The sequence below is a fragment of the Scatophagus argus genome, chromosome 6 (assembly GCF_020382885.2).
Source record: "Scatophagus argus isolate fScaArg1 chromosome 6, fScaArg1.pri, whole genome shotgun sequence".
Classification (NCBI taxonomy): Eukaryota; Metazoa; Chordata; class Actinopteri; family Scatophagidae; genus Scatophagus; species Scatophagus argus.
Window position 1 is genome coordinate 1,969,315 of NC_058498.1, and position 267,963 is coordinate 2,237,277.

At 44.8% G+C, this 267,963-nt stretch overlaps 13 protein-coding genes, 2 long non-coding RNA genes and 1 other non-coding gene across 33 annotated transcripts; 8 read left to right on the plus strand and 8 right to left on the minus strand.

Moving 5' to 3' along the window:
• Positions 1 to 2,908: 2,908 nt before the first annotated feature.
• exoc2 (exocyst complex component 2) lies at positions 2,909 to 47,015 on the plus strand. 4 transcript variants are annotated; one of them, XM_046390918.1, is made up of 28 exons: positions 2,909 to 3,017; positions 12,471 to 12,619; positions 14,385 to 14,561; positions 15,634 to 15,760; positions 18,496 to 18,609; positions 20,001 to 20,125; positions 24,903 to 24,983; positions 26,553 to 26,698; positions 27,714 to 27,795; positions 27,883 to 27,985; positions 29,546 to 29,664; positions 35,066 to 35,179; positions 35,563 to 35,687; positions 36,577 to 36,645; positions 36,733 to 36,890; positions 37,035 to 37,156; positions 38,348 to 38,409; positions 38,631 to 38,711; positions 39,040 to 39,099; positions 39,840 to 39,901; positions 39,988 to 40,057; positions 42,124 to 42,240; positions 43,466 to 43,607; positions 45,508 to 45,563; positions 45,680 to 45,802; positions 46,029 to 46,090; positions 46,422 to 46,481; positions 46,570 to 47,015. In XM_046390918.1, exons 2-28 carry the CDS (start codon positions 12,502 to 12,504, stop codon positions 46,661 to 46,663), a joined length of 2,769 nt encoding a protein of 922 aa, XP_046246874.1. In that variant the 5' UTR covers positions 2,909 to 3,017; positions 12,471 to 12,501; the 3' UTR covers positions 46,664 to 47,015. The 4 variants fall into 4 exon arrangements, with proteins under 4 accessions (XP_046246874.1, XP_046246872.1, XP_046246876.1 ...); XM_046390916.1 differs by lacking the exon at positions 2,909 to 3,017 and adding an exon at positions 3,089 to 3,107; XM_046390919.1 differs by lacking the exon at positions 2,909 to 3,017 and adding an exon at positions 3,811 to 3,943.
• A 3,511-nt stretch (positions 47,016 to 50,526) lies between these two features.
• Positions 50,527 to 60,124, minus strand: LOC124060232 (interferon regulatory factor 4-like). The gene is made up of 9 exons (XM_046390921.1): positions 59,771 to 60,124; positions 59,358 to 59,557; positions 58,453 to 58,639; positions 58,109 to 58,185; positions 57,357 to 57,495; positions 57,159 to 57,260; positions 55,822 to 56,199; positions 54,261 to 54,373; positions 50,527 to 52,667 (listed from the first exon to the last, which is right to left on the minus strand). Exons 2-9 carry the CDS (start codon positions 59,553 to 59,555, stop codon positions 52,506 to 52,508), a joined length of 1,356 nt encoding a protein of 451 aa, XP_046246877.1. The 5' UTR covers positions 59,556 to 59,557; positions 59,771 to 60,124; the 3' UTR covers positions 50,527 to 52,505.
• Positions 60,125 to 60,700: 576 nt separating this feature from the next.
• On the minus strand, positions 60,701 to 70,396 carry LOC124060523 (dual specificity protein phosphatase 22-B-like). 2 transcript variants are annotated; one of them, XM_046391607.1, is made up of 7 exons: positions 69,788 to 70,396; positions 69,657 to 69,690; positions 67,689 to 67,771; positions 65,136 to 65,185; positions 64,646 to 64,720; positions 63,877 to 64,048; positions 60,701 to 62,227 (listed from the first exon to the last, which is right to left on the minus strand). In XM_046391607.1, the coding sequence occupies exons 1-7, from the start codon at positions 69,806 to 69,808 to the stop codon at positions 62,078 to 62,080; spliced, it is 585 nt and encodes a 194-aa protein (XP_046247563.1). In that variant the 5' UTR covers positions 69,809 to 70,396; the 3' UTR covers positions 60,701 to 62,077. The 2 variants fall into 2 exon arrangements, with proteins under 2 accessions (XP_046247563.1, XP_046247564.1); XM_046391608.1 differs by lacking the exons at positions 65,136 to 65,185; positions 69,788 to 70,396 and having other exon boundaries at positions 69,657 to 69,685.
• Positions 70,397 to 72,445: 2,049 nt separating this feature from the next.
• Positions 72,446 to 76,776, plus strand: bphl (biphenyl hydrolase like). 3 transcript variants are annotated; one of them, XM_046391611.1, is made up of 8 exons: positions 72,479 to 72,780; positions 73,516 to 73,624; positions 73,758 to 73,861; positions 73,936 to 74,102; positions 74,623 to 74,776; positions 74,887 to 75,018; positions 76,272 to 76,395; positions 76,505 to 76,776. In XM_046391611.1, the coding sequence occupies exons 2-8, from the start codon at positions 73,605 to 73,607 to the stop codon at positions 76,593 to 76,595; spliced, it is 792 nt and encodes a 263-aa protein (XP_046247567.1). In that variant the 5' UTR covers positions 72,479 to 72,780; positions 73,516 to 73,604; the 3' UTR covers positions 76,596 to 76,776. The 3 variants fall into 3 exon arrangements, with proteins under 3 accessions (XP_046247570.1, XP_046247567.1, XP_046247566.1); XM_046391610.1 differs by lacking the exon at positions 73,516 to 73,624 and having other exon boundaries at positions 72,494 to 72,780; XM_046391614.1 differs by lacking the exons at positions 73,516 to 73,624; positions 74,887 to 75,018 and having other exon boundaries at positions 72,446 to 72,780.
• Positions 76,777 to 76,916: 140 nt separating this feature from the next.
• On the plus strand, positions 76,917 to 78,902 carry psmg4 (proteasome (prosome, macropain) assembly chaperone 4). The gene is made up of 3 exons (XM_046391615.1): positions 76,917 to 77,194; positions 77,977 to 78,052; positions 78,521 to 78,902. Exons 1-3 carry the CDS (start codon positions 77,018 to 77,020, stop codon positions 78,640 to 78,642), a joined length of 375 nt encoding a protein of 124 aa, XP_046247571.1. The 5' UTR covers positions 76,917 to 77,017; the 3' UTR covers positions 78,643 to 78,902.
• Positions 78,903 to 79,036: 134 nt separating this feature from the next.
• On the minus strand, positions 79,037 to 97,684 carry LOC124060524 (solute carrier family 22 member 23). Its single transcript, XM_046391609.1, has 10 exons — positions 96,593 to 97,684; positions 94,989 to 95,092; positions 93,412 to 93,566; positions 84,231 to 84,417; positions 83,861 to 83,988; positions 82,965 to 83,067; positions 82,515 to 82,741; positions 81,834 to 81,866; positions 81,568 to 81,691; positions 79,037 to 80,782 (listed from the first exon to the last, which is right to left on the minus strand). The coding sequence occupies exons 1-10, from the start codon at positions 97,019 to 97,021 to the stop codon at positions 80,362 to 80,364; spliced, it is 1,911 nt and encodes a 636-aa protein (XP_046247565.1). The 5' UTR covers positions 97,022 to 97,684; the 3' UTR covers positions 79,037 to 80,361.
• An 8,401-nt stretch (positions 97,685 to 106,085) lies between these two features.
• On the plus strand, positions 106,086 to 127,826 carry LOC124061157 (desmoplakin-like). 2 transcript variants are annotated; one of them, XM_046392742.1, is made up of 24 exons: positions 106,086 to 106,468; positions 108,414 to 108,507; positions 109,450 to 109,571; positions 109,653 to 109,803; positions 110,555 to 110,680; positions 110,869 to 110,928; positions 111,015 to 111,182; positions 111,506 to 111,610; positions 111,718 to 111,813; positions 112,367 to 112,492; positions 112,699 to 112,851; positions 113,016 to 113,170; positions 113,275 to 113,401; positions 113,657 to 113,843; positions 114,113 to 114,435; positions 114,543 to 114,721; positions 115,173 to 115,311; positions 115,606 to 115,799; positions 116,281 to 116,443; positions 116,555 to 116,638; positions 116,718 to 116,825; positions 117,007 to 117,105; positions 117,801 to 119,627; positions 120,989 to 127,826. In XM_046392742.1, exons 1-24 carry the CDS (start codon positions 106,230 to 106,232, stop codon positions 127,238 to 127,240), a joined length of 11,277 nt encoding a protein of 3,758 aa, XP_046248698.1. In that variant the 5' UTR covers positions 106,086 to 106,229; the 3' UTR covers positions 127,241 to 127,826. The 2 variants fall into 2 exon arrangements, with proteins under 2 accessions (XP_046248698.1, XP_046248699.1); XM_046392743.1 differs by having other exon boundaries at positions 106,088 to 106,468; positions 117,801 to 118,298.
• LOC124061162 lies at positions 117,804 to 129,528 on the minus strand. Of its 2 annotated transcripts, none has more exons than XR_006843690.1 (3): positions 129,380 to 129,528; positions 118,069 to 118,277; positions 117,804 to 117,944 (listed from the first exon to the last, which is right to left on the minus strand). It is a non-coding gene; the product is annotated as an uncharacterized LOC124061162 (long non-coding RNA). The 2 variants fall into 2 exon arrangements; XR_006843691.1 differs by lacking the exon at positions 129,380 to 129,528 and adding an exon at positions 129,055 to 129,210.
• tbc1d7 (TBC1 domain family, member 7) lies at positions 128,495 to 133,877 on the plus strand. Of its 3 annotated transcripts, none has more exons than XM_046392748.1 (8): positions 128,495 to 128,641; positions 129,106 to 129,277; positions 129,476 to 129,556; positions 129,920 to 130,110; positions 131,158 to 131,295; positions 131,588 to 131,733; positions 132,012 to 132,141; positions 132,229 to 133,875. In XM_046392748.1, exons 2-8 carry the CDS (start codon positions 129,166 to 129,168, stop codon positions 132,313 to 132,315), a joined length of 885 nt encoding a protein of 294 aa, XP_046248704.1. In that variant the 5' UTR covers positions 128,495 to 128,641; positions 129,106 to 129,165; the 3' UTR covers positions 132,316 to 133,875. The 3 variants fall into 3 exon arrangements, with proteins under 3 accessions (XP_046248704.1, XP_046248706.1, XP_046248705.1); XM_046392750.1 differs by having other exon boundaries at positions 128,558 to 128,645; positions 132,229 to 133,877; XM_046392749.1 differs by lacking the exon at positions 128,495 to 128,641 and adding an exon at positions 128,654 to 128,836 and having other exon boundaries at positions 132,229 to 133,877.
• On the minus strand, positions 132,630 to 144,359 carry phactr1 (phosphatase and actin regulator 1). 5 transcript variants are annotated; one of them, XM_046392745.1, is made up of 13 exons: positions 143,866 to 144,350; positions 140,899 to 141,063; positions 139,032 to 139,112; positions 138,568 to 138,675; positions 138,272 to 138,475; positions 137,932 to 138,193; positions 137,479 to 137,678; positions 136,991 to 137,147; positions 135,985 to 136,040; positions 135,823 to 135,884; positions 134,907 to 135,047; positions 134,748 to 134,824; positions 132,630 to 133,947 (listed from the first exon to the last, which is right to left on the minus strand). In XM_046392745.1, the coding sequence occupies exons 1-13, from the start codon at positions 144,143 to 144,145 to the stop codon at positions 133,932 to 133,934; spliced, it is 1,809 nt and encodes a 602-aa protein (XP_046248701.1). In that variant the 5' UTR covers positions 144,146 to 144,350; the 3' UTR covers positions 132,630 to 133,931. The 5 variants fall into 5 exon arrangements, 2 of the variants coding, with proteins under 2 accessions (XP_046248701.1, XP_046248700.1); XR_006843687.1 differs by having other exon boundaries at positions 134,748 to 135,047; positions 143,866 to 144,359; XR_006843688.1 differs by lacking the exon at positions 143,866 to 144,350 and adding an exon at positions 143,534 to 143,567 and having other exon boundaries at positions 134,748 to 135,047.
• A 522-nt stretch (positions 144,360 to 144,881) lies between these two features.
• Positions 144,882 to 144,954, minus strand: trnam-cau. The gene has a single exon. It is a non-coding gene; the product is annotated as a tRNA-Met (tRNA).
• An 11,688-nt stretch (positions 144,955 to 156,642) lies between these two features.
• On the plus strand, positions 156,643 to 160,867 carry LOC124061159 (NAD-dependent protein deacylase sirtuin-5, mitochondrial-like). Of its 2 annotated transcripts, none has more exons than XM_046392746.1 (9): positions 156,643 to 156,798; positions 157,606 to 157,718; positions 157,829 to 157,962; positions 158,277 to 158,502; positions 158,846 to 158,933; positions 159,540 to 159,593; positions 159,686 to 159,809; positions 159,916 to 160,031; positions 160,130 to 160,867. In XM_046392746.1, the coding sequence occupies exons 2-9, from the start codon at positions 157,616 to 157,618 to the stop codon at positions 160,206 to 160,208; spliced, it is 924 nt and encodes a 307-aa protein (XP_046248702.1). In that variant the 5' UTR covers positions 156,643 to 156,798; positions 157,606 to 157,615; the 3' UTR covers positions 160,209 to 160,867. The 2 variants fall into 2 exon arrangements, with proteins under 2 accessions (XP_046248702.1, XP_046248703.1); XM_046392747.1 differs by lacking the exon at positions 156,643 to 156,798 and adding an exon at positions 156,825 to 156,960.
• Positions 160,868 to 178,769: 17,902 nt separating this feature from the next.
• Positions 178,770 to 214,259, plus strand: LOC124061060 (adenylate cyclase type 1-like). Its single transcript, XM_046392575.1, has 20 exons — positions 178,770 to 179,601; positions 180,772 to 180,921; positions 184,007 to 184,125; positions 187,837 to 187,948; positions 191,441 to 191,568; positions 193,447 to 193,605; positions 195,507 to 195,648; positions 196,860 to 197,015; positions 200,748 to 200,942; positions 202,915 to 203,012; positions 203,139 to 203,223; positions 203,827 to 203,916; positions 206,202 to 206,458; positions 206,589 to 206,715; positions 207,696 to 207,812; positions 210,434 to 210,580; positions 211,076 to 211,174; positions 211,664 to 211,778; positions 213,037 to 213,161; positions 213,875 to 214,259. The coding sequence occupies exons 1-20, from the start codon at positions 178,987 to 178,989 to the stop codon at positions 214,211 to 214,213; spliced, it is 3,375 nt and encodes a 1,124-aa protein (XP_046248531.1). The 5' UTR covers positions 178,770 to 178,986; the 3' UTR covers positions 214,214 to 214,259.
• On the minus strand, positions 187,274 to 198,679 carry LOC124061061. 3 transcript variants are annotated; one of them, XR_006843678.1, is made up of 4 exons: positions 198,498 to 198,679; positions 196,929 to 196,996; positions 189,143 to 189,270; positions 187,274 to 187,518 (listed from the first exon to the last, which is right to left on the minus strand). It is a non-coding gene; the product is annotated as an uncharacterized LOC124061061 (long non-coding RNA). The 3 variants fall into 3 exon arrangements; XR_006843676.1 differs by lacking the exon at positions 187,274 to 187,518 and adding an exon at positions 188,011 to 188,840 and having other exon boundaries at positions 198,498 to 198,678; XR_006843677.1 differs by lacking the exons at positions 187,274 to 187,518; positions 189,143 to 189,270 and adding an exon at positions 192,578 to 192,756 and having other exon boundaries at positions 198,498 to 198,673.
• A 12,964-nt stretch (positions 214,260 to 227,223) lies between the features above and the next one.
• On the plus strand, positions 227,224 to 229,852 carry LOC124060566 (insulin-like growth factor-binding protein 1). Its single transcript, XM_046391679.1, has 4 exons — positions 227,224 to 227,780; positions 227,935 to 228,104; positions 228,410 to 228,538; positions 228,663 to 229,852. The coding sequence occupies exons 1-4, from the start codon at positions 227,399 to 227,401 to the stop codon at positions 228,771 to 228,773; spliced, it is 792 nt and encodes a 263-aa protein (XP_046247635.1). The 5' UTR covers positions 227,224 to 227,398; the 3' UTR covers positions 228,774 to 229,852.
• A 483-nt stretch (positions 229,853 to 230,335) lies between these two features.
• igfbp3 (insulin-like growth factor binding protein 3) lies at positions 230,336 to 249,200 on the minus strand. The gene is made up of 4 exons (XM_046391678.1): positions 248,095 to 249,200; positions 244,661 to 244,905; positions 242,813 to 242,932; positions 230,336 to 233,868 (listed from the first exon to the last, which is right to left on the minus strand). The coding sequence occupies exons 1-4, from the start codon at positions 248,456 to 248,458 to the stop codon at positions 233,743 to 233,745; spliced, it is 855 nt and encodes a 284-aa protein (XP_046247634.1). The 5' UTR covers positions 248,459 to 249,200; the 3' UTR covers positions 230,336 to 233,742.
• Positions 249,201 to 267,963: the final 18,763 nt, after the last annotated feature.

Here is a 267,963-nt window from a genome sequence, read left to right on the forward strand (position 1 = left end):
ATTTTTTCCTCTTTATATTTACTCATTTATTATAATATTTTTATTCTTATGACTCCACCTGGAACAGCTTTAAAAATTAGGCACAAAATTTTTTTTCCATGTGTAGGATATGTGTTGCTTCTGGGAGGAGTCGTTGTGGCTGTTGAATTTTGAGCACACCAGTGACACGGCTCTAATTAGCCTGATGATTGGTCCATCACTTTGACCACAACAATTTATCTCAACATCTGCAGCTTTCTGCCCAGCTGCTGGGAATGTTTATGCTTTTCAGCAGATGTCAGAAGGTTAAGCCTCTTTCAAAGTGACAGTGAACATGGTAAACATCAGTATGCTAGCATCGTCACTGTGAGCGTGTTAGCATGCATACATTAGCATTTATCTCAGTTCACTCTTGTGCAGCACAGTCTCAAAGAGCTGCGGCTGTAGGCTCATTTTAATGCTACACAAGAGAGAGAGAATCTGATTTTTTTTGGGTGGGGGGATATCTTCTGAGGTGTATCAGATTATCTTCTCCACCTTGTCGTAAAATCATTCCTGCACTTCGTCCTCTCCGTCCTCTTATTGGTGGTGTTTTCCAGCCGCTGTGTTAAGCAGTGTGTCAGCACTCAGATTGAAAGGCTCTCTGTTCCCCTTCGCTCGCCCTCCTGCATTGTGTTCAGCGGGATGCTTTTCCAAGCTAAGCCTGGCACAGGCCTGGATTTCCGGATCCCAAAAATGTGAGCCCAGGGAACTGGACTCCTCCGGGAAAGAGCAGCGGGAGATGGATGGAACGCCACTCAGAAGCAAAACAAACCCAAATATCAGGGGTTTACTAAAGATCTCCCGTTCTTGTATTAACAGCAGTGCTACAGGCTAGTGATTAGATTCTCATGGGTCAGGGGTTGCTAGCTTCATTTCCCTTGGAATCCATGTTTTGTATGAGATTGAAAATACAGACAGGAGTTGTATTAATAACATTAACCAAAGAGCGGCCATGACACAGGTGTGCTTAACATTCTTCTGAGAGCACACAAAAGTATTTTACTTCTATCGTCCACTGTTCTTGATAAATTACAGCTTTCTGACAGCATGCAGAGACACGTATTATGATGAGCTTCACAAAGAGCCGAGACCTGGGCAGGTTGTTGTAATGTTAACACTGAGCATACGATCTCACTGGGGCGATCTCTTGACATTGAGGGATTCGTACATGTTTGATGTCTTACAGTTGAAATGCCCTGCGCAGGAAGGAAGTGCTCACCCACTGGTCGCCTGTTCCATCTTCAGGAGCTCTATGGGAGGGAGGGAGGATTTCAGTGCAATATTTACAGTGACCTTTTCCTCTCACTGGCCAGGGGCCCATGGGAAAAAACTGGAGAAGACAAACAATGAACAATAGGGTTCAGGGATGAGCAATGGTGCCAGCGCAGCATGTGCCATTACGGGATGTGGATTACAGGGGGTCCGGGGGGGTCACAGCAAGGATCAAGGAATCAGCAGTGTCCCTCAGGAGTACCTGAGACACCTGCTCAGAAAGCCTGTGCTATTTAAAAACACGACATGATACCACATGCTACTGGGGGTACAGCTCTTTGAAAGAAAAGTTTGATGATTTTAGATGTTTGAGAAAATCAATATCACTCTCTCATCTGAGTATTAAATATGAAACTACAAGCAGCAGCTGGTTAATAATGTAATGAGCTGGCTGCCTCGCTCAGTCTTCATGCGCCTTCAGGGAGGCTAACCGTCTCCTGGGTCCACCTTCATGTTTAGGAAACAGATATGCAAGTGGTGAATGTTAAAATAACACATGACCTTTCATTTGTAGATTCACCAGTTGGTATGATATGGTGTGATATGCCACTAATGTTCTCGTTCAGTGGCAAAGGCTGTGCCACTGAGACCAAGATCAAAATCTTCCAGCGTCATCGCTGTAAGCTGATGTTTACACAGACAAACAGCCCCTGCGTTGCATCAGCATCTGTGCTAACTCCCAAGTCACAGTTTGAACCCTCAATTATCAGATTGCCCTGTCTAATTGGACAATATGGTTTCCCCGGAGACTGGGCCTTGCCTTATCACAGAAATTCTTTCTGCTCTGCACAATTTGGTGAGATAAATGTAATGGTATCAGTGTTCTGGTGTGTGCCTGGGTGGTCTCTGTTGCATTTCTAATGATGCTGCGCCTTTCCCAGAACAAGTGGAAATACCTCAGTGATGCACCGTGAAAAGAGAGACGAGGAAAGAAGCAAAGCTCCCACTGGGCCTCAGAATTCTCACACAAAGGACATCCAACACTTCAGAGGAGCACACAGGCTAATAATGTTGTTTTTTCGTACTGTACACTGTGGGATGTCTGCAAGGCTGCAGTCGTGGAAGATTCAGGTCCTTTGTAGAGACATATTGTAGTACAAATATAGGTCCAGCATTGAGAATTGCACCAAAGTAAATGCACACAAGTATTATCTGCACTTTAAGTAAACCTGATTTTTATGCAAAATGGCCCCTTTCAATGTGTCCTGTCACTGTTGGATTACATTTATCCATGCATTAACATATCAGTAGCATTTTAATGTAATTGCTGTTTGTGGCAGAGATCCTTTTAACTGCTTTATACACTCTCAGCTAGTTTATTCGACAACAGCGGCATCTTATTTTATGTTTCGTATGTAAAAGATTAAACTGTAAAGTAACTCCAACCATCAGGTGAATGTAGCTGATTTAATACAGAAATGTGGTGGAGCTGAAATAGAAAGTGTCTTAAAATTCAAATATTAGAATAAAGTGTTCTACAAGTACCACAAATCTTTGCTTGAGTACATTAGATACTGTTTGTTGTTTGTCTGAGTGTTTGTTTTATAATTTTATTTATGTTTCATTATCTATTTCATTTATAGGTAATAGTTGTTCCTATTCAGTTCCTCATTCAATTCGATTCATTTCGAGTCATTTTATTCTGAAGGCGGTGGCTGAGAACGGAAAGCCGGAAGTAGTCACAGGACACAGGAAGCGGTTGCTGCTGCCCAGCGCTGTAAATTGTAAGTTCCTATTTTGTCTACGATGTTTTTCTCCTAAATATTCAGGGTAGGGCCAGGCTAATTTCGGTGCGACATGTGATAATATGAACGGTTTGTAACATTTCAGTTAACCCAAATGACAGCCACTAAAGCGAACCCCTCTTGTCGAACGAATAGCTTGCTAGCGAATGCTGGTTAGCTTAAGCTAACGTCTGATGTCAATTTTGTCAACAGAGCTGGTATTCCTTTTTCTGCAATTACCAAACGGTTGTTTGATATACTGCACCGGGCGTCTGTTGCGTTCTTACAACTGTCGATGATAGTAGAAACAGCTGACAGATGCGCCTTATGTTGTCATCTTGCAGCGTCTGAACGGAAATACGATCAGCTGAACCAAATGTAGTCAATTTACAAGCGATGCCCCGTTGTTTTGTTGGATTCTGTAGCCTTCGGTGCCTTAAGGCCATATAACCATAGGCTAACGTTGTATATACGTTCTGTGTTACTAGGGTTAACATCACAGCGGTGCTTAGCCAAGATACTGCTGTTGTGGCCGCTGGTTTTATAGTCACAATAGACTTTATTCATACATACCATTTATACCATTCGTACCATTTAAAAAAAATCGCACCGAATGACCTCATATGACTCAGACATGCAGCCTTTCTGAACAAGCGTTAGAGTAGTGTAACAAAAGAAAGTTCTTAATGTAGCATTATTTGATTGTAGATAATACATTATTGTTTAGTATAATAGTATTATTATATATATTTTTCCGCCTCACTGATCAGTGATTTGTACTGAAGCAAGTTTATCACTGAGATCGATTTGTTGGCTTGTTGTGCAGACTGGTAGTAATATCAGTCCTCTCTGGAAGAGAATAATGCTAAGTTCAGTCTGCTAATGAAAGCGACATCCGCTGAAGGCTCAGTTGTACACAAGAAAAGGTGGGATTATGATTGTATTAAGGATATTACTAAATGGCTGCATTTTGATTTTATTTCTCTTTGACACAGTGTCCAAATTTTTTTGGATTACAGGGTTGTAATGAAGGAATTGTTGCTTTGCTTTTGTATTTTGAAATATTATCCATATTCTAATCATTTAATCTAATCATTTTTTATTACTTGGTCAGTCATTTTGAAATGTCAGAAAATAGTGGAAAAGTGCCAGTTATAATTCCATACAACTAAAGGGCATGTATTCAAACTGCTTATTTTATTCGACCAGCACCCAAAGATATTCAGTTTGCTATCATATATGACAGAAAAGCAACTCATCTGTGCATAATAAACAGATTTTAACTTTGTAGGATGAACTGAAAGATTGCATTTTGTAAAGCTGTTACACTGAGAATTTACTGTGGAGTCGTTCTTTTGCAAAAAGCTTGGTAGTGAAAATTGTGTGTTGCTATGTGGTTTTGAAGCACGTGGCCCAACATCAGACCGTGATGGAACTGATTAAATTCAGATTTGATGTTTAGTCCTAAAAGTGCTTTTTTTATTATTATAGAAACCAAAGCCAATCAGATGAATTTTTTTTTCTTTTCTTTCTTTGTGTGATATCAAGAAGGCGCAATTTCAGCTGTGGTTGCACATACCGTTGTCTTCTAGAAGGTTAAGATATTACTTACTTTAAAAACCTTCAGCCTTCACTTACCTCAGCTCAGCCTCATTAAGTGGAGTGTTTTCAAACAGAACAGAGTCTAAGCCTCTATAATCCTGTCTTGTGTACTTTTGTCAAATATTGTTACAGCATACTTTATTTAAATGGGCTTTTTTGAGGGAAACAGTACCTGCACCATGTGTGCTTGTTCAGTTGATTGATTATATGAGAGTAATTGATTGGCAGGTAAGTCGCAGGCGGGCGCCGTGTCGTAGGAGTAAGTTGTCATCGAGCTCCTCCATCATTTGTGTTGACATCCATGTTAGCGAGTCGTCAGCCTTTCAGTGAGAGCCTGCACAGCTCTGTGTCGCTCCTTCTCTTCCCCAAAGTCAGCACTGCTTGACTGGGGCACGGTGGGGGCAAGGCTACACTGATCCATTTCCTGCCCCCCTTCTTGGGGGTCTAATTGAAAAATTTGGGTGGCCCTGCTTGTTTGTTTTGGTGGAATGTGGTGGGTTGTGTTTTTTTTTTTTTGTTTTTTTTTTTTAGGCTTTCTGCTCAGTGTTGCTGCTCCTTAGACTTTGGAGGGAATCGATCGATGGGGGTCAGGCCGCTGTGTGTGAAGCGGCACTTCTCGCTCTCACCCCTGTCCTCTCTCTGCAGTGTGTCCCACCTGGTAGCCTCCTCCCTGCTGACAAACGTGCTGGACTGCTGGTTTTCACACTATGGTTTCTGTGACCCAGTCAGACCTGGACAGGCAGACAGAGGAGCTCTGGGCTGGGAAAACAGGCCACAGCACAGATTGAACAGACAAGCTCAGTGCTTAGCTAATTTATTGTAGATTGTTACAAGATTCAGACTTTTAATACTTTTTTCCATAGTTTTCAGATTCTTAATTGCAAGGATTTGGCAGATAAAATAATTGCTAATTGCAGCCCAAGTTGATTATTTAATTGGTCAATTTCCAGAACGATGATTAACAACAATTTGGATAATTGTTTATGTCTTGTAGTTATTAAAAATGGCAAACATTTGCTGGTTCCAGCTTTTCAAATGTGACGATTGGCTGCTTTTCTTTGATTCACATTGTAAATTGGATACCTTTTAGGCTTTCAACTTTTGATATTTTTTTAACAACTATTAATCAGGTCAGTTGTCAGAAAATTAATCTACAACCATTTGTTAATTATGTTGAGCTAAAGAGTCGCGGGTTTCAGTCACAAATGTGAAAAAAAAAGTTTTATAAGCACTAAATAAAAGGGTTGATTTGTAGTGTAATCAACAGTGTTGATGTAATTCCTGACAGTATATGTGAGTGTGAGTATGGTTCTCACGCTGGTGATGTGTTTTCTATGTAAAGAAGCTTGGGCAGCGGTCTGCTCGTGAAGGTTGGATGTCACTGGGCAAAGCCGTCTGTCTCCAGTCTCTTAATCCTCTGAAAACATCTTCCTGCATTTGCAGGCCTGTCCTTCATATTTCTGTTTATTGTTCCAGGATTTTTATGTGGGAAATTGGGGACTTCACTTCATTAGGCCTTACTCTGAAAAGCACTTGAGACTGACAAACAAACAAACACACAGTCATAAAGACGACAAAGCCTGTGGGCAGACATGGTTATGGTGGGACAGCGAGCCAGAGGGACACATCTGATCGCTCTGTCCTCATTGTCGGTCATGAAAAGACTCCCCGTGAATGCAACAGAGGGTGACTCGCTGTGGACAGAAGATGCACAGTTCACTGTCACATTTGGCCATCTGTTTATGTGAAAGGTGATACAGTCGGCACACATTCAGCTGCATTACCCTGTCCACAGGCATGTGGTGGCCTGGGTGTGAGCGAACACTGTGGAGGATTGTTCAAAGCTTCGCCCGACCTGTGTGATCAGACCACATCATCTCAGGCTGGGTGATGTTTGGCTCGCTCTGTCCATTCAGAGGAGTCGGGAGGGGGGGTCTTTGATGGAATCTGGTGTTTGTGTAATGTTGGGGAGCACGGAGTGAAATGGTGTTAGTGTAGGTGGGTGAGGAGGGGGGGGTTTGAGCCGCCAGCGTAGAGTCTTAGCTGCGCTGAGGGGGTCAGGGTGATGAACTGTCTAAATGGGTCCCTTTGTGCCCCCTAAGCCCATTACACCCTCTCTCTTACACACACACACACACACACACACACACACACACACACTTTAACATACTTGCCAATCACTGCCATATGTGAGTCACCTTTGAGCAGCACATGATTGAAGGCCTGAAGGCCTTATTTATGAGATAGTCGTGTGTCGATCTGACGGTTCGCGGAGACGGATGCCGCTGAGAGTTTGTCATGTTCTGAAGGCGTAGAAACAAAAAGCCAGGAAAAGTCAGAGCTCTGATCATGTGTGATCAGAAACTGATTTTTGTTGCGACATGCAGCAAAGCTCCCTGATTTGAAGAGGGGACATTATGTGGTTTGAGTTTTAGATATAGGGGGGGTGATCATTTTAATACATTTCGTTTATCTATTAATTTTATAAAATATCAAATGTCTGACCATCAGTCTAAAGCCAAAAATACTCATTACACAACGACTCATTTGATGCTACTTTGATGTTGTTAATCACTGGACAACAGTGAAAGACAGTTCATGATAATCATAATCGGTGATATTATTTTGTCTTACTGTGATTTATTTAAATGTTTTTTTTTCAATATTTGGAATGATGATTGTCGAGTCTCTCAGTCAAGCTTTAGTTACAATTCTGGACTAATGCAAGATGGAATGAAGTGGGCTGACACTGACTGTAGCCTGCAGGCTGTTGTTTATGCTGTACAGCCACTAATTGCCAGGCAGCAGAGCCAAGGCTGCGTGTTTTATTATTTTCTACAATTTCTTATTCACGTTATTTATGATCTTGCCTTTCAAACTTGCTCTCAAAGGGCACCAGATTGATGTATTTAACTTTGAAATGTGCATGATCTCCTTCGGGTGTGTGGGGGGGCACGACCCCGCACCCCCCTGTGACCCCCTAGAGGGTCTCCACCCACCACACTCTCACTAAACCCTGTGGGAAGCATCATGACTTTATCAAGTCCCCAACAAGGATGGTGGAACTGAACTCAGTCATCCTCTTTTAGGACAAACAAATCCATTGCTGCCATGTAGCCCAAACCATTGAGCATTTTTGAGGTGTATTGCGGTGTTTGGAAATTGAATGGTTTCATGTGACAAATAGATTTGTTTAGAACTTTAATGAAAAGTCTTTCTAAGGTAGGGTTGTCACTTAGCAGCGCTGACAGAAGATCCCAAAAGCCTCTGACTTCCACAGCTACCACACGGATCAGAGCTGTTTGTTAGTCTGCCTCCAAGGAAAACAAACCTGCCTTTTTAGCCTCATTACCAGAGAGTGGGGCTGGGGCTGGGCTTTGGGACTGGGACTGGGGCTGGGACTGGGGCTGGGCTTTGGGACTCGGACTGGGGCTGGGGCTGGGCTTTGGGACTGGGCTTTGGGACTGGGGCTGGGGCTGGGGCTGGGCTTTGGGACTGGGACTGGGACTGGGACTGGGGCTGGGGCTGGGGCTGGGCTTTGGGACTGGGGCTGGGCCTGGGACTGGGCTTTGGGACTGGGACTGGGGCTGGGGGCTGGGCTTTGGGACTGGGGCTGGGGCTGGGGCTGGGACTGGGCTTTGGGACTGGGACTGGGGCTGGGGCTGGGCTTTGGGACTGGGGCTGGGCTTTGGGACTGGGGCTGGGCTTTGGGACTGGGCTTTGGGACTGGGACTGGGGCTGGGGCTGGGCTTTGGGACTGGGGCTGGGGCTGGGGCTGGGACTGGGCTTTGGGACTGGGACTGGGACTGGGGCTGGGGCTGGGCTTTGGGACTGGGGCTGGGGCTGGGGCTGGGGCTGGGCTTTGGGACTGGCACCATCATGGTTGGAAGAGAGTCGAGCATGAGAAAAATCCACTTGTGTGTTGTCATTGATTAAATTTAGTTTTCACAGTACGACATGGCTCAGCATGGCTCACGGCTCAATCAGTCGGGATCCTCTGATGCCCCCTAGAGGTCAACACCTTTGTCCTGCTTGTGGAAAAAGTTTCCAGCTGGAGCTGCAGAAAGCTCTTCTTTTTGTTTTCATCTTCATGCTGTTTTAAGGAAAAATTCATTCATTTAGTCTGTACAAAGTTATAGTTTCTATTACCTAGTTTACAGGGTTTTCATGATGGTGTGTGATATGAGACATGTGCAAGATTCCCCTTAGTTTCTGCGTGATTTGGTGTGTGTGTGTGCTGGTATTATAGAGAGGGGTCTGGGCAGTGTTCCCGTGTCCATGCACAGCCCCCAGAGTAAAGTAAACACAGCGGCTCTTTTCTCATCCCAGCCGTCAGCAGGCTCTCCCTAGGCCCGCGCCAGAGACCACACACCCAGACCACACACACACACACACACACACACACACACACGCACACACACTCATACACACACACACACTCTGCCCAGACCTCTCCGCAGATCCTTCCACATACTCGCATACACACAGACCACACAACACCAGCTCGGGCCTCTCGCACGCAACCTAGCTGAGCTGTCATTCTGCCCAGCGTGTGTGTGTGTGTGTGTGTGTGTGTGTGTGTGGGCGCAGGCTATCTGTGTGTTTGTGCACGTGTATTTCCAAGATGATGGGGGTGGGATTGGCTGGAAACACTCCTGGAAGCCGAATCAGAAGTGTACAAAATAAAGATCCCAATCCTCTGCCCTTCGCCGCTCCCACTCTAAACATATGGGATTGATGAAGGATATACCAAGCTCTTGTTTTAGGCCTGTTAACCTCTTATCTTCTTCATGTCAGATACATAGCCCCTCCATTTCCTCTGACATGCATGGGCCGTAGCAACAACATGAGGTAAATCCCGCTGGAGTTTAACTCCGGGATGTCAGGGGGACGGAGGGCGGCCCTGTGGCAGAAAAGTTTCCCAGAAATGTTCCTGCCCTTGGAGCTTTCTAGGTCAATATGTGTGCTGTTGTCCCACTGTGTTGTTGATGCCATGTGATGTTAGATAAATTCCCACATTTTGAAAATTGTTTCATGAAAGTCTGAGGTCTGCGGTTCCACAGTTTCGACTGAAACTTTTCACCTCTTAACTGATCTGTCACTCAGCAGAACGTGTTTGGATGATCATTTTTGGTAACTGATGAATCCAGAGGTGTTCCCAACCTTGTTTGCCCCCAGACAATTTTATGTTATTTCAAATAAATGTATGTCTCTGCTGCACAATAGTTTTTAAATGACAAATATGTATTTTAATGAAGAGACATGAAAGAACATTTTACTCTGCACTGATCAGTTTACTACAAAAATCCTGTACTCAGCGGCCCCTTTATTAGACACACCTGTCCTGTGCCGCAATAAATTCTACCCTAACAAAGTTAATCATGCTCAACTTTTTGTGACATTGTGAGCAGATTTAAATGTTCGTGACCGTACTTTGTGATGGTGTTGAACTGGACTACATTACATTGGAAGACAAAGAAAAACTGATTGTTAACCTTATGGTGGAAAAGTTGCATTTGATCGTACAGGACTCAGCAGTAAGGAGTGGGCGAGTGGTGAAAAAGAATTACACACTTTCTTATCATTAAACAAGTCAATTAATTTTAGTCTTTGTGATTTGGTTATCGCTAATAAATAAAAAACTTTGTATCAGTAAAATTGATTTCTGACTGCTGACATGCGCGCACAATATGTTGATTGATGGATGTCTTAATTGCTTTAAATGATTGAGTTAGAAAGTCGACACATGAAAAACAAATTTCACCTGTTTGGTATTGTTTTCATCAACCATGACATTTTTTTATTTTGATAGAAACTTTGTAAAAAATAAGTTTGATTTAAATTAAAATGCACACTTAAAATTGTTATTATTATATTTCTTTATTACTCATACATCTCTTTTTTTAATCAATTGTCATGTGACTCATTTGTCCACCTAATTGCAGGGAACATAGTATTACTGCTCAGCTCATTTTTCATTTTAAAGGCTCTAACTGTAAACTAAAATATGTTTGGGTTTTAGACTGTTGCATCAAAGAAGTAATTTGAAAATTTGCATTTTGCACTATTTCCTGTTGAGTAAATGATGACTAATTCCTAGCTGAAATCAGAAGTTGGAGCTCTGGTTTGCATTGGCTGCTGCAGGGGTTAAAACTGAACTTTTTTTTTTTCCACAGGAAAGTCTCTTGAACAAGTAGACTAATCAGTGTTGTGCTTTGTCACTTTTGATTTCCTTTGATTCTGGCGCCCCCGTTGGCTCTTGGAAGTCTTCTGGCACCTCAGTTGCACGCCTACACCTAATTAGTGACCATATAACTGTGCAGAGCGTTACCATCGTGAACTTGCTGCAGGTCCGGTCCGTGTGAACTCCTGCATTGTTTGTGGAGAACGTGTTTTGGCTGCGGAGCAAAAGGGCGGAAGCCTCGCTCAGGCTGCTTCAGAGAGTCGAGATTGGTCAGCCTCTTTGAGACCTGGCAGTAATTTATATGCAAACATCTGTGCTGCTGAAATACATCCTTTCATTTTTTTCTCATTTGCAATGATTCCCTCTGTCTTCCTTTGCTCAGCCCCAACATGAACTGATTTGCATGGGTGCTCCTTCGCTGGTACTGTAATCTGGACAGTATTGTGTGGGTTTATGTGGAATGATTGGGGAGTCCAGGTTTATTTATCCTTCGCTGTGAGGTTTACATTCTTCCTTTCCTCCCTGCTCTCTGTCTGCTCCTTCATTCTTGGCTCCCTTGTCTATTTTCCCTATTATTTGAGAGATAACTGCTGCAATACATAGATTGCATGGAGACCTACAGGGTGGGAAGTTAACGCTAGCTGCCAGCCAAATGCTGCTTGTACTTTGCTGTCCCCTCTCAGCTCTAAAAACCTGAAGATCTGACCGCCTGGTAATTCAGTAAAAGCGGCTGGTGAATTTTGGAAAATCATTGAGCATATTTATTATTAGGAGAGTTTTGTGGGATTTACCAGCTACAATTACATGTAAGACATGAAGTTTATTTTCTCATCCCCTTTTTAACACTCGGTGGGTTTGGTTTACTGCAGATGCTTTGAGTACAGTTGGTTGTAAGTGTTCTGTGTAACAGTTTGAAAATGCTTTGTCCATAACCTCACCGCCTTACTTAGCCTGTGTGTTCACGGGTTATTTCAGGTTCCAGAGTTTTAACTGATGAACATTTTCAGTGTGACTTTTTTTTCTTTTTTCAGTCCACACCCAGCAGATGTTTTTGTCTTTAAAAAATCTCTTGAGCAATCAACGTAAACTTAATTAACAAGTACTTAAGTACACTTTTGAGGTACTTGTACTTAATTTCTATTTTCCATTTCCTTATCTGATGTACTTCTACTCCACTGCAGTTCAGAAATACAAATACTGTACGTTTTACTCCACTACACTTTGTCTTGATATGGTAACTTTGCAGATTATTTTTATAATACAAAATATTAATAATATAGAATAAAATAAAACTTTATTGATCTCTTAAAGGAAATTCACAAGCTGCCAGGTAAATAATAAACTATGTAAAGTAGTTCAAACTCCTTCACCAGCTTCAGTTTTGAAGCCTTGAACACATTAATGCATCAGTTATTATAATGCAGTAATACAGTATTATTCTGAAATATGCCCTTATGCATAAATCGTACTAATAGCATATTTTGATACTAATACTTTTGTACTTTAAATACTATAAAATAAATTCATAAATGTGTAACAGAGTATTTCTACACAGTGGTGTTGCTACTTTTGCATGGTCTGTTACAAGTAGATCTAAGATCTAAGTGCTTCTCCTGTGTGCCCCCTCTAATGCGTGGCTCCCTCTGCCTGTCTTTTTCCACGTCCAGGTGCTGATCGACCCATCTGCCTCAGGCCATCATGTCTCGTGCCCGTCAGCCCCCACTGGTCACGGGCATCTCGCCCAAGGAGGGTGCGGCTTGGACTAAAGTCACCATCCGTGGAGAAAACCTGGGCACGGGCCCAGCCGACCTCATCGGTAATATATTTATAGCCACACACGCAGCTCTGTCTCGCTAAAATGTGTTTTTAAAATAAATTTCTGTTCAGAAATATTGATTTTCGTTGCTCTCCTCTATGTGTTTTGTTTCTTCTTAAAATGTTTCTATAAATGAATACATCAAAATAAATGCACAGTAAATGCTTTTTACTTAAACAGACAGATACAAATGCACTGGTCAACACAACAATCAGGTATATAGCATTTATTTGTTTTATCCTAAATAATAATTCTTAGGTGATGTGTTTTTATTTTGTTCCTGTAACTTCAGTGGAAAAAGGACACGGCTGTCAATTGAACGTAACTTGTATTGTTGTCATTTAATTTCACCTCTGGTATGTTGAGTATTTCGTATCGACTGATTGTATTAACTTATCCATCAACAAACCACAGCGAGCTCCTTTTTAAACAGGCTGGTGCAAAGTTTGTTTTTGTTTATATGATACGTAAGTGGACAGGACGCCCGAGCCTCTCCTGCCGCTCGAGTAAGAATTTCATCACTTTCAGTTCACTGCTTTGGGAACATTTAATAAGTTGTCGCAAAACAGTCTTAAGCGAAAGCATTTTTGTAGAGAAAATATGATTCATTTTATTTCCATATCCGCATTAATTAGCCATTTAATTAAGCTGGTTAATACATAAGTGTTTGAAATGTTTTAATAAATGTTGTATTATAAGATGTATTTTATAAAGTTGAAACGGTAAATTTATTGTGCAGTGACAATTTAAGATCCATCCATCATGAACTTATTGGACATGCACCAAAGTTTCACCAAAAAAAAAAAAAAAGGAAAAATCCCCTGATTTGTGGTCTAAGTCGACTTTAATAGAGAAAACAACCAAATCAAATAAAATACTGAAATATTTACAATATTTACTCTGCTGTATGCATAGAAACTTGAGGTTATCACCATCATGCATTAATGTTTGTTGTTGTGTCTCTTTTTTATTTATTTTTTATTTTCAAGAGCCACACAGACGGACTCCCTCCATCTTGTTCTCATTATGTGTTTTAACGTCATACTTTTTCTATACTGACATTTTCCCTCATGTTGGCCAGTTTGATTTGAGCAGAGGACTCACACGCTGCTCCATGCTTGGCATGCTGTGCCTCTGGCCCATGATGCAGGTCTATTTCTGACCATGAATGTCCCTGGGGCCACGGAATTAGACAATTAGATATGCACAAATGTGTGTGAGTGCTTATGTATTCAAACAAAGTGGCCAATAGAGAACAGAGGCAGGAAATGGAGCTCTAATGGGCATATTATTCACGGTTTTATGGGCTATTTGTTGATCAGCTTTCACAGGCTTTTATGATGTTTGATTATACACACATGAAGCTTTCTGAATCTCCTCGGCTGGAAATGTGAGAGTAATCCCTGTGTCTGTCTTCTAATGTCCAAATAGTTTTCAAGAGGGTTTTAAAAGAGGACGACAGATGTAGGGGCCGAGTGCACGTTGTGCCAGTAATGGGCCACTTAGCGCTGAAGTGACACACGTTAGCTTAGTGAGAGGAAGGAAGGTCACGGCCACCCACGCCCGTCCTGACCCCAACTTGAACTCTGACCTCTGGTGACAGTTTGACTAAACTTGCTGAGAGAAGCCAATTCTGTGTGAGCGAGCTCCTCTCGTTTCAGGTTGTCTGCGTGAGTGTCGGCACTGCGTTCTGTTTATTTACGCTGTCACTGTGTGTCTTTATCTCTCACCCTTTTTCACCTCTTTTCTCTGCCTTCCGTCTCAGGTCTGTCCATCTGCGGTCATAACTGCCTGCTGACAGCCGAGTGGATGTCAGCCAGTAAGATAGTGTGCCGTGTGGGTCCTGCCAAAGACGACAAGGGAGAGATCATCGTCACCACCAAGTCTGGAGGTCTCGGTACCTCCACGGTCTCATTCAAGCTGCTCAAGCCGGACAGAATTGGTGAGACAGTCAATGCTAAAAATCTGGGCAGATTAAATTTGTAACTAGGGTTGCAGCAACTCTTTATTTTTTTATTTATTTCATCAGTGCTTAATCTATAAAATGACTTTTATGAGTTTGAGGTGACGTCTTTGTGTTGTGTTTTTTCCAACCAACAAAATCAAAAGCAAAAGACATTCAGTTAGCAATATAAAAGACACGCACCAATAAAACAAACCATCACATCTGAGTGGTTGAAACTCAAGTTTTTCTTGATTATCAAAGAGGACAAGCAGTTAGTTGATTGATATTGATGAAAATGCTGTCAAATAACTGACTAATTGTTGCAGTCAAGTGAACTTTATTCAGGTGAAGAAGACAAGTTTATCCCAGACGGCTTTAGAAAGCTGTATGACACCCGCTGTGCTGTCAGGCTTATCAGGATCACATCAGAGGGAGGAATCCCTGCGTTGGTGTACAGCTTAAAGACAAGAAGAAAACACAAGCACATAAAAAAGGAAATTGTCATCACTTTGGCATCACGTACATCACATTGATTTAAAAAAAAAATAAACAAAAGACAAGCAGATTTACAAAGCCACAGCTAACAATATTTGATTTACTTTTTGCAATCTGATTCCATGATGGCTACACGGAGCGTTGGTATCTTGTTAATGATGTGTGCGTTTCCTGGGAACTTCTCCAAGAATTTCTGCATTTGCTCGATTTTTCTAAACAGGCTGAACCCACCTCAAGTGAATATAAAAACTTTTTCTTCTCAAATTTGTGTTAGAAACAAATTTTATTACAACCTTGAAACATTAAATGGTTCATCTTTGCTTAGTTTTTGAAAAGAAAGTTTATAACCTGTAGTTTGTGGACACCTGAGGGTATCGGCCATGAGAAGCAGATAATTATTGTTTTTGGTGTGGGAAAAAATATGTATATTGTGCGTCCCTAGTGCAAAATGTGTTTGATTGAGTGTGGGTGCGTGCGTACACACACACACACACACACACACACACACATCTGGGATGCATTGTTGAGCTCAGTGACATGCGTCTTGTCTCTCCTGTCCTGCCCTGTCCTGCAGGTATCCTGGACCAGTCTGCTGTGTGGGTGGATGAGATGAACTACTACGACATGAGGACAGACCGCAACAAAGGCATCTCCCCCCTCTCCCTGCGACCCAGCAATCCGCTGGGCATCGAGTTCGACAAGTATGGCCCCAGAACACAGGAACGCACTCACAAAACTCGCACCGCCATAAACACGCGCTCTGGTTATGGAGTCATGGTTTACATCCCTAAACAGAAACAAATTCTCCCCATATGCGGACGTTTGAAATATTATGCAGACACAGCAATGGCTGTAGTGCCTCAAACCGCTGCTCATGGGGAGTGGAAACAGAAGAATTATGTAGAGGGCAGACAATTTGAAAAGAACTAAAGCGGCGACCCATGCACGTTTGTGAGCGGCCAGCGTGGTGCTGCCTCCCACGTGCCTGGCTGGGACTGCCTAAGTTGGAATATATAGTTTGTGTTGTCAGGTTCTGGCATTTCTAGCTTAGTGTTTGTTTGGTTTAGTGGGGCCGGGGGCAAGTGACCGCTCGTGGCCAGAGACAAGACCCACGTAAACGGGCTGTACCATTCACTCTCAGGGTTACATTAAACATCCAGCTTGAAACGTCTTCCCAGTTCTCTTTGGCAGTAATTTATGGACACATACTCGGCAACATAGCACTGTGTGTTGATAAACAGAATAAAATACTCCTTTTAAGCATTTAATCACAGGAGCTGTTTTTTTTTTTTTGTGAAAGAGCATCAGTTTTGTGTCATCTTTGTGTGTTGATGTCACTTTATTCAGCTGCAGCTGTATGCCCCTGTTGGTCACATGATGCACTCGTCCCCAAAAGCACTTGACTTTGCTTTTTTGGGGAAAGGATGAGAAAGTAGGCAAACAGCTTCCATCCTCTCCTGAGTCTGTAGAGTCTTAAAATTAGTGTTAATGTATAGTAGTAGTAAGTTTTTAAGGAGACAATTGAGCCACGGACATTGAGAAGAGACGTTTTATGTGTGTGTTGGGAGCTCATGTGTGTTCGTCTCACTGACCGCTTGTCTGTTTTTTTACGTTGTTGTTTGTTTTGTTTTGGTACGCCAAAGGCAAATTTCCACCCTGAGGGGTTTAGAATTAATGGTTATGTTAGGGAGGTATGTTGAGCCTTAAGCCAGGGTTTTCAGTGTCGTTTAACCTGCATGTTCAGAGTGTCAGATTAAAATCAGCTTCCCCTTTTTATAAAGATGTATTCTGTTCTACTCTCCTGGATGTTATGTGGCCTATACTCTTTAATAAGTGGAGACTGAGAAGTCAAACAGGTTGCACCACACAATCTAGTGAGCATGTATAGCTTAGCTTAGATTTCCCCAAGCTTAACCTGAAGGTGTAAACACTGAGCAGCTGACAAAAAGACGATATAGGGCCAAGCTGAAGTGAGTCGAGGTGCTGAAATACTGCCTTAACATAAATGGTGATGGTGCAGACTCCACAGTGAGTTACACCAGTTACTTTTCCCAGTTAACCACAACATTGTCAAAAAACTGGCAGCACTTTATGTTCTGTTAAATCACAACAAAATAAAATGAAATAATAAAATAATGACACACAATCTGATTTCCATGTATGTATACAGAATAAAAACAAATGTATATATAATCATAATAACCAGGTTATACTCACCTTTGCGTGTACGTTCTGTGTATTGCTTGTTGCAGATAAAGCTGCATACCTTCAGAGTTTTCATTGTTGATTTCTCTGTGATTGGACATTGCAGCGGAAGTCTCCTAGCAACCACAACCATGACTAAGGGCTTTTTTAGCTCGGACATTCCTTCAGCTTTAACAGAGCAGCCCTCAGCATAAACGGAATGGCTAGTGTGACTCAGTTCAGGTCTGCTCAGAGGTCAGACCTGTCATGCAAATGCAGTTACAGTGACTGTCAGAGGTGTGACGCTTTGTGATGTGTTTCGACACCTGACCAGGTGTTACGACAAGTAGTAGTAGGAAGCGGGGAGTGTCCTCAGCTTCCCCATGCGCAGAACCAATGTACAGAAAAGGACACTGGTGATTGCTGAATGTAAGGTGAGAGAGAATTAGATACACCGATTGCCTCGTTAGTTTGGAGTCTACCAAGCCAAACTGAAAACAAATATGATTAAGAAGGAAGGAGAGCAGAAGCTTTTTGTCCTGTGTTTCCCTCAAAGTCTCTCCACATGATTATCCCCCCACAGAGAAAACTGAAGGGTTAAAACATTTACAAAAAATGAATATGTAAACATTTGCAACATGTGTGCCTTTAATAATGAGGAAACTGACACCTTCACTTTGTTATATTCTCATTAGAGCGTTGTGGCAACTCTTTGATATCACATGCATGAATGTATAGTGTGTGTGTGTGTGTGTGTGTTTGTGTGTTCCTCTGTATGGATGTTCTGTTTCTCAACCTGACATCTCAATAATGGATCGTAGGTTTTTCTATGTGTGTGTGTGCAACTGCAGAGTGGGTGGTGGTGGTGGTGGTGGTGGGTTTGGTTTATGTAGGCCACGGGTCATTAGTAGAGATCAAGCTTCACTAATGAGCGCTCGGTCCTCCAGGGGCACCCAGGCGTCACACACTGCACTTCCCACGCCAAGCTCTAACAGCCTGAGGTCTTTCTGGCTGCACGCTGCCCCCTGCTGGAAAAGCTGACACCCAACATCACATTAAAAGCTTATCCCACAATTAACTCTTTTCCACAGCTCCCCCTCACACAGTTTGTGTTTAGTATGTTAATGCATTTCTTTTTCTTTATTTTCTGGCCATTACAGTCTTTTCTTATTTTTACTGGTCATCTTCACACGTGTTATTCTTTGTCCTGCCTTTTCGCTCTGTTCAACTTTGTTTGTCTGTCTCCTTGCAGGGGCAAGGTCCCACAGAAAGACATGGAGCTGACATTTCCAGGAATGAGCGGAGACTTCACCAGTGAGAACTTCTCTGCCACCTGGTACCTCATAGAAAACCATTCAGGCTCCAGGTGGGTCCCTTTGTTGTCTGAGGAAGCTGCTGAGGAGGAAAGGAGCAAAAGGACATAAAACAGAAAGCAGGTCAAGTCTTGATTTAGTGGAATCCCACCAGGAGCACGTCTGTCCATGCCTTCCTAATGGTTAGGTGCAGCCATAGTGTGGAAGAACTTCACAGATGTTAATATTTTCAGTTTGTTTTCTTTCTCTTCTGTGACAGTAAGATGCATGTATTTGAGTTTTGAACTGTTGGTCAGATGAACCAAGACATTTGACAATGACATATTACAGACCAATCAATTATAGATTAATCAGTTAATCAAGTAGATAATTGATATTTTACTCAGCAGCGAAAACAATTGCTGCATCCCTATCACACAGACGAGAATAAAAGGAGATGGCTGAATGCATGAGGGAAAAAAAAGTCATTTTTAGGTGATGGTTTCTCGGCTGAACACATGTGGACCTGCAGAGATCCGTTCGGTATGTAGGCGAGGCAGCCAGCTGACCCAGAAGCCCTGAGCTCAGTTGACTGTCATGTCAGGGCAGAGGAAAGTTATTTTGGACTCTCCTGGCTTCCTCTCCCCCTGCTTAGCCTCCCAGTAACCCAGACCCCAGGATCCAGCATGACCAGGGGCCTCTGTTTGGACCTCGCCGGGTGACTGTTTCTTCCTGCAGAGGAAACCTCACTCAGAACACTGACACACAGACACAGACACACACACACACACACACACACTGACATTGGCCAAAGATGTGTGTGTGTGTGACTGGTTTTCTGAGATACATGCTTGTGCGCAAGATCAAATTCAACAGTTTTAATGATCCATGTCAAACATTTGTGGGTTTGGTTAAATATGTCTGCTATCTCTTTCCTGATGAAGAAGTTGGACTCGAGCTGATGCCTGCTTCGTTCTTCTTTTCATCCGTTCATTGAAAAATAATAACATATCGCACGTGTATGATAAACACATCACGAACGGGGTCAGTACAAAGTGACCTCGGCCTTGTTAAGGCTCAGTATCTTTGACTAAATTTTCTAACAAGCGCAAGCAAACATGTGACAGCTTTAACCAGTCAGAAGCCATGGCTACCTGCAGTTGATCCTGATTATGCGTACTACAGTTAACTAATTGGAATTAAACTATAGAACTGCTTATCCTCAGCAAGTCAAATATGGTGAAACATAAATTATTTCCAACTGTTCTTCTGTTGTATAAATGGCTCTGACATAACAATCTACTGCTTTTTCTGTTGACGATTGCAACAGCCATTTTTTCAGGTTTGTGGCATTTTATATACAAAAAAATGAATCAGGTAACTCAGGGAAAAAACAAACAATGAAAGCAATCACAAGTTGCAGGCCTGATGTAATGGCTCTATCATTCTGTTTTTGTTTCCTCAGTTTTGAGCAGCTGAAGATTGCAGCCAGTAATCTGAAGAAGCAGGCCACTAAGAAGAACGAGGGGAGTCTGCCCTACGTAAAAGGAGGCCTCAGTACCTTCTTTGAGGCCCAGGATGCTCTGGCAGGTGAGAGGGATTAGCGTGTTTTTTTGTACCTGGTGGAACCGCACCAAACTGTTCGAACTCGTCACTCTTCGCCTCTGCTCAGAATAGAGCTCATGATTTTTGGAAAGTGTGCAAGTGTTCGTGTCTTGGGATTTTTTTCCCCACCAAGTGCGGTTTTAGCAGCGGTTGATTAAAGAGGCTCATTTGGACGCCGTGTTAAACCCCCCTCTTTTTCTGCTTCCCCACCCGACCATGACACGGCTAATTTGCCTTCATCAAAATGAGATCAGTTCTCACCTGTCACACACACACACGGCCACATTAACTTTCAGATGCCAGAAAGATTTCAAGGTAGCAGAGACGGACTGCTGTCGCTCTGCCAGGTACCTCAAATCAATTGTTTGCTTCATCATTCATGCTTTTGTCTGTTTACTCCTTCCTCCCGCCGTAGCTGCTCAGTTACTTCCTCTTACTATTTATACATACACTTTTCTGCCTCCATCATTATTATTATTGCTTTCCGTGTGTTTGTGCCCTGGTTGGGAGAAAGAGGTAATGTTTTCATTGTTAGCGGCTGAATCTAAATAAACGGAGCAGACCAACACAATGCAGGCCAGAGTATTAGGACTGATAGTGCTGATAACAGACCCAATATGACCAATGGGAACAATGCACAGTCATTCTCACGTTCAGGCTGAGCGTGCCTACTGTGTGCCCACTGCCCCAATGGGAAATGTCCAGTCTCTACAGACGGAGGAAACGGTACACCATGCGTGGACTTGAGTGACCTGTGGACCAAGAGGACATAATGATGCTTCATGACCTGGGTGACGGGATAAGATTTACTGAATTCAAATTCTGTTTGTCGCGTGAGGGAGAATCAACATTAACCAGCAGCAGAAGGTTTTACCTTAATAGCAGCTCTGATTGGGGAAAGACTGCACCATACATTTGTCACTCTCCTCATTTGGAACTGATCGTGAAAGTGGAGCATGAACAAATGCTTTGAATAAAGCCGCTCTCATCAATTTTTAAAAGAGTTAATATTTTGTCCATGACACCAGTGAACAGTTATAAATAAATAAGTATGACAAATGTAGATAGAAATATACAACTGTTCACATAACTTCATAAGATCATAGTGTGACAGTGTTTACAGAATTCAACCTGCTTTAAAACATAAATCTCACGTCTGTCTGGCTTGTTCAGTTGTGTTTTCAAGTTCGGCTAACGGAGCAAACTTTGTGGTCAGCCTTTTTGGAAAAGGTCCCGATGAGAGCTCGATGTTTTCTGCGATTTCCTCTTACTTTTTTTCACTGTTCATGGCTTAATTTCCTTCATGGCAGCAACAGATAAAATAGTGAAGCCATTAGAAGCTGTGCTAAGTTACACTGGGCTTAGTTTTAGAGCTGTTTAAACACGATAAATGAACATCAACAAACGTGCTAACCTGACATCTCATATTTGGACCAACAACTTGACCTAAAGGTTCATTTTAAAACTCCTTCTCACCATGACTCATTACATTTCTGCAACATGCTTTCTCGGCCAAGCTTTGGCTCTCAGCCATAAGATAATGAAGTGGTAGCCCGGGATGGACAGCTAAAGTGGAGATATTCTGTGTACCGGGTTTGGTCAGCCAGACTGACTTACCAGTCGGCAAGCTGCCAGCAGCCAGCCAGCTCGAGGCGGCTCTGCAGTAGCTCACTGCCAGGCCTAGTTAGCACAGCTGTCTGAGCGACTGTGAATCCTTTCTTTGTCCCTCAGCAGCGTTTGGCAGGTCTCTGTTGTTGTGAGTCGTTCCAAATGAACCTCACCTGAGATGTAGCTGTGAAAGTTTAAAAGTAACGAGCTGTGGGGAAAAAGACATTAACAGACTGCTTTTGTGTTCTCATAGCTCAGAAGTAGAAGTTTCTGCAGTTCTTCCAGCTCTCTCAATCACCATTAGGTCATTTTGTCTCCTCTCCTGTTTATTTTCAGCTCTGCTTGCATGTGAGATTTTTATTGATGACCTTAATAGAAGTTTTTAGTTATTTTTTTTAATGTGCGCGCTCTGCTGCCGGCAAGGTGGAAACAAGGAAGGAGAAGCCAAATCTGGGAAAAGCAATGAGGCGAATAAAAAATATTTAGAGCAAACATCAGGACTTCAATATCTGTGGGGTTTCTCTCTCTCTCCTTCTCTTTTTCTTGTCCCTACTAATTACCTCTTAATTGCTCTCCAGCAAAATCCCATCTCTCTTTTTAATGAACTATGAACTCTGGGTTTAAGCACACAGTTTAGACTTTTGCATCTGCAAACCACAAGTCTTGTTAATTACACTGCTGTTTGGGTTTGTTAGCTAATGTCGACTTTTGGCAACGAAGGAGAAACAAGACCGAGGACTCCAGCCAGCTTTCTGTGCGAGGGTTTTATTCTCAGAGCTTCCACAGGGCAGATCAGAAGTGCATTGTCAGGCTGTATGACCTCAAAAGACATACATGGTTTTAACAACAAGCTGCAGTCGGATTCTGTTATTTTAGCATCTTATTTGTTTGCTAAGATAAAGGCTCAAGTTAAATCTGTTTTATTTCCATAGTCCAAAATCACAAAGTCTCTGTGAGCTTTAAAATCTGTACAGAGTACAACACCCTGTGTCCTTAGACCCTCAGTGAGAGTGAAAGGACACTGAACGAGGGTGGTTGGATAACGTGGGACATACTAACTAGTGTGTTAAAATCAGAACTGCATGAAGTCTTGTGCTCGAGGCCTTGACCCAGAGAAGTAATGCAGCACAGGTCAGACCCCTGAGATGTGCATTGTTTTTTTACCTTTGTTTCGTGGTCTTGTTAGGCCAAACTGGCATTTAAACAAATAAGGTAGTTTCAAAGGTAGTTTCAAGGAGCTTCCTTCTTAATAGTTTTGAGGTCAGATGCTGTTTAGTAGTGGTCTGATTTCGACTGTAGTTTATCATAAAGTCATTTTGTGATTCATAAAAGAAAGGATTTTTTTTTTTTGCAGTGAGGAAATGATAAACACTCCATGTGAACCACCACAGGCTGGTGAAAGAGGTGCATGGAGATTGTTTGGGTCGTGGAGCCTCAGGGACAAATCGAGCCACACTGCTGAGACAGAGCTGCTCCAGCTGATTGACTCACTTGACAGCCTGTCAGGGAGTCTGGGCTTGTTTCTACTAAAATGTTGAAATTTGTGGTTTTTCATTGTTGTGTGAAAAGGAAGTCTCCCAGTGACGCAGGAAACGGAACGGCTACCGTGTTCCAAAAATGCCAGATTCCCAGGGCCTATTCCCTGAGCCCCCAGCCCCAGCAGGAGTCAAAACATCTCCAGCTTTAGAATCCAGGGACGCTGTATTTTTATTCTTATTCTTTTTTTTTTTTTCTCTCCTCAACGGTTCCAGGAAGTGAAGCGGGAGCTGCAGCTCTTCCTCAGGTCTTGGCTGCCTGTGTTATCCGGACTCTGACCTGATGTTTAGGTTAGCTGTTGCGTCATCAGCCCTTCAGCATGTGACAGATGCCGAAGACACACAGCTGGCAAACAGGGCAAAGGGGAGCGTGGAGACGTGAAGCAGACCTGTGTGTCTGAGTCTTCCTGTGTCTTCAGCTCTGTCAACCCTCCCACGTCTCCGTGCCTTTGTCCGAACCTGCGTCTGGTCGGCGAGCAGCAAGAGGTCCTCAAAAGGGCAGGCGACGTTCGTACTTATTAGGCCATGGCATGTTTGAACAGTGTGTTTTAGGAATACCTCAGTCTCTGCCTTGAGGCTTCTGTCTGTCAGAGTGGACCCACATATTTATTTAGAGAACTCCCCCCCCCCCTTCACTTTGCCTCCCGCTCCCTCTGCTGTGTCCAAGCTCTGCTAACAGCCAGTATTTGTAGTGGAACGACTGAGGGAGAAGAAAGAAGGTGGAAAGCAGAGAGAACAGAAATGAGAGGATCGATATCCTTTCCTTTTTTTGTTTTAACATGTTTCTGTGTCTTAACTTCATTCTTGAGATGTCTGCTTGTTGCATATTTGATTCGATTCCACGAGTGTGTATGAGAAGGTCTCCTAAGGCGTCTCCCACCTCTCTTCCACTCTGTCAATAAACCCGCACTGGAGCTCTCAGCACCCGGCTGCCCACTACTGCACACCATTTATTTATTCACTGGGGTAGCCACACCACTCACTCTGCCTCTTTTTCTTCTCTCATTCCCTCTTTTCAGATTCCCTCCCCAGCGTAAAGCTCTTCACGCTAAGTGATGGACACAAGCCATCGAAGAGTTCCTCCCACTTCCCTTGAGCAAAAGTCGTTTTTGGCATCCAGACCTCCAGCTCAGCTCTCCCCACTGTTATTTTTCAAGGAGTTGAAACATTTTAGATTCACATTACCTCCAGGTTAAAGGGCTCCAAATGTCCCAAGACCATAAAACTGTGCTGTGCCTTTGCTTAGGTGAATTGATCCAGTACAGTTACCAGTGGAACAGGGTCAGGTCCTCTGCTGCGTGGGAACAGGCACAAGGGGAGCAGGGGGGGTTCAATAGCAGCATCTGTGGGTGGAGATCAGGGAGGTTATCTCCCATCTACCACTGGGGTAGGGCTTGTTTATTGTTTTACCTTCGGTTCCTGAAATTGAAAATGTTCCTGTCTCAGGGGATTGCACGTTCGTTCCTCTACAGTGTGGAGAACTGTTTTCTGCTTTTTTTTCTTTTTCCATGTTTCATACCACCTTAACATTCTTCTGTTATTTCTGTGATTTTATTTCACTGTGTTTTGTCCATCACAGCCTGTTACAGTACAAACAAATTCTGACTTTCTTGTTGCAGCGATCCACCAGAGGCTGGAGTCTGATGGTACAGAGAGAGTGGAGGGATCAATGACCCAACGACTAGAAAACATCCTCAACAGTAAGGACTCCTCATGTTAATGTACAGATTCAGCTACTGGGACATTTCCCCCCCCAAACATTTCCTGTGTCATTTCAAACACTGATATTCGACGTGAATGCACCCCAATCTGGTTTGAGAATTCAAGTTTGAAAGTGAGTGCTTTGCTCGGTATCAACGTCTCAGGTGTGAAGAAAAGTCATTCATCAGCGATGACAACACACTGATAATATAATACTATAACTGATATACTTTGTACTGGAGCTCATTATTCGTAAGTCAACAATCATTCAGGGATTTTGCATAGATATTACATGTATGGAAACATATGTTTAGGTTAAAGGTATAATTCAAATTCAGATGGATTCAGTCACTCAACAAGACATCTAATCTTCATCTTCCCACTTATCTTACTGTCAGGGGTCAGTTTTCAGGAGGATACAGGATTTTTACGGCATTTTTTTCAGGGTAATAAAATTGCATCAGAAGGTGGTCTTCTGCGAATGGAACTGGTCCATGTGTCGTCGTGTTGGAATGTAGGTCATAGGATATAAAGAAGTCATATACGGCCTTAGCCTCTTTGTTTCTCCATTGGCTGATGGTTGGAAACACTCCCATGTTCAAATCCTACTATTCAAATTTAAATTCTGCCTTAATCGACTTTGTGTCTGTGATCTTCATATACTGTTTATGTGAAAGTGTTAAGGGGGTAGTGAAAGAGGCCTTTTTAGTTTAGTTTTCTTTTTTTGCATGTTTCTTTGAATTTGTATTTTTCACAGCATGTCTGTGTCTTCAATTGAATATGTTCAAATGAAACTCAAAGAACAAAAATGTCAAAGTAATTCATCCACCACTCGCCTCACACTGATACGCCATCCACTGAACAAGCATGCTGCGTATGCTCAGTCGCCTTCGTACGTCTTCCCCTTTTTAACGACCACAGGAACCCCCAGCAGATCCTGTGTTCCCACCCTCTCATCTCATACATGATAATGTGACTTTTCTAATGGAGGGTCAATAAGCAGGTCCTTTTCCCGGAGTCTAGAGTAAATAAACCTCCCAGCCGGACGTGGCTTTCATCCCCACAGCCCCAGACTTGTGGACCCATGGCCCAGTGGACCCAGGCCACCGTTAACCCCACCCCCCAAAAAAAACCCCATGCGTCAGACACTGCATGAATCAGCCAATCAAAAACTGGCACGTTAATTTGATGACAACTCGGATTTGCGAGTGAAAAATGTGACATATTCCTCTGTTCGGTCCCATGCTGTTTTTCTTCAGGGATTTTGTTTTGGGGGTGGGGTTTTGTTTTGCTTACAAGAACTTTGACGGCACATCCGAGGCCACCCACGAAGACAGTTAGCAGTGCAAAGGTTCCACTAAGCTGTCTGACGGAGCGATAGCTGTCGCTCTGTCTTAGCAGCTGAATGTCTACTGTGTCAGACAGCATACAGAGCAGGAAGAAAACCAGAGGTTGACATTAAAAGGGAAATGTGGTATCGACATTTGTTTTTCTAGTATCCCAGGTTCTCATTTTCTCCGGCCTCTTTTCACTCTCACTCCCTGTTTCTCTCTCTGTCTTTCTCGTAGAAGCGAGTGATACCGCAGATACTCTTTTCCAGGAGGTTCTGGGGCGGAAAGACAAGGCCGACTCCACGCGCAATGCCCTCAACGTCCTGCAGCGCTTCAAGTTTCTCTTCAACCTGCCACTCAACATTGAACGAAATATCCAAAAGGTACAATCCGCAAAGACACCATCGGAGACACCAGCACACGCTTGACTCTTAAATACCTCATAGAAAATAAATACAGCTTCCCTGTGCCTCCACACCTCCACATCTGAGTCCATTTGAGCCGTGAGTGTAGTGAGACATTGGATCATTCGTCAAGAAGGGAAGCCTTCAGCTGTCTGAGTGCAGGAGGAGGTGAAAATGTGTTTTACAGCCTGCACTCTCAGAAATACCTCAGCAGAGAGTGTTTAGGTCTGGTTTATTTGTGAGGTCATTGTCTTTATGAAACTAATCTTGAGTTCATTTAGTCGTCATAACAGGACATCGTCATGTTAAAGTATGGGAACGTAATCAGAGAACAGGGTTTGTGCTGTCCGGTGCACAGAATGTGTGGATTAGTATTCCTCAGTTATTATAAAACCCGGCAGAGCAATCACAGAAGCTAGTGGCTCCCGTGAGGATCTTCTCATAGCATTACTGGTCCACTAGTGTGTGTAACTTCACCTCACTTCACTTTACTTCACTTTATGGTGTCTTCATGGTAAAGTGTCCAAACAACCAACCTTTAAGCATTTAACAAAAGAGAAGCACCACACAAACACAGAAGTATACAGATATAACTTAAACCCTAATTATAACTACGTAACAAATTTAGAAACAAAATTGTACAAGTTTCTAAGTCACTTTCTGGTTGTTCTGCTTCGAGATGCTTCAAAAGGCATTTACGTTATGGTGTGCGGATCTGTCCTTTTTACTGTGTGAAACCAAATGTGAATTTTAATATGGAATAGAGTCAGTTTATTTTTGTGTTTTATATTTTTACACTTTTATTTTCATTACGTAAAAATGGGATTACTTTATATGCTGGACGAATACCAACGAACAAATCGGGTATTTGAGCAGTCGTGCCCATCCCTGTCTCCATCCACAGGCTGGAGGGCTGTCATCAAGAGGGTGGAGTTAAAGAGGCTTAAATCCACAGTGTGTGCCACGATTGACAAGTTTTCACTTTTCTTCTCAGGGTGATTATGATGTGGTGATCAATGACTATGAGAAAGCCAAATCTCTCTTTGGCAACACTGAGGTCCCCGTTTTCAAAAAAGGTAAATCATTTTGGAGTTATTACCTCAACAAATGAATAAAATGAAGTAAAATATCCTCTCAGTTACTCTCTACTGTGAATCTTCTAGTGTATGCTGAGGTTGAGACGAGGATCGGAGCTCTGAGGAGTCTGTTGCTGGACAAACTACTGCAGACCCCGTCAACCCTTCATGACCAGAAGAGATACATCAGGTCTCTTTGCGTTTTGATGATCCAGCCATGGCTTTTTCACACCATCTGTCTGCGTTCCCGCTGTCACGTTGTGGGCTGCGTATTTCTCTTCAGAGGCTTCATTCTGTACATGTTCAGCGGTGTCTCCCACGTTTCTGGCTTTACACCTACACACACTGAGAACAGTCTGTGTGTGTTAGATATAAAGTCCTGACATACAGTATCTCTCTCATATCTCATGACATAAATTACCCTCCTTTTGGTTTCTTTGATGCCTGTGTGTGTCATCGTTTACCAGAACCTTTCTCTGAACATTCACTAATCTTCTCAGCTTTCTGTTGTCTCGTTCTTGTCCTTCTGTTTCTATTTTATCCCTCTGCCTTTCTTCCCCTCTTTTTTCCCCTCTGTCGTTCTGTCCGTTCATACTTGTGGTCTCTCCCGATTTATTATTGTTAAGACCGACCTGTCAGGATCACAGAGACCAGTTCTCAACCACACGGCAACATCTTTCATCCTGCTGCATTAGGCACGACTCTGAACGCCCACTCAGCTCTTGTTTACTCTTGCAGTGTATGGTGGGAGACGTGTGTGTGTGTGTGTGTGTGTGTGTGTGAGAGGGAGAGAGTCTTGCTTAAACTTCTGAAAGATGCCACCTAGTGAGAAACGAATGAGCAGTTGGTTCATAGAGTGACAGCAGGGGGAGCTCAGAGTGAGTCATCTGTTGTCCCACAGCTCGCTGAGTGACGCTCAGGCAATTAACTCCTGATTATGGGCAGAGAGGTGGCAGATGTGAAGTTCAGGGCACAGGATCGAAAAATCCTTTCTCATGTCTCATTTTGAACTTGTTCTCTGCATACATTTACACAGAGAACATTATTTTTTTGTGTTAAACTTCTATAAGCTCTGATGTCTTCATATATTTACTTACTGAATATTTTTTCTCCTGCACTTTCTTATGTCTTGTGCCTTGATTTTATTATATAAGATGTATTGGCATTTACATTTTTCTGACATTGTGACATCACACAAATACCTGGCTGATTCAGGTATTTAAGCTTGATACAGATGTTTAGAGATAACCTGAGCAACTGTTTTGGTCTTTAATTTGGTCTGTGACCAGAATATGTGCTCAGCAAGACACATTTTACATTTGGGAAAGAAACAAAATGAAACAAATTGCTTCAAACTTTTGCACTGTGCTGCAGTTTTTTGTTATTTATTGTGTGACATCTGCTGATACCAGTGGAATCTTTGATAGCCTAAAATTGTTGCCATCCATCGATATCAATGTATTGATGGATCCTGTGCCAAAATTGCTAAAATTTAAAATTTACACCAGGTCGCTTTAAAGATCCAGTGTGTTTTAGGAGGATCTGTAGCCCTGTAGAAAAACTGCAAGGAAATAATTAATTACAATTACAACATTTCCAGAATGAACCCTCAGTATATAAGAAACACAGCTGATGTCTGCCATCACGTCAAACACCATCTCACTGGATAAGGTGGGGGTTTTTCTTTTCCTCCTCTCTTAGAGTATGTTTTTCACACCTGTGTTTTTGTCATTCATTCGCACACATGCAGGTACCTGTCTGACCTGCACGCTCCAGGCGACCCGGCATGGCTGTGCATCTACGCTCAGCACAAGTGGATCCTGCAGCTGATGCAAAACTGCAGAGACGAGTTTATCAGTGGCCAAAGAGGTGACTAACTCACATCAGCACGCACACACACACACACACACACACGTCTGAGTTGACTCGCTTGCTTTACACGTGAAGTGAAAAGCCTTTAATTTCCAATCAAGCTGCTGGTGGACATCATGTGAGTCTGAATGTGAGTCTTAGCTGAGGGAAGAGAGAAGGCCAGCTGCCTCTCTGTTGTACCAGCTCTCTGCTTGCATCCGTCCCCACCCCCACCCCACCTCCATCACCGCCCTCCCCTGCCTGCGGCCCGACTGTTTATTTTTTCATGAATGTATGAATAAGATGAAAGTGAGGCAGCACTGGCTTTGGATTTGGGTTTCAGGACTTGACATGTTACTGCACACGCACACATACAAGCTCTCCTTCTCGCGCACACACAGCTTCACAGATGGATTGGAACAATTAACCCCAATTAAGCTGTTCCTCGGTTAAATCAGCCAGCAGAAAAATGTGAATGTGAAACCGTCCGCTCAGGAAGAACAGCGATTTGCCAACCATGCTCAGACACACACACACACACACACTCCTACACCCACACTTACACAAAGGCACCCATACAAATACATTGTGAGTGGGTGGCTGCTTCACATAGTGCAGCTGGAACGTAAACATGTCTAATGCTAAGGGTAACAGTGGTTTCCGGGGCTCGGACTTGTGGATCTGGGGGTTGGTTTGCTCCCTGCCTCTCCACAGTTAAATCTCATCTTGATTATCATGTCAGGGATGGCCCCTTTTCAGTCCACACATGCATTCCACAGCAGAGCAGCAGCGGCAGGGAGGGAATCTGCACTTGCATGCAAATCACATGCAACCCAACTATTTCAAACTATCCGACAATTGCTGGTTTGCCAAAAATGCATTGAAACACACAGACAGAAAAGCACATTTACGCTTAGTTTATTTACTTTAACATGACAGTATAAGACATGTAAACTACAGCTTTGTGATTCAAAAGAAACATTCGATCTAAACAATATTCTGTATACAATACAGTACAAAATAAACACGTGAGCGTCTTCCGAAATGACCCTTATGACCAACGAGACTGCCGACCTGCCTGGTGGTTAAACTCTGTTAAAGTTCACACATCTAAAGCTACTTGCTTAAGGTTAGATGAAGGTCACCTCTTTATTTTAAAGAAGCCAAACTGCTGTTTGCAGCAGGCAGGACATGAGTTGTCTCCCCCTCCGTCTCTGCCACCGCGAGGGGACAGTCATCACTCGCACAACCGCATGAGGTCACTTGCGAGGAAAATGTAACTGTATGTCGTTTTAAAGGTACTCTCTGAAGTTTTCTCGTAAATAAACACAATTCTGTTTACTTGTGGTGTTTCTCATCAAAACAACTGAATCTTTGTCATGTACAGTAAAAGGTCTTTCAGACTTCCAGATTGTGGGGCTCAGCAGAGTCCCTCTCTGGCTGACAGTTAATATATGAATCTTGGATGTGATAGGTCAGTTTCTGGTAAGTCATTATCATTTATTTTACCCTGAAAAACCACTCAGGGAGGTATCGTTTACAGCAGCATTTAGATGTAGAACAAAACTGTTCATTTGTTGCAGCTTAAATTTAAATTACAACATAAACATGCTATGGAGCAGAAAAAAAAGAAATAAATACTGTGACGTGTAAAATAGAATAAAATACAAAAGTAATAACCAGCTGAAATTACAGTATAGTAAAAAGCATTTACAATTTCACTTAAATCAGTTCTACTTAATGTGAGCCAGCATCACGATAATCTGAGTCCAGCAGTAAATAAATTACATAAAGTCATGTTGGAGTGTTTGTGATCCCTTTTTGGCAGCTCTGTTTGTCTGCATGACAAATAGTGGACAGACATCACCCATTGCTTTGTGGGTTGTCGTTTTGAAGCCTCGAGTCTGGCATGACAACTGTTGCCAACTTGTTTTTTTTTTTTTGAAGCCAGAAGTGACCATATGTGGACGATAGGGTGGAGCCAGAGAGGTTATCCTGATTGGGTCCGACTGAGAACCTGAGGACGTGCCCTGTTAGCATCAGTGTCAGTAGCTCCACCCTACTTTATGGTCTGTGGCACTCTGAATGGGACCATAATTTACTAAATGAACATCATGCTGTGGTGAAGAAGACTTGAAACTAGCAACTGAAACCATAACCTCATTATTAAACTGTTCTCTGAGGTCAAAAATTAAGTGAGTAGTAGGCTCATTTTCTCATAAGCTTCCACACAGTCAAACTTCTTATTGAAACCAGTGTAGTCACCCCCTGCTGGTCAAGAGAAAGAACGCAGGCTTAAGAAGGCACTTCTTTTTTCTTTTTAAGAAGGCCTCAGCTGCCGTCCTCTTACTGAAGTATCTATGGTTTCAACAAGTGACCAGTGCTGTCATCTGTCTACTGAGGAAGAGTCTTCATACTGTGTACATAAAGTACGACCCAGCCAGCTGTTTCCCGTCCCTTCTGCTGTCACACCTCACAAAGAGCCCCTGGATCCCAACCTCTTCCTCTCTCTCTCTCTCTCACACACACCTGGTAGCTATTTACCATCCCTGTTCGTTGCTGCTCACCTCTCGCCCGAGTACGAACCCTGTGCCTCCACCCATCATAAAACCTTGCCACCATCATAAAACCACATCCACTACATTTCCCCTACCCGAGTCTTTGCCCCCCCCACCTCAAATAACCAGAATCCCCCTTCGCTGTACCTCACAGCCTCCCTCTGTTCTGGCAGCCTCCTCCTCTTCCACCTCGTATCACTTTTACCAGCACAGTGTATTTATAAACCATCTTTTTTTGCTATTGTCGGCATCACACGTGGCAGGGATTATTCCTCTGTGATGGATCGCTCATGTTTGCAGTAACTGTCTCTTGTGTCTCTTAGTGCCGAATATGAGGCCAGGGGCCGTTCTGGTGTAGTTATGATTCCATTAATTACTGTATAAAGTGCCTTAAAGGTGAAACAGACCCATCCATCTCTGTTGGAACAAAAGCACGAAGCCTGAGTCTTCTGGTGAGGACGCATAGCAGCACAAGTTGCTTCCGTATGTCTAAACACTCCCATCGTGACCCGGTGCTGCAATCTGACTCTGCCCCAGTCACTTAAAATGTGCAGTACTCTTACTTCCTGAACAGCGCGTCTTCTGCCAATGTCAATACAATTAGCAGGAAATTTTGTTCGAAGGAAAATAGGTCTGTCAGTGAACAATTAGAGGGATTCTAGTGTTCGTACATTTGACGGGGAAACATGCGGTTGTGATTTCAGGCTCCGTCAGTACCACTCTACGAGAAATGTGTTAATTATTATACTTCAGTTGGCTTGTTAATCACGTGTTTGCATGTGCATCACTCTGACGTGGTGCATTTCTTTGTATTTCAGGTTTCAAATTTTCTCCTCTCCGGGAACTTTTCCGATTATTGTTATTTTTAATTATCTGGAGGATTTAAAAAAATGAAAAATAACAAAGCAAGATTAAACAAATGTTAAAAATACAACTTGCAGGGTAGGAACTGGTAGTTTTGCTGTACTGCATTTTTACTTTTTTTTTTTTTTGGGGGGATTCTGGAGCCCATTTTGTTGTCTTGTGGTTCCCAGACGCGTCTCCTTCAGCTGCAAATGTTAACTGTAAAACAAGATGCTCGTTATTTGATAATCAATGCGTTTTACGTGAATAAAAGGAGAAAGAAACATTCATAAATAAATTATATTAAAAGAAAGTAAAAATGGTACATAAAATAGTTATTGCAATGAGAATTAACTGATATGTGATATAAAAACAAAAATACACAGAATTAAAAAGTAATGAATGTTTTGGAGCACCAAAAAAGAGAACCAGAGTTCAGAAGCTGAGTCTGAGACCTCACTCCACTTCCGTCCACGTCCAGATTCAAACGGGGGGGGAGGGAGGAAGTCGAGCGACGTTTATTTGACGCGGATGAATAATTTGCACACTTTCAGAATGCATTTGTGTAAAAATTCATTAGGATGTGGAGGAGTGCTGGTGGCGTGTTGTGCAACTGTAGGCTCTCACTCACATGATGGGTACTGAATGAAGTACTCAGTATCACTTTGTGTGTACTGGTACTGGGATCGTAACTGACACAAGGCCCAGGCTATGAGGACATCTAAAAAAACACAGTTATGAATCTTTATTCTTTACTGTGGGAAATAAACTAACAGGAGTCAGTAAGGTGTGTGTGTGTGTTTAGAGAGAAAGCATGCGTGTGTGTGGTCGGGGTCAGCGACCCCCTCAGGGAACAGGAACTCCTCTGACCTTCAGAGAAGCGTCAGACCTGATGAGGAAGTGTGAGCAGGTGACACACATTGTCTCTATGTGTCTTAAACACACTCGCACGCACACACACAGCGATTCCTATATTTGAACCTTCAGACTTCTCGGTAAGAAACGGCACGGCAGCATAGCGAAGAGCTCGAGCGGCAGCCCTGCACACATGCGCTCTCGCACCTAAACTGCAGAGGGTTCAGCTGACACCTGGATCAACAGCGGCTCTCGTCCCTGAGAGGAAAACATCACGGAGGCAGACTGTGCACTGTGCTGTGTCAGTGTGTTGTGTGTGTGTGATGTGAGATGGCTCGCTGTGTTTACACATCCAAATGAGTCAAATGAAAATTTCCTTACCTTTTCTAGACTGGATGTTGTGTGCTTGGCCAACTCGACCGCATTTGCTCCTTTGCTTGGGGATTTCTCAATACTTGCTTACACGCTGCGTTCAGCCTGTGACTCACCAGTGCGCTTTTCTCTGTGTGTGTCAGACACATGTTTTGGAAATGTGGCCACCTATTTCTCTTCCTTTAGACAAGATACATGTAGGCGTATTGCAGCGTTGCACAAAATTCTGTTCTTTTGAGTTTCATTTTCATTGTAGTAATTTTGATCCCCTCTCAGAACTGCAGTGTGTTTCACTTTCGTTCCCGTTTGTCAACTTTCACCCCCTCTTCTATTATCTCAAATTTATATCACAGATTCACTGCACTAAAAGCATCTCACTAGCCGAGATAGGAGTGTGCGGTTGCAGAAGGACTTTCTCGCACTAGAAAGCTCACTGTTGCCATCTAGTGGGAACATGTCAGGCCCAAACTGAGCCCAGCGTGGTCGATGTAAACCCACTTCACCCCGGTGCTCACAAAGCCCACAGCTCTGTTTCCTCACCCTGGAAACAACAGGACATTCTCTCAGCTGCAGGCCACGGCGGAGACGGATCGGAACACAAATAAAGAGAGGCCGAGAGGGGCGAGGGAGGATTGTTTGGTGTGAAAGCCTGCTGAGCTTATTGAGGAATGTGGAATTATGAAAATGGCTTATTTGATTATTTGATATCTGAAGTATGTGTTTCTTTTACCTCAGAGTTCATTTCTCATCAGCCTTTTTCCCCCTCCTTCTCCTTTCGTTATGTCTGTCAGTGGGTGTCAGAGCTCTGGACCCGGAGGGGGATACCCGTCCGTCGGCCCTCGGCAGACTCAGCCACACGGCGTCTCTGAAGAGGGGGGGCAGCCTGCGAACACCTCGACCCAGCAGTGAGCACCACAATCATATTCCACCTCACCCACACACTCGGTGCTTGGGAGGGGCTTCCCTGCCTGAGCCTCACTCTGACTGTGCTTTTTGTTTGTTTGTGTGCATAACACTTTGTGCCTTGTGCAGCGCTTAGGGGAATCACAGTGTTTAAGGAAGCTGCAGTCTTTCTCTATACGTCAGTGCAGTACAAGCACGAACAGCTGATTTGCCTGGAAGTTACATTTTACATTTTTTTTTCTCTTTTGATTCTTTGAATTACAAAAGAATTACGCACACACATACACGTACACACACAGACCACACACACAACACCTTGCAGTCCAGTGCGAATTGGTATTGTGTGTCAGTGGGTTTGTGTAATAATTGCGTGTCTTTGTTGCAGCCTGGCGTTTCGAAACCCCGCAGCAGGTGCAGTTTGTGGAGAAGCTGTCGGATGTGGTGATTGGTCAGTTGCCCAACTTCTGGAAGCTTTGGATCTCATATGTTAACGGAAGTCTTTTTAGTGAGGTAAATACATGACAGAGTTTACAGAGTGACAGCAAACACAGAATAAAACATAGAAATACTGCATGTGTCAAAAGCTTATGCGTACGAAGCAAGAGGGGTAAACATGAAGTGATGCAGACTGGCAGGTAACTCGTTAATTGGATCAGGGGACTGAGAAGTTTATGCAGCTCTTTGACGCTTCTGATGAGTCACAAAGAGCTCATGTAGATATAACTGATGAGAGACATTATTAGTGTTATTACTCTGCAAATTGACGTTATGAATAACGTCTAACAAGTAGAGATGGGAAGAAAACGAGATGTCTTTTACAGAAATGTTTTGTTGCTTTTTTCTGTGTGTTTCCTGTCAAACACATTTTAATGAGCTTCATGAACGCAGAGTCGGACACGAGCTCAGCACAGTCAGCAGATGGATTTTACTTTAGAAATCGAATATCTGCAATCCTGTGGCTGCTTCGTTCCACAAGCACACCACAAACGAGCTGCTCCAGGATTGGACCAACCCTTTCTCTACCATCTCAGCCTGTTGTTTTGTCCAAGTGTCACTTCTGCATTTCTGCATCTTTCACGCAGAAACGACTGCTCCACATGAGCCAGGTGTGATTACACCCTGAGAGGGCTCCCTCAGCCCTGTTGGTGACTGGGTTTTCATTGAATATAAATCATATAAAATAAAGTACATGTTATTTTCAGCAAAACATTGAGAGATGTTCTGACTAGATACGGCTTTCTTGTTTTTGGAAATTTAATTTCAATGACTGAAGTAAAGCACTAACACTTTTGGAAAAGCAGAAAAGCAAAACAAATTCTTAACAAAAGGAGGTTGCTGACTTGTTTCTCTTTGTAAATGATGCTTGACATTTGTGTTCCTTGTTTTTTTTCTTCTGCAGACTGGAGAGAAATCTGGGCAGGTGGAAAAATCCAAGAAGAACGCCCGGCAGAGACAGAATGACTTTAAGGTGAGCTTCACTGTGACCATCCTGCTCCCCACGGTGGTTTTTAAAGATAACTCCAACTAATGCGTTTGTATGCGGCGTTTTTTATAGAAAATGATCGAGGAGATGACCCATCGGCTGGTGAAGCTGGTTCGGGGGGCTCTCCTCCCCACCACCCTGCCACAGGCGGAGCTGAGTCTTTACGGAGGCTGGGAGAACAAGACCGAGCTCACTGGAGCCTGGCTTACGCAGATCATACACACCGTCAGGTTCTCGCACTGTGCTTGAATTTTGCGTCTCATTGATTGTGTGCAGTTCTGACATTTTTATACGCAGGAGTTTTGAACTTCATGCCTGCCGTACCAGTTAACCTCCCCCCTCTCCATGTGCTGCCTCTGCTGTTCCTCGTCCAGGGGTTGTCACGAGGCCCTGTCTGCTCTGGAGATCCCAAACGATTTGCTGCAGGTGATCCAGGATCTGCTGCTGGATCTGAGAGTTCACTGCCTCATGGTGACTCTGCTGCACACAACAGAAGGTGAGGGAGGAGTCCCGGAGCGGGAACAGTGATGGAGGGAAGGCGGTACAAGTGAGGCTGGACTCATTGGCTCAAAGTGGTCTTCATCAAAAATAATCAAAATCAGTTTCATTTCTTGGATTTTGTCAGGGGCAGCGGTGGGCAGTCTGGTGACCTTACATGATGATCGATCTTGAAGCTGTTTAATGTCCTCTTACTTCTTAAATAGGCTTTGATATTTTTTTTTTTGGCTCGATCACTCACCAGTTGGCCTCTCAAATTATGTCAACTTAAGTTTTGAACAAAATTGCTGATTATACAAAGTCCAAAGTCATCTTAAAGACTACAGCTGATTGTTGAGGTGGGTATAGGCAGTCATAATGCATTATAAGCCCATTGATCAACCTCTAGTTTATGACTGGTTATAGGCATCCATAACACCCTTGAACTTACATTCATTTTAAGTCACATTAATAATTTTGTATGACTGCTGATGTGGTGCATCAGAAAACATTATGTGTTTATGAATGCATTATAACAGACTATGAAATCCTCCATAACACATGATAGATGTGGTCGTGATCTAATGTGTTACCAGAAAACAAGAGCTTTGTCCAAATTCTGAACCACGTGCTAATTCTAAACAACAGCTGTGGTGGATGGGTGTCAGTTGGTGTCAGTTGGTGGTAAAGAACTTTAGTTTCTTGTATACCAACCAGTTTTGATATGCAGTTCGGACTGTGCAGAAGAAGAAGTCGTATGGGATCCGGCACACAGTGGCAGCTAAGACGGGATGATTTATAATGGCAGTTTTTGCTGCTTTCCTCTGGCGAGCGTTTAGGGGTCAGTGTCCTCAACCGTCACCTTTTACCTCAAACAACTTCCAGGGTTATAATGGAGAAAGTGTTATGAGACTAAAACCAGACATGCTCAGTTTCACTTGTGGTTACACATGGTCATTTTGAGAAGAGTGACTACTTAACTTTCCGCTACACTCGCATCAAATTGTGGTCTTGACAAAAAGAGCTTTATTTTACATCATACTGCGGTTTTCCTTCAGAAGTGAAGTTCATATTCAACTGTAATGACACCGTATGAAAGTGATCACTCATCGCATATAGAAACGCTTTTGTCTGTGACTTCAGTAAACTGCAGAGAGGTTTCAGCTAATCGCCCTCTCCATTCATGTTTGTGTTTTTTTTACACACTCAGATGTCAAGAGGCTTGCTGAGAAGGAGGACTGGGTTGTAGATAATGAGGGAATCACCGGCCTGGTAAGGATCAACAAGAATCATAAGATCTCTGGAGTCCATAAGACTCCAGAGATAAACGCCAATATCAGTGTTGCACTTCAGATCATCAGGCCTTTTTCTGTTCAAAAACAAGACAGAAATAGGATTTTACATTTCATTATGTATTTTCTGTGTTGACCATTGACCCTCTGACCATTAAAGACACAGTTTGTGTACTCTGTGTGTGCTCGTGTGTTTTGCAGCCGTCACAGTTTGAACAGTGCGTGGTGCAGATGCTGCAGTCGCTCAAAGAGCCGCTGGAGATCAAACCAGGAGAAATCAATGTGAGCTAATCGTCTCGAATTATCAGTGCGAACGCAAGAACTCGAGTAGCAGAAATATTCGTATGGTGATCATAATCATGAACTGCTGCCATTTTTGTTTCTGAAACTCTTTAAATATCTCATGCTTGAAGGCCATGGTGTCACAGCAGGGGATGAATTACTGAACTTAGCAATAAACTGTAGTCAAATCAAATCATATTCTCTGCAGTTGCAGCTATGGGAAACCTGACACTCTTTTTGCAGTCCTGATTATGATCGTGCAGTCCTCTCGCTAGCCTGAATAGGAGAGTAGGACCTTTCTGACATCATCTCACTGTGCTTTCATCAGGTGCTGCAGTTGGAGCAGGTCCAGGACCAGGCCACGGAGCTCAGCGTGAGCATCATGAAGGTAAGATCTGTCAGCCTGCAGCACAAATGACACACGTGGTTACACTGTGGATCTCTGGGACAACAAACGAAAAAAAAGCAGTATGTAAGTCATTTGAGAATCTGTAGGAGTTGACATCCCAAACCTGTTTGAGTGTGATTTTGAATTTGAGTGTGGTGGAGTGATAATGTCCCCACCCCCATTAGCCGCCGGATGTGCCCTTGAGCAAGGCACTTAACCCCCAATATGCTCCCTGGGCGCTTGATGCAGCCCACTGCTCCTGTGTGTTTCACTGCATGTTGCATGTATGTGTGTTTCAATCAGTGATGAGTTAAATGCAGAGAAGTAATTTCCCAGCTTGGGATTAATAAAGTAAATTAAATTTAAAAAAAATTTAATGTGCAGTCGACCTTCACTGACACACTCAAACGTTCAGATGAGGATGTGACTTTCGACTCAAGATGTCTACGTGAATCTGTATCAGCCGTGTGCAGCTGGTAATTATCAGTCCTCAGCTGAAAAAATCGTGGTGTTAAACTGACATCATTTGGTTGATGCAGTTTGCCTCCAAGATTTCATCCACGCCATCTCGCACAGTGCGACAAGCAGTGAACTTGTGGTGTGAAGACACCATAGGGATGACAGACGTGCACCTTGTGGCTCCACTGACTCACCCTGAGTCGGTGTACCTGACATTCATCGTGTAGAGTGAGATATGAGTGTGGCAGTACTTTGTTTTTCACACTATGTGTTTGATTCAGGTTTTCATTAACTGTTTGGAGCAGCTGAGCACTAAAACAGACGGGGACGTCGACACATCTCAGTGAGTGTTTGAGTGACTTTTCTTGTTTTATTAATATCTGTGTGCTTGACTCTGACAACAAGTTAAAATCTCTCCTGTGTGCGCAGCAACATTTCAGTGGACCTGTCCTCTCCGGATCGCTTTCCTGGCATTCAAGAGGGCTTCAATCCAACATCTGTGAGCGTGAAGCTTTTTTTGTTTGTTTGTTTTTTAATATTATTTCTTTTAAACTGTGTGGGGTTAATACAGCTGAAATCCCACATCTGGCGACTGGCGTCTTCACCAAAGCGTGGGCTTTCTCCTTCGCACAATTAGACAAACACGTCTCACTCATTCAAACCACAAAATGTTATCAGGCTGTTTCCTGGTTGTGGACAAGAAGCAGATACGTCCTCATTTCCTGTAACTTGTTTGAGATGTTGGTGAAGGGGGTTAAGCGCAGGGGAGGAGGACGAAGAGGAGGAGGAAGAGCAGGGCGTAGAGTGCTTCTGGTAAAGGGAAATGGAGCAAGGTGCAGACGGGGTTTCCCCAGCCCGAATATGTGTGGCAGGGTGAGGCAGCCAGACTTGACTGAGTGCAGCTGACCAGAGTTAAGACTGCTGTCACCTATGATTTAAAGCCTAGTGTTGGGCAAGTTGAAGACTACCAGACACCTGAGGACGGTGTTAGCTGTCCTCTGTTCCTACAACACCCCTCAGAAGTCTCTGACCTTGTCTGTAGGTCTGCAGTCCTGGTTAAACCGAGCGTGATGACATCAGTTGTGGTTGTCAGAAAGTAGGCTAATCCTTGTGTCATCATGTGCTTTCATGTGCATGAACTCTTGCGTGCTTGCGCTCATGTACTGATGTTCTTTGAGGACCAATTCTTAGACCTTGAGAACATTTCAGGAAAGCCTCAGAAAATGGTTTTCATGTAAAGCAAAGAAATACGAAAATGAGTTTGGAAGGTTGGAAGCTTGGAACATTTTAGGTTACATTTAAACAGACATTTTTTGGAAACTGAGCCATGTTCACATGGACATTTGGGGGCAGTGAGGATGTTTTGTTTATGCAAAATGAGGAGATGAAAGAGAGTGAAAGTCTTTTTTTGAAAAAGTGGAAATTTTCAGTCATATTAAGAAAATTAGAGCAGTTTTGAAAGGTGACGACAGTCGCAAAGAGAGGACCTTTTAGGAAATGTGGCAGCCGTGGCCTAGAGGTTGGAGAAGCGGCTTGTGATCGGAAGGTCGCTGGTTCAATTCCCCCACCGGACGGGCAGGAAAAATTTGAGTGTGGTGGAGTGATAATGTCCCCACCCTCCATTAGCCCTTGAGCAAGGCACTTAACCCCCATATATGCTCCCCGGGTGCTTGACACAGCCCACTGCTCCTGTGTGTTTCACTGCATGTTGCATGTGTGTGTGTTAAATGCAGAGAATTAGAATAATTTCCCAGCTCGGGATTAATAAAGTAACTTAAATTAAAAAATTAAATTAAATATTTGCAAAGGACATTTAAAGACATTGAGATTGTTTTAGGAAAGTGAAGACAATTTTACAAAAAACAGAACATTTCAGCAGAGCAGAGGACTTTTCAAGTGATGACAGTTTAGTTGATTGTTAACTAAAGGATTTTTAACCCTGTGATGGAGTCTGGGTGTGTAAATAATTCATACCTACCAGAAGTTTTGGGATTGGCCCTGTAGATCACCTCACCTGACAGCTGATATTAGACCCTCAGAGTAACAACCTCTGCTTGCGAGGGACTAAAAAAAGCTCTTTTAGTGGACGTAACTCTGACTGAGTTGCCCGAAATGATGACGTTGCAGCCGTTGCAGCTGTGTGGTGGCAGCTGTCTGAGGTGATCTACTCAACCAATTCCAAACCTTTTGGTGAATATGATTCATCAAAGTAGCACCTAGTTTAAAAGAAAAAAAAGAAATCCCCTTCATTTCTCTTGCAAACTGAGGATATTTTAGTGAGAACTGAATGTGAAATTCTTGAGAATTGTGGACAATTGGAAAGGGGAACGTTATGGAGCTGAGGACGTTTTTGGAAAATGAAAACAGTTTAGTTTGTAAATTAGGAAAGTAATTAAGTGGAAACATTTGGAACAGTTAGTACGTCTTTTAAAACGTATGTTAGGATAATCAGGACATTTTGTCAGGACCTCACTTCAAAGGACAGATGGAGGGTTAAGACCTTCAGCGTCAGCGTTCACGTTTGGCGTCGGGCCTGTCGTTATGTTGTGTGTTTTGTGTGTCCAGGAGCAGCGTCTGCTGATCATCCTCAGTAACTGCCAGTACCTGGAGAGACGCACCTTCCTGAACCTGGCCGACCACTTTGAGAAGCACGGCTTCACGGGGACCGAGAAGATCACGCAGGTCAGAGTGAAGCTCTGTGTACTCCCCGTTCAAGTGTCGCTGCTGTGTTGTGAAATAAGGGCGAGAACCTGAGCTAAAGGAAGGAGCTCTTGGCTCTGTGTCATCCTGTTGATGAGAAATGTGTCGCTGTCACTAACAAGGCCGAGGGCAGCAGCCGAAGGTCCCTGGCTGTCTTCTGAGCAGAGATGTGACTCTTTTCTTTCTAGAAAAAGTAAAGGTCGTTGTCTTGGAAGCTCAGTTCCACTTCTTCACCCCTTTCTTTTCTTCACACAGACACACACTCACACAACGGCGCACAATGACTAATGGCTGAATCACAAAGCATATAAGTGTTCGGTTGGCTTTCCTGTAAAAACAAGTCATTTTCTTTGAAAGATTAATTTGGACTTTTACTTATCTTGTGTTTTTAATATTTAGAGTGAGATACATGGGCGACAGTTTGTCTAGATTTTAATCTTCAAATATTAGCACAAGTGTTAGCAGAGCTTTGAGAAATATAGAATTCCCCTGCTGTGCATGTTGCCCCATTTCACCATTAACATAAAATTGATAAAATAAAGTAAAATTCCCCGCAGTTGAAGACAATAAAGCCCGGACCCGTAGGAAAACAAATGGTTGTGGCTTTTTAAAGAAAGTATTTTTTAATCGTACCTGAGGGAAGGAATCAAGAGTTTTCATGTCAAAAGGCTCAAGTCCAAGTGAAGTCCGGAGCCTTTGGCATCAAAGTCCAAGTCAAGTTGCAAGTCTTTGTTGATGAGGTTGGACTCGGATTTCCACAGACAGCAGGGTTGTAATCATGTAAAATAACACTGAAGGTGTGACCATGTGCTTGCCATCACACGGCCCTGTTGATCAGTCAGTCTCCTGTGCTGTGACAGTGTGGTGTATTTTTCAGGGTTTTTTATCATTATAAATGATTTGAACGGTTGATGAGACAAAACAAGCACTTTGAAGATGGTGTCCATTACGCCTCACGTTGTCAAAGTGCAGACACGTCATGACCCGCGTTACTCCGGGCAGCGTGCTCGTATTTCTGTCATGATTTGCCTTTCAGTCCTGTCATCCAGCCGTACATGTGAACGCGCATTAGTGGATTTTCAGATTTTGCTCTGGTTGTCTGAAGCTCTCGGGACACAACACTCACTTGCACATTTTTGCAGTATTACAGCAGCAGACATGGCAAACAAAAGTGGTGTGGTGACATTATGTGTCCTTAACCTGCCAGGTGAGTGTGGACGCTGTACGACAGCTGGACAGAAATCTGTTTGAGGCCTACATCGAGAGACGAGCAGACCCGATCGCGGGCTCTTTGGAGCCCGGCATCTACGCTGGATACTTTGACTGGAGAGACTGCCAAACACCTACAGGTACTGTGCTGCATGCTTTGTGTGTCACGATAAATGAGTTGTTATGACTGAAATGACGGTGGGTGGGAAATCACCCGCTGCAACCGCTAACTGACCACGAGAATATCAGGCATTAGCCCTGTGGCATGAGAACTCGACATATCTGTTGTGATCTGTGCTGTTGTGGTTCTCATGTGTCATGTGTAAAGTACTGCTCTTTGATGGCTTACTGTAAACACCACTGACATGGTTCTGTCGGTCCCCCTGAAGACTCTCGTGGCCTTTGCGTTCAGCTGTGGGTGTGCAGCGATGTTTACTTTGACTTTTTGCTCACCAGATGTGTTCCAAAGTCAGGTGAAACTTAAATGTGTATGTGTGGTTTACCTTAGCACAGGATGTGAAGCAGCATGTCAGAGTGTGTGTGTGTGTGTGTGCGTGCGCGCGTGTGCTGCGGGTAAATTTTCAGATGGGCAGCAGCTTATTGCAGTTTTAAAAGGTAGCACTGATCGAAAGTTGGGTCCTGCTCTGGTTTGTTCCTTCCACTGTGAGTTTGTCTGCATGTGAAAGAGGAACATTTTGGACACTAAACCACAGATCTAGGATATGATACTTTCACTTGTTGCACTTGTGTGTGAGACTCATGTTGGTGTGTGGGTGCTTCAAGGCATTAAAAATCTAGTTTCAGTACTTTCAGTCTGTTGTTGCCTCTGTTTGTTTCACTCTGAGATATTTTAAGCTTCCAGGCGACACGTTAACTGTAGTCTCTCCTGTTACCCCCAGAATCAAGTAAAAATACTACTGTGCTACTACTACTTCACGACTTTGATCTTTTGGTTGCAGCAAGCCAAACATATCAAGGAACAAGAATGATAATCTAGGAATTAAAGTCCTCAATCACCTTTGTTGCACAAATGACGATGGCTGCAAGAAAACAGTAAATCACCTGAGTTTGATATTGTTATAAAGATGGCCGACACGTCTCCACTTACTCCCACTGTACAAAAGTGAAGCCAAAATATCCCACCAAAGAGTGCACCCATCTTGTGCTGATGATGTCATTTGGAGCCAGATATAGCGGCTCCACAATAGTGATCGGGAGGTGGAGCCTCACTCCTGAGGTCCCGCCCATGCACCCGTCTGAGCCTGTCAGTCATGACATTTCAGACCCTTTTAGTCAGCGTGAATATAACTAATTTAAAGCCAACCTGATCAGAAAATGAACACCTGAACATACATCAGCGCGATAAGAACTTTGGGTTTGGTTTGGGTTTATGACCACCGCAGCCACCAGGGGGCGCCCAGATGTTTTGGCTTCACCTTCATGGAGCTGTCATGTCTGACTGTGCACATGGTAATTTGTTCTTTGTACTGTGACTGTTTGGGCATGGTGGTGCAGTGGTTAGCACTGTCGCCTCATAGCAAGAGGGTTCCAGGTTCGAATCCCGGTCTGGGCCCTTCTATGTGGAGTTTGCATGTTCTCCCTGTGCCCTCTTGGGTTTTCTCTGGGTACTCCGGCTTCCTCCCACCATCCCAAAATCATGCACATTAGGTTAATTGGCGACTCTGCATTGCCCCTTTTAAACACAGTGTGAGTGTGTTTGTGTGTCAGCCCTGCAATTGATTCAGTCAAGGTGAACTCCGCCTCTCGCCCGTAGTCAGCTGGGATTGGCTCCAGCCGCCCACGACCCTGACGGATGAGCGACACAGAAAATGCACATTTAAAAATGTCAGTATATCACCATCTGGCTGTCGTGATGCTGTGATTCAGATCAGAGGTAGACTGGTTAACTGGTTAGGCGACACTAATAGGAGTAGTATATAGTGTTTCCAAACTGTCAGTGTTGGCGAGTTTTGAATTACTGTTTCTTAGCTCATCTCATCTGCCTGGATTTCTGTTCGTGTTCTTCTTCTTCTCCCTCAGGTGTCAGGAACTACCTGAAGGAAGCTTTGGTCAACATCATCACGGTCCATGCTGAGGTACAAACAACCTCCACACCACCTACACACCATCAGCTCTTCTTCGTTGGTCCTTTGTATCCGACCCTGAATTCACCAAGTGTGTGTGTGTTTTTTGTCTCCTCTGTCTGTCTCAGGTCTTCACGGTCTCTAAGGATCTCGTTCCTTGGGTTTTGTCTAAAATCGTTGAGTCTGTTGCAGATGAGATGTGTCGTCTTATGCAGTGTGTGTCGTCCTTCAGCAAGAATGGAGCCCTGCAGGTACACGCTGACACACACACACACACACACACTGACACACACAGAGAGTGTCACAGTTTGTCACTCCTAGTCAGACCCTGACTCATAAGTCGACCCCCAGGCTTGTCGGGGATTTACCTTTCATTTCTCATAAAGACATATTTCAGTTCAAGCTCCCAACTGCTGACAGTTGATGATGTTCATTTTGTTTAATGTGCCCCACCCCACCTCCCCGCTTCGTCCCCAGGCCCGCCTCGAGCTCTGCGCTCTGAAAGACGCCATAGCCGCATACCTAAACTCTGAAAGCAAGTAAGTGCAGCACACACATTCAACATCTTGGCACAGACGGGAACTCGCGTTTGTGCCCAGTGATTTATGGTAGCGAATGTCACAAGCGTAAATCTTCGCAGTCGCACATCCCTCACTACAATCCCTATTTATGTTACTCGGTGAGTTCTGGAAAGGAAGTGAAAGTAATCTGGTTCTGCTGTGTGCACGCACTGCGGCATGTGTGTGTGCATACATGTGTGTGTTCAGGTGGTCGGGCCTGGAAACGCACGCAGACTCACCCTGAGCTGCGTTTTCCGCTTTCCAGTGTTAATAAACGTGTGTTTTCTAACCGAACGTCTCTCGTTTCCAGTGCCAGCTTCAAACTGGCGTTGGACGCCCTTCCTCAGCTGCACAGCGGAGCCGATAAGAAGTGAGTGTCACTCCGGGCCGCGTTACTCGTCATGATTCAGAGGGTCATTTCTCATGATTCCTGACTTTGTTTTTGTCTCTCCTTCCAGGTTATTAGAAGAGCTGTTGAACAAGTTTAAAAGCAGCATGCAGCTCCAGCTCACCTGCTTCCAGCCCGCCTGCGTCCAGCCTGTAAAGAGATAAACTCTCTCACACTACACTGCACTGTCTTGTGTTTATCTGCGTGCCATCAGCTAAAGAACTTAATCTTTTCAGTTATCGCTTGCACCAGTGGCACTTTCAGTTCACTAGATTGGAGACAAATGTCTGTTCATCTAATCTCAGAGACATTTAATGAGTTGATTTCATTGTTACTGTGTAGGACTGTCCCAGTGGTGGTGGTTATGCTAATCACACGCGGCCACTCATGCAGCTGACAGACAATGTGCGAATGGCTCGTTTCAAGAAAGATGTGGGTCAGCAGCGCTGAGCTTAGACTGAAGTAATGTGTCCTCACAATGTGTTTCACTGCACCCAATAAACTCAGAAAACCTGCCGTTTGAGCTTTGGTGTTTTCATTTGGTTGTTTCGGCGACACAAAACAGTTTCAACTCGATGTGTCGTTTCTTCAGGTGCTTCTGACCGTGTCTCTGAACCAGCACGCCCGTCTTCAGTGTGACACTGCGTGGGCTGTTCTGGCACACTATGAGCCTTTACTGCAGCTGACTGCTGAGGTGTGTACAGGAGAGTATAAGCAGACGTAATGCATCAAAAGCCCCGTCAGTCAACCTCTGATTTATTGCACAGAACATGTATGCTGTGGGGTGTTGCAGTCTTAGTCCCAAAGGTTCGTTTATATCAGGAAGTTCTAATTCAGGTGCTGAATGTGCAAAGAAGTAGAACCTGCATGTTAGACCAATGCAGCCCTGAGTGCACCACACTAAGCAGATTAATACGTCCTCATGCGCACAGAGAGAGTCGCTCTGAGTCAGAGAAAGAACATTAAAGTGTCTGCACATGCTCCCTGAGTCTTCAAACAAGCGGACCGTTTCGCAGACCGTTGGTGTGTGTGCGGCTTCCTCCATTCATCTCTGGAGCTGCAGCTCAGCGCTTCACTCATGCTGTCTGTCTGTCGAGTCAGAGTCTGGCTCTCTGGGAGGGGAGCTGGTTCAGGGTGTAGGCAGGGTGGGGCCGCTGTAGGCCGTTATTGAGGCAGGCACACTGAACGGGCTGTACTTGACTTCCACAGGACGATGGTGACGACAGAAAGTGTGATTACGGTGTAGGGTGTAGGTAAAGCGTACGGTTGTAGGTCTGAGACAAGACACGCCCACAGCCTGCTATGAGAAACACTGACAAGGCGCGAGGGGTTATCTGAGGACAGCCTGAACGTACATGTCAGTCGTCTGCTACAGTTTGTATTCACAAACCTTTGCACTGTCTGTCTGTTTCCCATCTGCGTTTAGGGGAAAGCCATGCAGTGCAGGCAAGAGTTGTTTTGATTCTCTGAGTTCTAAACTTAGCTCTCTGCCCTCCCACGGATTCATTCACAAAATAAGTTCAAAGCCCGAAGCCTTATCCGCTCTCTGTTTACAGTAACAGAGGTGAGAAGGGGGAGTTTTTCTTTGTTTTGTTTTTTTTTGGTTTGTTTCTTATTCGCGTGTATTTCTGTTCCATTCAGGAGATGTGATGACAAGACCTGCAAAAACACTTTCAGGCTTTGATGTGACACCCTGAGTGGGTAATTAAAAAAGGATGGAGAGATGTGACGCATCGAGGCGATTCGATGGCGCTCACGGCTGAACACACGTGTCCGCAGGCTTGTCCTTTAACCCTGAACGTTCATAAGCACAGTGATAAGCAGATGTTTTTCCAGATGTTTTTGGTTGTTGTTCTCACTGCTGTATTGTCACACATACAGAACACTTTCAAGGTGTTCTTACTTTACGTGACTGTGGCCATCCTGTACCGCTTCACTACACCTCAGAGGTAGATGTTGTACTTTTTTGTGCCTTTTGCCTGACAGCTTTAGCTAAAGGGGCAGTTCACTCTGAAATCAAAGCTACATATTTTGCTTGTTACCTGTCGTGATTTCAGGAGATGTCAGCCTTCTCTTCAGTGTGATGGAACTGGATGGTGTGGTATCTCCTTCCAGATATCATCAGGATAACCCACACAGCTTGTTGTGAGCAGGAACGGTTTTCTTTCCGTATCACCGCAGAGAAAGAAACGTGCATCTGCTCGTGCTCGTGTCAGGGCAGGATGGAGGCGAGATACACACACACACACGCACACACACACACGCTCACGCGCTGCCTTCTGGGCCATACGGTGTAGTTGGGCAAACAGTTTTTGGATTTTGGGTTGAACTCTGCGTGTTTATAAAACTCTTTAGCTGCAAAATTGCCACAAGGCTGAAAACATGAAGGCCCTGCTGTGGATTAAAGCGACCAACAGTCAAAGGAGCTCAAACATCTACAGCAGTACATCAGTTCAAAGATATCCGACAGGGAACATTGTACTGCACTATGAGTACTTGTCATACTTTAAGTACATTTTGTTGATAATGCTGTGGAACGCAGTACTCTTACTTGTAGTGGAATATTTTCAGTGTGGTGTTGGTACTGAAGTTAAGGATCTGAGTTCTTCACTTAACACTTAAATCTTATAACTACATCAAAGTCTATGATAAAACATTTATCAAATGTTTTAAAAAACTGTTTCCCTTTTAGCCATCAGGCGTAATAACATTAGTCAAGTGTGATCATTTTGACGATCGGTTATTGCTCGGTTATGAATGGATAACAGCTGACGTCCAGCCTGCAGGTTTCCCCCTTTTTGAATTTTACAAAAACATGTTTTTTCACCCAAAGTCACAGGTGACATTCAAGGCCCACCTGCTGCAGAAAAACTGTAAGGCGTCTGATAATGTTCCACCAAAACGTGTTACCTGTCTCCTGATTTCAGTTCAGCTCTTTTTGGGTTTTTGGGTCTTTAAACCATGTCAAACGTTCCACAAACGTTCCACGGTAACCTTTAAACTTTCAGCTTTTTAACACAAATGTGCTTTAGTGAGTTAAAAATGTTAAGCTATCTTTGTCAGCTGAAGTCTACAGAAGTTTAATGGCAGTAAGTCCGGTGTCACTCTGTTTTCAAAGGATAAAGTTGGTGATATTGTGTGTTTTAATCCTTCTCTGAATACTTCCTGTCTCACCTGCTCTCAGCTCCAAGCCCGTTGGTTCCTACTCAACAGATAAATCTTTCAGAATGGCTCAAAACAAAAAACTTCATAGTGTCATGTTTTTAAAAAATGGCCTCTCTCTCTCTGTTTTTATCAGATGTTGCTCAAACAGGAGGAAATGGTGCATTAGTTGGGGACTATTTTCATCTGCGGATTAATCCACATTTGGTGCTGTCGTGTGTGGCTGCCCAGGTGTCAGGTGTATCACCTGACTTACCCTTAAACTTCCAGTGTATTTGCTCTTTTTTTTCTAGTGCATATTGAAAAAATGTTTATTGTAACGCTGATATAATTAGATAATTGATGATTTTTTGTCTAATTGCAGATAAAATAGATTAATTAAAAAAATCTATTATTGTATTTGTATTTTGCATTGATAATCTCAATCTGCAAATTGAATGAAGTGGTCAGATAAATGTAGTGGAGTAAAAAGTGCAGTATTTGTCTCTAGAGTGTAGTGGGGTGCAAGCGTGAAGCAGCAGAAAATTAAAATACTTAAGTAAAGTACAAGTACCTCAGAATTGTACCGTGCATTGCTCACTGGTTGTTCTACACTTTTTATTTTTATTTTAACTGAAAATATCAGCTATCGGTCTCCTTACTGATAGTCGGTGTCAGCTTTGAAATAAAAGCATATTGATCAATCCATAATCGATGACTTGATCGTCGAAAGATTAATCAATAGCAACTTCAGTAATCAGTCAGTTAGTCAATAACAAAACAATATAGTCAGTAATAAAAGGAGAGAAAAGCTTAACAAATTTGACGTCAGGAGTTGTGAGTTCTGTTCGTTAACATGCTGATTAAAGCCATGATGAGCAAAGCTGCAGCTCTGATGTGACTGATTTCAAAGTGTGTGAGCAGGCAGCATCAGGCTGTGACTTTCAAAGTAAAACCACCGAATTGTTTGTCACACACAATCTTATCGAGCCGTGACATCTTCCTCGCTCTTCCTGTAAATAATTCTGCGGCGGGTGACAAATGTATTTGTGGGTTTTTTGTGATGTTTTCCATGGAAGTGGAAACAGACTTGAATCTGTCAGCAGAAGCCAGGAAGACTTTCTCCCCAGCTCGGCTCGGAAAACGTGGCCGACCTCTTCCTCTCTCTCTCTCCTCCCCTCGTGATGTCAGCACACTGTTTGTGATAATGAAGTGTTTGATTAACCAGCCTCATCCTGTATGTGAACCGCACTTCCTGTTCAGACACACACACACACACACACACACACACGGCTGACATTACCCGTGGAGCTCACACAGTGAACAACAGAGGTTGTCTCTCTTTGCACTTCACCTTTTTATTGTTTTATTCAGAACAGAAATGTGCTCGTTTGTTCAAGGCAAAAAAAACAAAACAAAAAAAACCCTCAAAACTCAGTCCAAGTCTGATTCAACGTTAAAATGTAAAATCTTATCATGCAATACAAAAAGTGAATTAAACAAGCTTATGTAAAATTAGCTCCCTGAGAGTTTCACACGCAGACACAGAACTTCAGTCATCGTTTGTTCAGTGGTGTTGATAGCATCTCGTGGCAACAAAATCATTCAGAGGAAGAGTTAAATGACAAAATCCATACCACTCACACATCTTTACAGCTAATATGAGGCTACGTAGCTTAGCATAAAGGCTACAATGAGAACAGCTCACCTGGCTTATTCCACATGTAAATAACCTGCAGGGTTTTGCACAGATTAAACAACTGACCGAAATGACACTTTTAAGGTTTAGGGATTAGTTTTGTGCCAGTCTACTTCCTGGTAGCTGGAGGAGTCTTCAGCAAATTATCAGCATGGCTAAGCAAAAGTCAGGCTCGCAAACCCTCCAAAAATGTTGTCTTGTCATTGTGCTTCAGTATAACGAGCTAAACTCAGCTTCAGAGGGGCTCGCGGGAAGATTCTGTCACCTTTAGAGGGGAGCTAACCAGGCTAGCTGTGTCACCCCCAACCAGAGCTTTCCCAGATTTCAGCCGCTCCACTCAAACTGCTCGCCACTCGCTCCAAAAACAGAAAAAAGCTGTTGTTTTTTAGAAATTTGTAGCTTAACCGCTTGCCAGAAAAATTTGGCTACTTTAAACGCGTCATCTCATTTAAAAACTCAGCACAACTCGTACAAAATATTTCTTTTTAAAGCTGATAAAAACAGATCACAGATTATTAATTGAGAATTTTTCTTTTTTATTAAACCAACAAGTTTAAACAATGAAAATGTTTTCTCTGTACTCTCCTCCTTCTGTCTTGTGTCTTTGCCCTTTCTTTCTCAAACCCTCCCACGAAATGAACAATAAATTTATAAAACAAAACCCTGAATGAATCACCGAAGTATCACAACTTCAGGTCCAGGATGAATTTTATGCTAAGCCTTTATGCTAAGCTACGCTAACCATCTGCTGGCTCCAGCCCCACATTTGCAGTACAAACTTGAAAAAGGCATCAGTTTTCTTGGCGATTCTCTGCGAGGGTTAGAAAGAAAGTAAATGAGCATATCCCTGAAAATGTCTTTGGCGAAATTCCCTTCACAACTTATTACAGTACAATCACCTAAGCTGTCAGTTCTCTTTATATAGTCAGCTATGAAAATATTTATGCTACCCTAAAAATACAGCAAGGAAGAAAAACAACACTACAACTTTGGTTCCAGCCACACACACACAAGCACACACACACACACACACACACACACACACACTAAATGTCCATCACTCAATGTTCAACACTGTCCAGGTTTGTCCTCAGAGTTTCCTGCTCTGCTGTGTGAAGGCTGCCGGTACACCTCGAAGTTTTCAACAGTCACTTAAAACAGCGAGGTCACTCCTGCAGGCTGCTGCTGTGGTGGTGTGTGATGGCCCTCTGGAAGTCCTCAGAGGGGTTTATGTGGTCCGGGACTCCTGGGTGCTCGTAGCTGCGGAGGTAGTGGCCGCTCATCTGCTGGGTGTAGAACAGGAGCTGCCTGGCGAGCAGCGGCTCCACCTGAAACACCAGGAGGTCAGACGGGGTCAGTGAGAAGCTCAGATCAGTATCAGAACATCACAACTAATATTTGAAAGCATATTTAAAGTGAAAGTTGAAATATAGGATTTGAAAATGTATTGAAAGTCTGCCTTTTTCTCTTAACTTTAGAAGTGCTTCATGAATTTCAGGTTTTTGACAAGCTTCACTCGAAGGTCCATTAACTGGAGAAAGTATGAACCTCCAGAAAGTGGATCACGTGAAACTCTTTCTGGACTCGTCCAGCAGAGGTCCGACACTCTTGTTTCGGCGCTTGAACTCTGCTCTTACGGCTTTTTAAAAAGGAGAAGATCTGAAACGGGAGCTGTGGAAGGTAAACCTGCCGTGCGGTCAAAGAAACCCTCTGAATAAAAAGTCCACATCTCAGATTTTTTTTATATCAGTCTGGTGTTGTGTTCACTGACAGCTGATTCCCTGTTCAGAAAAACTAACGCCAACTCTGGACTTTCTAGACTGGATCAAGCAGCCAAGTGCGGTGTGGTCGTCGGTTCGAGGTCGACCTGCACAAACAAAAACTCTTAAATCTGCATTAGCGCTGCAACTGGTGACTGATGCTGAATAAGTTTTAGGCTGTAAAATTCTGCAAACAAAAGACAAGTAATGGCCCAAGTTGTTGGCGTTGAATTGTGATGTGACCAGCACACAAGAACAAAAACATATCCAGTTTACAATTAAAAAAGACAAAGAAAAGCAGCACAGTCTCCCCTCTGTGTTGACTGAAGGTGCTGCTGATCGTCACGGCAGGTCAAATGCCTGATTTTAAACAAACTTGATGTGCTGAGCGGCCCAACATTTGGATATGCTGCGTCTGACCCGTGGAGCCGGGAATGGAAATGTGTGGAGAGCCGAATCAAAGCTTCGGTGTGCAGACGGGAAATGTTTTGCTTTCACTGCAGACTGCGTTGCTCTGTGCATTGCTGTGTCAGTCGCGTGAGTGACGTGGATGAACGGGAATAAACGGATTAATAAATTTAGAAAACAAAAGAAGCTCTCATATTGGAAGACGTTATTTGTTCTTTTCAATATGGGAAATGAAAAGGTCTGACTGAGAGCAAACCAAACAGGAATCCGTTGACACAAACAATGACGTCAAACATTCAGTGTCATTAACAGGCCGCAACAGTAAAAACTGTTTGAACCTCCCCTTTTTTATCTGTTTTCAGGCTTTCAGAACTTCCTGGCTTGAAACGGTGTCAGAAATCCCGTTATCTAAAGGCTGAAAGAGCAGATCAGATCACTGAAAAGAGTCGATCTCGTGGGTGATGAATCAGTTTGGAAAACAGAATCACTGCAACACTCCCTCAGAAACTGAACTTAAAGTCACGAAACACAGCAAACATTATGACTGGGATGAAGTTCTGACAGACTTTCAACTCTTATGTTTTAACTTTCAAATCCTATTTCTCACTTTTCAAACCACACTTCCAGCTTTCAAGGCTCAGCTTTCAACCCAGTGAATATTACGTTCAAAGTGCGAGGAGAAACGAGGTGGGGCTAATCAAAGTGCCGTTCAGCATGAGCGTTTTGTAGTAGTTTTATAGTAATGACAGTCACCTGGACAGTGAGGGTCCGTCTTTGTCTCTGCGGGTCCAGATACTCGTCTCCAAAATTCAGCTGGACCTGGAAACGAGGGGGCGGCCGACCGTGGAAACCGCAACTCTGGATCTCTGCAAGTTAGGAAGGAGACAAGATCAAGTCACTGTTAGCTTTGATATCCAAAATACTTCTTGACTGGTGAAATTCAAATGAATTCAGAAGAAATTCACCTGAAGTGGCATGACCTTTGGGATGATTCGAATGGAAAGTCCTGGTCACACCAAGTATGCAAATACAATTAGCTGTCAGACACAGCTGGGACTGTCTTAGCATGTGGGCGGACATGATGTGGCAGTGAAGAGTCATGTGACTGTTGCCTCATCATGAACTACTACCCAAACTGTTTGTCTGCCACAGTTATTAGGTGTTATTGGCATTTCAGGGTATAAGTTGTGTTCTTTGATGGTGTGAAGACAAAGTGGCTTACAGTAAATGAGCAGCAGTTTTTCTCAAACATGGCTGAGTCACTTGAGCATCACTTTTAATGAGTTCAGGTCTGCTGCTGGTTTGCTGTATTTTTATCTCCGGTTTGCACCTCTCATGTATTACCAGTATGTTCAAGTCACAGAGCTAAGCATCCAATTTTCTGAGGGGTAACAGGAACCAAACTTTATAGAATCCTAAAAGAATCGTCCAATCATCAGGGAGAAAACAAATATTCAGTGTGCTGCACAATAAGAAACATTTATATTCGTTTCTGAAGCAGCAACTCATTTTCCAGAATAGCAAGAAATGTTTGTGTTTTACGAAAAGAGGAAAATAATTGCCTTTCCAGCTGCTGGCTACATTTGCAATATGGGAAATGGGTTAAAAATCAGGTTTACTGTGCAATGTGAAATATACACAGATGGTCAGGAGTGTCTTTGAGGAGATGAACGTCTCCGCTTCCTCCGACTGAACAAAAATCAAGCCAAAACATCCCTGATACGAGTGCTGCCATCTTGTTGTGGTGACATCATTTGGAGCCAGAGTCTGTGCAGTAGTGATCGGGAGGTGGAGCTGCAGTATTGAGTTCCCACCCATCTTTGGGAAAAAAATCTATGCGACTTTGAGTTTTGAGTTTGGCCTGCTAACAGGCTAACTGGGCTAACTGCTAACATGGTAGGGGAGGAGTTTATGAACTGTACTGTAGCCAGCCACCAGGGGGGCGATGTAGATGTTTTGGCTTCACTCTTGGGGAGCTCTCATGTCGTCCATCTTTGTTTTACAGCCGGTGGTAATTTTAAAACCTGAGAGGCACAGCCTCAGGATAGCTTAGGCTTAGCTAAATGAGGGTACATTTGTTCTGTGTTATAGAATAATCAGACAATATGTTGACTAATCTGTTGTAGAGCTGGATACTGGACCTTCCCTGCTTACCAACTGAAATGTGTCCAAATCATCCAGTCATATTTGCAGATTTTTAACTCATTACTTGATCAGACTTCCTGATCATAGTGAAAAACGGTACAGAAACAAATCCTCAGACAAACTGATCATGAAGTTAATCGTTACTTGTGGCCCTGTTCTGCTCTCTCACCTGTAAGGTAGTCCTGAGTGTGGAGGAGTTTACAGTTGACCTCTCTCTCCAGTTTGTTGGGCTTGTCTCCATACTGGGACAGTCCGCCATGCCAGTACACTCTGCTCTGACACAGCCTCCGAGCGTAGAGTCCGTCTGGGCCCATCCACAGCAACACTCCCCTGTCCAGGGAGGACGAGGGACTGGAGGGACACTCGTCTGCCCTCCTCTGGGCTGGGAGACTTTCCACAGGCAGAGGGATCACCTCAGGACCTCCAGGCTGCAGGTAGTGCTTCTCCTCTGGGGAGCACGGAGTGATGTGGCACCCCTCCGGACTGGATGTGGTCACCTCCCTCACCAGGCTGTCTCGGAAATATACGGACACATGCAGGCGGAAGTCTGATTGGAGGAGAAGAGGACGTGGGTCGAGGTCAGTGAACGTGTTTTCTGATGCTTTAAATGTCAACAAGAAGGAGGAGAAGAGGAAGAATATGTGCTGCAAAAATCTGGGTCAGAGGTCAAGCTATGAAACCTTAAACTTTAATTTCAGTTCCTCCATCACTCCAGTCAGTTAGAATCACTAACAGGCACCATGTCTGCAGTATCGCCTTCAACATTTAGACCTTAAACTGAAGTTACTGAAGTTAAAATTCTTGTACGTTCTTAATGTCAAAACACAGTTTCATTAAAGCTAAAATAATTCAATTCTGGCCACTAGGGGGCAGTAAATAATCAAATCTCCAGGATTCGGTGCTGATACGATGGCACTGAGGTTTCATATTTATATAACTTTGATCAAGCCCCGAATTAAAAAATCTGGACTGTCATGTGTACAGGCCGAGCAGGAACAGGCGCCATCTTTGCGTCTGGTATCTAGTTCTATTTATAGCTCTGTGGTGCTGAGCAGGAGGCGTCTGGTGGGCGTAACGAAACGCCGGCCTACAGGGTTGATGCGAGCAGTGGTTCTGAATCATAAAAGAAATGTAAGAATCAGAAATATTGACGGCTCATTTTTTTTCTTTAACCTGACTTACAGTGCGCTCATCAGTGGAGCTTGTCAAAACATTCTGCAGTTGTGTTAACCTTCAGGTTTTCCCAAATATCAGAGCAGTTGTGCACCGATTAGTGTTTAAGCTGCAGTTTACAAGTTCATCTCAAATCTGCGTCTTCATCTGCATTTGAACAAAGCACAGGCTTGTCTGGCCGTACATGTTGGATATTAAGATATTTCCATCGTGGAAATACAGACCTCAACTATCTTTAACACTGAAATCACATCTAATGCTCAGTTGAGGATGTACTCCCACTGATTTCTCTGCGTGAGGACAAAAAAAAGTGAAATGAAAGTGCTTGTTTACCTGAGAGCGCCTCTGCAGATCTGATGCTGGCGTCCATTGTAAACGGCGAGGGCTGGCTATCGGCGGGGCCGTACGAGTAAATGGAGGCTCTGAGCTGGTAGCCTGCACACACAGAGGAGCAGACGAGAGCTCAGCACAAGCACAGGAAAACAACACTGACGCTTGCTCAGGCTTGTGTGCGAGCAGTGAGTACCGTACCGTTCTCCATGGACGGGCCCTGCCACGGCAGGCTGCGGGGAGGACAGGGACACTGAGAGAAGGGCAGCTCGGGCAGGGGGGTCGGCTCCTGACAGTAATCCCTCCAGCTGCATTCTGATGTGGCCATGTATGGTGATATCTGCACAGCACAACAACATGCAAATCACGCCTGGGCTTTTTAATTTGAAGGCATCACAACAGCATTAAATGGTGACAAATTCTCAAGCCTAAAAAGTATACTTTCACTGTGAATTATAAGTTAACATGTAATATTTTTGTTTGTAAATTGTAAAAAAAAAAAATCTATAAAATAAGGGAAATGCTGCAGGAAACTTAGATTGACAAAAATATTATTTTAATAATAAATAAGAAGTTAAAGCCATCACTTTGGCAGCTGCTTAAAAATGTGGATGTTTGCATTGCGTTGGTGGAAATGAAACTTGACAAAAGCATCTCTAAACTCCTGCTTATGCACGCACACAACATGCAGGCTAACAGTCTGATCATGTGGTTTTTACATGATTTGTCCTTTTAACTTGGACAACACAGACTCGTTCCTGCTCCTGTCTGACGCTTTTCTTAGAATCGCAGCATTTCCAACAGCACTTGAAGTCAGCATCAGTGGGCCTGTGGGATGCGGCTCGTAAAGCCTGGTCTATCTCAGGTCTGTCATTCATCCACTCTTTCTGTTTCACATTGAGCCTCCCTCAGCCCTTCGCTGTCGCCCTCATTTCCATGTGTATGAAAATCACCTGACTCTGCAGGGCAGGATAGGAGGAGTGCACCTGATAAGTCATTGGACTCAGAGGACTGTCTTCCTGTCGGGGTCCTAAAGGCAGGACAGAAGAGAACAGAATCTGAGCAAAGGAACTCCAGACGCAGAAAAAGTTCACGACACCATGAAGCGTGACCTTCACTGGTGGTTTTTTCTGCTCTGAGGAGTCCGTAACCTTAATCAGTCACCAAATGTGTGTTCAGAGAATTTCCACAGCCAGTTTACGGTAATGACAGCTGATGAAAGCAGCTGCATTAAAACACACATGTCAGAAATGTGTGAAGTGTGTGTGTGTGTGTGTGTGTGTGATGTGGGACTGACTTTTCTTGGCGCCCTCGGGGACGATGCGGTACACTTTGTACGGGTCTGAGATGTCCAGCTGGCTTCTCTCCACGAGCTCCTCGAAGTCGTTGCTCTTGTTGAGGGCGCAGCGGAGGCGCGTCTTCCAGGTCGGCGGGTCCGGCTTGTCGATCCCCTCCCGAAACTTGCCTTTAAAGAGCGCCCAAGCCTGCACACAAGTCACCAGTAAAACCTCCAATTACAAAAAAACCCCGAAAGAACACCTGCTCAAGCCTGAAGAGATGACGACACAACCAGCTCTCCAAACCGGACCGATCCGAGCCTGCAGAGGCGAGATTTTACTGCACATGTCCGCCCAAGAAAAGAGACGTTTATCGTAGGCTTTAAATGTACAACTGAAGCAGTTAGTCGATTAACTGAGTGCATGAACATAAAATTAATCAACATTTTTCAGTGTGAAGATTTCCTTTTTTTCTTGTTTTGTGTAATAATAAACCGATGATCTGTTGGTTTAGACTAAAGGTGGATTTTATAAAAGTCATTTTTGGCTCTGGGAATATTTTAAACTTTTTTCTGACATTTAATAGACCAAACCTAGTCAAGCAGACGAGTCGGCAGACTAATCGATAGGCTGATGAAAATAATCACACACATTTCATACACGGCGGTGCAAAGTAGTTTAGACAACACACATGCGACACACAGCAAAAGGACTTAACACTGAACAGGAAAAGGTTTATGATCAGGTCATTCCTTTAGCACACGTTCTCCTTTGTGCAAAGCGCCGTGATGAAATTTAAATTGTCTCAATTCTGTCACTTTGTGAGATTATTCTGTCACTTCGTGCACCCGTTTTCTTACTTTTATTCTGAAAGTCACATGTTTGAGTTCGGCTGGATGAGCCCCGGAGGATGCGGGTGTTTTACCTTGAAAAGCGCGGCATCCTCATCCCGGTTGTAGTCCTGCTTCCCGGCGTGTTTCCACGGTATCCTGAAGATGGTCTTCTCGTCGTTCTCCCACACCAGTCCGGGATATTTGCCGCAGTCCACCTGCTCGATGAGCCACTGGCGCAGCTTTCCGTTCCCGCTGCTCCCGGAGCCTCCGTAATCCAAGTCTGGGTTCATCTCTGGCCAAACAGACGCATGCGACAAGTCCGCTGTTAGCTCCTGTAATGCACCGTAATGTGCTGCTATGTGTTTTGAAAGTAGCGTGAGTTTAGCAGAGAAGTGTAAGTTGAGTAAAAGTCACTAAGGGTTAAGCCCCCAGCCACCCCCCGGTCTCCCACGCACACTAGCGTGGCCTTAATGTGCGCTCTGGGAGCGCGTCGAACCAGCCTTACCTGCGAAACTCGAAACCCGTCAAGTTTTGAAATCAATCAGTCTCAGAAAGCCCTCATCATTACGGCGGGCCCGCTTAAATCCTCCAGCCTATAGCGAGCAGCGGGAGGGCGGAGACTCGCCGCGGGATGCTGAGGAGGACGCACCTGCTGCTGCTGCTGCCGCCCGCCCGCTCCGCTCCTGCGAAGCTTATCAGCGCGCACGCAGCGGCAGATCTCCAGTAAGACAACGGGGGAAACCCTGTCGGCGTCAGTCAGAAGCGCCACACACCCGCACATGTGGAAAATCATGGGACGGAGACGAAAACAATTCTTTGAAACGATAAAGCTTTACGAAAAGCAGCTACAAAGTTGTCCTGCAGTGACAGCGACGCACAAAACATCAGTCTGCTCCCAATGGAAGATGATCGCAGCGACAAGAAGAGCCTGACAGATTCTTATAAACTCAGAGTCACTACGTTCGGCAACGTGGTGGCTTCCCAGAGCCAAAAGAGGCAGGAACTTTAAAGACGTTTTACACAAAAGACAAAGCTCATTTTAAAGCTCTAAGCTGCTTATTTACAGCATCCAAATCGTGTCCTGCAACCAGGACTGCACAGAGTGGGCTTTCTGACAGGAAGACACTCGTACGCGTTCATTTTAAAACTTTCTGTTGGTTCCGTTTTATGAAATCTCTTCAAATATCCAACATGTAGCGGATTAGCTTTATTTTTCACAGTGTGAGGACGGCACACACGAGTGACTCTTTGCACAGAAAGTCAGTCGCTTCGGGGAGCATTTTGCAGTATGTGGTTTCAGTTTTAGTCCTGCACTGGAAAAGGTTTGGTATTAACAACAACAAGGCATATAAAGTCTTAACCTGTCGTCGGTAACTTCAGCAGTACTGCTGGAATACAAAGTACAAGAAGTACAAATCCCCTCTGACCATAAAATGTCAACACTCATCAAGTACATGTGAAGTACACATTACTGGATCATTGATGTGTTGAGCTGACTTCAGCGTTGTGGTACTTGGTTCATATTCTGCTGTAGTTCAGCGCAGTTGTCATATTTCATAAAACCGTAGTGTTTTGTTCCGTCTTATCTGCAAAGTAACCATTACTGCCAAATGTGGAGTAGAAAGTACTGATTAAACCTGTGAAATGAGGTGGAGTAGAGATGGAAAGTATCATAAAATACACGCGTGAAGTACATGTACTTCAAAATGACTTAGTTGCCATTCTGCAGTTTTCTGAAAGCAAAACTTCTGATCCCTGTCAGCATCTGCAGCGGTGGGACGTAACCATCTACTCCAACTAGTACTGAACTGTACTGGCACTTAACAGTGTTGAGGTACTTGTACTTACAGTCATAATGTTAGCTGTGTATTACAGACTGGAAGAGTTTTATCACAAACAAACAAACAAAAATGAACAAATGTGTCATAACAACAAATCTTCAGTTCAAACAATCACAAAAACCTCCATGGAAATAAATATGAACATTTTAAAAAAGGTTAAGGTACATTTCTGCATGTGCGCTGAGTTATACAGCCTGTTAAACTACTAAATTCCAACTCAAACAACCACAAGGTAGTATTTTTACACTCTGGTATTGTTACTTTTCCCAAGTAAAAGAACTCGCTTCTTCTTGTACCACTAAGCACCTAAAATGCCTGAAATTATCCAGTAAATCAGAAGAAAGTTTTCTGAATCAGAAATACATCTTTCTTCCACTTTCCCATTCTTGTACTCTGAATAAATGAAAACATAATCACCTAATGAATTAAATCTCACCTTCGTGGATATTTAGTTAAATTCACATGTTGTACAGCAGAAATGGATGTTAGATGAAAACATTAAAACAACATTCATCAAGCAACAAAACTGTTATAAATAAACAAATACTGTATGTGGTACTGTGTTACTGGAAGACCCTGTGCTCTTTAACTTCCACACTGTCTACAGAAAGTAATACTCATATTTCAAGTAAAAGACACAGCATAACATAACTGACAGCTAAATGTGTTCACACATTTTGGACTGTATGTACAAATTTCCTTGGTGTCGCGCTTGACTGCCCTTGCATGTTTTGACAGTTAGAGGCAAGGACATGTAATGACGAGCGGGACTGAGACAATGACATAAAAACCCCCTCCCATCACATGACGAGATTCAACATATCACGTTGAGAAAGACTCTCGCTTTTCCCTGCAGGGGCTGGTTTTCTCAAACAGCTTGTCAGCTCTCAGTGGGTTCAGTGGGTTTAAAGGTCCAAGCCGAAGCCCACAGTCTGAACGTTCAACATGAGATTGACACAAGACATTTTTTATCAGGTGCTGCCTGTGGTCAGCACAGGAGTGATGCTGGTCGTTATGACGCCGCCGCTGCCGCTGCGAGATTTCTGAGTCAGGAGGATTCCCACCTCCTCGTTGTCATTGAAGGACTTCTTCCCATAGCGGTCCTTCCACCAGGCCTGATACTGGAGGGGGAGTGGAGGTTGAAAAAGTGAGTCAGATCAAGAAATTACATCTGAAAAGACAGAATCAAAGAGATGGAGGGTGTTTCCAAAAGGTGGAAAATAAAGAAAGAGAAGACGGTAGTGGATGTTGGATTTCAGTATACTTCAAACGACGTCCTTGTCAGACTGTCAAACGGTACCCGAAACCCCGTCCCAACATGCTTTTCAAATGTCCGAATTGTAACTTCAGATGAGCTTGCTCACTTTACACAGCGATTGGCCAGTTGTGCTGATTTGGTCTCAACTCTTTTCTCTCAAACTTTTTGTCCCTCTTCAAACAGATTCTTCACACAGCTGCCTTCTTTGCTTATCTTGTCTGCAAACGAGTGCAACACCGTGAAGCCTTTGACGAGATCCTGTCTGAAAGTGACTTTGGACGTTCAGAGCAGAACTTGTTCCAGATAAACCCTTAGCTGTCAAACACCTCTTTGCCACACCCTACAACGTCTCATAGAGATCCAAAGGTGCCCTTTAGCGCCCAATGCCTGACCTTCTTCAAATGGTGCTTAGATTAAGTTTAGGCGCAAAAAATACTTGGTGAGATTTAGGAAAAGCTCACTGAAGTTTAGAGAACCATGGTTTCCTCGGTGAAGGTGGCGTGTGACCCACGCTGCCTCCATCTGACAAAACATAATGATGGTATTGACACAAAAGGAATGAGAGTGAGAGCTGGGTAGGCTTTTGGTTTTGCCGGTCTGGTCTACTGTACGAGCTTAAACGCGTTTGATCCCAAGCTAACCTGCTGAAGTAGAATTTGTCAGGTGTTGGTGGAGAGAGCTAGCAGCATGCGGCTAACGGTTAGTTAGCTGTCATCGGTAATGAGTCGGTGCAGGTTATGCTGTCTAACCTTACATTACACGCTCCAGTACTTCAGTAGGAAGCCACGTTTTGATCTGGACCAACTGTCCTGTTAAAGTTTCTGCAAAACCAATCAACACTTTCTGTATCCATTTTAAATTAGAAGCCCTGTAGCGTTTTAGCGGACAGAAATCTGTTGTGGAAAGCTACGCTTCCCACTGACCTCTTTCCTCAGACTGCACCACACTGAAGTTTTATTTACTATTTTGATGTTAAACTTTAAAAGAAGAAAAGTTCAGTTGAATGCTTGTTGTCAGAAGTAGAAACCAGATGGGACACGGTGTGTCCTGATGGATTGTGGTGCCTCTACACTCCACTTATTGGCTCAACGGAAGCGGCTGCTAGCGGTGGCATTTGGTGTGCTGGTCCGGTCCGATGTTGGACTTGAAACGCTGAGCTTGGTGTTAAGTTTAAGCAGCTACTCTGTCAGAAATGCAGCAGAAGAAGAGCAGGACCTGTTAACCAACCGCTGGCCAAGAGCATTGATCACATCACATTGTTTGAATATCAACAGCGTCACCCAGCGCGTACTGAACTCACAACCAGATGCTGGTTCCCACGTGCACCGACCTGTGCATCAAGTCCACCATTTCCTGAGAGTCCCTCATGCACAGATGTGCAGTTTGAGTGGCACATAGAAGTGTCCCGCTCTGCCACTAATAATAAGGACTAATAGGGATGCGTGGAAGTCCTACTGCTGAAGAAGTGTGATATGATGACCCTTTAGATGAGATCAACAGGGAGTCACTCACTTCTGTCAGTTCTGTGTTTTCAAACTCCTCCAGCTGCCGGAGGAAGCCCAAGTTTGGTCCGGCACAGGGCCGCGCCGCCCTCACCGCCGCCAGAGACTCCACCCAGCCGCGACCCGTCACCGTCATGATGTAAGCCACCACCAGAGTGACACTGCGGGACACTCCTGCAACACTGAGAGCACAGAGCACCCAGCACAATGCTGGCTGTACTGATCACCGCACATTCAGATTCTCTTGATTAGTGTACAAAGAAGTGAAACCCCTTTTTTCCTAAAGCTGTGGTTAAATGCTTGATTTTTCATGTTTGATATGTGAAAAGATGAAAGGTGATGAAATCTACAATGAAAGCTTTAACCAAAGGTTTGTTCTGTTTGGTGACAGTGATGTGGTTGAAAATGAAAATTGGGTTAATAAAATGTGAGGACTTCCAGATCACCTTGAGCCAAATGCTCATCATTATAAAGAAAAAGCAGCTAAAGCTGAATATTTCTGCTTCTTCCTTTCAGGATCCTCATATGCAAATGACAGCAGTTTCATGCTATTTATGCTGATGTGCAGGAAATTATGACTTAAATTCATAAATTTTTTAATTTAAAAAATGAGAGTTCTATGTAGTAAATAAGTACAGATGAATCAACTATTATTTAAAAACAAATAAAAATTCCAGTTTGATCAATCAAACTGAATTCAACATGTGATATTTAACATTAAGTATGTAAATACACGAGTGAAGAACAAAGTGGCCAGCAGTAATTCTCTTTTCCCTCACCAGTGGACGAGGCAGCCCTCCCCTTTCAGCCGGGACTCGTGGATGAACATGATGCTGTCTCTGAAGTACTGAGTCCTGGTAAATATTAAATTAATAAACAAACAAAGTTTAAAAATATCTTCATACCAGACCTGGAAAAAAACAGAAATATGTGAAATATGCATCAGAACTGTTTCTTAAACCTCAGTTAATTATTTCATGTATTTATTTATCGATTCAGCTTGATCATCTTATCAAGTGCTGATTATGTAATCTGCAGTGTTTGTTACATCAGACTCCAGCCAACTGAGCTGCGTGTGTACACATATATACATAGATACTATTTTTAAAAATAAAATCTGTTCATAAGATATCAAAAAGGAAATTTTATCCCAATATTCTACATTGTTATATTTTTAAAGTTAAAATTAGACACTTCAGTCACAGTGGACAGTGACTTCACTCGGCCTCATGCATACAGCCTGTACATGTACATCACACAAATACTCACAGGTTCTGCTTAGAGTGGTCTGCGGCAGATATGCACAGGTACGTCATGTCCTGGAGGGCCGAGGGGGGGTAGTTTAGACTCACAGAACATTACAGAGAGTATTTAATGCACATAAACCAACAGAATTATTAAGGCACAGCAGTTAACAAAGTGTGATGGGTGCTGTCAGGTCATCTGTGTGAACGCTGGCTCGAACACACTTCCTGTTTCTCCACGGATGGGACGGCCCCTGAAACCTTGCCCCTCTGACCCTGCCTGCCAGGCGGGTCATGACATAACGATGTTTGCCTGTGTGTGTGTTTTAGTACTGTGCACCTGGCAGCTGATGCTACATGCAGTGGACAGAAACTACCTTGTCCCGATATGACTGCACTGCTGCAAAAACCCCAGAGTCCTCTGGGACACACTGAGCTCTGGAAGTGCTCCAGACAGGTTAGCTCGCACACACCAACCACAGGCAAAGTACTTATGCACACACACGCGCTCACAAACATGCACATGTCCTGTAAGTGTGTAACACTCATATCAGTGAAGTTGTGCTTAATGAGAGGCAGAGAGTGGCTTCACGCGAACAGAGAAGTCCTCCTATATCGTTGCACCATCACTCTTAAAACTCCTCATTACTGTGAGTCATTGATTTGTAAAGTCATGTGCAGACAAACAGGAAACACAAACACACTCCCAAACAACCTGCATGCAAATTGTGGATGAGTGCAGAAACTTAATTTTCTTTACTTGCAGAAAGGACATTTTGAGGCTCAGACTTCCCTCCATAAAACTGACCTTGTCGTTACATTTTGCAGTATGTTAATGAGAGCCACGCACTGTACGGTAGATGGCACATCTGACCTCAAAGATTCGGTGGTTGCAAATTCTACCTTCCTGTCTCAGGACCCATCATGCTGGATTCCAAGAAATCAATCAGTCAGCAGTTTGACTGTTAGGTATGCAAATACACCATCCCATCTGGCCATTCTGGCCACAGTGGTAAAACAGACCTGAGTCATCATCAAGTCACAGAACTCAAAAAGCTGTGTCATCCATATAAAAATTTAAAGATGCAGATCAAAGATTGGCCCAGCAGCTGGGCAGGACAGCACAGTTCAGGGAGTCAGACATAATTTCAGGCCCAAAACCGTTTAAAAAGTTTTGGTGGTTGACCAGTTTTGGTAGCGATACTGTAATACAAGTTGCTGTTTCTCTTCAGCGTTCAATGAAACATACATGGATGGAGAAAGTGTTCAGAAATCTCTGAGCACTTTTCATGCTCGCTTTCAACTAGAAAAGATGAAAGTTGTGAAAGCGGACACTGAAGACCAAGATTTTCAAAAACAAGCCAAACGGACTCAGAGGGCGGAAGATTTCACTCACACGAAATGAAAAATTTCAATTAATTCGTTTCCATTGTCACTGTGGAAGGCTAACGTCTCAGCTGAAACAAAACTGCTAACTTGGACTTTATTCCTCTGATCAGAGATTTTGCAGCTGTACAGAATCTCACATCTGTTACCAAATGGAAATCAATGGGGGCAAATTTCTACTTTCAGCCTATCAGGTTCTCACAGCAGGATCATTTCTTTTCTCTCTTTTTCACACTCACTCACTCACGTACACCCAAGAAAGAAACACCTTCCCCACTCTTTCATACACAAATTGCCAGGTTTTCTTTTTCTATTTTTTTTAATGTGGTTCCAGTTTCAAGACTTAATGGACTTCAAGCTGCTGAGCTAAAATCATCTTGTGTGAGAAACATCGCAGCTGCATCACGGACTGAAAACAGCATACAAATTTTCAGATATTTGGTGTCCACACAATATTGAAGCATCACAGTCAACCAGAGGACTGCTTACTTAGTAAAACTTGGTGAATTCCAGGTCTTGACTGATTCAAGACGAAAGGACTTTCCATGCAAAATTGAAAATAAGAACATCTGACTTTCAGTTGAAGTGGTCTATTTCAAAGGCCTTTGATTAAAATCTGCCTTTTGTGTGAAGGATATTACTTCACTCTTTGTCTCTATTATTTATCCTTCCAAAACACAAACCTCATACAAAATAAATAGACTGTGGAAGAAGACAAAGGCGTATAGCTGAAACACTTTGCTCAATCAAAATCTTGTTGACTGATTAGTCAACTGATTAGCAACAGATTTTGATAAATGAATGCTTGTTTAATTCAGTTTTCTAGCAAAAGAATATCAATCAAGTTTCTGAAATCTGTAAAGTCAGCTTTTGTCATTTTTCACCATTTTCTGACATTTTTTAGAATAAACGATGAGCCAGTTAATCGGAAAATGAATCGACAGATAATGAAAATATCATGATATTTTCATGATACAGTCCAAAATGATATTAAGTCAGAAAAAGACAGAGCGACACTCCAGGGCTGCTGCCAACATTTGGCACTTTCAGAACGAGTACGAAGCAGCAGGGACACTGAGGGCGAAACACAGCAGTGGTGAGTTCAGGGGAAGTTGTGCACTTTATGTGGGCATTGATGTTGGGCTGAGAGAGGTCACGTAGGCCGAAATGAGACTCAGAGAGGACGGCTCACCTCCAGGACGGGAGCAGCTGTGTCATGTATGGACAGGATGTGGGTGATGTTGTGCTGCGCCAGCAGCTCCTTGTCTCGAGCATCTGCGGATCAAGAAAATCAAGAAATCACAAATATTCCTTCTATCCAATCACAAATCACCCCATGTAAGTTATAACCTAATTTAAGCGTTTTCTCCCCAACAACAACCCCCCTCCTCTAAAGTCTCCCAAGCAAATGTGGCCTTATGGCTTAAAAGTGTTGCTCTTGCTTTGAACTGAAAGAAAAACCGGAAAACCAGTGTTTCTAAAACAGTCCAGCAGCTTGGGCCAAAAGCAAGAAACAGTAAATGTTATAATCAAATTTTGTTCTTTAAAAGGAAGCCAAAAGTTTTCTACCTCGGACAGATGTGTCTTGAGCTCTTTTTTCTCATGCTTTGCAAGTTTGCAGGATGCTGATACCACCTATACAATACAAAAATGAGTCTGAACCCCCCTGCTAGCCAAACCATAAAAACTAACCCCAATTTGCAAGACAGAAAAAACTGTTTGCAATATGGATTGGAATATACACTGTATATGTATGATTCCTAACTTAGGCCTGCACTGTCGCCACCAAGGTGAAGGTCATAAAATTAAATGAGTCCTTGAGTGTCAGTCATGAAAAAAATATTTTTATGGGGTGTGTAGGTGCTGACACAACATTAAAACTGGTGACATAGAGTTGCCTTTCTGCTGAGCACAGACCAGAGACGCTGCCCTACAACACCAGAACACAGTCACCACACATCAGACCACGACCGGAATGATCACGTAAAACAAATATAGAATTTCTGTGAGAAAGGCCTGTAAAATTAGCAGTAGCTACAAAGAGATAAAGCAGACAGACAACAGTCAGCTAAAGCAAGTGAGCTACAACAAGCTAACGTTAGCAAGTGAGGCAGCTAAAACTAAAAGTAAAGCCACTCTGTGTTCAGAATTCTTTTATTTATTTCCTGAGCTGTTTTTCTGATAAACTGATATCTCAGTAATTCAGTTTCCACATAATAAACCATCTCAGGAGACAAATTCAACTGTTATACAGAATAAAACTCCAGCTAAACTCCCGCTAAACATAATTAGCTTAGCAGAAACTGCTAATCAGGCTACACATTTAAAATATTTAATTTGTTTTCTGTATTTTAATAGTTTAATCTTCTTTCCTGAAGAGTAGGCCAAAGCTCTTTCTAGATATCACTCGGATTTTTGATGATTTTTAACATTTTATTTATTTATTTTTAACCTAAAATGACACAAAATGAAACCATTATTCAGCTTTCTGGCCTGCCTGAGAAACTTTATTACCCAACTTGACTGCTTCTGAAGGCAGTCACACAGCAGAAGTCTTATTGTTTTCAGCTTTCTCTTCTTCATACTTTGCTCTCCATTGCTGCTTTACAAAAACAAAAAATGTTGAGACCAAGCAAACAGGATAAAAGAAGATAAAAGGCCTGGTTAATCTGAGAGGTGTCAGATTTCCTATATGAAGGTGGTTCCCTGAACATGTCATGGGTACACAAAGTGATCCGCAATCAGAAGAACTTTCAGCGCAGTCAACATTTCATGCATGCACACGAACCTAATTATTGCATTTGCTGCTATATGGAAAGAGTGGATTATAGCTGACGGCAGGGACACCCCCACACTGCGGGGCATCCCCTCCTACACCAACCCTCACCCGGGCTTCCTCCAGCTGCTGACAGAGTACTACCCACCAACCCCTTCACCCGCACACAGACGCAGTATAATAGCGTTGTGTTCTGTTTTGTTTTTTACAGCTAAATACTTCAATCGTTCTGCTGTACACTGTGACCTCCACTCTATAGAAACTGAGCTCAGTGTTGCATCTCACCACATGCCCCTCCGTATGAGGAACTGAAACACGCTCTACCACATTATCCTGAAAATGCATCAGCTCTTCACTCAAATGACAAGAGGCAGGACTTCTTACCTTTGATGTTTCCTAGATAAAGATCAGGCAGGACCTAAAGAAGGTTAGAAATGTGGTCAAAAGAAGCTGACAGAGACTGTAAAAAAGTACAGCAAGGTTTGTTTAAGTTTAGGCATTTGATACCTGTTTACCTTGTTTATTCCGTTTCCCATGTCAGCCAAAAGTCTCAAGAAAAGTTTTCACCAGGTGCTCAAGTTGTGTATCTTGTGTTGTTCCAGAGGCGTTTAGCTCCGGTCGAGCCCTCGGCCCAGGAGGACAATCAGCTGTTACTGCGTCCTGTCGTTTTCAAACCACCTCCTGATGACTTTTCGCGTGAGCCAGGATATCATAAAGCCTTCAACACGTCCACAGCTCAGGCTCTGAGTGCTGCTTGATTGAGAATATGCTGCTCGGGATGATGTAATGCGACCTTAACAGTGGAACACCCTGCTTGGGTATTTATATTTAGACCAGGAGTGGATCATGGGACTGAAGACAGGCGCATACCAACCAGACAAAGATGGCTGAGGGCAGGAGGGCAGAGGAGAACAGATCCAGCAGTGGGTCACGACTGGGTTTCACTATCTGCTGAGGTGTTTCACCGTACAAGGAGCTCTTCTGAATGAGGCCGAGAATACACTTCAGTCTGTCATGTATTTAGGACACGAGAGGTTTTCTGATCACAGTCTTCTTATAATCTTACAATTAAAATCAGTCAGGTTCTTAGTGTGACTGATTGTATCCCACAACATTTTCAGTTTCCGTTATTTGACACGAAACGTTTTCTGTATTTTGTGTGGATGTTAGCTTAAGTTGAAGTGCATCGAGTCTGATCAAACCACATCAGCAGCATCCCGATGAGGCAGATTAGCTCATTTTTTTGAGTACCAAATTAATGATAAATAATGACTAAGTTCTCCCTAAACTTTAACTTTGATTCTTGCAGAGAAGTATTTCCAATTGGAGAGCGTGATTCAGTGGAATTAACTTGGACTAGAATTCAGTCACGACTCTGCTGCACCTTTGAGACTTTGAGTGTTTTTATTATTGCTCCACGCCTTACAGGAATTGATGTTAACGAATGAATAAGGCAGAACTTTGACCAGCTGGTGGCCCTGAAGGAAATGTCAGGGGGGTCACCAAAGTCAGCAGGATTCGTCTTCTGGGGACCACAAATGGCTTCACCAAATTTCATGGCAGTCCATCCAACAGCTGCTGATATATTTCAGCCTGGACCGAATCAGCCGATATGCTAACTCTACGGTGTGTGGAGCCGTGAGGCTGACACGACCAAAAACTCAAAGATATTCGTGTTATTATTAATATCCTCGCGTTTATCATTGCTTTACCACTTGTGATGGCTCATGGCTTTTCCTAATTTTATGAGAATTGTTTTTAAACTCGATTCTTTCTTTGGAACAAAGAACCCCCCGTTTATTTTAAATTATGTACAGATTCTCGGTGGACACTGCATTTCCAGTAAATTCTGCTGCACCTTCAACACATCGCTCAGAGGCGATTGAGGTATTTTTAGCCCGGCTTTTGTCATCTTGCGTTGTGTTCCTGTGTGTGGTTCAGCGTGCTGCACAGCCCAGACGCTCTGACAGGCAGAGCAGAGTGGAGGCGTTTACAAAAAGCTGCCTGCCTCAGAGAAGTTGATCTGAACAGCTCATCGCGAGCCGTGGATCAAACCCATTCATAAACACATCACACGTTCTCGAACAGGTGGGGTGTAAACACCTGTGTGTGTGCGTGTGTGTGTAGGTGTGTGTCCGTGTGGGAGGTGGTGGGCTGTGTCACATGAAGGAAGTGACATGTTTAAGTCAACCTTTGAAAAGGGAAAGAGGAGACATTAACTCAACAGTCTGAGTTTGTTTATGAGCCATACGTCCAAAGTGTTTGTTTTGTTCGTCCAACAGTCCAAAAACCCAAAATCTTCTATTATATTGATTATAAATCGCAGAAAAGCAGCAGATCGTCACATCTGAGAAAGAGAATCTGAGAATGTTTGCTGTTCTGACTGTCTGTCATTTGTGAAATAGTCACAAAAAATATAACCCATAGGAACTGTGTGCATGGACACCAGTTTTCACTTTGTCTGGTTTCTGAACCTGAACCACATTTCTTTGACTGAGTGAAGTCACAGGGAGGTGGTGCACGGTGGCGTTCAGGACCCTCACACCAGAATCCAGGATTCTGTGGTTCAGTTGAGGCAACAAAAACACTTTGACTATGAAAAGTTGATTTCAGTCATTTGTTATTAAAACAAATCACTTCCTCTTTAGGATTTTGGTGTTTGCCAGGCTGCATGGATCCCAGAGATCAGATCTGGTCACTACTTCACAAACTGCCGTGATATTGTGTTGGTCTGTTCCTCTAACATCCACACTGAATATCTCAGCAACTACTGGACTGGTGTGAAATGAATATTCTCACCTGTGATTCCCTGACTCTTCCTGTGGCGCCACCATGAGGCTGACATTTGTGGTTTGAAGGGACTAACTGTAGGCCACCAGCAGTGACTGAAATGCAGACAGTCTGTTGGTACGTTTCCAATAAATCACTTTCAATTGTTTGTCAGCGTAACCACTGCTGAGTGAACTGCAGGTCTTCTGAACGTGAACTTCGTCTCCAGGCGAGCAAACAACTGAAAATAAACGAGCCATTAAAGTTTCCAGTGTAATGAATTTATTTTCAGTCAGGTTTAAATGGAACTTAACCGACAGGGAAAGTATGACGGCCTGCACATCAAATATTTACAGTATCACACCGTCTTTATTTCCCCGTATTATGTGCTTCAAAGAAATTTCCGCAGAAATTATTAGGAAATCAATGAAGCCATGTGTTACTTAAAATACGCTACCAGCGTATTTAATATAAAAGGCCAAACATTTGCGTGACGCCTTTTTCGTGCTTTCACTTTAAATTTTTTTGCCAATGACGACTCAAAGGGACTGCAGCTTCCTGACACCCGTTAACCACGCGCCGTGCAGGATCAGCCGGGACCTGGTTCAGTCTGCAGCCGTCTGAAGACCTGCGCGACCCGCTCGGACTGCAGACCAATGGCGCTGGCTTTACTCTCAGGACGTTTGCTGAAGCGCAGAGCCGACGGTCGGACAGCCATGACGGCCTTTCAGCGCTGCTGGTAACTGCTGGCACCGTGTGAACGTTTGCATGTTTGTGCGCACATTTGTCCTCACGTGGACTCTGACCGCGCGGCCCCGCGAGGCAGGAAGTGACTGCTGAGTTTAACATGTTCGTCATTTTTGATCAAACTTCTCTGGAAACTTGTTTGGTTTCAATCCACCAGATGGCGCAGTCTGTCCAGGCAGTGGAATAGATAGATCTGAAATTATAGTGATAACTTTTAGTTAAAAAAAGTCCTTAAAATTGAAGCACCATGCTGAACATTCCCTCTACATTTAGCTGAAAGCTTTCATTTCTCTGTTGAGAGTAATTGTGATAATCGATTATGCGCAAATTTTGGAGATATTTTTTTCTTAACAGAACACGTGCTTTTGCAATCATGATAAATGATCAATAACATCGTGCATTTTCCATCATATAGAATAAGATAAGGTAGGTCAGCATTTTCAACATTTAAACTGTGGCTGCTGTGCATAATTAGTTACCCTTCATTCCTGGGGGAAATGATTCATTTTCCTGTTTAAAACGTCAAAATGTGCTGGCAGACCTTCAGAGTCCCGCAGCGTCTTGTTGCTGAACACAGGACTTCTCCACGCATTAAGCTTATTGCTCGGTGGCTTTTCGGTAACCAGGTGGAAGGCCGTCAAAGCAGTCAGTGTCTGTGCAGCTTCATGTTTTATGAAAGCGTCCTTCAGGTCGAGGCCCTCGTCACAAGATGATTCATGTTTAACAGCAGGTCACAACGACCCAGAGGTGCCAACTGTGAAAGTGAAGTACAGAAACACAGCACCAAACACCAGTACACCTCTGGATCCAGGCAAAATGGCTAACAATGCACAAAAGTATGCAACAATGTGGTGCATGAAGATTCAGTCAAAATCACAGCTGCATGGCGTTCAGCATGCTCCACCTACATTTCAGTGGAGCACGAGTAGGACGGGGTTTCACGTTGCTGTGGCTGTTGTTTCCCTGCAGCTCGTCAGTGGCCTCGGGCAGGCAGCACGTTAACGGAGTGGATCTGTACTACGAGCAGGTGGGCAGAGGGAAACACGGCGTGCTGCTGCTTCCTGGCGCTCTGGGTAAACACAGCACACCTTACTGATACAGAACATCTCCCACACACGCTCAGTCACTTCGGTGTGTTCTCCCACAGGCAGCACCCGGACCGACTTTGGACCTCAGCTGAAGTCTCTGAATAAGGAACGCTTCACTGTGGTGGGCTGGGATCCTCGGGGTTACGGACAGTCCCGTCCCCCAGGCAGGGACTTCCCTCCAGACTTCTTTGAGAGGGACGCAAAGGATGCAGTGGATCTGATGAAGGTCTGTTGATCATCTAAGGGTGATAATGAGTCGGAATCACTCTCCAAATGTACTGCGTCGTATGAGGCAGCTAGATGTGGTGAAACAGTGCAGTGAAACGAGATTTAAGTTAAAAAGTTTCAGTTAAAGAAAGTTAAACACTCAAATCATCTGCAATTGAAAATAATAAAAACATGCTGTTCTGATGCATTTACTGTTGGAATTGTATCCTCAGTTACAGTAAACTTGAAATAAGCTCCAGAGCAAAAATGAGGAATTCACAAGAGCTACACGAAAGCACAGACTAACAACTGGTTTCACAATAATAGTGAAAACACTAAAATATCCTTATGATAGACTGAAAATTCACAAGTCACAGTGCTTTACGACTGTGCAATTTCTCTTCAAATAAACTTTCTAAATGGAGCGCACATTTTAGTCAGTCTGTGCACACAGATTTTCACGTTTAATATTTTTTTTGGGTGCTCAGAGTTCTCTGTGATTTGATACAAAGGGACGTTTGTTCCTTTTTCATGGTCAGGCTTTGGGCTTCGGCAGGTTCTCTCTGCTGGGGTGGAGTGACGGAGGAATCACAGCTCTGATTGCAGCAGCGAAGAACCCCGACCTGATCAGGAAGATGGTCGTATGGGGATCCAACGCCTTTGTCTCCCAGCACGACCTCCAACTTTATGACGGTACTCCTGCTCCTGCTTTTGGCTGTCTTGGGTAACTGCCAGTGTAGTCCTAAACTGTGCGAACTGTGCATGTTGTAGTCTCCCTTAACTGTGTGCACGGGTTTCTGTAGCGGTCCGTGATGTCTCCAAGTGGAGTGCGAGGATGAGGCAGCCCATGGAGGAGATGTATGGAGCAGAAGTCTTTGCTAAAACGTGGGAGGCCTGGGTGGATGGGATCGCACAGTTTGCAAAGAGAGCAGAAGGTACTGAATTGATGTTCAATACGAAGTTCAGAGCAAAGCAGTCTGATTGGTCATCTAGACATTTGGAGTGTGATTAAATCAGTATGACAGCACATGGTGCTCATCACTGAAAATATTACTCCACCTTTTCCATGGTGCAGTTTGGGAAAATATCTGAAGGGAGGAGCAGCAAGCCAGAGAAGAAAGGCTTAACATCAACAAATATGAAATATGAAATATGAAAGCAAAATATTGCATTTGATAAAAAAAATGTTGTGACATTTTTTTTTCTTTTGCTTCATTTTGTCTTTTGGGCTTTAGAACAGTCTGGGCTGGAAATGATTGGAACACATGGAAACTGTTCAGCCATGATGTTAGCAGACATACTGTTAGCTTAAAAATAGCTGTTAAGATTGCAGACATGGTAGCTAAATGTGTCTGTGGAAAAACATGTTTTTTTCAGCAGATATCTTGGCTACTACAAGACTCAGTTATTGTTTCTATGTGAGCTATTTATTCAATTTGGGAAATCCCACCATCTCTAGAAAGCATTAACGTTAGCTCGAGTTTGCTAGCTGACTCAGCAGGGACTACAAATCGTCTCCGTGTTTCGGTTGCTTCGAGGGGTCGGCCCACTTTGCTGGAGTAGTAAACGAGGTTTCATCAGGAGTCTACCGATGTGACTGATTGGTTTCCAGTTATTAGTCAGCTTTCAGATATTTCTATGGAAACGGAGATGACACTAGCCAAAAAGCACACCCTCCGGTGTGATACTGCTTAATTCTTATGTACTCATTACCCGAGTGATGAAACTGAAAACCGTCTGAAACAAGAAAATCAAGAAATGTAGGGGAAATATTTTCGAGTCATGTTGCAATTATACATGAAGTTGCTATATTGATGGTTGCTGGTATATACAACATACGCTATATAGACAAAAGTACTGGGACAAGCATTCTAAATACATGGCCATCTCTGCAGCTCTAACAGCTTCCACTCTTCTGTGAAGGCTTTCCACAACATGTTGGAGTGTTTCTGTGGGAATTTGTGCCCATTCATGCAGTAGAGCATTTGTGAGGTCACAGCCCCATAAAGCGGAGTGTCTGGATACTTTTGTCTATATGTATTGTTTTAAACGCAAGACTGATGGAATTTAGAAATTTTATTTAAGATCCCTGCTAGCCTACTTTTATACACAAGGAGCATTCATTTTGTAATAACTAATAAAAACGCTGAAAACAGCAAAGTCAAAATGTTTAATGTCTGCTGGTCAGGGAGTATCTGCATGGAGCTTCTGCCTCTAATCAGCTGTCCAACCCTCATCGTCCATGGAGAGAAAGACCCTATGGTGCCCAGCATCCACCCTCAGTGCCTCCTCAAGCACATCAAGGGATCAAAGTGAGACTTCTCACACACACACACAGATTTAAACATTACAGTGAGCTCCAAATAAGCAAATGACACAGGTAACAACATGTGTATGCCCACTTTTTGTCCTAAATTCTAGGTTACACCTGATGCCAGAGGGCAAACACAACCTCCACCTGCGGTTCGCTGATGAATTCAACAAATTGGTGGAAGACTTTCTGGAAGATTGAGCCATTAATTAACACGGAGAAGAACCGGGTTATTAGTATGTTAGATAGATGGAATAGATATTCACACTGTGAAGACCTCTTTTAATTTTGTTAATTATGTAACTTGTATTTTAACTGGTATATATTTCACTATAAAATTCCAATGCTTGTTTTTTGTAATTAAAATTTCCTATTAAGCAAATGGGTGCCTTGTTTCCGATATTATGTAACTCAGTAACATTTGCTGTAATCGTGTTTAATAAGAGATTAACGTTATTAATGAAAATATTAAACATCAGCTGCTGACTGTGATGACAGCGGATCATCGGTCATCGATTGCTTTGGGCTGCTGTTTTTCTCTAACCCGGAAGTGGCTGCTTCTGTTTACAGCTAGCACGAGTTCAAATGGTTGCTGGTGTGGCCGCTAGCCTGAGTTAAACAAAATGAACGACAGTCTAAACGGATCCGTGTGTGAAGCCATCACGGTGCACAATTTTTCGGAGAAGATTCTGGAGCAGGTCGTGCATTTCCACGTCATGAAGCTCAGCGGCGGGTTTTTCCTGTGGGTCGGTTCGGCTCCGGACTTGTCCAACCTGGCTTTGTCAATGAGCAGCAAATATGTAAGTAAACACAACACAAGTGGGTGGACACCGCTTATGTGTGGACTTCGTGGACCGGTGCTTCCCCGCTGTGCAGGGGCGCCTTAAGCCAGCTAAGATGGTTTATTTTTTAATGGTAATGTAATGTAAATTATAATCACAGAGGTTTTCATCGGTTGCATAGGGTTGTGATTCGAGGTATTTTGATCAGATACTGATTTAAATCCTGAGGACAGAAGTGAATTGACAGTGAAATTGAAAGTGGAAATATGTGCAGTGAATTTTTAAACCACAAAGACATTTTTCTCTCGTTGTTTTATCTCCCCCTCCGTTGCGTTGTTTGATGTAATCTGTTAGTAACTACACCATGATGGAATATTTTATCCATATTGTCTCACCTTTCAAACGTTTATTTATACAGAGAAGGGCCACTGAGGCCGGGAGACATCCCGAATAAAATACACGCACAACATATAAATATGTAATACAGTACATGTGTATAGTACATTCATAGTACAATACAACAGACCACAAAACAAACTGCTCAGCTGTGCTTAAATACTACAACTGAGAAGCAGTTGGACAGTTGTGTTAACTTAATGTCCTTTTAATTCAGCGCTGGGCGTCTTCTGTCTCCAGCACAGACCAGAGACGATGAAGCCGATGATCCAGATGTTTGTGGGTCTGAAAGTGTTTGGGAACATCTGGGCTGACAAACATTTTAAGAAAGACGTTAGAGCTGATGATTTGTGCCCTCGCAGGGGGACTAACCACTGTCCTACTTCCTGTTTGTCTGTCTGCAGGATGCCATGCCTTTGTCCACATTAGTCATGGGGGACCCATCCAATACGACTCCAAATTCCTTGGCTCAGAGATTAGGTAAAGATGTACGACCTCGTATGAATGTGCGTGTTTCATTTTTGCAGCTAATGTAAAACGTTATAAAAAAAAAAACATTAAATGAAAAGCTACTTTCAGCTGACATGTAGTCACTTTTTTTGGAGAATATTGGAGATGTTTTTGTCTTTTCTCACTCCCAGTCCTGCTGGTCTCTTGTGGACTGGTTTAATGTGTTTTTCTGGCATTCAGAGCAGCCACTGGCCTCCATTCATTGCAGTGCACAGTATGAGCTTCACTCAGGTCCTCCTTCACAGTAAACATCATGTCTGCTTTTTGTGTCGCCTGCCATAGCGAACATCATTGATGTTCCTTTTATTTTTATTTTTTCTAAGTTTCACTTTTTAACCCGCCCCCCAGTGAAAAAGTTTGGGCTCCCCTGCTTTAACGTAATTGTGTACGAGAACTAACGTAAAGTGTGCAATGATTGTTGTTTCTGTCTTCTTGCAGCAAAGAAGACCAAAAAGCAAGTGTATGTGAGTTACAGTCTCCCGGTGACGGATGTCAACCTCAGTCTTTTGGTGGAGAACAGGATCAAGAAGGAGCTGGAGCTTCACCCTGAACACTTCTGAACACGTCGGCTCGTTGGGCTCTTCTGTGCAGAACTGAGGACACGAAGGACACCACAGAGTCGCAGGTGCTTCTCCAGTTCTTTGGACTTTCGTACTCCTTCACATACTGCAGTCGTAGTCCGACACAAGAACCACAAACAGTCACATCGAGTGTTCTTTTATTGACATAATAAATTAAGTGGTTTATTATCAAAACATGTAGGCCTATGGCTTTTTGTACAAATGCATCATATTAAAAAAATAACACTTAGAAAACAGCATTAGTGGTTGAGTTCTTTTTTTTTTTCCTGTTTAACTTTTGAAACCATACAAACTAGCAAACCACACGGGGTGATAAAAGTACGTATTGTGTACTAAATATGACTTTAAACATGGAGGATGCTGGGATCTGTGGATTCAGGTACGTTTGGACAGAAATGGTTTACGGGATTGTTAATCTATTCACTGTGCTTATATTCTATAAAAGTGAGGCTGAACGTCCGTACGTCATGAACGAATGGCACATGAACACATACCTTATGTTTTAATGCAGTCCTAAGGGATACTTACGTAGTAAAGTGTGGAAATGTACACTAATCACAACTATGCCAGGTCCATGCAGACAACTCTGCTCTATTCTAATCTTCACAGACGCTTATCTCAAAAAACTGTAAAATATTGTGCTTTCTGGCTAGAGTTACACGTCCGAGGAGCAGGATTACAACATTACCACAGTACAGAGGAGGAGGAGTGAGACTTGGAGTGGAAATATTTGCTAATTAAGGAGGTATTTCAAGCAACAAACTGCCCTTGGCAGCATGACAAAATAAATACTGGATTTTCTTAAATTACATTCTCCGTTTTGTTAAAAGAACAGAGCCATCCTGATAAAGCCGTTTAAATGCCGAGACGCGTCATAAGACATACAGAAGCACACTGGCTGCTCGCTCTAATGTCTGTTCAACTCTCACATTTGTTTAGCATTAAAACCTACACGTGCAGTCTGCCAAGGTCTCCGGCTGTTCGTCACATCAGACAACCATCATACACCCACAACAGCAGCAGTGATGCTTTCTTCACACATCAGTGTCCACGCTGACCCCACCTCTGAGGATAAAGTGCCACATTGGACTTGTAGGGATCAGAAGAAAAACAAAAACAAGGAAAACTATTTGTGCCCTTTCATGCAAAGAGTGGTAGTGGTTTAGCCAATCCCTGGGTCTCCGATTTGTTGGCTCTCTTGATTGTGTCTCTGACATTTAGTGCAAAATAACTTCGAAGCAGTTATAAGATGCAGTCAAATCCTGTCTCGACGAGTCAACACTACAAACAGAAACTCACGGAGCACACGTTATCGAAAGCTATTCTGCTCTTCTTTGTCTCTTCGCTTGCCTGCGTCGGCTTCTTCTGTTACCTGTGAATCAGCCCCCGCAGGGCGGACGGCAGTGCAAGAAAATCACCAACACCACTGAGGACTTTCATGTTATTGAACACACACTGACTTCAGGTAAACTTAGTCCAGTACAAGTTTTTTTTGGCAACTCCTGAATGAATCATAGTCACTACAAACTACACAAATGTATTATCGTCACCATCTCAAACCTCACCATGACGAGAGTTCATCTGGTTCATCCGATTCTTTTTTCCCTCAAAAGTTTTTTTTTTTTTTATTTCCCTGACCATTCAGTCAGTTAATGCTCGAGCGATTAAAAGCACAGTAGTAGACTATTGCTACGATGCTCACACGCCATTGGCTATGGCACGATTTCCAATCACCTCCCCACCTGTCGCCAGGGCGTATGAGGCAGGGACGGCTGCCAGAGCAGTGGCTACTGCCACTGTGGCGCCCCCAGTGGCTGAGAGGTGTAACGGCGTGTCGTGGACGCGGGAGTAGTCCCCGTCACTCTTGGCGAGGAGGAGGTGCTGCTCCCCTGGATGGAGCAGCGTCTGACGGGTGAAGGTCTCCCCGTCTGCCAGGCTCTCCGGCAGGGGTTGGCCCCGCGGCTCAGGCAGCAGCAGCAGGCAGATGATGCACAGCAGGGTGCAGCAGGCGAAGATCACGTGATGCAGGAAGTAACCCTTCTGGTTGTGCAGCTCCATGATGGGTGCGGTGAGCATGCCGAAGCCGGCGCTGGCCAGGACCAGGCCCAGCCCTCCACCCCTGCACAGAGAGAGGAAGTGCTGTAGATCCTTCACCAAGGTCGTCTGGCATGACTGAGACTTAACTACAAGGGCTCTTTAGGGCCTCAGTGTGCTTCAAATGAACCCACTGTCTCGTCCACTTCAGCAAACGTCTCTCGAGCTGTCTCTCATTTTTGATTCTTTGCACAACAACCTATACTATTTTTTGTGTGCATAAATGAACATAACACCATGAGTGCCTCAGAGGAGAGACTGAAAGAGAACACCTTTACCCCCACGAGTGAGCTTCGTCCTTTCTCACCCTCCTCTGTGATGGCACACTCTCCAGTCTTGCCCTCAGGTGTGTCCACTCAACAGGTAAAGGACTTTTCCTTCTACACACCTCTGGACGACACTTGGTACGAACAAGTTCAGTTGAAGCACACCGAGGCCTTTACGGACACCTGCCATACAAAACCGCACCACATGATGGAGCCAATGAGCAACATGAAACTGAGAGCCGTGCCAGAAGCTTCCACACGAAGCACTACTGTACAGTGTGGACAGTATGTGTACTGCTTTTACATTTAGTACTCAAGAAATAAATGTACTTTGCCATTTTGTACTAACAGTAAAAATACATATGTGTTTTTACTATTTAAGAGTCATCTGTACTGCATAACTGTGGCACTGATGAAGGCCGGGTGTCTTCCCGTCTGCCTTGCAGAAGGTCGCTTACTGTGCTTCCTGAGCTGCTCTGTCGATGGGTGGAATGAAAAGGCTGAAGACGAGTCGTGTTACGTGTTCATGGCCACCCGGACTCACCTGATAACAGTCGGAGTGATTTCAGCACAGAAGAATATGCTGAGCGTGCTGACCGCGTGAGAGGAGAACATGCCGATGATGGAGAAGGCCACCGAGAATTTCCTGTTAAGCGTGTCTCGCAGGACTGTCCACAGGAAGACGAGACGTGTAGATACACAACAAACACAGACAGCAGCTTATTTAACATTAAGCACATTAGAGCTCTTTCAGTGTGTACTATTTGACTGAATGATTTTATATCCCAAAGAACCAAAGTGGAGCTGTACCTGTGTCGTGGCGGAGGCTGTACTTCCCTATCACTGGGTTCCATCACGAAGCAGAGAGGAGAACGTGTGGTTAGTAAGCACAAAGCACAGCACAGCGCTGACTCACAACAGGCAGAATGAAGGTTACCACTCCAGCCTGAAATAATGACTTCTGTACTGCATATGTGGGTCAGAAAGGGGAGAATTAGACTGAGAGCTGAACTGCAGTCTGTCCTGTCTGTGGGACTCAGTTTACGCTTTAACTTTCTGTTCTGTCATGTGCGTCCAAGACGGTTTTCAGAACTTTCAGGACAGATTTTTGTGGCTTGACCACCGTGGCTGGTCGGTCTGTACCGTGCTTGGTCCAACTGAAACAAACAATACTGTATTTCAGCTAAACATTATACTGAATGATGTTTCTGACAACATCTGAGGAGACGGGAAATGAACAGGATCGCGGTTCCGAGTTGATCAGTATGACCTCATTGAGACCTGAGAGGGAGGGGCAGCTCTCTCCATCTGACTTCTATATGCTGCTTCTAGCTGAAGCCCTCAGGCCTGGGGAGCTAACGTCCAACCGTCAAAGCCACTTTCCTCAAATTAAAACAAATTTTCATCACTGAAAATCACAGACTGAACACATTAGGTGGAAGTCTAAACTGCAACATGTCCTCCTGTGGATTTTTCTGCGTGATTACTCACAGTTGAGTAAACCCAGCTGCAGCAGCGATGCCAGTGCCGTTATGATCATGAAGGTGAGCAGCCCTCCACGCCGACCCATCAAACCCACCGCAGGGCAAAGCGCCAGGCAGGTTGCCACAGCGATGCCGGCCATAGTGTAATAGTCGGCATGACACAAAGCAGTGGGCTGGGCCTCCGGGTCCATCATACTGCGAGCGAAGCAGTGGTGGATCCCATAACCTGTCAGCCTGCACAGACAACACACAAACAGCCAATGAGAATGCAGATAAGGAGGAAGAGCCTGACACATGCGTCTGCCGCGGGGCGAGCGAGCTTTACGCTCACATACATGTCTTCATTTCTCTCTGGGGGACGATCTCATGTGTAATTCATGCTCTCTCAACACAACGGATGTTGGCTTTGATTAGAGAAAGGAGTGTACGAGCCCAGCCACAAACGCCACACACTTACGAGTTGACACACAGCACCACAATGTTTTTCCACAGGTTCCTGGTGCTCATCATCTTGACAATGCAGGTCCTCTGGGGTTTCTTGTGCAGCTCCTGCTCCAGTTCTGGTAGGAAACATGAAACGCACACCTTGAGACCCTTCCTGTCAGAAGGTAATGAGAGACCGGCTGCTAAGGGACCTTCGGCACAGACTGAAATGGCTCATCCCTTTGCGCCCTCTTATCATCTGTCTAACTGTTTGGCCATGGCAAAGGCAGAAACACTGGATCTATGAGCGAGCCAGGAGAGGAAGAGCTGAGTGAAGGAAATCACCGAGGTGTAAAACAATTAATTATCAATGTTTTTGATGCCTTACTGACCAATCCCAAATATTCACTTGTTAAAACCTCTTAAATGTAATAATTCCCTCCTAAGTTTTATTCTAAATTAAATATTTTTCTGGTACAGAACAAGCAATTTTTGTGCCTTGGGGCTCTTAAGAAACTGTGATGGGCATTCTTCACTATTTTTTTGGCATTTTATGATGAAATAATGACTCGTCAGATTCGAATGCCAATAATTGTTAGGGACATTATTGATCTCTCAGCAAGGAAACGGCGAAGATAAAAAGGAGCGTGAATGTGTTCGTCTGGTTGCAAGTGCATTTCATCACATAGAGAGTTGGGAAGTGCTGCTACTTCAACATGTTTGTGACATGAAAAGGAGATCTGTGAGTCTTTGTATGCGAGTCGTTACATGTCCATTTCATCACACACCAAGAAGCAGCCGCAGCATAACACGAATGACGAATTAAAATAATTTGCACAATGACATGAACAAAGCAAAAGAAAGTATAAATTCATGGCGAGCATGGATTTTGGGTCAGTCGTCTTGTTTTACTGTCCTTACTGAAATCACCTGTAAGAACTCCGCTCGGCTCGGATGTCAGGTCAACCTGGTTCTTCCTGGCGATGCCCAGCATCATGGCTTTGGACCGCCTGTAGTGCTGGGTGGCCAGCAACCAGCGCAACGACTCGGGAAAAATCCTGCAGCGAAAGAAAGGAGGAAAAAGAGGGATGGGAAAGACAAAGAGGGATGAAAACAGAATTTGTTGTGAGAGCAAGAAGAAGAAACAGAAGGAAGAAGACAAACAGCAGGAGAAAGAAAGTATTGTTAGCAGAAGCAGAGTGTGCTCAGTGCTGTACTGTACAAGCCTTCGCCTGGCTCAGAGCAACAAGAAGCTGCCCCCCTCCCCTCAGCTGAACTGTGGAATTCCTCAGAGACTCACCAGACGTAGGGCAGCATCAGAACGAAAGGGCTGATTATGACAATCTGCAGGACCTGCCAGTCATCCCGGTCCGGCCAGTTACGGCACAGAGCAGCCACCCCTGGCATGAGTAGCTGCCCGCCCACCATCACAAAACTGGCCACCATGGTCATGGAGAAACGCCAGCCTGGCAAACAAAGCTCGATTCCTGGAATAAACAGAGAGAACAGTTTAGTTTCACATTGAATATAGACCCTTTTATTGTTGGAGCACCAGTGGAGACAAGTTAATTATGTGTAAGCAGAACGTCAGTGGATGTGATCAACAGCAGCCTTAACGGCCTGGAAAAGTGTGATGTGTATGTTTGTTTAATGATGGGGCCAGTATTGAGTTTCCTCTCTGAATTATTGAGGTTTCCTATTACGGATCTTTCCCCCTGAGAACATGGCAGTTTAACACAAGACGCCTTTATGAACTCAGGATGGCCCACTCGTCAAAGCTTTTGAGAGGGTTCAGCTGCTCGGTGAGAGTTTTGCCCTAACCGTCCCTTAATTTACCTCCAGCAGCCTCCCCTCCCCTCCCCTACTGCCTCTAACATGGTACAGTCCAGATGGCCTGGCCCATATGGCAAGGTCTTTTTGAAGGTGACCATTGTGGGTGGGTGAGGAGGGAGGGAGGGGACCTGGCCTCATGTACCATCATGGCTTACTGTGAAGAGGAGGCGAAGGAGGGAGAGGAGAAAGTGGGAAGAGAGGACCAGAATACTAATTACTTTCTCTGTCCAAAGGACGCGGAAAAGTCCCTCCATTCACCAGAGGAATCACCAGAGGAATGATAATAAAGTCCAGCATGAGGGAGGCAGCGAGACAGAGACACATGAAAAGACAGAAGAGAAAGGTTTTCAGATGAGACAGAGAGATGGAGGGAAACGATTCTGTAGGGACACGTGGCAGAAAGGCTGAGACAGGAAAAATAAAGGTATTACTGAAAATCCCTTCATATCTGTTCTCTTCAGCCCCAGGCTGACAGTTTTAGAGTTAATGTCTCTAAAAATCCTCCCCGCAGGATCGAAACAGCTGAAGGAAATTACACTCAGCCGTAATCCTTAACCTGCTTCTCTCTTTTCACCGACTTCGTGCGTCACAGGAGAAAGACAGCCCACCTTTACGAAGTCGGTCTGCTTTGGTGTTGGGTGCTTGAGGGATAGTTTCACAGTTTAGCTTTGCTTTCCCTTGAAAGTCCCGGTTGCAATGAATCAGGGTGACCATTTAAAGCTCAAATGACTGAAAGAAAAGGGGGTCGCTCGGCGTGACCCCCTCAGGGTCTGCGCAGGTCAGCCCACTGCTGCTGAACACAGTGGAGTCATTAGCAGCCACAGCCTGACTTTTCTCTCAGGAGTTGGTGGAGAACAAAACAGCTAAACCTGATCTGCAGCCATCAGGTGGACACAGACATGAGTCCAGTGGGATGGTGATGCTGCTCTGCGTCTGCTGGATGTGTTCACAGGCGATGGGAGTGTAAAGTGAACGTGTCAATGTTGAGTTTTGACCAAAGAACAACGAGAGCAGTTCTATGTTGCATCCTTGTGCAATGAATGTTTTGCAAGTGAAACCATCGTACCTGAAGCCACTTTCTGTGTCCATGATTTTCCTTGTGCAACTGGGCAATGACAATAAACGCACCCTTATAAGCACACAAAGGTGCACTAAGGTCTGTTCAGTTTGCGTCAGTTTGATAGATAGATAGATAGATACTTTATTGATCCCGAGGGAAATTCAAGAATGTTTGGGAACGTATTGGGGGCCCTTGAGGCTGTCAGATTAATGCAACAAGGTAAAATCTAGAAGCAAGTATGAGTGGCATAAAATAAAGTGTAGCACTACAAATACACTATATAGACAAAAATATCCAGATGCATCTCTTTATGGGGCTGTTTCTCAGGTTTGAGTTCAGCCCCTGACTTCCAGTGAAGGGAAATCTTAATGCTTCAGCACACCAAGACATTTTGGACAATGCTATGCTTCCAAATTTGTGGCAACAGTTTGTTGAAGGCCCTTTTCTATTCCAGCATGACTGTGCCCCAGTGCACAAAGCAAAGCTCCATGAAGACATGGTTGGATGAGTTTGGTGTGGAAGAACTTGACTGGCCCACACAGAGCCCTGACCTCAACCCCATCCAACACCTTTGGGATGAACTGGAACGGAGATTGTGAGCCAGGCCTTTTGGTCCAACATCAGTGTGTGACCTCACAAATGCTCTACTGCATGAATGGGCACAAATTCCCACAGAAACACTCCAACATGTTGTGGAAAGCCTTCACAGAAGAGTGGAAGCTGTTAGAGCTGCAAAGCTGTCTGTGTGTTTACAATGAGACATTATTAAAGTCCCTGTTGGTGTGATGGGCAGGTGTCCCAATACTTTTGTCTATAATTCAAAATCAGACTTAAGTGTAGAGTTTGTTTACAAGTACTTTCCACCACTGCTGTCTCAGACTGACTGTCTGCTCTGATGAACAGCACAGTGCTGTCTCTGTGATACTCTTCTCACAGCAGCCAATAGGCATGGCTCACACACACACACACGCACACACACACACACACACAGACCAGCAATACCTTGGCAGACATAATGTATCCCTAAAACCTACCTCGCAAAACAAAAAACACTCCCCAGCTCTCTGGGGAGGTTTCTGATCCCCCTGACTCTACTGGGACAACAGCACACACACACACACACACACACACACTGCCAAGGACCTTTTGTTCCAGCTGAGTGTGAGAATGGCTCTCCTTGTGCTGATTATCTCATCCCCCCCCCCACACACACACGGTGGGCTGATCCTCCCTCACCCCCCTCCTGCCCACTCTTCCCTCTTGCTCATCAGGGCTGAAGTGGCTCCCTCACCCTTTGTAAAGCCACCATCCCCCACCTCTACCCACCCTCCTTGCCGCCTTCCTCTCCCTCTCCCTCCAGCTTCTCCACTGTCTTTACATCTGAAAGTGAACAGTTGCAGAGGGTGTGGAAAACAAAAACTAGAATGGAATAAAGGGAGGCTAAAAACAAAGAGGGGGGCAACAAAAGGCAGCTGATCTAATGGCCAAAGTAATCTGTGATGGCAAATGGCTGACACACACTCACTTTCTGTTGTCTGCTGTTCCCTTGCTAACCTTGCCCGGGGCACAAGAACAGAGTGCAGGGACAATTGGCTTGCTAACAGCATGGGTTCAGAGTGAGAACCACAGCCTGTGTTGGTGTGACGTGAATGTAAAGACAGACCGCAGAGGTTAGAGGGAGGAATGTGCTGAAATCATTAGTTCATACATCAGTTAGATGACCCACAGAAAATGAATCAGCGACCATTTGGATAATTAGCCATTAAAGTCTTTCATATTCTTTGTCCTGAGACTGAGGGTCGGTGTGTACTCGATCAGAACTCGTTATCACAACGAGCTGAGTGCCGGATTCAGACTGCATTATATCTGAGGCTGTTATAAGGTCTTAAATTGTCAGACTGCACGTCGGTCTGCAGGTAGGAGTCAGAGGAGCGACACAATGGGCTGTTTTTAATTTCCTGGCAGTTCATCTTATAGTTGTTGAGAGAGTGACCTTCAGACTGAGACTAAAGTCATGCTGCTGCTGTGGATAAAACATGCAATACAGACATTACGTAGCTCCATCTGCTCAGACGGGACGATTTGCTGTGTTTGATATCAAGTGTAACCTGAACACCACCAAGAATTCAACCGACTGTGGGACTAAACAGTTTGAGGCGTCACCTTAAGCCTCTGGAAACTCAGGATGAGAGTTTGGCCTTTTGGAGACTAAACAAAATGAATGGATGATGAAAGGAAGCTTCTGTTGCTGGCTTCACAGAGAGGATGTGAAACAGAAGGCTTGACGAGGGCACAGCGTGTCAGGTCAGTCCTTCTGCCCAGCTGAGTCAGCAGTCCCCACAGCCCATAAACACACACACACACACACACAAAGTATGCTGCATGTTTTATCATTACCTACAAGTCTCTGAGGAGCGACACTGAGAGGAAGAGGCAAACATATTAACCTTGTCTCATTGCTGTAAACTGAAGCCTCATTCCTTTGGGTCCACACAAACCCGACTCCCTGAAAGTCTGTCTTTTCAGCACCAAATGCTGACTCCCTGTAGGCCTCGGGAAGTCGCTCTGAAAATCTGGTAGCTCGCAACAGCAGCTCTCGTCAGCGTCTCAGCACGCACAATGAATTCAAATGTTGACACACTTTTGTGGGGAAAAAACTTCCATAAAACATTTAAAATGACTCATGCAGTAAATCTTGTCCTCTGTGGTTGTTTGATCTAATGAGAGCAGTGAGTCAATCAACAAAACTAGCTTGTGATTATGAATGACATATTATGTTATCCGATGCACCTGATGGTCAGAGGACAGATAAACCAAAATGCTAAAGTCTCTCTTCAAAACATTAGCAACCCTTGCAGTGTTTTGGCATCTGAGAGGCCTTCAAACTCATGGATGTAAAACTGGTTAAAACAAAACATCCAAGCTGACTGTCTGCTGAGAAGGAGCCAACAGAAGGTGAATATTTAATATTCCTTCAAGGTTAATCTTTAAATATTTTCTTGCCCAAACAACCACTTGGACTAACACAATACTGTACTGTCCTCAACTGCAGAGAAAAACAAGTCAAAGAATGAAGAGACAAAAGCTCCCAGAGGACGGCCCTGAGGTAGATGCTGAAGTACAAACTAATAAACCCTGTGCAGAATTGGTACAGCAGGCAGATATGCACAAAACACACACACGGCGACACACTTACATTAGCAGAGCAAACTAAAGCTTCAGCTGAAAGCTCCAGCGGAGCTTATTATTCTCTGCATGCTGCAGAGAGATAACCGAACGATGAGAGATTTCAAATGAGCCTGGCGAAAATGAGAAATGAGGGTAGTAATAAAATGGTAGTGAGAGTGGAGGAGGAGGAGGAGGTGGTGGAGGAGGAGGAGGGGGGGGGGATGAATGGGGCAGAAGAGAGTCAAGGGAAGCATGGAGTGAAAATGGAAAGGGCAAGAGAGAGCTGCTGGATTTAGAAATAGAAATTCAGAGCCGCTTTTCCAGCAACAGAGTGAGAGGAGGGAAGGAGAATTCAGACAAAAAGGACGTCCGAGTTAAGAGCAGCACGATAATCCACAATGAGAAGGCAGCACGTGTACGCTGCACGCGGCTCATCTTATCAGACTCTGCGCTAATTTGTCTCTGCTGGGTTTTACATTACATGACAGAACAGTTTCAAGCCAGCGACGTGTTTTTATGACGTTGGCTCCGTCATTCTGCATGTTCAAATGACTCTGATGCTAAAGTGCTGGCGTTCAGCTTTAACTCAAGGCTGTTTACATCCTTAATGGGTGCAAACATCTGTCCCCCCCTCAGTTTTAGCCCAGTGCAGCACAGTCATGATACTCCACATGCACACAAAGCCGCCAACGATTTTTCCAGGCCCAACAGCGACACGCCAGGTCTGCTAACCTCAGCGTATGAGAAGCCTGTGTGAGCACACGACTACGGCGAGTTACAGAAGGTCAAAGCTGAACCTGGTTGATCAGTTTATAAACTGTGATGGAGTTAGGAATATTAACTTTTGACCATTTTGACAATCTACAAACTAAACTGCTGACTTGTATGTTAGTCCGACTGCTTGCCTTTCTCGCCCTGCACGACTTGTAGCATGTGGCCACAATCCCAGATTTAAAACCAGATTTTTCTGTCAGCCACATAACCCTACATAACCCTACACTAAGAGAACCTTCGGCGCTCAGTTGGGGGTAAAATGACCCTGCAGTGGTCGTAGGTATTTATCGACTCCCTCTCTGTGATGGTAACGTGATATCCGGGTCAGACACGCTCATTTCCGACTATTTCTCTGTGCGATGATTCATGTTGAAGTTTCAGACGTTGGCACAGAAATACTTCTGGTAGCACTCGAACATCAGTCAGCGCTGAGAACCTGTTCGGTACTGCATGTGCAAGTCTCAACAACGAGGGGAAGAAAACAAGATGGCTGACTCATCAGCTCTGGAAAAACCATGTGCCTAACGCAGAACGCTCTCAAAACTTTTTGAAAGCAGTTTTAACGTCTTCTGAAGTCTCATGAGGTAAATAATCTGTCAAACGTGACACGTCAAGTTTACCCGCGTTAATCAAACCTTCACATACACACACTTTGGTGTTCAGATGGTGGGCTAAGAGACGACGTGTAAAAGACATGAGCTGTTCATTGGATGCAGATGTAAACTTTCCTCTGTCACCTTCTTTCTTTGTTTCAGATCACCGTCCTGCTGCACTGTGTTCATAAAGAGCTCGGCGCTCCAGCGTTCACCCGGCGTGGATGTGAAAACCTTCTAATTAAAGCTGGAAGTCGGCACTGCAGCCTCATCGGAACTTTTTCATTTCAAACCCAGAGTGCTGGTCTGCAGAGCCAACACAACAAAACAGTGTGTCACTGCCAAAAATCTGATCGACTGCACTGTCGCTGTCCTGCAGGGCGACTGTTGTTCCTCTCCTGGCAAACAGCAAAGGCAGCACCATATTCAGAGTCTCCCCTGCATCTGTGGCCGGTTTGCCTTTCCTTGCAGCTCATGTGTAAGTACAGTACGTATCGGAAGCTTCAAGCATCCTTCTAATACGCCGTGTGCTGTTATTCTACATGTTTTTTACTGTTAATGGGATGGCAGCGTCTATTATCTGCTGTCATAATGTGAGTTCACTTCAAAGCGAGTCATTCGGTGGCAGCGAGCCGACTGTTCCTCCTCCTGTATTCATCCACACCCAAAGCAATCAACAAACACTCACACAAACTCACACAAACACACCTTTTTGTTGCACTTCAAAGTGCATGCATACAATCTGTTCTCCCACACAAGCAGCAGACACACACACACACACATGGTTGACCGAGAGCAGAAAAACTGCCTCCCATCACTCACATTTCTGTGGGGCAAAGCAGATTTTTGTAAAAGGACAAAAATGTGCGTGTACAAACACACTTTTACCGACTGAGCTGAGATTTAAATGCATTCATGTCATGTTGTTGTTTGCTCAGACTGGCTGGTACATGAAAAGCACTTGATTAGACTCTTGTATCTGCAAATCTTATCTTGTTTAGTACAAAAACACAAATTTCTTAAAACTTAATTTCAATTTAAACCTCGATATTTGTTAGAAAAATCAGACATTAGCTCAGTACAGAAAGAAAACACACACTAATGCCTTGAGTCTCTACCGTGCTGGATGTACTGAAGTACTTTACTGACCATGGAGAGTATTTCTTAACGGCGTCATTCAGCGGTCAGGTTACGCGTGTCATTCATAGTCAGTAATGGATTGTTTGTGCATAATTTGTTAATCACGTAGGGACGTCACGAGAACCAGTCCCCTGAACCCGTCCCAGACCTGACTGGTACCGACGGTTCCAGGGAGGCAGTTCTCTCCAGGCCTGAGGGGGCAGCATATCCAAACCGTTGTTCCTGTAAAGGCGGCTTTGAACTGAGTGAACACATGATGAATGAATGATGGACAAATGATCGATGTGTGCATTTGATTCGTCGTAATGACACGATTTCTCTCCGGTAATCAGTGACCCTCCATGACTGCGAGCACACGTGTGCTCCAGCGCGTCGTACGCCTGATGACATCTGATATCACAACCACAGCTCCCTGTAGCCTGTGCTTTAAGACACTCTTCCATGTGCTTGTTTGTACACATCACAGATTAAATTCTCGGCAGCCTCTCGGCAGACGGCTCAAAGGCGTCCATTTTGTTTGTTTTTAGATGCAGCTCAGCAGAGATTTATCAGGAACCCCTGCTGAGAGGGACAAAACCCGCCCCACAGGCCAGGCTCAAAGTCTGCCCTCGCCTCACGCATAATGTACCACTAATCTCCGACCGGTCTGAAAGAGGCCTCCAGAGGGTGAGAGGGGGGACGGCAGCAGGGACAGGGGACGGCGGGGACGGCAGGGTGGGGTGAGAGCGTTCACGGGAGAAAGGAAAACGCTGTCGGCCTGTGTGCTGTCATTAAGAACGCCTCGGCTACGGGCCTTCGTGAAGAGCTTTAGAGGACAAAGAAAAGTGTGAACTCGACACCGATTTGTGCCACAAACCTTAAGCAATAAGGCAGATCACGTGAAATGAACTTTAACTGCAATTTGTTGTGTAGTCAGTCCACGCTAGCTGCTGTCCCAGTCTGTGCAACCTTCCCTTAGTCTTTCTGAAACAATAAAACGTGTTGCTGCAGTTTATTGTCTTATTTAACTGCTTTTAGTATTCAAACCCCTAATTAAACAAGTTGTTTGTTGGTATACAGAAGAACTCCCAGAAGGTTTTTTGCTCGGGACACAGAATCGTAACTTATTCATGATATCCACCAACACTCTGTTGCTATGTCTTCTTAACAAATGTTTATGTGTAATGTGTGCTGACAGCACAGCACTGGTGTCCTCCTGCTTTGGTTACAGCAAACACTAAAAGCTTCAGTCTTCAGTCTGTGGAGCTGCAGACTTTTGGGTGACTTTGAATGAAGTTCTGGTTTCACGTGGGCTTTTTTACTACTAAATGCTGTCCCAGAAATAATGAAAATACCACAGAGTGTGTTATTATTGACAGCATGGCTAAACACTAAACGACAGCGTGAGGACATAGCACCGGTCAGGGGCGGAGCAGCCATTGGAGTAACTGGATAATGAACACACATCACAGCTGCAGGTTGACCGCCTGTATTTAATTTTCTGACACATGTAAGCTACAGAACGATAACGCCTTGGAATTATTTCCTTCATTGTCCCCAATTAGCACTATATAGTGCTAATCGGGGCCCAGATACAGCTGAGAGCTCATTTCCATCTGTGGCCCCTGTTGGTTTTACAGTCCACCACCTTTCAGGAAGAAAGACATTAAATGTCTGACCAGATAAATGTTGGAAACTGATTTTTTTTTAGAAGAAGTCAGAAGATATTAAATACACCCAAAATATCCCTTCATCAATGACAGCAGTTAAATGACAGGGAGCTGTGTGGATCCCAGGGATCCCAGGGATCCCAGATACAGCTCCGGCCGTAGTGTTAAAATAAACACAACAGAGGGATGAGTGAAGAAAACATGAGCTGGAAAGCAGAAGTAAATAAAGCAGACGGGGATGAGGAAGTGAAAGCTTGTACTTACTGAGCACGTAGAGGGAGAGAGCGAGGCCCGCCAAGCAGAAACCCTCAAAGAAACGCAAGGTGCTGAACATGGTGACGTTCACAGAGAAGGCAACACTCAGACCAAACACCAGCATGAAGAGCACGGAGAGAATCAACACCGGGTGTCGACCAAACCTTTGGAGTCAAGCACAAAGATAAGGCAAAGTGTTTAAAAACTGTCACAGACTGAGGAGTGAAGCTTTTGGTCTGCAGCCGAGTGAAAGAGACCCTTCCAGTCATTGTTTCCTTCAGGGTCCCTGGACTTCCTGGTTTACAGGGGTCAGTAGGTCAATGTGTCGGGTCAGAGCTGAGGCCTGCACATTTCTTTACATTGTTCCCATAGTTACTGATCCCAGACACAATGCTGGGACTTTTTTCCCACGAGGCGGCTCAAGAGGCTCACAGGCTGCCGACGTGACCACGAGCAAATCTAACTGAGTGTGTTTTCTCACTTCAGCCACGCAGTGAGATTTTGGTCCATGTTCTGAAATACTGTCTGTGGTGCTCACAGCTTTTTAAAAATGTCACTTAATTCATTTAATAGCAACACATATTTCTACTGAGGAAACTGTCCCAGGACATAAGTCATCAAGCAGCAACCGCTCATATCAACAGATCTGTTCCTGAGCGGCACATACGAGTGATTTGATTCACCAGTTTTCTCTTGTTTGAAATATCCTCACAAACAGGTAGAATTCATCAGCCTGGAACAAGCGATTATGATGAACCTGGAAGATGAAAAAGCTTTGAGATTAACAGGAAACAAATGAAAAAATGTTCTTCCGTGAGGCCCATTGGAAAGTTTTTTAGCCACACTGGTTGTGTGGCCCTGGGGATGGCAAAGCTGGTCGATCAGTTCGTCTGACAGTCCAGACTGAGATATGCCAGCATTTATTGGTATTGAGATTTGGTACAGATATTTGTGGTCCCCAGAGGTAAACTTCTGCAGACTTTGTTCAGTTCATTGCATCCACGTCTGCTACACAGATTGGTACGAAATGCTCGATGCAGGCTGAAATGTCAAAGCAATGACTCGATTTCCATGACATTCAGTTCAGACATTCATGTCCACCCACCACAGGATGAACTGAAATAACTTTGATGATTTGTTGACTTTTAGTCTCGCACCATGGGCAATAAGGTCAGTGTTTTAAATTTGTCCAATAATGATGATCAAACATCTTCAAAACCGATGAACTAAGATTGTAAACCAACTTGCTAAAGCCTGTTAGCATTGTGAGCATGTTAGCATTAGGGCTCATTGATTCGCTAATCAAAAAAAATGATTGGCAGTACTAGATTAAAATAATAGTTGATTAATCAACCAATCATAGCAGCTCTAACTAGCATGCTGATGTTAGCATTTAGCTCCCCAATGCTAAAGTACAACCTCCACTGTTTTGTTTTGGAGGCAGAGATTTTAAAGAGAAATCTCTCAAAACCAACAGAATCAAAGCTACCTGCATGGTTAGCAGTGGAGGTGAGAAAATAAGGTCATCTTGTAACTTAGGTGAAAGTTGTGCAGAGCCACAATGTGACATGAACGAGGCAGCTTACCAGTCAGCCATGACACCCATCACCAGGTAGCCAAATATGGAGCCCACCAGCAAGGAGAACTTGGCAATGTGCACCTTCCAGGCCGAGTCACACACCAGGTTCCACTGAAACCAGACACAAAGATGGCCAGAGACAACTTTTCAGAAAACACCACTCCAAACAAAGATGAGAGGGAATTAATCATCAGCATCGGAAAGCTGAGCAGAAACGACAAAAATGTCTGTCAAACTCTGACTCACGGTTTTGATAATTCATGAAGGGTGATGAGTGTGCAAACACGCTAAAAACGCTTCTGAAATATTCAAACGTGCACCTTGAAGGGAAGAGTTTGTGTGTGAGAGAGAGGAGCATGTGTGTGTGTGTGTGTGTCAATGTGGGCGCGTGTCTATAATAACAGAAATCAATAGCTTTGCACTCTCTCCTCGAAGCCCATGGGTCAGTGCACACGCCGCTGCAGCTCTCAGCATGTGAACCTCAGCCGAGGACACATGAGGAAGCACGATGTGTCCTCTGTCTCTGTGCACGGCCCTGACACACACAGCAGAGTGTGAATGAGAGTGTGTTGGTGTTTAACGATGATTTACCGAACCCTCCGCCGAGCCTCCGACTGTGCACAGGAGCAGCGAGTCAGAGAGAATAGGAGATGATTATTGGATGGGACTTATGGTTTCGGTTGTGAAATGGCTGGCGGTCATGTGGAGAAATCAGTCAGTATGGCTTGATTATGCACAAAGTATCAGCACCAAACCAGATATCATTCAGCACGCTGGAGCATTTTACAAAGTTCTGCTGTCTAAATTATTATAGTTTTATGTTTAACACAAGTGCATGGCAGGATTAATCTTCTGGGGGTCCCTTGGGGGGACCCATCCCTTACACTATCTGTAGTTTTTCTTTGCTAGAATCTCATTGGCTCTCCTGCAATGTGATTAAACATATTAAGAACATGTTATAATGAAGGTACCAAGATAAAGCTCATGAAGGCCATTTGTTATGCCAGTGCTGTAGTGTGTCATATTCCCATGTGCTTTCACTGCTGAATTAGCACATAGTAGTTAACACACAGTAAAGTCTGGAGCTCTCAGGGCCCCTGGAGTCCTGGGCAAGGATGCACCGATCCTTATTAAGCAGATCAGGATGTCATCCAGACTCAACTCTCCAAGTTTCTTCCTCAATGTCATACATTTGAGTGTTTTATTTCTATTATTTATATTCACTGAACTGCTGATACATCGAGGTGAGATATCAGAATCAGTCGGGAGGGGAAACGGGTTTGTCTGTGCACCCCCAGGTCTCCAGCTCTGGGACCGCTTCCTACTCAACATCAGTATCAATATTCTGATGTTTAAAATGTCTTATTTATATTGTGAGGCTGACTTCAACCCTAACGCCAAGCCAAGCTCTCTCTCTCTCTCTCACACACACACACGTCCTCTCATATTGAGGTCAGTGGGTAACTTGTCAATCAGCTGTGTTACTACTGTTCTGTCAGGCTCTAAACGGAGCCTGGCAGTGATGGTGAGGATGATGATGATGGTGGTGGTGGTGCTGTGGTGAGAAGAGATCTTCCTTCACACTGCCTCTATCTGGTGCTCTCTCGTTACCTTGGTAACCACATTCTGACTAAGTCCCGTCTGCAGCTCGAGCCTCCACTCCTTGCAGGCGCACAGCATTCCGCTGCCGTCGCCGTGTCCCTCCTCGGTGTCGTTGCCTCTGAGCTGGAGCGCAGGCGCGCCTCCAGCGAGCGTGAGCGGCGGGGATGCCGCGGTCCAGTTACTGTGGTTCGCGAGGGGTTGCACGCACGTGCCATTGGGCTGTGCCAGGAGGAAATAATCCGAAAACTGGCTAAAGCCGATGAACAATGCCGGTATCCAGGTCAGGACCACGAGCTGCTTCTGATGTTTCCCAAAGCCCCCCAGAGACGGCAGAACCGAGCCGTCGATGTGCGGCAGCAGCCGGGGCACCGGGTGCTCCAGCGGGGTGAAGCCGTTCTCAGGCGGGTGGTCCTGCACCTCCGGCCGGCCGGCTGCCATCACGGCCCGGCCACAAAGAGAGCAGCTGGGCGCAACAGCGGGTGAAGCAAAGCCCCAGTTCTGCTGCCGTCCGCGCACTCTGCGTTAAGCCCTTTGACACAAAGAAAGCCCGCAGATAAATCCTGTGTATAGTCAACAAAAGCCCGATCCAAAAATAGAGGGGGGGGTCTCCGGTCCGTACAGGCGTGCAGAGGCACCGAATCACCGAGCGGTCGTCCTCATGGTGAGCGGACTCGAAGCGACCAGGGGATGTCCGCGTTGAGAGGCTGTGTCAGGAGGAGAGGACTGAGCAGGGGCTCCCGCAGAGGAGTGGGCTCGGACAGGCAGGCATGCTCACCAGCACGGGCTTTGTATTCCATGAGTACAGCTCCTACAACGGGATCCATCCATGTGGAGCTGAACTGGGCCAGGCCTGCTGGTGCTCTAGGAGTGGAATATGGCTTTGTATCCACACTGGGATCCTCTAAACATCTACTGGTCCTTCATCCGTGAGCGCCACAGGTCTCATACCTGTCCAAACTGTGACCCCCTGGAGGTGCGCATCGCTCAGCTCGTCAGTCCCACAGTATCCGAGCTCCCAGTCATCACCTGCCCACTCTGATGATGTGAAGTTCAGAGCCGTGGTGGACTCTGCTGCTCGGTTTGTCGCCGTCTAGTCAATGGGACACGGAGCCAAAGCGGGGCTTGGAGCAGGGATGGGGGGGGGGGGGGGCGAAGCCCCGCCCTGCCTTGGTCGCGCTATGCGCTGCGATTGGAGCGCCTTCAAAGGGCGACTGCACCACTGACGGGCATCTGCAGGCAACAATGATCCCCTTTGTGCAGCCTCTGCCCTCAACGCCGAATATCAAGCCTGTTAGGATTGTTCAAACATTCACGTTTCCAGTCGACTGACTGTGCTTGGTGATAAAATGATCAAGTGCAGTTTTTCAAGTGGATTCGTGGTGATGCGTTTGCTGCAGGTCCCACCGAGGCTGCTTTGCGTCATGTGATTTTTTTTTTCATAACCACCATATAAATAGGTAGCGTTAGTTACTGGTTTGAGGAGACAATAGGAGGATGTCAGGGCTTGTGGATGATGTACTGCCCGTCAGCCGCGAGAGGGCGCCAAACGATCACCACACGCGTCCTTGCATCAGATTGTCTGTATTAATTAGGCCATCAGCATAAATAACAAAACAGAACATGAGCCATAGCTGTCACTGGTGGGCTGTCAGAGGTGCCATCGAAGCAGGAAGACAGATTAAAATGTCTCCAAACGGATGTGAGTGCTAGGTGTGCATGTGGCTGCTCCCAGGCGGCCGAGCGTGAGTGACCTTGAGATCTGAGAGGGTGACAGATTTTCCCTCTGCAACACCGAAGCCTGCAGCCAAGATAATGTGAGACGTGTGTGTGTGTGTGTGTGTGTGTGTGTGTTGTAACCTAACAGCAAACAGTTTACTCCTGATGCCTCTGAACGGCACACAGCTGGTATTCAGGGTGCGGCTAACACTGTAATAAAGAGGTGACAACTTGTGCTCAGCTCTCAGCCTCCTCCTCCTCCTCCAAACTTATGAAGGCTTGGAGTAGACTGTGTGTGTGTGTGTGTGTGTGTGTGTGTGTGTGTGTGTGTGTGTGTGTGTGTGTGTGTGTGTGTGTGTCTGTGCTGTCTGCCAACCACACCCACATTATAGCAGATAATACCATACCAGAGCTGATTCAGGCATTCTTTGGGCCCCGTCTCACCAACACACACCTTTCAAAAACAGTTTAAATTAACTTAATAAAATGAAATGAGGCCAAATTAAATGAAATGTCACTGTTAACAAGAGCCTAATTAGTTTGCGTTCATTTTACTAACGTGTCTGAATTAGCATGGTTAGTTGTTGATGTTCAGTTGCTATACTTTGCTGCGCTAAAGAAGCTGTGAGGAGGACGTCAACATCAGTAATTTAGTAATTTGTGTTTGTACAGCTGGGAGGCCGTTAGCTTAGCTTAGCATAAAGACAGGAAGCAGGCTGGGCTTTTTCCTATGGTCAGAAACACTCACCAGCACCTTTAAAGCTCATTACTGATCACATTTGTCCAACGTATACACAAACAGAAAAGTAAAAATGACTTTCTGTGTTATGCTGTTGGATGCAGATGGATGGACTGTTGACCATGTTCCTGTGTAGATTAAACAAAGTAGAGATGTGTTAATTATGTTTAGAGGTGTCGACTGATTTGTTCTTTAACTTCAAACAGAGCTACAAGCAGGGACGCATGACCATCGTTTATCTTTCTTATCCGTCAGTTATGTTACTGTCATGTCCACTTGTCCACTTGTCCACTTGTCCGATAGCAAGATGAGAAAACAGTGGAATAAGTGGAAATCAGTGCAAGGTTGATGAGTCACATCCAAAATCCAAACCACTCCAGACGTGTAACACGAACAGGACTTATATCACACCGCTGTGGTCCTTTAAGTCTCCTGAATAAAGTCGCTTTACGTGGAGGGTAAACACTACTGACAGGCCTGGAGTGAAACGGTTCCTGAGTATACGAGGAGGTGGAGCAGCATCGTTTGTCTCCATCAGACCCGGTGACCCAGATTGGCTCAGGTGTCGAGTGACAGCTCTCTGATGGCCCCTCCTTCCCATTCACCCCGTCCTCCCCCTTCCTCCCCCTCCTCCCTGACTCTGTGTCCATACCCCCAGGAGACGTATCCATGTCACCCTGCTGCACAGGTACACCTCAGCACAGCGAGCTACGGCAGCCTTAAACCAGCCTGCACCACACACACTGAAAACTCGTCTGTAACGCCAGGCATACTTCAGTGTACTGCAATTTCAGTACTAATATCATAAAGACATGGCAGGAAGCTCGAGAGAGACGCAGGCGGCCATGTTGGAAGCCGCTCTCAGCTCTCACTGCATAATTGCCTCTTTCACCTTCGACACAAAGGCGCAGTCCCTCAGGCGACGAATGACTCTTGTCTTTCTCTGGTCTGCCTGTATCTGCTCTCACTCTCTCACACCAACACACCTGCACAGGTGCAAACAGAAGAACAGGAGCTCATTCTCTCCTCTCTCCTCATATCCCATCATTCAGTGAGCACTATTAAAAATTTATGGCTGTCAAAGCCACAAGAATAAAAGTCCTGACTCTTCCCTTTATATGACTGAGTCTGTGTGTGCTGGTCTGTGTGTGTGTGTGTGTTTTGGTTTCTGGCAACTACACACCGGCTCCACCCTAACCTCCACCGCCCACTCGGTGTCAGAATATTTAAAGTACGTGCAAATAGCCTGTGTGTACACAAACAAAATCCAAATTCAGTGTTCACACTCACTTCAGTGAGTAAAATATGAGTCACATGTGAAGGCAGTTTGACTCAATTGCTCTGCAGTTTCTGTTATGTTGCTGCTGGAGATCACTGTGTGTTGTTATGCCCCGCCCCCCTCTTTATCATCTGTACAAAGCAGATTGGGTATTGATTTCTGTGAAAATGGCTGCCTTGTTAATTCTGAGGGATTGGAGGGGCATGTCACATAATCTGGGGCCAGACGGGTGAGGACTTGAGGCAGCAAAGACTTATACTGTATTGAGTTCTGGTTAATGAAAAGATTCAGCAGTGGACTCAGAGTCAGTGGTGGTGTATCATTATCAGCCTTATTTAATACGTGTGTTTTCCTTCCACTGAAATTGACAAGAACCACTTTTAGCTTTTTACGCCATATTATCAAAACTATTCAGACACACCTCTTTATTTTTTAACGTAACTTTATTTTTTAAGGTGTGGTATGAGGCTGTTCCTCAGGGTTTGGGCTCGGCCCCTGACTTCCAGTGAAGGGAAATCTTAATGCTTCAGCACACCAAGACATTTTGGACAATGCTATGCTTTTGTTGAAGGCCCTTTTCTATTCCAGCATGACTGTGCCCCAGTGCACAAAGCAAAGCTCCATAAAGACATGGTTGGATGAGTTTGGTGTGGAAGAACTTGACTGGCCCACACAGAGTCCTGACCTCAACCCCATCCAACACCTTTGGGATGAACTGGAACGGAGATTGTGAGCCAGGCCTTTTGGTCCAACATCAGTGTGTGACCTCACAAATGCTCTACTGCATGAATGGGCACAAATTCCCACAGAAACACTCCAACATGTTGTGGAAAGCCTTCACAGAAGAGTGGAAGCTGTTAGAGCTGCAAAGCTGTGTTTAGAGTGAGACGTCATTAAAGTCCCTGTTGGTGTGATGGGCAGGTGTCCCAAAACATTTGTCTATAATTCAAAATCAGATCTATATAGTTTATATTTCACGTTTCCTTCAGAAAGGAAATAACCTGCAGGTTGATGGTCCTTTTGCATGGTCTTGGTTTGCATGCATCCTCTCTGCACCTCTTGCTCCTGCAGGACCCTGACCTGTCTTGGCCTTGAGGGCATCGAGCAGACAAGACGCAGCAGGGCCGCGCCCGTCCGTGAGTGCAAAACCGGCTCGGCTTTTTATTCGCAATCTGAGTCTTTATATGAGATTCATAGTGATGAGCTTGACAGACAGTCGACATGTAATCACCTCAAGCGTGTGAACTGCAACAATCTTAATCACCGAGTCTTCCCTCCTTGCTGGAGATCCACATTGATTTGACGATTAGAAATTCAAGGCGTGTCTGGAACTCTGGGTGATATTCAGTGGGAATATTAACAGCGCTGAAGTCACTGCATTTCAGTGTGAAGCAGGCCTTAACTAAACAGTGAAATCTCCTCGTATGTTCCTCGTCTCCTGTTGTGTCATTAAATCCTGAGAACAGTCTTAGACAGCAGCCACGCCCTGAACACCAGCTACAGTCACTGTCACTCATCAGCACTTTTAATCCTTTTGCTTTATGACTGAAAACTTTCCCTGCACACACACACACACACACACACCTGACAAGATGAGGCAGCCTCTCAGACAGTGACAACAAAACCAAAACAATTAAAATGCTGCTGTTCAGATCAAAGCAGCTGGACTGTCTGTACTTGCAGTGATGCAGGCTGAGTCAGCACTGCTTGCAGAACCAAAAGGGGGTTTCTTTCGATAGACAGGGCTTATTAAAAAACACTCCTTGCTTTGATTCCAACCAATCGTGGGCGTGTTCGTGGGTGGGGAGCCCGCTTTCACTGAGCAGTGACAAAGCCAAGGTGGAGATGGCAGCAGGGCGTTGAAGGCCTTAATCTGAAAAGGTGTAACGACTCAAGCAGGACACGTTGCATTTTTGTTCCCGTCTTAATCAAAGCATGCACACGTTGTTGGGGATTTTCAAGTTTTCATTAAACTAAATCCTTTGGGCTGTGGGTTGTGGAAGTTCTCTTATGTCTTAACCTAAATTAACCTTTTAAAAACCCATTGGATTACTTGAAAAACGAATTGCCACAGGGGTGAAGACATCTTCCTGAGCTCCACAGAGCTGCCGAGGTAGACTGTAGTTCTGTGTGGATCTGTCATTGGGAGCACGACACTTTTCAGGCAATCATTTGAAAGACTCTTGATACAAATAATATTGATGAAAGACATTAATCGACTTGCATAACTGAATATAATGCAGGGAGAGGCTCTTAATTTTGGTGCATAAACCACTTCCTCTGGCCTGATCGAGGAAATAATCCAGATTTAAACAACTTTATTTGCCTGTTAATTGAATTTTAGTGCTGGATTACCAACCACTCCAAGAGTTTTAATGTTCGTGCTTCACAATATTTTCATTTCCAGTGCCTGAGCTTCTGCACCATCACACTCCCTGTGACACGGCGAGCAGCCTTACAAACCCATTAAAGTGGGCAAGTCTTATCCTGTCTCCAGTAAACCAGGAATGAAAGGAGATGGGAGAGGGTGGGAACTCTGGGACTACGCCTCAGACACACACCCTGGAAATTAATTCAGGACAAAAACAAGAAAAAAAACCCCTCAGATATACTGCACATGCAGTAAATGTCTGGAATTCAGTGATACGTATTAAAAGCTTTTGTGGAGCAGAACAGACTGCGTGACAATCCCCGTCTTCTGTCTTAATGTAGTGTCTCCTCAGAGGCGCTAAGCCAATAAAACAAGCTCACGCAGACTCAAAGTTCAAGTTCAACACTTCATCATTAGGAGGGACACCAGAGCTTTCAGAGCTGCGAATTAGGACACGGACTGTGGCTTTTGAAAAAGGAAGGACCAGCGCTGGAATGTCAATTTGGCTAAAGGTGGAAAGTGTGTGAGTTTATGAGAAGGCAAAGGCGTGTTTTTAAATGTCACTCGCCAAGGGGAGCATCATGATGCTAAAGTGGATCTTTGTTTGTTTTTTCCCTGAGAAAAATGTTTATTATCTTAGTGAATCACGCTCAGCGAGCACACAAAGGCTCCAGGACTAAGTGGATGCTATTAAAAGCACAGAGTGTGCTGGATTTATCTTCAAATCCCCAAAAAATGATGGGCAAAAAATTCTTCTGCAGGTCGTCATCAACATCAAACCTGCAATTACGCCTGAGTTAATGGAAAACAACGGCCTGCAATAAATCATAAACACCAAGCAAGCATTCCACGATACACTCCTCGCTGCTTCTCTCCTCTCGTTCACTCCTGCATGCTCATACACATAACTGCCAATCCCACACAATTTCACACACACACTCATACACTCACACACACTCATGATACATTCCTCAATAGCTGCTGAATTTACTGGGTGACAAAGTGGTGTAGGGAGACCAGCAGGATCTGATTTCAGCATCTTGTTATCCTTTTTATTTTAGATGGGCTGATTCTGTGTCGAGGCTTGTGAAGAGGAAGACATAAAACTGTCCCTTTCCCTCCTCTTCTTCCTTCTGTAAACTGTTAATTTGAAGTGCTTTGTGCTGCTGTTTTTGCAGAAACCCTCCATGATCCCAGTCAATTGAAAACAAAATGAGCTCTGTGAGGCTGTAATTTAGCACTGTTATGTCTTAAGCTAAAGGCTAACATGTTCACAGTCACAGTGCTAACGCTCTGGTCTTTAGCACTGTTATGTCTTAAGCTAAAGGCTAACATGTTCACAGTCACAGTGCTAACGCTCTGGTCTTTAGCACTGTGATGTCTTAAGCTAAAGGCTAACATGTTCACAGTCACAGTGCTAACGCTCTGGTCTTTAGCACTGTGATGTCTTAAGCTAAAGGCTAACATGTTCACAGTCACAGTGCTAACGCGCTGGTCTTTAGCACATAAACCGTGTTTATCATCTTTGCTTGTTAGGAGGCTAACATTGGCTAATTAGCCCTTAGCACAAAGTACAGCTGAAGTTTCTGACCTGATGGTGACACAAGAGGAAAAGTGGATCTTCAGAGTTCTTACAAGTCACCCTGAAGGCAACATGAATGTCTGTAACAAATTTTATGGCAATCCAACCAATAGTTGTTGAGATATTTTAATCTGGAACGTGAACACATTATTCATGGTGTGTTCCATTTGAAGTGGGACGTTGGCATTTCCAGGTTCCTCGTTTGAAATTTTAACTGGAACAACCCCTGAATCTGGGATGACCTCTCCAACCTCAAAATTTAAGATGGCCGCTCTGCTTTTTTTCCCCATTGACCGCCATTAATCAAATAGATGTTCTGTTGACACCTCGAGCAAACAGGGTCAATTTTGACTCCTTCTGTTATGAATTTTTGATTCATGGAGGTTTTATACTTATAAAATATTCCTCAAGCTAAGAACAAAATGTCATTGTCACAATGTAAGGTTTACAACAGGAAGCTGAAAAACTTTTTTGACATTTTTTCTTGCTCTTTGCTGGGAAGCAAAAGCGAAACCAAAACATCTGTGTTAGCAGATGGGACATGAGCCAAAATAAAAATTCAAAGTAAACATCAAATAAATTTTTGGTTATTTCAGATAGCTCTTATCTCGCTGATGTGTGTTCAGGTGTTTATTTTTCTGACAAACATGGTTTTAATCAGTTATTTGATGTCACAGAAAGAGGGGTTTGTGAATGTGTGTGTGTGTGTGTGTGTGTGTGCTTCATGCTTCATACTCTGAAGCCTGCACATTGCTGTGTGAGGACGTGTTGGTGTTCATTTGCGTCAGGCATACGACGAGGCCACCATTTCAGGATGATTAATTACATAATCAATAAGGTCATAAGAGACTGATAACAAGAACAGTGACTTTGAACACTTTCCAGAAGAGCACACCTATGAATCTACTCCTTTGCTGTAGCTGCACACAAAACTCGTAAACGATACGTGTAAAACAGAAAGGAGGGACACTCGTTAATGAGACATCAATCAGGTTCTCATGCGTTTTCTAAACTGTGACAGTAAAATTCAGCCAAAGAGACTGTCAGTCGAAGAGCAGCTGTCAGACCAGTTTGTCCTGTGAGTCCCACCCACCGCCCGCAGGCGGGTGCTGATGTTCCTCAGTGGAGGAGGCGGGCGGGACGGGCGTGTTGGGTAAAAGTAAAAGTATGTAAAGAGCTGAGGAGGAGAGGCCCGGCATGCACCTCGGCGGCTGTTTGCACTTGGTGCAGGTGGATGCATCACCCGTTTGCCTGGGAGCTCTTTGACCTTTACAGCTGCTGCAGATGTTACACAACAATTCAAGATGTCAGAGTATACAAATACTTGGCATAAATGCCATGTATTTCAAAACATTTGAAATTAACGTTTAAACGTGCTCGAATCATATTCTTATGCAGTTATTTTGTGTGTATTTATAGTTTCAGCTATTTGTAGCCCTTCGGCAACTTTGCAGCAAAGCGAGGAGCAAAAGAAAAACATTCTGACTGTTCGTCCTCATCACTTTGCTCATTTTCCAAAATGTGTTTGCTTTTACAAAACATCCTCCACATTCAAATAACACCTTCCCTCTCCAAATATGTCAGAATATTTAAACATGTTCTCAGTTGTCTGACAGTCCATCTGGTCCCCGCACAAACAGAGCATATCGAAACAGACACCTTCTCTGCCGCCAGCTGAGTTTGGGAGGAGGAGGGAGGAGGAGGAGGAGGAGGGAGGAGAAGGAGGAGGGAGGGGGGAGTGGCTCGGAGTGAAAACTGTTTTTTTGGCTGGGCAGGTTGGGGGGAGACAGAGGGGTGTGGCCACGCGCTTCGCAAAACGATCCTCCCCAAGCCGCCCCCTGCAGTCTGCACCGGAGGGACGGGGACAGGCGGACAGGTGGAGACCGACACCAGCTTCCTGCTGCGCTTCTCCTCCGTCCGGTGGCTCGCACAGAGTTTGGCTGCCGTTTGCCAGTCAGCATGAGCATGTACGGGTCTCAGAAGGCCCTGAACATGGGCCGCAGGGTCGGGTCCAAAGGCGACTTGACTGGCGCGGGCAGCTACCATTACGCACGGAGCGAAGTCCTGCACGGAGACGGTAATGGATTCGACCCCTACATGGAAGGATACAACACGTACACCTTTTCACGGTCCTCTTTAGGCGGAATGGCTGGCGGCATGTCGGGTGGGATGATGAGCACTATGGGAGGCGGAATGAGGTAGGAATTCATCCAGTGCCGACTGTGTAATGTGCGCTCTGCTCGCTGCCACCTGTTGCCTGTCTCTGGAGGACATGTTAGCTGCCGTCCCTGCACGGAGGATGCATGTCGGTCTGAAAAAGCTGCCTGCTATTAAATATTAATCCTAACAGCCTGTTTTGTCCCAGCATTCAGTGCACCCCTGCACACTCTGAGCAGACCTAAACAGCCACTGAGGCGGCAAGCTTCGACTTTACTCATCAAATGCGGGGTAAAATCTGCAGGGATCAAGAGAAAATACTTTTCTACAAACTCCACAGCTCTGATCTCACAGATAAACACTCATTTATGTCCGTATTCGGTGTGGGATCAGTCAGCAGTGAACGTGAAGTGAGGCTGCCTGCACTTTGTGACAAAACTTACAAAGACTGTTTGTTGAAGGAGTTGTCACGCTGCCTGACTCTTAATGGCACAGTGAGAATAAAACAGTGCTGCACCTTAATCAGAGTCTTAACTGTGGCTTTAAGCTTGGTGGGTTCTTGCAGAAATTCTTCCCGGCACAGCAGCGTCTCTCCCTGGAGCGAAAAGCTCAGTTAGATTTATTGCTCTTACAGTGAAGTGAAGTTTCCAGGGCTGCAGCAGCTTAACGCTCACCAACTCCAGAAACACGAGGCCGTTTCAGACCCTCCATGGTGTCACAGACATAATCAAGGACTGTGTTGTTCCTCCAAGTCGAAACATGTCGTGCCTTCATTGTTTGGTGCCATGGAGCTTGTGATATTTATTAGCAGCTTTTTGTGTAGGACTTTGGAGTTCTGGAGAGGAAGGCTCAGGCTGGCTGATACTTTGTTGTCCTCAGGCTCTGATGAGGGACAACAACTTTGATGATAAATTTGGTGCCAAGAGGAGAAGTGTGCAGATGTTTTGACCTGCATGTTGTTGTGATGTGTGTTCATTTTGGCAGACATGTCGCTGACGTCTTCTGTCCTCCATGACTTGACAGAACTGTCTCATGAAGCTTAAACAGAGTTCAGCTCACACACGGCATCTCGCTGTAGCCGACCTGGTGTCACATTCTGCTCCCTGATGCCAGACAGCACGAATCAATGACCTCATTGATGGAGTTCACGAGAAACTTGCTGATTTTAAACAGAACTGAGAAAAAACTCATAGTTTATAATTATGAAATGTAGATATTAGGCAGCTTTCAGGTGGCATATGATGTTGATAATGAAGGTGTCACGATTGAATCATGAATTAATTGTGAACATCCAGTCTGCGCTGGTTTCAAGACACGCAGAAAATCATTTTAACCTTTAAACTTTGCTGTCAGAAACTGAAAAATCACAGTTAACATGGCTGACATTCATGGCTGGCAGGCTGTCATTCACAGTTCTTGTGAAACTTTGGTTGTGGAGGCAGAAAAGAGCCGCTTTTAAAAGTTAGCATTGTTATAGTAAAAACAAATTTAATTGATAACTAAGAACATGTAGTCATCACCTTCAGCGGCCATGATGGACGGGTCAAACAGTCCATTCAGTCCAGTCGCATTGCTTCGTGCTTGTGAGACAAAACCAGCAAACTTTATAAACTTAAATGACATCAAAGTCTGTGGTGCAGAACCAGAGGTGTCTTCTGTAATTCTGTCCCACTGTCACTATTCATGTTGCCTAAGTAAAGGAAAATTCCAAGACATTTCCAGACAAGTTCTTTCTAGGAAATTAGTGTGGCAGTCAGTGGTTACTGCAAGATAAATTGTGGGCATTACAAAATGATAAACAGAATCATGAAGAGGAAAAACCAAAGGAATTTTACTGCGCAATTTTATATGATCATTTTCTGACTAGATTTAGATTTTAGTGGCCCTAAAGAAAATGCGATAATGTGGTGGTTTCATCGAAATAATGCGGCTGAAGGTTGTGTACTTAAGCTGATGATGATGAGTTTATTCTGCTGTCCCCTGCAGTGGCTCCAGCCTCAGTGCCGTCCACCAGCGGGCCATGATCCTGCAGGACCAGTGCCAGGAGTACCTGAAGAAAGCCGAATACGCCCTTCAGTCTGTGAGTCATCGTTTCTCCTCCACGGCCCAGAGCTCATTCTGCACGTTTTTAGTTAAAAAGATGACAGAAATGCCGCCTGTGTGAACCGAGTGACTCGACGAGTATGTCTTTAATTAGTGTGTCAGTACGTGAAAGGGGAAGCAGGCTGATAATGAAGCTCCTCGGAGTAACATTTCAGCTGTCACTCAGAAGTGTTAGATGAGCGCACGCACACGCACACACACACACACGCACACACACACACACGCACACACACACACACGCACACACACACACACCTCCTCGGCTTCATGTTGAGCAACTTCTTCAAGAAGTTTTTCTTTTTCTGCCAAGTTCATCAGAAGTGCAAACCCCATCACTGTGTGATTTATGTTCACTGGTGTCGCCTCTTTGCGTGCGTGTCTGAGTGATGTGATGTCACTCAGCTCACGCGGCGTCGATGTGGTTTTTCCTCATTGGCTGAGTGGGACAGAAGTCTGCTTGCCCAGAGTCAATTTTTACTTGCCCCACGTGGTGTTTGACCTGCCCTCAGCTGTCCTTATTGTTGAGTCCCGTCGCTTCCTTTCAGAAGTTGTGATATCATCATGTCTTTTTCAGTTTTTCTCTGAGATTTGGACATTTTTTGACGTATGCAACAAACACAACAGTTTGGTTCAGTGTCACAACCGAAAAACACAACAGATAAAGACATCAGCAAAGCTTTTGCACAACATTGAGTTGCACCGACATGCACATAGGAAACAAACACAAAAGCTAAGAACGAGCTTACGCTTTGTGTGAACTCAGTGTCTTACACAAAGACTTAAAGCTTTGTGCAAGATTTTTGTGTTATTTTCTTAATTCATTTTTTTTCCTCAGGAAAACCAGAGGTTTATTTTTGCATTTTTCTCTCTGCACAGCAGCTTTGTTCACCTGTCTGAATGTTGTGTCCGTGCCTTGCAGGGCGGTGCCCCCGGAGACGCCGAGCGCTACATGGCGATGTCTAAAGACACCATCGAGCAGCTGAAGAGCTGCGCGATGGACCTGAGGCAGATGGGACAGCCCAATGACAACGTAGTCAGGACGTGAGGAAGACATCTCTCTTTCGCTCTTCCTGCTCTGCTTTCCCTTGTTTTATTTTTAAATCCTAACCTTTCTGTGTGCAGTTTGGAGATCTGTAAAGACCAGCTGAAGGGGGTCCACAAGGCCATCACAGGCACCATGCACAGGAGGAGGAGCACCAGAGGGAGCTCCGGGGGCTGGGAGGAGGCTGGAAGGAGCTTCCAAGACGCTATGGCGTGGATTACACAGCACAAGGTGCACACACACACACACACACAAAACTACACTCCTTCAACATGTTCTAATATATTCATTCCTTATGTTGTAAGTTCAAGTCTTTGAAAAAAAAAATCTTTGTGGTGTCTTTTATATTTTCTGGATATTTAAATAGCGCATAGCTCATTGGTGTTAATTTTTTTAATGTACATTAATGAAAACTTAAAAACCAGATATAAAACCAGATGCAATAAGGAGCACGTTGTTTCATTTTTGTAGGCTAAAAGAGGGAAGATTGTGTGTTACTTTAAGAGTAAACGGTGCCAGCGAACTGACTGACAGATCTCATTATACCTGAGCGCTGTGCACAAAACCTTCACACAGCTGAGGCATGCAAGCCTTCCTCTGCTGTGTGTGGTCAAGCACAGCGGCCTGAAGTGGCGATGCTCGCAGCAGCAGCTTTGTCTGATCTGCAGAACTGCTGACTTTGTGAACACTGACTAGGACACACAAGAAGAAACGGACTGCAGGGACGTGGAAGTGAAAGGACGGTTTTGTTTCGACTTTGATTCTCCGGCCAGTTTTCCTCTGTTACATTCCTGAGATGTTCGCAGGCAAAGAAGTCCTGATCCAACTTGTTTCTCTGCCACCACCTGCTGGTGACGTTAAGTGCAAATCTGAGCTGGAAATGTGTGTTTCTGAGAGCGCATGAGTGCGTCTAAAAGTTCAGCGTGTCTTTCAGCTGTGCGGTTGCTGCAGTAAAACACCCCCTTCATGTTTGCTGTTTCAGCGGCTCATTGAAACAGCTCAGTGGGGAGACGATCCTGCAGCCATCGAGCAGCAGCTCATCAGCCACCAGAAGTTTCACAGCTCCATCCAGAGGAGCCTCGAGGTGGACCGAGCCAGAGACGAGCTGGTGGGTTCACGCTAATGAACGCTGGGAAGAAAAAAAATCTGAACCAATAATCTGTAAACAACAGGGAGTGCACAGTATCTCCTCCCTACAATACGCTGGTTTAAGGGTGTTTGTTATGTGTTTAGGGATAAAATGAAGATGTCTTTCTGTATTTTTATGATCTTGAGAGCCACATTCTCTTTTTGCAGATTAAGAAAGGAGACAAAGGAGCTCTTCACGCTCTGGACCGAGAATGGGACAGTTTGCAGGTAAAAAACCCTGTCAGTTCATCATTGCTTGAGTTGAATTGTTGGTCATGTACTTAAACTCGCTTCTTCTTCTCCTCCCGTGCCAGAAAATGTCGTTTGGTCGGATCCAGCAGCTGCAAGAGCTCCAGCAGATCATCCAGGAAATGTCCAAAGAGATCATGTGGGTGAACGACAGGGAGGAGGAGGAGCTCATGTTTGACTGGGGAGACAAGAACATCGACCAGTACATCCCACGGAAGCAGGAGAGCTACTCAGTGAGTCCAACATACATGACTCAAAGGTTCAGTGAGAATCTGGGCAGAACTGGGTTCATCTTGACACCTGGAGGACACAAAAATCCATTTTTAATATCAGTTTCTCTGAGCTTCTTTCTAGTCGATTAGCATTGTTGGCTATCCTGTGAGTCTTTTTATGAAGTTAATTTGCATCTCATAAGGGAGCAATCATCTGTGGTAGATTGGATTTTGGCAGCTGCAGTCAGTCACCCACTTAGAGCGAAGCCACAGAGCGTTTCTCCAGCTGCATCCTGAGGTTTTTGTGTCCCCTGCGATTACTAAACCCTCTTTTTACGTAACAGAAACTGATGAGTGCCTTGGAGGTCAAAGAGAAGGACCTGAATAAACTCAAAGCCAAAGTGGATACCCTCCTGAAGAGCGACCATCCGGCTTCAGACAAGATTGAGGTGTGGGCCGATGCATTCATCACAGTACTTACATGTATGTGTGGGAAGTGTGGGAGTCTTATATTTTATCTTTCTCTTTTGTTTTCTGTATTTGTGCGTCCTTTCAGGCCTACAGGGACACTCTGCAGACTCAGTGGAGTTGGCTGCTTCAGATCACCAAGTGCATTGATGTTCATCTGAAGGAGAATGCAGCTTACAACCAGGTAAACATGACAAAACATACTGGCTGTCGACAGCCGCTGTGCTTTAGCACATCATTGTGAGGTAAATATTGATTACACAATATAATCCCTATGGAACAATGACACCTCCAGAGTTCTGTTCAGTTCTGTTTAAGCCTCGCTATGCAGTCAGGAAATCTCACAGAATATCAAGGCTCGATTTACAGTACAACCATATCTGCTTTCATGTCTGCAGTATAAACTAGATGGATGTTCAAACTCTGGCCTTTTCTGCTAATATTTTCATCCACTCCGCCCTTCACCCTGACACCCCAACTTGATTGCTCAAAGCAGTATTCAAAGTCTGTTCCTACTCCGTAAAAAGTTGTGACAAGTTTACTTAACCTCTTCAGCGAACGCAATCTGATTATCTTTATGACACAATAAAACCACTTGGAAACACCTGGTGAGGAGCGGACTGATAAGTTATCTGCGCTTCCGTGTGTAATTAAAGGGATGTTACATGTAATGGCAAACTCCTTCAGAATTACCATCAGCAATTAATCAGGTTTGTCAATTATGTATTTCTCAACAGTTCTTCAAGGAGGCCAATGAGACCTACAGCACCCTGCAGAGGGAACATGAAACGGTCCGAAAGAAGTTCACCTGTGATAAGAACAGCTCGCTGGACAACCTGCTGGAGCTCCTCAAGGGACTGGAGGTACAACAGCTGTAACAGATCAGCTGGGCTTTACCAAAGGGTGTGAAAGTACTGAAACTAAGCTTAGGTTCCTCGATCGTCTGACTCTGAGTAGAGCAAACACTTCTTTTGTTGTGTGTCTAATTGGATTTTTCCTTGTTTCTGTTTTATAAGCAAAAGACCTGCTACAGTTTGTAATTGTTATCATTAATCTTGTTTGCCTCCAGTGGGAGAAGGAGAAGATTATGGAGAACAAGAGGCAGGTTCAGCACCTGGTCAACAGCTCCAAGAACATCGTGAGACTGAAACCCAGAAACCCCGAAGAGAAGAGCGGCAGCCCCATCGTCGTCAAAGCCCTGTGTGACTTCAAACAAGACCAGGTCAGTTTTCTGATCTGAACCACAGGCTAAGATACACACTGTTAAACCTTTGGGAGCAAGAGCTTCCCTTTGTGTTTGAAATGTCCACATTAACTATTTTTTAAAAAATTTGATTCTGTTTCCTTGACATGTTTACTGATGAAAATTATCTCTGGGCTCCACAGAAGGTGATCTGTAAGGGTAACGAGGCCATCCTGAAGAACAACAGTCAGCGCAGTAAGTGGGACATCACCGGCCCAGGAGGACTCGATATGTCGGTGCCCTCAGTGTGCCTGATCGTACCTCCTCCCAACCCCCTCAGCGTCAGTCTGGCCAGCAAGTAAGACCTGATGATGATTTTCGAACACATGGAATCGATCTGCAGTTCCTGGCTGAGACACGAGAGGCCTTGAGTTTAAATTCTTTCTCTGCATTACCCCAAAGGAACGAGCAGTACTATGAGGCCATCCTGTCCATCTGGAATCAGCTGTACATCAACGTCAAGAGTCTCATCGCCTGGCAGTACTGTCTCGTGGACATCAAACGCATCAACTCCCTCACCATCTCCATGGTACGTGATGAATAAACTCAAACTGTTTAAACATAGGTGAAGTTGGCAACATCTTCTGAACTCTCCTTTCAGTCATTTTCAGTAATTATTTTGTTGTTTACTTAAAAGCATCCAAGCAGCACTGTGAACCTCTGCGAATCTCCAGCTCTAAATTGTTATTATTTTGAATGGAGTGCAGTCACGTACCTCCCACTTTTAGTAAAGGTGTCTGATTTAGACTGAAGTCAAACATTTTGTCTGTGTGTTTGTCTTCAGCTGGCCCAGATGCGTCCTGAGGAATACCGACAAATTATCAAGAGCCTGGAGACTCACTTCCAGGACTTCAAAGTGAGCAGCCAAGGCTCCCAGATGTTTGGTGACGAGGACAAGAGGTCCATTGAGAACCAGTTCAATGGAGCCCAGACCCACTATGACCAGCTGGTGGTGCAGCTGCCAACTTACAGTCAGTATTACACAAGATCTACAGTACTGCTCAGGATTCAGATTAAACTCCTCCTAACCTCAGTAATCAGCAGAAATGCTGGAGAAATTTGTAGTTTTCCATGTTTTTGTAGTTTTTTCACTTGTGCTCTGGTCTATTTTAAAAATAAAGTCCTTAAAATAGACTAAATACAGCAAATCGTGTCTCAGTCCATCTATGCGACCAGTGAATTTGAAATTTTTCCTTCACCAATTCTAAAAAAAAAAACCAAATCTTGTGTCTACTCACAGTTGCACAACAGGAACAGATAGAAGTACAGCAAGCAGCTGAGCAACGCCACCAGCTGATTATAATACAGCAGCAACAGCAACAAGCTGCCGTCGAAGAGGAGGCCAGGAGGATCGAAGAGGAAAGACGGAAAGTGGTGAAAACTAAGAAGGAGCCGGTGAAGAAGAAGGTGGTGGTGTACTCGTCATCCTCCCGCAGCTTGTCTGAGCTGCATGCGCTCAGACTGAGGCTGGAGGGCATTGAGGACACTCTGAGTCAGCACGTTCACATCTGCCTCGGAGACGATGGCGTGCACGACTGTCGCTTCAAGATCACTCAGCTGGAGGTAGATAGAAGGAAAACAGACCGCCAGAGTGTAGAAAACTAATCTAAATACTCCATCATTGCAGTAACTTTATTCACCTGTTTATTTTCCTGCACGTTTCCCTGCAGACCGTGCAGCATGACGTCGACTCATTGCGTGAGGAGTACTTACGCTTGAGGGAGCGTATTTTGAAGGAGCTGGAGGAAATGAACGATTCAGATAAAGCCCAGTTCCTCCGCAGTGAGGTTGGAATCATCAACCAAAGGCTGGGAAGTCTGGAGAGCAGCTCATCAGCTTACCTGCAGCGGTAAACCTTCGCAAACAAGCCGTTGTCTTTAAACTTTGGTTATTAGTATGAAAGACCTGACACTATGATGATGATGATGATGATGATGATGATGATGATGCACTGTGACTAATAAACTTGTGAAGATTGTCACTACTATTAAAATCCTTCAGAGGAATAAGTGCCTTCGACTTCCAGTAGCAAGTACACAAAACTCATGTCTCTCATTTTCAAGTTTAAAACGATGCTTGTTCAAGTTAAAATCCAATCTTCCTCACTGTCTTGTCTCACCTGGAGTTTGTGTTATCTGGTGATCAACATGCACTAAACATGCACGTGCAAGATTCGATACAAAGTCAGTGCAAAACATACTTGTGCACGTAGAAAATATGGTGCAACATAAATCTGTTCTATCACATGTTTCTGAGCTGTCTCCTCCACCTCTTCCTCATCATTCGTTCCTTCCCATCAGACTGCGGGCTCTAAGGGACATGCTGGAGAGTGTGGCGCGAGCTGAAGACCTTGTGAAAGTTCACGAGGCGAGACTGACGGAGAAAGAGACCACCTCTCTGTCGCCCAGTGAAGTGGAGGAGTACATGTTGACCCTGAAGGTATTTTATACAACAGACTCCAGTGTTTTTTCATACATTTCTTGCAACAGTCACTGCAGTTCTTTTGGTAAGACACTGAAGTTGTTGTCAACTGGTTTGAAGATTCGCTTGTGAGTTTTTGCAGCCTTTTCTTCTGCACCACTGAGTCTCATGGCAGGCTGCAGCTGGACAGAATACCAGTGCTTATTAGTACATAGCTCGGTGCTCACCCATCGGCTTGAATTAGAAAACTGGTGTGAGAAAGCTTTTCCCTGATCCTTTGACTGCTTTCTCCTGTGTGATGTTGGTGTGTAGAACGTTAAAGCAGAGCTGGATCAGAAGAAGGACGTTCTGGCCTCCATGGAGGCCGAGTTGGCCAAGGCGAGCCACTGGAACGGCCAGGTGGGCGGAGCCTTCCACAGGTGTGACATGATGCTGTCCAAATACACTGAGCAGGTGGGGCTGCTGTCAGACCGCTGGAGACGAATCCATGGACAGATTGACACCAGGTGTGTGTGTCTCTCTCTCTGTTTTTGAACAACTGACTTACTCCAGAGCAACTGACTTACTCCAAAACCAAGGACCCGAAGCTGTTCACAGACAGAAGACAGGGCTCAAGCTTGCCCGGAGCAAACTGCTCAACTAGACACGGCCATTGCTTACTCTGTTAGTGGATTAACTGATTAAACGATTGGCTGGACAAGAGTTTATCAAACAAAGATGCAAAACATTCACTGGCACCAGGCTGCTCTTTGTTGCTGTTGTTCTATGAATTATGAGTACGTTTGGATTTTGGACTGCTGACTCTGTGAGTGAATCTCTGAGGACCATTTTTCATTGTTTCTTGACATTTTAGAGATTCAACAATTAAAACGGGACATGCAGGACAGCTCTTTTACACCAGCCATCACCAGATTAGAGCTTTGTGTGAAAGGGAAGATGGATGAAGATGCTGCTTTATTTTGAATTCTTTCTCGTTTTCTCGCTCAGACTCCAGGATTTGCAGGTCTATCAGCCTCAGCTGCAGCGCTACAAGCACACCAGCACCTCCCTCATTGACTGGATCGATGCCACGCGGAAGAAACAAGACGTCCTGCAGGCCACCAAGATAGACTCCATCGAAGCACTGAAAGACCATATTAGCAACCAGAAGGTCTCCTGTTAAGCCCTTTATTGTTATCCGTTAACTCACATACAGTGTTGAGGGTCGATGCCCATGTGTGTCGTCAGACATCTGATATCTTCATATTATTGTGTTCTCAAGGCCCTGAATTCAGAAATCAAATTGAAGAGGGAGACAGTAGAAAGTGTGCTGAAGGACAGTGAGGCCTGTGTGAATTCTATTAAGGTAAGGAAGCCTACATGGGGCAGATGCACAGACTTTAAACTCACCTAAAGAATTCACTTCATGACTGTTTGTTTTACAGGACTATGAGACAGACCTTGCTGCTTACACCTCTGGTTTAGAGACTTTACTCAACATCCCCATCAAGAGGACAATGCTGAGGTCACCATCAATGGATCTTAACGAGGAGGTAAGGAAACCAAACTGAAAATGTTGTCCTTTGTGAAAGCACTGAAGGGCCTTGAGGCTGTATCCGAGAACATTTTCTGTGCTTTTATTTTTGGATGTTAGAGGGGATTTTATGGTGAAATTTCTGTGAATCAGTGAAGTTAAGAGAGTTAACCCTTGAGTTTGCTGTGTGTTTGTCTCAGGCTGTACAACTGCAAACCCGTTACATGGAGTTGCTTACCCAGTCCAATGACTACTACAGATTCCTGGGAGACCTGCTCAAAAACATGGAGGAGCTCAAGGTGCTGACGCTGTACTTTTGTAGCTCTTTGAATATTTGTGCTTGCTTGTTTGTTCTTGCCCAGGGACTATGGAAAAAAACAACAGTTTGGCAAAAATTACATTTACATTGTCTCTCATGTATAAATTATTAGACTAAGTTAGTTTTAAATTGAATTGAAGGGGCAAATTTGTGTTAAGGAAACACCTTCTAGTGTTGAAATTTCCATTGTCTGTTTTGTCTACTTCACTGTCACCACTCACATCATCCCGATCTCCAGCTGCAGCAGGCGGCTCTTCAGCTAAAAAGCTATGGCAACCCACTGCACACTTCATGCCCAGCACCAAATGGCAGACAGACAAAGTTAGGAACTAGTTGCTGAAGACAGTGAAACATTTAGAAGCTGAAGACCCAAATATGTTTCCCAGAAGTTGATGGAGGCCAGTTAACATCTTATCAGCCTGGTGCTGATAAGATCATAATATCATAATATGGCCCCATTGTGTTGCACAGTTTGTTGTTGTCCCAGTTGCCCCCCACCCCCCCCACCCCCCCAAAAAACAATAATGTAGGTTTAAAGAAACAAAGAATATTCTTTAGACGTTGTGTGATTCCATGAATCAGTTTAACTCATTCAAACCAATAACTGAAGTACACTGTGGTTAAGTGCTGTGTTTTTATTAAACAAATACATCGAATGTTCATCTTTGTTTTCAGATTCGTAACACCAGGATCGACCTGTTAGAGGAAGAACTTCGGGCACTGAGGGAGGACGTCCAAGACTGCAACACCAAGAACAAATCTCTGGAAGAGACTGTTGCCCGCTACCAGCTGCAGCTTTCCCTGTCGCAGGACCAGCTGCTGTCGATGGAGGAGGTTAAACAAAATACAGTGATTCAGTGCAATGCCACCAAGGAGAGCCTAGACAGCACTCAGAGCCAGCTGGCAGACCTCAGCGATCAGGTGACACGTCTCAACTACTTACTTGAGGAAGAAAAAAGGAAGAGGAGGCTGGCAGAGGAGCGCTATACTCAGCAGCAGGAGGAGTATGAGTCGGTGGTGAGGAAGAGGCAGAAGGAGCTGGAGACAGTCAGCTGGTCCAAGGTGGAGTTGGAGAAGAGTGTGGCAAATAAGGACCATGAGATAGAACAGCTGCGGCGGCAGCTGGCTGAGGAAGCGGACAGGGTGAAGGAGCTGCAGAGGGAGATGTCAAAGGTAAGAAGTCAATGCAGTATGGAGATTAATAACTTAAAGCTCAGCTACGAATCCCAGATCCAAGTCAGCCGCACAGACATCCAGAGGCTGGCAGCCCAGAGGGAGGAGGACACAGCTGATCTCCAGATGCAGTATGACAGGATAGTGGCAGAGAGGAGGAACCTGGAGGAGGAGCTCAGGAGGCTCAGGATGCATAGCAATGAGGCTGAGGAGCAAAGGAAGAGGGCGGAGGAAGAAGCTGGCAGTCAGCGGGCTGTCATCACAGAGGAAGGGCGCAGGAGGAGGGAACTAGAAAGTCAAGTGGAAGTGCTGATGAGGGAGAGAGATGAAGAAAGCAGACAGTATAGAGAGGAGATTGCTGAAGTCATGAAGAGTCTGCAGGAGAAAAGGGAGGAGCTGGCATATGTCACACACAGTCTAGAAGAGGAGACCCGCAGGAGGAGGACCATAGAAGAGGGTCAGGATGTGATGGAAAAGACTTTGGCCCAACTGCAGGTGAAGCTAACAAGTTCATCAGTGGCTGCAACCCAGCTGGGCGAGTGCAAGGAAGAGCTTCAGAAGCTGCGTTTGGAGCTGGACAGGGAGGGCAGGGAGAGAAGCAGAGTAGAACAGAACATGAGCAGGTTACAGGGACGCATGAAGGACCTTCAGGCTGTGAGAGATGGACTGGAGAGCCAAATGGAACATCTGAGGAAGGCTAACCAAGAGGAAGTGGCCAGAAGACGGCAGGTAGAGACAGAGCTGGAAAAGACCAGATTAGTCATAACAGAGTACACAAGCACCATTACAACACTACGCCAGAACCAAGACCAAGCCAGCACATTGGAAAAGAGAGGTGAAGAAGAACGTCTTAGGTTACAGGAGGAGCTAGAGAGAAGCTTGGGACAAAACAAGACCTCTGCAGAGCAGGTGACGCAACTGAGCTCAGAGCTGAAAGCCATGCAGCAACAAGTCCTTCAGGAGCAGGCCAGAGTGAAAGAGGCAAACCTCAGGAATGAGGGTCTTTACAGAACCGTAGAGGAGAAAAGCAAGGCACTGAATGAGAATGGAGTTGAGCTTCAAAGGCTGAAGGAGATGACAGAAACTCAGACAAAAGAGAGGCTGAGGCTGGAGGAGGAACTAAGGGCAGCACGACACGATAAAGAGGAACTCCTGAGACTGAAACAGGAATGTGACGATGAGCTCTCCTCCCAGATTACTGCCCTGGATCTGGACCTGCAGGCCAGTGAGCGCAACAATGTAGATTACCGCAACCTGGTCTCAGAGCTCTCCATGGAGAGGGAGAGACTAGAGCTGGAGATTGAGAAAATACAAATCCAAGCCTCCGAGGTACATGGAAGTTTGGGTCTTACTCCTGGACTGCTCTCATCTTTCCAAATCAGAGTCCGAATTTGGATCAATCAAGTAGCTATCATTGTCTGTAGATAAGTGTTTGCTTGCATGCCGGAACACCTCTTAAGCCCCTGTAGATGCCTCCAACTTGGTAACTCTGATTTGAACACATACATCTGTATGTGTTTGAATAAACTTGCATGCTGTTTTGTGCTTGTTTGCAAACATAATCTGTACCTCTCTGCCTGCTGACCTCCGCTGTCTCCCTTCCTGCACTGTGCAAAGATGTGCAACCTGCATGTTTTGTTTTTTTGCCTTTACGTATTTTGATTTATTTATTTTGAATCAACATAGTTAACAATGACAGTACCGCTATGTCAGCGGTCTATGTTTGGAATATTGTTTGTTATATTATTGTAGTATCTGCAAACTTGTAAAACAGCAATGATACACATTTAAAATATTCATAGTATACTACAGACTACATACTATTGTCATACTATCTGAGGCACCTCTTCTTGGAATTTTAGACCAGGCAGTCGAGACTGGGACTCATCTGTCTGCAATTGTGCTGTTTTGCAAATTTACAGAATATGGACAGAAACTATTCCAGTCTGAAGAATGTAATAGTTAAAATAGTTGTTCTGATTAGTTGCTGTAAGCCTAGTGTTACAACGTAGTGTTAATATAGTTTGTCTGCAGAATTGTGACGGTTGATTTAACAGTATTCTCTTTTTCTCCTGGATATTTTTTAGAGACTGAGCACTTCACATATTCCACTGCTAACTTTAAACAAATTATATCTTGGAGGAACGCTCAGAGACTTGCTAGTCATGTGACGTAAAAAATAAATAAAGGAATTCTGGTTAATATATATTATAAACAGTAACAATATATTTTTGCTTTATTCACTTCTTACACATTTAGCACTGTGCCATCTTGTGGTTTTGTTGATTTTGTCATATTTAAATTAATGTAGCTGCAGGACAAAAGGACAGGAGCTACAGCAGCAACAGAATCATTTAATAAATTCATAACATAATTTCGGCAGCTCTTACTTAAGCTGCAGCCTAAATGTTTGACCTCTTTTTACTATTCTGCTCCCGGAAAAGATAAACAGAGCAAGTATGTGGGCTGTCCTCCTTGATAGTATTAAAGTTTACCATTAAGCTTTAGCGCCATTACAGATTTACTGGGTTTGCTATTAATTTTGACAGCATTATGTCCCTGTGTCATTAATTGCATACCATGACATGAAATGCAGAAAAGAAGTGTATGATTCTTGATATACAGTAAATTTCTGTATTTTGGTGTTGACTAATATTTTATCTCTCTACCTTTTTTTTCCCTCTCCACAGACAACAGCCATGATGCAATCCATTCAGTCCCAGTACAATGATATTGTGAGGGAGAGAGATGCCCTGTTGCTGAAAGTGCAGTTGTCTGAAAAGGACAAAGATCGCTTTCAGAGGCTAGAGGATGAACTCAGTCACATTAAACAGTCCCTTGAATCTGAGCTTCGAAATAAACAACGTCTGTTGGAAGAGAACGAGAGGGTGAAGAGGGATTTAGACTACTGGAAGGACCAGCATGACAGCAAGCAGGGCTTGATCAGGCAATGTGACACGGACAAGGAACGTCTGGAGAGGGAAAAGAACTCTTTGAAGAGTGAGATAGAGAGGCTGATGAGGGAACTCAGGGAGCTTGAGGATACATATAAAAGTAAGCTGGCAGCCCTTCAGAAAGAATTGCGGGAGCTGACCATTATTAGACAAAATATGGAAATTGAGTTGAGGAGAGCTAGAGAGCCCCCAACCTTGGATCCCTCCACTTTAATTTTTGACGGAGTTCGCAAGCCAGTCACAGCAAAGCAGTTGCTTGACTGTGGTGTTTTGGACAAACCAACCTTTAACCAGCTTGTGAATGGGCATAAGACTGTTCCTCAGGTGTCTGTTGACAAAAAAGACAGTCTAAAAGGGACAGGCCCAATAGCTGGGGTGGTGATTGAAGGTCCGAAAAGTCCAGGATCTATCACTGGACCCCTATGCAAAATGACTTTCACAGAAGCCAAGAAAGATAATCTCCTGCCAGCAGATAGCATCGACCTGCTACTGGATGCTCAGGCTGCCACAGGCCATATAATTGACCCCAGGACTAATCGGAAGTTGACAGTTGTAGAGGCATGTAATCAAGGTGTGATTGATGAAGAGGACAGAGAGCGGTTGCTAGCAGCGGAAGCTGCAGCTGTAGGATATAGTGGTCCTGGCGCAAACAAACCACTTTCAATATTTCAGGCAATGAAAAAAGGCCTGATTGACAAGAACACAACACTGCGTCTGCTGCAAGCCCAGGAGTCTGTGGGGGGCATCCTAGATCCCATTCTCAGTGTGTTCCTTCCCAAAGACACAGCCATTGAGCGTAACCTAATTGATGATGACATATATCATGCTCTGAATCAGAGGCCTGAGCTCTACCTGGACCCAGATAGTGAGGAGGGTGTAACGTATATGTCAATGAAGAGGAAATGCAAGGTAGATCCACACACAGGCCTTATGCTTCTTCCTATCTATGAGAAAGTAGATCCCTCCAAACTTGTCTTTGATGGTGTTCGGAAACCTGTCACAGCCAAGCAGCTGGTTGATTGTGGTGTACTAGATAAGCCAACATTTAAAGATTTAGAAAAAGGGAATAAAACTGTCCCAGAGGTGTCTGTAGACAAAAATGTTAATCTAAAGGGGACTGGGCCTATTGCTGGAGTTATAGCTGGGAGTCAAGGCAAAATGCCTTTGTCAGAAGCTAAGAAACAGATGCTGCTGCCGGAAGATAGTGCAGATTTGCTACTAGAAGCGCAGGCTGCCACAGGTCACATCATTGACCCCAGAACAAATCAGAAGCTGACAGTAGAAGAGGCGTGTGCCAGAGGGGTGGTGGACATTAGGGATCGAGACAGATTATTGGCAGCAGAGGCTGCTGCTATTGGATACAAGAATCCTAGTGCAGCCAAGCCGCTTTCAGTGTTTGAGGCCATGAACAAGGGAGTGATAGACAAGAAGACTGGGGTCCGCCTGCTGCAAGCTCAGGAGTCTGTGGGAGGCATTCTGGATCCCAATCTCAGTGTCTTCCTCCCCAAAGATACAGCCATCAAGCGCAACCTTTTGGATGAAAACCTCCGTCAAGTTCTAAACCAGAGTCCCAAGTGTTACCTTGATCCAGAAACTGAGCATGATACCAGTTACGGGGCATTGAAGAAAAGGTGCAGGACAGAGCCTCACACAGGTCTGCTGCTTTTGCCAGTCACTGAGAAGCTTGACCCTTCCAAACTGATATTTGATGGTGTCCGCAAGCCAGTAACAGCACAGCAGTTGCTTGATTGTGGAGTCTTGGACAAAACAACATTTAACCAGCTAACGAAGGGGGAGAAAACTGTCCCAGAGGTGTCAGTGGATAAAAAGGTTTTTTTAAAGGGGACAGGATCCATTTCTGGTGTAGCAGCAGGACCTTTAGGGAAAATGTCTTTATCAGAGGCCAAGAAACAGATGCTCATGCTCCCAGAGAGTGCAGATTTGCTACTGGATGCCCAGGCTGCCACAGGCTACATTATTGACCCCACAAGCAATCAAAAGCTGACCGTAGAGGAAGCATGTGCCAGAGGAGTAGTGGACAATAGAGACAGAGACAGACTCTTAGCAGCAGAAGCTGCTGCTGTTGGCTACCGGGATCCCAGCACAGCTAAGCCTCTATCAGTGTTTGAGGCAATGAAGAAGGGATTAGTTGATAGGAAAACTGGGCTACGTCTACTACAGGCCCAGGAGTCTGCAGGGGGCATTCTGGATCCCAATCTCAGTGTGTTCCTTCCTAAAGACACAGCTGTAAAGCGCAACCTTTTGGATGAAGATCTCTGCCACACTCTAAACAAGAGGCCTGAGTGTTACTTTGACCCAGACACTGAGCTAGATATCAGCTATGGGGCTTTAAAGAAAAGATGCAAAACGGAGTCTCACACAGGCCTAATACTTCTGCCAATCACTGAGAGGAAAGACCCTTCCAAATTGATGTTTGATGGTGTCCGCAAGCCAGTCTCAGCACAGCAGTTGTTTGAATGTGGGGTCCTTGACAAGCCAACATTTAACCAGCTAGTGAAAGGGGAGAAAACTGTTCCAGTGGTGTCTGTGGAAAAGATGGTTTATCTGAAGGGGACTGGATCCATTGCAGGGGTTATAGCTGGACGCCAAGGCAAAATGTCTTTATCAGAAGCCAAGAAACAGAAGCTCCTGTCTGAAGATAGTGCAGATTTGCTATTAGAAGCCCAGGCTGCTGCAGGCCATATCATTGATCCTAAAACTGATCATAAGCTGACAGTGGAGGAGGCATGTGCCAGAGGGGTGGTGGACATTGGGGATCGAGACAGATTATTGGCAGCAGAGGCTGCTGCTGTGGGATACAAGGATCCTAGTACAACCAAGCCTCTCTCAGTGTTTGAGGCCATGAACAAGGGACTGATAGACAGGAAGACTTGCATCCGGCTGCTGCAAGCTCAGGAGTCTGTGGGAGGCATTCTAGATCCAAACCTCAGTGTCTTCCTCCCGAAGGATACAGCTATCAAGCGCAACATTTTGGATGAAAACCTCAGTCATGCCCTCAAGCAGAGTCCTGCTTCCTATCTGGACCCAGAAACTGAGCATGATGTCAGCTATGGGACTTTGAAGGCGAGATGCAAGACAGAGCCCCACACAGGCCTTCAGCTTCTGCCAGTCTCTGAGAAGGTTGACCCCTCCAAACTGTTCTTTGATGGTGTCCGTAAGACAGTCACAGCACAACAATTGCTTGATTGTGGGGTTCTGGACAAGCTAACATTTGACCAACTAGTGAAGGGGGAGAAAACGGTCTCAAATGTCTCTGTAGATAAGAAAGTCTTTCTAAAGGGAACAGGATCAATTGCTGGTGTTGCAGCTGGACCCTTAAGGAAAATGTCCTTCACAGAGGCAAAGAGACAGAAGATTATGTCTTCTGACAGTGCTGACATGCTGCTGGATGCTCAGGCAGCCACAGGTCACATCATTGACCCCAGAACGAATCAGAAACTGACAGTAAAAGAAGCATGTAATAGAGGAGTAGTGGACAAGGAGGATGAATCAAAGTTGCTTGCAGTTGAGGCTGCTGTTATAGGTTACAGAGACATAAATACTGCCAAGCTCCTGTCAGCTGGCCAGGCCATGAAGAAGGGATTAATCGACAAGGACACTGCTCTACGTATACTTCAGGCTCAACAGTCTGTAGGGGGTATTTTGGACCCTGTCCTGAGTGTCTTCCTTCCTAAAGATATTGCTATGAAGAGGGATCTCATAGATGAGGACCTATACCAGGCTCTGAATCAGCATCCTGAGTGCTATTTGGACCCAGACACCCAACAAGCAACTAACTATGTAAATCTGAAGAAAAAATGCAAATCAGATCCAAGCACAGGTCTTTTACTTCTCCCTGAACCTAAAAAACCAATAACTGTCCAGGGTCTCAGGGGCCAGGTGTCAGTCATAGATTTAGTGGATGCCAACTTGCTGGAGCGTTCTGACATGAACCAACTGAGGGCGGGCAGATTGGCAAGCCAGGAAATCGAAGATCGCCTGCGCCCCTACCTGAGGGGTTCTACCTGCATTGCAGGAGTTTATGATGAGGCCAGTGATAAGATGATGTCCATATACCAGGCCATGAAAAATGGACTGTTGCAAGATGAGACAGCTCTGGAACTGCTTGAGGCCCAGGCTGCCTCAGGCTTCATAGTTGATCCTATCAACAACAATTACCTGACTGTTGGTGATGCCTACAATAAAAGACTATTTGGGCCAGAGTTTAAGGACAAACTGCTATCAGCAGAGAGGGCTGTGACTGGTTACAAAGAACCTGGTACAGACAGGATCATCTCCCTCTTTCAGGCCATAGAGAGAGGTCTGGTGGAGAAAGGTCACGGCATCCGTCTGCTAGAGGCTCAGATTGCAAGCGGTGGTATCATTGATCCTGTACACAGCCATCGTATCGATGTCAGTGTTGCCTACAAGAGAGGTTACTTTGATGAGAAAATGAACAACATCCTGACTGAACAGAGTGTGGACTCAAAGGGCTTCTTTGACCCTAACACAGAAGAAAACCTAACCTACATGGAGCTCAAGAAACGTTGTATCACACATAAAACTGGCCTCATCCTTTTGCCTATCATGGACAAGAAAAAACAAGAGTCAACCCTGAAGAACACTCTGAGAAAGAGGAGAGTGGTAATTGTGGACCCAGAAACTAATAAAGAGATGACAGTTCGTGAAGCATATGACAAAGGGTATATTGACTACGAGACCTTCCTGGAGCTGTCTGAGCAGGAGTGTGAGTGGGAGGAGATCACCATTACTGATCCAGATGGTTCCACACGGCTCGTTATCATTGACAAGAAGACTGGAAGAAAGTTTGATATCACTGAGCTGCTTGAAATGCAAGTAATTACTCAGTTAGATCTAGATCAGTACAGATCACACAAGATCACCCTGACTCAATTTGCAGATATTATCACCAGTAAGACCAAACATGGATCATCACCAACCTCAGGTACATCCTCAGTGTCATCAACTGTCAGAACGTCAGAAGCCTCAGTTCTGTCATCAGTGACATCGTTGTCATCATCATCATCAGTCCTGTCAAGACCCTTATCACCCACTCTAGCCAAAATGACCACAACAAAAACTACCACTGTCACAGGGCGAAGTGCCACAGTTAGCAGTGTATCTCAAGACCCACCTGATGGCCTTAGAAATTTATCCAGTGTATCTATCACTCTGGCCTCCCCTGTTGAAATTGTGGGTGAACAGGAACCTGTGGGTGCCATCTTTGACACAGAAGTTCTTGAAAAGATATCCATTACAGAGGCTCTAAATCGCGGTCTGGTGGATTCCATCACTGCCCAGAGACTGCTGGAGGCCCAGGCCTGCACTGGAGGTATTATCAATCCCACAAATGGCCATAGGTTTGGTATCCAAGAGGCTGCCCGCCAAGGTATAATAACTGACGACATGGCTACCAAGCTCAAACCTGCCCAGAAAGCCTACATTGGCTTTGAGGATGTAAAAACCAAGAAGAAGATGTCAGCTGCTGAGGCCATGAAGGAGATGTGGCTGCCCTATGAGGCAGCACAAAGGTTCATGGAGTTCCAGTTTGTAACAGGGGGGCTTTATGATCCAGAAAAGGGCTGTAGAAGAACCCTAGACGATGCTTTGAAAATGGGCTGGCTGGATGAAAGAGCAGCCCATAAGCTACAAGACATCAGCCATCACACAAAGAACCTCACCTGCCCTAAGAGCAAACTCAAGATCGCTTATAAGGAGGCTCTGGATAATTGCATGGTGGAAGAAAGCACTGGGGTGAAAATGCTCCAGGCATCGTCTGTATCTTCCAGAGGAATCAGCAGTCCTTACAACGTTTCCTCTGCCCCAGGATCCACCACTGGATCCAGGGGTGGCTCACGACGAAGCTCACGCAGGAGCAGTGTAGACTTGGGCTCACCCTCCTCCTCAGCAACTAGCCGCTACACTCAGTCCAGCTTCACCAACTTTTTATCCACATCCACCAAATAAATAAAAGGCCCTGCACATCTATGCTCTTTTCTTACAAACAAATCATCATTTGTTAAAAGCATTTTGATTATTCAGAAAATAACATTGGAAAATGTATGTGTTAAAAAATATTTCTTGCATAGTTTTAGATTTTAGCTTTGGTGTTGCTATACTGTTCGAAAATGATGAAAATTAACACTACCAAGATGTTTGTTGTGGAAATTGACAAAGAAATAAAAATAGCAATGGGAGCCTTCTTAAGGTCTTTGGATTGAAAATAAAGTGTATGTGAATTTAATTACTGGTGCTCATAAAATAGACTTAGAAACAATTGCCATATTCTTGCATATATCAAATAATTTTTTCAAAATGTTCTTGTAATGTCATTTCTTTTTAAACTTTGTATTTGGCGAGATGTTTTCATTTACTTCACATCTAAAATTCTTGTTTTATTAGAGTTGGGATCCACGGTTGGGTTACATTCAGCTTAACTCCATTTTTTTTTTTTTTTTTACTTATTCAGTTATTAACCATTGATTTCTTGCTGTTTAGTGCGTCTGGTTTTGTAACAGTTTCTCAATATCACAAAATAAAAGGTGATCTTTGATTCTTTTGCTCATACTGATTCTTATTTTTGGCCAGTTTCACATAGAACCAGAACACATTTGATAGCTTTATGTAATATATTCTATTATATTATAATCTCTCTCTCTCTCTCTCTCTCTCTCTCTCTCTCTCTCTCTCTCTCTCTCTCTCTATATATATATATATATATATATATATATATATATATAGATCTCACAGTGTACAGTATAAAATTGTACTAATGAGACTTGGCTTTAATCATACAAAATAATACAGTTGGGAAAATATATGGTTAAGTAACAAATAATAAAATTACATTCAAAGCCAAGTTATAATTCAGCTAATAATGCTAAATATGCTTGAATAAAATGTATGTTTGCATCTTGTTTTCTATTGTTAGTACGACTCAAATTCCCAAATGGCTTAATCATTCCCCATGAACTCTGAATAAAGTAGGCTGCAAACCAAACAGTGGGCGGGGTGGACATGACACCGGAAGAAATCCTGACTTTACTTAGAAATTACCTTCAAAATAAAAGCTTTTTTGAGATCCACATAATTTGCTTACTATGTGTACACCCATTTTGCTTTAGATTGAACGTGACACAGACATTTCAGAAGTGGAAATTTTGGATGAATTGGTTTTATACTGATAATGAAGACAGTTTGAAATAATTAACAGAAGTGCGCCTACTATTTGTATTTCAATTTTACAGTTACTATTTTATATCGACAGCAAGACCCGGATGTGTTTTGATAACAACAACAGTGAGTGTAGCACGAAGCACATCCAGTGGTAGATTTATTTTTGGAAATGGGTCATTTGTTCGCACTGCTGTGAGTACGTCAACCAAAGTGTCACTTAACGGGGTGTTCTTGTTGTTGCTGTTAACATGACAAACGCTTCGCACTTGTAGCTAACATTCACGTTAGCTTGATAGATTAAGTTAATTAGTTAGTTAACCAAGTTAGCTTAAAGCTGTTCGGTCGAGTGAACCCACAGCATCTGTCCGTGAAACGCACCGGTGCAAGGTAGCGGATAGCAAGTAATTTACCGAACGTTTGTCCATCATTTGTTTTGCTAAACTGTCCGTAATGTAATTTAAAAGCTATGGATCAACGAAAGATCATTTTCGGCCTTAACTGTGAGAACAATTCTCACAGTTATGATTTGCTTGCCGAAGGATTTTTCACGAATCGTGTATGGTATCCGTATGACGTAAGCCAGTGTTAAATATAAAGATACACACCGAGTGTTGTGGTGTTTGTCTGTAGCAGCTTTACGTCTCTTTATCCCACAGCTAATGCAGCCCAAACGTCACACTGAAGGTTTTTGTGTAGTTCACTGACCAGCTCAAAGGATGGCTGACGACCCTCAGAGAAATTTCCGCTCTGCATATTATGAGAAAGTGGGCTTCAGAGGAGTGGAGGAGAAGAAATCGCTGGAAATACTGCTCAAGGATAATCCTCTGGGTAAGTAACAGGCCGTGTCTGCCAACAGACGGGGAAATATTCCGTACCTGCAGGATGAAATGGGTTCAGTACGGAGTGGAAGATTGTCACCTGAGCACGTACCAATGAGCGATGTTAATAAGACTTCGACGCCATTACTCCTCAGTTAGCTGTCAGTCAGTTCATGTCCTGTTTGTAAAGTTTTCGCTCCTCTCACAGATCTGGAAAAGCTGAGCACCTTCAGTCAGAGGTTCCCCCTGCCCTCCATGTACAGGATCCACGTGTGGAAGGTGTTGCTGGGTAAGACACACACATATTCTTGTTTCCATCACTTCTGAACCTGTACCCAAGTCTGGGCTAATAACATTAGCATTTGTAATAACATCTGTGCAGACTTGTGTTGAAGATCTCATTTTTATAGTTCAGTTACTTTAAGTACTGTCAAATGTGGATATTGTCTAGTTTAAAATGTGTAGTATGGAAAACAAAACAATACTTTGAGACTTTTGACAACATTATTTTATGTTATGCGGTTCAGACTTTTGGTCACCTTGAGGTTTTCAGACACATCTCAATTGTGGCTTAGATTTTCAAAACTACAAAAACTACTAAACTGTTCAGTCATGTGAGATGCCAGACAGAGAAAATCTGTTGTTCCTGCAGGCATCCTTCCTCCTCACAGTGACTCTCACGCTCTGGTTGGAGGCTACAGGAAGGGGCAGTATGAGGACATCCTGGAAGCTCTGGAAGTGATGAGATACATCAACTCCTCCACACCCTCCACCCACATCTACCTGCGCATGTTCCAGCTGGAGAGCCAGGTGCTCCCGCGGTGCTCTGAGATCTCCGCCCCGGTACAGTGACTGATAAAGCATCATTGAAACATTAGATGATGTTTGGTTGAAAGCAGTACCAGCTGTCACCTCGATCAGAGTTTAGGGCTGTGCTGAAGCATAGATGCGGGATTTGAGATGGCTGTTAGATCCTAGATCCTCACCTGATGGCCTTGTGGAGAACTAGCTGGAGAAGAAAACATGATTGTGGTACTGATACAACTGTGTTGAGGGTTGTAGGTAGTGACAGAAACAAATAATGAAATGACGAGAGTGTGATTTTGTGTTTTTTATAAATCCACTGGACAGTCAGCAGAAAGCCATGAGACTTTTTAACAGTTTAACTGGAATTTGTGTTGATGTACGAGGCTGCATTATTTCAAATCTGCATCTGGAATATTTTCCATTTTCCATCTCATTCAGTGCCTGTTTGATTGTTGCTGCATTTCATCAAGATAACCAATAACAGTGTGAGCCTGAGTCTTAAAAATACCCTCACAGCTGTAAGTTGTAGGTTCTGGTGCCATCACAGAACCAAAGTCTCAGTGAAGGACATGCAGTGCCTCATGTGGCTTGTGGAGTTACTGCAGTTACTGGAGGACTGACCGTTGAAGGAGCCCACACATATTTGAAGTTAGCGTTACTGTTTCATCATGAATTCATAATTGTAGAACTCTGGAGCCCAAGTGGAAAATGATACTAAAAGCTTGTGGTGTTCATATTTCAGGCAGGACATCACTTGCAATCTTTGCCACCAAAAAGCTTGTTCAGTTGTCAGTTCCATGTCAGTGACTGACTAACCAGGTTTATTCAGGACTGTAAGCAAAACCACACAGTGTGAATGTGTCCAGATCACCCTGAATATGTAGCTACTTCTGAACTATTTGTGGAAAAACAAGGCAACACAACAGTCGATTAAGTCAAATAATTTCAGCTATGAGAGATGCTACAGCTCTTCAGGTCTCAGTTCTTGCAGGTGTGTTAATGTTGCAGAAGATGCCACTTAGTGCTTTCTTTGCTCTCTTTGCTTCTGGTGCTGTAATATGTGACACTGATGTGTTGCTTCAGGATGAAGAGAACGAGGACTTCCTCTCCATCAGTCGAGCCATGGAGGAGATCGTAGACGATCCCGTCGACTGCTACTGGTTGATCAAGTGTTTTGTCAATCAGTTCCATACAAAGTTCGGAGACTCGGTTCCTCACCTGGTAAGTCTGACACTTAGTTTACAGAGAGGAAACCTTGAATGTGATCAGTGAAGATATTGATTCAAAGCAAAGTGGAGATTGACCTCAAAAATGTTAGTTTGGTGAGAAGTTCTTCATGCAACTCAGTGACAGGAAAGATACAAAACATATGAGGCCTCCTGGTGTGAATCTAGTCTGTAAAACATCAGAACTGACGTGACTAAGTCCTCATGACTCAGGAGTTTGAATCATGTTATTTTGTTTTTAATATTCTGCACTCTGAAGACTTTCCTCCTGTTGTGTTGTGGTGCAGCCAAAGAGCCTGGAGCATTATCTGAGTCAAGAGGAACCTCGACTGCTGAACCACCTGAAGAGCAGCGGCGCTCTGCCTCAGCTGCCCTACAGCCTCTGGTTCAGACGCTGTTTCGCCGGCTGCCTGCCTGAATCCAGCCTGCAGAGGTCAGTTTACCTGCTCACCTTATTGGTACACTTACAGTAAAGCCAACACAGGTATGTTTTTTTTGAAGCTGCCTGTGATAATATTTAGTATTTTTTAAAACTAAATTTCTGCCTAAAGCTGAGACCAGACAAGACAAGGTTTGTCTTTCAAGATAAATGCTGTCTGTATCATGTTTCAAGATGAAGACGTACCAAAAGTCTCATCATGTGCACAGAGCAGATTTGAAATGAAATTCTTCATGCTGGTCAAGTGAGCTGAGCCCTTTGATTATTTTCAGGGTGTGGGACAAAGTGATCAGCGGCTCCTGTAAGATCCTGGTGTTTGTGGCCCTGGAGATCCTGCTCAGCTACAAGATCGTGTTGATGGGTATCAGCCGTCCTGAAGGCGTGGTCATGTTCCTGTGCCATGTGAGTGCATGACTACACGACGCCGTTACGTCCCTGCTAACAGAAATGCATTGTGTTCGTCCTCGTAAAATAACGTTTCCCTTCCAGATACCACAGGAGAACACAGACGCCATTGTGACCAAAGCCATCGACTTGTGGCACAAATACTGCGGCACGCCAATGCACGCTGTGTAGCCACACGGAGCTCCACACACCTCCACGCACCTCAGAGGTCTGGGCCCAGAGCTGAGCTGCTTTCCCAGGATGCACCTGGACACGCTCTAAACTCCACTGAGAGACTGACAGACTGTGGCGTTCGCTGTCAGTGGGGATTCGTCTCTGCATGACTGACCTGAAAACTCATCACAGACTACTCTGTGAATAAGCCCGCGGAGTTGAGTCCCGGCTGATAAACCAGACGTGGAAAGGACTTGAAGACACGAACACTGGGAACCGCTGCCACAGACCTTCAGGCTGATCAGTGGGACGCCACAAAGAAGGCAAGGAAGCACAAACTTATTTTTTAATAAGTTTCTTTCTTTAAGAAACTGCATACATCATAGAAGACTCACAATAAATTAATACTCACATGCAGTTTTTCTGCTTTACAAAAAACCTTTGAAAAGTCTCACTTACTTTCTTTGCTATGTACAAGTCTTAGAATTCTGAGAGTATTTTTTTCCCCCCAAAACATTTTTCAACAGTAATATTACTGATGCTTGTGCACACACACACACACACACACACACACACACACACACTCAGACACACTCGCACTCAACCAGTTCACCCAGTAATTTGGTCAAAACTGCCAATTCATGAGGCTAATACGGACTGTAAACAATAAAAAACAGAAACTAAGGTGGCAGGGTTTTCATTTTTTGTACCGCTGAAGGTTCATCTCGGACAATAAAAAATGAAATAGAAAAAACGTTCGACTTTCAGCAGAGAGTTCGGCAACTTTAACGTGTCCACAGATAATATTCTGCATCAAGTGAAACAAGTAAATTTGGCAACTTCTAAATTCCTGTAAACAATCCTGTAGGCACAGTGACACAATGAGTTACTGAACTCTCAGTCACTCTGGGATGCATTCAAGATCCACAGCAAGTCAAGTTGCTTTGGTTTAAAATGGGGATCTGAAGTCTGAACAGTTTTGAATGCAGCCCATAAACAGAAAAGAATCTGAAATTATTGCTCAGTTGATTGGTTTGTATGTGTTAGAAGATCCTCAGTGTTTACTGTTGGTAGCTTGCAGAGAACATTTTGGGCTTTTCAGGATTTTGGGACATTTGGTTTAAGATTCAGCTGCCTACAACAGCATAAGCTGCTGTAAATATTTTAATTCCTCCGGCAGAACGAGATAAACGATGACTGAGATGTCATCTGTGGAATAAAACTGCCAACACGTGCGCCCCAATGAAACATTAAGTCCAGCTGAGAGTGAGAACCCCGTTAAAGTCTGAAACAAAAAAGTCCCATCTTCACTTCCTGCCGTTCTCATCCTCAAACTTGGCACAGATTCTGTTTGACCTCCTTTTCAAAGTCCTGCAAAGTAAACAAATCACCACCTGTTCATCATAAAAAAATGACAAATAAAAGCTTTTGAATATCAAGAAAGCTTCAAGATCTCCACTGAGTGGAAACGCCAATTTAGTCCATCTGTCCTTCTGAAAGCGTGATGGCTGCAGCCCACAGCTTGTGTTCGTGTCCAGCCTGTCAGTGTGACGCCGGAGAGGGGAGCAGGAAGCAGTCTGGACACTTGAGGCTCCGTGTGATGGTACTGAAGCACGGCTGAGCTCTCACTTGTCTTATGGTCGATGAAACCTGCAGGGAGAAACGGTGACAACAACGTGAGTGATGCTGTAGGAAAGCCAGCAGCGCAGCTTCAGGACCGGCAGAGTCAGGCCCTCTCTGACGCTGCTTCAGAGTGAAACATTGCCAACAAACACTGGATGGATTACCATTAAAATCTGGTCCAGATGTGCAGGAGCCCAGAGAATGAATCACCTGACTTTCCACTGGCAAAAGGTCAACGTATTCCCTTCAGTTCATGACAGGTTTCATCTAAAACGAACTGCATTCTGGGAATTTCTGGGCCTCAGTGATTCTGAGCCTCGTTACCAGGCCGCCACTCACACATAAAGTCCTTACTGCACCTTTGACCAGTGTGTGTCTCCAGCAGTTTTCAAACAGCAACCTGCAGATGCTGCACTGTGCTCCTCACAGCTGAGCCTCTCCTCAGTGCACAGGCCAACAGCGGCGGCCCTGCAGACACTTTGTCGATGCTGCTCAAGCTGTTTGCAGCTCTTGCAGGTCGATTCCGTCAGAAAATCCCTGACTTGCGACTTGGAGGCTAATTTGAACGGTTTTCACACTCTGCCGCTCATAATTACTGTAATTGCAGAGCAATTTGACGAGCACAGTGTATGTACAGCTTAAACTGATGGAGGCTGAGTCTTACAGTGTAATCCGGCCCCCCTTTTCTCCTCTGCCACCACCCTCAGGACACACTTTACACTCTGGTGATAATGGTCTAAGAATAGCAAAGCTGTCTCAGTTTTTAATCCGTCACAGTTAGTTGTCTGATACGTGATGAGCTTTGCGGCCTCATGACTTTGTCTTACCGGGTAAAATGGCGGCTCGACTCGTGCACCTCCATCTCTGTGCTTTTGAACTCATTCAGCTCCTTCCTGATGGCAGCCTGAACGACACACAAAGAAACAACTGTTTACTGACTGGTTGAACGCAGAGCTGGTGAAGCTTTCTTTGGGTCTGTCGTTAACCTTATCAGCAGCCGTTAGTCGGGTCCATGGCTTGTCTGCTCTCCTGTCGTAGTCCTGAGCCTCGGCGACCTCCACGTAGTCACTGAAGCGTATGAGGATCTTTGCCTCCCTCAGCTCCTCCACTGTGGGCCTCTGGCTGAGCTATTGGATGCAAGAAAGGAGGCGAGTCACTCCAGTTGTTATATTATATACCCAGTATCACCATTATCTAATGCTTTATACCTCCATTCCTCTGCACCTTACAGGCAGGTACTGTACATTTTTCTGTACTTCAGTTACTTCACAGATTCAGATTATTCAGTGGTGATAAAGATTGGATGATGTCAGCTATGTGTAATGTCTATATATTGGTTTTGAAAATCAATCAATATTAAAAAACAAAGAACAATCCTCTTGTATTTTGCCTCTGTGTTGTAAAGTTGAACAGGAGAATGCATAGCTGCCAGGAAAGCACAGTTTTCTACATTTTGTTTTAATTAACAGAAATTATTCACTTTTTAAAAAAACCCTCCTCTACACCAAAATGCATTCATATTAAGACTGTCCCTTAATTTTCTTCTTCATTTGTCATCTCATCAAAATGAGCATCCTAAATTCCCACCAAATTCCAGTTGTTATAGAAAATAAACATAAATAAGCACTGTTTGCTAAAGCGACTGTTTCTCTGCAGCGGATTGAGCTTATCAATAAACATATTCAAATATGGTCGTTTCTGTGGAACAGCAGCGTCCTGAGATGGTCTCCATGATGGAGATGATCGCTCGCACGCGCACACACACGGAGGACGACGTAACCGATAATCCTGTCATCCTTTCATAAAGCTGCAGTTTGGTTCGGTCAGCCGTGATCATATTTCCAGCCGGGGTCATGACCTAATAACCATCTAAACATGTCCCCTGATCAGACTCTGTCTTACCTTTCTGGACAAATGTCTCTTGATCTCCCTCTTCTCCTCCTGCTCCTCCAGATCGTTTCGAGCTGGCAGGAAGGAGGAAAAGATGGCACAGATCACACACACACACACACAGTGATGACTAACGTACATGTTTTTGTCTCCCGGCAGCCAAACTTCACTTACGTTTCAGTATGTTTCTCTGTTCCAGCTCCTCTGCTGTCGGCCGCTGACTCAACCGTCTGAAAAAACAGCCACACGTCTATTTCAGGAAATCTATTTTTAAAGCATTTTGTGTGTTTGCTCCTGGATCGTCGCCGCCGTACTCGCACAGGAATGTTGCTTGTGCGGACGGACAGACAGACTGCAGGTGATGTCTGGTTTCGTGAGGTTGTATTTCGTGACTTATACAGAGTCTGCAGGACGACTGATAGTGTTTGGAAAGAGAAGTGAGGGGGTGACAGGAGAAGCCAGAGGTGGAGGAAGATGTTAGCCGAGTGCTTTTCTTCATAGCTAATCAACACTTGTTTTCCAAGGAAAATCTCACCAGCATTATTACATCCTCACTGTCGAACTGTGAGAAGCTGAAAAAAAGGTTATAAAAAAAATGACGACAACACAATCATTTCACTATACTGTTTTAATCGAGTGTCGATCACAAACGATCACAGTCTGCTTGTTTTCCCACAGCGTCACAACTTTCTTGAAATCATCTTGTAAAGTGAGATTAAAGAAAAACATCTGATAAAGAAAGCTAACGCTTCAGCCAGTGTCCTAACATTATGTTAACATGGAGACGGTTTCATTTTGAATTTGTGGGAATTCGGTTTTTAATCTGCAATTCAGGCCAGAAATCATAACGAGAAATCAGCTGAGACAACTAATCAATCAATAAGTGAAGATCGTCTGGTTCCACCTCCTCTTCAGATATGAGAATTTGGTTCTGATAATGATAACCATTAAACTGTGGTGACTGCTGTGCTTTCAATAAGAGGTGTGATATATTGTTGGATTTAACTTGTAATAATCCCGCATTAGAACGATCAATATCTCGTTCTGTGATCATGCATGTGATGCCTGCACCTGAAGCTGCTCCTCGGTTTGAATCTCCTCTCCCTCCACCTTGACTCATCTCCTGCTCCTGGGCAGCCAGGTCACACGTGTCACGCTAAGGCAGGCCGAGCGGACTCACCTGGTCAGTTTGGTGGCCGTCTGTTGTCGGGACTCGAGCCTCTCCTGGTCCGACTGCAGCGGCAGGATGTTCTTCTCCTCCAGCTCCCTCTTCGATGGACGGTTACTCAGCTTTATGGCCAGCGAGTCCTTTCGTAAGACCTTCATGGCCAGTGTGCCTTCAGTGATCACACAAGAAGCAAAACTGATGCTCAGACACCCTGCAAGGAGCCTGGACTCATTCACTTCGGGTTTTTAGTTCTCATTGTTCTTATCGTACAAATAAAAAAAACTCCTCAGTGTTTGCCAGCATGTTGGCCATCACAGCTTAACGATTTATCAATAATTCACATCTCTGTTAACAAGCCGCAGCTCAGAGTGCTTCCAGCCGCATGGAAACGCATTAGCACGTGTGCTCAGACGTGCATGTGCACACATTACATGTCAGAATCAATGACGCCCTCAGCCTTGAATAAGAAGCAGCCTCACACCCCAAAGAAAAACACCTACTTGTAAACAGCGTGTCATCCTCATCTTCCTCCTCATCGTCCTCTTCCTCCTCCTCATCGTCTTCCTCCTCCTCCTCCTCGTCCTCCTCCTCCTCGTCCTTGTACATGCCGGGCATGTCCTCGTAGTCCGCCTCGTTGGGGAGGTTCTCTTTGTCGTCGTCACACTCGATCATCACCGTGGGAACGGCGTGCATCATGGAGCTGCAGGTCGGTGGGAAAAGGTCAAAGGTCAAAGGGTCAGTGGTGCATGAAATATGTGTGAACATGACTTCACTCATTAACATCTGTCAGGATCAATTAATCGACTGACAGTGAAAATAATCACTGAAATAATCAAATGATTTCATTTTTCCCTTCACATGTTGAGAAAACTGAACGTCACAGTTTCCTAAAAGTCATCTGATTAGCTGAGAAATCAACATGAACTAAACCGCTGAGCTCAGATTCACCTCACCTCTCAAACCTCTGCATGGTGAGGGCCAGCGTCTTGTTGAGCTCCTCTATGATGCGGCTCGGGGGGTGCAGGGGCACCGGGAGCGTCCCGTACTGCAGCGAGTGCCCGCCCCCTGGAGCATGGCTGGGAGGGGCGGGGCACTTCTGGAAGGCGAGCGAAGAGGGCTCCAAGCTCCCAGCAGGTACGGCGATCATGAGCTTCTTTGGAGGTAGAGGAGGAGATAACTTCACCGACATGCACGGCAGCTTCACCGGGGCGCCGTCTGCACAGAGAGGGGGGCCGTGACGGGTCTGCAAACCGGGACTCGCGTGAGCACTCGTGAGCGAGCACAAAGACAAACCTGTGATGTGATTGGGCAGCCTGTTGAAGGGTTTGGGCGGCAGCGCAGGAGGTTGTTTGTGTAGCGTAGGAGGTCTGGAGAGAATCGACTCGGCGCCGTCAGCCGGATACACGCTGGACTTCTTCGTGGGCGGGGCCTGGATGGATTTTTGGCCGTGGTCTTGTTGACATGCCCCCTCACTTGGCATCTGAAAGTCCAGCATGCCTGAGGAGAACAGACAAGGAAGTAAAACAATCAGACAGTAAAATACGAGCTGAGGGCGGAGCAAACTAAGGCGGCGAGGCTCCGCTGCCTACCTACAGCTGCAGCTGCTCCTTCCATCAGCTCGGTACCTTCAGACTCTGACAGGCTGGAGCCGTTCTCCATCTTCACCTCCTCTCGCACAGCCGGAGAGGAAGAACCGTCTATGAAGGCAAACAAGAGGAAGAGTCAAACACAAGTGACAGGAAGACATTTGAAAATGCAGATCAGGCAACAACAAACTGCAGCTCAGAGGTGCATGTAGAGCTTTACGTAATCAGTGAGAAGTTAACCAAGCAAACGCACTTCCAGCCTTTAAAATGTGGCAGTTTGCAGCTTTTATGCTTTCAGGTTGCAGCTTAATGTCAGGCTCTTCTGTACACCACAAAACCTCATGTCTGATGTGGTCGTTTCAGCGCTGACAGGCTGCGACCACCAGACGATGCAGACAAAAGCAGGCAGGCTGTCACATCCAGAAGCTCTGAGCGGGAAACCTGAAGTACTCATTTCGTTTCCTCACCTCTGTCGTAAACCTCCTTCAGGACTCCCTTCTTGATGAGCTCCTCTCTGCTCTGGCGAGTGGACATTTTCCTCTCCAGCACTGAGGGAAGACAGAAGACATGACGTCCAGGAACAGCTGAGGTGGACGTGAGAAACGATACGACACATTTCTGCACATCCTGCAGCAGTGGTGTTGGAGCTGCAGCAGCGATCAGCTGATCGATTAGTCTACGGAAAGAAAACTTGTTGCCGACCATTTTGATAATCGACGCATCGTTTCTGTTGTTTTCAGCAAAGGTGTCAAACAAATTTGCTGCTTCTCTTTCGGTCTTCTTTTGACATGTTATGGACTTTATGGATTATTAGTGAAAACGATCGGCACGTGGACGGATAATGAAAACCACCGCTGGTTGTCCTGCACACAGGAAATTCCCTGTAGTTTTCTCAGTTTCATAGTTAATCAATTTTAAACTTTACATTGTGTTTTCTTTCTCTCATGTTCAGACATGAGCTGTAAGCACAAACGTTGCCGTGTAAACCATAAATGAAACCGAATGTGAAATCGGTACAAGACAACACATTTAATGTTTTCTTCGTGAGATTCACTGATTGTTTTTTCTTATTTCATTTTTTCTCCTGCTTATTGTGAACCAATCGGGACAGGAGCAGCAAAACACTGACAAAGTTTGTGTACAGCTAAATAAATAAATAAACAACGGCTGTTAAACAGCTGTCAGTTTGTCTGTCTGTTCACTGAATTCTGTGTTTATTTCCACAGTAAATACAAACGTGAACTGCATCGTGTTTCCAACAGGAAACAAACTGTCTCTGACCATAAGCATTCAGAATGATGCTTGTTAAAATTCTTGCTAAAGGAAGATGAAAATCACAATCTGAACTGAGGTCAGTTTTGAAATGTCTTGTAGATTATATTCAGACCCCAAACAGCATCGACTGCTCCGTTTGCACCGTTAAAACTCAGATTTGCATTAAAGATGATTCGCACCAATCAGTCAGTTTCGTCTGGGCAGAAGAATCACCGACTCTGAGGAAGACAACAGCTCGTTCAATAAAAACTGCCTCCATGAAGCGTTTTGTCTTTTTACTCTTCCAGACTTCTGACTGAAAGCAGCAGGTTACCTCTTCTGCCCTGAACCGTGAACGCACATGTAATCTGATGCACTTTACCTGTGGCAGGAGAGCAGCTGCAGCGCGTGGTGCGCAGGTACAGTGTCTACCTGTGCGCGTGTGTGTGCGGGGGCAGCTGGGAGATGCGTGCTGGTGTCTCTCACTCGGGACAGGACTGAGAGTCATCTCTCCGTCCGAACAGTTTTGTCCTGCGTGCAGACGGACGTACGAGCGTCCCCGTGTCCTCAGACGGGGGCTCACGTCGCACAGGTGACACGCTGACACACCGACAGTCGCCATCTAAGGTGAATTTGTTGGTGCAGTGAACATTCAGCACGAGCTCATACCTGCTGACTGCGGTGACTGACAGCTTTACGGCGTGATGCGTGTAAACTGGTGGCTGATTTTGGATCAGTTTCTCTCTCGGTGCTTCCTTTGCGTGTTTGGATGCAGTGACATGATTGGTTACATTCATGTCTTTATTATTCCACAGTGAACAAACCTCATGTGTGTGTGTAAGAATGTCACTGTTTAGTTTTCTCTTTAGTTAGTCTGACAGTGTAAACACGTTAACAAGCAGTCAGCCCAGCTTGATGAAGCGGAAGCAGCTGACGTGCGGCCTCGCGGTGCTTCATCAGCCTTACGTAAACTAACCGTCATCGTGTGTGCGGGAGACGTTAACCTGCTGCGGGACCGAGGCAGATTACCGCAGCTGGGTGACACCGGATGTGTGGTGTTCGCACTGGTTCACTTCTCACCTGCAGAGGTCTGCTTGAACTTTTCACTCTTCTTCTTCCGCCATTTCCACGGTTTGAACAGACGGCCCAGCGTGGCGAACTTGCTGCGCCGGCGAATGGGAGGCGTGTGTGTGCCTGGAACCAGCGAATCAGAGCGCATCGCTGCCAGCCTCTCCACCTCCTCAGCTGGAAAACGACAACAACAACAACAACAACGAGGTCAGTGACAAGCAGGTACACAACACTCACAAAACACGAGCCTGACTCGCTCGATGGTGATTTGTCTTTTACTTCAGCAGAAGTAAAATATGATTTCTGAAGTGCAAAAGAAATGTGATGTTGCTTTGCTGTCTGGGGCTGAAAACGACCTACCAACCACCAACTCCTCACCTGTCACATGACATCAGTCCAGCAGCTTCACCTGCCACACCTGAGTGACGGATTCACTCACACAAGTCACATTAGTGCTAAGACACAGCATGCATGGCTTGAGGACGGGAGCTCAAGACTTGTAGGCCTGAAGACTTTTCAAGTGGTAACTTTTGAGTTAATATTCGATTATCACGCGCTACGTTTACTTTAATGCCGGCCAAAGGAAAGCAGGTGATTACAAGTCTGCACTTCAGATGTCAAGGAGGGACGCGTTCTCCCAGGGGGCTCTGCATGACCGAGTCAGGAGGAACTGAACGGGATCAGAAAGCAGAACCACAACAAGGAGAGTTGGCGTGAATACCCACAACACATTTCTACTCTTTCCAACAAAAACATCAGCGTGTTTCACGTCCCTTCCTCCTCCACGGCTTCCTTTGGCTCCCTGTGACCTGCAGCCCTCAGAGCCCTGCAGGCTGCTGGAGGCGCCTGTGCTGTGCAGAGCGTTTCACTCACTCACTGGAAATCCTACCTTTTGTCATCACACACAGCATCCCGCTGCACGAGCGAGACGTGAGGGCGCGAGCCACACGCCGCCAATCAAACACAACATTCACGCTCATGTTCTGCAGGAACATGGAAAAACTCGAGCGTGAAAGCTGCACAAGCAGATCAGAGTCGTCTGCTTTCATGTGACGAAGCCACAGCAGGTTTGGTTTGTTCACGTATCGAGGAGCAGCTGCTCGGTATGGCTGATGACGCCAACTGTTCTGATGAGCAGTCAAATGTTTCAGTCATCTTTGGCTTATCAGATGTCAGGCTTTGCTGCTTTTCCTGTCACTTATGACAGTCAGGAAGAGTCTTTGGGTTTCAGACTGTTGGTTCTGGGCTGTTGGATTCTTTAATATGTTTTATGGGCCAAATGATCCTTTAATTGTGAAAACAATCTGCACCCTCACTGATAATGAAAATAATCATAGAGAACAGTAGAATCCGTCAGCAGATGGGACTAAAACATGTCTCCTGCGGCAGCACGTGTTAAATACTGAAATGTGTTCTAAGCTTCAACAGCTGACGTACCGACAGTTGGCATCAAATTCCTGATCTCGTTTGCTCCATTCTTTGATTAGAAAGGGCCTGACTCAGTAGGCAGGATGAACCGACGAGGAAACGGCGAGAAATGAAAGCTGAAGAGTAGCTCAGTGGTAAAAACAGATAAACCTGAAGCAGCTGCAGACGGGACGAGATGCCGGCCTTGTCGCGGCCTTCTTACAAGAGGGATGTCAGTTCAGATCTGTACCGACTCAGCAGCTGCCACCGAGAGACCCTTCAACAAGACCCAACCCGTCTGTCTGACCCTCCTCCCCCTCCTCCTCCTCCTCCTCCTCCTCCTCCTCTTCACATCAGCAGACAGCAGTTTGAGTCTGTGTGGCAGCCTGACAAACAGAAGAGTTTCTCTCAAAGCTGAAACATCTGCATCATCATGAATGTTAGTCTCTTAAATGGAATCCAGGTCGATTAGCGGTCACGTCTTCCCTCTTGACTCATCTTCAGCCCTGTAAACAGGAAACAGGCGTCCGGTCGCCGCCGGCTTCGAGCAGCCGCGAGTCTGCGGGCTCAGACTGGCACTGCAGGGCGACGGGCTCCGCGACAGACCTCGGGTCAGTTTCCTCACGCCGACTCAGTGGACAACAAGCCCCAAGCAGCCAAACGAGAGGCGACGCTCGCTGCGTCAGCTGACCCATCCAGGCGCCGTTCGTGGCTGTGGATCTGTTGTTTTAATGGGCTTGTTATTGGCACTGGGCTGTCAATAACCGACACTGAAGACGAGCTCTGCTTCACAAACATGTTTTGGGTTGATTAGTCAACAGCTGCTCATCAGTCTATGATGAACCTCTTTAGCCAATTAATGGATGAGCTCAAGGCAGACAAATTAACAGACAACTTTTATAAATGTACACACTAGTCATTTTTTAAGCAAACATACCACAGATTTACTGGTTTCAGGTTCTCAAAAATATCTTCTGTTCCCAGTTTTGTTGCATAATTATGTTTTTAAAAAAATCTTTTGTGTTGGCCAGACAAAAAAAATTTGTCAGTCATTTATCAGTCACAAAATGTAAGTACACTGTGCCAATTAAATAACAGGAATGTCACTCAACCAACATCTGAGAGGTTATGCAAGTCATTCAAATTGGCGGTATGTGGGTATATAAATTTAAAATAATCTTCTGCATGACTGCATGCATCAGAATACCGGAAATAGATTGTTTTCCACTTAGCTCACCTGGTTCTTGTCCATTCATTTGAAATGTCAGCCAGGTTAAACTACATGCAGTTTGCACAAAAAGTGGACCAAAGAACCGAAACGCAAACTGAAGTACTCACACAAAACAAACGTGAGCTCATAAAACCCCTCTTTCTCCACTAACTTCTTTAGAAAGGAGCATCACCAGCTGATCTGAGAGCGGCTCCCGGTGCTGTTATCGCAGATCGGCCCCGGCAGGCAGGGAGCGGCCACCGACTAACGACAGGAAAATCATTGAAAACCACAGGAGTACCAACAGCTCCTCTCGCTCCTCTTCCTCCCTCCCTGCTCCCACAGCAGTGTCCCCTCACCGTCCAGCGGCTCGGCTCCCCGGCAGTTGCTGCAGATGTGTTTGATCTCCTTGCCGATCTGGCAGTGGATCATGAACGGCATGTTGTTGTTGTTTGCGGCGGGCGGCTGTTGGTGCTTTCTGTCGGAGCTGCTGCGGGACTTCATCCTGGTCAGACAGAAAGCTCTCCTCCTCTTCTTCGGTTTCTGCTCCTCGGCCGCGGGAGCCGCTAAAGATGGGGAGTCGGTGGCACGCCGGGACCCGGACCACGAACCCGTCACGTCGTCTCCAAAGCCCGCCATGTTTGAGCTGCACTGCAAGGCTGGACCCTCTGGCCTTCTGCTCTGCTGAGGGGGGATTTCAACTGCTTTGCAGCTCTGTCCACTACAGACAAATGAGCCATAATCACAGACATATTTCCGGGTACATCTTACAAAATAAAAGCATTTGACTGCGCTATTATTTTATACCTACCCGATTCCTACAGTATATTCAAGAAGAAACGTATTGAAATGATTAATTGCTCGACCACGCTGTTAAATACACAACATAGATTTGTGTATAAATGGAAATGCAGCAGTACAGGCAACCGTATAATGTAGAATGTGTTACATTTAAATTACCAAAGTGCATAAACAAACGCGGTTGTTAGAGAGAGACAAAAGGTCAGTGTGATCAGTTTGTTACATCAGCGTCGTGTTATAAATTAACGGGTAAAAATGTGTGGTCAAAGGACAAACAGAATTTTGATATGACTTTGTTAAACCGAAACGTAAACTTCAAACCTTTAACCAGTGTGGTTTTACATACACTGAACCCATCACTGATTGGACACACACATGCAACATGCAGTGAAACACACCGGAGCAGCGGGCTGCCATGTCAGGCGCCCGGGGAACAAATGTGGAGAGTTAGGTGCCTTGCTCAAGGGCACTTGATCACTCTACCACACCCAGCTGTTTTATTATCAGTCCAGAGGGAAATAGCCAGCGGACCTCCGGCTACTGGCCGCTTCTTAAATCTGCCTCCACAAAATTATGCCCCGTGTGAGGCTCGAACTCACGACCTTCAGATTATGAGACTGACGCGCTGCCTACTGCGCCAACGAGGCGTTGTTGCAGTATGAAGTAATATGTGTAATCAGTGTGAACAACTCAGTGTAGTAGCATATTTGGAGCGAGATGCTACAAAAATTCAAGAGTGTTGAGCTCCACTTTTCAAACAGAAAGTAAGACGGTGTCAATACAAAGATACGGTGTTGTGTAATAAATTCAATGATTGGAACGGGAGACATTCCAGTTCATCTTCTAGAAAATAAGTATTAGCAAACTTGGATAATCTGACTAAATGGAAAAACTGCTCTGCATGTTATTCAGCGATTATTTGCGCTGTAAATAAGTAAAGTTATTTACTTTATTTTGAAGCCTCAGTTCACTTCCGGTTTTAGCCTGTGTACCTTGACGTAATTCAACTGCTCGACAGAATCGACCAATCCTGGCTCGCTCTTGTGTTTTAGCCTCGCCGTGGGAGCCAATGAGATCGAAGCGCCGGGAGATTTAGATTTTTAAAGGATTTTAAAAAACCAACAGTGTGATTTACATCTAAAAACTACAAAAAACTACAAATTACACCAATTTTTGCAGCTAACAGTTAGCTTACATTTAGCGTTTTTACTTTTATGTGCATTAATATATTTATTTATTTTTTACTTGTGTTATAAGAACAACAATTAGTAAAATTATATTTTTATTCGGATATTATTAACAAAACAAACCAAACGGATATTGTTCTGCACTCTGAATTTTTGTTCTTTTAACTTCCCACCATTTTTTGCTGACAAACCAATTCAACTCCTTATTATATAGAGCACAGTTATAAAGTCCTTCATGTAAATACGTTAATGAAAATTGATTTAACCGTGACATGAAACTTTAAAAAATAAGATTTTACTGAAAGTGTACTTGGCTTGTATTGGATTAAAGGCTGAGTACAAGCTCAGAGTGAGTGTTGATAGTCCTGAATAGGATCTTAAAATCAATCCTGAACTCTCCTGGAAACCAGTGGACTGAAGCCAAGACAGGAATAACACGTTTCCATTTGCACACTGTCAGCAGCCTGACACGTTTCGAACTCACTATGATCTATCAATGACAAAAATGACTGAGAACAGAGAGGTGAACAACGCTGGATGAAACTGGTTTCTTACATTCAAGAGACACTAATTAATGCATTTTTTTTAATCATGATTTTTCTTAATTTTGTCATATATATTGAGGGACAACAGCCCTGGAATCCCCATGTGATGAATCTTCTTTCCTACATCTCACGTTCAAAGTAACAGTAAAAACAAAGACACAAATTCTTGAGAGACTAAAGACAAAAGAGAAACGTAAACAGTCAGCACTGAACTCCTGCCTGCTTGTGAGAGAGACTCTTGGCTCGTGTTGTGTGGAAGCCAGTAAAGGCTCACAGCTTGTAGTTACAAACCTCTGCCAGCAGGTGGAGTTCGCTTACAAGTAACAAGGATGAACTGAATGAGTCTGGAAACAGTGACAGACTCTGAGCTCCAGGGTGCGGACTGGTTGTGTATATATCATCAGAACCGACTCCTTCATGTTACACCCCACACAGCATCAGATGACCGTCTGTCATCCGAAGCTGCTTTGTTTGGTGTCATTTCCATCATGCAGATTCGGCTTTGCTCTCTTACGTAACACCAGGATCAAAAGCGTGTGCTGCATCTTCCTCGGCGCCGACGATGACTCACGAAGGCTTTCGGTTTCACAGCACAAGGTTGTGTGTCACCAGACGAGAGGCAAACACTTTGGTGTGGAGGTCTGGAGTGAGTCCTCCTCCAGTGAAGTATCGGGCCTCCAGTTTTTATCTCCTCAGTCAGAAGAGGAAACAGTTGAAGGCACAACAGCACTTGACTTGGAGAAGACTGATGAGTCAACAATGATCAAGCAAGGACACTCCATGGTCTGCAGGTCTTATTCTGATGACTGGCCTGACGTGCACGACTCTACCAGTCGTCGTTTCCCTAATGAGGAGGAGATGTGAGATTAAAGCACTGCTGGAGTGACTTTGATCAATAAATCCATAGTCTCACTCTGGAAGTCAAGCCGGTAGGACGGCAGGTGTGATTCACACACAGTAAAGAAGTGACCCAGGAGAGCATCGATTGGTCCACGATAGCAGGAAGCAGCCAGATATTTTTGTACCTGACTTTTCCTCCAGCGCAACTTTTTTAATAGCTGTTGAACTGAACATCTAAGTCACAGTAATTAATAAATAAATCTGGAACCGATCAAACTAACTGTCAGTAAGTCTAGGTGGGAGCTTTTTTCTATTTTCCTTCAAAGTCAGTAATTCCAGTCAAGAAGCCGACTGGTGTTTTTGAAAGTCAGTTTCAGATATTTTTAACAAGATGTCGAGACATCTTTGTGATAACAAAAACAGGCATTTTTAATAGACGTTGGGACAATTTCCAGCTAAAAACAAACAAACAAACAAACAAACAAACAGACAGGTATTTTAAGGTAAAATATGACCTTTTCCTGAACCTAACCAACTTGACTTTAAGCACAGTACATCTGTAGCTTTGCAGAAGTGCACTTGCCAACATCTGCTCCGGTGAGAGGGCTGCTTTGACACTCCGAGGACCAAACTGCCAGCCCTGCGATCAGTGGACGACCTGCTCTGCCCTGCACTTAATCCCTGACAGCGAAAAGGCTGCTTTACTGAAGCACATGTCAAACACAGGGACTGAAACACGGGCGAAGAAAACCCTCAGAACGACAGTGAAGGACAATAAAAGCCATGGAAAGCTCACAGTACGATGAAGCTGCCGTGGTTCTTTATGAGCCTGAGATGAACTGCATGTGGCTGCATTAATAATGACTGTTTATAAGTAGCACACAGTGTGATTCATTTGAATGCTGGAGCAGCACTCGGAGCAGTTTTCAATGGGGAAACGTTCCATTTAGTTGGTGAGGAAATCAATACTGCAGTATTTCAGAACAGCCTAAACTAAAAATGCTCACAGTGTGGTCTGATCAGATGAAGATGTTTTTGTTTTACTTTGCTGATTTTTACCTCCTCGTCTCTCTGCGTGTCATGTACACTGAGATTATTGTCTCTCTGTTTGACACTCTTCACCTCTGTCTCGCCGTACCCCGTCCTCCTGTCCAACAGCTTCTAAGATGCCGGCAGTCTGAGCATGTGCTCCTCACTCTGATTAGGATTCCCACGCTCTTCAGCACAAAGCAAACTCTGCAGCCTACACATTTCCTCCTGTCTGTGCCTCTGGACTGCGATGGAGATCCATGTTAGCGTGGACTGAATCGATCTCGCCTTCGCCTGCCCGAGCTGTGGTTCTCATCTCCGTGGTGCCGAGACGGACCGACAACTCCAACGAGTTTCTAACAGAAGACACATGCTGACTCTCGTTAGGATGCGCAGGACCCTGCCAATGTGGGCTCCTGTCTTCTGGCTGCTCGTTTCTTTTTGGGGTTAAGATGAAAACTTAAAGGTATTATTGCTGCTCACAGCCCTCCTGCACAGCCTGAGAGCAGTCGAATCTGTGCACAGCCTCGACACTGATGTGTCCTCTCATTTTCTGCCCTTGATTTTGTAGCTGCGATTATGTGGGTTGCACACTTAATCCTGTGATTTAAATAAGTTCTTCATCTCTTTTATCTCCTTCTCCCTCCTCCTCCTCCTCCTCCTCCTCTTCTTCTTCTCAAGCACTTGTGTTTTGAAGTGTTATATAAACACAGTTTCCTCTCTAAACTGGTTATTGATCAGGGTCCAGAGGTCATGTGTCTGGGCCTTGACAGCTCCACACTAACTGCCAAATGAAAATCAATAACATCACTGTTGCTGTTGCCCAGACTGCTGCTGGCCGGCTATCGGCAGGTCAGATTTGTTTCTACAGACTGTAGCTAAATGCTGCCGACTTTGACAGAAACACGTAGTTAAGACAGCACTGCTGTGAGCGAGTGAGAGAGTCGATGAACTTCGTGCTCTTTTGTGATCACCTGTTTCCATTCTGATTATTACAGATACGTCCAAATCAACTCGTTCTCATCCCAGCACATCCTCATTTGCTACACAGTATTTTTTTTTTACTTGGACTGCTGTTGTGGTTCCACAACTGCAACTTCTGTCTGAGATGTTCACACAGTCTGTGTTGGAAGATGGATGTCTTGTCTTGGTTTTCCACATCATGAAAGCAGTCCACTCTGAGGTGTTTCTGGTTTCCTGACAGACCAGGACATTATTTCTGCAGAGACTCACTGCTGTTGAGTTTTTCCAAAGTAATTTGTTGATCCTTTGAATGCAGAATTTACCTCCAGTCTCAAGCAAATAAAACCCAAACTAAAACCTCCTGAGATAAAATTCATGATCTTTACTTTCTATATGATTAATGGGACACTCAACAACCACATAACCTTCCCTCTTCTCCTTTACTGACCCTCTTGTCTATTTCGGATGACTATCATCCCAAATATCACAGACTCGTCCGGGCTTCTGTCTCCATTAGGCAAAAAATATTAATCATCCTGTGGCCTTTGATGGCGCTGCTGCTAATTTTGGCCCCGAACTGAGACTGCAGTCTTGACAGAGATTTAGTGTACAAAATGAATGTGAGACGGGAAGGTGGGGACCGGCTGTTTGGAGTCTGAAACAGATTCACGGTGCTATTAAGTCTCCATCACTCTGCTACTTGAACCTCCACGTTCAGCCAGTTCATCTGTCCACCCACTGCATCTCTGATTACGACGCTGACTTACACAGAGCTCAGGGGGTTCCTGGGTGACAGAAGTTAATCGTTTTGGCTTGGGAGCATCCCGAGCAGAGCGGATGGGAGAGGCTAAATAATTAGCTTCACAGCCAACTCTACCAGATTTCACAGCGTCGCTCTGCAGGAGGACAGACAGGAAGTCAGGTGGGGTAAAGACAGGTCACTTCCTTTGGCTTCCAGTGGATGAGCTACACAAAATCAAAACAAAATTGTCATCATCTTCACTCCAGGACAACCAAATTAAGGGGGCATTCATACACTCTAGTGCTGGTCTGGGTGTTCGACAGTTTAAATTTAAGGCCATTTAAGGCCATTTTAATTTTTTCACAGTCATACCAGTCAAATGATGACAGAAGACCAGTGGGGAGTAAAAGGCCTGCAATTATTTACTAAATGCTCTATGTAATTTCTGTCACTGGGGGTCTAGAAGTGGTGAGTTTAAGCCGGTTTATTTTTATTCAGACTGAGCGAATGGGCCTTTGTCAGGTGTAGCTGAAGAGCAGCATGTGGTCAGCACTTTGCTAGCAGGAGTCTCTGAGATCATCGGTTAGCTCAGCGCCATATCGTACTGCAACTGAGAGCAGTACTGCTGAACGACTCTGACCGACATCCACCAGACGGAGCTGACATCAGTTAATGAGGCAGGAGAAAAGCTGAGCTGAGTGGCTGTTGTCAGAAATAAAACCACCATGTTTGGCAGTGAGTTCTGATGGATTCTGGTGCCGCTACACTCCCATTTACACTCTCAGTGTGGGTGTCTGCTGAGTTAAGGGTGACACCTAGTGGTAAATTTCAGTGTACTGAGCCAGTTTTCTAAATTTTCAACCGCAGCTCCTTTGCAACAAACCAAACTTTATTCCCCACCAGTTTTGGCTGCCGTAATTTCATCAGGGAGGTACGAAAATGATGATGAAAGGATGACACTTTGCTCTTTTATCCTAAAAAAAGGAGATTCATCCTGTTTTATCCAGTGGTAGGCTCAGTCATTTGAAATGTTTTTGTCTGTTCCCTGTCTAGACGTGCGCTGGGATCAACACGGAGTTAAACAACATGTGACGGGATGAGGAAGGACAACGGGAGTCTGCAGGTTCAAAGGCAACACAGAGTTCAGTGTTTTCTCTTCTTCCTGCAGTTTCTTGATCTCCTTCTCTCTCACTGTCATTCATTGTTCAAAAGCCTCCACACCTCCCCCTTCCTCCCCCCTCCTCCCTCCTCCCTCTTTCTGGACCCGCTATGTGCTGAATTAATACAAAGTGACAGAGCCTGTAGGAGCTTGTGTGTGTGTGTGCATCCTGTAAATGTGTGAGACTATCTCAGGGATATGAGTCACCCCTCTCTCTGTCTCCTGTATGCAGCTCATCTGTGCTGATAGGTGGCCTTCACCAGTGCAGACGGCAAACTTAAGAGGGGAAAAAACACAACCTGCTGCCAGTGACGTGTCTTTCATCTCAGGCTGCATTTTGTTATTTCATCGTGTTCTATGCCTAAATACAAGTCCAGCAGCTACCCCTCCGCCCACCCCCACGAATGAAGTGCCCAGGGATGAAGCACAGGGGGGGGGGGGGCATGCTTAAAAACAGCCAAAGGGGCAGGGGGGCAAATATCCATCAGAGGCTTGCAGGCAGACAACAAAACCAGGAGGGGTACAACGACGGCAGGCAGCCAAAAAGGGACTGACACATAGCAGAGCGCTCGACAACAGAAATAGAGTCTGACCTGAATTTGTGAAGATGAGGAATTTGTAAAGAAAAAAAAAAAGGTAACAGAGTAAAGAAATCTGATGTCTAAACATACTGTGTATTTGTTTTGTACACAGACACAAACAGCATTTCTGTAAAGAATCTCTGAAATCCTGAGTTGAGGCGAACATCGTGCCGAGGCAGGACAGCTGGCCGTCGTAGATGCACAGACGACGACAGCAGAGATCAGAGAACAGTAAATGTAAGGCAGCAGGCCTGTGGGTTCCATCACAGACACCACAGGACTGACCCCGTGCCATCGCTTCAACCTTCCAGATATTTCCACTGTGATGCGGTGCAGTTAAAAAGCACTCAAAAGACACTCATCGCGTGTGCAAACAGAAGTGAGAGGCATTCCGCCTCAAAACAAGCAATGCACTAACAAGAGACTGTGAGTGACTTTTGCTTTTTCTCAACTGGAAATACGTCACTTAGTGTGCCACTGGTGTCACTATCACGTTTGGCCTCCCTGACATACGGGTGACGAATGCAATAAGTTCAGACATGCTGACTAAAGGCCATCAAAAGGCATTCAGGGAAACAAAAATCACTGAAACCGCGTCCCCGTTCCACAGTAAAACTGTGGGAAGGGTTTTGGGAGAGTAGTGTGCTTTTATTGAAAATGACAAATTAAGACAAAAGCAATGGAACCGGAAAAGAAGAAACGTACTAACATATGTACCAGCTTATTAGTGATAAAGCATTAAATGAGTTATTAAGCATTAACAAAGCCACTGATTAAAGCAGCTGTTTATGTCCACTGAGCTTGAGGTGGACCACAAAGCTTCAAATGTGGATGTTGTTCCGCAGAAGCTGCAGATTCCGTAACGTGGAGGCTTCACGCACACACGTTAAACTCGGCAACACAGAAGATCAATAAAGAAAACCTGAGATTAGAGTCAACAGTTCGGTATGTGAGCACATGTGAAATCTTTTGACAATCTGTCCTTCTGTTCCTGAGGTATTCAGTAAAGGATGGAAAACATTATGACGTCCCAGTGAGGCTGAGCTTTGACCTTCTGGATATAAAATGTCATCACTTGGTCATTTTGTCCTGTTGGACGTGTGTGTGTGGCATTCAGTCATAATAAGTACATGAATTTTTAAGTTACGCCTAAAAACATGTTTTGTGAGGTCTCTGTGACCTTTGCCCTACAAATTCGCCAAAGTTTGTCTTTGAGTCCAAGTGCAAGTTTGCGCTGATTTGAAGAAATTCCTTTAAGGCCTTCCTGAGACATCAGGTCCATGAGAATGAGACAGACAACCTGAAAACACGCTGCCTATCGACAGCTAGGAGTGAAAACTACAAAACTATAAGAAATATCACATATAAAAACATAATGGCTGACTTCTCCCCATATGGGTTTGAACACTTTAGCTACAAGAGACTGAAGTTACTCAAGTGTGCGAGTATGTTTTCCACACTTCTAAAGCTCCTGCACTCAGACATCATGGCCACCATCTCGACTGTGAGCTGAAGGCCTCCCTGGCTCAGGTCCTCCCTCTTAGCACAATGGCTAGCTTGTCTGAGCTGAATGGACGGAGCCAGCGGAGGAAGAGTGAGCGGTTTTGTATGTTTGTTGGGGGGCAGGAAGTGCGTGTCGGCATATAAAGCCCTCAGGCTCTCACGCTCCCCCCTCAATGCTTTTGTATTCTGCCCAGGTACTTCTGTCAGTCTGCTGCTCGAGGCCTGCGTGCAGACAGCAGTGCTGATGTATGAGCCCAAGAGAGGCCAGCAGCATTACTCACATAGTGGGAGGCGGTGTGTGCGTACACCATTCCCACCATATTCTATGGACGACAGCCAACTGTGTTTCTTTTTCACTGCGCCACGTCTTTATGCTGACACGGTTTACAAGCCTCCGTCCTGCCCTCCTGCACCTCCACCTCCTCTCATTAAGGGCCTCCGTGTCTCAGCCTTTCATTCGGGTCTGCATTGGAGCCGTGTTGGAATGAGAGCCTGGTGACGCCTGCGTCTTGGTCTCTGTGAGACTGCCTGATCTGGATTTGCATTGCCGGAGCAGGACTGTGCTGTCTGGGATGTGGACTGGCACAACAGAAACACCAAAATGCAGCGTTTGAAGTGGATCTGCTACAATACGTCGAAAACAATAAACACAAAAGTTGTGCAAGAGTTTTCAGTTACAAGTTATAATTCACTTGACCACTGTACTTGACAATTAATGATAAAACCCACGCGACTTTGATTTAATAATGCATGAATCAGTTTCATAGTAGTAGTTTGTATTGACAATGAATCAACTAACTGCCTCGTGTGAAAGGGGTCACTTAGCGCTGAGCTCTGTTGAACTTTTCAGCCTCTTTTAGCTCATCGTTTTGGGTTCACAGCACATTTACTGCTTGGCTCAGCCCAAAAGTTTTGTTTCTAGCAGCAGCCGGCAGCTGTTTTCAGCAGTGGTGGACATTGAAACGAACTGTAGAGAAATCATCTTGTCCTGCTTCAGTACTGAACATGGCTGAAGAGGGCCGGGCCAAAGACAGAAACAACGAGCCATCTGGCAGGACCCTCTGAGATAACCTCTTGTTTACTAAATCCATACCTCATACACACACACACACACACACACACATGTAAACACATGCATGCTAAATGGTGGCACACTTCAAAGAAAAGAGTGGGCTGGATTTATGCAAAACAACAGCAGCTAAGCACTCAGACATGAAGTAAATGGGAATCAAGGGAGTGGGTGGGCAGATGGCGTCGCTGGTGACAGCAGAAAGATTAGACCCAAGCAATGCCGGTGGGTGAAGAGAGAAAAGGAAGGAAAGGGAACAGGCATGGTTTGAGAGAAAGGTGCGAAGACAAATATGTTGATGTAGCTGGCAGGGCCTGCTGGATTCTCAGCGATGCCACGCCAGCCTCATGCATCTGCAGCCTGCCAGTGCTGTTTTCAGCTAATAGCCAGGAGCAGTACCCCCCCTCCTCCTCCATCTCCTCCTTCAGATTCAAGCCATGCCTGATGGAAAGCCTGACACGAAGCTCCAAGAAAGAACAGTGTTACTCATACTGGGGAGGCTCGGCTAATCTCGCTAAGAGGAGGCGCTTAATAGAAAACAAAATGGAGAGAAGGATTGTTGAGGGCCAGCGACAGGGCAGCTGAGAGAGATTATGAGTAGGTGGGTCTGAAAAGCATGAGTCATAAAGGTCTAAGCAGGCTAAAAGAGGTGCACAGCGCAAACATGTGAGTAATTCCTGATCTCGTTAAGATTTATGTAAGGCTGGCTAAAGCTGGCTTTTCATTTATAATAAAAAATACAGTTAATTTCATACGATTACTGACTGCAGGATTTACAGGAAAATGATAAACAGGCGAGGGAATCTCCTAAAGTTGGCATCTGTCTGAAGTGGAAATGTATAGGCTTAAGTCTCGCCTAGACTGGCAGGCTATACACACCACGTGACCGGGATTTGTCACATTCTGGGGGAGGGTCACAATTGGGATGCAGCAGCACGTTAAAAAAGGGAAAGAGCTCTCATGTATGCACTGTGGATGATCACCGACGGAGAAATGCTGCGGGGTCTGCTCGGTGTCATCTTCAGCACCGAGGGGCAGTGGACAGCTCCGCGCTGATGTGATCTGAAAGCAGCCTCCCTACGGGCCGTGCGTGCGTGTGTGTGTGTGTGCGTGTGTGCGTGTGTGTTACATTAAAAAAAGAAAACAACGAATACAGATCTCGCTGTAAAGCCACACCAAGATGCCGATGATTCAGGCTTCGTGACAGCGTACCGTCGTGACCATGGCAACAAAGGAAACAATAACTTATCTCTGCTGTTGTCGCGCAGACAAACTAAGCTTAAACCGCCGCATTTGGCGACAATGTTCGCATGCTGGAGCATCCATCCCTCCCTCGCCCCTCTCCAAATGCAATAGTAACAACAACAACAACTGCATTTTAAATGAATAGCATGAGGCCGTCAAGTTCGCACACTGCAGCCGACAACCAAGGCGGAGTCTGGTTGGACCACAGCAATCAATCGTCCTTTTGGGATAATAAGGTTTCCCGTACACAAAAGCCTTCCTTGCAGACCACGTATCGCACGCATAGCCGGAATCAAAGCCAGCCTGTGTGGGAAATTCTTCCCCGCTCACCTCCCAGTGCATGAGTCACTGTGTGGTTACCATCCACCCAGGTGCAGCTGAGCACCATGGCTACTGTCAGCGCTGCACAATGAAAGCCCAAAGTCATGCTGATGCGTGGGAACTGTCACCAACCGATGAGAGCAATTTCTCACACAGCCAAAACCGATTCACCGCAACATCACGCAGGCACGAAGTGGGGAGCATCTGTGTCACTGGCCGACTGCCTACCTGTCTCCAGGTGCAAAGAGATCCGCGCCTCGTTGATATAAGGCGTGTCACTCTTGGACCGGACCCTCCGGATCGGTCTGCGGTCTACCTCCTCCTCCGGGGCCGCCGCCATATTCGGCCAGCCGGGCAACGTCCACTGGCGACCGGCGGGACTGCGAGAGATTCGGCGCCGCAGCAGCCACTCGTGCACCCGCCCGGGCAGACGGTGTAGGAGGGGGGCGGGCTATTGTAATGATGGAGGGTAGGAGGGGAGGGAGACGGAGGGGGAGGGACAGGGAGAGGGAGAGAGAAGGAGAGATGGTGGGTTTGATGAGCTCCTGTTCATTTCCTTTCCTGTGGATCAGTTCCACCTGCTCACACTGGGCCAGTGGTGAGCAATAGACCACATTCACACAAACCACATCGTTTCAACCCCTGAGTGGCTAATGCACACGGGGCAGCTGAAATGATTAGCTCACGAATTCATCAAATTAACAGACAACAACTCAGTGGTAATTTGGAGCGAGGATTTGTTGCTTTTCTCCCTTTTATTTACTTACGATCGCATTTCTTTCTTTCTTTTTTGACACGGTATAAACAGGATAATTAAGTGCCCTAGTTGTATTCCCACTGGGACTACTTCAGTAATCAATCTACCTCTTGTCTCAGGATTACCAGAGTAAAAACACCATAATATATTCTGTATTAACACTTGCTCTGTTAATCCAATGCTGGCCTCTAGTGGAGAAATAGAAATTAAAAATGATTGTAAATACGTTCACAATTATTTCACTGAATTTGAAGTATTTTTTCTAAATTGACAGCTATAGATAATAGTAAATAAGGATCCGTATCTAATAAGCCAAACTTTTGGTTCTGTATTAACTAACAAAAATAGATCAAATATTTCTCATGCAGTACAAAGACAAGTGCAACACAAAAGCGCCCCCTGCTGGTCGTATCTTTGCTGTAGGGGTTGTTATTTGCATCGCTGACCCTATGGATAGGCTCATTTACCAATCCATTACAGCTGCATTCAAGGAAAACACAGTCCGATTTCCTGGTTCTCCCAGCTGAAGGTCCTGGCTTGGATTTGACAGGTAGCGATTTAGCATTAGCAAAGTTAACTTCTGACAAAGAACCCAGCTAATCCCTGGACATATAACGTACAACCGACAGGAAGGGCACATCGCCTTCGTAACGTAATGTGGTCCTGGTTGCCTTGGATACCATCGCTAGCTTGTTAGCGTGTCGTCTTCTGTGTAACCTGCTGTATTAGCTCCTCTTAGCTTAGCTAGCATGCCTCACCGCCAGCTAACGACAGGCTGTGTTGACTGCGCTTGAGGAAGCTCATGCTTGTTTATGTGTAGAAAGACTGTCGTAATGTCACCGTATGAGTGAACTAGTCAGACTTAACTCCCTCGATAGAGTCACAATTGCCGAATACATTAAGTAGCAGGCTAGGTTTGTGCTTGTTTGGTGACCTTTAAGCTGTATAAAGCGACAGTGAGCGACTTTCCCGAGCAGGAAACTAACCGGAGTGTAAACAAGCTCCATTTGGTGCCTCCCATCTTATCATCGCTTTCATCGCCTTGACACTCCGGCAGACCTGATCTTTTCTTCAGACTGAAGACTGAAAGCCCTTGATGTGCTCGTTTGATGACACTTATCTCACTTTTGCAGTCATTTCAAACAGTCTTCTGTTAGCCGGAAGCAACAGTTTCTTCGCTTTACCCAGACTGCCACTTTTTATTAACCCAGACAACGATGGCAGCCGGAAGTGACGTGACTGAAATATCTCTTTTTTTCTCAAAGTTTGGCTTGTGACTTTTTGAAGAAAATACCTTTGAGAGCCAAAATCTCAGCTGTGTTTCCATCGTGAATAATGTCGTGTTTTTCTCCCCCAGTCAAAAGCTGATGATCGTGCTCCAGTCTACCTGTAGAGGCATAAGAAACTCACACCTGTATGCCTTCCTGAAAAGACCACACTTTTACCAGGTCATGGCCAGACCCAGCTCAGGTAGGCTTTATTCTATTACATCCAATTATATGGCCATCCACAGATCTACAAGCCTCCATTATTGTCATTCTGTGTCATGTGTTTGTGTTTCTGGGTATGTTTCTGTTCAGACTTGGCAAAATTCAGGAAGATTTTCTCCGAGGCCCAAAATATAGTCATCATCACCGGAGCAGGAGTGAGTGCAGAGAGTGGAATCCCCACCTTCAGGGGGCCAGGAGGCTTCTGGAGAAAATGGCAAGCACAGGTAATGCAACCATAGCTTTATGTTATTGAAGTGTATTGCATTCTTCTGAGAAATGTCTTTGTTGTTTAGCCTATCCTCTTTGATAAAAAAACAAAGGATGGAATGTGTTGTTTAATATATTAGACTGCATTATCTAGCTAGGTGTACCTAATAAACTGGCTAGTGTCTTGTTATTGTATTGTTAAAATATGTTAATTGCCTCTGTATTTCCACCAAGCAAAAACAACTGTGAAAAGGAGCATCAGCAATCACTTTCTGGAGCCCTGATTTTTGTCTGTGGGAATGAACAGTTTTTCACTTTTTTAATCTTGTAGGAGCTTGCGACTCCAGGGGCCTTCTCCAGGAATCCGTCCCGTGTTTGGGAGTTTTACCACTACCGACGTGAGGTCATGCTCACAAAAAATCCCAACCCTGCCCACCTGGCCATCGCTGAGTGTGAGGAGCGACTCAGCAAACAAGGACGTAAGGTGACAGTCGTGACTCAAAACATCGACGAGCTCCATCGGCGTGCCGGGTCCAAAAACATCCTGGAAATCCACGGCATGTAGAAAATAGTGAAGATGCTTAAATAAATTATATACTTAACTAAAGTAAATTGCTACTTGCCTGCTTAAAGTATTTTTAAAGCAAAAATGGCAAATATTCTCTGGTTTCATCTTCTAAATTTTGAAGATTTGTGTTTGTTTTTGAGATTCTGTTGGCCCTAATAATTAATTAACAACATTTGTCTTGCTCCTTCCATCTGTATGATCTGTCCATCTACTTGGTGGTCACAAGATGACACTACGCTAATCTTCCAACTGGAGAAGCTGGAACCGACACATGTTTGGATTCATTTTCTGTTGTCGTAACTCATCTGTCGTCTCTTGTGTTGTTAATCTAGGAAGTCTGTTTAAAACGCGCTGTATGAGCTGTGGTCATGAAGAATCCAGTTACAAGAGCCCCATCTGTGCTGCTCTGAAGGGAAAAGGGTAAGAGCTTCATCTGATGGCGACTGATACATTGGACTGTTTTCCCAAGCAATATGAATGTTTGTAATAAGAGATATCGATCATATTCATTTTGTAGGCAAAATGCCAGCGAGGAGAAAAAAAGCCAGTTTAATTCTGTCAGACGTCAGGATCTAAACAGCTGATGTCACGGTGAAAACGAAAATCTGAGACGGAAATGAAACGTCCCGATAAAAGCCACGTATCTGACATTTCAAATGGATGTTTATGACAACTGAAACGTTCAGCTCAGAAACTCATCCTCTGCCGTGGATACACTGACAAAAGTCCTGAGCTAAAATTCAGACGTGTTAAATTTACTGTCTTTAACAGTAACTCTGACTATATGCTGATGCTTTTTAATGCCAACCTGCTGTTCTTCAGTAATAAAGGTTGACGCCCAGAAACGTTCCAATCACAGCAAAATACAAAGAAAAATGAAATCCAGGCAGAGGGCAGGGATTACTTTTGAATGAGTTTGTGTCTTTGGTTTTTGGGGAAATGCTTCCCACTATACCTTTAAGTTCATTTGGGTGTTCTTGCACTTTCGAGTGGCACCAGACCTTTTTAATCAAATTGCCTCCTCAGAGCTCCGGACCCAGACACAGATGACGCGGACATCCCTGTTCAGCAGCTGCCCAGGTAAGACGCACTCACGTTCTCTTTTAGTGTTCTGCTCTTTTCAAATGAGCTTATTTGTTCTGACAATGTGTGTGTGTGTGTGTGTGTGTCAGGTGTGAGCAGACAGGCTGTCACGGTCTCCTGAGACCAGCTGTGGTTTGGTTTGGAGAGACTCTGGACTCAGACATCCTCAGCAGTGTAGAGAAAGTGTTGGACAGCTGTGACCTCTGCCTCGTGGTATGTGTGTGTGTGTGTTTAAAGTTTGTGAAGTGCATCAGTGCTGTATAGATGTGTTCTTCACAGAAAGTATTAAGGATATATTCAATAAAATCCCACTCTGCAGGTTGGCACTTCATCTGTTGTGTATCCAGCAGCCATGTTTGCTCCTCAGGTGGCAGCCAGAGGAGTCCCTGTGGCCGAGTTCAACATGGAGGACACCCCGGCCACCATGCGCTTCAAGTATGTCTCATTTACTGCCTCCCAGTCAGACGTGTGCATCATCCACGCCAGCTTAGGCCGCTTTTACAACATGTATAACATCTTTTTTGGTGCTTCAGGTTCCACTTCCACGGCCCCTGTGGGACCACGCTGCCCCCCGCGCTGGCACGCCACGAGAATGAACAGAGTTACAAATGAGTTGTGGACATCACAGACCAGAGTGTCTAACACTGGAGATCTTTATTGGTACCTAAAATAATGGGTTGAATATAACGTGTACCCAGTTGTGGTGGTGGGTTGGTGTTTACGAAGAATAAGGCCATGATTTGAAAGATGAAGGGAAACACACAAATATCATTTCGAATGAAGGGTAACATTACAAATAGGTCGACAGAGAAATTGTATTTCAGTGCAATTTGTCTTTTAAATGGTTTATTTATCTCATTTCTGTCAAGGGAGACATTTGTTAACATTATATTTAACACTGTAGCACTTTTGCCCAGGAAAATGGTTAACTGTACTGTTCATAAAAGGAAGTGGTGTAAAAAAAAAAAAAAGAAGATGATAATACATGCATAACGTGTGTCTGTCAGTAGGGGTCAGTGTTTAGCTGCTGCTGTGAAGATTACACCTCCAGTGGGCTCAGCCTGGGATGTGTGTGTGTGTGTGTGTTTTTGTGTGTGTGAACCCCAGTGTCTGAATTTATGAGCTGTGATGAAAACTGTGTATGATGCCTTCCAGTGGCCACTAGTGGAACCAGTGAGTGTGCACATCGCTGAGGATATGAAGGATTTGTTATGCGAATGGGTTTAACTGAATCAGCATATTCACATGAAATAAATTTCTACTCTTCTAAACATCAAGCGTCTCTGCATTGCTTCCTCAGAACGCGAGCATGTTATGTTATCTGTGCAGCAGCGCGGCTGTGAAGAGATCAGAGGTTATTACCGCAGTGCGAGCGTGTTCTCTGTTCAAGGCGATGTTCTGCTTTGGCTAAAGATGGGATTGTGCCTGACACGTCCCCTGCTTGGAAACCCCCCACCGCCTCGGCTTCCATTGTCTAAACACACACTGCGGTTCGGCGTCCACTTCTGTCGTTCGTCTGCATTGATGCTGCTGTCCCTTTGTGGCACTGATTCCAAACCTCTGCAGTGTGTCAGGGGCAAGACTGTCGAGCAGCTCAGATCTGTATAAAGTGAAATTATACAAACAGCTGAAATGCCAATTGTTAGTATTTTTACTCTCACAGTGAGCAATAAACTACCAGCTGCGACAGCAGCGTGTGAGAATAGTGAAATAGGGATGATTATTTCAATTGTTTAGCTTGTGCCACTCGCCAGACCGACTGGAAAAGGAAGCAAACCTTGAAGGATGAATTTGTCTTAGAGGAAGTGAGGACAAAATGTACAGTGGAAGGTAACGTGGGGCCTCGGTAATCTGTCCAATGAGCATCTGTCAAAGCTGCTGGGTGTGTGGTGCAACATTTCATCTTTGTGTTAATATCCCTTCATGTAGCTTGGCAGGGAAACGCTGGAAACAAAAAGAAGCGATATTTAAAACAAAATGACGAGTACACAGTAAATTTTGTTGATTGATGTGGCAGCTGAACTTTCGCTCAGTGTGGTCGTGACCCAGTAGGTGCCCCAAAGCAAAATATTTACGTTCAAGTGACAGCGTCCTCTAGTGGCAGGAGCAATTATGATGGGAGCAAAGGAGGACGTCAGATGGCGCTGATGATGAGCAACGACAAGGTCGAGCGGATGAACGGGTTTCAGTTTGCTGCTGACGTGAAGTTAGTTTTTAGCACACCAAGCGTAACCATGGCTTCATCATTGAAACCATGATGACATAACCTTAAGGAAGCAGTCACATGAACCCAAACCACAATCTTTCCTGAAAGTCAAAAAGAGGTGTCAGAAAATGCAATGCTGTTCAATGTCCAATTTAAAATCCAAACACATTTGAAGCATGGTGGAGTGTTGAAGGTGTGTTTGATACTAGAGCACTATTGATCTATTGATAGACAGTGTATACACAAAAGTATCCAGACACCCCTTTTGTGGGTCTGTTCCTCAGGGTTTGGGCTCGGCCCCTGACTTCCAGTGAAGGGAAATCTTAATGTTTCAGCACACCAAGACATTTTGGACAATGCTATGCTTCCAACTTTGTGCCAACAGTTTGTTGAAGGCCCTTTTCTATTCCAGCATGACTGTGCCCCAGTGCACAAAGCAAAGCTCCATAAAGACATGGTTGGATGAGTTTGGTGTGGAAGAACTTGACTGGCCCACACAGAGCCCTGACCTCAACCCCATCCAACACCTTTGGGATGAACTGGAACGGAGATTGTGAGCCAGGCCTTTTGGTCCAACATCAGTGTCTGAAATCCCACAGAAAAACTTCAGGATCTTGTGGAAAAGCTTCTCTGTTATGACTGCAGAGCTGTCTGTGTATTCAGAATGAAAATGTCCTGGTTGGTGTGATAGTCAAGTGTCCCAATACTTTGGCTACATAGTGTATCAGCTGATTGATTTTATTGGTCATTATCAGCCTATCACAGGTTGGTATCAGCAGGTAGGTTGTCTGACATGCTTTGATTGTTTACATAATGCAGAAAAAGACCCCCGGCCTCCTTTACATACAGTATCTTTGTGGTGTGTCGTGTTTGATATCCCTATTCAAGACTATTGGATGATAGATCAATATCACTGTAATATCTGTACTGGGACCAGAATAAGTATCGAGATCTGACTGGCTGTGGGTACATCGGACAAAAAGTTTGGAAGCTCTGCTCTGTAGGCTCTCGATGTTCTGCTTTGGTTGAAGATGATGATATTGTTCCTGACTCTTCCCTCCTTGGCCAACCCCCACACTTTCAGCATCTCAGCGTAAACACACACTGCGCTCAGGCCAGCTCTGTAAACTCTCATTTGCAGGCGTGGCAGACGTCAAATGAAGTAATGAGGTAATGAATATCTGGCTAATCTGCTGCTGATATTCACATGAGCTGCAGGAGATCTCATCCCACCATCCCTTCTCCTTCTCTTCTTTCCTTTGCTTTCTCTCAGCTACATGTCTCAGCACTGTTTTCCCTCCCTCGCTCTCATCTGTATCATCTGCCATGTGTGCGGTGTTTGAGACGCCATGCGCCCGTCCCTCCCCTCCCCAGCCATGCCTCCATCACCTGCTCATTAGAGAGAGGATGATGGTCCGACGGTCCCCCATGACTCTGCTCCAAAAATAACAGAGCCAATTTCCCGCCTGTTAGGCGGCGATTTCACACCAATCTGAGTTGTACTGCCAGCTAGGCCTGTCGGAGGGAGACGGTATGAGAGAGAGAAAAAAGGTGGAGAAGAAAAGCGAGGCAAAGAATGGAAAAATGTAGGTCAGAGTGTAATGTGTCTGAAAACACAATTCTTTATCCTCCAAACACCCCACCTTCATCAGTCAAGGAGGCGTTTTAGAGAAACAGTCCTGTGTATAACCCCCCCAGAATTAGTGACCTTGCACTGCTGATTTTTTTCTGTTTTGAACAGAGCCAGGCTCACAGTTTCCCCCTGCTTCCAGTCTTTATGCTAAGCTAAGCTAACATCAGCTGGCTGTAGCTTCATATTTAACACACAGACATGAGATAGAGCTCCTCCACTGACCGTCAGCAAAGAAGCCAAATCAGACCATTTTCCCAAAAATGGGGTGCTATTCCTTTAAACTTCTGGCCAGATCTGCATTTTGCAGGTTGAGACATTGACTGCCACAGGACAGCAGGACAGCAGGACAGCAGGACAGCAGGACAGCAGGACAGCAGGACAGCAGGACGGCAGCCTGATTCAGAAAAGTACATACTGGATTATCATTTTTTTTCCAGCTGTCCACTGAGGGCCTGCGATTTGTCCCATGAAGCAGCATCACTCCTTCCTCCACGTAAAGTATTGGATGCTGAAACAGGAAAACAGGATGTAAAACATATTGTCTTTTTCTTCTTCTGCTTATCTGGATTCGGGTCACAGGGGGCAGCAGTTTCAGCAAGGAAAGCCAGACCCTCCTCTCCCCGGACACTTCCACCAGCTCGTCTGGGAGGACACCAAGGTGTCTCAGGCCAGACGAAAGGTGTAGTCCCTGCAACGTGTCCCGTCTCCCTGCCACAGCTTGTGACCATAGCTGAGGGCTGGAACGTAGAGTGACCACTAAATTAAGAGCTTCCCTTTCTTTCTTGTAATATTAAATCTGTTGTTATGGTTTCGTGTTGGCCTTTATTCCACTTTTCCATCTGAAAAAAAAAAAAAGAGGTACCAAGATGGCATAACGGATCACTGTCGTTCCACCTCTGAGCCAGCAGCAGAGGTAGCAGCAGAGTGTGCTGCTGTCGTTTGGTTCAGTATTTCTTACAGTCTGGCCCTTTTCTGTCGCATTTCGACACGTCTAAACTTGGTGACTCCAAGTGGTCCAAAAGACAAGGGGCCTGAGACCAAAAGATAGTCTGCAGTGCATATTTCCACCAGGATTGTCTACTTTTTCTACAAACAAAATTCCTCAGAAGATGCTGTAATCACATGAAAACTCGTCACACAGGAGCTTTAAGGAAAGGATCTGTCAGTCAGTCAGAGATGTAAACCGTGAATTTCTTCACAAAATGAGGGCGGCCTGGGGGGAAGTGTCGCGATGGAGATTAGAATTACAGCGTCCTCTCCTCTTCGGCCAAGGCCGGCGCGAGGTTACGGTAAATATCTCCATCAATGTCACTGTGTCACCAGCTACCACGTCAGTACGGTTATGTCCTCCACCCGCTGCAGCCCCTCACGCCACCAGTTTTATGAGCTGTGCGCCCACATGTGACCTCTAATGGACGTGGGCTTGTGTTTGTCTGTGTGTCTGCGAGCGGCTGCGTGACTTGGAGGATGGAGGCAGTGTAGCTGATTTCCCAGAAGTTTGTCAGCTTTATTTTGTGCAAACAGTTGAAAATATTTCATTAGTGTTTGTTCAGAATTATCACCTCAGGCCACGTGTTTGACTTTGTGTATTTCTGTAGCTGTTGGGGTCGTTAAAAGGAGAGAAAATAAGATGCAAAGTAACAGTGAATCATGAATAAAGTTGTGGAAATGCGTGTATATAGAGTAACATTTAAAAAGCAAATGAGTGCACAGAGCGTTTTTGTCCTATTTTGATCAATGCAGATGTTCATATTCCCACATGACCAGGGACGTCGCTAAAGCCAGCACCTCAGGCTGCCCAATGGACCAACTTGATTAAGTGTGCACTGTGTGTGTGTGTGTGTGTGTGTGTGTGTGTGTGAGAATAATTTGTCTCCCCACAACTTGTCGTTCAGCCAACAGAAATTTCAATTAGAGGAATGTTTCCCTCCGTCCTCACAAAGCGGAGCATCATATTTTATTAATTCGTTTGGCACACTGTGAAAGTGAATTAACTTTAACTTTCCAGCAACACACCTGCAACTGTCAGAGCCATCGATTTTTAATTCACACTCAAGAAAACTTATGCTTTATTCATTCTGCAGGTTGACGGTGCAGGAGGTCGTGTGTGTGTGTGTGTGTGTGTGTGTGTGTGTGTGAGAGAAATTTGAAATCTTCAAAGTCACTGTTTAATGTCAGACTTAACCTCACGGTCTCTTAATGTTTGTGTGTATTCAAGTGTTTGTATGCGTTGCCTCACAGCTCTGTTGCTGACCTAAACAATTTGTAACAGAAAGTTAAAGACGTGAGGACTGGACAAAATGTCTTTACTTTCTGAAGATGTCCTCACTGTTTAAAAATGTCCTCCAAAAAAAAAAAACAACTTAATTTGCACATTATCCTCTTTTTCCACTAATGTCCTACCAAGATACCAAATTGTCCTAAATCTCCAAACTATCCATTATTGCTTTCGTCTTCTAAAAATATCCTTCTTTAGTTGTCAACCAAGACTTTCAATTAACGTTCAAGGAAGATCGATGCCATCAACCATAAGAGGGCCAGAGCCTCACTTGGTTTCCAGTATGGTAATCTGAGGGCCTCCTAACTGCATGAGGACACTGTTGTGTGAGTGGCAGTTAATATCTGCTCATGAGAGATCTGACATAAATCTGACGCCAAGGCCCTCACTTTGCAAGAAAGAAAAAAAAATCTTCCCGTTCTATAAAAAACATTAATATAAAATATCCTCACCATGCAAAATGTGTTCACACTCAAAAATGTCCTTGTGTTCCAAATCTGTCCTCACTTTCCAGGTCTGCTAGTCACGTCGGTCCTCATAGAGAGGGTTCAGCAGCGCACACAGATTGCTTACTGGCTCGGCCACTGAAGAGCTGAGTGCTAATGTGTTGCTGTGGGAACTGAGATGTGTGCAGTGCCTCAGCAGAAGGAAGCCTGCAGCTCTGCTACTGTATACACACTTCCCAAATCATTTCCCACACACTGTTGAGCACCGAAGGGGCACATGAGCCTCCGCACGTACACTCGTATGCACGGACGTTTATCTACAGACCGTCGGCTTTTCATCTGCTCAGAAAAAAGGTGCTCATTAAAGCTCTCCAAAAGGCTCCTGAAGGGTTTTATTAGTAATATGAAGGACTGAGAAATTCTTAACTGCAGCTCTACGGACCCATTTTAGTCTCTTAAAGCTGATAGTTTTGGTTTCACAAGACATTCGCTGTCAGGTTCAGTGTTTCCAGCCGCCCTCGGTGCACTACCTGCTCAGCAACAGACGGCTAACAGGCAAAGTTGAGTCCCAGTCGGTTTTCTTGTCGTATGTCTCACTACATGAGCTTTTAGTAGAGTGTAAATGAGTTGGGTCATTCTGGGCCCATTTTGTGTAGTTTAGACCTGAGATAATAAACCAAAGACACAGTAAGGTATCTGTCAGCTTCCACTCTGCCCCCCTGTGGCCGAGAATCTCACAATGCAGCTTTAAACACATGAATGTTTTACCGGTATGGACGTTTCCACTGTTTTATTTTATAAGATAACAGTTACTCTTGGCACCTCACTCTAAGTGTGTGTGTGTGTGTGTGTGAGACAGGCTGAGTGTGTGTGTGTTTGCTGCAGAACAGTGTTGTTTAACAAGCTTAGCAGGATCAGGTGCTGAGTAATCTGCTGGTAATGAGGCTCATAGTGGTGTGTGTGTGTGTGTGTGTGTGTGCATGGTAGCATTTGAGTGTGTGTCTTTCAGTTATGACCAATCAAAACACGCAGCTCTACAGCTGTACCAGCAGTCGGTGTGTCCACATCTGCTTTCCTTTAAATTTCTGCTTCCTCTCTGTTTTCTTTTTGAAGTGACCCCCCCCACCACCAACACCAACAACAACAACTGATCCCTCTTCACCACCAGCTGAACTTGAGCATTTATAAATGTATATCTGTATGTGATTGCATGCAAACATACATGCATCCATGCTGTGTTGGGCAGGGTTTAACTGAATTAAGATGACTGAAGCTGGTGCTCTTCCCAATCGCCCCAGATTGGGCTTTGGAGTGAAAATCCTCCAGGGAAGCACTAATCCCTGACTGTCGGGAGCAATTTTTATTCCGTAAGCAAAGCTTTCTCGCTCTATCTCTCTCTTGCTTGCTCCATCTCTCTATTTATAGCCCCCTTAAGCTGCTCTGCGTGCCACTGTTTACATTTAGAGCCCCCACTCTTCAGATTTAGAGCCCCCCCCCTCCTCACGCTCCCAGCCCTCCTTTGGTTCCCCCGGCAGAAGAATTAAAAGCAGGACGTCTCTATTGACTAGCGAGCACACATAAAGGAGGGGATGAGATGGACAGATAGATTATGAGGAAGAGGGCCAGACAGAGAGGAGAGGAGGGAAGACGAGGGAGATGTAAAGTGACAAGCAGATCCGAATGAGTATTCCAGCCAGTCAGGCAAGCTGTCTGCAACGGAGAGGAAGAGGAGGAGGAAGAGACTCTGTTTTGAAGGGAAAGGGAGGAAAAGACACGAGATGATTTCAAATGACAAACCTTTAAGGCCCAGTGATGTCTTATGTTTTTTTATGGGGTTAAAAGATTGATTTGACATTTTAGGGGAATTAAACGCTTGTTTCCTGCCCCTCACATGTCTGTACAGTAAATATGTAGCTGTTGGTTAGCTTGGGTCATATTGTGCTTGTTTTATCTGCACAAGAAAAAATAAAAAGAAAGTAAAATGACAGTTTGGTTATGTGCTGGACTGTTTCTTTGTTGTGACCAGTAGGTTGCCTGGCAACCAAGAAATATAAATAGCCTGAAAAAAAATATAAAAAAATTAAATAGCCTGTAAAACGGCTAATTGTTGTTCTTATACTTGTTTTGTACAGATAAACTAAGCAGATTTAAGTGATTAATTAGTGAGTTTTGGAGGTGCTGGTTGGCAGATTTTGCCTCTTTTGAACAGAGCCAGGCTAGTTGCTCCGCCCCCTTTTCTATGCTTGATGCTAAGCTAGGCTAACAAGCTGCTGGTTGTAGCTTCATACATACTGTACACATGTGACTGGTATCAATCTGTCATCTGAGAAACTGAAACAGCTGTCATTGTAGTTTTTAGCAAATGTTAGGCAAGCAAGAGCAAATAGTTCATATCCTGGACTATTTTCAGCTGCGGATTAATCCACATTCGGTGCTGTATTTGGAGGAGCAGGATGGTGTGTGTCTGTGTGTTTGTGTGTGCGTGTGTGGGACTGAATCAAACAAAGTACAGTGTGTGTTCATGCTAATGAAGGAACATGTCATCTGTTACCTCACTGATGTGATTTTAATAGTTTTTGGATGACAGTGGAGCTCTGTGGCACAGAGGAAGACTATCAGGCTTTGAATACACACACAGCACTTGTTAGTCGGATCAGTTCATTGATGCTTTGGGTCTTTTCACAGGATTTAATGACAATAAAAACTGAAGAACATCACCAGACTTTGAAAAGTCTTCCTAAAAATAGAATTTCTTTTAAAAACAAAAAACAAAGCTTCGTTGTCGTCATCCCGTCCTCTCGCCTAAGCCTTCCTGTTTGTTCCTGTGGAGGTCAGCTTGCCCCTCACAGCTGAGAAGTAGCACTTTAAGGCAGCAGCTAACATTTAGCTCATTATGTAAATGCTAATCATCAGTTGTAGCACAGACCCTGGGGGTTTAGAGATGCTCAGACACAACTGAGGCTGGCAAAACAGCATGCTGCATTAACAATTCTAGCACATAGACAAAGCGATTTATGGGTTGCAAGGCTCCACTGTGCTAATCTGTCAGTTTTGTTCCCTGTGCGCAGTAAAGCAGCGGTGATGTAAACCAGTTATGTCATTTAATGTGACGGTGGAGCCTCGTCCTCTGTGGATTTTACACTCAGATGAGGCACGTTTCCACTTGTGCTTCCTGCCCAGTGTCAATAACATAATCAGATGTGGAGCTCACAGCTGCTCTACCTGTGTGTGTGTGTGTGTGTGTGTGTGTGTGTGTGTGTGTGTGTGTTCAGGACAGAGCAGACAGGAAGACAGCGCCGTGCCTGGACAGTGACACACTTACTGTTGCGTTGACTCTGTTTTCCAGCACAGTGGATTTGAAACAGTGACTAAGAGGTGAAGCTGCTAACTTGTCATTGTGATCAGGTTGTATAAACACTGTAGGAAGTGTGGACATGACTTCGTGTCCAAAAATCTGAGGGGACCACTGCTGACTGCTTTCTCGGCGTGTTTTACCACGTTTTACTAACGTTTGCTTGGGTGGAGTTACACAAACTGCGCTGGTAACTGAACTGAAAAAGTCACCAGTGAAGACTCCAAAGCGTGTGGTGAGGTAATATGACCCTGAATACAGAGTCTCATTCCCGTCCAGGGGCGTCCAATACTGCCTTTTTGTCACTTTAATGTACCTCAGACACACTCATACAGAGTAAATACATTTTGAAAATATCCAACCAAAAAAATCCCTCCTCCTCCCTTCTTCCCTTCTGGAATCCCTCCAAAGCCGCTCCTCCTCCTCCTACTATACTGTTTACCACAGAAACTTACCACATCCAACAAGCTCTCTAAGCTTTTTTAGTCTAATAAGGCAAACATAATCTGCTCTGGTATATGCCACAACACACAAACACAAGCAAAAATAACCGCCATGAAGTTACTGTTGCTGCTGAGGGTGTTAGCTTTGTGCTAAACAGCACAGTCTGGCTTCACAGCTCCACTCGTTCTTTGCTTCAGGGTGTTACTGCTCGCTGCTGTGTGGAGATTATTAGCTAAGATTGGGTCTTCACATTTGTTTGATTTTGGCTTGGAAAAGTAGCTCTGAGTCGGACTGCTTGGCGTGGAAACAGCTGTGATTGGTAAATTTGGCAAGCAATTTTTCAATTTCAGGGAGTTCAGGGATCGAGTTGGTTGGCGTGATGCACATGAAGTAAACGTGATGCTCTTTGACTTGTGAGATGCGAGCTGTTTTGGTGATCCTCACAGGGTTAATTATCACAGTTAGGTGCATCAGCACCTCTGTACAGCACGAGTGTGTCTACAGCCTGCACTCATTAGCTCCTCCTCGGCCAGCTGAGAGCTCTGATCTACAAACACTGATCGGGATCAATAATTCACTCAGCCACGACTTTAATATTTGATGTGTGGAGATATAATCTTTCAGGGATAAGTGCCAGTGTTAAGTGTGGAACACACACACACACACACACACACACAGCTCCTGGTGAGCTGTGATTATGTCCATGGCTTTCCCTCCTCTCTGTCTGCAGTGCGAGTGGCTTCAGAGTGTCACCGAGCCGCTGCTGAATATTTGATGTGTCAGGTTGATTGTGAAGTCGACCCCAGACCGCCGTCACCGAGGGTTTGTCTGTCTGTCGGCCCGGCTCCTGCATTGATCAGACTGGCCACCTGCTACTCCTTCATCTGAAAATAATTGAACTATTGAACCGCACTCGCAGAACAGGTAGCACCAGAGAAAATACATGTCAACATCAGCACTGAGCGAGCTGAAACCTTCATTAGAGTCTAATCTGTTTTAATAATCTCTCTGAGCCGCCTTTTGGTTTGTGGTGAAAGAGGAAGGCTGTCAGGATACAGAAGGGTTTTGAAAGTTAAACTGACATGTATTCCCTCAACATATCTGTGAAGAATATCCTGAGGTTGTCTGCTAATATCAACTGGACAGGATTCCTTCGTAATCTGGATGTTCTCTCAACACTCTGAGCAGGAAAATGTTTTGCGAGCAGTCTGGTTATGGTTTTATGAAGCTCTGCTTGTCTTGTCTTTTACTTCCTTTTCCATTTTTGTCCTTTAACTTGAGAGATTGATAATACAAAATAAAATCGACAAAAATTAAGATGTAATACTGTATATTAAGATAAAATTTTACTGATCCCAGATGGCACATCTACAAGGTACTCAGGAGAAAAGGTACATTAAAAAAACATAGAAATTAGCTCCACTTTTACCAGCGTCAACATTAAAGTGTTGAGCGTCAGTGTTGCTGAGTAGCATACACAGTGTAGCAGTAGCTGCTCGCTCTCTGATCTCTTTGATTCATCCGCTGACACATGAACGCGTCTCCGCTTCCTCCCACCGCACAGAAGTGAAGCCAAAACATCCCTGATACGAGTGCCGCCATCTTGTTCTGGTGATGTCATTTGGAGCCAGAGTCTGTGCAGTAGTGACGGGAAGGTGGAGCAGCGGTATCCGGGTTTCAGCCCAAACTCCCACCTGAGCCAATCAGGAGCAGCGCTCAACTGTCATTTATGACATTTCAGCCCCTTTATAGAGCAACAAATAGCTTATTAAAAAACCAAACTGATCAGAAAAAATGAACACCTGAACATACATCAGTGTGATAAGAACAACCTAAAATGACGGAAACCATCTTTGGGAAAAATTCATTTGAAGTGTACATTGAGGTTTTTAGTTTGATTCATGTGCAATCTGCTAACATGGCAGGGGAGGAGTTTATGAGCTGTACTGCAGCCAACCACCAGGGGGCGATCAGGACGTTTTGACTTTGTCATGTTGTTCATATTTATATGCAGTCAGTGGTTTCACCCAAAGTCAGGAAAACAAGTGCTAAAGTGTTAAACGTTTTACCAAAAGAGAAATACTGTTGTGTTTCTGGTGAGGAAAAATCAGAATGTGAACCTTAAACACCCACAATAAAGCTGCCAGAGAGCAGTTTAACTTCAAAGTCATACTTATACTTTATTTAATAGTAATGGACTGCAATGTAGTTTAAAATTCAACCTGAAACCCAGCAGCCTCAAGTACATATTTAGCCTTTCAGTTAACAACAGATTTGTACTGAATCTTTTGAGGAATTGTTTTAATCTTCCTGTGACTCACCCTTGGGATCCATCCCAAGTGACTAACAGCCGTGACGTTAATAATGTGCTGCTACATCAAGAGAAACTTGAACACATCATCTGTGTGTGTGTGTGTGTGTGTGTGTGTGTGTGTGTATACAGTACATGCTGTATGTCTACAGCTTAGATGTTGTGATTTTAGATTTTAAGTTGCAGATCTGTCAGGTCTGGATATTCACTTAGACTGGAGGATGTTTCCTGCTGAGGGTGGCTGCATGCGCCCTGTTTGGTGACGTGCGACTGAGACAGTTGCGCTTTTTCACAAGCTTCACTGAGAATAAGAGTGTGAACAAAATCCATTTACCTTTTACTTGAGAGAAACGCGGCGCCGTATCCCACCAGGATGACCCTAATCCCACTTTGCAGTCCTCAGTGACTTTAAAAACTCCTAAAAGCAGGAGAGTCATTAGATCGACGACTGCTGCCTCACAGGGAATTATTATTGTCATCATCCACAGCACGGTGAAGAATTATTTAGTCACTGTGGCTCCAAGGTAGAGTTTAAAAGCCTCTTTTTCCTTTCAAATAAACACCAGAAGTTGTTGATTTCTTTTGTATAAGAGGCGAGGAACAGTTAGTCTGTTCAGCCTTTAATGAACTTCAGTATCAGATTGAAGCGTTTTTTTTGTGTGGCTTTGGAAGGCAGATTTTATCCTTCATTTGGATTCATCTGGAATTGTATCGCATTCATATTTTAATCGTGTTCATGTAAAATTCTCTCATAAGCACTCAGAGGGAAATTCATAAAAAACACAGACAATCTGGCAGCCTTTTTTTAACTTTCAAAGACGCAACTGGTGCCACATGAAAGAGCTCTGAAACTGTATGTGTTTGTATGAGTGTGTGTGTGTGTGTGTGCGAGTGTGTGTATTTAAATGATAGTTGCATTGGAAATGTTTTTCAGCTTCCCTCCAACATCTCTTGCTGAGGGAGATGAGAGGAGCTGACACACAGAATTAAAAATATCTCTCAATAGCACTCCCACACGCACACACACACACACACTGCAACCCAAGAGGCCACACACACACACACACACACACAGACACACATTAACACACAGCCTACTGCTGAACACTCTCTTTTTGTGTGTCTCTCTCATCTTTTTCTTTTCCCCTCTTGTGCATATGGATGCATACGTGCAATCTGCTGGCTGCTGAGTGCTCTAAAAAACATTAAAGCAACAGTGTAGTGGCGTCAAATACAGAGTAAAAGGATTAACCGGAATTTCTTTTCATTTGTTTTTTCCATTCACCTCGGGCTTTAGCATTTACATACATGCTAACATCATGTAAAGATGAAAGAATAAATCTATTTAGCCCTGCAGATCGACGATGCGGACAGTAAGGTTCATGAGGTCTTTCATCGGCTGTATAAATATCAGCGTTTATGCATGAGAGCTGTTTCTGTGTTAATCTATTCCTGTCTTCCACAGGAAGAGCATGGAGCTAATTGTGTTTGTATGAATGGCAGCAAGCAGGTTTATTCATGAATGCAAACCACACTGCAGCAGCAGCTTCCTCAGCCCCAGCGGAGGGCTCCTATTCATGAATGTGCTGAAGATCCCAGTCTGCTAAGTTCCCATTTATCTGTCTCTGTGTATCCCTGCCAAGTGGCTCCCATCACACACACACACACACACGCACACACACACACACACCAACAGGAAATCACCTGGCTGTGATTATGGGAGCATGGCGTCTGACAAATCAAAGCTACAATCTCAGGGTCACCTGGTGTGAGGCGGAGCTGGAACTTGGTCTGACATTTTCAAAGTTTATTATAAATGTATGGATTTACTCTCTGTGCGCATAAGCACACACACACACGGCACACACACTGTACCCCTGCACGTCTACACCGTCGTGGTGGTTGTTTTTGCAAGGTTGGCGGGAGGGTTTGTGTGGCTCGGTCACCTCTGAAGCTTTCATCTGCACCACCCCGTCCTTCATGTCAGAGCCTCAATTTGGAGAAATGTCAGCGAGCACAATGAGCCGGAAGGGCAGGGCGCTGTGTCACCGCAGCACAGACAGATACAAACACATGAGCTGCACTCATCATCTCAAACCACCTGAAAGAGAGTCAGAATGAGGGAGAGAGAGAGACAGAGAGAGGGAGAGACAAAAGATGGGGGAGAGAGAGAGAGAGCCAGGGTGTCAGATTGGGAAACACCTCAGCAGCATATTAGTCTCAACTGCTAGCCTTACTGCCTCTGTTGCCATGGCAACGGGGGACTGTCAGGCATCCTGGAGGGAGGGATGGTCCAAAAATCTGCAGCTGTCACTTACTTCAGGAGAGAGAAAGAGAAATGGAGCCTGTTTGTGTGTGTGTGTGTGTGTGCGTGTGTGTGTGTGTGTGTGTGTGTGTGTGTGTGTGCGTGTGTGTGTGCGCGCACTGCCTGGCTGCTGTATTACTTCACAGGGAAGATGCTAAACAGGAAAGATGAGATGCTTTAAATGAGCCAATGGGGACAAGAGATGGAAAAATAAGGCTGCATTTTATGTTCCAAAACAAGTTAAAGCAGTTTTAAGTGCTGCAGTTTATTCATACAGCACAGCCTTCAGCACAGGGGACGCAGCGCAGAGCGGTTTACGTTCAGACAGAAATGATTTGACAGCCAAAGCAGCCAACTTTACAAGGTAACGGCAGGTTAAAATGGTGAGCGTTTAATTCAGCTGATGAGTCTGTCCTGAGTAGAGGAAACAGAAAACACCCACATATCAGAGTCTAAAAGCATTTATCAAAATAGACTAAACTGCACATCGTGTGCACAAGTTACAAGCAGATACAGAAAGCCAAAGTGAAGCCAGGATTTCCAGGTCACAATCCAGGTGAAGGAAATCCTACCCACTCAGAGCAGGTGGAGTGGGCAGGACAGAAGCATCACACTCTCTCTTACAACACAGTGTTTTACTCAAAAGGATTTTACTGTTATTTCAAGGTAAAGTAGTTAAACGATGTGGCTTTAATGCGTATCTCTTAATGATGACAGATCATTTTAGATGCTTAATGGGATTTTAAACCATAGAAATTTTCCCAAAAGCGTTAATGAACGAGAGTGTGTGAGCTCTTTTCACTCTGCTAGCAGAACCACAAGACAAAATCTCATTAGTCTCCCATCAGATGAGGGTCAGATTGTCTTTCTTCTGACCGTTGTGATCTCGGCTCTGCAACCCATTGATTTAAAACACGCTGGACGATAGTGGATATTGACCACATAGTAATTGACTGCATGCATGCAGAGGCTTTTTTTTGTTAGGAGGGCCCAAAGTGCTTCACATTGACTTCCTCATTGATGAGCCAGTCCATTGACTTCCTCAGAGATCTTAGCGATCTGACGCACATGTGCAACAAAAAGCAAGGTCATCGCTCAGGCCACCGGGACACCTGCGTTTGCCTTCTTTTGTAGGCTTTAAAAGCCTGTCATTTTGGCTCGCTGTCTGAACAGACAATCAAGTTGTGAGATGTAATTAAGACGTAAAGCTGCGAGGAGGAAACATCTCACTGCTGAGGAGGGATTGATGTAAAAACATGTGTGGTTACAGGACTTTATTATCCTCTGGACTGACGTGTTCCTGGACTGTTTCTGGACGGTGAACCAATGCAGGTTTACTGCGGTTTGCGTCAGAGGATGTGCTGCTGAAGCCCAACGCAAGCTGACATTAGCTTCAGCCATAGCTGTTGCTAATCTCCCAGGGGTCCAAACACACACACACACACACACACACACACACACACACACACAGTCCAAATAAAACATTAATTAAATAATGAAATTGAGATTAGCACACATGCAGACCTGGAGCCGCCGTGTAATAATATCCCATCTTACAGTAAGACTGTAAACAATCCACAGAGCTGGAGTGAATAAAACTGGTGTAAATCACTATGGACGTATTCCTGTGTGTGTGTGTGTGTGTGTGTGTGTGTGTTCAAACCACCATGACACACTCTTCCTCCATCTGTAGGCTTTATGTGGCAGAACTGTGGAACGGCGAGAAGCAAAAGATGAACGTGTGTGAGTATGATACCCATAGGCACATATCGTGTGTATAAATACCATCCATTACGTGTTACTTATACTCAGGTGAGCTCTGAATGTGATTACATGAAGGTATCCGCTGGAAACCTGATAATTCACACTCAGTCTCAGTTCTTTCCTCTTGAGCTCTACTTTTGCTGTAATTTCTACATGTGAGACACTTTAAGGATTTTTCTCCATGTTGTACTTCTGTTACTATAGTTTAAACTGATTTTCTGATGTTTTTCCTTCCATATTGCATGACGATGATGATAATAATTGTTGTATGTGTGTGATATTAAAATTGATATGAGGTTAACAATACACACTGTGATAATAATAATTATAATAGTAATAATGATGTTAAAAATCCTGTGCAGGTGTTGTGGCCATCAGTTCAGGGTTTCCTTTTCACCTTTCATTAAAGGAACAGTTCTCCCAAAAATGAAAATTCAGTCATTGTCTGCTCTGAAGTTTCAAAGTGCACAGAACATTTCTGGAGTTTCACAGTAAAAACCACAAATCTGCCAAACAACAACAACAACAAAACATAAAATGGCTCCACGCAGATCGTCCAGCGTGATCCAACTGATTCGAGGATGTTATTCAGGCCTCATGTAGGCCACTTCATCCGGAGTGCCCTTCATGGAGACTGCAGCGTCGTTTCACAAAACTCCAGAAACTTCATCTGACTTTCCATCAGCATGGACGGTTGCAAGATGAGGACAGAACTTTCATATTTGGGTGAACTGTTCCTTTAAGTCTATTTGTTGTTGTTGTTGTTGTTGTTGATTCTTACATTTATGAGAACAAACTCTCTCCCTACTGTCATATTTTGAGCGTAATTAATGTGACAAAAAAGAGACAAAACACATAATTAACAAAGATAGATGTGGCTGAATTATTTATTTGTAAAAATGTTCCATATTAACGCGATATTATCGTTATCGTGAACTGTTTATTCTGCTCCTGTTCGCTACAGAATTTCAACTTGAGATGAAACCTCACATGAAATATGACATTTACACGAACATGAACACGTTTTGTTGGGATGCGAGCACATTTGTGGATGACCTGAAGACAAAACGTGACTTATGTTTCACTTTTCCTCTTGTCAAAGTGTGTATTTTTGCTGTGGCTGCAGACTGTTTACTCCTCCATCTCAAACACTCTCACATCTTCATTCACAGCTCTGCTAAATGATTTTTGGTGTAGTTATCAGGTGGATATTTAAATGTCCTCTGGCTGTACTGACTCACATTCTGCTTTATTCTGGATCTGCAGCGGATCTGCAGTTTGTTCTCGTAAATGTTTAACTTTCAACTTAAACGGTAAAAACTCACATTAAATAACACGCAAACCTGCCGTCGACCGTAACGACGGAGCGTCACATTCAAGTCGCAGTTCTCACACTTTCACTGTTAAGAAGCAGGGCGCTATTTTTAGTCTCCTTACGCGACCACAGCCTCCTGTCTCTAGCGGGGTTTTCTCTTAATTCCCTGCGTGAAATGGACACTTGACTCTGCAATAAAATATATGAGGGGAAGAGATGCGGGAAAGACCAAATTGTTGCTATATTGGACCATCCATCGGTTCAGCTGGTCTATTTTTAGCTGGGAACTACATCAGCTCTGACTGCAGACACTGTGTGTGTGTGTGTGTGTGTGTGTGTGTGTGTGTGTGAGGGGAAATCACCAGCGCTGTTTTGCTGCTGTCTTCACCAAACCACCGACATTTCACTCTGCAAATTAAGGCAGGGGGACACACAGAGGGGTATAATGTTTACTGTGTGTGTGTGTGTGTGCGTGTGTGTGAGCTGTGCGCGTCTCAGAGGCGAGACAAAGTAAACCCAGAGAAAATATTGTCAAATCATCTCGTGTGTTCGCCGAGCCTCGTGCTGAGGTGTTTTGACTGCCATCATGTACAAGCGTGATCCTTCGTGTGCCCAGTTAAGAGCGCAGGATCACCGGTAACCCTGTGTGAGGCACCGCAAGTGGTCCGAGAGGGAGGGAGGGAGGGGAGGCAGGGAGAGAGAGATAGGCAGGGACAGAGAGCGAGAGAGAGAGAGAGAGAGAGAGAGAGAGAGAGAGAGAGAGAGCGAGGCAGGGAGAGAGGCAGAGGGAGGCAGGGACAGAGAGAGAGAGAGAGAGAGGGAGAGAGAGGCAGGGACAGAGAGAGAGAGAGGCAGGGACATAGAGAGAGAGAGAGATAGAGGGAGAGAGAGGGAGAGAGGCAGAGAGAGAGAGCGAGAGAGAGAGAGAGAGCGAGGCAGGGAGAGAGGCAGAGGGAGGCAGGGACCGAGAGAGAGAGAGGGAGAGAGAGGCAGAGAGAGGCAGAGAGAGGCAGAGAGAGGGAGAGAGAGGGAGAGAGAGAGAGAGAGAGAGAGAGAGAGGCAGAGAGAGAGAGAGAGAGAGGCAGAGAGAGAGAGGGAGAGAGAGAGAGGGAGAGAGACACGCACATTGGTCGGGCTACTTTTCTGACGACACACAACAATCGTCAACCTGTGGATAGGGCGCGCGCGGTGCTCTGTTGTCTCCACTGCCACCCTCTCCCCTCTGACACCGAGCCCGACATCCAGGACGCATGAACTGGGAGAGGGTGCCGGTTCGATTCCCCCGCGGAGGAGAGGAACCGAAAAGTTGAGGGGCTCGCGCGCCGATCCCCGCTTCATGAATGGCCGGAACATGGAGGAGATGCCATTCGAAAGAGTCAAGACCCGGCGGAGGAAGGGTCACTGCCCGGCCGGTGCACCCCTGGGCGCCATCGCCTGCGAGGACGAGTTCAACAGCCAGGAGTTGGAGGCTCTCTTCCAGAACTACAACCTGAAGCTGGAGCAGACCGCCACCCTCAAAGCGCTGGCGGTGCTCATCGTGGCCGCGTCGTCGCTGTCACTGGTGGAGCTGCTGTCCAGCCCGCGTCTCACCTTGTCCAAGGGCTCCTACCCGGTGCACTGCGTGGTGTTCCTGTCGCTGTTTATCGTCACCAACGTCAAATACCTGCAGGTGACGCAGCTGCAGCAAATAGCGAAGCTGGCCCTGCTGTTCAGCTTCACCTTTGCGCTGCTCTGCTGTCCGTTCCCGCTGGCGCTCGGCACGTCGGAGCTGGTGAGCGCCGGTGCCCCTGAGCAAGGCATGTGGCAGCTCATGCTCGTCACTCTCGTGGCTTACGTGCTGCTGCCGGTGCGGACGCTGCTGGCAGTGCTGTTCGGGGTGATGCTGGCTGCATCCCACTTCATTGTCATAGCCACGTCGGTCACAGGAAGGAAGCAGAGGCTGTGGAGACCGGTAAGTGCTGCACCTGCACCCCGGTCAGCTCACCTGTCACTCAGCCAACTCTGCCGCCTCGTGCTTAGCCAGCAGCTCTTTTTAATTAAGCCATCATCACGTCAGATCGACAGGGGGTCGAGCGCCCCCCCATTTCACTCAAAAACCACACTCCAGGTAGCTTTGAGTCTCCAGTGCAGGAGGCTGCTGTACTGGGAAGCTCCCAGCTGGGGGATAAAGTAAGTGTTAGCGCCTGACCCTCAGGGATCGATTTGACTTCCAGCTTAGTTTCACTTTTGCGCACGTCTGTAATGAAGCAGACCAGGAGCTGTCCGGCTGCCAGTGCTGAAACGGGAGGATCCTGCAGAGTCTCAGTGCTGATCCTTCAATGGCGCCCGTCGCACAGACTGCATGTACAAGCGACAATTTTGGTTTCATCAACATCTTGTTAAAACGCGGTTATGACCTCTACAGCGAAGCTTACTGTGCTCTTCCTGTCCTCCGGTCGATACAAATGTTGTTGGGTAAAGACCAGTTCCTCCTCATCAAATTATTTCCTTTCATATATTTTTAAAGGAGGTTAAAGATGTGAGTTTATCCAGAAAAACATGACTCAAAAACAGTGTGATTTTGTTATCAGAAATCAATTTTCTTCTTCTGCGGTTTGATTGCAGAGACCCGAGGAGGTGAAATCACCCTGTAACTCTAACTTTGTGCAGAAGAAACACGTTGCTGTCAGTCCCGACCCCCCTGCAGTGGGCAGAAGTATTTCCTCCTTTCTAGTTACAGTCTGAGGAGCAGAGAAGGGTCTTTCACCTTCCACCTCTGACCTTTTAAAGGAACCGAGGACGCAGAGTTCATCGTGCAAATCAAAGTGTTTGACTCGATCAATAGTTTCTGATCATTAACCAGCACTGCACTTTGTCTGCCTGTCGTTTCGCTGTCAGGATTTGTTTCTTTAAGTCACACTGTAGTCACTGTGCTGACCTTAATTTCTGCCTTTTAATCCATCCTATGGATTAATCAAGGATTGTGAAATGTAATCTAGCCGGGATGTATGGCCGCACGCAGAAATGCACATATGGACACGTGTGTTCCTCCAGGCCCACACACACACACACACACACACACACACACAGGACGTGGACGCTGCCAGCTCTGTTTAACATGTCTGTTCTTGTTTGTGTGCAGCTGGTGGCCAATGCGGTGCTGTTCACCAGCGTCAACTTGTCGGGGGTGTTTGTGAGGATTCTCACCGAGCGCACCCAGAGGAAAGTCTTCCTGCAGGCCCGCAACTGCATCGAGGAGAGGCTGAGACTGGAGGACGAGAACGAGAAACAGGTGAGGCCTGAATGTGAACACTGACAGCATCCACACGCCTCGTCCTCGTCTCCATGAGATCGTCTCAGTCTCCTGAGAAGTTTGTTGTTTTGTTTTTTTAAAGGTTTCAGGTGCCAATGTATTCTAACAACCTGCCCACAGGCACGCAGTAACTATGACAGCAGCTATTTAAGGAAAGAACAATTACTGTGGCACATGCACCAGCGCCACACATTCCACCCCCTCCGCGCACACCTACATGTAGAGACTTAACAAAGGAGCAATCAGGCAACTTTAACACGCAGAAACACTTTGCTACGCGCCGCGCCCTGCCCGCACACGCACGTGCACGAAACCCGCCCACACCGGGCGTTGAACAGAGAATTAATTACCCCACGTATGGAACACGCATCTATACACATCTCACCTTCGTTATGCGCGGCGACGGCGAGCGCACGCGCACGCTTAGCACCTGCGCTTTGTAGATTGGATGATGATATGCTGTGTTTTCCCCCAGCAGTAACAGGCTCCCTTCTGACAGGTAATTACACAAGCAGATTGCTTTCATGGCCTCCCTACTCCAGTAAAGGTCACAGTTTATCTGCGTGAGGGAAACACACACACAGACCCCTGATTGGGATCCATCACCAGCCAGCCAGCAGCCTGCAACCGGACTGCTGCTCGTGCGCCCCGCTAACAAACGTCTCCGATTTGAATTTCAGCCCTCAAACGCGTCTCAGCTTATCTCTCGGCTGTTTGTCGGGTTTTGGCTTTGAGTCGGATCCATAGGTTGCATTGATTATTGAAACATGCGTGGGCTGTACATCTGGGTGGTGTAATTGACCTCTCAGTTCAATAAGTAATCTCAGAAGCCAGAAGCAAAGCGTAGTTTCCCCTGGACTCACGCGACGCCTTCAGGAACAGCATTCATGGCCAAAACCCAGTGAAACAAAGCCTCTGCTCCAAAGGCCTCGTGCACAACGACAAGGTGACCAACAGGACACAAAGTAGTACCGCCACGTAACACAAGCGTCCGATATGGCAGCTTAATGCTTAAGGGTTGGTTAAGCTTATGTGAGTAAAACTGCTCAGTGAAGGACGACGAGAAGGTCAGAGGTCACCATCCAGCTCGGCCTCTCCTCTAAGAGGTTTTGTGGTGCTACGACAATGTCATACTTGCAGTTTGTTTGGAGAGGGAACCGAAAAGATCTCACGCGTTGTTTACACACCAACACACGTGCATCCACGACCCGGGACTGAAACACCAGAGCTCGCCTTTGAGTCTGTTGCTTAAAGGTCCTGGGCTACTGTAAAAACACGGCATGTGGAAGAGGACCTGCTCTTTCTGCTGATACAAAAGGTTCATTCTAAGGTAACAAAAACACAACAACTCCTGGCTTCACGTGATTTTACACTAATGAAAGCATATTAATGAATTATGTTCCATTTCTGCCCCTAAATCGTATGCATTGGACCTTTGCTTCAGTGAATAGGAACAAAAACGGATATCTGGCTGTTTTTCTTCAATGAAATTCCCTGAAAGTTGAATTTTATCTAAATAATAATTGTAAACATTTGTCAACATACATCAGACTTCACCTTTCACGTCCCCACCCGCCTCCTGGGAAGGTACAGCGACAGAGAATGAAACGCGCCGTTAGCTTGAATAAAGCTGCAGATGTGTGTGTTTGAACTGGAGACATTTGTCATAATAACAAAAGCCTGGTAATTCCCAGGAATTTTAAAGTATCCGCGCCACGTGTTGGATCTTTAAACTGTCTGCGTTATTGTTGTCTTATTGGATCCCTTCAGCTTCAAACTGATAAAAGAGTCTTTGTGGGAGTTTCCCCGTCTTGTTAATGTGGAGGACAGGAAGTCTCCATGTTAATGTGAGATAAAGTGAGCCAGCGGTTCATTAATAAACCCCTATGTGGAGAGCCGTAGTCAAACAGAGCGCGGAGTGAATTAAACCCGGGACAGATCAGAGAAATGGGAATCTTTGATGTGCAATTATAAAAACGTACAGGGAAGAGAAATGGAAGCGATTAACAGAGCAGGTAAAATAGTTCCCTTATTAAAACAGCCTCACCTTCACACTTTGTGGTGATATTTACGCCTGGCGCGCATGTGTGTTGGCCTTCAGTGTTTGTGAAAGCTGCTCTTCGGCCGAGCCTTTTCGCTCTCGGGTGAATGGACGTGTGATGTGAAACGGAGGCGCAGGAGAGCCTCGGCCGGCTCTCTCTCTCTCTCTCTCAGCATCCGTTCAGCAGAGCAGCCCGATGATTCATTGTGCATTCACAGCCATTTGACATCCCGCTCGAGTTGGACTTTGTGCTGCTGCAACTGAGACGAGTCACACAAGCAAAAACATGCTGACGTGTGAAAACTCTGCTTCACATCCGATTCAGCTGGTTAACTGACAATGAAGAGGCACTTTGGTTAATCCGTCTGCCTCTGAAGTTCTCCTCAAACGTGAGGCTTCAGCCCAGTCGGCCCGAGAGCCACGTCCACACCGGATGATCCTGGACCCGGCGAGTCGCTTCCAGAGGCTGAATGTGACTGAGGAGTTCTGACCTGCAGTTAGAATTTACACTTTGCTGTTTGGGTTGTTGTTCTTCAGTTTCTTCACATTTAGCACAAAAGTCCACTTGGACTCGAGGTTAGAATTCAGCCACCAAAGCTCACTTTGACCTCACAAAACTGATTTGTAACTAATCGTTAGTGTCAATAACAAATTAGCCTGTTTATCGTTTTCTCTTTGTCGGTCAGAAGATTGTGAAAAAAGCCGGTGTAGCATCTTCAGATTGTTAGTTTTGTCCGATCACATCAGATGATGAAAAACAACCAAATTCCTATTAGTTTTAACTGTGATTCAGTGATGTGAATTATCAGGAAAGTTTAAAACTTTTGCTCAACAGAATTAATCAGTCAGTTCCAACAGTTGTTGATTGTTTTCCTGTCGTTTGAGTACTTTTTCTTTGAAACCATCTGGATGTTTACGCCAGCTGCACGCAGGCAAACGTACAGCATGTCGTGTACATTTGCGTCCTCCCACTTTAAAGTTCTGACGCTGCCTCGTCTTCTGTTTTAACCCCTTCCTCCTCAGGAGCGTCTGCTAATGAGCCTGCTGCCCAGGAATGTTGCCATGGAGATGAAGGAGGACTTCCTGAAGCCGCCTGAGAGGATCTTTCACAAGATCTACATCCAGCGTCATGACAATGTCAGGTACGGGGGCGTCATGACAACTGCGGACGGCAGAGGTGTGCTGCGGTGTTTTGATCCAGGTGTCACCTGCTGTGACGTCAAGTTCAAGAATAGAAGGGGAGCAATTAAGATCAGCCATCAACGCAGATGCAATCAAACTATGTAAAGGTTAGAATGAAGAAATGGACGGATTAGAAAATGGTCATTTCCTCCGTCTCTTCTGCCATTTGTGTTGCTGCTGAGGAGAGATTTCAGTGAGTGTATTTTATTCATCAGATCGAGGAATCAAAGTCATGCAACGCTGGGCTGCACAATGAAATTAAAGTTTGTTGTCCCCTCCAAGAGCAGAACAGGGTTCAAATATGAAGTACACTGATACAAGCTGTTGTTTACTTCTACATGTAAACACATCGTTCCGGGGTGGATTTTTCTAAGTTTGCGCCTGGCTGAGTGTAAACAGCAGCAACAAGAGGCTGAAGATAATGTGGTCCACATCGTCACGTCCACCTCCCCTCGTCCTGCCGGAGTCCTGCGCTCTGTGGGTCTGAACACGATGCCAACCGTCGAGGACAGCTTGATCCGGGATGTTGTGGTGGGAACAGGTCTCCTTAAGGATGTGGGCACAAGTCTCTGATGTTCCATCCTTCATGTACATTTCATCCAAGACGTTGTCCAGGAGCCACCTGAAGGCCACACTGGGTTGCATGGCTCCCAGTCGGGATCTCTTTCCTCTCTGGCTGGCTGTTTGAGCGATTGAAAGGTGCCGAAAGAACCTCCTAATCTGAACCCTGCTCCTCTCTGTGAAAGTATTTCCAAGGTTATGAATCAGCTGGTGGATCTTCTGTATGTCTGCAGAGCATGTTTTGCTGCACAGGTTTTTCCTGTTTCACTGAAATGCTCAAACGAAACAGGTGGTTTGTAGCATTTAGGCATCAGCTCAGGTTAGACTTTCAGGAACTTAAGAAATAACAACAGCACTCGGTAAGAGGACAAATATGTGTTTTTGGGGTGAACTATCCCTTTAATGTTGGCCCTCTTCACTGCCTAAAAGAAGTGCCAATAGCAGGTCTTAAATCTCACCTTGTGGTGTAACTCATTACTGATTGGTCCAGAGGTCCAGGAGTTGATGACAGGAAGCTCATCGTTTCTCAGACAAACGTCAGTGTGAGTTGAATGTATTTGAATTTTTGACTGTTGACCAGACAGAGTGAGGGCTCTGGTAAATTACTGGCACCTTACAGAGCGAAAACAATTCAGGTACTGATCATAAACTAACTGACCAGTTAATAATGATGGGTTAGTCTGACTGTTTAAATCATTTGTTAAGAAGAAAAACCTCATTCGCAGGTTCTAGTTTTGCCGATTTATCCCGTTTTCTTGTGGACAAGAAGTAGTGACAAGCATTTTCTTTTTCATCCATCATCTCTTGCAGTCCTGTCCTTGCAAATTTTCTCAGCCTTTTCGGCGGCCACCTCTCTTGCACCTGTAATGAAGAAAATATCGGCGAGTGCGAGAACCTGGCTGACTCTGAGCTGATTACATTCCAGTAAAGAGAAGCGGAGAGCTGTATCAGTGCCGTGGAGTGTGGGAGTGGAGGGCTAGGTAGCATGTCAACAGCACTCCTGTCAAGAGACAATCCTCTCCACTCTCCGTCTCCGTCTGTCTCCCACCCTGCCTCCGCCTGTCTGTCCGTCTGCCTGTCTGTCTGCTCGGCTCCCACACTCAGCCACGGCTCGGGAACATCCCTTCCCGTTCACCGGCCTCAATGCCGGGGCTGGCGCTCGGCCAAACATCACGCTTCCGCACTCAGCGAGCCAACTCCAGCCCGTCTCCAGGGAGCTGCTACAAACACACAAACGTAAACACATGGCGGTGGAAAAAACAAACAAACATCAGCTTTATTTTGCTGAGCAGGGGCGTGACATTTCCTTGATCTGAGCGCCCCCACCCCCCCCACCCTTTGATGTGGCCCCGAAAACGTTTGATCACATACCTATTCAGCTCCGCCACTGCTCTGCTCCCCCCCACTCTCCCCCGCTGCCCTCCTCTCGCCTTCTCCTCCTCGCCCGCCACACAGCAGCACGACCTGCAGTGCAGCGCCATTCAAAGACAAATCACACAACAGAGCTCTTCTGTCGAGCAGCATTCGTGATCCCGGCTTTACATACATCAGGCTCCTGAGCAACCGCGCTGCCAGAAAGAGCAGCTCAGTCACGATGCAGAGGAGGGGCCCTCTTCACAAAACCAGAGCTCGGTATCCAGCCGCAGTACTTACTGTGTGCTGGCCAAAATGTTTCCTGAGCTGTCAAGCACTGACTGTTTGTTCAGACACATCTTGTCCGCTTCCCATCAGAGCGCTCCCGAAATTTAAAGCAGAAATCTGTGAACTATTTTATTGAGACAAGCTCAGTGTGCAGCTGCTGGATATTTGTTCAAATCCCTAAAATCAGAAATGTGTGCATTCACTTGACAAAGAGCTTCTGAGTCTGGTCTGCCATGAGGGGAACATCCATCCATCCATCCATTTTCTATACCGCTTATCCGTCAGGGTCGCGGGGGAGCTGGAGCCTATCCCAGCTGACTACGGGCGAGAGGCGGAGTACACCCTGGACTGGTCGCCAGCCAATCGCAGGGCCAACACACGAAGACAGACAACCACACACTCTCACACTCACACCTAGGGGCAATTTAGAGTAGCCAATTAACCTAATGTGCATGTTTTTGGTATTGTGGGAGGAAGCCGGAGTACCCGGAGAAAACCCACGCAGGCACAGGGAGAACATGCAAACTCCACATAGAAGGGCCCAGACCGGGATTCGAACCTGAAACCCTCTTGCTATGAGGCGACAGTGCTAACCACTGCACCACCGTGCCGCCCATGAGGGGAACAATTGAGCTTATTCCTTCATCAGAATTGCAAAAGCTGGAGGAGTCATTTTTGCGGCTAAATCAACCCAACCTTTAACTTTTGTGGAGGAAGATCAGGAAAGAACAATACGTGTATGGTCAGCATACTAGGACTTAACACAGAGTGCAGGAGAGGCTGGTGTCATTATGGAATTAGATCAACTCAGCTGAGGTTGCTGTCTAAATGTTGAGATATTTCATCCAGAACTACAAGAGAGAAGGTCAGGGGATCACCAAAGTCAGCAGGATTCATCATCAGGGAATCATGAATGTCTAATCAAGTTTTTTTTTTTTGACATTTTCCAATCTGGAAACAAAGTGATGGACTATCAACTCACCAACACTCCCTTCATAGACCCACTAGTATGTCTAAAGGTTTTAAGACTCAAGGTTCATTTATCAGCTTTTGAGCACATTTCACGGTCTTCCTCTGAGGTGTAATTTTCTCAGTTGTCATGGAAACCACTCAGATGGGTCAAACTGAGGCTGTTGAGGCTCTGGAGAAAGCTGAAAGCAGAACCTCGAGTTACAATTTCTTCATTTAGAGTGTACAAATGTGCAGTTTTTGGCAAGTAAATGATGAACGTATGATGTAGTTTAAACCTGTTAAAGGAACAGTTCACCCAGCTCTACACACAGCTCCAGTTCTGATGTTAGAAAAGGGTTAGAAAAGGGAGAAAAATACTTGTCTATGTAGTTAATAAAATTCCTCTAGATTTTATTGTTGTTATACTGGCAGAGTCCAGGAGGAAGTCAGCTGTCGTGACAAACTGAGCGTCTTTGCATCAGATTATAATGTGTGCTTCTTTGTCTCTCTTGTGACAGCATCCTGTTTGCAGACATCGTGGGCTTCACCAGCCTGGCCTCTCAGTGTACTGCTCAGGAACTCGTCAAACTGCTCAACGAACTCTTTGGGAAGTTTGATGAGCTGGCTACAGTAAGTTCCTTCAGTGAACATGACCGACACAGACACTTCAATCCGAGAACAATTTAACGGATCTTCCACATCCGAAAGGTGATTATTTGTACCCCAAATACAGGTGCTTTAAAATGACAACATTCACAGTATACTGAACACATTGCATTATTAGATGTTCTCCCGTTCAGAGCAGCTTTGATTTAACTTTTTGGCTGCGTCAGAAGAAGCCGTGAACACATTTAATGCCAAACATAAAAGGCACTAAAACCAAAACAAGGAGCTGAAAGACGCTCTGTAGGGCAGAGCTCAGGGATCGCCACGAGCCGTCCCTCGCACATCCCGCATAGTAATTTCATCTGTGGTTAATATTAAAATATTCACCCTAGCAGCTTTAAGTTTGGGTATTGAAGAGTTTTGACCAGGATGTGTGCTGAGCGAACAATGTTTGACAGTATAAAAGTCACAGAAAACATATCTTTGGGATTTAACTGATGCAACCGATGAAAACACTAACAGTTAAACTTCTGTACCGTCGTCCACACCGTCTTAGCCGCGAGCTTTAGTGTTTTCTTTCTCAGTGAGTTAAATGCACGACATGGTGCAAAAGTAAGTCAGCTGAGGTTTCAGCTTCTGTCGAGAGATCACATCACTGAGTCGTCTCAGACAGCCGGCGATGGGGGAGGCGGGCAGGCTGCTAGTGACTCTGAACAGTTGGTGAGCTCCTGTTTCAGCCTGTTGTTTTTCTGCAGCACAAAAAAGCCTCCAAGAAAACCAAATGTATTATTTAGTCCCGGAGCTCATTTATTATGCCAAGCCATATATTGATCCAATAGCGAAGGTAAATCTGGAGAGGCTGACAGGCGTGGAGGAGGAGGAGGAGGAGGAGATGAAGGTCAAGAAGGAGAAGGAACTGGAGGGGTGAGAGAGAGAGATGAGTGAACTGATTTTTAGACTGAGGGGAGATAAGGGCTGAGTGTTTCTGTGTGTGTGTGTGTGTGTGTGGTGTGTGTGCGAGCACTGGTGGGACTACTGCACTTGATAAAGTGTGTGTGTGCATTCACTGTATGCCAGTAAGCCTGTGTAGTGTTGTTCTCTGGGAAAGAAGATTATGTGAGTGATAGGTTATCTGTCACCAGACTACTAGAATCATATTAATACTGCATGACACACACACACACACACACACACACACACGATTCAAGCTCCCATTACCAGCTTTGGGGATTTCTATGCCGTCTCATGGTCTTCATCGTGATGGTAACTCATGATAACAGATGGTCTCCAGTGTTTCGCTCTCCGTGGAAACTCGACCAGCGAAGGCCACAACATGTGATTAAAAGCTGTGGAAAAAAAAGAGTTAAGATTGTTTTGTCAAACTTGAGAACACAAAGTGAAATCTGACCATTTTGACTTTACTGCACATTCACGGTTCAGTCTCAGCGCTCTAATCGACCGCCTGACGGGCAGCAGTTTCCAGCAGACCAGCTGAACCCACAGTACGCTGTGAGACTAGCAGATAAAGAAAAGGAACGTTTAGCAGCTAAAAAATGACGTTTTTCCCTCATTAGCCTGTGGACACCAAACCAGAGCTATTATTTATACTGGAGAGTCTATTTATACTGCGGCGCATAAAATGGTTTTAATTGTTGTTCTTGTATGTGGTGATAATCAAATACATCTCGTCAAGAGTACCAGTGACAGCACACTCATCCCACTGTGTGCCACTTGCTTGAACTCTTCTTCTCTGAGGCCAAGAGATCTCCTCAGACAGTTTCCTCTTGCTTTCCAAATGCACACACACATATGCACACACACACAGTCACGTGATGAGCAGGATTATCCCTCTTCAGTTCATTCTGCATCTCAGCAATCAGTCATGGCTTAACGCAGGGAGGGAGACAGAGGGAGAGAAAGAGCAAGATACAAGGTGATATGTGACTTGCTATCACTGCTCCAGCACTCAGAAAGCCATTATATGGAGATCTTGTGATGAGGATATATATATTGTGTGTGTGTCCATGTGTGTGTGTGCATGTGTGTAGCTGCAGCTGCATCCTAATTGAGATTTATACCCTGTCGTGTTAGCGAAGGAGAAATTCACTTTCCAGCCGGCTCTGTCACAGCTGCTGAGCCCGCCTGACTGCTGTGTGCTACACAACACGTTTATTCCCCGGAGGCTCAACCTAAACTGAAGCTTAACAGACACACACCTGACTTAACGCTAACCTTCATCGAACCATAATGAACACAGAAATGTATCCAGTCAAACTGGGGACTCTGATTTTGCCTCCAGTTAAAATTTATAAATTAAAAAAAATATGTAAACATCATAAACTTCTCTCCAAAACTGTCACACGCACCTCTCTTTTCAGACATGGCTTGCTGACAGCTGATAATTTCTCCCTCATTTCTGAACACACACACACACACACACACACACACCTCATTTCTGTTCCGAGTGCTGGGATAATCATCCACGTTCTGAATTCTCATATCCTCCTACGCCAGAATCTTTCTGCTCTCGTGAGCAGAAAACCAGAGCACCCGGTCTCCTCTCTTCTCATCTCCACCTCTTACCCTGCGGTTGTCATGAATCCTCTGTATTTGTGTGTGCATGTGTGTGTGTGTTTGTGTCACTCAGAGGCTGCCTGCAGGCTAAGCTTTGCAGGGTCTACCATTATGATTTTCTGATGACTGGGAGTGATACAGTGCCAAATGGAAACCCTGTGTGAAGTACCTGTACAGCATGTCTGCATGCAACCATGCAACCTGTTTGTGCTTTTCTGCAGGTCTGTGTGTGTGTGTGTGTGTGTGTGTGTCATTGGTGCAGGGCTTGTGCACAATGTGCACTGTGACAAATAGCTGATCTGTCTGGGAATGTGTGGGCGGGATTCTACTTCAAGAGCATGTCGGAGCAATTAGAGTTGGCCTCAACTACAAACACACACACGGTTGCACAAGTACACACATCTGGATTTACATGAGCATCCACGCAGCTTCTGTACAGTCAGATCCGCTGTAACAGAAGTGAAAGTACACTCTTTCCTAACGATTTCAGCTGTTAAATGAGGATACGGTCTGCACTGTTTTCACTGTCCCCTGAGCAGTAACTAAAGCTGCCACACAAACACGGTGGAGTAAGAAGTACAAGATCTGCTTCTGAGTGCAGTAGAAGTACAAAGTTGGATAAAATGGAAATACTAAGGTGAAGTACAAGTACCTCAGATTTGTACTTGAGTAAATGTTACACTGCACCACAGGTTTTAATACACAATGGTGAGTATTTTGATTCAAAATAATATTTGGTTATCATTGCAGGTGGGCCCCAGAAAGCCCTGCAGACCTGTGAGCTGTGACGCAGTTATTAGTCCTTTACTGCCATTGAATGACACTTAAAAACCAACTGTCTTCGGGCCCAGCAGTCTGCGGACACATGTCTCCAGTCCATTGTCCACCTGGTGGACGGCAGCAGGTTGTTTCAGATCCGTCCGTCTCTTTGTGTGTCTGTAGGAGAATCACTGCAGGCGGATCAAGATCCTGGGCGACTGTTACTACTGCGTGTCGGGTCTGACCCAACCCAAGGCGGACCACGCCCACTGCTGTGTGGAGATGGGACTGGACATGATTGACACGATCGCGTGAGTCTCAGACACGTGTCTTTTTCCAGGGGTACTACACTATACAGACAAAAGTACTGAGCCACTCCTCCGGCCGGGCCTTTTGGTCCAACATCAGTGTCTGACACCACAAATGCTCTGCTACACGACCGTGCAGGAAATTCCCACACATCCTCCCTGTTGGTGTAATGGCCAGGTGTCCCAACACTTCTGTCTATATAGTTTACTACAAATTTCATCTTCACCAAAATGGATGCAGCAGATATTCATAAAACTGCCAGCACAAACATAATGACTAATAAAGGCAGAGTAAAAGCAGTGGATGTAATTCATTGAATTTCCTGTGTATCGGTGGGACTAACAACATGTCGTGTCACGCTGTTTTCATTCATTCCTGTGTTTAATTGCTGTCACTGAAACTCACCTCTTCCTTAAGATTTTTCAAATTAAAACCCTAACAGGAAGTGCTGCTGCCCCTTTTAACTGGACATAATTAGTGAACAAAAACAAAATTTATGTTAAAAAGAGACACTGATGGATGAGGTGCAGTGGAACGGTATATGACCCCGAAATTTATCAAGACGACACTTAAACATGGAGCAAATTTTGAGTTTGAGCACCGAACAGGATGAGGAATAAAAGCCTGTTTCTGTTGGAATATTCTGCACAAATAAAGTTGCTTGGTTCCCTCTGACTGACTTTCAGTTATCAAGAAAGATCTTGACCATTGAGCATTAATTAGTCATTTGACAAAGTGTCTCCGTGTCTCTCGGTCTTCTCTCCCTCCCAAACACACAAGTTAACTCGAGCTTAATGCAGCACACACGTCAGGTCATACATGACGAGCAGGAGGAGAAGCAGGTTAGCAGCAAGAACTGCTTTGTTTTGTTTGGACACAACAAAGCAACTGAGACAAATTCAATTTGTGACAATTTTGCAACCACAAACACACTCGGTGGCACACACACCCACACACACACACACATAGAGAGCCTTTACCTCATTTCCTTGTGTGAATACTCGCCTGTCATGTTCCCTTTCCCTGCTGCTGTGTCTGAGAGGATGCTGCTGTAGGAGTCCTTTATCTCTGAGGACAGGTGCTGCCATACACACTCGTCCCTCTGAGGTGTGTGTGTGTGTGTGTGTGCATGTGTGTGTGACGTCCCTCCTTCAGCCAGATGGGCAAGTTACATTTTCTTTGCTGCCAGCCTGTGAACATACACACAAACACCATCTGAAGTGTCTGACCTTTCGCCGGTGCTGATGAGCTTTGTGCAGTGATTTAGTTGAGAGGAGCGTGAAGGTGGTCTGCACACGCACCTGTACAGACATAAATATGCCCACTCGTGAACACAGGGACAGGCAGGGACGCCCTCCAGAGAGCTTTTGTCTGGAGGACACGTTACATGTAGCTCTTGGTGGAGATCACGCCTGCTAAACATCAGCATGTTCACCGTCTTAGCTCAGTGTGTCAGCGTCCAGACATTTCTCATTAGCACTGCAGAACTGATGACAAGGAAAGGAAAGTCACTGGATCCCAAACGACAGACAGAGTCATCGTATGGGGACCAGTCCATCCAACAGTTGTTGAGATATTTCATCCATAAATTTGGTATTAATTAGTTATTTGATGCTATGAAATGGGGCCGACACATCATGATTGACAGCTGAGCGCTGCAGTGGACCCACCAACAGACCAGGAGACCTTGTCAAATCAGGTGCCTAATATAGTCTTGGATGCATCGGGTACCAGATCAGAAAACTAATACTAACAAATAGAAAAGATACAGGAAAGAATCACAACCTCTTTGATGAGTCTTAAATTTTTTGTGTTTTGTTCCAACAGTTTTCAGACTTTAACCTTCTTAACCCCCAACCCTCCCCTCCAATCCCCTTCAGGTCGGTGGTGGAGGCGACGGAGGTGGATCTGAACATGCGTGTTGGTCTGCACACAGGACGCGTGCTGTGCGGCGTGTTGGGCCTCAGGAAATGGCAGTATGACGTCTGGTCAAACGATGTCACACTGGCAAATGTGATGGAGGCCGGAGGCCTGCCTGGGTCAGTGCTGACTGCTACACCCACTGAAACTGGACTCCGAGCACCCACAGTACACATACACACACACGCGCACACACACACACTCAGTATCCCAGCAACACAGAAAGAATACAGTCTTGCGATGTGTGCATCCGCTCATAGTAACCTATGGGAAAATGTATTCCTATCTATTTTGATAGACTTGTTAAATGTCCATCAGAAAGGATGATACGGACATAATTTTATCACTTTACTATTGATCATAACAGATAACAGATCCACGAAATGAATTTAGGAAACTGACAAGCAGCCGTACTATGATACACCTGTAATTATTAAATTCTCTATTGTCACAGAGAGAATTATGAGATCTGTATCTCTGTAAGATAGTTTTATTAATTTTATATATAGAGATAATTATAGACAGACACAGATCCTTTAATTATAGGAAGAGTTAAACACGCTTTTCGAAGATGTGGTGCCAGATGTCAGACTCGTGAGATTTCTTATCTTGAAATCTTTTTACATAATTACGAGAGACAGAAATCAGAGTGTGATGCACTTCCATAAAAATAAGACGGAAAAGAGCAATAACTTTTTCTTACCATGACATATTCTGTATTTCTTCACTAAATGTAGTTCAGAGCTCTGCGGAAGCTTGGTGTTTGAGAACGACTGAGTTAGAAAAATCTGGAAACAGATCAGATATTTAATGTTCACCTGCCGTAGTGAGACTACTACACCTGATTATCGTTTGAAGACCAAAAAAACAAAAACAAAAAACTGTGAGCCTTTGTTTAGAAGAAAGTCATCAAGGTATTTTATGGCTCAAAAATGAACTAGTCTGTGTAACAGCAACAGTTTTTATGTGAGTCAATACACTCAAACAACAAACAAACTAGACCGAAAACCCAACCTCCTTTGTGGACATGAATATTCAGTGACAAGGTTCTGCGTTTTGTTTTCTGGAACATTTAACCAAAAACATCACGTTTCCCTAACGTTAACAAACCAAAGTTCTTTTAGTTAGCTTTTGGTGTCGCAGTGTGACAAAGAAACAAACGTCTCTGAAAGGAATCCGGGCAGCGACTGCGTTTCCCTTATAAACATATTTGTTGTTGAAAATGAGTTGTATACAAACGTCATTTCCAGGAGACAGGATTTAATCCTCTTAGCTTGTTGTCCCACAGAATGTTAATTTCTTGACAAATCTCAAACAAAATACAAACAGGAAAACACATCATCGAGCTGTGATGTCGAGTCAACACGAGAGTGTGTTTCCAGTCCGTTTTTTTCCACTCACTAATAAGGGAATATGTTATGTTATATGTGTTATGTTAATCTGTCATCTTATAGCTTCTGGACAAAGTGTGACGGCACAGAGGTACAGGTGATGCAAGGCTTTAGCTACAAAGGGAACACTTCTATTCAGTGTTCAGTGCAATTTGTGAATAACAGCTAAAGGATGAAACTTAACTTTGCCTGTTAAGAAGTCACCTTATCTCATGTTAGGTCTTAAAAAGTTAGTGGGATTAAATTATTTCACTTTGTTTTGTGGATTTTCTCCAAAAGGACGGTAACAGCAGCTTAAAATAATTCAGAGCACTTGTGTTAAATTAATGTCACTTCATTCAGGAAAACTCATACACAGTAACAAGCCAATTTGCATTTAAAAAGCAGTGAAATGAGGTCGCCTCCTTGGCTCCATTTGGTCTTGTTTCAAGTGCAGAAATAAGATTTTAGAACTCGTTACCAGATTAAATGAGTCTCTGGGATGAAAATTTCTTCGCTGTGAAGAATTTTGAGCGAGCCGAGGGGCCATTAGGCCGATAAAAATAATGAGGGGGATAATGGTTTGAGACCTTAGCGCTGGACTTTTATCACTAACTGCCTCGCGTCCTCTGCTCTGCTTGTGCTCTCAGCAAGGTGCACATCACAAGGACCACCCTGGAGTGTCTGAACGGAGACTACGAGGTGGAGCCGGGCTTCGGCCACGAGAGACATGCCTTCCTTCAGAAACATCACATCGAGACATATTTCATCGTGCCATCACACAGACGCAAAGTATGCCACAGCGGTTTCTTGTGCACATGCTCTCTGTTTCTGCGCCTCTCACCGGCGTACAACCCCAGACGTGGCACATCTATCAGTGTTACAGCAGTTAATCCTCTGATGCAGGGAGGCAGGCAGGCCTTGTGTTAAGCTGGCATACGCATGGCTAGCATCACCGTCTCACACCAACTGTGCATGTGAACCTGAACTGACTGTGTGTGTCTGCTCATAGCACTTTAAATCCACAGCTAAAAGCTCACAATTGGAGTGAAAACACACACACACACACACACACACACACACACACACAAATAAACACTTGATGAATCCAGGCAGTTTACTGTAAAAATCCTACTCAAGGCTACTTACTGTCATTGAATGAGCCAATGCTCCAGTATCCAGAGTCTGAGATTAACGAAACTTGATTTTGAATTCCAGAATAATAAAAAATCATGAGAAATTAGCTACATTTTAAAAGTTATGAAATTTTTAATATAAAATTGTATATATTGAATTGTGTGGAAGACTTAGCAAAATGTAATCTCTTTTGGCATCATTAAAAAAAAATGCTGCATGTCCAACTCAATTGATAAAGTGCTGATAAAAAATAAATTAATTCCTATCAGGTACAGTTTGTATAGTTTGAAGTCAAAGCTAGCATGGCATGTTAGCATGCTAAATAAAGGCAAACTGTAGTAATTACAATGAAGATGGGAAAAATGGCTTCTTGATAGGTTTTGTTTGTTTGTTTGTTTGTTTGTTTTTAACTGTCCAGCCAAATGCACTACAGGTGTAACAGCCAGGGACTGACTGACCGTCCTGTTAGTGGACGACCACTCTCCACTACAGTCAAATGTTTCACCAAAACAAGGCAGAGTTTGCCAAGAGCATCTCTCAGAAACCCCTACCTGTACTGTAAGTGAGCCAAAGCACAAAGGGGACACCTATTGGACCGACATGGTGTCCCAAATACACTTAGCAGCTAGAAATGGATCCTCAGTGTACACTGATAAAATAATAATATCAAGTATTTTAATAACTGGCTGCTATTTCCGGTGCAGACTAGCTGGGACTAGTTGACTAATTGCATCTCTTTTAATATGTGTGAGCATCAAATAAAATGAAACCTGTGTAAAATAAAACCTTAAAGTGTTTTGTGCACCACTCGCTAGCCTTTAGTTTTTTCCCCCTTGTCTTCTCATCGTCTTTGTCCTCATTTCCAGATCTTTCCAGGTCTTATTCTGTCAGACATCAAACCAGCCAAGAGGATGAAGTTTAAGACCGTGTGCTACCTGCTGGTGCAGCTCATGCACTGTAGGAAGATGTTCAAGGCCGAGATCCCCTTCTCCAACGTCATGACCTGCGAGGATGACGACAAGGTACAAGTCACTTTCTGACGTTTGCACGCATGTAACTGCACAGAATAGATCGGAATATTTCTGGTTTTACATATTAAGAAAAATCCTTTTAATGGTTTTGTATGTCCATTTGTGATGGAGCGAAATCCTGCTTGGATTACTAATCTGCCACACACACACACACACACACACACACACACACACACACACTCACTGTAATCTGGATTTCTAGATTTCGCAGCATCATAAGTACTACAGTACAGTGTATTACGATGACTTGTTGAAAAGAAAGCCTGTGGAATAGATATTATGAGCAACTTTTCACATGAACTTACTGCTCTTAAGTTTGCAGAGTGTGTGTGTGCGTGCACATGCCGATGCTGCATGTGTTGATGCGTGTATAAAATCTGATCTGTTTCTATCTTTGCGGGTATATTTGCTTTAAAACCAGCGAACAGTGAGTCGGTCTCAGCGCTGCAGGTCTGGTACGTCGGCGTTTGGTCGCTGATGAGATTGGTGCGGTGGCGTCACAGGGTCTGGCTGTCAGTAATAGCCTGCTAGCTGTAATCCGCCCTGACTGTGTGAGCTCGGCCAGGCATTAGTACTTCATGATTCTGATGAGGTTGCATTATGACTGCTGGTAATCACCCACAGCCTGGTATCATCTCCTCTAATAGCATTAGCCACATTGTTACATGATTACCCAAGTAGCCAAAATCCTAGCATTGTGACACACTGGAATCTTATAATGGAATTATAACACTGCAAATTATAATAGTAAGTGCTGCCACTCTGTACTGAACGAAGGTAGGCTACTCATGGTGTGGATATAGAAAGTGTTTGTGAAAATAAACAATGGGAGGCATAGCACAAATCAGCTTGTGTTGGGCTGTGCCAAAAGCATCGTTCTCTTCACACTAGTGCAGCAGTCTACTTCATTCTGTCTTATTTAAAAGATGTTGAAACTCTACATTCATCAATACACCTGAAACTTCAAACAAGTGAAACTGGCCTTTTTACGAAGAACCTTCAGTGAAAATGAGATTAAATTGCTTGTTAAGATGGATGTGGTGAACACATTGCATTTTATTATAATCTTTATGTCACTTCCAGTGAGACTAAATGATAAAGTGAGAGAGCAACTGTTTTAAATTTTCTTTAACCTGGTTTACATTTGAAGAATACTATAATACTATGCAGATGTCAAATAACCGACTGACAATCCTTATAATTACACCTACAACTGAGACTTAAACCATAAATAAGTACAGTGCGCTTGCTTTCAGACAGGTAATATCCTGTCTGATATGTTGAATACCCTGTGAGCTTTTTCTTGTGAAAGTAGATATATTTTTTAATAACATCTAATTTTAAAGATTATTGCAAGGATAATTGTGGTTGTTTTCAACGTGGCCTGTTATAAAGAGTCACAAAATGGAGGACTCACAGTGCTGACACTGGCACAAGGGATAAGGTGAAAAAGAGAAACTTTAATAAACTTACTCAAAGAGAGCAGAAGCAAACAAAAGGCAGCAGGGAATCTGGGTAAAAAAGTCCAAACACAGAATAATCCAAAAGCCAAGCAAACACACGGACTGCGAGGAAGTCTGCAAACACAAACAAACCAACAGACTCATGGAGAGCACAGGTAGACACAGCTGAAACCAATCAGGGCAGGACAAGCAATCAAAAAAGGAGGGAAAGGAACAAAGACAGGAAATGTAAAGCAAGAAACACTAGATTAAAAGACATCTATCAAAAAAGGACAGGAAACATGAAGCTGGACAAGACACAACAAACTAAACACAAACTCCAAACCCTGACAGCCTAATCAATCCAATCATGAACAACATAAAAACAGTATCCCCAGGATGCACCTGATGTGCTAAAATTATGAAATATTATTAATTATTGTCAATTTACAAGTTTAAAGAGCATTTTTACCTCACAAAAAATAGAACTTCTTAACCATTACTTTTAATTTTTAATTAAATTAAAAATAATTAATTAATCAATTAATTTTTTATGTTTCTCACTCAACACATCTGGTGAGCCAAACTGAACCTTATGGAGGGCCAAGTTTGGCCCCTGGGGTCCTCTTTAGGTGACCTTTTGCCTATGTTGTATCCTCTGATTAATGGCTGCCTGAAACTTCAGTATATTGTGGTGCTAATGTTAAATTAACTAGCAAATTAACACCTTATAAAAAAATAAGTGAATTGTGTTAAGCTCTCCATAGTTTTAGATTAATGCTAATATTATATAGCATGTTATCATGTTCAGTGTAACATAACTTAGCCCCTTATTAAAGTAATAGGCTAATCTTAGCATGGTAACAAGCTAACAATGCTAAACACACGACTGTACCATCTTGCTTACTACGAGCATTAGCTGTGCGTTTACATGCTAACATTAGCATTACAGTATCAGTAACCAGTCTGTGTTGACTATAGGCTTCTTGATTTGCTAATGTTTAAATGCTCGGCTTCAAAACACCCATGGCTGGTAGCTTATCAGAAAAGTAACACTGGGTCAGAGTTAGTCAAATTCACTCACATACTGTAGTGAGAGGAACCAGAAACAGCAAGGATGGAAGCACAAGATGGTGATGCTAGCATCCATCTTAGTCTTTAGTCACAAACAATCAATACTTCAGAGTTTTGTTATTTTATAAAACTCAAGGTGAAGAGTTTACAGGTGCTTCAATCGGAGAAGCAGACTGAGGCCTCAGGGGTTTTCCATGGCAGACCACAGGTGAATCTGATCAGTCATCTGACTAATCATAACTAAATTCTGTTCAGCAGCCCCAGGGTTCTGGTCTTGTGCATGCTGGCTAACTGGCTTACTGGGACACTTAAACAGAACAGACCTGTCACTAATGCCACATGTATTAGAAACAATTGCAATGTCAGCTGTGAGAAAAGGTCTGTAAATATGAATAAAGCTGAGTCAAGAGTCTGAATCTGAGATGTTTCTTCCAAATTTAAGTTTACACTGAAGATGATTATCTTGGACTCTCCCAGACTGGTTTTCCCGTCTGCAAATGATGCTGCTGCCAAACAGATGTGCAGTAAGAGAAGACTTGCGTGTCTGGTCTTGCACTCGCTCCCTGTCTACAATCAGATCTAATGCAAAAACTTATAAGTTGTTGTGGCTTTTCAGATCTTCCAACTGGTGTATTGTAAAGGTTCATCTGAAGTGCCCTCTCATTAACGTCATCCACAAAGGAGCAGTTTTCCTGAAAGCAGACATTATTTTTAATTTCTTGCTTGATTTTGTGTCTTTTATAATGCTTTCTCTTTGATAATGTAATCATAGGCTTAGTCAGTTTGGGACCTGATTGTAGCCGGTCATGAAGTAGCCATTTTTAATTTTATTTCGTATCCCTGTGCCTTTCTTAGAAAGACCTGAATGTAAGAAAGACTCTGCTTTCTATGTTTTCTGTTCAAATGTGTTGTATGTATGTAACTCAGATAGATTAAAGGTATACATGTGTACCTGTACTCAGCAAAACTTTGTATTTTCCACCCGCACTTGTTTCTGGTGGAAGTTTCTGTCTGTATTTCATCAAACAATTTTGTTTTGTGGTGTATGACAAGCACTGCAGCCTCCCAGACTTTTCACCTTGTTTCACCTGACGTCTGTAAACTTATAACCAAAACCTCGCAAAACTGCATTGCTATTCAGCTACAACACATCTGACATGCTGGCCTCTGCACAGACTGATTGTGTTGTCTTTCCGGCGTCTGACAGCGGAGGGCCCTGCGGACTGCGTCGGAGAAGCTGAGGAATCGGACGTCCTTCTCGGCCACCGCCGTGCAGCACTCGCCAGGAACGCGAGTCAACCGCTACATTGGACGGCTCATCGAAGCGCGGCAGACTGAGTCCGAGACATCCGACCTCAACTACATCACCCTGTTCTACAGGAGCAGAGACAGGGAGCGCAGGGTGAGGACACACACTCCTGCACACACACACACACACTGAACATCTGCACAGAAGACAGTAACTTGTGTTTGTGTCCATAAAAGAACACAAATATATACTTTCCTCATTAAACATCAGGTTACATGCTTCGTGACTGCAGCCCCCCAATCTTATTCTCTCTCTCTCTCTCTCTCACACACACACACACAAACACACACACCCTACACAGTCTCTAATTCTCTTTCGCCCCTTTCTCCCTCTCTCCCACGCCTGTTGTCTATGGTGTGTGTGTGTGTGTGTGTGTGTGAGTGTGTGTGTGAGTGTGTGTGCACATATGAGGAATCCACCCACCCTCTCAGGAGGGGGTGAAGATAATGATTTGGGAACGTCTGAGCACTACACGTGATATCTTTCTCCTATGTGTGCGTGGGCAGAGCCATAAAGGAGACACAGAACAGCAACTGGTTTGTGTGTGTGTGTGTGTGTGTGTGTGTGTGTTTGCCCTGTTGAAGTACTATATTACCGTGTTAATACAAACTCAGCCCTTCCTGTGTCTGTGTCACATTAAAAGCCCACCAGCTTTTCAGTGTATAGATACTCTTCATTTCTTAACAAGGATTGCGAGGTTGCACACACACACACACACACACACACACACCTTACTGCACAGGTGCCCATCGAGGCCACTCATAGTCCTTTGACTCTACTCTTGAGTTGTAATATACATTAGCATTGAGTGGATGGACTGATTGTCATTAAATGGTGAAAAAACGTATTGATGTTTGATGTTAATTTTCGGCTTTCACAACAAGATTACAGCACAGCTTTTCATACTGCTGTGATCAGTGACCTTGGTAGATGATTGATGGGTACTCATCCTTGTGTCCTTTTGGTTAACTACCTTTCCTAAGTGAGTTGTATCTCTAGGTTTTGCTCACAAGGGTAAGATGGAGCGTGAGAACAGCCGGTGGGATCAGCTCCATCAGGTGGGTTACACACATAAGGATGAGGCTAAAGGTGAAGCCCCACCTACACTCCAGATATCATTTGTGTTTCAGGAGCTTTGAGTTCCAACCTGAGGGATAAGATGGTGGATGAAAGCAGGTGAAATTAACTTCCTTTGTTGAAAGTCTAAGCACACCCAGAGGGAGACGGTGAAGGGCTCTGATAGGGATGGTGGTGGAGTGAGCTGCTGCTCCTACACAGTGGGAGGTGGAGGTATTCTGGACATGTCAAAGTGCAAGGACACACGGGGCAAGAACAAGAGAACATTCCGAACTATAAAAGGAGTCACAACATATATTTTCCCCATCCTGCCATGCAGACATTTTGACAGTTTTTTAACTTCTTTTAACTTCATCAGTGCCACAGTGTCATCAGATGTGTAGCTTATTGGTGCTCAGTGTTCAATTCAGTGGGCTTGGCAGAAAATCAAAGCAGTGTGTACTCCTTTGGGTTCTCTGAAGATTCCTGTAAATGTCTCCGCCGGTGGATGGGTAACTGCACATGTAGGTCACAGAGTTTTGCAGAGGATCCGACATGCTCACCTCTCCAGCACGACGCTCGTGGACACGTCAGTGAAGCTGATTTTTTAATCTGGCTTCTAGTTGGCTACAAATTTGAAAGCACACTGAATGTTTGTTCACCAAAATCTTTCCAAATACTCAGCAGAATTAATAAGAGAAACAAGTTCGAACAACCATGAACTCATCTGCCAAAGACCTCAGTGCTGCAGCCAGTAGAAGCATGTTTCAGCCTTATCTCTGATGCTCAGTAGAATCAGAATCAGATCAGATCAGAATTCCTTTATTAATCCCTGGAGGGAAATTCTTGTAAGAGCTCAGTAATGGTCTTAATGTCACACCTGTACATTTGGTGTGAGGTAAGAATTTCCCATCAGAAAGGGTATCTGACCTGGTCCTACATGATCCCAGATAAACATCTGAAAGGACAGATGACAGACACATTTTCTCTCTGTTTTGTCCTTTCTCAGTATCACCAGGTGTACGACGACCATTTCATCAGCGCCGTGGTTCTCTCTCTGATCCTCGCCGCTCTGTTTGGCCTTATCTATCTGCTAATGATCCCACAGTACGTACACAACGTAATTGGATCTGTCTTGTCGGGGGCGTAGTGAGACAATTAAAGAGAGGGTGCTTTCACTGCAGTCAGTGGAAAACTGGGGAAACCCTTAACACTCTGCTCTGTCTTTCTCAGGGGGATGCTGGTGCTGCTGCTGCTGGTGCTGTGTGTGTGTTTCCACGTGGCCTGCATCATGTACCTGCATCTAACCAGTGTTCAGGTAGGACTCCTAAACCTCCTCGACTCCTCAGGATTCTGCTCAGACACAGAGCATCGGGTGGCCGCTCTGAGCGATTAGAGCTGCTGTACCGCAAAGTACAACAAATGAATATATTCAATATATTGTTTACATGTGTATGGTTCTGTTGCTGTTTGCTTACAAATTTTATCTGTAATGAAATGTTGTAAATGAACTGAGTACAAGAGATGGACAACATGCAGGATTTTCTGGTTCTTTTAAAGCTCAGTTTGAGCTTCTTTGGCAGTAAACACACGACTGCAGATGCTGACTGTTAGTTTCTTGTCAGACTGCAGGTTGCAGTGACCGTGACGACTTCTTCTCGCTTTGACATCACGTTCACAGCCTTTATGTGACACTGTGGTATCATGCTAGACTGAAGTGTCATCATATCCTTTAAGCGGCTCCTCTAATAGGCCTGCACATAATGAGCCACACCACAAAATGCCCCCATTTCATTTCCACTCCTGGCTAATGATGTGTCCAAAATGCTATTGCGGTAGATAAACAGGTGCTTCATTTACTGACTCGTTCTATTTTCCAACCCCTCCCCCCACCTCCCTGCCTCTTCCCTCTGGTTTTAAGTGCCAACCAGGCTGCCTCACCATCCAGATCCGAACAGTGCTATGTGTCTTCCTCGTCCTGCTCACCTACTCTGTCACCCAGGCCTGTGTGGTAAGTGTGTCTTTAAGCTCTCAACCGGTAGATTATGATCTATTTACATGCAAAAATTAAGTTAAAGATGACTTCTTAAGCACAATATCAGTTAAATTCAAAATCAATTAAAACTGCTTTATAGAGAAAAAATATTAAAATAGTTCCAGTCAAGCTCGACTGTGCTGGATTGATGTTCATATACTGTAGCTCAGCACTCAACACTATTGTCCCATCCAGACTTGTCAGTAAACTGACAAACATCCGTCTAAATAACCTTGTATGTGCCTGGATCCTCCAGACCACGAGACCTCAGATGGTGAGGGTGGGCAGACACAACCAGGGCTGAGCCTTCTCCTGTAGTTTGTGCACACGGTGCACATGGCCAAAACACAGCCCAAAAACCACAGTAAAGCTTGCGGACGACACAGTCGTGGTCGACACAGTGGTGCCACGTCGACCACCTGTCCCTGAGCATCAGTAAAACCAAGGAGCTGATTCTAGACTTGGACCAATTGGAAATGAGCAGGACTCCAGCACAGAGAATGAGCAGCTTTAAGAACCTCTGTGTGCATATAACCAAGGGCTTAAAATGGACAGCTGAATAAATTCAAGGTTTCACATAAAATCCTGCTATGCTCCTACTTTGCTGCAGTGCAGAGCATCCTGACAGGGAGCTTCACCACCTGGTATGGGAACAGCTTCTGTCTGGACAGGATGGTCCTGCACAGGATTTTGCTAGCGGCTAAGCTCACTACAGTAACTGTACCCTCCCATTGATGCAGAGCCTATACATGAGCAGACTTTTAATTTCTTGTGCTTGAATTCACATATACAGTGATATGATATGAGATGTGATATGAATAACCTCTATCGTTCAGGTTATATCCTCAATGTGATCAAAACCAGAATAACACACTGCTGATATCATCATACAGTGGCTTCTAGTCCAGTATAAAGATGTTGATAATGAAACAGCAGGGTACATAATGCAGATAAAAGCAGCTGAATTAGAAACAGTGTCATCGTTTCATTGTTCATCCAGCAGACTTCACTGTAAGTCTCTGCAGTACATTAGTTGGCAGAGTAACAGCATCGCAGCTGAGCAGATGGTGCTGCACAGTCTCAGAAGAATAAAACATTTATTGTTCAAGTGTAAAATACTCATTAAAATATTTTCAACGCAAATTGGTTGGTGTCAGCGTCGGCCCCAGAACTCGCTCAGACTCTGATGTGTGTGTCTGTGTGTGGGTGTGTGACTACCGAGGTGCAAAACACAATAAAGCAAAGGTGCAGCAGCAGAGTTGGAGCGAAGGGATGGCACTACTTTTTTAAATTCATTATTTTTAATCTAATTATTATGTGTGTTTTTTAATTAATAAAGTGTCAGAAATTAACCAGAGGAACGAGAGGTCTTAAAATTGCCTGTTTTGTTAAAGCAACTGCCAAAAACCAAGAAACTAGGTTTTAGATATATAACATATAAAGAAGACAACAGTCTACAGCCGCTCTATCACCTCTGTGAGGCTACACTGAGGCAATGATTTGAGCTAACTGCTAATGTCAGCGTGTCACAATCACAAAGACAAAGCAGGTAAAATGTTTGTAACGTTTGCTATCTTGGTTTAGCTTGTTAGCACACTAACATTGATCACCATGAACTAAAACATGCATGTCCCCTCACTAAGAATTGTAATAACATTTTTCATTGAGCGTCATCATCGGGTCACAATTTTGTTCAGCCTAAAATACTTGCAAAACTACAGCCTTCGCTCTTAGCAAATTTTAGCATGCTAACAAGTCAAGCTAAAATGGTGAACATGGTAAACATTACACCTGCTAACATCACCATGGCAGCGCTGTCATTCTCACAATGTTAGTTGATGCTAGCACTGATTCCAGCACAGCCCCACGGGTCAGTGAACCTCAGCACTTTGTTTTTCAGATTTACAGCATACCAATAGCTTTATTGAATAGTTTGGGGCGTATGCTTATTCACTTTCTTGTGAAATGTATCCATTAAATATGAAGCTACAAGCCAGCGTGTGGTTAGCTTGGCTAGCATGGGAACAGAGGAAAGCTATAACCCGGGTTTGTAAACAAGGTGAACAGACACTCCGTCGCTTTGCTGAAAGAATAATTGATTTTTCAACCCTCCCAGGTTCAGTCATGACGTGTTAACCCCTGTATATCATATAAATTTATTGGGCTTACTGTGTCCCCCTGATAAAAACTCACCTACATTAAGGGTTGCTTATCGCTTTATGTAACTCACTTCATTTCAAACGTCTCACCCCGTCTTCCAGGTTGGTTGTGTTCCTTGGGGGAGAGTTGAGACAAACTCCAGCGACTCAGTGGAGGACGTCCCTGCAGACAGCAACAGTACAGGAGCGGACAGAGCTTGTCCCAACATGGCGTACGCCCTGCTGTCTTGTGTGGCCGGAACCCTCACTCTGGTCCCCTACCTCCGAGTCTCCTCGACCCCCAAGATCCTCCTGCTCCTCCTTCTCTCGGTCACCTACACCGTCGTCATGGAGACTAGCGGCTATCGCCAAGCTGTGGGGTGAGACTGAGCTGCCTGTGATGTGTAGTTGGAAAAGATGTGTGTTTGTGGTCCAAGATCATTGATATTTCTTCTCTTTGTCAACTTACCTGTTCTAACAAAGTTAATTGTGTGTGTGTGTGTCTTCCAGTGGAGGGTTTCTCCACACTCGGGGGTATGATCCAGTGTTGGCAGTCTTGCTGTTTTCTGGAGCCCTGGCTCTTCATTCAAGGCAGCTGGACCTGAAGCTGCGGCTCGACTACCTGTGGGCTACCCAGGTACGTGTGCTTGTGCTCCGCCTGCAGCAAACCTGTTCCTGCTCACGCATCCATAAGGCTTTGTATTTGTTCATCCAGTCTACGGGAAATCTCATGGAGTCATATTTGTCTGTAGCTGTAGAATAGAATTCAAGGGATGGCTGTAGCTCAGGTTTTAGAGCCCAAATTGCTCCTGTTGTCTTTATGGATGAAGTATTTTCCAAAAATCAAGGACGTTTTTCAAACATCAACATTGGTATCAGCCTCAGAATCCAGTATCAGTTGAGCTCTTGTGGTGATTTGGGTGTTAGCTGAGACCTTGACCATTCAGCATGTATTTTCCCTGTTGAGACAACGATGACAGCATCAGTTCAAACCTGTTTAGTATACAGCTGGTGTGCAGATTATTATTAATGTTATATAGGAGCTATAATACTCACTTGCAGATGCTCCCCACCAGGTGAAAATATAAAACATTTAAGAACTGTGTCAAATCAAGCAACTATTCGCTGGTTTCTCTCACTCCCTGTATCTCTTAATGTTTTCATTTATTCATTCAGTTTTGTACATGCAGCTCCTTTTATTTAAGGAATCTAAACAGAGATTCACCAAATTCCTAAAACAATTTGCTTTCTGATGGAAACAGGTTGAAATGTTATGTGCTGGAATTGAAAACCAAAAAAGAGAAATAGTTGTAGGTAGAAATGCTTTCACATAATGCATATTTTTCTCACTGTGTGTTTTTGTTTGTTTGCTTGTGCGGTCTTCTGCCGTCTTGGTGGATCATGAGTGTGCATGTTTCTATTTTAAGAATGACAGGGACTGTTTGTCTTGTTTGCAAATCATTATCACCCTCTAGTGATAAGGATAGGCCATTACACCTCCCTTTGAGCTTTGTGCTGCACTAAGGAGCAGAGCATCAGTCCCACTTTGGGTCTACCCTGGTATCCCTCACTAAGGACTCTCCTCATGTGTGTTGTGTGCTTGCCGATGGCGTCCAGGCGGAGGAGGAGCGGGATGACATGGAGAAGGTGAAGCTGGACAACAAGAGGATCCTGTTCAACCTGCTGCCGGCTCACGTGGCCCAGCACTTCCTCATGTCAAATCCCAGGAATATGGTGAGCGACTTGTTCGGGCTCGTCCAACATGAATCATCACAGTAAAGAGAGTTAACACCTCTGAAAACTCCCAGTGTTTCCTGATACACCCAGCAGATGCTGGTTTGTCGAATGGCCGATCAAAAGACATTGAAGTTTAAGACGGGGCCAAATGTGATTGAAGGGAGAATGTTCTCTAGAGGTCAGTGTCAGTTTTGCCTCTGACCTCTACAGGTATGGTGAAGTAAAAGTAAACAATATTAGACAAGAAAATGCATCAAGCATAATTTTAAAAATAATACAAACAACAGCACTTTTTCCTTGAGCCCTCGTCTGGTACTCACTATACATTTCCCTGTTTTAAAATGAGGCAGCGAGTCTTTCTCCTCTGATTTATTTGGATTTGAATTAGCCCCACCTTTGTGCTCTCAAAGCCAGGTGTTTAAGCCAGTAGATGTCGAACAATTTGTCACTTTTCAACCAAACCAAACTATCAGGATTTTGACCCATAGATCTTCACATCAGTTCAAGCTAGTAATCAGGTGTTGCTGCTGAAGAAGGGGACATTTTGGTCTAAACTGGCGATGTGCCCTCGTGTGGGGGCTTTAATGCGTGAACATGTCCCAGCTGTTTACGGCAGTGGCACTGCTTTGGCCCGCCATGTGTTGTGGTGTTAAAGTGGAAGTGTGAGCTGACAGCCCTGTGTGTCTGCATCCACTGATTGATGAACATCCCCTCCACTGATCTGTGTTCCTTCCTCGCCCCACCCCCCGACCCCATTTCCAAGGAAGTGATGAAAACATACATCCTTTCAGGAAATTCATATCCCCTCAAAAGGACAAGCTTGGTTTGTAAACACTAAAGTCGTGTCCACACTCTTTATGCTACATGCTTATAGTGTAGGTGTGATGTCAGTATTCAGATTTATGTTTATATGTACAACATGGAGAAAACTGCCCCGTACTTCCCGTCAGCGGACGTTTTCAATTTAATATCAAAGACAACAAAGTGGAGACAAATTCACTTTGTGATGCTGAAATGTCATGTGTTGTTTTTGTCTTTCCATTAAGCAGCTAGTGTGCAGGGAAAATGAGGCGAACACTTCCGCTACCATTTCCTTCAATTGCACCCTTATTTTTTATCTTCTGTATTATTGTACATATTCTAAAATCTGCTGTCAACAGTGCTGAACAGACGCAACATCTGGTGTTGTTCGTTTGGATGGTGTTTGTGCAATTATAACATTTTGTATAGTGCAAAAGATTAAAGTAAACAGAAGAGGGCTGCATTTAGGACACAGCTTTGATGCTTCAGCCTGTTTAGCATATTAGAACAAAATCTGGTGTAAACCATAGTATAATGAACATTGACCACCAGGGGGTTTTTTCATGCAAAATGAGCACCGACAGACCTGAGGAACACCTTCATAAAGTCTAGGGAGTCGGCAGCGGCAGATTGAGCGGTCAGCAGAGGTGCGAGATACCCGGGGTTAAAGTTTCAAAGTTTCAAAAAATTGTATTTCCCACAATGCACTTTACCGGTCATTTCTCTGTCTGGTGAATGCCCATCCTACATAGTTAATTATTATCACCGGCCCCCCTGAGGAGATTAAAACCAGCGAGCGTCTCCTGTTTAGCCTCATGTATGTCCTCTGCTGTCCATTATTACTCCAAAACAAATTCTACCTTGAGCAGGCGTTACTGAGCGTGCTCCCATGTTAATGCTGCTTTGCTGAGAGGAATAAACCACACTGGACATAATTATGAAGAATTATGTCAGCCAGATGCAACAGTGTGGCTTATTTTTATTAGTTTTCTGGGCGACAGTGCAGCTCTGCGGCACAGAGGCACAAGCTATGGGCTGTGGCCACACAGGCTGTACTGGTTAGTGAAGTAAATTTTGGTCTTGTCACGGGATCTGTTAATAATAAGCAGAAGATAAAGTAACACTGGTCTTATGCTTTAACAATCAGCAGGCTGTGCATCAGACGGTGCAGGGATCGTCTGAGGCTGAGAGCAGTAAACACTGGGGGCAGGAAGTCAGGAACTATGTTTCCGGCACATTGGTAACCCCTCGGTGCTGCAGTGTATGGAAAGGCTTCCTCTCTTTCCTCTGGGCTAAAGTTTACCCATACACTGTATTCATAACACAGCGCAGTGGGACTCTGCTGCCTGGAACTCAAAGTCACTGCTATTTCAGTGCTCCAACAATGACTGGCAAACAGTTTTTACTGCATTTCAAGCAAGCATGCTGTTTTGTTTCTCTTTCTTACTGAGACTTGTGTGTTGGAACCGAAAAGGTCCCAGTGGTCTGTGGTCGTTTGTATCCTTACGTTATATTTCTGACCGGCTTGGCACAACTGCAGTTATGCTGCTGGAGTCTGCATGTCACTAAAGCTCTCTTGAGTCACGTTGTGCGTGATGTGCTCTGATTGTGTCAAACTGACACTTATTGATTTACTGACTGACGTCCCGCCAGACTTCAGTCAGCTGTAGGCCAATCACTGAATGGTTAGTTATAGCCACACAGAACTACAGCAAAGAGTTAAGTGTTATGTTAAGTGTTATTTCTCTTTCTCACACTGTCTGCATTTTGGCACAGTACAGCCTCATCAGGCCCATTTCGACTTCTCCCCCCTCCAGGACCTGTACTACCAGTCCTACGCTCAGGTTGGAGTGCTGTTCGCCTCCATCGCCAACTTCAACGACTTTTACATTGAGCTGGACGGGAACAACATGGGTGTCGAATGTCTCCGGCTGCTCAATGAGATCATCGCCGATTTTGACGAGGCGAGTAAATGTTTTGTTCAGTCCTAAAATACGTGATTTTCTGCAGTTTTTTTTCCCTGCAGGTTTCATGTCTGACTGCTTCTTCTTTGGAGAATCTGGAGTCACGCTCTCTCGTAGTATGACCTCCTTAATGCCATTTTCAAGGATGAGATTGTGGCCATGACTGAGGGTTTAAAAAATACTATGTTTATGTTTATTGATGCAATATAATAAGCATTGGTCGCGGTCGGGAAAGTTCTTCAAAATGAAGAATTACTAACAGATGAGTTTTGGCCTGCTCGAATCTATAATCAGCAACATGAAGCATTAATTTACTCAAACACGCAGAAATAGTCCATTTTAAATTGCATTTGGATTTGTTTGCCAACACAACCTATAATATATATGAAGTTAAACTGACTTGAACTGACAATTTACTCCAATTTGATTTGAAATTTGTAATAGCAGTAATGCTTTCCTCCTGTTTTTATCCTTTTCTTCTTTTTTTCCTTCCAGCTGATGGACAAAGAGTGCTACAGGGATATTGAGAAAATCAAGACTATTGGCAGTACATACATGGCTGCAGTAGGGCTGGTTCCTACAACTGCCTCCAAGGTACACATGCAGTAGCTATATTTAGATCCCGTCTGAGTTTTCGTGTGTGTTTGTAGGGTATTAGCATGTTTCGAAACTGTTCAGAATGCGCACAGCATTTCTGAGAGGCCAAGTACATTCAGGTTTTTTCCAGGAGTTGATATTTAGAGCGCTGTCACGTTTCAATCCGCAAATCCTCTGTGAGGGATTACTGGCCTCTGTGGCGTCAGCATATTCTGCATTCATAAAGTTTCTTTAAATCCTGCAAAGCTGACAAACAAAAGAGCCCTTTCTGCAATTTCTGCAAAAACTTAACACAAACTTAACCGTCAGTCACAGCGTTGGTTTGACCTCAGGGGAAAGTCTGCTGCGTGCTTGTGTGGCAGTCGTAGATCATAATGTGTATAATTATGTCAGAACTGGAGGGTAATGTCCCCTCCTAACTCGGATATAAGAATGCTTGTTTGCACATAAATCTGTGCTTTCTTGATATCTGTGTGTTTTTTACAGGCAAAGAAGTCCATCACCTCACATTTGTGCACCGTGTCAGATTTTGCCATCGAGATGTTTGACGTCCTCGATGCCATCAACTACCAGTCGTATAATGACTTTGTCCTGAGAGTAGGTGAGTGAAAAGGCGCACACACACACACACACACACACACACAGGTCTATATTAACACTGGTGTCGGAGCTTCTGACCTATTGCACTGGACACCACGCTTAGTGCCGGTAAGTTTGGAAGGAAATGCATCACAGAGAGAGCGTTGCCTCCAGGAAGCTCGTCACAGCGAGACCTGCAGTTCTGGGTTCCATTGTGTTGGGTATCCTGTGGGGAGCCTGCAGCAGGAGCCCTTGTTTAATCCCAGTGTAGCCTGGTGTATACAGTGCCATCCTGTCTGCAGACTGTGGGGCTCCATATGTTTGTGTGCTTGGCTGAACCCTCTTTGCAGAAACGCAACTTTTGGTAATCGGTGTAATGCTGGGTTTCCAGAAAGTTCATCAAAACAAAGTTTTGGCCTGGTTTCACTTGGTCTGCATGTGCCATATGGCTCTGCAACCTCGAGAACCTCCAGACGTGTGGCTGTGCAGACAAAGCAGAGACATGTCACCACAACCCTAAAGACAGGCATAGAACAACAGCAGCAGAGGCTCCTTTATTGTCCTACTCATACCAAGTCTTGTTTTGTGCATTGATTCTACCATCAGTTGTATTGATAGCAAAAAGAAAACAAGATCAGACCCACATTAGGTCTGGTCGATCACCTTCAGAGATTTTGCACAACACACATAGTTGTAATTAACTAAGAATTATTTTTTTATTGTCACTTATTCCTTTAATCATTTTCTCAGTTTGTTGTTTGGTGAGCATTTGATGGGAAAATGGGAGTAATTATGCTTCCCCACATGACAGAGGTCATCTTTGTTCATTTGAGATTTTTATGATCACTTTTAATATTTTTTGTTGCCATAAGCAACACACAGAAAAGCAACTGAATTTTCATATTTGGGTGAACTGTTTCTTTTGAAGTGTCTTGTTGAATGAGTCTAAAGAAGTGAGATCGGTATATGCTGGTCTAAATGACAGCACTTGAAACTTCAAACTCGGGTGAGAATGAAGTCACAAAAGAAGATTTGGAAGGCATAAAGACAATAAAAGCAAAAATATCCAAGTCTGTAGAAAACACTGACAGAAAACTGCCCTGTGGGTTGATTTGGAGCTGCCACGAGACTTGACCCAAAAGCCTCAAAACCCTGTCGGGTGGTGATCAGTAACTTCTCTTAGAAGATCTGCTACAAGTAAAGCAATGACTCGACTCAAACCTGCTTGTTGATTTCAAGAAATCGGGTGTGTTTGAGCTCTCCGGTTGTGCTTCTTCCAGGTATCAACGTAGGACCTGTGGTGGCAGGAGTGATTGGAGCCAGAAGACCTCAGTATGACATCTGGGGAAACACAGTGAACGTGGCCAGCAGGATGGACAGCACTGGAGTACAAGGAAAGATACAGGTACAGAGCTGCAGTCTGCGTCTCTGTTAAACCGGACAAGTCAGGACACACAGATGAAAACAGCTGCATGTCTATAAATGCAGTACAGACAAAACAAAATGAAAGAGCATAGTTCAAGTGCAATACACAGTTCAAGTGCACAAATCAGTGCACTTAGTTTGTCTGGAACTGTTTCGACAGCAGCTGTACACAGCGACCGTCTGAAGTCTTGTTATTGTAGTGCTGTGGCCAGATCTAGTTCAGTCTCTGCAGAGAGATCTGAAAGCCTCTCAACGTGTCAGGTGAGACACCGTGCAGAAGCACATGGATGGACAAACTGTGCTCTAGCGCATCGCTCAAGATAAAATACACTATATAGACAAAAGTACTGGGACACCTGACCACGACAAAGTTGGAAGCATAGCATTGTCTAAAATGTGTTGGTAAGACTTCCCTTCACTGGAAGTCAGGGGCCGAGCCCAACATCTGACAACCAGTCCCTGTCCGAATACTTTTGTCTATACAGTGTACTTTGTGTGAAGTTCTTACAGGTGCCCCGTTTCCATTCTTCAGCATCTCATGGTCAGATTTAGCATACAAACACGGTATCAGTCTCCTTATATAACTTTCAGGAAGAAGGTGAATAAGGGTTTTTAAATTTCCAGTCCATCTGCACATTCAGTGGACGTGGCAGCGTATCGGAGAACTGATGTCCTCCTGTGCTTCTTCTCCAGGTGACAGAGGATGTCCATCGTCTCATCGCAGACTACTACAACTTTGTTTGCCGCGGCCAGGTAAGCGTGAAGGGCAAAGGTCAGATGCTAACGTACTTCCTGGAAGGCCGCAGCCTGCAGGGCGTCAGGCCGTCTCAGAGCCAGCAGCAGCAGCAGCCTGGTAACGCGGAGCGCCGCTCGAGCGCGTTCGCCCATGCCAGCGTGTGCACCAGGCTGAGCCCCGCCCCCACAGTGACCACCTACGCAACCATCCGGACCCCGAGCCCGAGCATGGCCAAACCGACCACCTCCACCAGCACCACCAGGTACCTGCCCTCTGCCCCCACGGCAATGGTGTGACGGATGCTGTCGCCATGGTGGCCGTAGAAAATGAGAGAAAAGGGGGCCGATGTGGAGGATGGAAGGCGACAAAGGAGCCGCAGAAGAGAGCGTTCATTAAAAGGGGAAAAAGCAGAGCCGTTCTCCAATCTTCTTCTACTGTCTGTGTGGCTCAGAGACGCTGGGACACGCATCGTCCAATGGGGGGGTGGGGGATGGGGGGCCTGGACCCAGACCTGGCCTGCGTTTAGGACTGATCGCGGGAGTCTGAGGCGACCTCGGAGTCGCCCTCCACGTTCGAGGCCTGTTTGTTGTTTCACACCGCGGGGCGTCGTGAACAGGATACAGGATGCTTTCAGCCACGACAGTCAAAACTGTATTCACAACCACAATAAACTAAGTCCAAGTTACAACACGTCGATAATGCACAGTTGATAGTGTAGCACGCCTCAACAATCACATCGGGAAATTCCTTTAGCAACTTTAGCTGACCCTTTTCTCTCAGTATAAAACCAAATCAGTGCTATTGCCTTAGCGACCACTCCTCACAATGAGTTTCTTGCCATTTTTTTGTTTTGTTTTGTTTTGCTTTCGCCTTTTAGATCCTTTATTGGTGTTTTGGTCTGCGATTCAGATGAACTCATTTCAGGGACATTGTTGTCCGAGAGATACATCATTTTGAAGTGGATGAAGCCAAATGTACAATTTGTAAAAGGCAGTTCAAGGTAGGAACTTGCCAAAACGCCTTCATTCATTTCCTGGATCGATGATAGCGTACGTTTGCGCCCCTTCACTTTAACCCTCGAACGGCACATGAGCTGAACTCTTGATTCCCTGAGCCGAGCCGCTCGGTGTCTTTAAGTGCATGATGCCACTGCTGCATTCCAGTCATGTTTGCTGTCTGTTTCCCTGTGATGCTTGACTTCCAGATTCTTCCTCGTCAAAGTGTAGCAATAAAGCGGTTCGTCTCCTATCTCAGCCTGTTCACCCTTGCATGCTGTAGCCAGCTGGATCCTATTTTGACCTGATAGTGTATGTAGCCAATAGAGTGTGCATAGCTAGCCACACCAGTCTGTATCTCTGTGGAGTTGAAGCATGACTTAGAAAACTTATTTTCTGTATTGTGCGAGTGTGATTCCTTCCTCACGGAGTTATATTTAAAAAAAAAAAAAAAGAAAAAAAAAGAAAAGATAAAAAGACCAACTTTTACTGCGTGCTTGTTTCTTAAGAAATATTTTCTATCGTTAAAATATTCTGTTTTACTATTTTTATGAACTAAAAGCTGCTTTGGTAGGGAGAAGAAAACCTGTTTATGAGGAGACGACCAAACCTCCGTGTCTGGCTTCCTCGTACAACACCAGATGATTTATTTTATGGTATAGCATGCTACTCACAGTACGGCTTACCACAGCCATTAACTCTCCTCTAATCTGTCATAGCATGCACTGCCTGCCAGCCTGTGGCTCTTACATGCATGCTTCGATGAAACATTAATGCAGGCCGAGCAGCGGACACACAGTGACTCTGTTTCGATGTAGTCCTCGTGCATGCCCTAAAGGAAGCGGTCTTCTTGAATGTAAGGTGCTTTTTTGACCCGTGTCTTCTTCATGAGTTTGGTGTGCGAACCCTTTTGAGGACGTTTTCAGGACGGTTTGACATCAGGCCGGGGGTTCCTCCTCCTCCCCGCTCCTGCTGTAGTCAACAGGTAGCTGGTTTTTCAAATGTGCCAACCTATTTTCATAAACATATCAGACTTTTCTTGTTGAGCTGTAGCACAACTGAATGTGTGGCTACGGTTGTTGTGGATTTCCTTTTTGTCGAATGCCTGTATTTTTACTGTTTGAGCTGTTTTGCTTTGACAGTTTTGTAATTCAAAATGGTGGCAAGTGTTGATTTTGGAGAGCTTTATTTGGACACCATAACCTGACTGAAATGACGTTGTTGTACTTCTTATCATATTTCAAACAGATTTTAAAGTCTATACAGTAGCTCGAATGCTTACTTTGAGTTTCTAAGAGATCAAAAAAAAGAGGATTTTTATACACTTGCTTTAAACAGTTGGTGGAAAGTTGACGGAGAGGAGTTATGTACACTATATTTCCTGTAAATTGGATATTTTCATACTGTATGATACGGGTTTCAATTGTTATATGTAGGTATTACTAGCTATTATTGTACATTGTAGAGTCTTTTTCAGAGATATATTATGAATGATCCGATATTTGTCGAGTTCTTTTGTTGAAGATGTATTTATTGAGATGTTTTATGTGAATGTAAATTTTGTTAAAGACGATATTTTATACTAAGTGTTTGCACTGCAATGATATTGACGTATTATGACAATTAAAAATAAAGCCACGGGGGACTGCGTGTCTCCTGGAGTATGATGGCTGTTCCTGTGCTCACTATCACACACACACACACACACACACACACACACAAACAAACACACACTCAAACTCAGCCGTGAAGTTACATAAGAGCAGAAAAACAGAGTTGCTGATGTAAGAAGCAGCATCGGGGTCAATGTCAGCCCGATTCCAGCCGTGTTGTTCACAAGGAGTGTCGTGTTGATGTTATGAACACGTCTGCTAACCGACGGCAGCGAGTGTGTAGAAAGCAGACCCTGTATGACGTGTGCAGATGACAAACATCATGAGTGAGACAAACACCTGTTCCTGGTAGGAAACGCTCACAAAGTTTGTTCGAGGAAGAATGTTGAAACGGAAAAGAACAAAGTTTGATGTGAGGCAGGTGCAGGTAGCAAAAACACAAGATGACCAAGACCGATTTTTTCTTCAATTAATTTTCAACATTTATGTGTGTAGCACTTGTCAGGATGGTGTTACAAAGTGTTTTACAAGAACACAAACAGAAACAAACAAGACAAATGTTAAAATAAGAAATGTATGGACAAAAGTATCCAGACACATCTCTTTATGGAGCTGATTTCAGGGTTTGGGCTCGGCCCCTGACTTCCAGTGAAGGGAAATCTTAATGCTTCAGCACACCAAGACATTTTGGACAATGCTATGCTTCCAACTTTGTGGCAACAGTTTGTTGAAGGCCCTTTTCTATTCCAGCATGACTGTGCCCCAGTGCACAAAGCAAAGCTCCATAAAGACATGGTTGGATGAGTTTGGTGTGGAAGAACTTGACTGGCCCACACAGAGCCCTGACCTCAACCCCATCCAACACCTTTGGGATGAACTGGAACGGAGATTGTGAGCCAGGCCTTTTGGTCCAACATCAGTGTGTGACCTCACAAATGCTCTACTGCATGAATGGGCACAAATTCCCACAGAAACACTCCAACATGTTGTGGAAAGCCTTCACAGAAGAGTGGAAGCTGTTAGAGCTGCAGAGTGTCTGTGTGTTTAGAATGAGACGTCATTAAATATTGGTGTGATGGTCAGGTGCCCCAGTACTTTTGTCCATTTTGTGTATGATTAGTACAGCCTTAAAGTGCTGTGGCACGTGCAGGCCATTTAACACAGAAATTAAGTTTGTAAAAACAAACTTTTAGTAGAGTTTAAGGGAAGTGACTGTTTGAAGCTGATGTCATCAAAATCTCAAGCGCCTGAACCAAGATGGATGGAAAACTTTTCATGCGGCAGAAAAAACTTGAATGCACATCATGGCATCGTGTCGGGGGGGGGGGGGTCATCTGACTGCAGATTGTGTCGTTTCCCACTGCAGACAAGAGCCAGATGTTAGCGGGTTTTAGTGGGCTTTTGGTCCACTGCCACAGGAGCCCAGGACCAGCCCTTCATATTGATCTGTAATGATTAGTTTGAGGTTTTTATACACGAAGCTAAACAGTGCATACAGACCAGTATGAAAACACAAACGATGATGGCTGTTGGTTGGAAATGGGACCGAAGCTGCACTCTCTTTCAGCTGAGGACAGTCTCTGTGCATGGGACACGGGAGGAGTTATGAGTGTGAGAAAGGTGTCAGGACCTCAGTGGGTCATGCGTGCTTTTGTGTCCTCGGCCGCCCACCTCCTCCTCACCCCCCAATCAGGGGATTTAAAAGGAAAAAGAGAACAAAACAAATGTGGGGGCCTTATCATTGTGTTTGTTTGTCTGTCAAGCTGAGTGCGATGGGATGTTTCAAGTCCTGTCGCAGGAAGGACCGACTTCCAAACATTCATCAGTGATGTGAAGACGTGCGTGTGTGTGTGTGTGTGTGTGTGTGTGTGTGTGGCGAAGCAGCTGGAAGTGCTGTGGCATGTGGAGAATCCTGAGTGACAGGTTGTCATGGCAACACGACAAGATCATGCCCTGACATGAAACTGTCAAGGTTGTGTTTTCCAACGAGCAAATGATAAACCAGTCACAGCCGCCCTCCTGCCCCTGTTAGCTTTGTGATTCACGCTGATTGTGTGCAATCACTGCAGAGGATGTCAATACTGCACTTTCTGTTGATAACAGAGAAATTTACTGCAGCCACTGTGTGTGTGTGTGTGTGTGCGCGCGTGTGTGTGTGCGTGGGTGTGTGTGTGTTCACCACCTGCTGGATGCTCTGATATGATCAAACACCCCCGGCTCAGGTGTGCCAACGTAAACACTCACACACTCTGAGATAAGCCAGCGGAAGCGGGCCTTCACAGGCCTCATTTTGCAGCAGAATGGACGTCCATCAGCGGCCTGACTCATGCCCTGTCGAGGGGTAGATGGGCGCCGTGACGCTGTTGAGCGGCCACCCCGTGCAGGGTTAACGATAACTTTACTGCCTCCCCTCACCCCCTCGCTCTGCTTACCCAATGACCCCGTGTGTCATAACATCCCTTACTGTAAGCCCTGCTGGAATCTGGACGTTGGAGCGTGGGAGGACAAACGCAACCCAACTACTTCACATTGTGTGTGTGTGTGTGTGTGTGTGTGTGTGTGTCTGCGAGCCTGTATATAATTTTGTTCATTTTCAGTTTTTTTTTGCATGCACGTTTGTACGTCTGTTTGTATCCGATGTTTGAGTGAGTGCATTTTTGTTCTTCTGAGAGGCCAAACAAGTGGTGAACTTGCAGCTCAACATCAAACATGCATGACGACTGCGGCGTGAAGCTGAGAACAAACTCAGGACTGTCGCACCATGAAAATAAAGATCCCCTGGTCTCCTGGATCAGTGGCTCCCAAAATGGCCGTGGGAGGGTGTGTGGGTGAATAGCGAGATAGGGAATAGGAGAAAGAGACGTTTCTGCCTTTTAAAATTATTCTTTGGTACCACTTTCAAAAAAGACAACCTACGTAAAGGGTCGATGAGTCCTAACTTCATTAAATCTTTGGTTAAAGCTTTAGAGGTAAGCAGCTTAGGTGGAGGGTTATTTGATCTTGGGTTGGTTGTTCTCTCTATGCTTTTTTATTCAACATACAAACAATCCTCTGCTTGAACTCTCTGTGTGTTGCGCTTCGGTTTGGGTTGTTCTTAAACCCGTCCTGTCCGTCTGAGCCGCCGTGTGTCCAGCTGTCACTCTTTGGTTGTTGTCTTCTCTGATGCAAAACAGGAGAAACTAACTACCCCTGATGAGGAGATTATAATGGCGCCGACCCCTCTTAGAAGTAATGTATGCAAGCTTCTTGGATTTGGCGCCATGAAAGAAATGTGGAAGAAGCTGACAGCTGCTTTCGGCAACAAAAGCTGAGTGAACAGAAACATTCGACAACAGCGTTTTTGGATTGGAGTTTAACTATTAAGTAACAACTAATTTCTGCGCAAGCACTGGTTTATGTGTGGTAAACTGTTTAGTTTAGTGACGAGTAACAGGTTGCAGTCGTTTGTTCGGATGTTTTTCAAGTGGTGGTTTTTTCACAAGCTGTTTCCGATCAGTGTTTTGGATCTGGAGCAAGTTCACAGTGCAGACTATTTGCTCCACTTTTAGTCTCCCAAGACCATCACGCTGTCAGCCGCAGAGCACAGTTTAGAGTCAGAGCACATGATTCATCCTGACAGCCTGCATCTTAACATTTTATTAAATCCATATGCAGGGATTAAGCTCTCAGAGGCTCTCAGTGCACACAACTGAAAATACTCCTCCAGGACGTCTTGTGTCACAACAGACCTCGTGTAAGATTGGGAAAGAAAAAAATGTTTCATAGAAGTCTCCAACATTAGCCGAAAACACAAACTCTCTTTTCTGATTAGCAGAAAAAACATCCTCCCACAAGATTTTGTTTCTCATCAAGGATTTCCCCAGCGCAGGAGTGTTTTTCTCCGTCGTGTACATTATGTTTTCCCTGCAAGCACACCAGCGCAGATACACACCGGGTCAATGAACTCCATGTTGTGTAAGAACAGCAGTGACCCTTGCTAACCTTCTGCCGCCGCTCCCGCATGTTCGATCTCTTCTGAACGTCCACGCAGATGGAATGTGACGAGCTGGGAGAAAACACCTTAAAACCCTGCAGAAAGTGTCATAATAACCTCCAAAACAAGAGCGGCCCTGACGTAAACCCATAAACCCCGTGAAAAACAGATCCCGATAACAAAACTTTGACCCGCAGACGGACGGCCAAGGACGGACGTGAGACGTCCCAGCACCGTATTCATAAACAGTACATATTTTTTGTCTTAGCTCTAGGCATCTCGCCACGCATTTTCCTGGTTTATTTTGGTTTCGAAATTTTTGTCCCCACCTCAATCAGAGTTTTTTAAAAACAAGAAAGAAATGGTGTTAGTCCACGTGTCCCAGGAGACTCCACTGTTTCAAATATGATCTTGAAAACAACTCACAGATCAGGCCGGGAAGCCAAAGTGTCAGAGAACGAGTCTCAGCGCTGTCACAGTTCATACTGTGCTCGTGTTCGCACACAAAGCAAAGTGATCTTTCGACTTTGACAGCCCCAATCAGCCACAATACCTCACTGTACATTAGCCATTAAGCTAGCAGGCAGCAAAGCTAAGCCACACGTCTGTCCGTCGTCTCCTCAGCTCCGCTTCAGATCCATGGACAGAAGTGACGTGTGTGTGCTTGTTAATTCCCACACCTGACCGGACCGGACTCAGGACCGAGACAAACTCTCATCCTAATGCAAATTATTGAATAACTACATTTAGAAAGCACAGAGAGCAGCCTCAAGTGGCCATTAGGCACTGTAATCTTAGGCACTTCTACTTTGGTCTCCTTTTGCTGCTTTTATTTGACTTGGCGAAGGTCTTTTCTTTTGAGCAAGTTTTTATTTATTAGGTTGTTTCTGTGCAAACATTCGTCACATTTCCGCAAACTTCATCTTAGAGCCATCATCTCAGATCACAAGAGGCGAATGTGCTGTCGCTCAGTGAAAGATTTCTGATCTGACAGACTTTAAGACTGTCTCAGATAGTTTAGCATACTGATACTTGATGTCAGTATAAGTTTATCTGTTGTCTGATTCTGCAATTTTGTCATATTCTTTTGTCACAAGGCTTTCATTTGAAACAAAAACTGAAGGATTAGGAAGGCATCAAAACTCATAAGATTTTTGTACATAAAAGTGAATCTACCCACCCAACCAGACACCATTAGAGGGGAGGGAAAATACGTCCTTAATATGTAGCTCAAAACGTTCTTCTGAAGCTCATTATGCGCCTGTTATGGTCTGTGGAAAATGTACTTTTCAGTATAAAAATACACTTTTTTTCAGCTCTAATTCCATGCTGCAGTTATTCGCCTCTCTTGGGGACAATGAAGTTGAAAGTGAAGTGAGGTGGAGCCAAAGAGAGTCAATACAGTCAGCTTTACAAAGCCTGGAGCTCGCGCTTTACTCTATATGATCTTTCAGTCTTTATTTACTGCACTGAATTGTTTGATGTGGATGTTCTGGACAGATTGTTCTATTGTGAGTGAAGAAAGGGTCTTCACACACAGGTCTGATGGGAGGAAAGGGGAGGAGGGTGAGTAAAGTAACAGTAAGTTGGGATGGAAAACTCCATTCCTCTTGCACAGGGACATAATAATGTTAAGTCCTACCAACACAGCTCCCCTGACCCATTCATGAGATTGTTTCCAGTTAACTTTGCCAAGTGCAATCCTCTGGCTCGGACTTCCTCCTACTTCTCATTAGAGCCACGAGGGAAGCACCGCAGCTAAACACACACACACACACACACACACACACATGCACACACACTCACGCACTCAGAGAGAGAGAGGAGGAAACTAAACACAATGGATGCTGGCGCATGGGAGCCTGGATTTCCTGGGTTTCCCACACACAAGTGTACAATCACAATCTCACAAATATATACACCAAAACACACTGTGACACACACACACAGAGAGACACACTCACACACACATATTTACTCACGAACCATCGTACAGCATGCTGAAGTGCTGGGATCTAATGAATACATCCATCTCCCCATTCATCAACAACGAGAGTGTCCCGAGACTCCTCCGCCATTAGTGACCCCGGCTCTGTTTCAGTGTTTTTCTCCCAGACCTCAGTCCGTGATCTGCGCTGCCTGTTTAATAAGACATGGATTATCCGATTAAGGACATCTTGTGAGAAGGAGGGGAGAAGAAAAAGAACAACTTTGCTGGGGATTAGCGTCATTCTGCCCACTCACATCACATTCCTGGCTGCTGATTCTGAGCCCTGGGAGAGGACACTGGTGAACTGGGCCGACGTGTCCCGGGACGCGTCCTGGGACCAGAGCTCCCGTCTGCACCACCAGTACATCAGGTGCTCTGATGTAAATTATAAGCTAAACGTTACGTGTTGTGAGCCAAGTGGTCCGGTCCAAATGCAAAGTGTTTCTATCATGTCGAGTCAGTGTGAATAATCTAAATAACTCTGATTAAATAAAGCAAACTCATACATCAACCTTGCATGTGTTTATTCAGTTGTTACAAATGAAGTTAAGGGAACTTCTACATAAACATGATGTGAAGTTTTCAAGTGCCGCACGCATTTCCGATGAGTCATTCTGTCTCCTTTAATAAATCACACTCAGGTTGTTTAATGTGCTTTAGGATTCAGTACGTTCAGCGTAAATAAAACGCGATCTGGCTGCTTGGTTGTTTGGTTGATGTGGTCTCTGGCTTGGCGGTCGTCTCATCGGGGTGCCTGTGCCCCCACTGACCCCTCATCAGCGGCACACATAATGTACGCATGTCTGTGTGATGCACATCGCAGAGCCAACATGTTATCGACGTTTCCATGGTCAAGAATTCACTTTTCAAACTTTGTACTTAAAATACTTCAAGTAAAAGCAGTACAACAAACCACATAGTGACTACTGTGGCATGACGCCCGACCCCGCTGAGCCTCTTCTTCTATACGTTAACCCTCAGAGAGCCTCTGGGCGTCGGCCTGTGTAGTATTCACGCAGGTGTGCATTCTTTATGTGGGTGTGATTTCAAACAACCCTGTTTTTCTGAGCTCATCTGTAGCAGATACCCCCCCTCCTCGTTTCTGACGCCCTCCGAAGGGCAAGGTTTAAATCACCATAAAGTGAGGGTTAGGGTGTGTGTATTTGTGCGTGTGCATGTGTGCGTGTGTGGGTGTGAGCAGCTCCTGAGACAACAAGACTGTTTTTCCCGGTACTCTTGTCAAAGGTAAACATTCCAGTCTTGGGACGTTCAATGCCAAGCGCCGTTTGATGTGCGTCATGTGACATCTGAAAGCGATGGAAAACCCCGCTTATCATCAGGCTCCCAAACACAAACCCTGCAGCAGCCATACTGGGCCTTTGTGGTTTCGTGGCCAAGGCTCTCGGGCCTCTGACGGATCCCGCTGTGTACATGTGTTTTCGAAAAAGTAGGTCTGTCCCTGACCTGAGATAACTCCGCTCTGTTTGACCACTCTGATCTGACAGTGCAGAAGAAACTCACACAAGCTACCACATGTGGTTCCTCCATGAGAATCCTTCACATGTTTTAATCCCTCACGTCTCCGTGTCTTTACATCAGTCTGCTAATTACATAGATGAGCCTCTGCTTTTCCTCAGCGCTCAGTCGGTCATATGAAGCCATGTCATAAGACGCAGCAAACATCAAATCCATGTTTCAGCTCCCAGCAGCCTGAGAATTCACATCCCTGATGAGGACACCGAGTGCGGTTCAGCTAAGGACAGGAAACATGTGACTGCAGCCGTACAATTTAAACTTTTAACACTTCAGTGACTGTCCAATAGACTGACCAGCCTGGTGTTTCCATTGCAGAAGTGTGCCATAAGAACAATATTCATTCATGTGGGAGACATAAAAACAAAAGTAAAAAACAAAAGTGCTTCCTGTAACGAGCAAAGAAGACACAAAAAACCCCACAGACACACAGAACTGCTAAAGCTGCTAAACGAAACTGATGCAAACTACAAAATGGGTGTGCAAGAAGTGGGCCCGTCCACTTTCCTCCCCTGACCGACATTCGTTTCAAGTCGTGGATGAGCTTCAGTCATTCCCATGCAGTGATTCACACACTTTTTCACATCAAGGACCCCTAAACTGACCCCCTCTGAAGGGACTTTGCTTTCTGACGTTTTACAGAAAGTGGGTGAAACCCAAGCTCTAAATAGCCACAGATCCTGTCACCTGAAAGCCCCTTGAGGACCGCGAGCCCCGCTTTGCAAACCGCTGTGTTTGTGCGTGTTGTCGTGTGGTGACGGAGACTCCTGCTGAGGCCTTCTCCAGGTGGTTTGGCAGGTGTCTGTCTGCCTGCCTGTGTCTGTCAGCATGTGGACTCACGCTGCGTCACACCTCTGCAGGATGCTGCTGTAAAACCTTACAGGTGTGAAGGCCGGGTTTGGAGACGGAGCTGGTCCGACCGTTAAGTTCAGAGAGCTGATGTTCTGATGTAGTCACGGTGACGGAGCACATGTGGGTCGAAACATCAGCATGCTGACTCACGCTGTGACAGAGCTAAATACTTCCTCGGTTGTGTCTGGAGATGAATATGGTGAATTAACAGGTAAGCAACTTTTTTAATGTGAAGATTCAGAAACTGCAATGTAGCTGTCAAAACAACGCGTTGTGTAGTGGAGTAAAATGTGATGGAGTATTTATGTGAAGTACAAACTCCTCAGTAACGCACTGATGGCTTCAGAGGGCCGTTTAGCTGCGCATTAAGGGACTTCCTGTTCAGTGAGAGTGAGAGGAAATGAAGATTAGGACATCCTGCGGGACACGCTGTATGGGCTGCACTTCACGTGTCACAGGCTTTACTAACAGACTGGATTAAAAGCAGAATCCTTCCTGTCCAACATCATCGTCCCGCCGCTCGGTCAGTTTTCATAAACTTGTGCCGTGCTGTGAATTTTGGTGAAGATCACATCAGACTGACTGACTGCTGCTGATTCACAAAGTATTTGATGTAGTGGTACAAATCGTGTAGTCTGTTTGAATATTTCACCGAAATGACAGAAAGGTTAAAGGCACAGTTCACGCTGTAATGCCATTTGGACAGTCTGGACGAAGGTGACACAGAGTGGGCAGAGTTTCATACTGTCAGACTGAGTGGGATGAGATGATTTTTATGTGAGTGAGAGGAAACAAAAGGAGGAGTAAATTGATATTAATGGATAAAGACACAATCTGTATTATTATAAATGTAAACTCTGAAAGAAGAATAACAGAAATAGATTTGGGTGGGTAGTCAAATCTAAAATAATGTGCCATATTTTTTAAGTGATCAGAACTTGTAAATGTTGTAAATGAAAACCATAAAGTAACTGTGGCTGAATGTGTGTGTGTAGGGGGGGGGTTCAAGTTAAATACTGGAGCAAATGTGCTTGATTACCCTCCAGGTCTGTTGGTAAACTGTGTGTATGTGGACTGAACACACACATGGTCGTGCCTTGGGGGGTGGCTGTAGAAAATCTCAGGCCACATCAGATTACACTGAAAGCTTTATTTAGCCATGCAGCTTTCAGGAATACAATCTGGGCCTCACGTGAGAGCGACTGTTAACACCAAGCAGTTGACAGATGATGCAATCCTATAAAGCGGTTGCATGGAGCTGATCACACCATGAGGCTCATTACATCAGAAAGTGCGACAGGTGATCGCTTCGTTAATGTGGACTCAGACAAAACGAGACCAACAAAGCGGCACGCAGTGCGAGTCTTTTCCACTCCTTCAGCAAGTGGAAAGAACGGTATCACATGCTGGTCTGGGGTCAGCCACAGTGACAGGATACCAAATGCCTTGCATGAAGCCGTGAAAACGTGCATCTTGTCCACCGTGGGACCACCAAAGTCCCCAGAGAGTGGCGAGGCGTGGGACGTGTCTGTGGCCATGTCAGCGCAGCCCCCATTCAAAGCTTTGGTCTATTATTGTCCCAGGAAACGGATAATTACAAGTGGACATCTCCTGGACTGAGCCCAAAGCCGGCTTCACGCCAGGGACACAGAGGGATCTCACAGCACAGAGTCCCGAGTCTTGGACTCAGTGGCGTAAACAGTGACCTTCATTTGCTCAGCTGTTTCAGAAAGTTGGGTTTATTGTCCCTGCGCGCCGCACGGATGCTTTCTCATGTCAAATCAGAGGCGCCGTGATCTCGCACGCCCACGCTCCGCGCGCAGCGTGGGCGTGCGTAATGTGCCCTCATTATTAGTTTTCTTTTTGCCCCCCCCAACAAAAAAAAGAAGTTGTAAAGAGAACAGAGAACAGTTCCTGGAAACCCTTGGTGAATACACAACGTTGTTCCTAAAGAGAGGAGCTCATTTGTTTCAGAGCGGAACATAAGGAACTGATGCGTCCCTTTAATCGATCGGCACCGACGCCGAGTTATGAGTTATTGCTCATTTCAGGTGATGAAAACAAACAAACGGAATGGAACTCGCAGCCTCCGTCTCGTCGCTGTGCTCAGTGGGCTAAAGCAGCGCAGTGTGGCACCGGGGTGAGAAAAGGGGGGTCCTTGATTGCAACATCAAACACTGGTGTCGTCACTCGTCGGCGGTACGTGCAGGCACGGCCTGTTCCAAAATAAATATTGACGCGACTGTTGTATTCAAATGAGCTGCCTGACCGGACATGTGCGGGCCAATCAGAGCCCATCGTATCATCACACCTTCTTTTCAGAAATCATTCATAACGCCGATGCGTCAAACACTCACGGAGGACCCGGCTATAAATACGGCTGCGCGCAACGCACAGTTAGACATTTTCCCAAAATCAAACGAAAGACATAAGTGAGCAGGAACCGTGGGAATCCGGCTTTAACCTCTGATCATCCTCCTGCTTTGCTCTACATTTTATCTTTTGTATCCAGTATCCAGCTCACTATGCTGTCCATGGGTGGATTATATTTGAAGCACGTCGTGGTGGCAGCGGTGTGCTCCGTGCTGGCTTCAGGGACGCTGGGGTCCCCGGTGCTGGGGCCAGAGCCGATCCGATGCGCCCCTTGTACTCCGGAGAAGCTGAGCCAGTGTCCAGCGGTGGCGCCCGGGTGCGCCGAGGTGTTGCGGGAGCCCGGCTGTGGATGCTGCCTCGCCTGCGCCCTGGCGGCTGGAGAGCTGTGCGGGATCTACACGGCGCCGTGCGGCTCCGGATTGAGGTGCACCCCGAGACCCGGCGACCCCCGGCCGCTGCACTCCCTCACCCGGGGACAAGCCGTGTGCACTCAGAGCACTGAGCCCGAGCCGACCCCCGAGCCCCAGACTCAAGGTAGGCCCTTAACCTCCACATTTAAATGTGTGTTTCAGCACATCCAGCAGACCGGCAGCACAAACCTCCCAAACGCTTGACTGATCCATTCAGAAGTCGGCCACAGCTACTCCCAGCCGCTCCCGCTTCACATTCATTCAAATTCTCTCCGCAGATCAGGAAGAGCCAGAGCCTGAGATGGAGAACGCAGCCCTCATCCCGGACCCCGGCTCCAGCAACTACCTCCCCGGCCACAGCAAGCCCTACGACCCCAGAGCTGCCGCCGACGCTCAGGAGAGCATGAAGGCCAAACTCGTCACCATCCGCAAGAAACTGGTCGAACTGGTACGAGACCAACATCGTGTCCGTTTCATTGTGGGGGTTCCTGTGTGTGTGTGTGCAGTATGTTGCTAAAAGTTTCTGGGCTTTTGGAGAGGGGGGCGGGGGACTAGCGCACCACAAGGGGGAGCTCGTGTGCTGTTTGTAGGGACGGTGGAGGGGAGGGAGAGAGAGCGAGGATGCTTCTTATTACAAGTTTCAAATGCAGTTTGATGTCAGCCCACGTGCTTGTTGACAATAAATCGGTGCTGATTATTGTTTCTGTGTTGGTAGCTCAGTTAACCCTTCTCTCACCTGCTTCCTCTCCGCAGGGGCCCTGCCACCTCGAGCTGCAGAGAGCCTTGGACAAGATCGCCAAATCCCAGCAGAGACTAGGAGACAAACTAACCAGGTTCTACCTCCCCAACTGTGACAAGCGCGGGTTTTATAAACCAAAACAGGTTGGTACCTCCAGCAAAATGTGCTCCCAGTGTGTGTGTGTGTGTGTGTGATGTCACCAAGTTAGCGCTGCATGGCCGTGCATGTGTGCAGAGTGGACGCTGAAACGTGTCTGTTTGTGTGCAGTGTGAGTCCTCTCTGGACGGACAGCGGGGTCGATGCTGGTGTGTGAACGCCTGGAACGGCAAGAAGATTTTAGGCTCGACCGACCTGCCTGCAGACGCCGAGTGCCCTTAAGGAGATCAAACACTGGTGCAGATCTCACAGAAGAAGAAGAAGAAGCAGAAGAAGAAGCAAGCAAGCCACTGATTTTCTTTTTTCCCTTTTTGATAGCTGTTTATTTATTGATTTTGTCCATGGTGGTGTTGAATTCAGGTACACTGTCACTGTGGGACTGCTGGTCCCGACCACCCTGAACCCTTCCTCCTTCCCTCCTCTTCAAACACCCGTCCCAAAGAGAGAGAGTGAAAAAAGAAAAAAGTCTATTTTTGTTTTTCTGAAAAGATTTTAATATTGATGCATTTACTTTACTGCTCTTCAGCCTTATTTATTTCCATTTATTTCCTTTTATTTGTTATTTGTAATTATTTTATGAGTATTTATATCTTTGTTTTGCCTTATTGTTATTATTATATTATTATTATTGTTGTTTTTATGGGTGTATATAACGTGTATATATGTATCTTGGCCCTGAGTAACTCCACTGCTGAGTTGAGCTCGCTCTACCCTTAAGGAGTTGACTGGAGGCAAAAGCACTGAGTGACCAAATGTCATTTATTTCTAAATGTTGTTCTTATGTTTCAGTTTCACGTCGCTGCCAGTTGTCACGTCTTCTTCTCTCTCTTTTTGTTGTTGTTGTTGTGATTGTCTTTTTTTCTGATGTGACACATGATTGACTCTTGTCAGTGAATGCAAAACTCTCAGTTGGGAATCCTCAAACAGTCTCAGAAAACAGAAACCATTTCCCATGGTTCCATGGGGTTACAGATAGCATGACAGGCGGTGCCTCCCTGCAGCGCCTCTCAGACGGGTATTTCTACATTAACCTACCTCCGATATTTGTGTGTCTGCTGCCAGTTGTGTTAATGTCAAGAAAAATACTTTGAACACGTTGCTGTTCTCTCTGACCAAGAACACATGACCACAAAGAGCGACGCCTCCGCTCTGCCTACATGCTGCTGTTGGAGAGAGAATTATTGTTTATGCGAGTCTTCTCCAAAGTGACTAACTGCTCACTCGTGTGGATGTACACTTTTGTAATTGAGATGTAATGTAAGAAAAAGAAGGTGATATATTTAATAAAAACATTAACCTCAGCTATGTGCTCCTGGCCTCTTTGTCACCTCAGGCGGGTTTATTTCCTGCATCCGTAGGAATCACAGCAGCTTCATTAGGGCCCGATTATGAAAGTGTGTGTGTGGATGCACTCCCGGGCCACGCTTTCTATATTCGGTGTGTTTGTGTGCAGTGTTATCATGCAGCTCCGCGCCTGCCTTTTGACCCGCTCTCTGTTTGCCTTGGTCGGGCACAGGAATTCGCCTCAACCTTCTCGTGCCCACTGCCAGCCTGCCTGGCACCACCAGATTTATTTTTATTCTTTACAAATTGAACCTTTGCTTTATCCTTATTGACACATTCCAAGACTGAGGGGAGCCTGATTGCATTCAGGGACTTCAACAGGAGCAAATGCGCGTCCTGATTGCCTGCGGGAGTGAGGCTGAGGCCGACGGCGATCGGATTCGGTAGCTGCTGATGACAACAGCGAGGCCTGCTGACAAAAACTCACATCAGAGGCAGAATCTTAAAATGTGTTCACTTTTTATTTTTAAAAAAAGGACATTAAATACAAATTATACTTTGAATCAAAATCATTTCCTGTTCTCAGAGAAAATAATAGCTGTGTGAATTCTAGTTTAGTATCATGAAAAGTTTGAATCAAAAAACAAAAAAACGAACTCTTTGAAGGATAAACTTGAAAAACAAAATACATTTTTACCCGTGAACAGAGAGATTCTTAACGTGACCAGCAGGGAAAAACAAATAATAATAATAATAATAATAAGAGATAAAAAGTGACAGAAGTGTGACCCTGGCTCTGCGCTAACAGACTGAGGCGGGATGGCTGGGTGTGCATGGAGAGACTTACTGAGAGGTGAGAGGTTCACTGACCTTAAGAAGCAGTGAACTAAGACGACCAGAGACCTGAGTGACCGACTGACACAGATTTTGCCCGAAGCTGAAAAACTCGCCTGCTGGGCACGGAGCTTACAAACGACACTGCTGAGCAACAGAAGGAAAAGGTTCATTAAAAAATAAAACATTCATTAGTGATTATAGTCCCCAAAATACACTGAATCATAAAGACTTTGCTGTGCAATCGGTGAGTCACTGAATTGTTCATAGGAAAACCTAGTTTGGATCAGCTTATAATTCTTTCTTAGATAAATAATTTTTATTTTTAAGTACTGTACATGATGTCTAGTCAGACACGTAGCTGGCCAGGAAATAATAATAATAATAATAATAATAATATATATAATATATATATATATATATATATATGAAGACACACTTAGAAATATTCGGGAGGGAATAGCTTAGACACATTTTTATGTATGTTCCTCCCCTTACATCAAGTCTTTGAATAGATGTGATGTAGCACCAACAGGCTGGTTGTGAGTTGCTGCTGTCTATCAGAGGAAAGTGTACAGCCGATTTCATGCTACCAAGCTACTGGGCAAGCATTCGTTGTCGGCACTCTCTCCACTTTTCAAGTCTTTACACAGGATGTGGGGACAGCATCGGCAGGAAGCTGGTCGGGGAGGACCCTGCCTCCTCCCTCGGACCCCCTGCCACTTGTGTGAATGCATATTTGGTGCTGCGTCCACCTTGTGGAGATTTGTTGGCATACGATCATACAAGCATTTTCTCAAAGAAACAAAAACAACAACAACAACAACAACAAAAAGAAAATAGTTGCATTGAACGGAAAACGTCTGAGGGGTGTTCGCTGTCAGAAGTCCTGGTGTTGTTTCGTTTTCTTTCTTTTGTTTCCTCTCCTTCCTGGATTATTATTGTTTTCTTACAGTATCATACTGCTTCATCTGACATTACCTCAAAGGAAAGGTATGCAGATGCAGAAAGGTCCAATTGTCTTTAACTGCATGCACTGACGAGTCGCGGCGCAGCTAAAGTGCTTTAAGTGCTTGTGCTTGGGCTTGAAGCGTAGGGGGCGGCCGGTCACACCGGGCTCGACCCGTTCAGACAAGCTTACACCAGGTGGCACCACTGACAGGAAGAGGACCGGAGGCGGGCAGGGTGCTGGAGTGGGGAGGAACAGCTCGGGTTAGTGGGCAGGACACGGGATCAGGCACACAGACGAGGACAAAGTCTGAGACAAGACGTGGCGGGATCTCGGCACAGGAGCTGCATGAGGACAGGGGACGAGGACGGGGCACAGGAGCTGCATGAGGACAGGGGACGAGGACGGGGAGCAGATCAGGAACATGCGCGTGGACAGGAACAGTGAGTGGTGGGAAAGAAAGACAGAGGACAGACTAAGCTGACCAAACGGATCCCGAAGACACAGCAGCACCTCAAAATAATACTCCACCAAAAAACCTGTCTTCTGACTACTAAATACTCGCCCCCGTCAGCTTGAAAAGTGGCTCGGAAAAGTTGCTCATTCCCGGCAGATTCACAGCAGTTACCGTGGACAACCTCTCACAGCATGACCCAGGTGTCACACACTCGTGCTGTAAACAGCTGAGTGTGCCAGCGTCAACGAAAGCTGTGTTTTTAAGCGTATTTTGTAAAGTCAGACATGATTGCTTTTTCAAGTTTGCTTCATTATTTAATCTGATGCGCCCGCGTTCACTGCTAAATGTTGACCCGCTGTTAGTGGGTAACGTAATCGTCACGTCTTTCATCCGTGTTGACATGGATGATGTGAAAACAGATGACATTTTGTCAGACTGATTGAAAAGTTATTTCTGTAAGTTGTACTGTTACGTCTCCATCCATTATGAAGCTCTGATTGGCTCTCGGTGAGCGCGACACCAGACCTGCTTGAACCGAGAGGTGGGCAGCAGTTCAGAGGTTTGGAATCAAGCTAATATTTTGGCACGTTTTGCGTCTTGGTCCAGTTCTCCACTGATTTGTTCCAAACACTTTCAGTTTATCCAGAATATAACTGCACAGCGAGAGCTCGTGAAGCTTCCGGCACTCGGGTCAACACTGGGGAAGTGGATGGACATTTTGCATAGATGTTTTTACGCTGTTTTTTCCCTTCCAATTTATTGTAGCTGCTGTGAATCCAAGGCACAGCTTCACATTTTTCTGAGCCGGGCCGCCGAGTATTTCATGATCACAAGGCAGATTTTCAGTGAAGTATGCCTTTTCTCCAGGACTACGGAGGGTCAAGGGGAGAGGAGGTACAGAAAGGTCAGGTTTTAAGGCACTGAGACTGCCTCCATTGAATTTCCAATAGCAGAGGTGGCAAGGAGGGCTGCTGCTATCCCATAATCCTTCACTTCAAAATGGACCCTGAGCCAGAGTTTTTTTTTCTGCGTCGTTTAATGGAGCAGGGGGGCTTATGAATGGGCAGTCTGACATCTCTAAACTGAGCTTAGTAACGTACAGTATTTACACAAATGAACACTTCTGGGAGAAGACACACTCGCGCAGACATGCAGCTATGCACACGAATGTTATGCAGGTGCTCACACACACACACACACAGACTCTCAGACAGACACATACACACAACATGAATGGCGGTGGTGCGATTCTTTTCGGGTCACAGTCACAAACAAGTCCTCTTTAAAGTGAGTGGAAAAGTCCCTCCTTCCTCTCTCTCTAACAGAATAGTGCAGATGGTAGGATTCTCTCTTTCTTCCCCTTCTCTCTCAGATTTTAGCTTAATTTTTTTAAAGAAAGGATAGAGGCTCCCTAAGCACAGGACAGACAGCTCCGATGGACAGGCGACGTGGCTGGTCGCAGAGGACGTGCTCCCCCCCCCCCCCCATTCTGTCCCCGACTCTCTGACAGAAATGAGACCTGAAATCAAAGGTCCAGAGCCCCTTCATATGTTTACATAAAACTACATGCAAGAGCGAAGTAGGCTCTCTTTCCTTCTCTCTCTCTGCCCCCCCCCCCCCCATTCTCTGTCCTCCTCTCTCCGTCCACTGGGCGTCCCTCCGTCCTCTCATTTGCTCTCCAGGTTGTAGCATTGCGTCTCGCCCCGCTCCCTGCCGTCATAGCCGGGCAGAGGCTGCCCGTATTTGTCCACGCACCAGCAGTAGCCCCGCCTTCTGCCTTTGGACGGACGGCACTGCAAAGAAAAGGGGGGGATAAAGAAAAAATGAGTGTGCTGCTTGTTTTGTGAGGATTAACAACCTTGCAGCCTTCAACAGGTGGCACCGGCGGAGCATCGACAAACATCACTCAGCCAGAAAAGACTGTGAGGTAGCAGAGGACAGTCATCACTTTGAGACACACTGTGAAAACAGACCAGCATTTCCAAGGGGAGGACACAGCTTTATCAACACCAGCTTCAACGTGCAGCTCTCTCTGTGTTGGCTTTTAGGTTTTGGATGCTTGTCAGGAGGCCAAGTCATGCCTCAGCAGAACTTTTATAAGACAAACATCTCATCGATCATGGAGAGGAATGTCCTGCCGTCTCGAAATCCTTTATGTGCAGAAAGTGCCAGAGATAAACACTGCGGATGATGCAGCTGCTCGCCTTGTGAAACGATGAGTGCTTCGAGAGCAGAGCGGGAAGAGCCTCGCTCAGGCGTGCTGCTGAGTTTGAGTTACCAGGCCCGTGTGCTCCTAGCCAGTGGGGGGTAAACGAGTTTAAAAAAAGTGGATTATTTTCAATAACGAGAGGCAGGAATGAGGAACACACTGAGTGAGTGAGAGTGAAGCAGTGTGAAGGTAAACATGGAGTTGCTAAAATATTTGCCAAGGCCAGTTGGAGGGCTGCAAGGAAACCAGCGCTGCTATTCTGGGAAGCTGGCAGACACTCAAAATCATCTGGAGCTGATTATGGCCTGCGCGTGCACAAGTGTGTGTGCGTGCACGCATAAACACACATCAGCAAATGTGAAGGCACACACAAACAAGTTACCACGAGTTGTATGTACTGCATGTATACATACCCCCCACCTGCTCGCTCACACACACACACACACACACACACACACACACACACACACACACTCTGTTATATCAGATGTCCCACAGGGGGCTGGGCTTTGTAGAGTGGCAACTTTATGAGCCTCATTTGGGGTTCACATGAAACGACACAATCAGTTGGGCAAGGCTAAACTCTGGCTCAGAATAGTCCTCTTCTACCCATCGTCTCCCCCTGGGGGAGTGGTGACAGAGTGGCGAGGTGACCAGCCAGGGCCGAGACACGCCTGTCTGCCTGTCTGTCTGCCTGCCTGCCTGTCTCACTGGCAGTGCAGTCTGAAAGTAGCGAATAGTGTGTAGATTTGGCTCTGGACACCAGAAAAGTGGATTCTAGCTGAAAACAGTAGCTGTGAAATTTAGCTGCTTACTTTGAACATGCGATTCACTTCTGTACGATATGAAGACCAATTAGCTGAGGCTGCACCTAACGGTAATTTTCATTTTATTTTCCACAGGTGTCCACAGCTCCACTTCTTTTTAATATCCGAGAGAAATGAAGGGAAACCAGAAGTTGCTGGAAATGGTACTTAAAATACATGCATTTTAAACTGTACATGATACATGAATGTAAGATAAACATACATCATACAGGCAAAAGTATTGGGACACCTGACCATCACACCAACAGGGACTTTAATGACGTCTCACTCTAAACACACAGACAGCTCTGCAGCTCTAACAGCTTCCACTCTTCTGTGAAGGCTTTCCACAACATGTTGGAGTGTTTCTGTGGGAATTTGTGCCCATTCATGCAGTAGAGCATTTGTGAGGTCACACACTGATGTTGGACCAAAAGGCCTGGCTCACAATCTCCGTTCCAGTTCATCCCAAAGGTGTTGGATGGGGTTGAGGTCAGGGCTCTGTGTGGGCCAGTCAAGTTCTTCCACACCAAACTCATCCAACCATGTCTTTATGGAGCTTTGCTTTGTGCACTGGGGCACAGTCATGCTGGAATAGAAAAGGGCCTTCAACAAACTGTTGGCACAAAGTTGGAAGCATAGCATTGTCCAAAATGTCTTGGTGTGCTGAAGCATTAAGATTTCCCTTCACTGGAAGTCAGAGGCTGAGCCCAAACCATTGTTTTTTTCTTTTAAACAAACTACATCAATGACAGAGAAGCGCTTGTTGTACAAATTATGGCTCTTGTCATTTGGAATTATTTTGTCTACATACAGGATCTTGGGTCCAGTGTGGTTTTGTTTTGTGCTCAAGGAACCTTCTACCTGTGGAGGAGAACCGCTGACCAGTTTTCCCACTTGAGCCGCCCAAACTGGGGCTCAGAAGTGCAAAGAGATCAGTTTCTTTAGTTTTTTCACTTTCTTTCCAAGAGTTACGTGAGAAGTTCAGGTTACAACAAACAGTCAAACAGTATAACCTAATTATAAGTTGTCAAAGAAGGAAAAAGAAATCAAAGAAGGAAAAAAAGAAGTCAAAGTTAGCTTTTACAACCCCTGGTAATGAGCCAATAAGTCCATAATTCATAGTTCGCTCAACAGAGTCAGATTATTCTCCAACTCTGTTTGGCGGACCCACCATCAAACTGCCCAGCTCCCAGGATGTAAATGTAGAGCCATCAGAGATTCACTGAGCTTGTCTACTGAACAAAAGAGGCGTCACTTGGTTTTATTTTCATCGACTGACTGCCTTACTGAATCTCAGTATAGTATTTTTGTTTGCTTCCTGAGATCCTGAAGTGGAGTTTTTGAACCATTTGAACTGTTGGTTTTGCACTGAACACTTACTGAAGTGGAGGTCTTGCAGCTTTTTCTAGTTCAGCCTCTGGTCAACATTATGGATTATTGACATCAACTAATACAAATAACATCAATTTGTCAGAAAGTGAAAGATTTTATGTGGTTGGTGACCTCTGCTCCACTTTAAGCAAAAACAAACAGCTAGCCTGGCTGTTTCCATAGTTAGAAACACACCTACTAACAGCTCTAAAGCTGGAAACTGGACTCACTTACTTAAATGTAAAAGCAACCATTTGTATTTTTACTGGGAGTTGGCAAACAAAATTAACCAGCTAGTTTGAGTTGCCTTGACTAGACCTTAACCACAAAAGAGGCATATTAGTGTTCATCCCCAGAGAGAAGACAGCATAAATACAGACATCATTTCTAGGCGGTTAACTAGATGTGGATGTAAACACGTTCAAATTCAAAATGAAAATCAGCACTTTAACCACGAAGTCATTGCTTCATTTAAATTCCAACAGCTGGGAGTGCAGAACCAAAACAAAACTCTCACAACACTTTCGGATTGCACTGTAGGCAGGCAGACAGACAGGCTTTAGAGTGTCACCAGGTGTCTGTTTCCGGCATAGTCAACATCCACGTGCAGCCTGAGTGCATGATCAAAGGCAGCTTTATAGAGACAGAGGCCCATTAAAATACCAGCAACTACTGCAGCAGTCTGGGGGCAAGTACGCAGGCCAACACGCCCCATTCTCACACACTAACATCATCCAGGGATTCTTTTTGGTGAACTCAGCTTCCCACTTTCCTACCTACCTACCTCTCCTCATCCTCCTCCTCCTCCTGGTCTCACTGTTTTCTGTCTCTCTCTCCACCCCCACCCCCACCCCGGTCACCGTCACTGTGCCATCGTCTCAGTCTGTGGCCAACTGCTATTTTAGCCCTGACCCAGTGGACGAGACTGTGGAGAGGAGCTTAATATTGTGTTCCTCTGCTCTGGTGATGTAGTGTGTGTGTGTGTGTGTGTGTGTGTGTGCGTGTGTGTGTCTGCACAGGGGGGGAGAAGAGGAAGGGAGGAAGAGCAAAATGTGCATGTGTGCATTCCCTGTTGCTTGGCTACCTTTGAATTTCCGCTCAGTCTCTCTTTCATCTGTGAACTATTAGCAGTCATCTCAAGCAATCCTTTCTTTACTGCTTCAATGTACACACACACACACACACACACACACACACACACACACACACAGCTGAAGAGTGGATGTCACTTTACAGCTACCAATGGAAGATTTTCAGTGTTTTACACAACTTTTTGTTGTAAAAATGATTTCTGAATGGTTCCGTCCTGGAAGCATGAAGAAACACTTAAGAAACACTTAAGGCTAAAGCGAATTCCAACAGTGACACAAATTCACAGAGGAAAAAAAGAATAAAAACTTTTCAGTCTTTATTCAGAGTGTCCTAAACGCTCATGGCATCCAGCGTCCATTGCTGTTGCAAGATGCTAGCTGTTAGCTCTCTATCGACCCAATAGTCCCAAACAACCAAACAGCTAGTCAGCACACAGAAGGTGTGCATCACATTATTATCTGCTTATCAAAATTTATCATGTACTCCACTTTATCTAACTTTTTGTGCTAACATATGGTAAAAATTAAGGTCTAAAATGATGTGAAGTTGAAAAAAGGAGCATTTATTGCCAAACCTTCTGCTAAGTACGAGCACATAAGTCTCCCACAGACTATCGGGAAGACGCCGTATTTGGACTTTCTTTATTGCAGTTTCCAGCCAATTTATTGGTCACACTATATATGAAACAGCAGCACAGAAATGGACAGAGAAATGACCTTTGCTTTGAAACTTTTTGGACTCTGCTGCATCCATCAAACTTCTCATAGCATCTTTCAAGCACAGTGAAGTGTTTTTTTTGTCGGGAGTGTATACCTTTCAGGTGCTCACTAATTGTAGCGCCCTGAAGGACACTGTGAACCTCAGCTCAGAGGTCAGCTCAGACCCCGTGCCCCATATTTTCAGCCTTATAGCCCCGGCACTGGTCCTGCGTGGTCCAAACGGCCGACACTGAAAAAGCACATTTCATCCACCCCATGCATTCATAATGCTACCTTTATGGGGTGTGTATGTCTATGTGTGTGTGTGTTGTGCGTATGAATGCGTGCTCTTGTGATGCTGGTCTTTATAGCTAATAGCTGTTCCTCTGGGCTTCACGGACATTAAAAAGAGCCTGGTCTGACCACAGGACAAACACCAGCTCATAAAATGCAGTGTGTGTGTGTGTGTGTGTGTGTGTGTGTGTGTGCGTAGGGGTGCACGTTTATGTATTTGTGTAAAAGTGGGTGCATCGGTGTGTGTGTCTTCATGTGCATTGGTAGCTGCAGGATATTGCTTTCTCTAAAAAAATTACGGGTCCCAGTGAATTAAAGCCCAGTGTTTGTTTTAAAAGAATCGAGCCACACAAACTTTAAAATGGGAGCCTAAATCATCAATAGAAGCAATGACTGGAGCACAGGGGGCACAAGAGGACAATCTTTAAGTCACTTATTAATAAACATCACTCTAAAGTAAGCTACTTTGCTTGATTTCATACCATTTTATAAAGGACCAGAATCCTCAGCTTTGATTCAGCCAAAAACATCTGAAAACATCACACTAACTTGACAGGCTTGACTATAGAGCCACATATATGTCCAAAACATTCACCAATTTCCTACGGGATCAATCAAGTTCTTATGTTATCTTATCTTAAAACAGATGCATACATGGGACTCCTTCATCTCCATGAAATTAACATCAAACAGGAACAAAAGCTGACACCAAATGCAAAGTCAGTTTCCTGGTAACTTATAGCATAGTTTTGTTATCAGTAAAGAAACTACTGTATTAAAAAATATTACTCCCCTCTACAAATTATGCAAGAGACTACATATCCCCCAGTGAGAAGGAAGGCGAGTTGGATTAGAAATCCAGGGAGGGAAGAGAACGACAGAGAGAGACAGAGTGAAAATAGCTGTCTGGGTCCCTGAAGGTTGGCCAGTTATTATAAAGCCATTGTGGTTAGTGTGTACGTTTCCACAGATCCTTCTGAGTCACGCTCAATAAGTCAACCCTTATGGGCCCTGGCACTGTCAGGACCCAGTGAGGGAGGAGGGATCAGGGTACGCAGGCACCTGGCTCGCATCCTTAACCCACTGCCTCTTCCTTCTTCCTCCTCCTCCTCTTCCTCCTCTAAACACACACACACACCAAACTCAGAGAGAGAGAGTCGTCCCATTCACAACCCTCTGTGGGGAGATTCCTGGCCAAACAAGGAAGGAAAAGCCAGGTGGGCGGAAGGGCAGGATGGACAGAATGATGGAGCGGGCAGGGAGAACAAAAGACGAGTGGATGACTGTAGGCAGGGCACAATGGGGGTAATGATGGGTGTGTGAAATGATGAATAAGAGAGAGCGAGGCAGAGAGAGGGGGAAAAGTGAGAGGGAGAGACTTTGAGGGGTGTGATGAGTGTTGGGCACGCATGGCCTGAACCGGGATACCAATTCATATAACTGCTGCTAAAAATAGGTTTCTCTGTAGCCAAGGAAGGGCTAACACTGCTGGACCTTCTCCTGCAGCACCGGGGCACTCGTATTACGGACAACATATACACTGAAAACCTCACATGAATACATTCAGAACCTGTCATTAATAATCCAAACAAGACGGTATTTCCGATATCGATACGCAGGGCAGAACATGCTAATTGCCCCCCAAATCCAGCACTATGTACAATGAGGTTGAACATATTTCAGTTGAGTTTGAAGGAGAGACTGAAGTAAACGGGATTTAAAAAAAATAACCACCGTTAACATTGTTAGCACCCATTCGTTACTGAGCATGTGCGGCTCTCAGCAGGTGACGGCTCACTCTTCGGTTACTTCCATCATCCATCAAAAAAAAAAAGATGTATTAAATTCATAAAGTTAATGATTAAGGCTTTTTAAAACAAGTTTTAAAGTCTGTTTAGGTATAGCTTCTGACCTGCTTGTGACGTTGGGCATGACGCACTAGAAAGAAAAACAGAAAGGCAAACTCTCCTACTGGCAATGGGAAAAAGTCAATCACTTATTTTTAGCGAGTCCGACCGCATTTAAAAAGCCCGCATATACATGCTAATTTTGGAGTAAAAATGCCAAATGTGAAGAGCTACAATGACAGCAGTGTGCAGCCATATTTTAAAAATTACTGTTTTCAACACGCAGAGCATAGTATATGGAGCGGACGGCGAGGAAGCAAATATGCTGAGGGGTGGTTTCAGAAATTTCTGCGGTCATTTTGATCCTTTTCTTCAGCTGTTAAAAACCATTGGAATCCATTGAAACCAAAATGAATCTCATCTGAGCACAGTTGCTGTTCTCTATTAGACTCTTCCCTGAATCCAAAAACCGTTCTAGGAACCTTTTTCTGCATTTCGACTGATGAACCTGTTTCCAGCATTTGTCCCTGTTCGCCAAAAGTCCTTGAATGACTTTCTGGTGTCCCTTCAACTATTGGTGTAAAGTCTGCAGATTCAACTTCTGTACGTTACAACTAAAACCAAGCTTATATCATCTGGATTACAGAGATGAGAGTATAAGCAACAACAATGCAGTTAAATTCTTGACTACAGCCCGAAAACAAGGACTTAAAATAAACAGGAAGAACACTCAGAAGATCATCAGTACTTTGATGATAAGTGTCTTGCCTTTCTGGGAATCTGCTTCCCGTTTCTAAAACATATCTCAGTTTCTCAGAATCAGAGGAAACCTGAAAAGAAAGGTATTAAAGAAGTCTGCTTCTCCACATGTGCACGCCTCACACAGTGACTTTATATTGTTGTTTCTTTGTGTGTGAAAACCATTATCAACTGTTAGCTAAATATACGCTTCTCATTTCAGTCCCTTCATTCCTGGAACTACGTGACTGAAAAGATGTTTTAGTTCCTGGAACTGTTTGATGGAAAAGGTCCGCATGAAAGACGAAACTTTTAATCGTTCCTGAGTTTCATATTAAGAGACTTATCACTTTAAGATACCGAGACAGCTTGTGTGTCATGCGTTATTCCCCCTATTTCCTCTGCCCAGCCCTTCACCCCTCCACCTCCTCCCACCTCCTGCCACCTCCACCTCCTCCCCCACGCTCGCTCCCTTCTTTTCACAGTATTGTCACTCTAGACGGTTCACACGGTCTCCTCTTCGCTGTGTTTCCGGTCATAAATCCCTGCAACACACCGTGAAGGCACATCCCCTTGGTTGGATTTAACACAACACCCTGCACCCCTCTGAGAAAAGGGTGACAAGGGCTGGCACGCTGCTGCTGCGCACACACTCACACTCACACACACACACACACACACACACACACGCCTAGACCAGAACTGACACTTTCCTGGTAGATATTTGTTGATGAAATCCAGGAAAAGATCAAGGAACTGTCTGATTTTAATAAAAGAAACAATGAAACCGCACTTTGGAGACTTTGGGGAAAGAGTGATTTTATTCTGTGTGTGTGTGTGTGTGTTTCTGTTATGGCTTGCGTCGGTCTCTGACTCATGGTGCTTGTGGGGTTTTTTTTTTTGGTGACTCATGTGTTTCTCAGAACGTGCTGCTGCACAGAATCCCTCCGATAAGGCCCCCAACTTCAGGAAATGGGATGGTGGTATTTATTTGACACGCTGTATGTCTCAGCATCCATCCCCTCCCATCCATCTATCCTCCACCTTTCCCGTCTCACCCCTCCTCCTTCCAGGTCAACACCTCACCCACCAAACCACTCCAACGGGTTTTAGCTTTCCCGTCTTACAAATGAGCAGGCCATGGGTGGCCCGAGTCTGCTGCACCACGGACAAGAAAAACTAAACCAGTGACGGCGTGTTTGTTTTTTTATACCTCACCAACAGCAGCCCACACCTACACACCCTCACCAAAACTACCGCCGTCAAACAAGTGCCATACATACACTCCCCTGCCGCCACAACTACCGTGCCACACACACACTCCCAGACCACATTCTTACATCCCTACCCCCCACACTCTCCCACACCACACACCCACAAACACACCTGACCGACTTCATTTCCTGTGAGGCATGAGTCAGACGGCTGCAGTGCATTTACCGGAGTAATACATGGTTATTAGCCATTCTGATAATATAGTGTTGATGTGGCTGTCAAGGCAACCTGACCTGCAAAAAAAAAAAAAAGGGGGTTTGTGCGTGTGTGGGTGGGTGGGATGAGATTCTTTGGAAGTGTTCAGGCATGTGGTGGGTCTATTTGCATGTCCGCAGGTGTGTGTGTGTGTGTGTGTGTGTGTGAGAGAGAGAAAGAGAGATGAAACAGCAGGGAGAGCCATTCACCTGTTTTTTCTTGTAGAAGCCCTTTCTGTCGCAGTTGGGTATGCGGAAGCCTCTCGGGTTGAGCACGTTGCTGATTTTGAGACTGCTCAGGATGCTCTCCATCTCCCGCCGACACGGCCCCTAGCAACACGCCAAACACACCCCAACAACACCAATATTACACAGCCATCACTGACATGAAGAATGTTCATGCAATTACGTACATTTATGGTGAACATAAAAGTCTATAAAAGTTGACCTCCTGAACCCTGAGTGTCCCATTCAGTTTCCCTTTAAATTTTTTCTTTATGAAGAGATCACTAAAACCAAGGGTGGCCATAATTTTCATTTCTGCAACATCACATCAAAATTAAATTATTTTAATGTCTTTTTTTATGCAAAAGTCCACACAATTCAGTTTGATATTTTTGGAAACCACACTGAGTTGCGGCGATGATCCCACTGTTGGGTCCAGGTTGAAGAGGTTAAGTCCAAAATTAGATGTCAGCTTTGTGAAAAAAGCAGTACCCTCTCTTTACAAAATGCCTCATAGTATGTAACCAAAAATTATGTTGTTTAAGCGACAGCAGAAAACTTGAAGGTACCCTGTGGAGTGTTTGACCACAAATTGCTTTGTAGATCAGTGTTTTGAAGAGAGATTCCCCCAAAGGCCTACTGTTTGTATCTGTGTTTTCCCTGCATGCGCATGATGCTGCACATGCATGCTACCTACCACAGATTGACAGTGATATGCATTCTTACCAAGTGCATCCATCCATGTGCCATGGGGAGCCACTAGTCTGTAGGGTTTAATTCCAACAAATTACCTCATTTTACTGATGAGTTCTTCCCCTTTACTGGGGATTCTAATCAGTGGGTGGAATCTTGGGTTAAAAAGCCCACAGACCAATTCACCCCAGTCGCCGAGGAGGTAAGGCACCAACCGTGAATACAACATCCCTGCTTTGTGTCTAATCAAGGCCCTTTGTTGCATGTCATTCCTGATCTCTCTCCCCTGACTTCCTGTCATTTATCTTCAATTAGCGCTCTAATTAAATGCTCCCCAAGAAACATTGTAAGAAGTTGCAGACTGCTGTTTCCCCATAGCATAAGGGGACGATGTTTACTGACATAGGTTGGTGGTAGAAAAAGATATGAGCAGGCAGTAATATAGAGATTAATAATAAAGATATTGATCAAGCCACTGTTAGCCTGAAAACTGTTTTTTAAAAAATAAAAAAAGAATGCACTGTTTTTGTTTCAGTGTTCACATAGGTACCTGACAACTAGCAGCCTTGAAAATTTGTTAACCTGTCATTTACACACAAGACTATTAAATATGGCGTGCTGACGTGTCTTTACATTTGAATGACCAAAAGCTAACAATGGGTGACTTGGAAAGGCCAAAACTTTGTGCGAAGTTGTCAGCCATCAAGCTAGCTAGCTTGCTGACAAACAAGCTGTGATGACGAAAGGGCAACTTTATTCATTTCACATTTGAAATTATTCAAACTATTGTGTTCAAAATACAATGTCGCTACAGAGCCGCGCCAACTAGCTAGCAAACAGACAATGACAGATTCTTCTCTGACTTGGGTATGTTAGTTTTTGAATTGCCATTTTTATCAGCTTTATTTTTTTTTTTTTTAAACTTTGTTAAATATTACATACAAAAATACAATGTAGTGAGAGAGCACTAATAAGTTAACTAGTAAAGTCGACTAGCAAGCTAACAATTTTTAGCAGCTCAGTGACAGACTTAGTGTTCATGATTTCTGATTTCAAAAGGCCAACATTATAAAGTTTAAATGTAAAGGTGTGTGTACTGTGAGGAAAATGCTTGGCAAGCTAACAGCCACACTAACTTACATACTCAGTCTCCCTCTTGTTCTCCAGGGAGAAGTTGTGAATGTCCATGTTGGCTCCTCCTGACATTGATTCCACCTTGTAACTCTGAGTCTTCCTGTTCTGATTTTTCTGGATCAATTTGTTGTGCAGTGGAGGCCTGGTGTCCATCGGCCCACGACTGTGCCCTCCTTTTACAGTCGCCACACCGGGCAACACCGTCATCGTCGCGGTCACGTTGGCAAAGCCTTCTTCTACCTGATTTGTATCTGTATGGGAAAAAAGGTAAGTCATCACTGAACAGCACTGATGGCTGAATCACAGGTTAGATAAATGATGAAATTTAGTGGTTGCTTTTTTGTTTTTGCTAAACCAACAGTCATGAAGTAGCCTCAAGTCTTTTTAAAAAAAAGTTTCTCAAATCAAATAGGGACTACTTGGACTCCAGAACTATATAAAACTATAATAACTACTGTAACTATAATAAATAGAATACAGTCAAATCAACCTACAAATCAAAAAATGGATTCACAAATTTGAAACTGCCCACACTCTACTCTACTTGTTAATGTAGTTTGAAGACTGTGGGGCAATTCCCTTAACTACAAATTGGAAACTAACATCAGGATCAGAGTGGTTACAATTCTGATAAAACATTGTAATACAGGATTATGAATGTTTGCTTCTCTTAGTCCAACAGATAATTCTTGACTGTCTAAGGGAGGCCTGTTTAAAAGAGAGACAAAATAAAGTTAGCTCATTGCCTTGTGGGCTGTTTGGAGCCAAAGATGAAGCCAAGTAATAAACAGAAACATGACGATTTCATATCCACAAATTTTCCACAGCGTGCAGACCAAGAGATAGAACCACAGAGAGAAACTGAGCGTAAACAAGAGTTTTTAAGGACGCTGTGAAGAAGAAAAATGTTGTGGATGTGTTTACATGTGTATAGAGAGGGGGAGTTAGGGGACTGGGGCTAAAAGAGGGGGAGGTTATGGCAGTAAGAGGTAAAGTGGGAGATGAGGGAGCAGATATATTAATAGCCCATGGTGCTGGCAAAGATTCCTGTCAAATCATTAAAGACTGACTGGGGACCATCTGAAGAAGAGAGGAGGGGGCTCCAAACACTCCTCCCTAAAATAGGACGGGACCAAACTCCCTGTTATGTGCCACCTGGTCGACCACACCGCCGCCACCAGGTCACAGTCAGAGGAGCTAACTGAGTCTGGAGACGTCCTGAAGGCAGAGGGATGATGGGAACACACATTCAGCGGCTGACACACACCCAAACACAGTTTTAAACCGTTAACTCAAAGCAGATTTTGTGTTCGAGAGTTGCGGTGAGGGCAGCGGACGGGCATGTTGGGGTGTAGCTCGTGTGGGCAGGCAGGCTGGCAGCCCACCCTTTCTCCGTGGCCACCTGATCAATTAGTGACGTGGTGGGGATCCGCAGTCTCCAAGGCTCTCCAGAACTTAGAATAACAACATGAATGTCAACAACAGCATCAATTGGAACAAGCCCGAGTCAGAAGGCAGCAGATGCTCTTTAACCTGATACAACCTTTTCCTGAACTCTCCACCAATGACTAAAATACTGAGACCTTTTTAAAATTCCTGCAAGCATTACTTTTTATAGTCAACATAAACTTTTATACAACCTTTTGAGGAAGTCTGGGGTATTTTAGATAAACACATTACGCAATTTGTTTGTATAATGGCACGGGGTAAATAGCACAAACTGCGGTGAGGAGAGCTTGTTAATGTCTGGGAGGAGTGGCTGTTCTGGAGCTGGGGACTGATGGCAGTGGAAACCACTTAGCTGCAGTTACACCCCCTGACCAACGGGGGTGCTTGACCACCTTTTTTTTTCCTTCATCTCCAACAATGGGATACTGTAAATAAGCATGCATTGATTGGCCCAGTCAGGATATCAGAGAAGCACATTGATACAGTCTCATTGCTGTCATTTATGTGCACTGAGTGGAGCCTGAGAAGTCCTACAAGATGAAACTCTTTTCTCCCACATGCTAGATACTGTAAATCAGGATTCAAGGATTCAAGGAACTTTGTTGTCATACTAGCTCACATTTACATGTTTATAGTACGAAATTAGGACTCAGTGACTGCAGTGTGAGAAGCAGATGCACAGAAAGACAGAAAGAGAAGGAAAGAGAGAACTATACGGGCTGGGTGAAAAAAGTGAGAGAAGTAAAACACTTTGGCCAAGTTCACAATGGTCCCCGAGTGTGTGTGTGTGTGTCTGTGTGTGCACGCGCACTGGTGGATGCATAAATGTGTGTGAGCGTCTCTGCATATGACAGTGTGACGGCTGAGTGCTTGCACACCACACATTACTGTGGCCAAACCAAATAACGCAGAAGAAGAAAACACACAGAGGCTCCTGGAGGCCTGACGTCAGCAGTGCCTAAACACACAACAGTGTGTATTCACACGGAGGTGGCATGTGTGCCGTTTCACCAGTGTGAGCAGCATGCATCCATTCACACAAAACACAGTGCAGATATAAGACCTCTCAATATGAGCAGAGGTTCTGGCACGAAACAAGGAAATATGTAGCTTGGGCTCACTGATAAGGACTTGTGAGTGTCTCTGAGTGTGTGTGTTGGTTGCCTAAGGAGAGAAATGCCCTGCCCCCCCCACGCCACACACCCGAGATGTTTTGGCCCACATCCTGGACTAGGAAGGCAGCAGCACATATTTTCATGCCGTGTACAAAAACCCATGAGCTTTACTTGAAGGAAAATAAGGACATTACAGAAGACAAGGACATGGTCTGCACTCAGCCTCAGCTCAATACTGTATACTTACAGTATGTATGTGGCATTCTTTAACCATTGGTTTGAGGGAGCCAGGCTGTGCGTGCGCGCGCGCGCGTGTGTTAGGATGACAGAGAGTGAGAGCAGTGTTGTCCTTTTCTTAAAACAATCTGCAAACCCCAAAAGACAATCTTATAACTTCTTAAATGTCACTGTGAATTTTACGCATGATGGCCAAAAGCAGTACGCACACGGAAAAAGTGTCCGTCTGATGGGAAAGTGACGATTAATTGCCGCGTAAACCTCCTAGCCATAGCTGGTTATCCACTCAAACTTTCAGGAGCCTATGGGATTTGTAACCAGCGCCGAACACATCACTGTGCAAAGTCAAGCCTCCCCTCTAAAACCAAGCGGCTCGGAGTGGCGTGTTACTCTGTGGCAGGCTGCAGCCTGGAGAATACATTTTGCGCATGCTTCTGTGTGCCTTTTAACTTAAGTAGATCCGTGTAAGCATCTTCATGTCATCCACTATCAACACAACGCACTTAACCTTTGTTTCCATGGGAAGGGAACTCCCCAGATCTGGTCAGTACAACAGCACCCACGGTGAGAACGCCTGTCAAAGCCACCACACGCACAAGAAAAAAAAGACATCTACAAGCACAAATAAACGCGTCTCACCGTGTTTTTGTGCCGGTATGAGAATGCTGTTGAGCTTTTTGGACGCGGCGCTGGAGCACATTCCCCGTCCCTCCAGCAGAGCTTGCAGTGGTCGGCTCTCCCCCGGCTGGTGCTGGCAGGTCAAACCGGAGCCACAGCGCGCCGTGTACACTCCACACGCCTGTCCCTCTCCGAGGGCGCACGTCATGCAGCAGCCGCAGCCGGGCTCCCTTACCCGCTCCGCACAGTCCTTCGGTAGCGGCTTGCACAGCAGGAGCGCCCCGGCGTCGCACGGCTCGCATCGGACCACCGGCCCCACGGTGCCGGCGAGGCGGACGAACGCAGCCAGCGCGGCGGCGAGACAAAGCACACAGAGACCGGGCATTCTGCCGATTAAGCTGGTCACAAAGGGACAGTATGTGAGTTGTCACGTCGGCTTGAGGGGACTCTCTGTGACACAGCGAGCCGGTTAGCCTTCTCCATCTGTATTTTCTTTTACGCGAACTTCTCGTTTTATACAGGCGGAAAAAAGAGCCAACAAGTCACACCCTCCTCTGTATGAATAATGTAAACGGAGAGCCCCGATATGAGGGACCGCTGCATCCAGTCTGAGGAGAGAGCGGCTCAAACATTCAACTGTTTTAAGCTCGTGTAATAATTTTCAAAGGACTGTGCATCTGCTGCACTTTCAGGACCCCCCCTGATCACAGAAACAGTGGCGTTCGTTTCCATCTGGAAATTTGGCCTCTTGTCACAGCACAGGGAAGTAAAGTGAGCTGCACATGTCATGTAGCTTTAAAGTGTGGGTTTCATTTCTCTTCACTTTCAGTAATGTCAATATTTTTTCATGGTACAGATAAGATGCACGTCTGTATTTCCACCGGACAGAGACATAAGCAGCACCAGAGAAGGTTTCTTCTGTACTGACTGTTCCCAAACCTCTGGAGGTTTCCACACCACTGGCCACATCCCCTGCTGGTATCAATGGTATGTGAGTGGATGCCATTGGTGGTACCCCCCACATGCAATATACTGATAAAACATTCCTCTGGGCAGGTGCGTAGGTGGCCCACTAAAACAATAATTTCTTTGCATATAACTTGTGTGTGTGTGTGTGACCACACGCTCAGTGGTGGGTGCAGCCAAAAGGAATTGCTTTACTGTTGTGGGTTGTGGAAGCTGCAGTGTTCAGAAGCACATGTCAGTCAGAAGGCCAACCGCAGCCACCGCGCACGTGCAGCCCAGACTGCATACCCAACCCTTTAGCCCAAATAGCTTCAGACGTGGTGCTCACCTTTCACATACCCGAGCAGACCTGGTGATCTGGCTCTTTGCACGAGCCCCACCAGCAAGCATCCAGACCCCCTGCACCTTCCCTCCTGTATGCCCCCCCACCCCTCCTCGGCCCTGCAGGATTTCAAATTATTAGAAAGAAAATGTTCAGATTCTGCAGGCTCAGCTTTGCCCCCCTGTCCGGCATATCCTCCTGTTCTGCAATAACAAACGCGAGAGGGGGGTACACACTGAGAAAATAAAGCAATCAGTATCGTCCATTGTGTGATTTCCACCACAGAAGCAGAAAAACTGTTGAGACTGCATTATGAAAAACAAGCAGAGGGTAAGGAAACACCCCCAGAATAGCAAGAAAACATCTCCAGCTAAGATTAGTTTTCTTATTACTTGACATTTTTTCTCCTGCTGCATTTTTTCATGTGTGAAATATTCACCTTTGGCTTGTTTATTGTCTGTTTCGTCCGTCCAGCGTCTGATTATACTAAAGAATCCTTACGGTTTAAACTAATTCAGCACAAAGACATATTTGGGAAACTCTTTCTCCTTTATTTTAATAAAGTTTCATTTATTGCACTGTGTAGGTGACAGGGTTCATCCTGATGTGCGGCTATTGTTTCCCTAACAGCTATCTTAAGCTGCTAACCTGGCCCTCAGACACTGTATAAACAGCCTAAACGGCTATGACATTCCCAAGTTTTGTGACATTTTAGCCTGGACAGACATGCAGTGCAGAAGAGACAGTGGGGATATTTTAAAGGTCCGGCAGCATGACGCTGTCCTGCACACCCAATGGGATCCTCCAGATTTCAACAGTCAGAACAGTGTGTTGTAATTTGCCTGGGGACAGTTTGACTGTAATAAAAAGATAAATCAGACAACTGCTGGCACCTGCATGCCTCATATCCCAAACCATATGCTCAACACCGATTTTTATTGCAGTCTCAGCAAACTGCAATAAGAGACACTATTTGTGTTTCTCAATGATCTTGTGCTTGCACCTTTGTATTTCATTCTCTGTCTTGTACGCCTCAAGGAAACTTATTTTCTCTTGTTATTAATCTCTCCTTTGCTGCAGCTTGTCTCTGTCTCTGTCAACATTCCTCTGTGTTACATTCCCACCATGCAGCACATTTCAAGTCGTAAATCATTAATTGGAAACTCAAAGTCGATGACGGTCCTCAGTAACACTGGCACAATGCACTTTATAATTTGAGGTTTTGTGGGAATGAGAAGGATCTGGACAGATTTATTTGTTTCCTTCCTCCATATGTGATTCGAGCAGCAAATTTTCTTGCTGTCAACATATGTTTGTCTTCATATGTGAGCTATACCATCAGTACCACAGTGCACTCGCTGACCACAATATGACCTGAATATCACTTCATACAAAAAACAGACATCTTACATGCTACTCGCCATGGATCATGTTGACAGGGCTTTTATTTAGTGTCTGTTTAGTTGGACGACTTTCAAGTTAATGACAGTGAGCTACAATAGGTCTGTATGCTCGAAGAGGATCTTGTTTTTTCACTGTTAAATAACAGTGAGTAACAGTTATTCACTCCATATGAAGATCAACTGAGAGAAAAGCAAAACAAAATTGTTTTGTCTTTGATAATTGCTTAAGTAATTGTGTTAAAAGTAGTTAAAGAAGTGTAATTTTGACCATAATTTCTGTCAGCCCTTCCAGAGCTTTCAACCTCATTTCACAGTCCTCATCAGTTGACAGAGTTTGTCCTGTTGCCATGGAGATAACTTAGAGAGACAACCGAGCAAACTCCCTTCGCCTGTGAAAACTTAGCAGGACTGCTCGCACTTCTCAAACAATCTTTTAAGTCACTTTTTGTTTGAGATATTTGATCTGTAATCCCAAGCTGGCTCAACTTCCTTCCTACACGAAGCTGTGAGTCCGTGTCAGTAGTAGCATCTCGTCTCAAACTATTGAGCCAAGCAGTGAACTCCAAGACCTGGACAGGGAAGATGGACGGCGCTCTCCAGTGGGACTCCCACTGGGGGACCTTCCATCGTCTGCACAGGTGATCTGGCCTTGAGCCTGCCACCCTCTGTTTCCAGTGCTGCTGACGGTCGGCACGTGGCAGTACACAATGGCCACAACTTCCGCTCTCCTGGTGCCAAAAGACCTCACTATCCATGTCCAAGAGTTGGAGACTAAACAAGAGTTTGGGGCTTTTGTGGACTGGTCTGCTGGACCCCCAGCACTGATTGGCCTACTAAGGGCGAAGGCATTGCCATTTTTGTGAAGGGTTATTTACTTAATATCTGTCTGTCATCAAACTAGTTATTGTGTTTTACTGTTCACCTTCAGCACCTGCGGTATCATAGTTCAGACCTTCATGGGTGATATGAATGTTAACTTGTAAACGAACTCTGATCGTTTAAAAATATCTCTGCATGGAGCTCAATCTCACACATCTTATTTCCTCCCCTACTCAGCCAAACCCCAAAAATACAGGAAAGTCCACACTTTTAGATATCATCTTAACCAATAAACCACAGAATTATAAATCTAGTGGTGTTTTTCCTCTTGTTTCAGTAACCACTGCCAAATAGCATGCATCCGTGGCACGAAATTACAAAGATCCAAACCACATATCGCCGTCAAAAGGAATTTCAGACACTATGCTGAACAAGGGTTTTCGTTTGATTTGTATTAGGGTTCACCAGGGCAATTCCTGATTCGAACTTTAGAATCGAAAACATTTAATTCCATCGCAGACAACTGCATCCACCTCAGAATTCAGAATCGAAAACAGGAACATGTTACTGGAAAGGGATGCTGCCTGGCGCAAAGTGTGAACAGCAAACGTCACCCGCTGATGGCCTTCCTTATTAACAGAATCCATTTCAACTTGGTAAGCATCCAGATAACACAGCCCAAATGTTTTAAGAGAGTCAGCTTTGTGGTGTACTGCTTTTATTGTACTGCTGTGCCAACACAGCCATTTTCAATCTGAACTTTTTCTTGCTTCTCATAGTTGGATTCCTATCCTATCAGGAGAAAGATTAAAATGTAATTTTGTTGAATGATGTTGACTGTGGCTTACAGGGGGAAAAAAGACATAAATAAAGTGTACTGCCAGCTTTGTGTTGAGGAAAATCGTTTGGTGCTCCTTAACTCAGCCGAGGTGCTGACAGCGAGGACAGGTCTCGTCTGTCATGGGGGGACATGAAGATCGGCTAATGAAGCGGGGTTATTCCTGCAGGCTGATAATTGCCTGTCTGGGATGTTCTGGGGCCTTCAAACATCAAAACTGTACAGCACGTAGTAAAATCTGGTAAACTCACTGTATAAGCATTAGTTGATGGATGTTGGACATCGTCTGGTTCCAGCATTACCACTTCATACTTTTTAAAAACTTGTTCACATTAACAAAACAAAGATGACGGGATGTTGCCGTATGCGGGATGCCAACTTGGGTGGCAGACATCTGCCTTTGTTGACCGCCATGCTCAGACCCTATTAATTTGGCCATTTTGAGGTTAGGACTGACAGTTGAACTGGTTTCCAGTTCAAGGTTTTAGTTGTTGCCGTAACTGCATCTGAAATTGTTTCTTTTGTGTGTGGATCAGAAGCAAGTAAATAACTGAATCAGTACAGTCCTGTTTTCTTTTTCTTGAACTTGGATAATCCTGAAAGTTTCCAGAAATTTCACAGTGACTCTTGAAAAGCAAAAGACTAATATTTGATTAAATATTCCAGAAATTGTAAGAGATAAGTGTGCAGCCTTTAGTGAAATCCGTCAAATGCCATGCACGCTTTTAAAATCAACTGTTGTTTTATTGATTGATTTAATGTGGTCTGCTCTACAGGAATGAACTCTTCCTGTTATATCTGTTTTCAATAAACTGGTGGAATGAACATGGCCTGACTGCTCTCTGTCACTGTCTGCATGACATGGTTAGAGAAACATCTGGAGACAAGAAGAGGAAGACAGAAGGAAGAATGTGTAGAGCCAGAAAGGTGAAGAAAGAACCAAAAGAAGCTTTCTAGCGGAAGGATTTTAATCAAGGCAGCCGCATGTGGGAGCGAAGAGGAGCGAAGAGGTTAGGGTTCAAGCATGTGCTATGATGTGTTTGTGGTAAAGTCCGTGCTGTTTGTTTGGGCTGCAGTTAGATATGCCTGGCAGCTCTCAGCAGGAGGTCAGAGTCCTGCTAAGGCTACATCCACACTAACATGTTTTCATTTAAAAAACACAAATGATCTCTGTCCAGCATTTCAAAAATAATCTCTGTTCATATTTCCATGCCTGAAAGCATGTATCCCACGACCATTCATGTACACTGGGCATGCACGTGCTGGTGTAAACAGGAAGCAGATTGTTAGGACAGGACAACAAAACATAGCAAAAATGAAAAGGCAGGGAAAAGTGACTTCACTTAACAGAATCCTCCTGCCATTTTTATTGAAACACTGTCACTGGCGTTGCGTTTTTGTCTCTTTTCCATCAGGGTTTCTCAGTCTTTTGTGTCTGTCTAAAGTTTTAAGAGTTACAAGATGGGTTGAGAGGCTGGCTGGAGAGATGAGCAGGAAAACAGGCAGGCATGCACAGGGAGACAGGGTTAGTCTTAAAGGTTTGAGTGCACATGATCTACCACAGGAGCTGAAACAACAAACTGACACTGAGTGGATGAAGAGCTGGGGTTTACATACCTCTGAGTAGATGAGATGATGGATTGCAGGTGTGTGGATTGGAGCAGGTGTGTAGCCTGGACTGCAATCAGGGAGCCTTGAGACTGAGCACCATGCATACACACACACACACACACACACACACACACATACAGAGAGATGGTGGGGGAGAAACATGGGGGGGGGGGGGGGGGGGGGGGGGGGGGGGGGGGGGGGGGGGGGGGGGGGGGGGCAGTAGAAACACAAGGGATAAACTGGAGGTATGACTGTGACAAATTGGTCAAACAGGAAGGGTGGCACCGTGGACTGAACTCATGCCTGCAGGCCAGGTATGGCAAACTTAGCAGCATACTGAGGAAAGATCACTGTCAGACCGTCTTTAGGTCAGTGGTCCTCCCACGACTGGCCGAGCGGAGGAGGAGGAAGACTAGACAATCTCGCCTGACGCTCTCAGGTTGACCAACTCAAGTGACACTTTCCTGAGAGAGGGCCAATTCCAGACTGCTAAGAGGATCAGTTTCCCCTTCCTGTCCTGACACACATACTCAGCCAGCGCCACTCAGATATCTTCAGGTTCGCTGCTCACCAGACACAGCCTCTTCAAACACTCTTTCCACGCTTTCTAAAAGCCGTGCGGCCCTGCAGCGTGAAGGGGATCAGAGAGCGTTTGACTGCAAATACAAAGTCCTCACTAAGAGGATTGAGATCTTAAACCTAACTCACACAAAGTCTAACTGTTCCTGCAGGTAGGCAGCAGGCAAAGGCCAGCAGTGCAGTTCATATAACTGCAATCAAACTGGACTGTAGAAATAACTTTCAACAGAATGCATAATGAATGGAGTAAGAGGACTGAAGGAAGAAGAGCGGACAGAAGGAAATCCCGACGCAGTGTGGGAGAGAGACTCAGAGAGGTGTCTAATCTTGGATCTTGGAGTCACATGTGGTGATGTCACCTCCGGAGAGCTCGACATGTGTTCCAGGTCAATAGATCCTTTCGAAGAATCTAAGAATGGATGCTTTGGAGAGAGGGTTGAAGGGAAGAAATGAAGCCATTTGCAAAAGGAGTCTCTCATGTTCTTTAGTATAACGTCTCCCCACGTGAGGCTCTCAAGTTTCACAGGATCTCTTCCCTGTACAGTTACATCAGGGACACATTTAATCAAAACACATCAGTTTTGATTTAACTGCATTCAGTGTTATTATATTAATGGATCAAATTACTATGTCTGATGGCAAGGGTGAAGGTCTTGGGGACAAACCTGCAGAAACTCAGCCTTACACATCAGCTCCGGGTTGGGTTTTATGGATTTACACAACTTTACTGCCCTGTTTCACTCTCACTGTTCTTATCAGCATTAGTTTATGCATATCAGTGAAATAAAGGCCTGACAATCCCACTTTACAGTGCCCGTCCAGCATCAAATACTAAAGAGAAAAAGCTGCATATCTCACAAAAATCTGGAGCTGAGCGAGCGGACTTGACTGATACCAGACTTGACTGACTCTCAGGATGAGACCACAATCTGAAACTTAAAAGTTAAAACATCAAAGTGAGGTTTTTAACTCCTGGAAAAACACAATATGTGTTGACTTGACTTGCCCCTGTTTTCAATGTGCAAATTAATGTCTCGTTATCATTATGCTTTTTTGGCACTTAAAATGTTATTCCAGGCAGATGGTGAAAAGCAAAGGGAGCTTGTGGATTTGAAATCCAGAGATGAAAGCTTAGAAACACCCTGTCTGTCTTTCTCCCTGATAAAGGGGCAGGTGTTAGTGCTGCCAAAAAGGCCAGAGCACAGCCCATTATGTATGAATGTAAGCCCTGTGTATTTTTTGACACATGTTGGAGCCTGACCTGACACTGAGCAGGTGTGTGTGTTTGTGTGTGTGTGTGTCAGAACGGGCTAAAAGGCAGCATGTCCTGCTCTCCAGCTGCAGAGTGGCTCCGGCTGAACCCTGCCGCCCGCTAAACCTGTGCGCCTGACGTGCTGTTTGGATTGCGGGTGACTGATTAGGTCGTGATTTGGAGCCCTTCCACCACAATGCGTCTTAGCTGCTGCACTCAGGCGGCTAACAGCTGCTCTGAGCAGCACCTCGACGTGGCCTAATGGACGGCTTCCATGTCAGACATGTGGAGGGGCTGACAGGCTGTATAGGAAAATTTAGGTGTGGCCATGATGTTCAACATGTACGACGCTGTAGGGAGAAGCCTCTCAGATCCCTCAGTTTATCAGATCCTGCTGTTAGAGGTCCAGGGTCTAGGATTTATGGGGATTTAGAAATACTACACTACTGGCAGAAATGGAATATAATATTCATAACTATGTTTTCATTATTGTATAATCACTTGAAACTAAAATTCATTTCCTTTCTCTTCCATGGAGTTCTTCATGTTTCTACTGGAGTCCAGAACAGACAAAGCAAACGCTGGCTCTGCAGGGAGGCTTTCGGGTTTTTAGAGGACACACAGTATGTGCGGGAAGGGGTGAGGGATGTTCAGCTGGTTGCAATATGCAACCACAACACTAGATGCCGCTACACACTGCCCTTTCAAGCAATAATCGAAGTGTAGGTCATAAACAGGGCTACACGGCTATAAAATATCAAACATGGTTGCACAAATTAATTAATTAATTAGTTGTTTCAGTACATTTTTTGAGTACCCAATGGCTTCGAAATGTTTGTAATCTCAGACAAAAAAAAGGAAAGAAAAGAAAGGAAAAAGGTCAAAGTCCCTGTCTGTCTTCTGCTTGCTAACTTTGGTCAAAAAGTTTACCTGTGAAATGTACATGTATATTACATCTGAAATATACTACTCTTAATCAGTTTGCACCTGATTTTTAATCGTTCGGCTTCTATTTGTTGCTGTGTGTGTGTGTGTGTGTGTGTGTGCTTGCTGCATACTCACACACATGCTGCTCCTTGCATCAGTGATTCTGTAAAGGGCGTGTTGAGCTCTGCAGATTGTTTAAGTGAAGACAGGGAGAATGAGGGTGTGTGTGTGTGTGTGTGTGTGTGTGTCGGGGGGGGGGGATTAATGGTCCCCCCCGGCTTATCGCCTAGCAGAGAAGTGGTGCTGGTGGTGGGTTGGCGGCGGCGGAGCTGGTGGGGGGAGTGGCAGTAAAGTAGGTTGGTAAAGTAAATACTCCGTGCTCCTCTGTCAGCAGTGGAAAAAGAGAGAAGAATGAAAACGTAATCCACTCCAGCTTTTAAATCTGTCTCCCTTGCGAGACCTTGAGAACAACACGTTTCCCATCAAACAGCAGATTAATCTTGTGTAACTCATGCACAGTCACATCCCGGTCCTCTCGCAGTGCTGGGAAGGTTGTGTGGGAGTCCGGCGGCTGAAGGATGACAGGGGACGACGGGAGGAAGGGCTCAGTGGGAGCATAATATCATCTGATTTGCAGGAAGCGTGGGGGGGGGGGCAATAATAAAGATGTGAAGCGAAAGCAATATCGCCGACTGGGCCAACATCTCTGCCTCCCGCAGGTCGTGTTTCCATGCCACCTGCTCTGCATTACAAGGCTGCAGAGCTGCTGGCAAGGAAGCCTGATGGCTGGTGCTGTGGAAACACACTGCACAGATCTCTGAATGAGATACCAACAGATATTGTACAAATTACCAGCTCAGAATAGAGACTTCAGAAGCTTCCGAAGCATCGCGATGAATGACGTTGCTAAAAGAAAACGATCCAGATTCGGTCTGTCGTGCCACAGAAACGCTGAAGTGCTTCTGTTGAAGACATTTAAACCCTTCAAATCCGTCCAGAAGATTTTGCATCTGACACCACAAAACACGCAGCTCATCCTGTTTGTAGCTGCCACCACCGGATTGACATTATCTCTTTGTTGCTGCCCCGGACTCGGCAGTTTGTCGGTAAATTAAATCCGATGTCTGAATTTATGGTCTGCCTTTGGAGCTGTTGAAAGTCAGCTTATATAACAGACAATTTTATGCCTCATGCTGACATTTCAGCACTAAGATCACAGTACATTAACATCCACGTCGGTACCAAAATTATATGTTTCACAGGTCTGCTGGGTAGGATGTGTCAGCGTGAAAAGAAAAGAAAAAAATTAAATTAACATGCAGATATAGATTTTTTATTTTTTTTTAAATAAAATCTCTGTGTTTAAGATGAAATGTTTGATGCCCAACTCTGAAGTGTGTTGCCAAGAAAAATCCTTGCAGTGCGAGTGTTTAGTTAGGTTGTTAAATACAGTCAGTCACAGTCCTTAAGGCCTCAGTCTGCTTCAAACAAACTAAATCCCATATGTGATATAATAACATATTAGAACTTTTCACGTCTTCGTAGTTGTCGTGTTGCACATTTAGGACTGAGACACCAAGAGTGAGAGCAGTAAGAATGCAGTTTTAAACTGAGCGAACACGTACAGGCCACTGGGGGCAGCACACTCACCTCGATCACCTACCCTGTCAGAAAAACAACAGACAAAGAGCAACCTGACTGTTCAGAATACCACACGGTTTAAATAGAGAGGACAGGAAGAGACAGTAAACAGTGTTGTAACATGGAGGTCAAACGTCCAGTGTCAGCTGTCCTCTTCCATAGCGTGTCAAAATGTGTGTAGTCTCTGGCTCTGGTGTCATGCCTGGTGTGTGTGGGTGCAGCGAATTAAAACTGGGCTGCCGGTTCATCCATCGGCCTTTTGCTTCAAAAACTGCAGAGCAAAACGTAACGAGCGCAGATGCACTCGCAGCTGAGTTGGCAGGAAACCCGAGTGCTTCTTCTCGTTCTGGACAACTTGTACATGTCAGATTCATATTTCCTGACCATATAGTCTAATGTATTTTTGCCACAACCAGCCGTGAAATTCCTCATGTGAACTTTATTTCTGACACAAAATATTTGGGAGCTACTTGACATAATGAAGAAGAGAAAGTGAGAGCGAGAGAAACACTGTCATGCACACACATGGACTCATCAACGCTCACGCACACACACGCACACACACACACACACACACACACACACACACACACACACATATCCTTTCTTGGAAAGCCGCAAGTTTCTAATTATATCCTGGGTTTCAAATAAAAAGCGTTTACAGCCAATTTGTTTGCGTAAATGCCATTCCTGTCTGTGTGGAGAGATGTAACCATTCCTACCCCCAAGACAATAAATAGTTTATTGCTTTTATTTGTCATGGCTTTATGTTGTATTGCCAAGCCCTCAAAAGAACAGAAAAAAAGCATATTTTCCCACTAATGACTGTGTGTGATTTATAGAGCCTTTGACATGGGGGTGTCTGTGCTTTCAAACCGAGCATAATTAGACCTCTCTGGAGCTGCATGCAGCACAAAACACATTGGACAGAAACGCTGCGTTTCCCAGAGAGACTGTGCTGTATGCGGTTTGAGAATGATGCTGAACAGTCGGCCAATGAGAAAAACGCCTGGAGGTTTCCCTTCCAAGCTCGTGCGCGGACGCACGTGCACGCAGGGGTCAGTGATATCTGAAACAAACATAATGATTGGCTTTGACACACTTTCAGAATCAGATACAAGGGGAGAAGAAAGAGCATATAGATTGGCTCAGTGGGGACCCAAAGGGTTGGTCAAGCATGAGCTGTTCCCCGCCGAGCGGAGAAAGAACCGATTCCCCTCCCTCCTTCGTCCTCACTGACCCCGAAGGCTCGCAGAGTGATTTTAACAGGTCACAAAGGAGCAGGAGTTCACACTTTTTTTTGACTCCCCTCACCCCCTCTCACTCCTCCCCCTCCCCCTCCTCCTCTTCTCTCCTTCTTCCTGTCTCTCTTTGCCTTTGTCTGTTCTCTCTTTCCCCTCTCTGTGTGGACGAGAGGGGAAAGTTTCTGTCTCGGGTCCCCGTCAAGCGATTTCTAATGACACGGTGCCGTCGTCCCCACAACATGTATTTTCGAGTGAATGAATCAGGCAGTACATGGCCTCATTAAGTTAAAAGTGCCGCTCTGTGCCGCAAAAGTACATGGTGTTTTGGAGCGAGGCCGTTCACACCGAGAGGCAGGCAGAGCAGCGACGCCAACATCACACACATGCAAAGAGTTTGTGTGTGTGTGTGTGTGTGTTTGGTGGCGTACGCTGGAAGTGTGTGTGAGTGTTGAGCAATAGGTTAAATCAATTGAGAAGTAAGCTGGGATTTTCGCTTTATTACCACATTTGTTTATGGGCTGCATTCAAGATCTCAAATGCTTTGCAGACTTCAGCTCCCCATTCAAAACCAAAGCAACTTGACCTGGTTTGTTCAGGGTCCCGGTGCACCAAGCAGGCCGCCGGGCCGGCACTGAGCACCTTGTTTTAAAAAGTCAGCTTCAGCAGCAGTTTGCTGAAAATACAAAAACAAGACAAAGCAAGAAAAAATTCCAGTATCGGCTGCAAGTTTTTATCAAACATAATTCGACATTTCATTCTGTTTTTCTTTTTTTTTTAGATTGCAAAGAAAGACACGCAGGCACAGAGCGGAGAGGCCAATCAGCAGCCGGCTGGCCGATGACTGTGGTCTGTGCGGTGTCTTCAAGTGCAGTTTCAAACAGAGGACATGAGACGTTTCATGTACCTTTGGCCCCTGACGTCAGCAGCCAGCAGGTTGTGTTGGAGTTGACTGTGAAGCTCTTCGTAGCTAAACGTGTTTTAAAGGTGCTGGTGGTGCTGCAGCATCACTTCAGTAAAGCTGGTAAGTGAAATTAAATACAAAAGCAAGGCGCAGGACACACAGGAAGAGACGCTGCTTAATTTATTAACACGTAAAGTCTCTGCAAAATGTCAAATAAGTAAACATTTTTATGTATTTAGACTGTGTTGAACATAATACGACAAACCTGACACATCACTTCAAATGTTAGTGATTTTCAGAACATACAGCTGGAGACCTGAGAACTGTCTGCTGTGTGTGTGTGTGTGTGTGTGTGTGTGTGTGTGTGTGTGTGTGTGTGTGCGCCCGCGTGTGCAGAATAAGCAATACATCAAGCCTGACTAACACAGATGTCTAAATGTGATAAAATATTGTCTGTGTTGTGCAAGAAACCACGATCTGCAGGACCTGAATGTGATAAAAGACGATTTCCAACACCCAGACACACACACACACACACACACACACACACACACTGAAGAAGTCATCGTGTTCATTTCCCATCAGGTTGTGTCAAAACAAGACCCTTCTACTTTATTAGACCTGACAAAAAAGACAAGAGAGAAGACAAAGGACGTCACATGATGACGTCTGTGAGCCCGACTGAAACTGGAGACGTTCACAAACCTCCAGTTTGTGCCTCAGCAGCGCTTTGTGCCGATCATATCTGTGGCGTAAAGGTCACAGAGATTCATTGTTTACGAGGCCAAGAGTGAAAAGGAAACACAAAGTGTTTACAGCAGCTCATAAGCCATCCCATCCCCAAACTGCCTCGTGATAAATCTGATCTGCAGCAAACCGCAAACAAGCCAGAGGAGGTGAAGTTTTTTCCTAAAGGAGAGAATAAGCAACAATTTATTGCACTGATAAATTTCGACTCCCCGTTAGCGGCGGCCCTGATGATTGTGAGCACAGATTGATAACATTGATCTTGCAGCGTGTCACAGTCACCTGACTGGCGAGGACTGGTGGAGACGGATCAGGAGGTTTCAGCAGCCAATCGTGGCTCGGCCGTGCGGTCTGTCAGTCATCTTACCACAGCCAATGGGCTGAAGCCCTGCCTCCTGTGCTGAGCAGTCAAGGGGTTAAAAAGAAATTTGCTGTGGTCGAATCATTCGGTGGCTTGATCAAAAGCGACAGAGAAGCAGCGAGGCTTCACTCGTCTGTCCTGTCACTCAGAGGACGGACTGATGACTGATGCTTCCACTACGTCATTGTTTTAGACTTGAACGTGAGATCCACTTGTCGTCTTTCTTCGGGGTCTCACCGCGCTTTTGTCACATGAACCAACACAGACTCTAAATGAAGAAGAGGACGAAAAAAGGAAAAATGTGGAAGCAAAGAAAGATTTCTGTTGCTCATATAGCATTTATTCATTTATTATCACCAGGACACAGGAAACAATACAGAGACTAGTCTAAGAGAACAGTCCAGAGAAGAATGGAACTGAGACCACTGGTTGCCTGAATGGTAGGGAAAAGGACATTCAAGTGTATGAAAAAGTAGGATTTATTCATTTGATGATAAATTCAAAGTCCAAGAAACAACATCAACTGCAATGAAGAAAGGGAAGGAAAGGGAGGACAATGAGAAAGGAAAAACTGTGTATGAAAACATATGGCTGACACGAAAGTTGTGTTTGAATTTGTAAAACACATCTGAGCTTATATATTTAAATATAAATTTAGACTGGATGGTCTGTTGTGATGCAAATCTTCTGCCCCGCACAATTAAGTTGCACGGAAACTATACCCCAAAAGAAGGACATAAAATAAAATAGACTGTAAAAAATAGGAAAACACTTCTAAAAGAGTTGAATGAGATGCATTGAAACCAGTGGCTGCCTGAAAGGAAAAGAAAAAATCTAAAATGCTTTAACGTTCTTTTATATGACATTAAATATTACTCGTGTGGTCTCTTCTGATCTCTGCCATCGTTGCCAAAATGGCTGCACGAATATATACGAATATATTTCACAAACAGAAAACACAGCACATAAAACCACACACGACCCACAGATGAAACAAAAGCGGAGAGCAAAAGACATAAAACACATTTAAAACACATTTAACACACACTATTTCAACAGAAAGGCAGCTTAATACAGATGCAACAGGGAGGTCATGCCCTTCTCCCAGTCTGTGGCCCTAGCTGTCCCCAGGGTGAAGACAATCGAGGACATGACTCTGATAAGATGATGCAACTCCTCCACGCTCTTACGTCAGCATCTGCGGCCATCAAACGGTTAACGCCCACCCCTCAAGTCTGAGTGCATACACAGAGCAGTAATACGCAGATCATTAAACGCATGTTAGCCACGCATGCAGCTTCTCCACGTCCCTGCTAATCCTGCAGACTCCATGCTCTTCACGTGTCTTTATTTTAATGCCCCCCTCACCTCGCCTCCCCTCCCCTCTGCTCTCCGCCCCCACCGCCCCCACCTCTAACCTAAGCGGCAGGTGGGACATAAAATGTTGGGAGGTCTCGAGCTCGGGACATCAAAAGGATGCATCACGGGTGAGTCACCCCGACCGGCTCCAGATCGCCGTCCTGCACCGTGAAAACAGAGTGGCTCTGTATGAAAGGAGAGTGGAAAGTGGGCTAAGATTGGTCACAGAGGAACGCAATCAAAGTGCATTTTATTATGTTTCGCAGCAGGGCCACAGGACGCCACGGCCCTTAGCTCACACGTCATTCCACTCAGTCACTGTATGTGTGATGCACGCCTGCTTTGAGTTTGGAGCGTGTGTGTGTGTGCGTGTGTGTGTGCGTGTGTGTTCAGATGAGTGTGCACGCATTCCTCTCATTCGTAACATGAGTGTGCTGCATGCCTGCATGCTTTTGAGTGTTTTTTGCTGAGAGAATGCCTGGACTGTCGTTTGTAGCGCTCGTCATACCTAAAAGACCACACCAGTCGGGTTTCTAGTTTTAACTCCTTAGCTGCTAAGTGAAGCTTCAGGTTCCTGTACTGCAAAATCAGTCAAAATCAGTCTGATGTTTGGAAAAACATAACACGTATGAACTCCTCACTTAGAAAGTTTGCAATAACTGCAAGGCCAAAGTTAAAGGTCGGGGTATCCTTGACGAGAACTGGTTCGTATGTTTGTGTCGTCCAACCACATGTCATGGGAAAGTGTTCACACCTGTTCGCACCACACACTGAGGTGAGAATGAGCGAACGATTTCTCCACTGGAAAGCCTCACCTGAAAATTTGCAGAATGACTGGCTGTAACGATGTGAGGAACATGAGGATGGACCTCAGTCCTCAGCTGACGATGAAACCTCATCGTGTCGACAGTTTGAACATTTCCCCTCAGTATCTCTCATGGAGTTCACTGCAAAGTTCATGTTTGGATGTAGGATAGAGTTTGAGCCTGTTTACATTTCCGTAGTCACATGTTAGTTTGCGAAAAAAAAACAAAAACGAAATTGCGTGGGTTCTTCCTCGGAAACACAAAGTTTCGTGAAAACTGGGCCAGTAGTTTCTCCGCAATCTGCTGACAAACGAGCCAACAAACAAACAGACACAAAAGCTCTTTGGTGAAGGTAATTAATTATCCCACTCACATGCAGGCGGGATGAGTTTTGTAAAGCTGAATTATTTTTTGATCAGCTCATCCAACTGGAAGCAAACTTCAGACCATCCTTGTTCTGTTTTTTCCTCATCATGTTTGGGATTCCTGTTCTGGTGAATAAAGCCTTTGTGATAACAGCGGATATGAATCACAAACGTTTGACACACCCGTCTCTGATATTCATTAAGGACGGTTAAGCACTTTTTTCCACCCTCATCCTCCAAGATGTTAGTCACACAACAAAGCAGAAACAGTTTAGGGAGAGAACATATGGGAAATGCCGAGAGCTGAGTGGTGGCAGGGTCATCCAAAGATTTACCACCTCCTCCGCGGAAGAAACATTCGTATTCGGGGAAGAGTTTCAAGGGAACATTTCAGGAGTGGAGGGTGACAGTTTGTTGGTCACCTTTCACGCTAAGCCGGTGGGAGGGGGAGGGGAGGGGGAGTTAAAGGGGGAAAGAGTCACAGCTACCGAGTGAAGGAATGAGGGAGAGCGGGAGGTTAATATGGGAGGAATCCAAGGAAGCCCAAAAATTTAAAAGGTCCACCATGACTGAATGCCTGTGCCCACTTTGACACAACATCTGCCTGCCTGCGCGGCGTGTTTCAGACATGCACACACACATAGACACACACACACTGGCTGTGAAATACCATGAACTGCCATGGAGAATGGAGGAGAAAGAGAGCGAGCACAGGGGTTTAGACAGTGCCATTTATAAAGCATGGCCCTCTGCCTGCCTCATAAACTGCATTATTCTGGGAAAGCAGGAAACCGGCTGGACTTCAGGAGAGGGGGAGACAGGGTGAGCGAAAAAGAAAAAATATATGGAGTCCTTTTCTCTCTCCAGTGTTCCCCTTCTCACTCACCTTCAACGTGTTTGGAGTGTTTCAGCATCGTTTCTCTTTCAAAATTGCTACTGTCAGACAAACAAACCTGACGATGGGATAAGTAAGCATAATGGCATAAAATTTGAATTAAAAAAATACTTTCTGATTGTAAATTGCTGAAAAAAAAAAGAAAAACTTGTGTTGTGTCTCTCAACTCAAAAATCTAGAAGGAGCTCTGAGTGAAGGTGCAAGAAAAACAGTTGAGGTTCTTTAGCCTCAGAAAATAATTGGACAACACACTATTGTGATACCCCGGCGTTCAGGATGCCTCAGGTTCAGCTAGATGAAGGTTTCCTGGTCGCACCAGTGGGAGATCACACCACAGAACAGACCCAGAACATGCTGCAGAAACTGCATATCCCATCTGGGCTGGGAACATCAAGGGATCCCTCATGATGCTTTCGAGGACGTGGCTGTTGAGTAGGACACCTGGGCTGTCCGCTTACAGACGTCAGTACTTTATACTTGCCTTTGCATTAAGGGAGGATGTGTCTGGCAGTTTCCTGTGAATCCGACAGTCAGGCCCACTTGGTGCAGCGGTTGGCCCAGTGTGAGGAGATGAGAAAGAAAGAAAGCAGGCTTAGCTGAAAACTAAATAATGAATCTGACTCATGCAATGGAAGACTTTTAGAAAAATCTGAGAAGGGCTTTAAGCTATGCTCTCGAGAGCAGAACAGAGCCATGAAATGAACCGTCACAGCCTGATAAAGTCACGTGAACCTGTGAATAAGGACACAGTGGCAGAGGAAGAGAAAGACAACTGTTCTCTCCTCATTCTCTCTTTTCTGCTGTCGTTCTGTCTTTCTTTCTTTCTTTCCAGGCCAGTCTGCCCCCCCCCCCGCACCCACCCGTCCACCAGGAGGTCTATGTTTAGACAGGATAGAGTTCTCCCGGGGTAAAGCTCTGTCTTGTCTCTGCGTGGTGAATGTGTCAGCCGAGAGAGTTATAAGCCCTGCTTCCCCCCACCCACCACCACCTCCACCACCACCTCCTCCTTGGCAAGTGGCAGTCAGTCAGCTGATTTGTGCTGCTGAGGGGATTTGGTGTTCCACGTAGGCTATTTAAAAAGCACCAACACCTCTCGCTCGCTCGCTCTCTCTCTCTTTTCCACTCTCACACTTTTTCACCATCTCGTGCACTGGCTCTCTTACAGCCACATAACGTACCCCTCACCCATTCCCCCTTATTGCTCTCTGCGCTCCCTCCTGCCCATCCCCCCCTTCTTTTCAATCTGTCTTTTTCTTTCCTGCTCCCTCCTGCCTCAGTGTCTCATGCTGTGTTTGTTCCTCCTACTGTATCTCTGAGTGAGACAAGCACGTCTGCTGGGGTTTAAGGGACTATTTGAAGTGGCAGGTTGAAAGGCAGATTCCTATCCGATCACAGGGAGGTAAAGGAGCTGAGTTATGGTCAGTCTGAGAATCCGCCCAGTTATGGCCAAATATGTCCTTGCATCAAAGGAATTGTCCTTTAGATAGCGATGGCATACGAGCATTTCCTGATCTGCTGCCTCTATGCTTAATGTCCAGAGGCCTTCAAGGAGCTGAGGCTGTTTGGTTAAGGTGAGAGAAGGTGGCATTTGTGTTCAAAGCAAAGGAAAATCGAAACAAATGGCAAATGGAGTCAAAGTCCACACTTTGGCTTTCGTCCTGGCTGCTGACCCTCATGAAGCAGACTGCAGGGATGCACCTGTTCGGATGGAAAGTGTTATGAAATTGCTGGATTTTCTGGAGGATTAGTGCATGTTGATGTGGATGGAGAAATTAAATGGATTCATCCAAAAATCTCGATTCTTATCCTGCACAATTCATAATCAGTTCACAAATGACAAAAACGCTACAAATGTTAAGCGTCACGCCGTGTTGACTGTTGGTTGTGTGTCGTCCTTCGGTTTCTCGTCCACATGTCATGTTTCATGTTTGTCTTGTCATGTGTATTAGTTTCCATGTATTATGTTCCAGGTTTCTGTCATGTCCTGTTTTATTTTGAAAGCGTCACTTTGTATGTCTCTGTTTCTTGTAGCTTTACTTTGGTTAGCTTGATTGCTTGCTCCTCCCTAATGTGTTTCACCTGTGTCTTGTTATCTTACCTATTTAGTCCTCGTTTCCCCTCTCACCTTGGTCAGTTTGTTCTGTCACAGAAAAATGCAGGTGCTGAGGGCTGAACTCTGATGCAGAGTCTTAAAGAAAGGCAGTGTTCCAAAATAATAGTCTTTTTAATGTTAACAAAAACTCAAAGTCTCACACTCACTGTGGAAAAAGGATCAAGAAAACTGTGGTGACGAAATCATGGCATGACAAGGCAAAGCGTGGCGTGGAGACGAAAAAACATCCAGCATCCAAGCAAAAGCACTGACATGAAGCAACAAGCTGATAAACAGTGACGGGGAAGACGAGGACTAAATAGACAAGATAACAAGACAAATAAATAGACAAGATAACAAGACAGATAAATAGACAAGATAACAAGACAGATAAATAGACAAGATAACAAGACAAATAAATAGACAAGATAACAAGACAAATAAATAGACAAGATTACAAGACAAATGAATAGACAAGATTACAAGACACAGGTGAAACACATTAGGGAGGAGCAAGCAATCAAGATAACCAAAGTAAAGCTACATGCAGAACATCAGTCATTGTGATTGTGATGATTTCTTATAGATAGTAGTCATAATTAGCTTCAAGTTTACCAGCTGCAGCATTAAAGTGATGAACACATAAATGCATCCATAATAATAATAATAATAATAAACACCATGTTATTCTAAACCGTGTCATTCTGCATGATGAGCACTTTTAATTTGGAACTTCAAGTATATGTTGATGCTAATACTTTT

What these genes read in the sequence shown, in the direction of transcription:
- exoc2 (XM_046390918.1), top strand. Translation starts at nt 12,502, where the DNA reads ATGTCTCGTGCCCGTCAGCCCCCACTGGTCACGGGCATCTCGCCCAAG. An exon ending in CTGGGCATCGAGTTCGACAA is followed by an intron (nt 15,761 to 18,495) that starts GTATGGCCCCAG and finishes GTCTCCTTGCAG; the next exon opens with GGGCAAGGTCCCACAGAAAG. An exon ending in AGACTGCCAAACACCTACAG is followed by an intron (nt 43,608 to 45,507) that starts GTACTGTGCTGC and finishes CTTCTCCCTCAG; the next exon opens with GTGTCAGGAACTACCTGAAG.
- LOC124060232 (XM_046390921.1), bottom strand. Translation starts at nt 59,555, where the DNA reads ATGAACCCAGACTTGGATTACGGAGGCTCCGGGAGCAGCGGGAACGGA. An exon ending in ATCCTGCCCTGCAGAGTCAG is followed by an intron (nt 57,496 to 58,108) that starts GTGATTTTCATA and finishes TGTGCTGTGCAG; the next exon opens with ATATCACCATACATGGCCAC. An exon ending in GACGGACCCTCACTGTCCAG is followed by an intron (nt 52,668 to 54,260) that starts GTGACTGTCATT and finishes CTGGTGTTTCAG; the next exon opens with GTGGAGCCGCTGCTCGCCAG.
- LOC124060523 (XM_046391607.1), bottom strand. Translation starts at nt 69,808, where the DNA reads ATGGGAAACGGAATAAACAAG. An exon ending in CAGCTGCTCCCGTCCTGGAG is followed by an intron (nt 65,186 to 67,688) that starts GTGAGCCGTCCT and finishes TCGGCCCTCCAG; the next exon opens with GACATGACGTACCTGTGCAT. An exon ending in AAAACACAGAACTGACAGAA is followed by an intron (nt 62,228 to 63,876) that starts GTGAGTGACTCC and finishes CTCCCCCTCCAG; the next exon opens with TATCAGGCCTGGTGGAAGGA.
- bphl (XM_046391610.1), top strand. Translation starts at nt 72,698, where the DNA reads ATGGCGCTGGCTTTACTCTCAGGACGTTTGCTGAAGCGCAGAGCCGAC. An exon ending in ACGGCCTTTCAGCGCTGCTG is followed by an intron (nt 72,781 to 73,757) that starts GTAACTGCTGGC and finishes GTTTCCCTGCAG; the next exon opens with CTCGTCAGTGGCCTCGGGCA. An exon ending in GTTTGCAAAGAGAGCAGAAG is followed by an intron (nt 75,019 to 76,271) that starts GTACTGAATTGA and finishes TCTGCTGGTCAG; the next exon opens with GGAGTATCTGCATGGAGCTT.
- psmg4 (XM_046391615.1), top strand. Translation starts at nt 77,018, where the DNA reads ATGAACGACAGTCTAAACGGATCCGTGTGTGAAGCCATCACGGTGCAC. An exon ending in TGTCAATGAGCAGCAAATAT is followed by an intron (nt 77,195 to 77,976) that starts GTAAGTAAACAC and finishes GTCTGTCTGCAG; the next exon opens with GATGCCATGCCTTTGTCCAC. An exon ending in TTCCTTGGCTCAGAGATTAG is followed by an intron (nt 78,053 to 78,520) that starts GTAAAGATGTAC and finishes GTCTTCTTGCAG; the next exon opens with CAAAGAAGACCAAAAAGCAA.
- LOC124060524 (XM_046391609.1), bottom strand. Translation starts at nt 97,021, where the DNA reads ATGGCAGCCGGCCGGCCGGAGGTGCAGGACCACCCGCCTGAGAACGGC. An exon ending in CTGATGCTGCCCTACGTCTG is followed by an intron (nt 83,989 to 84,230) that starts GTGAGTCTCTGA and finishes CTTTCGCTGCAG; the next exon opens with GATTTTTCCCGAGTCGTTGC. An exon ending in GCAGCTGGGTTTACTCAACT is followed by an intron (nt 81,867 to 82,514) that starts GTGAGTAATCAC and finishes GATGGAACCCAG; the next exon opens with TGATAGGGAAGTACAGCCTC.
- LOC124061157 (XM_046392742.1), top strand. Translation starts at nt 106,230, where the DNA reads ATGAGCATGTACGGGTCTCAGAAGGCCCTGAACATGGGCCGCAGGGTC. An exon ending in CCGAATACGCCCTTCAGTCT is followed by an intron (nt 108,508 to 109,449) that starts GTGAGTCATCGT and finishes CGTGCCTTGCAG; the next exon opens with GGCGGTGCCCCCGGAGACGC. An exon ending in AATGACAACGTAGTCAGGAC is followed by an intron (nt 109,572 to 109,652) that starts GTGAGGAAGACA and finishes TTCTGTGTGCAG; the next exon opens with TTTGGAGATCTGTAAAGACC.
- tbc1d7 (XM_046392748.1), top strand. Translation starts at nt 129,166, where the DNA reads ATGGCTGACGACCCTCAGAGAAATTTCCGCTCTGCATATTATGAGAAA. An exon ending in GCTCTGAGATCTCCGCCCCG is followed by an intron (nt 130,111 to 131,157) that starts GTACAGTGACTG and finishes GTGTTGCTTCAG; the next exon opens with GATGAAGAGAACGAGGACTT. An exon ending in CCTGAATCCAGCCTGCAGAG is followed by an intron (nt 131,734 to 132,011) that starts GTCAGTTTACCT and finishes GATTATTTTCAG; the next exon opens with GGTGTGGGACAAAGTGATCA.
- phactr1 (XM_046392744.1), bottom strand. Translation starts at nt 144,145, where the DNA reads ATGGCGGGCTTTGGAGACGACGTGACGGGTTCGTGGTCCGGGTCCCGG. An exon ending in AGGAGCAGCTGCAGCTGTAG is followed by an intron (nt 138,476 to 138,567) that starts GTAGGCAGCGGA and finishes TGTTCTCCTCAG; the next exon opens with GCATGCTGGACTTTCAGATG. An exon ending in AGAGACATTTGTCCAGAAAG is followed by an intron (nt 135,048 to 135,822) that starts GTAAGACAGAGT and finishes TGCATCCAATAG; the next exon opens with CTCAGCCAGAGGCCCACAGT.
- LOC124061159 (XM_046392746.1), top strand. Translation starts at nt 157,616, where the DNA reads ATGATCGTGCTCCAGTCTACCTGTAGAGGCATAAGAAACTCACACCTG. An exon ending in AAACATCCTGGAAATCCACG is followed by an intron (nt 158,503 to 158,845) that starts GCATGTAGAAAA and finishes TTGTTAATCTAG; the next exon opens with GAAGTCTGTTTAAAACGCGC. An exon ending in GCTGTGACCTCTGCCTCGTG is followed by an intron (nt 159,810 to 159,915) that starts GTATGTGTGTGT and finishes CCCACTCTGCAG; the next exon opens with GTTGGCACTTCATCTGTTGT.
- LOC124061060 (XM_046392575.1), top strand. Translation starts at nt 178,987, where the DNA reads ATGAATGGCCGGAACATGGAGGAGATGCCATTCGAAAGAGTCAAGACC. An exon ending in TCATCGCCGATTTTGACGAG is followed by an intron (nt 210,581 to 211,075) that starts GCGAGTAAATGT and finishes TTTTCCTTCCAG; the next exon opens with CTGATGGACAAAGAGTGCTA. An exon ending in TGACTTTGTCCTGAGAGTAG is followed by an intron (nt 211,779 to 213,036) that starts GTGAGTGAAAAG and finishes TGCTTCTTCCAG; the next exon opens with GTATCAACGTAGGACCTGTG.
- LOC124060566 (XM_046391679.1), top strand. Translation starts at nt 227,399, where the DNA reads ATGCTGTCCATGGGTGGATTATATTTGAAGCACGTCGTGGTGGCAGCG. An exon ending in GCAAGAAACTGGTCGAACTG is followed by an intron (nt 228,105 to 228,409) that starts GTACGAGACCAA and finishes TCCTCTCCGCAG; the next exon opens with GGGCCCTGCCACCTCGAGCT. An exon ending in GGTTTTATAAACCAAAACAG is followed by an intron (nt 228,539 to 228,662) that starts GTTGGTACCTCC and finishes GTTTGTGTGCAG; the next exon opens with TGTGAGTCCTCTCTGGACGG.
- igfbp3 (XM_046391678.1), bottom strand. Translation starts at nt 248,458, where the DNA reads ATGCCCGGTCTCTGTGTGCTTTGTCTCGCCGCCGCGCTGGCTGCGTTC. An exon ending in CATACCGGCACAAAAACACG is followed by an intron (nt 244,906 to 248,094) that starts GTGAGACGCGTT and finishes TTTCCCATACAG; the next exon opens with ATACAAATCAGGTAGAAGAA. An exon ending in GCTTCTACAAGAAAAAACAG is followed by an intron (nt 233,869 to 242,812) that starts GTGAATGGCTCT and finishes TTTTCTTTGCAG; the next exon opens with TGCCGTCCGTCCAAAGGCAG.